The sequence below is a fragment of the Myxocyprinus asiaticus genome, chromosome 23, assembly GCF_019703515.2.
Source record: "Myxocyprinus asiaticus isolate MX2 ecotype Aquarium Trade chromosome 23, UBuf_Myxa_2, whole genome shotgun sequence".
Classification (NCBI taxonomy): Eukaryota; Metazoa; Chordata; class Actinopteri; order Cypriniformes; family Catostomidae; genus Myxocyprinus; species Myxocyprinus asiaticus.
The window spans coordinates 34062484-34350841 of NC_059366.1; the positions used below are offsets into that span (position 1 = coordinate 34062484).

General features: G+C 38.8%; 4 protein-coding genes across 9 annotated transcripts; 1 reads left to right on the forward strand and 3 right to left on the reverse strand.

Annotated features, from left to right (window-relative positions):
* Positions 1 to 2953: 2953 nt before the first annotated feature.
* On the reverse strand, positions 2954 to 81768 carry kif16bb (kinesin family member 16Bb). 2 transcript variants are annotated; one of them, XM_051651948.1, is made up of 20 exons: positions 81566 to 81768; positions 81369 to 81429; positions 80952 to 81021; positions 80753 to 80869; positions 80092 to 80208; positions 79307 to 79404; positions 78082 to 78191; positions 75352 to 75494; positions 74348 to 74516; positions 74098 to 74220; positions 72755 to 72930; positions 72258 to 72323; positions 70147 to 70206; positions 46805 to 46924; positions 46339 to 46390; positions 46113 to 46250; positions 43432 to 43514; positions 41787 to 41863; positions 14661 to 14748; positions 2954 to 7526 (listed from the first exon to the last, which is right to left on the reverse strand). In XM_051651948.1, the coding sequence occupies exons 2-20, from the start codon at positions 81416 to 81418 to the stop codon at positions 5418 to 5420; spliced, it is 3966 nt and encodes a 1321-aa protein (XP_051507908.1). In that variant the 5' UTR covers positions 81419 to 81429; positions 81566 to 81768; the 3' UTR covers positions 2954 to 5417. The 2 variants fall into 2 exon arrangements, with proteins under 2 accessions (XP_051507908.1, XP_051507907.1); XM_051651947.1 differs by having other exon boundaries at positions 81369 to 81437.
* A 10590-nt stretch (positions 81769 to 92358) lies between these two features.
* Positions 92359 to 145991, forward strand: LOC127414167 (threonine aspartase 1-like). Of its 4 annotated transcripts, none has more exons than XR_007892749.1 (14): positions 92359 to 92512; positions 94375 to 94574; positions 95257 to 95324; positions 96882 to 96950; positions 97384 to 97504; positions 101500 to 101584; positions 102620 to 102699; positions 105473 to 105564; positions 112300 to 112473; positions 113177 to 113255; positions 120368 to 120478; positions 122305 to 122440; positions 125556 to 125629; positions 144364 to 144438. XR_007892749.1 is itself a non-coding variant. In XM_051651965.1 (14 exons), the coding sequence occupies exons 2-14, from the start codon at positions 94445 to 94447 to the stop codon at positions 144454 to 144456; spliced, it is 1284 nt and encodes a 427-aa protein (XP_051507925.1). In that variant the 5' UTR covers positions 92359 to 92512; positions 94375 to 94444; the 3' UTR covers positions 144457 to 145991. The 4 variants fall into 4 exon arrangements, 3 of the variants coding, with proteins under 3 accessions (XP_051507925.1, XP_051507926.1, XP_051507927.1); XM_051651965.1 differs by having other exon boundaries at positions 122333 to 122440; positions 144364 to 145991; XM_051651966.1 differs by lacking the exon at positions 144364 to 144438 and having other exon boundaries at positions 125556 to 125702.
* Positions 145992 to 156287: 10296 nt separating this feature from the next.
* On the reverse strand, positions 156288 to 181648 carry LOC127414165 (isthmin-1-like). Its single transcript, XM_051651962.1, has 6 exons — positions 180472 to 181648; positions 168913 to 169128; positions 163649 to 163919; positions 159552 to 159695; positions 158291 to 158380; positions 156288 to 157607 (listed from the first exon to the last, which is right to left on the reverse strand). Exons 1-6 carry the CDS (start codon positions 180607 to 180609, stop codon positions 157090 to 157092), a joined length of 1377 nt encoding a protein of 458 aa, XP_051507922.1. The 5' UTR covers positions 180610 to 181648; the 3' UTR covers positions 156288 to 157089.
* A 7561-nt stretch (positions 181649 to 189209) lies between these two features.
* sptlc3 (serine palmitoyltransferase, long chain base subunit 3) lies at positions 189210 to 234921 on the reverse strand. Of its 2 annotated transcripts, none has more exons than XM_051651955.1 (12): positions 234679 to 234921; positions 233582 to 233782; positions 229258 to 229412; positions 228536 to 228684; positions 219094 to 219218; positions 217300 to 217393; positions 208639 to 208744; positions 207098 to 207317; positions 199704 to 199830; positions 193852 to 193987; positions 191268 to 191397; positions 189210 to 190027 (listed from the first exon to the last, which is right to left on the reverse strand). In XM_051651955.1, exons 1-12 carry the CDS (start codon positions 234862 to 234864, stop codon positions 189914 to 189916), a joined length of 1743 nt encoding a protein of 580 aa, XP_051507915.1. In that variant the 5' UTR covers positions 234865 to 234921; the 3' UTR covers positions 189210 to 189913. The 2 variants fall into 2 exon arrangements, with proteins under 2 accessions (XP_051507915.1, XP_051507916.1); XM_051651956.1 differs by having other exon boundaries at positions 234507 to 234818.
* Positions 234922 to 288358: the final 53437 nt, after the last annotated feature.

Consider the following 288358-nt stretch of genomic DNA (forward strand, 5'->3'; position numbering starts at 1 on the left):
GTTGTTAGATCTAGTGTTCTGCCTGTTCTAAATCAGACAAAGTACTGCGATAACATCATAGTGTTTTCGTAGACCAAACACTTTAAAAACTCATTTTAAATACTCAATACAGAAATATTAATAGTCATACAATGTAGAAGGGTTGCCATTCCCCAGAACATGTAATATTCAGTTCCTATTCTTTATCATTTTCACATTAATGAGGAACAAATGGCATAGTTGATGTGACAATTGCAAATGTAGCTATTCACGATGGGGGGAAAATCATCCAAAACACTCTAAACCTGCAAACTTTGACCTCTGAGACATCGGTATGGTATCCATTAAGGCTGCACAATTGAATTAAGAATAAAATCGTGATGTGGCCTTACTCAATTACAAAACAGCAAAACGCTGCATGTTATGAAAGAGTCTCCAACCATTCAGAGCTTCAGTCAGCGATGTGCGATTAAGCAGTGCCCTCTAGCAGATTAAGCGGCACATGTTGTGCAGGTCAGCAATTTTAGATTATGTTAATCATATTACAATTTTAATCGTCTTGCCAGACAGCGAAAGATGCATTTTGTGGGTTCCAGTCACCTTCTCTCCCACTCCGTGCAAAACAACTGAATGTCAAACCATACTTTCCTTAAAAGTGTTTTAAGTTATAAGCTTGCGGGTGAGTAATACTGGGATGATGAACACTAATGTCTTTTCTGAGGTTCCTGTAGCTTCACAGTTTATTTAAAGACTGCATGACTTGATGTTGTTTTGTGACGTGATGGTTAATCCCAGCTCCGAGACTCATCAGACTTGATACACGTCCGGAGGTCATTTGAATAGAAGCATAAAACTTTCGCTATGTGTCATTACGGAGGACAGCAGAGTAGGCGCATTAATATAGAGCGGTGATTAAAACTGACTGGATTTACCTGTGCCTTAAACGGTTTTAACGCATGCATTCCATCCAATCAGAATCGAGTATTCTAACAGACCATGGTATAATTTTAACAGTATTCATACATAAATTTGTACATCTACTTTGACAAGAATTCAGTTTTCACCCCAAAAATTCATATTCTGCAGGGGAGAGTGTTTTTATATAACCTGCAGCAATGCTCAATGCATCATATCATTAGTAAGATGAATGATCTATCAATGTACAAATCAAACTCACTCAGACTGCCAACAGTTTCTTTCCCATGCATCATTTTTATTATATCCATACATGTGGTTACAGACGAATCAAACAGAACAGTTTGCACTGGACTCCATTATCTCAAAGGTGATGGGTGACATAAGCTCCAGTGAACACCGTCTTCACTCCTATTGGTTGTCGCTTCTCATTTGCATAAAGTTAAACTTTTCTCAACATTGTCGTGTCGCTCGCCACACCCACATCTAGTCGCCAGAGGTCGCTATCGCTAGTGTCGCTGGAAGTTGCCAGCTCCCATTGAACATGAATGAGAACTAGTCGCTTCATCGCTGAATGTGTGTATGGGGCTTTAGTGTTTTAGAAAGAAAGCAGCTCAAAGATTCAATGCACTACCATTAAAACATGTTAATCAATAAATTCTACATAAATATAAATATAAATATAGATATATACAGGGAAGAAACATCTTAGAATTAAATAAGTTTAAAATCTTTTTGAGTCTTTCTTCAGGGGGTCAAAATAATAAAGCCTTAAAGGAATATTCCTGGTTCCTTTAAAAGTTAAGCACAATCGACAGCATTTTTATTACAAACCTGAATTTCGACTCGCCCCTCCTTTTCTTAAAAAAAAAAAAAAAAAAAAAAAAAAAAAAAAACGTTACAGTGAGGCACTTACAATGGACGTGAATGGGGTCAATTTGCAGAGCGCTTACAGGCAGAAATGTGAAGCTTATAAATTTAGAAGAGAACTTACATTAATTCTTCTGTTAAAACTCATGTATTATTTGAGCTGTAAAGTTTTTTAAATTGTCATTTTCAGTCATTTTAGGGTTTTAGAGTTTGTTGACATTACATTGTCATGGCAACGAAGTTGCAAAATTGGCAATAACTTTACACAGAAAAGGTTAGTAAGTGATTTTATTGCACATAAATCATGTTAACACACTTATGTCATGTGGCAATACATTTGAAACATAAAAGTTCAGTATGTGCCTCACTGTGAGGGTCAAGTCATAATTAATTTTTGTGGTAATCAATAATCAACCAAAATATGGCAACCTGTACAATTGTGCAGCTGAACACCTGCATAATGGATGAATGAGGGAAAATTCTGCTTGCTAAGCTTAAACTTGTATATTCACTGCCCAAGTGCTACATAAGTGTTATTAGAAGAAATGACATTACACAGATAAAACTCGACTCTCCCAAAGTTTTTGGAGCATGTTGCAATCATCTGATTTAAAATGAGAGTACATTTTTATATATATATATATATATATACACGTTATTATTCACAAGGTAAAACTTAAAATTATGTGTTGTTGTAGTGCTTTCAATGTAGGAGGTGAATAGAATTTACTAATCACTCCTTTTTATTAGCATTTTCCATTTGTCCCATATTTTTTCATGAATTTTGACAGTGTAAATTGTCAAATTTCAGCACTTTCAAAATATGTGGTTAATTGTGATTAACTATGAAAAAATATGCAATTAACCATGATTAGATATTTTGATCAAATGACAGCACTAATATATACATATATATGAGATATGATGTATCATTATTCTAATTTTATTTCTATGTAAAAAAAAAAAAAAAAAAAAAACACGATGAAACCGATAATATTACTTACAGTTAGCCATAAGAGATGCTACTTGAAATAATTTTTATGGGAAGTCTGGGCCTTAGTGCAGGTGCTTTTCACATAGTATTTCAAACCTGAAAAGCACTGATTTTTTGAGAAGGCACATAATGTACTTTTAATAAAAGGAGCTCTCTCCCACTCTCTCTGGCATTCTGTCATAGAAAAGCACTAGCTGATTGCACTCTACAAGCACCCATAATATTCCACACAGGATAGATGCATTCTTTTTAGATAAGGTATGGAGGAAGGGTGTCTTTCTCCTATTGCTCTTCCTCAGTGGTCTGAAGTCTGCAGCAGGAAGCATGACTAGCTAAAGGAAGCATACACACACACACACACACACACACACACACACACACACACACACAACATCAGTAATATTTTACACAGCAGGGTATAGAACAGAAGGGGCTGTAAAGCATGTTAGGTAGCAACAGGATGATGTAAGAAGTTTAGTGACCCAGCAGCAAAATCTCTCCTTGACCCTGGCTTCTCCCCACACTATGATGAGTTCAAATGATGCTAATAACAGCTGTCAACTACAGGCATGCAACATGCATATTCTGTGATGAAGGGCCATACGATACTTCCTAAGATGGTTTAAATGAGCCAAAGAGACAGAATAGGGAAGATATATCTAAGAATGAAGAAACAAAATGCAACAACAGCTTATTGGTGACTTAAAGGGATAAACATTTCAAACCCAAATTAGAAGCAATCTCATTCATAAAATTTTTGCTCTAACTGAACAGACTGAACAAGAAAAGTCAGGCTGAGTCCTTTTTTCTCATTATGCATATTTATAGATAAGAGTATTTTACTCTGAATCAACCTCCATCATTGTTCTCATATATTATTTGCCAGCTAAGCATCATTACTAATGTCAACACAGGATCATAAAGTCTTATGGCTCATTGAAATTAAGCATGGATAATACTTATACTGATAAGGTCTACTTAAATTGTAATATTTATAAGCAAACCTGAAAGATTAAAAAAAATTTGTCTCAGAAAACTGATCACAATGCAAGCCAAATAAAACTTCATGGAAAAGTAACAAACAAATAGACAATTATAAAGAAAAATAAAGATCCTGTGGATGCTGTGGACAGCTATTTTGGGACATTTCACCTACTTTGAGCACAGTTGCAAAAATAGGATTGTCATAGGAAGTTATAGCGCCCCCTAGCATAAAAAAGAATGGAACTCAGCATGTTACCTCAGAGTGTTCTCTTATGTGTACAAATTGTATTAAGTTTAAAAATTGCGCTCACAAGATACAGGCTAATTAGTAATTACAGGCCACACCCAAAACATATTTGCTTATATCTTTGGAATGATTCGATGCATCAAAATTCTTTTGATAACTTTTTGTCAAAAGGGGCTGTAGATTAGAAGTAGGTTTTTCGATTAAATTGAAATTGTAAAAAAAGTTTATTGTGGAAATGGAAAATAAAGTGACCATATCATTGTGGGGCACTGGTGGATTCAGAGAAGCTACACATTTGTACTGTAGCCTATACAGTTCTGGAGTTATGAGCAAAAATGCGAATTAGCTAATTATACCACCACCGTGTGGCCGACTGTCACAAAATTTTATATGCGGCTTCGAGTTGACACACTGCTTGTGTACTGTAATTTACATAACTCTCGACCAAGACGAGTTATAAGGTGCTGAAATTTGATTGGCCAGTTGCGGCAATTTTTGTTAAATTGTCGAATATATTTTCTACGAATATGTTAGCATTTGAACCAAAGAAGATAAATATTTAATTTGAACTTTGAAGCTAAAACAGCTGCAAAGTTATGACAGTTTTTTAGTTGTAGCGCCCCCTACAGGCAGAATTGTACGAAACTTTGCAGACATCTTCTAAACGTTCTGTTGACTATGTGCACCAAGTTTGGTTACATTTGGAGTTTGCGATGAGTAGATATTGATCAATTACTGAAATTGCATTAAACCGAAGGTATTTTATCGTTAATATCTTTGGAACAATTTGACATATCAAAATTCTTTTGATACCTTTTTGTCGGGAGGGCCTTTTAATGATGTATACCAAATTGCATACCGATCGGACTAACGGTCTAGGAGGAGTTTAAAAAAAGTTGTTTTTTTCAAATAATTAAAAATGGCAGAAAACAATTATAGACGGAAATGAAATCAGAGATATACATTCTGTAGAGCTTGACTCAAGGAATCAGAGGAAAAAAAATTTCGCCAAAACGTAAAAGTGTTTATTATAGCACCACCTAGGGTCAGATGGGTGTGCGTTTGTGCACCTGAGTAGTGGGGGGCGGGGGGGAATTTGGGATCATCCTGCCAAGATTAGTGTCTCCACGACTTACGGTTTCTGATGCACAGGCAATTTTAGGGCAGAAAAAAAGAAGAAATAGAAGAAAATCAGTACAATTACAATCGGATTCCAGCAGCTTTGCTGCTTAGCCCCCTTAAAATCAGTACAGTTACAACAGGGTTCCAGCAGCTTTGCTGCTTGGCCCCCTAATTAGAAAATGTCTTTATTTCTCAAATCCTAGTGGTACTGACTGATGTCATGTTTTTGGTGCACTCAGCCCTTTTGTAGTCTGCTGTCAGATTCTCCTCACCAGGCTGTTAATAATTTTGCTGGAAGGTCCTTGATCAGAGGTTTGACAAGTTATTAACCACAAAGCTGGCCTCAGCGGAGCTGCTGAAAGTTAATTTCCACACTTCATTCCGGGGAGATGAATTGGAGTTGCTGGGAGATTGGGCAGCTGCCTCAAGAGCTCGGCAGACCTCAGGAGGTTGAGGGTGACCCCTTGTACCACCTGATTTCTGCCACTCACGAGCCAGAACCACATCCAGACGCATACTACCATATCCATCTCTGACCAGCACACAACGGACATCTGAACGTTGCCACAGGTCAATCAGTCTGAACTGGGCCTGACGTGCCACCATAGCTACTGAACATGAAGGTGGGTGGTAAACAGCATCCTCCCACAAGAGACAGAGGTGTGTGTCAGTCAGGACAAACTGGACAAGTTTAGAAACTTCAGAGTCTGTAGGTTCCACCTGTGAATCAGGTCTGAGGAGGTCAGAGTGTGGCTCCCAATTGGATCGCAGAAATCTGACGGTAGTGTAGAGGAGCAACTGCACATGTGCAAGAGCTGGACGCTCACCCTGCATGTTGCCATGTAACAGGAAGACCAACTTGGCCAGGGTTTTCTGGAAGCAACATGTAAGGCGTGCACCAGAGGGTAGTAGCAAATCCTTAATATGGGAGTCCCAGTCAAGGGACAAGCGTACCAGGTCACCTGACAGCAATGGGTGGTCCAGTACACCTTTCTCTGAGGGGCAGAGGGCATTGAGTAGGGTTTGGGACAGTTCTTGGGTCAAGCCTGCATTGTAAGTGTGAAAAGTAACGATGCTGTTCTCTATGTTGCCCGCCAGTCTGACCGTCTGCCCAGCAAAACCTATGTGGATTTCCTGCAATTGCTGAAAGGTCAACTGGTAGAAAATATTTAAAGAATGTGTGGGACTGGAAGAATCAGGTACAGGGTCAAAGGTTACTACCAAAAGCTGAGTATGAAAGAGGACAATAACAGCAGACTGTGGTTCAGGCTGAGAGCAGGTTGCTACACCGAGCCAGTATAAAGCTAACACACTCTCTTCCATTAGCAAGGGGGCAGGGATAACACTGTGTAGGCAGGAGAGAAGCTGTTGAGGTGGAAGGTTCTGGAGGTGGAGCAAGGATTCAGATACTGAATGGAGTCTTTGGCAGCACACCTTCATTCCATCACTTCTCTGGGTGGTCACTGAATTGAGAGTTGCATCCAAGGCCATCAAAGATGCATCACTAGATCTTGATGGATCTGGTTTGGAAAGCAACAATACATTCTGTTCCCTTGTTGACAGTATGTCCTTAAGGGATGGATTGTGGAAAATCTGGGTTGCCTCCAGAGAGTTCACATGTGGCCCATGAGTCAAATCAAAATGGATGTGTTGCACAAAGGGTAGATCCTTTGCCAGTGAGCACATTTGATTGTACCAACCCTCTCCTCTATGACCACTTTGTTCCTTCAAGGAGTTTGTAAGCACACGCCCTGCATCAGCCAGCATCCAGGACATTCTATCTATAAGGCTCCACAGATTAGAGCTGAACCCACTACCCTTTGGAAGGGTTTTGGCTTCTTGGCTCTCAACAGATGTTCTGGATAAAAAGTGCTCGCTATATTGGCCTCCTTTGGTAAGTGTGCTGGATGGACTGTGTTTGTGTAAATAGTGCCCCAAGCGAGGGAAAAGGGCGGCTCCTTCTTCCATGGAGGAGTCCCTTCTCTGTATCTGGGATTCCTCGGCTAACAAGCTCCCTTCTGGGCCTATGACCGGATGCCAGAGATACTGCTGCTTGACATCTAGGAACCCAGCGGGCCCGTTACAGCACTCCTCGAATACACTAGTATCCCAGAGCCCTCCATTCACCCCTGTTTCCCTCCTCTCCGGCTCCTTTTCTGTCATGTCCAATGGCTGAGCTTCAGTTTCTGATTTATGGGAGGCTGAGTGCTGCTTCTCCCCCTGGATGATGAGGTTTGTAGGAAGCTCTTTTCCCAGACTTTTGGCAACCCCTGATGGGTTGTTAGTGCCACAGTGTTCATTAAGTGCACTGGGTGTGTTAGCAATATACTGAGAGTTTAAAGGTCCATGGAAACTACTGTCTGTCTTGTGTTGGGGATAAAGCAAGTCAGTAGGAGCAAGAGTTGTGGAAAATATCTGTAGGGAGATAAAGGGAAAAGTGTAAAAAGAGTTATGCAGTTATTAGGTCACTACATTGTCTAATATATTTAAATGCTGAAAATGTGTAAACAGTCTATTAAAATAATGTTCTGAAATTTCTACAATAGTTTTCATGAAAACTTTGAGATTCTAAAAAACATTTGTTAAAAGTTAATCTTTTTAAGCAAATATTTGTTTTTCACTTGTTACAGAAAACTGCTCTAGACTAAAGTTTATTTCTCAAAAGAGGGCTGTGCAAGCTGTGAAAATAATTTCTCCTTCTTTTTTCTCCCACTTCTGTTTATCTTGCAGGTCTCTGAATAAGTGGACTAAACACTTTATCCAATACAAATAGAAGAGCCAGGACTGAAAGCAGCAAGTAATTGGTTGGAAACACCTACTCTATAAATCTTTATATGTGTAAGGGGTACCCCTGCATGCTATTTGCATTAGCTGCTTTTCCACAAATGGAAATATGCTTAAGCCATTGCTTTGATGCACTCTCTTTCCAGGGGGTATAACAAAAAGCAATGCAAAACACACATAATAGCCTAGGTATAAAATATATACATCAAAATCAGAACAGTGCTTGCTTAGAAAGAAAAAGGGGCCTTTTACACTCAAAATACATCCCTTACCAGTCTTTCTGTGGAAGGTATATTGCCTATTAAGGCAGTGAGTACAAGTATGTAAAATAGAGGATGAGATCAAAGAACAGCATGTTTCTGTGCTAATAAGAAACAAACATCAACAGCACTGTCTAAATTCTAAATACCTTTTAACTTTAATAAAACGTTCAACCTAAGCCAGGAGAACAAAACACACTCCTCATCATTGATATCACAGTGGGTTACATTATACTTTTGATGTAAATGCTTGATTTAATATCTCAGATAGTAGCAGTATTAGAGACTAAACCAATGCATTGCTAATACTCTACAGTCTGAGGCAACTGAGCAAAATGTGCTGAAATCAAATAACATGACAAATATAAAACCACTGTATTTTCAATCAAATTTACACCATAATTTTTCAATTTGCAAGTGCAAACATATAAACAGCTCAGGCCCCTACAGGCAATGACCATTCTTACCTGTTTTTCAAAAAAAGTGTATTCTAAAACATCTGCACTCACATAGAACATATAGACAAAAAAAAACAAAACAAAAAAAAAACTACAGAAACAGTGCCCCAAAAAGTTTTTAGATACTAAAGCCACACTTAAAGGAATAGTTCAGCCAAAAATGAAAATTCTCTCATCCTTTACTTGCCATCACAGATGTTTTTAAACCACATTTATCATTTCACTTCAGAAGATATGGATTTAACCACTGGAGTCTTATGGATTACTTTTATGCTGCCTTTATGTGCTTTTTGAAGATTTAAAGTTCTGGTTACCATTCACTTGCATTGTATGGAACTACAGAGCGGAGATATTCTTCTAAAAATCGTAATATTTGTTCTGCAAAACTATGGTGAGTAAATAACCAGAACATTTTTGGGTTAACTATCCCTTTAATCTATGAATGTCTTTGTATTATACTGCTGCAGCGTTTCCCAACCACTGTGCTGTGGCACACTAGTGTGCTGTGAAAGATTGTTAGGTGTGCCGTGGAAAATTATAAAATTCCACCAAATAAATAAATGCATGAAAAAATAATAATAATTTCAGGGATCCAAACCCTTCACCTTTCGGAGAAATTCACCATTTTGAAACCATAATCAGTCACTTTTGTGATTGTGAAGAGCAATGATTAATGTGCAAAAGTGACTGATATTTATACTCGTTAAGGGTCTTTCACATGACTTGCGTCAGCGCTGCAGAATACATTGAATCTATGAAGTGACGTCACTTCACACCAAAGTGTTTTTCACACACGTTTTTGTTTCACCAATAATGTCTTTTGAGAGTACTAAGCAACATGAAATATTTAAAAACTGTCCAAATTTGTGAAGAGACATTGAATGTCTCATAATTTCTTTTAATTAAATATTACCTTGTCATTTAGGAATATCAGAGACCCCAGTTATTGAACAAATTTAAATTCACCAAGAAAACACTTAGACCTAAACATAAACGAGTCCTATTATTACTTTCTGCTATCAAAGCAACTGCAAGATTTTTTTGTGACAAGAGGGGGGGAGCTGAAGAAGAAGAAGAATGATACAGAAGGGGCAAAGCAGTATAAAGCAGTCAACCAGGAAGTCAAGAAAAGTATGAAAAAAGCAAAGGAGAACCGGATAGAAGAACAGTGCAAACACACTGAGGGAAATGTGAAAAGAAACAACAGCAAGAAAGCATACCAACTGGTCAAAGATCTAACAAGCACAAAACAAGGGCGCGTTACCTCCATACAGGACAAATCTGGAAACTGCCTCACAGAAGAACAAGACATTCTGAAAAGATGGACAGAGTACTGCGCAGAGCTCTACAACCACCGTGCCAAAATAGATCCAGAGGTATTAAATGTCCCTCCAGCAACTAACAACGACAACCACCCTATCCTACGTGAAGAAGTAGAAGCAGCAGTGAGATCGCTGAAGAATGGTAAGTCAGCAGGAGTGGACAACAGAACTGATCCAAGCAGGGGAAGAAGTCACAATTAGCGCCCTCACTAACATCTGTAACAATATCTGGCAAACAGGAGAATGGCCAACACCGTGGACCCAATCACTGATCACCACCCTCCCTAAGAAAGGCAACTTACAACAGTGTCAAAACTACCGTACAATCAGCCTTATAAGCCATCCAAGCAAAGTCATGTTGAGGATACTGCTGAACAGACTAAAGCCTCAGGCTGAAAAGATCATTGCTGAAGAGCAGGCAGGTTTCAGAGCAGGGCGCAGCACAACAGAGCAGATCTTCAACCTCAGGATATTATGCGAGAAGTACCTCCAACACCAGCAAGATCTCTACCATGTCTTTGTGGACTTCAAGAAGGCATCTGACAGAGTATGGCATGCAGCCTTGTGGGCGACCATGAGACTGTACAACATCAATGCTAACCTCACCACAGCAATAGAGCACCTCTACGACAAGGCCACCAGTGCAGTATATTTCAACGGCAGCAAAGGGGACTGGTTCAGAACAACAATCGGAGTCAGACAAGGCTGTCTGCTCTCTCCCACACTCTTCAACATCTTTCTGGAAAGAATCATGACTGCACTGGAAAAGCATGAAGTCAGTATCGGAGGCAGAACAATCACCAACTTACGTTTTGCCGACGACATTGATGGACTAGCTGGAAAAGAACAAGAGCTTGCAAGCTTAGTAGAGAGCCTCGACAAAACCTCTACAGCCTACGGCATGGAGATCAGTGCAGAGAAGACCAAGTTGATGACCAACAACACCAAGGGATTCAGCTCTAACATCAGGGTCAATGGTACAAAGCTGGAAATTGTCCACAGCTTTAAGTATTTGGGGGCAATTGTAACAGATGAAGGATCGAAGCCTGAAGTACTCTCCAGGATAGCGAAGACAACAGCAGCGCTGACAAAACTGAAGCCCATCTGGAGTGACAAGAACATTGCACTCAGCTCAAAGATCAGACTGATGCATTCACTAGTGATCTCCATATTCCTCTATGCCTGTGAATCATGGAGCATAACCGCTGACTTAGAGAAAAGGATTAAGGCCACAGAGATGAGATGCTTCCGAAAGATCCTTGGCGTCTCATACAAAGATCATGTCACAAATGAAGAGATACGGCAAAGGATGAGGCATGAGGACCTCCTGACCACTGTGAAAAAACGCAAACTGCAGTGGTACGGGCATGTCTCTAGATCATCAGGACATTCCAAGACAATCCTGCAAGGCACCGTACAAGGGAAAAGAAAGAGAGGCAGGCAGAGAAAGAGGTGGGAAGACAACATCCAAGAGTAGACAGGCTTGACATTGAGCAACTCCCTGAGAAAGCCTGAGAATCGAGAAAATGGAGGAAGCTGGTTGTTCGGTTTTGTGTGGTGCCCCAACGGTCTACCAGACTAAGGGACTGAACTGAAACTCTTCACCTTTTGGAGAAATTCACCGTTTTGAAACCATAATCAGTCACTTTTGTGATTGTGAAGAGCAATGATTAATGTGCAAAAGTGACTGATATTTATACGCATTTAGGGTCTTTCACATGACTCGCGTCAGCACTGCAGAATACACTGAAGTCTATGAAATGACGTCACTTTACACCAAAGTGTTTTTCACACACGTTTTTGCTTCACCAATAATGTCTTTGAGAGTACTAAGCAACATAAAATATTTAAAAACTGTCCAAATTTGTGAAGAGACACTGAATGTCTCATAATTTCTTTTAATGAAATATTACCTTATCGTTTAGGAATATCAGAGACCCCAGTTATTGAACTAATTTAAATTCACCAAGAAAACACTTAGACCTAAACATAAACGAGTCCTTTTATTACTTTCTGCTATCAAAGCAACTGCAAGCTTTTTTCTCTTCCATATACATGTTTTCAATGTTTATTGTGCACACCTCCTGCTTTTTTACGTGGCAAACTCATAAAATCGCCCCTCTGTGACGCTTTCTGCAACTCGTCATGTGGAGGGCAATGCAGCGCTTGACGCTGGCATTGAACGGAGCGTTGACGCCTTGACTCAACTCATGTGAAATGTGCTTTACAATGACGAAAGAACATTACTGAAACTCAAAATTATTATTATTTGTCTATTACTGTGGTATTTTCTGATAAAAGACATGCTCAGCAATTTAAATAGACTACTGTTGGAAAATGATACCATAGATCTGCTTTGTGTTTATAATTCTTATTCTGAAGTCAATAGATTTGTAGCCATGCAAGTTTTAATAAAGGAGAAGGTAAGGACGTTATTGAAACTCACTATAATTAGACTATTATTGTTGTCTTTTTGTATGAAAAATAATGCTCAGACTTAAGGAAGACTATAGATCTACTTTGTTCTTTTAATGCTTACACACTATAAAGTCTCTTGGTAGATTTCAGTCATGAATGACTCAAAACAATTCAATGACTCAATCATAGCACATAAGACACTCATTTGTCCTCACCTAGTGACATTTCCAGAAGGGGACACTGAACTAATCAGTTAATAAAATTGAACAAATTTGTGAAACAGAAGCAAGCCTCACCAAAATACTCTTTATTTTGCAGCTAATTCTGCACAATTGTAAATTTGAATAAACTTGAATCACTAAAATAGCTGGAATTGGTGCTTTTAGCTTATTCTTTAAAAAAAATATCCCCAGAAAATGTTTTCGTGGACCAGTGATTGTCTTACCTTTTTCGCCCCTCATGAGTTTGCATCCCTGTAATTTGTTGTGACATTGTAAGAACAAATCTACAAATTAGAAAAGAAGCAAATTTGTTTTTTCATTACCCATTTAGCACTCTTGCCACCTGTGACCTCACACAGCGTAGCCTACCTATGTGACTTGTTTTTTGTTTTTGTTTTTTTGTTTTTTTTGCATAGCCGAATTTCAGACATTAAAAGTAAACATGCTACTAACAGAAAAAGGACAGAAAACATGGACAAGTTCTTGAAAAGGAAAAATATTGACGATGGTTAGCCTATGTGGGATAGTAGTGTGCCGTAGAATTTTTTTAGTCGTAAAAAGTGTGCCGTGGCAGAAAAAAGGTTGGGAAACTCTGTTATACTGTATAACAAAATATCAAACCAAGTGGCATTTACCTTACCAAATCTGGTTGATTAGTCTCCCAGCCTGATCTGTTTGGTCTGTATGGTTATTCTAAAGGGGTTTAGGCACTTTTTAGCTGGTCAGGTTGTTTTCCAAAGTATGTGGTAATGGAGAGTGTTTTCAAAATGCTCCATTTTCATTAAGGGAAACCCGCAGTGTGGATGAGAGGCATAAATGTAGCAAAATCAATGCCTTTAAACGAACACAGATTTGTCACGGTTCCCTTCACTTTGTCAGTCTGGGTTTTGGTCTGACGAGACCATGGCATTATACGCCCACGTCTCTGTGTGAGCGCGCGCGCTCTTCTGTCTGTTGTGTTTCATGTCTGGAGTATGGTGTCTGGGTCCTGACTTCCTGTTTAGTTCAGTTCCGGTCTGTGTCGGGACCCGGACATCCACACTACTTGTCTGTCTGTTATTGACATGTGTGCATTGCGCTTGTGTCATCTGGCTGCGTGCACTCGCATCAATAACTTATGTCTGTCTTTATGACTGTCTCTCGTGGGCGGTCTTCATGTTGTGCTGAGGTTCAGTCACTTCGGTATTGGGTGCGTGTGTGGCCGAACTCTCACACAAGTGTCCTGTCTCGTTTTGTCGCCTGTTGCATGCATCTCGTGGCATTTGCCTCACGATGTACACTCAGGTTTTGTTTTGTGTGAGAATGCGTGGCATCGCTTTGTTTAGTGTTGCTACGCATACTCTCATCTTGTTTGTCGACTGGCATTAGAGTATATCGCCTCATTGTCTTGGCCATGTGCGCTCATGTCATTCGGGTGTTTGCTGTCTTGAGAACATGCGGCTTTGTTATTTTTTCTGTATCGTGTTTCTGTGTCTGACATCAAACCCCGCCTCCTTTTTTGCGCATTATTGTTTCATTAGTCACACCTGCCCTGTCTGTTAACCCGCTTGATATCTCTCCCTATTTTAGTCTCCTTGTGTGGGCTGTCCAGTGCCAGTTCATCTTGTTCTCCAGTCGGTCCTGTAGCCTATGTGTTTCTGTGTTCCAGTCGATCCTGTTCCCATAGCCTGGTCCGGTCCGTCCTGATTCCCCGTTTTCCCTCTACCCCAGCCTGGAGTCCCGTTTTCCCCTACGGGTTAGTTTTTGTTGTTTTCCCCCTCGTGGGAGTTTTTATGTTGGCATTGCTTTTATTTTTTTATTTTAATAAATTACCTTGTTTTTACTGTGTTTGGGTCCTACCTCTGCCCCCAACCCGTGCCACAGATTCGGTAAACATTGCATAAGTGTGACATAAGTGCTTTCAAGAAGTATCAAAATACTTTTTGGGCCAACTGTATGTAAGGTTCTGGAAACAAATGTAAACCAACCCAACTGTTTTTTTTTTTGTTTGTTTTTTTTTTAAATGAAGCTCATTCACAAATATAATTCTTTCAGTAAAGAGAGCCTCCACACTACCATTTATTACTGTACCTAAACGCATGCTTACCCTCTTAGTGTCTCCTGAAAGATGGGGCATACAACTTATTTTTAAAGCTTCTGTGGTGTCTTCAGGTTGGTTAGAATTATTTGTTGAGCTGTAAGGAAAAACATTACATAATTTTAGATGACCCACCGAAATAGAATTTGTAATTATATGATGAGGATTAGAGACAAAAAAGCACATTTCATCTTGATGATATTTACACTGGAGCATGGCCACAAACGAGCAGAACAATTAGGTTTCTATTCAAAACCATACTGTCGTAGTCTTTGTTTTGAAGAGAATTTAACTATTTTTGCTATGGTTACGACACAAGAGACTTCCAACAGCCAAGGCAAAAGACTTTAAACTGCACAATGCCAGCATCTCCAAGAACGAATATTAGATTTGAAGGGCCCAAATGTGTGGATGCGATTAAGGCCACTCAGATAGCTGATCCACACTCCTTTTTCTCAATTTCTTATATTTTATTCATACCTTGTAGTACAGGAGAACACAGAAGGTTTAGCCTCACTGCCTTCTTCATTATGTAATTTTGTTATACAACTGCAATTTATTTTTTTTTATTAAGTCTGATGGTTTCCCTGGTGTGGGCATCAACTTCTAATTACAGGTAATTGGAACACTCAACAAACAATATTTTCTCCTTAATTACTCAAGCTCATTAATTAGACCGGAAATCTTAGTGCATGTGTAAAGTGGCAACTAGTGCCTTTCATAGGTCCATATCACCACCTAGAATCACATACAGAGTTCACCAGATAGGACTGAGTACATATTAATACAATCATATTAGATGCAAACATACAGTTTACCCCATCACAGGATATGAGCCACTATAAAATCGTCATATTTGACGAAAATAAATGGCGATCTGACACATCATGCAACAAATGCCATTCATAAATCAATATCACCACCTATATCACTTCATTCTATTACGATGGACTTCAGAGTATGAACTGGTGCCAACTCCAACCATAAGACATGGAATACATCATATGCCATTGCCTAAACCTTGGATTTAGGATAGACCTCACCGAAATTACCGGCCGGTTGAACTGCGATGCACCTCACTGATCTCTGCCTGCATCACCTCGGTCTATTGATGGACTACAGAGACTATCAATTAATTGCCAACAAAAGCCTTCATCAGCCAACTAACAAAGGACAATGCATCTATTTGAACTTCTGCAGTTAATCCAGGATGAACTTCAAAGACATTAGTCATTAATCTTACAGTTCTTACAAAATCTTCGTTTAAACGTTGTTGTGAACACAATTCGACTCAAATTTCCCCATAAAAATATTTTCTTAATTTGGAGCTAATGGTGTTCCCGTGGTGGTTCCATGTATATGTACATAAAAATCATTTTCAAATAGAAAATAATTCTTCATCAAAAAAAACTTGGTTGGTTCTGTAATGAACTTTACTGATCTATCAGATGTTATAAAGAATTCAATTGATTCCAAACCTTCTTTATGGGGAATGGACATATATAATGAGGAGACATCTAACGTTACCAGCCAATCTTTTGTTTCTAAATGTACCGATTGTATTTCAGTCAAAAACATCAGTAGTGCCTTTTATAAATGATGGAAGACTTTTTACATAAGGTTGCAATTGATAATCAACAAATTGAGAAACCTTCTCTGTTAAAGAACCAATACTCGAAACTATTAGGCGGTATGGAGGAACAATACTGCATTTGTGAATTTTCGGAAGAGCATACAACATTGGTATCACTGGGTGATCGTTTATCAAGAACTTAAATTCCTTCTTGTTTATCCATTTATTTTTGACAGCTTTATTCAATAATGTATCAAGTTCTGATTTATAATTAGATGTTGGATTGAACAATAATTTAGTGTAACATCTCTCATCCTTTAACATACCTTTAACCTTCTTTACATATTTGTATTTATCTTGTATCACTATAACCCCTCCTTTGTCTGCTTTTTGAATAACAATAGATTCATCTTGAGCTAGCTCTTGTAATGCATGTTTCTGATTTCTCCCTAAATTATCTCTTTTAAATGAAGTGTTTTCACTTTTTAATAAATCCTCCATGTCATTTTCCACCAATCTGCAAAAGATATTAACCGAGCGATTAGTTGTTTGCGGAGTGAATGTGCTTTTAGGTTTAAACACCTTAGAGGAACTGTAAATTCCTGCAATTTGCGATGGTCCAAAAAAAGACTTAATTTAATCTATCTCATAAATTTAAACAGTTCTACTTTGACCAAAAATTGGTTAGTAATAGGGGAAGGAATGAAAGAAAGAACTTTGTTTAATAATAGAGATTAGCCCTTTTCTCTAAAAAATTAAACACTGGGGGCGCTAGTGAGCAAGCCATGGAGAAGATAGGATTTTGGTGAGCTCTGCTGAAAGTTAAGTTAAAAAGTGCATATTTTGGCACTTTCTGCTCATATTATGGAGTGACATTTTTCAAACTTACTGTCTCTGTTTTGTCACTGAATAACTCGATTTTTTGTGGACATAAATGGCTAGAAGACTGCGTCAATATGCCTATCAAAGAAAGAGTGTGGACATGTCCAGCAGTGAGGATTCGAAGTCAAGCAAACAGGCAAATATGGCGGACGAACAGGCAATTCATCACCTCGCTGAAGGCGGATATTGTTTCATTCTTGCAGTCAGAGATTAAGACTACACTTGCTGGAGAATTCGATATAAAGTCCAAACTGCAGGCTATCAAAACTGAGGTGGTTGCCGGTATTGAATTACTTAGATTGGAGTTCAAATCTACAAAAAATACGGTGAGAGAGGTGGAGCAGGGCCTCTCGGCTTGCTCAGATGAATTGACAGGCCTGCAAAAGGTGATACGCAAGATGGAATCAAAGATTGCCAACATACAGGAAAAATGCATGGATATGGATGTATCGGAAGGACCAGGCATGAGTTCTCCAGTGTTTGTTTCAAAATTGCTAAAGGAGGTTCTAAACATGGACAGAGAAGTGCTGATTGACGGGTTGTATCGTGGTCTTCAGCTGAGACAATTTGGTGGCAAACCTTGAGTAATAGTGGCTAAAGTGCACTATAATCAAGACTGCGTGCAGTTACTTTGCCGGGCCAGGGAAAGTACAAAGGAACAAGAATATTAATATTTCCAGATTACCCTGCCAGTGTGATACAGACAAGGTCTGCTTTCAATGAGGTCAAGAAACTTAGAGGACGAGAGGGGATCCGTTATGGCATTTTCCATCCAGCCAGACTCCGTATCATGCATGACGGTATCAAAAGAGAGTTCATGGATTCAGCAGAGGCAATGGCACACGTTTAGTCAACTACTGCATTGAGCAGTGATGGACAGGTTTAATGATGGATAACTAACTGGACATGACTGTATACTTGACGCAATTCTTTGAGTACTATACTATGGGTAAGAAAACTAAGATTGTCAAGATAATAAGAGACATTATATAATTTCAGCCAGATTTATGACAGCATATTTACAAGAGTGCCTCTTTAATTTGGTTATGTTTTCAGCAGAGTAACCTGTAAGACTAGGGTTCCCCTTTAAAAAGCACTTTGATGTGTGGATGTTCACGATGGGGTTGTTGATCACCAGTTCAACAGGTGATGAGGGTGGGAAATTTAGTGCATCAGGAGTTTGCGTTTTTCTTTTTGACTGTTCTTGCTGAATCTGTGAATTTTTGGAGGGTTTTTTATTATTTCTATTATTTTGGAGGTTCAAATACACAATAAGTTATAATGAATCAAAACATGGCTAATACACAGTTTCATTAGCTCAACAGATTGCCAAGTAACATTTGCAAGTTGGAATGTAAAATCATTAAACCAACCTGTCAAATGCAGGAAGGTACTTTCACATCTGAGTCAACTCAAAGTAGGGATCGCGTTTCTTCAGGAAACACATTTATGGCCATCTGATCTTTTCAGAATGAAAGGGGGTTGGGTAGATCAGGTTTATCATTCTAATTTTAGTGCTAATTCAAGGGGTACAGTTCTTCTGATAAAAATTTTCCTTTTGTATTGTCATTGCTAGATGCAGATTCTGTAGGCCGGTATGTCATAGCAGTGGGTAGATTCTATGATACACCTCTCATCCTAGCCAACGTGTATGCGACAAATTGGGATGACAATTTTTTTTACCGCTTTTTTCTCTCATACACATCACCTAATTCTTGGCGGGGACATGAACTGCATGTTATATCTCTTAGATCGCAGCTCGTCCACTAATGCGATCCCAACTAAATCAGCTAACTCAAACTCTTCTTAGATACATATGGGGTATCGGACGCCTGGCGATTTCACAATCCTACCTCTAGAAGTTACTCTTTTTTTTCACCCGTTTACAAAACATTTTTGCGGATAGATTATTTTTGTTACAGATAAACATTTCCTCTTGCTGATCAGTGATTGTGACTATCATGCCGTAGTTATCTCTGATCATGCCCCCTTATTAATGACATTACATCTCCCGAACTCATATACCGAGTACTGTCCATGGCGTTTGAACACTCTTTTGCTTTCCGATGAAAATTTTGAAAATTAAATATCTGTCTTTCTAGAACATAATCAGACCCCAGGTATGCCTTCTGTGGTATGGGAGTCAATGAAAGCTTATTTAAAAGGGCAGATTATATCATACAATGCTAACTTGAAGAGAAATCAAACAGCCCATCTAGTGAAACTTACTAGTGATATTCTACACTTGGACGCAACGCTGTCCCATTCTCCGACGCTGTAGCTTTCTAGGAAAAGACTCATCCTTCAAACAGAATTGAATCTTCCATCCATTAAGCGAAATTGAAAACCTTATGAATAAAACATGGCACAAATCATATGCATTTGGTGACACAACTGGGAAAATGCTTGCAAGTCAGTTACGGCAGAAAACTACGTGTCAGTCCATTCCCAAAATAAATGATAGCTCGGGTGTCAAACAGGTGAGCCACTCTCGGATTAATAAATGCTTTCAGAATTTTTACTCTGATTTATATATCTCAGAATCACTTATTATGGAGTCTCTGTTTGAATCCTTTTTAGTACTATAAATACACCCAAAGTTGAAGAGGGAATGACAGACATTTTAGAGGAACCATTCTCTATTGAAGAGTTTAGTGCTACAGTGAAATCTATGCAAAACTGTAAAGCCCCTGGGCCTGATGGCTTTCCAGGTGAATTTTTTAAGAAGTTTACAGGAAACCTAGCTCCTACTTTATTATCAGTATTTGAAGAATAATTTTCCTCTGGATCACTGCCCCCGATGATGCAGCAGGAAGTCATATCACTAATTTAAAAAAAGGATAAAAATCCCCTTGAATGTGGCTCATACCGGCCCATCTCATTTATAAATGTAGACAGCAAATTACTGGCTAAAATGTTGGCTCATAGATTAGAAACCATTTTACCGTCTGTAATATCTGATGATCAGATGGGGTTTATAAAGAATTGGCAATAATTTTTCAACATTCGTCAACTCTTTAATGTCCTTTATGATCCCACTCCACGATACTCCTTAGATAGTGATATCATTGGATGCTGAGAAAGCCTTTGAACACGTGGAGTGGGATTACCTTTTTATGCACTAGAACAATTTGGCTTTGGTCCAAGATTTATTCAGTGGATTAAAACAATATTTTTCTCTCCTTCAGCAGCAGTCCATACAAATAATAATATATCTCCTTATTTCAGAGGTACTAGACAGTTGTCCCTTATCTTCTTTGCTGTTTGCCCTGGCAATTGAGCTTTTGGCAATTGTATTACGAGATGAGGCCAACATCAAAGGTATATATAGAGGAGATATCGAGCATAGGGTATCTTTATATGCTAATGACATGCTTATATATATATGATCCTCCTACTAGCCTCCCAAAATTACTCAAACTATTATATGTGTTTGGCCAAATTTCTGGATTTAAAATAAATTTACAAAAGAGTGAAATAATGCCTGTAAATTTTATGTCTCAAACAAGTTTGTTTGCCTTGTTTCGTTTTATGTATGCACGCATTTATGGGTATATATGTGTGGCAACATCTGATGCTCTGTTGGGGTGGGATTGGGGATGTTCTCTCTTATTCTGTATCACTGTTAAAAGAACAAAAAAAAACTCTGACAAAAAAAAAAAAAAAAAATGTAAACACTACATTGTCCTTTTCATTGTCCACTTCAACTGTATTAATGAACTAGATCGAATTTACCTGCTATGTCTTCCACCCCCTTGACCCTCTTCTTGTTGGTTTCGTTTTCTTGTTTTTGTACGATCTGATTTCCAAGTTGGTTCCAAAAAAGGAACTCTTTCAGCTTGCGGAGATCGTAATTTGTTTGAATTTCTTTTTCACATTCACTGAGAGAATTCTCAATGGTGGACAATTCTTTAGTGGAAAATTCAATAATCAAAAGCATCAAGTCCATAGAGCAATGGTTAAGGATCTCACTCCACCTTTGGCAGAAGTTTTAATTATCTCTACCAATTGTGGGGGCTTTTTCCATATGTAACCCTCTTGGTATTCTTCCACTGCAATAATATTCACTCAAGGTTTTAGCATGAAGTTCAAAGCGAATGTGTTTTTGATGGAATTTCTTGAGTTTCTCTTCCAACTAGTTCAATGACTCTTTTTCTGGGGTGATTCGATCAAATACATCTCCAGGGATCAGGATTCTAGACTTGTCTCCGGTGCTGTAAGTGAACGTTTTCGCTGTTGTAACTGTTGATTCACTGATGGTCTTAAAATACATTTTGGTGGCAGCTAGTGATTAGAGAGTTCAACTACGAAAGAAATGGAATCACTGCACTCTAACAGTTCAGGGTGCATAGATCCACAAAAAATATTTAACAGTCTCAAAAGCAAGATGATCCGCAATCCTTTTTCTCGATTTCTTATATTTTATTCATATCTCATAGTACAGGAGAACACAGACGTTTCGGCTTCACAGCCTTCTTCAGTATGTCATTTTGTTATACAACTGCACAGAATTTATTTTTTTTTCTGATGGTTTCCCTTGTGCGGGCATCAACTTTTAATTACAGGTAATTGGAAAACTCAACAAACATGATTCTCTCCTTAATTAATTAACAAGCTCATTAATTAGACCTAACATCTTAGTGCATGTGTGAAGTAATCCAATATGTTAACAACTAGTGCCTTTCATAGGTCCATATCACTCAGCTAGCTGTGAAATAAAATAGAATGTGTACATGTAGATTTGAGGATTAACATACAAGCACTTCATTCTCAGACTGTTCGCACAGGGACAGAAAAGGAGCTTGGTGGGAAACCAATGACTTTCAGTCAAGCTCAACAAGATTTTGGCCACAAAGCCAAAGATTTAAAGGAGCTGTGTGCACAACTTGTTGGATAGCAGAGCATGTGCAAGTCAAAACCCTGAAAAATATTACATACACCCCAAGTGACAAAACAATAGAAGGGTGTTGGCTTATACTTGAGCATCTACTAAGAGCATGTCTGACACAAAGGTAAATAAAATTAATTCTATGCAGGCCACAAAAGCAAACTTATTAATTTCTACAAAAATGGCAATTTAACAACTAGGGATGTAAAAACATGATGCATTGATTTCAAAATAAAAATTCAATGTTTTTGCTTCATAGAGTTTAATAATTGATACTAATAATATACCCAATGTACAGTATTATGCATTCTTTTCTTATCCAAACAACAATTCTTGACCTATTTTCAGACCTATATTTTTTTTATTTCTAATGTGGCTCCTTTTGCTCCATCGTCTGTACAATCACCTAACTATACATGCTCTCCTCCACTCTGTGGCCTGTCTGTGAGTTTACAGAGTCAGATTCTGGGTGACAGGCTTCCAGCGTCTTTTGTAGTTGTAGCTCCTGCTGAGGCTGTATACTCTCTACATCTCTATCTAATGTCTTTTTTTCCTACTCTCGTATACCCACTGGGACTCACAAAACAATTAAAGATTGTTATCTTCATTATCATCGTACCAGCTTAGCACACACTTGTCACTGTCACAGTGTTATCTATTTTCTTTTTCTTTTTTTTTAAACTGGAATCAGGTTAAGCAAATCTGAAATACTTTGGATTGTGGTGAAATTAGGTTTAAATTACAATAGAAATGTTCAACTGAGAATTCAACATTGAAAGAGTACAGTACAATATAAATGGGTATGAATCTGAGTGTATTCCAAAGATACATGCGGAAAAATCTCATACTATATTACAAAAAAAAGCCTAAAAATTGCTTAGGTGCTAAGACACCAAAATGCAATACAAGAAATAAAAAATCTGATGTGGTCTTCTGCTGTTTTAGCCCATTCGCCTCAAGGTTCGGGAAAAAAATAATAATATTCCCAAATGAACATACTACATTCCATATACTCATCAAAGTATGGATGAAAACAATAACAGCCCTGCTTCTTTACTTATATATATATATATATATATATAAACCAGGCCAATGACAATGTCTATCTGAGTTTATTCATGCTACTACTATCACTTGGTCACCTCATCATAAACCTACAAATGGCTTACTTAAAGTTGACTTTGCATATTAACAATTTCAAACAAGTAACCTCTTATTTAAAAGCACAGATGTTTAACCGTGATGTCACACCACCCCAATACATAAGAGATCTCTACTCCCAAGTGATCTATTGACATAACGGATCAATTGTTAGTGTCCTGTTTCCAATTATTATTTATCAAGCAACACGCACTGGTAATCCAAGTGAAACACGGTTCTATTCATGGCAATTCATCTATTTCATACACAAACACATGGACTTTCAGTTTAACAGAAGCCAAACTTAAGTAATTGGAAAAACAACACTTTCAGCACTGTAAAAAAATGTCTACTCCGATGCACAGGTAAATGTCTAAACATGCTGGGCATTACTGCCTGCCGCACCTCCGCCGGTGCCTTCTGTTGTCCAGCTACGGGGTCATCAACTGGGAGCCACCTATCATGGGTGTTTCGCCCCATTAATCCCAGAACATCTCCTGGTGGTGGGGCAATGATCAGGGATGTCTCACTGCCACCCTCCGCAGCTGGACACCGGATCCTCTCGATTGTCTTTCGTTCTTGCTCTCCCATCAAGACATCCCCCCAGGGGTCCCCAACCTTAAATTATATTGGCATGTGGAAGGGAATCAATTGGCACGCTTAACGATAAAAGCATAAGCTATTATCAGAATACAAAAAGAATATGATAAGTTAATTGTTGACGTTATTTTAAAAGGTTTAGAATGTCCCTCACATTTTCATGTCTTTTGCAGTAATCTTTTCACATACAGTACTTGCACAGCCTGTCTTAGTTATTAGAGTATGGGTGTGACCAAACACCCCTAAAGGTAAGTTAGTTCACTCGGATGCAATATTTGTAATGCTCCCGGGCAGCTATTTTCTATGAAGGTAATAGGCATGCAAGCAAAGCTATCTACTAGAATGGGGAAAACCTATTAGTCTTAAAGAGCATGCAAGTTGACATGTGGGCTGAAAGTGTTATAGAAGAACCACAAAAAGACACCCTCATGCCATTCCAGATGTGTTACTTTCTTTCTTCTGTAGAACACAAATCATTTAGATTTTTAGAAGAATATCTTAGCTCTGTAGGTCCTCACCAGTGTTCCCATGTACGCTTATTATAAGCCCCTTTGGGCTTACTTTTTCATGATGTTTCTTATATGGGAAGATTTTTGAACTTGTCTCCCGAGTACAGTCGCGTTTTTGGGCTTGCTGATGCTTGGGCTCCCAGAGCACAATATACTGCGACCCACCACTAATAGCAGCTGCCGGTGGACGGTGGAAGACGGGTGGACGGATTCCGCACCCGCAGTCTCGCAAATACGCATTTACGTGCTTTTTAGAGCCCGACCGATATGGGATATTTGAGACCGATATCGATTTTAGAGGTGGAAAATTCACCGATTACAGATATGGTGGCCGATATAGTAAATTTTTGAGCTGGAATGAAAACAGACCTTTTCTATGTGGATTGTTCACCAATTTTGCAAAGGTACTCAGAAGACTGCTTTCTTAAACAAATATTTTTATCAAAGAATATTTGACATTATTATTATTATACATTGTCAACAAATTCTAGAAATGAACACTGAGAAAATAAAGAATAAATACAAGTAAAATAAATAGCTAAATAATCATCAGTACTGTTTAGTATCATGGAGTGTAAAAGATGGACTTTATTTACTTTCCAGTATTGTGTCTTACCAACTAGGTAACAACATAGCGTGAAATCAACACTCAACAGACACAATCCACCACCACAATGTTGTCTGCTGAGCTGCAAAAAGATGCTCTGATGCTTACCTTTCAATCTGCTACATTACTGACTGCACTGACAAACTATAGCTGGCTAACAGCAAACAGTTGTGATAAACAGGAGTGACATGGTTGTCAGGTACAGGGTTAACGTTATATTAGTTATATTGACAAGGGAAAATGATGGGGTCATTGTATATTAACTTTCCCGTATGTATTTCACAAACTAGTTAGCAACTTACCATGAAGACACCGCTTAACTCCGCACCGGTTAACACCGCACCGCTTAACGCACCGCTTAACTCCGCCCTGTCTGCAGAGCCACCGTCAGCTCAGAGTCAGCTCTTTAAACAGTGGAGTCGGAGCGCACTCTTCTGGACAAACTTTGTCCAAATGTTTTCTGCATTATATGTTCTGAAAAAAGTTTTCACCTCTGCACATATCTGTAAATATATATGTCGATACCGATATATCGGTGAAAGGCTAATATCGGCCGACCGATATATCGGTCGGGGACTAATGCTTTTCATCTGAAACTGGCTCCGTGAGTGAAAGGGCAGCCCAGTTCATTTCCTTTCCAAAAATGACAACAGGGAAATATAAAAGTAGAATATTACAGGTAAAGGTTAATTCATCCAGTGTTTTTAAGTCACTGATTTGTTAACCAGATTTAATGCATTAATATAGACTTGATTTGACCTGAGTTTTGCAGAGAAGCAGACCTGAAATTAAAATGATTTGTGCAGTTTATTTTTATTCAACCCTTAGTTTGTGATCACATTCGTTTTCAGCTGGATTATTACCAGAGGTGGGTAGAGCAGCCAAAACTGTACAAGTACAATTACTTGGAAAAAAATTACTCAAGTAGAAGTAAAAGTAGTGATGTTAATAATTACTTGAGTAAGTATCCAATTAAAAGAATACTCAAGTAGCGAGTAAGTAGTTACATTCATATGTAACGAAATGGACGTTTAATCTCCAATATTCCATTACATAATATACATTTAACATGTATTACATAATAATAATAATAATTATTATTGTAATTCACCCTCATGTTGTTTCAAACCTGTATGACTACTTTCTTTAATGAAACAATTAAGGAGATGTCAGACAGTATGTTTAGACTTTATAGTCACCATTTACTTTAACTGCATGTTTTTTCCTCCATAGTCAGTCTCTAACATTCTGTCTAACATCTTTTGGGTTCCACAAAATACAGAAAGTCACACAGGTTTGGAACAACATAAGGGTGGGGAAATGATGACATAATATACATTCATGGCTGTGCTATCACTTTAAGGACACTTGTCAGATTTGGACAAATCTGTCAATTAGAGAAGTTTGGAAACCAGTTTTTACGGTGTAAAACGTGAACAATATTCCAAAGGCCCAATCATATATACTGCTGAATAAAAAAAAAGCAAGATCATGCTTTATTAATGGCTACCTTCGCTATTTCACAGCGTTTAAAAGTCCTGAATGGATTCTTAGTTCAGTTACAGTATTTTCAGAGTAGAAAGAATTTAGATAATTAGTTTTGTACAGTAAGAGTAAACTGCACCTTATCTCTGTATTTGGAAGTGTGTTAGGCTGTCAAATGCAAAGTTGCTGTGCAGTGTGCACGTGCAGAAATGCGCTCCAGTAGTCACACCCGCACGCAAACAGAGCAAAAGACATTAACACTTAACGTGGATGTTTACATGGATTAATACTGTAGGAAAAGATATACAGTAGAAGTTTACATACACTTAGGATGAAGTCATTAAAACTCATTTTTTTAAACACTCCACAGATTAAATATTAGTAAACAATAGTTTTGACAAGTTGTTTAGGAAATCTACTTTGTGCATGACATGAGCAATCTTTTTCCAACAATTGTTTACAGACAGATTGTTTCACTTTTAATTGACTATATCACAATTCCAGTGGGTCAGAAGTTTACATACACTAAGTTAACTGTGCCTTTAAGCAGCTTGGAAAATTCCAGAAAATTAGGTCAAGCCTTTAGACAATTAGCCAATTATCTTATGATAGGAGGTGTACTAAATTGGAGGTGTACCTGTGGATGCATTTTAAGGCCTACCTTCAAACTCAGTGCCTCTTTGCTTGACATCATGGGAAAATCAAAAGAAGTCAGCCAAGACCTCAGAAATAAATTGTGGACCTCCACAAGTCTGGTTCATCCTTGGGAGCAATTTCCAAATGCCTGAAGGTGCCACGTTCATCTGTACAAACAATAGTATGCAAGTATAAACACCATGGGACCACACAGCCATCATTCTGCTCAGGAAGGAGACACATTCTGTCTCCTAGAGATGAATGTAGTTTGGTGCGAAAAGTGCAAATCAATCCCAGAACAACAACAAAGAACATTGTGAAGATGCTGGAGGAAACAGGTAGACAAGTATCTATATCCACAGTAAAATGAGTCCTATATCGACATAACCTTAAAGGCTGCTCAGCAAGAAGCCACTGCTCCAAAACCACCACAAAAAAGCCATACTACAGTTTGCAAATGCACATGGGGACAAAGATCTTACTTTTTAGAGAAATGTTAAAAAATTGAACTGTTTGGCCATAATGACCATTGTTATGTTTGGAGGAAAAAGGATGAGGCTTACAAGCCGAAGAACACCATCCCAACTGTTAAGCATGGAATCATTTTGTGGGGGTGCTTTGCTGAGGGAGGGACTGGTGAACTTCACAAAATAGATGGCATCATGAGGAAGGAAAATGTTGATATATTGAAGCAACATCTCAAGACATCAGCCAGGAAGTTAAAGCTCAGTCGCAAATGGGTCTTCCAAATGGACAATGACCCCAAGCACACCTCCAAAGTTGTGGCAAAATGGCTTAAGGAGAACAAAGTCAAGGTATTGGAGTGGCTATCACAAAGCCCTGACCTCAATCCAATAGAAAAGGTGTGGGCAGAACTAAATCTCCCACGATCAAAATACATCAGCACTGCACTTTATTACTCTTACTCTTATATCTCACACCAGACAGTCATTAATTATATTATTATTATATTATATTCTCTCTTAACGACTGACTATCAACCGACAGCCTGAATGTCAATACAGTACAATACTGTACATTCTATATATACTACTATATATACTTTTTTTATATATTTTTATTTTTTATTTTTATTGAATAATGTGTATCTATATAGTGCGTATTGTATACTGTACAATGTATGTTATTATTTGTATATTGTTGAGTGTAATTATGTGTATATCAGATGTTTAAATTGTGCTGTGTTAATCTGATGTTATTGTAAATTGGTACTGTCTTATCACTGTCACGACTGCTATGTTGATCGGAACTGCACCCAAGAATTTCACACACCATTGCACTTGTGTATATGGCTGTGTGACAATAAAGTGATTCGGTATTGATTTGATAAAAGCATGTGCGAGCAAGGAGGCCTACAAACCTGACTCAGTTACACCAGTTTTGTCTGGAAGAATGGGCCAAAATACCAGCAACTTATTCTGAGAAGCTTGTGGAAGGCTACCCAAAACGTTTGACCCAAGTTAAACAATTCAAAGGCAATGCTACCAAATACTAACAAAGTGCATGTAAACTTCTGACCCACTGGGAATGTGATGAAAGAAATAAAAGCTGAAATAAATTATTCTCTCTACTATTATTCTGACATTTCACATTCTTTTTTATTTTTTATTATTAAATCATACAATAACAATGAAATGCAAAACATATACAGTTGTGCCCAAAAGTTTGCATACCCTGGCAGAAATTGTGAAATTTTGGCATTGATTTTGAAAATATGACTGATCACGCAAAAAAATTTATGGATTTAAGTCTTTTATTTAAGGATAGTGATCATATGAAGCCATTTATTATCACATAGTTGTTTGGCTCCTTTTTAAATCATAATGATAACAGAAATCACCCAAATGGCCCTGATCAAAAGTTTACATACCCTTGAATGTTTGGCCTTGTTACAGACACACAAGGCGACACACACAGGTTTAAATGGCAATTAAAGGTTAATTTCCCACACCTGTGGCTTTTTAAATTGCAATTAGTGCCTGTGTATAAATAGTCAATGAGTTTGTTAGCTCTCACGTGGATGCACTGAGCAGGCTAGTCAGTCAAAAGACCTGTGTAACAAGGTAATGGAACTTCATAAAGATGGAAAAGGATATAAAAAGATATCCAAAGCCTTGAAAATGCCAGTCAGTACTGTTCAATCACTTATTAAGAAGTGGAAAATTAGGGGATCTCTTGATACCAAGCCAAGGTCAGGTAGACCAAGAAATATTTCAGCCACAACTGCCATAAGAATTGTTCAGGATACAAAGAAAAACCCACAGGTAACCTCAAGAGAAATTCAGGCTGCTCTGGAAAAAGACGGTGTGGTTGTTTCAAGGAGCACAATACTTGTTGACCCCTCTCCAAACATAGTGCTTATGGCTGTGACCATAAAGCTCTATTTTGGTCTTGTCACCCCAAATGACAGTGTGCCAGAAGCTGTGAGGCGTGTCAAGGTGTTGTCGGGCATATTGTAACTGGGCTTTTTTGTGGCATTGGCTTCTTTCTGGCAACTCGACAATGCAGCTCATTTTTGTTCAAGTATTGTCGTATTGTGCTCCTTGAAACAACCACACTGTCTTTTTCCAGAGCAGCCTGTAAAATCTATATGCAAAATTTTGAATTGTATAAGATGCATCCTTGCATCTCTAGATGCAGACTTAACGTTTTTTTAGAATCTTAGCCCACACTCCTTCCTCCAATGCCAAGTTGAAATCTTTCTCCCAAACTCTCTTGAGAGAAGTTAAGGCTCCATCCCCCAGACTCTGAAGTAACAGGGAGTAATACACTGATGCCTCATGACCTTTTCCAAAAGCCGCAATCACCTCTCCCAAAGCATCTGCCTCCTTGGGGGGGGGGGGGGGTGCTACTCCCAAAAATAGTACAAAGCAGGTGGCGCAGTTGTAAATACCTATAAAAATGAGGTCTGGGGATCCCAAAATGTTGGACCAAGTTTTCAAACGATCTCAACACTCCACTTTCATATAGGTCACCAAGTGTAGCAACCCCCCTCACAATCCACTCTGGCCAGCAGAAAGGGGACTTGCCAATACATAATCTTGGGTTCTGCCATATGCTCGAGGCAACATTTAAATAAGTGTCCAATTTAAACAATCTGGACACTTTAGTCCATACCGTGTGTAAATGCAAATAATGGGGTGTGACTTAACTTTTCCAATTAGTTTGATAGAGATGCTTTGTAATGGCGAAATAGGGGCAAGAACTGCCTGTTCAATAACAAACCAGGGAGGGGCTCTCTCAGGTGGAAGTGACCAATGAGCCAAATGTCTGAGACTGAACGCATAGTAATAAAACAAAATCTTGGGTAGGCCTAGCCCACCTTTGTCTATCGGCCTATGTAACTTATCAAAATGCTGGGACGTTTACCATTCCAAATGAAGGACTTTGCTATGCTATCAAATTGCTTGAAATAAGAGAGGGGGACATCTACAGGGAGAGATTGTAGCAGGTATTTAAATTTTGGAATACAATTCATTTTAATAACATTAACTTTCCCAATCATCGATAAATGTAATGAAGCCCACCTGCCCACATCGCTCGAAAACCTTTTTATTAAAGGGTCAAAATTAACACTAACTAAATCAGACAAATTTGCTGGGAAAAAAAAAAAAAACCCCAAATACTTTATGCCCTGTTTGGGCCACTGGAAGGCGCCCAGCTGGAAAGCCTTTACTGGACAGTACGCTGTCAGAGCCAAAGCTTCGGATTTAGACCAATTGATTTTGTATCCTGAGAACTTGGAAAAGGAATTAATAATTCTGTGGAGGCAAGGCATAGATCTAGTAGGTTCAGAGACAAATAATAAAACATAATCTGCATAAAGCAGAAGCTTATGCGCCACACCTCCCGCAACCACCCCTGGAAAATCCTCCTCTTTTCTTATCGCGGCTGCTAATGGTTCCAGGGCAAGACAGAACAATAACGGGGAAAGAGGGCAACCCTGCCGAGTGCCCCTATCCAGAGTAAAATAATCTGAAATTAATCCATTTGTTTGTACCGCTGCTACAGAGTGTCTATAAAGTAACTTAATCCAACCAATAAATGTACTCCCGAACCCATACATTTCTAAAATCTTAAAAAGATAATCCCATTCTACCATATCAAACGCCTTTTTGGTGTCAAGTGAGACTGATCATTCGCTACTGACCACATGATATTGATGAGATGCCTGATGTTATCAGAAGAGCTGCGGCCCCGAATAAACCCCACCTGATCTATGTATAAGAGATGTCATAACCTTACTTAATCGGTTAGCCAAAATGTTTGACAACATTTTTTACATCTAGTTGGATCAGGGAGATTGGATGATAACCTTTACACTCCCTTGGACCTTTGTCCTTTTTAAGAATCAGACTGATCCGGGCTTGTGTCATGGATGGAGGAAGCTTTCCATTCTTTAATGATTCAGTATAAACTTCTAACAAAAGTGGAGCCAGTTCTGCAGCATAGGATCTAAAAAAATTCTGCGGCAAAACCATCTGGCCCCGGAGCCTTGCCAGTAGGTAGGGACTTTATTACCTCGTCAAGCTCCTCCAAGGTTATCTCAGAATCAAGAATGTTTTTTTGCTCAGTCTTCAGTTTAGGAAGATCTAATGGTTCCACAAAGTTTTTAACATCTTCATCAGCAGACGAAGACATGGAACTATAAAGATCAAGATAGAACTTTTGAAAAGGCATTATTAATATCAATGGCTGAGGTAAAAATTTCACCACCAGCAGATTTCACTGAGGGAATGATAGAAAGAGACTCTCTGCTTTATATATCTAGCCAAAAGCTTCCCTACTTTGTCCCCCTACTCAAAGTATGACTGCCTTGCCCTGAATAACCAAAACTCCACTTTCTGCAACAAAATAGTATTATATATATATTTCAATCGAGTCAATTCTCTGAGGCCATCAGCTGACATACGGCGCTTCAGCTCTGCCTCTGCACTTTTAATATTTCCTTCCAACTCCACGAGTTCTCGTGCTTTGGATTTTTTGATGAATGAGGCATACTGTATGATCCGACCCCTAAGAACCGCCTTAAGTGCCTCCCAAGCCATGCCCACAGAGGATACCGAGGACCAGTTGGTCTCCATATAAATATTGATTTCAGTCTTTAACATATGTTGGAAATCAGGATTTTGCAAAACGGATACATTATGGCGCCAACTATATGATTTCTTTTTCTCTATATGTGGCAACACCTCTAAACTCATCAGGGCGTGATCCGAGACTAAAATGTTTCCAATTGAGCAATCAACAATAGATGAAATGAGGGATTTGGATATAAAAAAAAATAATCTATTCTAGAACAAATCTTATGGACTGATGAAAAAAAAATTATAGTCTCTACTAGATGGGTTCAGTCTCCAAATATCTGTAAGACCAAGATTTTTACACATCCTGTGAAGCGTCAATGTTGCTCTAGGGGGCTTACACACTTTTGCTTCACTATGATCAAGGACTGAGTCCATCAAAAGATTAAAGTCTCCTCCCAAAATTATATCATGAGGGGTGCCAGCAGCTTGCAACATCCCTTCAAGATCTATAAAAAAAAGCCCTGATCATCAGCGTTAGGTGCGTAAATATTAGCCAAAATCAGACTTTGCCCCTGAATTTCTGCTAAAACAATAATGACTCTTCCTAATTTATCATTAAACTGTTTGAGACATTTGAATTGTAAATGTTTATTTACCAATATAATGACTCCCTTGCTCTTACTTGAGCCAATACTAAAGAAAACATGTCCACCCCATATCTTCCCAAATTTTTCAGCTTCCTGTGGGGAAAGATGCGTTTCTTGAAGAAACACTATATCATATTTCTTACGTTTAAGAAAAGTAATAACCTTCCTTCTTTTTATGGGGTGCCCCAACCCATTCACATTCCATGTGGAGAGAGATAGTACACTCATATTAACATTTGAAATTTTGATATAACAGAAAAAAAAAAACTGTGTGCCAAAGACAAAATTATGAAGACCAAATTCAACATTAATGCAACAATAAATCCCGAACTTCCCCCCAAACAAAACAAACAGAAAAAAGAAAAACGTGCGCATTAACCCCGCGCACGACAGCGCCAACCGGCGCCAATCCCTTTAAACTCAGAGTCCGTGTACTCATACGAGAGCCCCCACAACAACATTGCCATCGGATTGCTCAATTTTGCCTCACAAATTTGTAAGGCAAAATTACATAACATCAAATATTTTGTAAAACAAACCCCAGCCAATAGGCAGAATAAACACAAAGAACGTGTAGACTCATTCACAGAACTGTCTCGAAGGTGTGTTCCTTCACAAAACAAATTCCAGCTGATATAAAGCCGTTCAGTTTCCTCGGTCAGACAAACAAATCTTCAGTGAGCCAGCTGATGAGTGCAGCAGATGACATAATCATTCCAATGTCCCACGAAAATACTCCACAAATCATACTCCAGCCAACAGGAGGCATAAGCACAAGGAACTGACAGATTCATCCATAACTGTCACGCCTGGAGACCAGTTCTAGGGGAACACCTGCCCGTAGAAACGAGAGGTCGGTCCAAGGGCTGAAAAGACGGTGACAGACCGGCGTGATGACCACACGATGTATCCTGCGGTGCCATGCCCATCTCGGGACTCGAGTCTGAAGCCAGTGCTGCAGCGGTCTCATATGCATCAACCCGAGCGGAATGGCCACCACTGAGGATGCCATATGCCCCAGGAGCCTCTGAAAAAGTTTCAGTGGAACCGCTGTTTTCTGTTTGAACGCCTTCAAACAGACCAACACCGACTGGGTGTGGTCGTTTGTGAGGCGCGCTGTCAAAGAGACTGAGTCCAACTCCAAACCGAGAAAAGAGATGCTCTGAACCGGGAGGAGCTTGCTCTTTTCCCGGTTGACCCGAAGCACTAGTCGGCTGAGGTGTGAGAGCACCAAGTCCCTGTGTGCGCACAACATGTCCCGAGAGTGAGCTAAGATTAGCCAGTCGTCGAGATAGCTGAGAATGCGAATGCCCACCTCCCTTAGTGGGGCAAGGGCTGCCTCTGCGACCTTCGTGAAGATGTGAGGAGACAGGGACAGGCCGAAAGGGAGAACCTTGTACTGATATGCCTGACCCTCGAATGCAAACCGCAGGAAGGGCCTGTGTCGAGGAAGGATCGAGACGTGGAAGTACACATCCTTTAGGTCTACCACTGCGAACCAATCTTGATGCTGGACGCTCGCCAGAATGCGTTTTTGCGTCCGCATCTTGAACAGGAGTCTGTGTAAAGCCTAGTTCAGTACTCACAGGTCCAAGATTGGCCACGACCCACCGCCTTTTTTCGGTACGATGAAGTAGGGGTTGTAAAACCCCTTCTTCATCTCGAATGGAGGGACAGGTTCTATCGTGCCCTTCCGTAGGAGGGTAGCGATCTCCGCGCAAGGTAGCAGCGTTTTTGTCCTTCACCAAGGTGAAGTGGACACCGCTGAACCTGGGCAGACGCCCGGCGAACTGAATCACGTAGCCGAGTCGGACGGTCCGGTCCAGCCATCGCGGCGGATTGGAAAGCGAATGCCACTTGTCCAAGTTCCGCGCAAGGGGGACCAAAGGGACAACGTCGTTGGACGTACCAGCAGGTGGGGCCTCGCGGCGGGGCTCGAGGTGCCACACCACATCGTGGCCGTGCGGAGTCTAAGGACATCGAAGCACTTACCTGACTCCTTGTGACCACCCCCGGAACAGCCTGGGATGGGGGAGGAAGAGGCCTGTCCTCGTGACCCGTGGAGACTGTCACATCGGGGGCGGATTTGGGCGCTCAGGGGCGGGAGACCTGCCAAATAGAGTGGTGGACGGTGGTCGTGATGACGGCCGTGCACACTGGATACCTGACCCAGGGAACAAGGAAACCACTCTTGCTGAACTATTGAGTACTGCAGCCACTTGGGCATGCAGCACAATTAAATGCAAAGGTAACAAAAAGATGGAGAGGTCTGCTTACCAGCTCCAGAGCAGTGGGTTTCGTCGTCCCTGGGTCGCCCATCTCAAGGGCGCTTTGAAGCCTTTCACGGGTTCTGGGCGGCCGCGAGACGGGTGGCGTCTGCTTCCTGCAGTGGGCTCCATGCTGGGGCCGGGCCGAAGGGGCGGGCTGCGGCGGAGTCACCGCAGGGGGATGCCCTTGGCGACGAGTAGACGGGGTGTGGGATCTTGAGCCGCGCCGGGACAGGATATGCCGGATAGCCTCTGTCTACTGCTCCACCGTCGAGAACTGCTGGGTAAAGTCCTTGACAGTGTTGCCGAATAGGCCAGCCTGGGAGATGGGGGCAGCAAGGAATCATGTCCTGTCGGCCTCACCATCTCGACCAGGTTGAGCCAAAGGTGGCGCTCCTGGACCACTAATGTGGACATCGTCCGCCCGAGAGACCGTGCCGTAACCTCCGCCGCTCAGAGAGCGAGGTCGGTTGACGAGTGCAGTTCCTGCATCAATCCTGGGGCGGAACTATCCTCGTGCAGTTCCTTTAGCGCCTTGGCGGACTTGCAGGAGAGCCATGGCGTGCAGGGCGGAGGCGGCTTGTCCAGCGGCACCATAGGCCATCAGAGACGACATAAATCTACAGGCCTTGGATGGGGGCTTTGGGCACCCACGCCAGGTGGCGGCACTCTGTGGGCATAAGTGCACTGCGAGCGCCTTTATCCACCGGGGGATTGCCGAATAGCCCTTGGCCGCCCCACCATCGAGGGTAGTAAGGGCGGGGGAACTGAAAAGATCGGGACCGGGCAGTAAAAAGTGCCTCCCACGACCTTGTCAGCTCTTCATGCACTTCCGGGAAGAAAGGAATGGGGGCGGGGCGTGGCTTTGAGCGGCGCCGCGAGCCCAGGAACCAATCATCGAGCCGCGAGGGTTCAGGGAAGAGCAGAGGGTTCCACTCTAGCCGCCGCTCGTGGCTGCCCGGGAAAGCATGTCGTCATCTCCGCGTCAGCCTGTGACTGGGCAACCGTCCCCGAAGGGAGGAGCCCAGCTGAGGCTTCCGCGTCCGACTGGACGAGCCCGCTCTCCGATGCTGCGCTCGAGAGCTCATCACTTTCGCGGGCTCCGAATAAGAGGTCGAACTCGCCATGAGACGAGCCGGCAGACTCGGGAATGGGAGGTCTGCGGGGGGATACCTGGCGGAGGCGGTCCAATTGGGGTCTCCAAATTGCCCCCAGTGCTAGCCATGCTGGCCTTATACCCGTGGGTAAAAGGACAGAGGCGGGGAGCCTCTGGGGTGGCTTGCTCTCTTACGAAGGCGAGCCGCGACTGCATCGTTGCCATGGACATGTCCTCGCAATGAGAACATGACCATCCACGAACGCTGCCTCCGCATGAGCAGTGCCCAGATACGAAAGACAGTGATCGTGACCCTCAGAAGGCGAGAGATAACGAGCGCAACCAGGAATAACACACAATCGGAAAGGCATCTTTAAAAAGACACGTCTTTAAAAAGACGTTCCGTGTGTGCCGCTCTTTTAGAGAAATATACTCTTATTTCTGCCGAAGCACCCAGGGGCATTCTCTGCATTGCACCAGTGCAGAGGGGGGAGAAGCCGCTGAAATGCGCCATCAGATCCAGCAGAGGTGAATGAACATTCGTGAGAATTCAGCTCAGTGAGCATGACCGTTCGGCTCCGAAGAGAAAATCTGAATGAGTGGTTGCATACCAGCTCCTTTTATCCCCGTATGTCCGGGGAGTGGCATGCAAATACAACTCGCCAATTTTAATTGGCCTTTTATCAAAGACCAGAGGTGTCTCAGGCTCCCAAAAGTGACCCCTAGTGTCACTACATCGACACAACGTCGAGTGAGTGACAGATAGGGAACTGAGGTCATAGCCCATAGTTACAGAATCACCCAGAAAATGATAATCACCACAACACAGACCAGCTCATGTTATCACAATCGGCAAAACTCACCGCAAAAAGTTTTCTTAAGTTGGAGCTGCAATTCTAATCTTGAAATATCTGCTTGTCTCGGTGTAAAATGAAAGCACTGCATGATGAAAGTGTTTGTTTTGAGCACTTGCTGCTGCAGTCATGAACTCGAGTCGAGTGACAAAGCGCAGCGGTAAAGTTCCGTTCATTAAAGTCCCATTAAAAAAATCTCTCAATAAATTACATATTTATTAAAATTATTTAAAACCAGTAATGTAATGTAAGGAATTTTCATTAGAAATGTACTTAAGAGTAAAAAGTACCCACTATTAAACCTACTCTTAAAAGTAAATTTTATCAAAAAATTTACACAAGTAAATGTAACAGAGTAAATGTAGCATGTTACTACCCACCTCTGTTCATTACAGCTAAGTCAGGGTTCCCACACCCTTTGACCTATGAATTTCCATGTTTACCTCATTCAAAATAACAAACTCAAAAAATCGATTCACTGACAAATGAGGCATCATTACGAGTTGCAAGTTACTCTACACATGAGCATTTTCAAACTCATGAAATATTTAGAAAACACTAGAATATTCATTATATTAATTATAGACTTAATATTTTTTTCAGGTTTTTCATGACAGTGGGAACCCTGTAAAAAGCAATGAGTGTGTTCTCCCTTTTGTTTTATGCCAATATCTGTTAAGCAGTATAACGTTCAGGACTTTATTACCTCCAGAAAAACATGTGAGATTTATTAACTGAGTTTAGATGGCAAGTTGTATATGTGAAATACTTTAATAATTTTGGGGGATATGTTTAAATACTAAGGGTACATTTATTGAAATACCTTATTCTATATTCTGTCAATCCTATAAGTGTTAATCTTTATATGCTGATCAATGAAATTTAGACCATAATTCTGCCCCTAACTAAAAAAATTATGGTAGCTTATTTTCACTTGTTTTGGTGAGGCAAGTTGCTTATTTTGGGCTTATTTTTCCAGACCAGATCGCTTGTTTCTCTTTCAAGATCTGGCAACACTGGTCCTCACAATGCAAGTGATCAAAATGGTGACCAAACCTCTGTAGCTCCAAAAAGCACATAAAGGCAGCATAAGAGTAATTCATACGACTCCAGTGCTTTAATTAATGTCTTCAGAAGCAATCTAATCAGTTTTGGGTGAGAACAGACCAAAATGTATCTCCATTTTCACAATACATCTTGCCATTGCAATCTCTAGGCACAGTCATGATTTGAAGCTCAATGACACTTTTCTAGTGCTTGATGCATGTGCAAAGCCCTAGATAGCTTTAAATCAATCACCAAGGAGACTGATGTCAAAATTTAAAGTGAAAAAACAAAACAAAAAAAAGAGTTATATTTTGGTCTATTCTCATCCAAAATCGATTAGATCGCTTCAGAAGACATGAGTTAAACCACTGGAGTCATATGGATTACTTTCATGCTGTCTGTACGTACTTTTTGGAGCTTCAGCGTTTTGGTCACCATTCACTTGCATTTTATGGACCTACATAGCTGAAATATTCTTTTTAAAATCTTTATTTGTGTTCTGCTGAAGATCGAGGGTGAGTAAATTATAAGATCATTTTCATTTTTGGATGAAATATTCCTTTGACTTTAAAAGCCTCATCTGTTTTTCCATCACACATTTGCTTTTTATGACACTATCGGTTAGGTTAATGCCGCCCACATACTATAAAACTTTTTTCAAAGTCGTCGGATTGCTGTTCTTTTCACACTACACAACTGTCTGTCTGTATCCTGAAGTTGCTGTGGTTTGTACATTACACGAGGGATCGGCGACAGAGGGTCACACATTACAAGACATTTCACTAGGAAGAATCCCCAACTCTTGTCTGGTCTCCAAACTACGTTTCACAACAAATCGCACGTGAGAAGTGATGCAGGAAATGACGTAAGATGATGCGTGAGACAGGAGTTCTCGTGCGAGACTTAAGTTCTTCCCTCTAAAAATGGTGGTCTTGCGATCCAAGTTGTTTATATGCTGTTTTGCAGTGAAAAACCAAAAAAGAAAAAGAATATGGAGAACAGAATTGTTGGGGAGACGTGGGCAGCGAGGATTGTCTGTTCTGCAGAGAGATTTGGAGTGAAATAAATAATTATGCAGTGAACGCAGGTAGCTGCCTGTTGGCACTGTGGTTTGACAAGGACATGTTTGTGCTTTGTTTTTGTTTCAAATAATTGAAAAGCTTGTGTAGGCAAATTTATTTATAGAAACTGGACAGGGCATTAACTTTAAAAACATCATCTCTTTTGAAGAAAATTGTACTTGCTATTAGCATCACACAGTGGACATTTCACCTCAGAACTAACGTGATACGTAGTTCACAGTTTCATCCAAGGAAGATCAATTTGGAAAGCACCATGCAAAACCACAAAATCTGCACAACCCAACTGAATCTATTGAGCTGTGTTTGCATCAGCACCTATATCCTACATCTCACACACACTTACTATGAACTTTGCCTGCTGTTTGGTTGCTTTTTTTTATTTATTTTTTTAAACAACACTAGCTAACTGTGGGGAAGTTACTGCAAGAAGTATTTTGATAGAATTTGTGGATACAAATAGTGTGTTTAGCGTGTTCCTAGATAATTCAACAGCAAGTGCATTTTTAAAGATATAAAGCTTAATTCTGTCTGATTTCTCTATTTGGTTTATTTTCCTATTGTTGTGTTAGGAAAGCTGTTGATGCTTCACGATTGCATGCTTTCCTACAGAAACTGGAAAACTATACAACTACACATAAAAACAGCAATCCACGTAAATCGAGACCCAAAATATGTTTTGTTCTGTCAGGCCAAAAATATGCAAAAAGGAAAATTAAAGCAAATTTGGAGAGCATAATGCTTTTTTTTTCTCTGCTTTTAACACATGCATCAAATCCCACTGAACTGTTATGATGCTTTTGCAGAAAGCAAATCCACAGTCTATCAAATGAAAGCCAGAACTAAATAAATTAGCAATCTGCTTGGCTGGCGGTGCTCACTTCAAACACACAAATTCATTATCTATAGAAAGCTTTGAACAACAAAGCCAAAGACGACCAAACAAACAAACATTTTGTAAACACATACAAAAGGAACAGTTAGGGGGAATGGCATACAGAACGTTGCTGAAGGCGTCTAGAGCGCCACACATAAACTGTGTGTGCGTGCGTATGTGTGTGAGAGAGAGAGAGAGAGAAATGCCATGAGGTACATAGATGATCCATGACGTCTCACAGATCCAGCTGCAAACAGTAGCGTGTCAAAACTCAGTTCCCCAGCTGGGAGTGGGAGCTTTCTCTGTTGTCATAGATGTCGACACACTCTCCTGCTGAAGAGCCCGAATCTCTATAGCTGTCCACTTTCTTTCTCTCATCAAACTTTCTTTTACGTGTGTAAATTCTTTCAAAGACTAACACATCACAGCTACAATCACTTTTCACACACATAAATACAAACCAGCATGGGGCATAGCCTTGCAACACTGTATTGCACCCATACAAGTCATTCTTTTCAATTGTTTTATCTCACATTTGATGTACCAAACACATCTGACATTTACTTTTGGCAATTACATCAGCAATATTTGGTCTTATATTACTGCAATACAATTTTACAAAACAAAATAACAAATTTACTATTTTAACAAATATACTATTTTGTATTTTATTATTGAAATATTTATGTTGTATTTACTTGTCTGTCACATATTGTGCTGTCTCTGTGCTCCTAAACAGAAGACTGCTTCTGTCGACCTCTTGGTTTTTTCTCTCTTAACTGTGCCTGCCAGCTTGAAAAAGGCTAATTGCAGTACAAGAAGGCTGAACATTATACAGATTGGAAATAAAATTTACTGAAATGAGTGCCACAAATACATGAGTATAATTTGTGGAATTAAAGGGATAGTTCACCCAAAAATGATTTCCTCACCCTCCTGGCATCCCAGATGTGTATGACTCTCTTTCTTCAGCAGAACACAAACAAAGATTTTTAGAAGAATATTTCAGTTCTATAGTTTCTCACAATACAAGGTGCCAAAAATGTTAAGCTCTAAAATCCACATAAAGGGAGCATAAAAGTAATCCATATGACTCCAGTGGTAAAATCCAGGTGTTCAGACATGATATGATAGGTGTGGATGAGAAACAGATTAACATTTATGTCATTTTTTATCATAAATTCTCCTCCCTGCCCAGTAGGGGGTGATATGCATGAAGAATGTGAATCACCAAAAACAGAATGAGAAAGTGCAAGTGAAGGGAAAAGGACTTAAATAATGATTACACTTCCTAGTGCTCTGCGCATACATCAAGAGCTAGGAAGTGTAATCGATCTTGAAAACATTAATTGTTGTGCCTAGAGACTGCAATGGAAAGATGTGGAGTGAAAAAAAGAGTTACATTTTGGTCTGTTCTCACCCGAAACTGATCGGAGTGCTTCAGAAGACATGGATTAAACCTGGAGCCTTATGAATTACCTGTGTGCTGCCTTTGTGTCCTTTTTGGAGCTTGAAAGTTTGGTCTCAATTTTGGATATATTCACATCATATCTCCATCAAAATATCTTGTGTTCCACGAAAAAAAAAGTTAGTCATACAATTCTGAGATGAAATAAGGGTGAGTAAATAACAAGAGAATTGAGAATTTTTGTCCTAGAAGCAACTAGAAGTGCCCTAAATGTGACTATGTCCATTTGATCCATGTAGATCAAGCTTAGGTCTTTAAAAAGTCTTAAGTGAAGCATCAAAAGTTAATTTTTCCAAGATAAGTGTCCTGCAAAATGACTTGTGGAGTGAAAATAAAGTTAGTGTGCTGACTACAACATTATATAACATAATGAATCAGGAGGATAGATGGGGTTGCAACAGAGTCTGGCTCACAGCAAGTGTACCTACTCACCTGAAATGACTGAAAGAGTTCTGAGAGGGCACAGAGTAATCAAACCCAGTGGAGTTATTTGATGCAAACAGCACAGACTGTGGAGAAAACACACACACACACACACACACACAGAGAGATGTAAGAGCATATACACACACAATACTGCAGTAAATCCCACTCATCTCTCATGACTGAAAGACAGCTGTTTCTAACACACGGCAATTACAGCACACTAATTAAAGTAAACATGCCATTAGAAAACACTACAAATCACCATCATTCAGCTCGAAATGTGAAAGTGGAATGTAAGTAGACTGGTAAACATCATTGCAATGCCTCATGAGCATGCAAATCAAAAACCTTTTATACTGAACCATCCTTGTTCAAATAAAAGTTTAACTAATGTTCTGACAGAGAGAAAACAAAAATTTATAAAATTACAAATTATCTATACCTCAGAAGATCCAATTCTAGAGCACGAAAGATTTGATCTTTTACAGGAGTCCCTATTGACTGTCTGATGAGAATTTTGGACACTGAAGAGAGCGTTTCATCTTAAACTGAGAAAATGAGACAAAAATAGACAGAACAGCTCATCTTGCTCTCATGTACTGTGCTGCTCTCTTGTTTTATCATCATTCTTTTAAAGGAATAGTTCACCAAAAATTTAAATTCTGTCATTATTTACTCAGCTTTATGTCTTTTCAAACCTGTATGTGCTGTAATTTTTATCCGGGATCATAAAAGAAGAAATTTCTGAAGAATCTTTACACAACTCCTGCCATTCAAAAGTTCATAGTGACCAAACTTTCAAAAAGGACAAAAAAAAATATGGGTTTGACATGAGGCGAGTAAATGATCAAAATCAAATTTTGGGCTGAACTTTAAAGAAAAATCCTATTTAGGCACAAAAGAAGAATGGTACAATCATTCAAATGAGGCACAAGGTACAATGTTTCATTGTAAAATATGGAAATTAGGTGTTTGTCTGAGTAAAAACAAAGTTTCACGCAAGAGCAATAACTGGTGTCGCTGTAGGCTCCATGAGCGAGTTAACAGTTGTTTGTGAGCGTAAAAACAGTTCACGCAGAAAGAAAGTTCTGTAATCTCAGAGCAAATAGGAGGAAACAGCTGCTGTCTAAATTTACGAGAGACTTAACAGTCAGGAAATATTTAATTACCTGCCACAGCAGTGAGAGACAGAGAGAGGAAGGGAAATTTAGAGAGCGTGTTAGAGGGTAGGGAAAAATGAAAGTAAGAGAGAAAGTGAAAGTGCACACTTGCAAACCAACAACAGAGACACATTCAGCTCTTATCAGAATTACTTTAAGTAATAATTACTTTACCTCTCTATAGAAATAAAAAAAAAAGTGTGTAAGAGAGAAAGAAACTGGCAACGTGAAAACATACCAAGAGGAATTTATAATTTTAGCTTGAGGGGGTGTATATGTGCCTCTTTGAAGAACAAAGCTCTTTTTATACCTCATGTGAAGGAGCACACAGCCAAGTTGCATAGCAATTACATCTGACTCGTTTCTGACGACTTGCATTTTTTAACATAAATTCTTAATTCTGCACCTTTTATTCCAGCAGCAGTTTTAATGCATCATTTTTCACAAATAGCTTCAAAATAGTATAAAGAGTAGTAAAGAGTCTCCCCCACCTTACGTTTCTCCCTAAGTTGAGCTGCTTCTTGTGGATGGTTGAAATGGAACATGGTGGCCCTTCCCAGTTGTATGCTCACTCCTGACACAATCCATACATAGAAGTGAAAACAGATATGGTGTTTAATGCAACAACAACAAGCAACGCAATATATCCTATCACAAAACATGGATTGTTACTGAAAAAATATTGGTTATGCATTATACATTGATCATATCAGTATCTGCCAATATAAGTTTTTTTACATAGGTCTGTATTGGTCTGGTTAGAGTGTTATTAGAAGCAGATAATATTTATTCTAATACAATATTTATTTAATGTATATTTGAAAGTTAACTTTTTTTTTTTTGCATCAGTCTACATTGGTGTTGTTAGAGCAATATAAGAAGCAGATAATGTTTCTAATATAATATTTATTTAATATATATTACAAAAAGTTCACTCTTTTTCTTAACCATGTTTCAAAACAGTTGTTTAATAACAGTTATTATTAAACCGTTATCCATCTATTCCCCTGCACAATATTTTAGTTTTTCTGCCTGAAGAATCACTTAAAGCATGCACAATTTTAGATTACAGCTTTAAAACATCGACCATCTTATTGGTTATTTGACACAGACATAAACATAAAAATAATTATTGGCTATCAGCATCTGTCAGTTTCTATTTTGGTGCATCCCTGAAAAATACTTTCAAGTTTCACAACTCCTTTTAGCTATTGGGAATTTCCTGGGAAATTCAGAGAACATGAGACTCAGGTTCTTCCCAAGCAGATGCCCATTTCCTCTCTCATTTTGGGGTGAAAAAAACCAAAACAAATCTTGCCTCTATTAATGACTTCCAAGGGGTGACAAAGCTCTTGAAAAACCAGCATCAGATGGATTTGGGCCACGGTTGTTGTGAAAATTACTATAATTTGTTCAAAGGAAATGGCTTTAGATGCCACTGCGTCTAAAGAGGGGAACAGTGGCAAATTGAAATTTGTGAAAGGGGACTTGCATGGTTCTCTATACATGAGCCTCTGTCACTTTAGCTGCCTTTTTGCTCTCTTTTTTTAATCTTGCACCCAGAATAGTTTAAGCTCTTGGAATACAAGCTGTTCTGTCTGAATTCTGGAGGTTTTTACCCTTTTTAAAAGGTTAATCCCACACATGCACTTCAAACCCCCTCTGCACTCTGTCTGTTTCATCTGCCAATTAATTGGGGGTCAGGTGCTTTGTCTGCCAGACTCTTAACCTCAGTCATGTTTGGCTGTTCTGGAAGCGCAGGGAGTCTTGCTTTAAGATGAGAGTCACTCAGATGGATCTGGACAAGAATAGAAGCAATAGGGCGGGTCTATTTCACTCTGAGAGGCTGGGATGTAGAATAAAGATCTGAAGTGGCAAGACGCAGACACATTCAAAGAACTTTTAGATTCTAGTTAAAACCAGAGATTTTGAAGTGTTTCAGCTATTCAGATTTTTTTTATTTTATCTGCTGGTGTGGCAGTTCAGTTATATGGGCATGTTTCTTTTTATTTGATCACATAGCTAAAATAAAAATTGTCAGTCTAAACAAGTTTTCATAAATTACGAAATTGATAGCTCTGGCTCTAAAATAGGATTGGATGAGATTGGATAAGGCATTGTAAAATAACTGATACAGCTGTTCTCTCTTTGACTATTAGGCAAAAAAAAAAAAAAAAAAAAAAAAAATTACACAGACTTTAAACTTTATTACAAATGTAGACACAAATGCTTAGCCAATCTACTTCAAGCATTTTAGGCCATGTTCTAGAGGCAAACAAGCCACTGAACACAGTTTACTCTATTTTCTACCACAGCTTTATGAATCATGGTACGACGCACAAAATTGAGCTTGAGTAGCTAGAAGCATTTGCATTTATTTACTAACTTAGAATGTGTCAGGGCTTACATTGCTTGGTAAACACCCTACAGTCAGGCTAATGAACTCGAGCCACTTGAGGCAGCATGTTACACTGACTGTAGAAGCTATTTCTTTATTTGATTGTATTTGTATCTTGTATTGTATTTTTTTTATTTTATTTTTTTTATTTCATTGTTGCACACTGGGTGGCATTTGTTGGCATAACAGGTGCTAATATAGGTGAGCACAGGGGAAGAGGAAGGGAGGTGTTGTTGACGGGAAAGCACAACAACTTTTGACTGTGTTAAAGGATCGTGTTCAGGATATTACATTTACGGTGTTAAAGGACCATGTTCATGATACCATGTGGATGAGACAGTGTTGAAGGAGTGTGCATATTGTATCATGAGTGTCATATCGAGTTAAATTGATTATCTTTACATGTGAGTAGAACGTTTAATCAACTGTTTATTCTTTGAACACTTTTTATAAATAAAGACATTAAATTTATGCAACTCTGGCATGGAACATTATCAGAGGAAACTCAATGGAAACATGTCAGAACTACTCCTGTCAACAGCCCCTATGTGACATAAATGATTGGCATTTGGTCATTATACTGATTATACCAAGGTTAAAGTGGTACTGCTTTTATATCGTGCCAAATAATACTTCTTAATCATGTTAAAAGTATTGTAGTATAACTGAACCATGGTAAAATAACAGTGTTTCAGAATTCAAATTAAAATGCAACCATTTGACACAACACTCCTAAAAACTGATAAAAGACTGTGAGACATGGTAGTTTATTACCCTGGGTTAGGAGGCAGGGCTTGGTCACCTCCACCCCATCGATTGCACACCTAGCTCCAGAGAGTGGCAGGAGTGTGACGGCCCCCCCCTGGTTCTCAAACACACAGTGTTCCCTCTGAAGAGCTTCACCATGGAGAACTGAGGAATAGAGAAACCAGAGTGAAAGAGGCTCTGACACTGCAGACAGCTTCGGTCAGAAACAACTTGATGTGGACCGAATACAAACCTATATCCTGCTCTGGCTCGGTTCCTCCAGCCCCAACTGACGTTCTGCCTTCCTATAATAGTACAGGAAATGCTTAGTATTGACGTTTGCCTTTATGAGGTTTCTATCAATAAGGGGTATGGCTGTATGAGTAATTTTATTTTACGGTATTGGTATATTTCACAATAAAGTTATTTTGCTTGAAATTATTATTATTAATTTTAAATAGCCATGTGGTAATGGCCATTTCGATAATAGGTGAACTGAATGATTTGCTGATAAATGATTGATTCTTTTCTCTTTTTATTTGGAACTTGATGGGTACAAAACAAAAGATAAAGATGAGCCGCATTTGAAGGTGTTCAGCAAGCGAAAACAACTTAACTTGTTAACATTTTCTTTCATAACACCCCACTCTTCTATTCAATTGTAACTGAAAAAAAAATAATGATAATAGTTTGGCTCTGTGTTTTGGGGTGCCACCCACCTTCAAGTGATAAAGAACGACCCCTGTGCTGAGCAGATCTTCACCTATGCTGATCAAATAGGGCATCTGGGAATCAATCACTACCCCAATACCCTCTTTTCTGAGAGCAACTGTTTCTTCCTAGTAAGAAACATAAAATCAGACAGACAGAAAGAGAGAGAGATTATATGATATGGATGGGGGCTGGCAAGAAATGTAATAAGATAAACCATCAGAGAGAAACCCCTTTAACTAATGGTTTAAAGAGCTGGGATCGCCAAATAAAAGTGAAATGACAAACATTTAATTGTAAAGCATCATAGCAGAGGACACAGTGTGTGTGTGTGTGTGTGTGTGTGTGTGTGTGTGTGTGTACATGTTTATGCTACATTGTGGGGACCAACTGTCCCCACAAGGACAGTAAAACCTGAGATCACCTACATTATGGGGCCCAGCCAGTGGTTCACGACGAGGGAAATGGCTTAGTAAATATACTAAACTATGTTTTTTTGAAAATGTAAAAATGCAAAAACATTTCTGTGAGGGTTAGGGGTAGGGTTAGGGGATAGAAATGATCGTTAGATCTGTATAAAATCCATAAAATGCATGTAGTCTATGGAAAGTCCCCACAATGATATAAAAACAAGTGTGCGTGTGTGTGTGTGTGTGTGTCTGTGTTGTTTATGACTTTGCCGTTATGCCCCAAGGCCAAGCAGAATAATATCTGGCTTTGGCAACATGTCAAAAGGTTGGAGAAGTGGGAAATGCTGGGAGAGTGAGAGAAAGAGGGAATGAGAGAGGGAAGGAGGTGAAAATAAGAAGGAAACCATAAATCATTTAAATCACTTTGGGTCCATCTCAAACTCTTCATGGAGTTTGTAAACAGAAACCACATTCCATAACCAAACTGATCTCGGAGAAATGCTGTTGAACCTTAATTTAAAAAAGGACAAATAACAATCAATCCAAGACATGCATCAGAAAAAAAATACTTAAATACACTGGTATCATACTACCAATGTATAAGGATTTGATCCTATTATGGTAGACTGAAAGTTGGATTCTGAAATTACACCAGATATTAAGGAATGTAAGTACTTCACTTTTAGACTATAGGGACATATTAATAGGTGTGTTTGGAATCAGCAATGGAGGGATCAGAAGAGGTTTGATTTGCACAAGCTAACCCCAGAAATCTAATTTTGTATGATAAATTAGAAAATGTGAGCTGTCCAGGTTATTATGCAAGGGGGTTTGGGGGTTAGTTATAAACTTATGTACTGTAACTTTCAGAACTCAAAACTTCCTCCTGAAAAAAAAAAAAAAAAAAGTCATTTATTGAAACTAAGCTGCAAAAACATCTTGTTCTGAAATCCTTCAATTTCTTATGCCAAAAACTCAAAACATTAACATATGACCATCCACCTTTACATGTCAAAGACACTTATAGGTTGATGATAAACTTGGCTCACCCACTGGATGAAGGGCGAATTCTTTTATTCCTAAACACGAGAGGAAATGACAAGATTACAAAATGTAAAAAGTTGACCAAACCTTGTGTTGTTCCTAGCTGTTTGTAGCACCTGCTTCCCTGATCTTTTCCATCTGACCTTTACAGTTTAAGCGGCAAATTTCAGTGTTATACAGGCTTTGCAAACAGGATGGTATTGAAGGATGGAGCAGTTTAAAACTATATTGGAAAAGACAGACAGCCAATCTGCACCCATAAAGGTACAGCAGCAAAAACAACAACACGTTTAATTCAAAGGGTCAGAGAGAGTGTAGAAAAAGAATCCTAAAGAAATTAATTATGACTATTTATGGTGCTGTAAGGCAGGGTGTCAATTGTTCTGGATTCAATGAGCATCACTTCCTGAGAATACAAAGAACAGAGAAAATCAACATAAGAACTATTTTACACAATTAGCATCTCTATCTGAGACACCACATCCCACTGAGTGGAGATTGCAAATTCACCCCTTATGGTTGTTCTTCCACTTCTGTCCCATTCCTCCCCCTTTCCTCTCCTCTCTCTCTCTTGAATTACCTCAAACACACCTAAGATCTTTTTGTACAAAATACTATATCTGATGTCTACAAAGAATGTAACTACGCATGTCTGATATCATTCAAAAGGTTTCAGTGTGACTGGTACAATGGTCTCATTCCCACAGCTGTAGACTTAGTCAAAGATTTCAGGGTTTAGAAAAATTATGTCTGTGTTGGGGGGAGTCTTCATGGGGTCTTCAATGCAAATAAATAATGACGGTTTCATCACAGAACAGCTGATATGACCTCCAGAGTAGCGGGATTTCATTAAATTCCAAATCCAATTGAATAATCTATTGTTTCCATTTAAAGCAATTATCATTCTGGTCTGGATATATAAGGAGAACTAGCAAAAGGTTCTGTGAGAATTTGTAATTCAGAAATCCCACACACAACTGCTGTGTAACATTATGTCAAATATGCTTTTGATTCTCTTATCTATGCTTTTATATGATATTGTATTTTATTGATCATTGCCGAACGTGCAGAAACCTTCACCACTCTACTGGATACCGTAATTGGACTAGTGGGGTGGCCCTTACAGTGAAACAACATCAACAAAAAAATTTTACTAACATTATATGTGGCCTTCAGGGAATATATATATATATATATATATATGGCATAGATATTCTATAAGCAGACCATGCCAGGCAAAGAAACAATACTTAAACACACAAATTATCACTGTATGAGAAATTAGTAAATGGTGTCACTATTTTATGCTGCAGCTTATGATTCATGTGGTGAAATAGTACAACATTGATGTTTAGATTAAAAGCCATTGCACTCGGGGGCCTGGGCAGCTCAGTGAGTAAAGACACTGACTACCACCCCTGGAGTTTGCGAGTTCGAATCCAGGGCGTGCTGAGTAACTCCAACCAGGTCTCCTAAGCAACCAAATTCACCCAATTGCTAGGGAGGGTAGAGTCACATGGGGTAACCTCCTCGTGGTCGCTATAATGTGGTTGCTGTCGGTGGGGCACGCGGCGAGTTGTGCATGGATGCCGCGGTGGATGTCTCCGCGGTAACACGCTCAACAAGCCACGTGAGAAGATGCGCATGTTGACAGTCTCAGACATGGAGGCAACTGAGATTCGTCCTCCACCACGCAGACTGAGTCACTACGCCACCACGAGGACTTAAGTGTGCATTGGGAATTGGGCATTCCAAATTAGGGAGAAAAAGGGGAGGGGGGGGGGATTAAAAAAGGCATTGCACTCAAACATCAACACTCCCATCATAAACTTAAGTGTTAAGAGTTAAATTAAACCCGATCTCATGAAAAGTCGTACTTAATTCACAAGTTGGCTATTTCGTATGGTCTCGCACAATGTTGTTTGCATAAACTCGTACAACTTCATGTGCAAATTCCCGGATGTCTAATGTGGAAGTAAGCGCGAGTTCCTGACTAATTAATATAATGCCCTTACCCAAACCCCTCATCTAAACTTAACCAATCAGTAGACATGAAGTAGTTACAAATCAAAAAGGGGATTGGAAATGCACACAGCACTCGCGCTTGGGTCTCAGGAGGCTAACCCTTTAAGCTGTATAAACGCTCCTCCAGAGCAACCTAAAGACTAGAATCAGAATGAGAGCTCTTTGTGTGTGTGTGTGTGTGTGTGTGTGTGTGTGCTATCAAACATGATAGGAAGCTGTTGTGTTTGACAGAAGCAAGTAATTGTCACGTATTAGATGGAAACGATGTCCAGCGACGTCATTGGCTGTAGTGAAAGTCATAGGAATTCAAACAAGTGCAGTCGCACGATATCATAATCAATTATCCAAATTTAGAAAAGTCGTACGAATCCTGACGATTTCGCCATGAGAGTGTGTTGGTTACATCAATATTCACAGGGAAAATCCATTGAACTTGGACTGGAGGGGGAAAAACAAAACTGCTATATATGTATTTAATGGCATTTGAGCAGCCCTTACATGAGGTGATGATAGGCAGAAAAATTATTTCTGCAGTGCACAGCTTCTTTTTTTATAGCATACTGCATATTGACTGTTATGCTCCTTATTTCAAATGCTACAGAGATGGGAGGCACTTCCATGTTTTTATTATATGTGCCATCAAAGCACACATATTCTTCAAAGGCCGTTTGACAAGCATGATGGTCCACACAGATGCAGTATAAAGATTAGTACTTGTACTCTTTTGAGACCTTTAGCTTTAAAGGTGTCAATATCACTCACCGCCTTCCTATCTCTTACACATGAACACCTACAGTTCGATCCTTCAAAACACATTTGAAAAAAATTCTTAGCGCAGTACAGCATGTACTTTGTGCATTTTTAGTACACAAGTAGACATTGTACATTTAGAAAATCTCTGCAGAAAAGACCAGCTTATTACTTGTTAGTGCTGGTTTGGTGGTGGTCTAGGTGGTGGGCCATCATAGCCATGCTGCTCACCAGCAAAACTTGCAACTATTCAGCAGGTTGGGAAATGGTGGGAATTGGTTAACAACACGTTCCATGCAGTTTAAATGACAAATACTTTTAGTTAGGAAAATCTACATTGCTCAAGCTGATAGGTTGAACAGGCACACATCTCTCTACACACCCAAAGCTTTTTCCCTCTAGTCAAAATATATAAACTAGTACTTGCAATACAATGGCAAATGGCTACAGCAGCGCAGTTACATGTAGTGTTCTCCCTCCACCTCCCCAGCACCACCTGCCTAGATATGCTTTAAGGAGGCTTTATCTTGATGTTTGTACAGTAGCAGCATCAGTAACAGCATCATGTTTCCGTGCCAACAGCATATTGACTCAAGCAACTGAACATACTTTATGAAGATGCTTCAAACAACGGCAGAGATCTTTATGGTGCTGCTCGTAAATATACACATCATGATCCCATATAACCTAAATAAAAGAAACAAAATCTGTCTAATAGACTGGGAGTCTTTTTTTACCTTAATTTGAGTTCTGATATATGCAGAAAAGCCTTCAATCCTTCCCAAAACACAGAATAGTCACTGAAAAATATTCTCAGATTGTCTATATTTCCTCTAGTTCTAACAGAACTTTCAACCATTTCTATGCCACCCTCATCTTATGCAAACAAACATAACTAAAATGGTGGAAAGTGCCATGCCTCAACAAATAAGTGCTCTGCTTTGAATAATGTGTGCTTTCACCAGGGAACAGGTGTCTGTTTCCAATATAAGGGAGGAAACAATGGCAACAATCCACCTGACTGAAGAATGAGAAAAGACCTTAGTACGCCCTGAGCAGACTGAAACAGTGGTGCTACAAAAAGAAAAAAAAAACCCCACCTGCATACAAATTTGTCTGTGAAGACAAATTCAAATCAGAGACAACCAGAGTACATCTAGAAAAGCAGTCGGTGGACTTGAACAGAGGGCTGGTATTAATTCAGATATTTGGAGACTGGTGTACCTAGGTTTTTCCCTTCAGAATGAAACCTAATGTGCTTTGATTCTTTGCACACAGTGACCGGAGTACTCAAAAGTCTGTTCTTCTCTGTGGAACTCAAAAGTACATAAGTATCTGCCTTCAAACTTCTCCCTACATACGTGCAAGTAATTTTAAGTGATTTTCTCCTAGGCTTTAGATTAAAAGAATAGTTCATCCCAAAAATGAAAATTTTGTCATTACAAATCCTTATGAGTTTCTTCTGTAGATTTTTTTTGTTTTTGGTGATATTTTTATAGGGGCTGAGTTATATGAACTACTGTTTGTTTGTTTTTTTGTTGTTGTTTTTTTTTTTTGTCATTTTGGGAGCTTGACAGATGTGTCTTTTGTAAGTTCTTTAGTGTGAAAGGTATAGGAGGTTTGGAACAACAATGACAATTTTCATTTTTTGGTGAAGTATTCCTTTAATGCACCTCAAAATTATCAAAGAACCTCCTATCAGCTCTCTGTTTAAGAAACATGCCAATTTCTAGTTCTCTTAGCCCTCGTCTCCTACTCCTCCCTCTTCTTTCTCTCTCTTCAGGCTAGAGAGAAACGTGTCTATTTCCACCTCATCGACAGCAGCAAATAGAGTGAAATCCTTTTCTCCTAACGAAGAGGGAGAGTCATTGATTGTGTGGAGGATATTTTTTCCACACTTAATTAAATGAATTTTTCCAAGACTTCATTAGACGAGACAGAGAGATTGAGGGGGAAAGATATCCTGGGATTTCAAAGAAGTGCTTCTAACCTGGGCTGAATGGCAGAACTGATCAGCTCCCTCTCTTGACAGACATTCAAAATTGAGCCAGTAAATTCTGGTTCCACCTATCAGATTTTTCCCCAGAAAATCACCATCACGGTGCATTTATACACAGAGCAGCACACCCAGAGAGTGACCCTTTATAGTATTTAATAGACAAACATCAGCTAAATGTATCAATTCAATTCAGGCAGGCAAAATTAAAACAAATACAAAACACGACTCCAAGAAAAAAAGATGCAAAGCAAGCTCAAAGAAATAAACAAATTATCCTATTTCCAAAAATTAAGACAATATAAATTGGCATCATATCTGTCCAAAATTAAAGACTACATCACAGGAAGCTTCTGACGAAGTATTGTGTGAGTGAGCACAGTCTGGCTGTAGAGACGGGTCGGCAGAGGCAGAACTGGAGACCCAGAGAGGACAGACTGTGTTCACACTGCACTCAAGGAGTCATAGAGGATGAACTTCACTTCCTCACTGAGTACAGTAAATATGAGGCCATCATATTTATAATAATATTTTATTGTTTAAAAGTTTTTGTTTTTGTTTTTTAATTAATGTTTTGGCAACATTGTATACGGTCATGCCAATAAAGCTAATTTGAAATGAAAGAGAGGGAGAAGCAGGGAAATAGTTAGGAACAGAGTTGGCAGATTAATGTACTGTATCTCTTTCTGAAGGAGGGGGAGAGAGAGAGAGAGAGAGAGAGAGAGAGAGAGAAGGTCCAGCCTGGGTACCTTCTGCAATGTAGAAGTTCTTTAACTTAGTATGTGTGGTGGTTGTAAAATTACATGCACTCTCAACTCCTGCAGCAAATGAGATTTGGGCGGCATTTGAAAAATCATCATAAAACTGCTAATTTATTTCACTCTCTTGGCAAATTAAAGGTGGCCCTGGTGCTCAACACTTGTAATATGAGGCAGTGAATGTACTCTGAAAACAAGGCAGACGCACTGAGTGAAGATAAAGAGCACTGAAAATATATGGGTTGAGAGATCAAGAAAGGATAAGAACTGCAAAATAGTGCACTGACTATTGAGAGAGAGGGGACAAAACAAGGACTGAAAATGGGCCTATTTTTTTTTTTAATATGATAGGGCAGTGCAGGCAAGAACAATTGAGTAGATCACTAGATTTCTCTATTTTCTAAAGATAATGTGAGTAGTACATTCCAGTACAAAACTGGGCGCCACGTTGCTAGGATGTGGTGGAAGGTTGACAGAGCATTGTTATGTCGTTGCTAGGGTCTTGCTAGGTGGTTGTTTACTGGCCAAAGTCAAAAGTGCCCACCCCATCACAATGAAGTTTCAGGTACTAATAATTACTGAAGTCTAAGTTGACCCATTACCACACTATCACTATTACCATACTAGAAACAAATAAAAGTTTACATTCCTTTTTCTTTTGTCCACAGCTTGATATGGTTTTCAAATTGATTTAACATCCATTGCACAGGCGCTACATAATCTATTCGGCTTCATCAGGTAAAAAGTGAACTTGCGCACTAGTAATTCAAGGAGTGCTTAATTACTGTCATTCTTTGTTTATTTCCAACCCATTTTATTATCTGAAGTTATTTCACACCTTTTCAGGGAAGTAAACAGAGTGATTGTATTGCAATCACAACACTGCAATTAAACAGTTGCAATGCCTAATTAAAGAACAGGTTTTAATAAACACTGAATGTGAAAAAAAAAAAGCAATAGAAAGTACAGGAAAAGCAAAAATGTAAATCCAAGAATGAGGTAGGAAGAGGGAAGACAAAAAGGTGTTTAACCTCGTGCGACCCCACGTCCGCATGCACAACATACATTATGTTTTGTCTTTGATATACGCTTTGCATAATTTAATATAATTTAAACCGACTGATCTAAGTTCAGGACACTGGGCTGTCATTAAAGGGTTAAACTTAATGCAATACAGCACACTGTTAAACACAATGACCGCAGACATCGAAAATAGGCCTTTTTTCCCCTTAGAAATGCTAAATTCTCTGTGCATCATCACATTGAGAATCAATGAGTGCATTCAAAAGCTGGAAAATGTTGCTTTTAGAGGCTATATACAAAGTTAGGATGAAAATAAGGTGCATTTTAAACTGTTCTGAGACCAGTGAAGACAGACAGCACACTGGAGGTTAAGTCATTCACTAAACAGGGAGCAAGGGAGCATCCTACAGCTTTCCTATGTAGCTAAGTGCATACACTCCAAACTTCCGGTCAAAAGTTCAGTTTCAGGCTGCAGATGATGCTTGGACCACTCAACATGGTTGGTAGACACAGGACAGTGGAAATCAGTACATAGATTCAGAATTTATGATGCTAAATTTTATTTTAACATGGTTGGCAGTGATTGTACGATGCTGGTAATTACTTTGAATCAGAATTAATTATGCACATTTCTGATTGGTAAAATGCTTCAGCACTGATTTTCACTTGTTTGTTTGACACTGCAAAAAGAGAACATTGAGATTTTGTTGACAAACTAGAAAAAAAACATTGTAACATAAGTCAAATCAAGTCACATAAAAAATAGTTTCTTTGAATTCTTAGTTTTTGTACTTTTCCCAATACACATTGGTCCAAAGCAGCTTTACAAAAAAAGCAGCTGTAATGCATGTAACGTCTCAAAAACATGAATAACCAACACTCCTGGGAACATAAACAATTAGATGAAAAAAAATCTGGCTTTCTATAGCTTGGTATTATTTAAATTTCCCAACTTAGTACCGCTGTCCCCATATGAGGACATACATTTTTAGGAAAACTAAAATAAATAAATAAATAAATAAATAAATAAAACAATTTTAAGCATGTTTGTTAGGGGCTTCTTGTTACAAATCAAAAAGGGAACTGGAAATGCACACAGCACTTGTGCTTGGGTCTCAGGGTGCTAACCCTTTAAGCTGTATAAACACTCCTCCAGACCAACCTAAAGACTAGAATCAGAATGAGAGTTGTGCTTAGCTCTCGGAATTTGACGTTTTTTTTTTGTTGTTTTTTTTTTTCAAAATTTAAACAAAAAGCACAATCGACTGGAAGATAAACTGCTCTGGTTAGACCGCAATGTCTGTCATCAGTCCTCCCTACTCCCTTTAGTTCTGTATGAGCACTCTTAAATTAACAAATGCGATGAGGGCACGTCACCCAGGTGTCGAAGCTAATTCTCCCCATGCCATCTAACTCTCCCCTGCTGGCACACACAGCTCCACTCACTCATTCTCACACTTTCTCTCCCTCTCTGAAAGTCCAGTATTGAACCACGTCTTCTTATTAACCACTGTTTCCTCCCCACCCACTCTATAACCAATCTACAATGGCGCAGCTGCATAACTTTGCATTCCAAATCTGCCTCGGATGGTGGATTAAGATTCTGTTTAAGTTCCAGTGCCAGAATTGCCGTCACTCTCTAAAAGCATCAATTTGCTCCTGTGAAGCTGCAAATTAAGTTGCATCAACGAAATTAACCATGAGCGTGCAGAAAAGAAGTGAAAACTGAAACACGATCCAGAAGATATCTTAAGAGTTCAACAAAGAATTTAACATGCAAAACATTACAACTTCAGATACTTAAATTTAAAAGGCCCACATTCATATCATCATCTGAAGATTTTAAATTCCACATTATTATTGGTGTTTACTAAAGCAAGCTTCGCTATTACTATTTCTCATGTTTAGGGGTGGGGGTGATTGATACCTCATGAATAATATATCAAAATCATGTGGCTTGTATGATTTATAGTGTGCTATAACGCCAGTCTACACCGGGCGCGTCTGTTGCCGTGACACAATGGCTTGAGGCTGTGTACAATGGACGCGTCAAAGCGAACGTTCTATAACATTTATTTGTCTTGTTGGCAGGAGTAGTACCAGCACGTACAGCCCAAAATGGAAAAGGACATCCATTTACTGTCTGCGCGTCAACACTTACAGTGTAGACAGCTTCATTGATTATAATGGGAGGTTACAGGGTGTTACTTTTCTAAGGAATCACACTAACGATTTTGACTTGGCAGACAATAAAGCAGGGGGAAATATTCCATAGACTTACATTGAAGTAGGGACCCAAGTCATATCATAGAGACTTCGGGGTGGGCTCTTTTTGACTTGGGCCAGTAAACAATCACCCAAAATACCTTTGCAACTGCATAGCAACATCCTTGCAATCACTCACAACACCCTACCACCATGGCGCCAAGTTTTGCACAGGCAAGAGCCACTCACATTTTCAAAAAATACCTGTAAAATCTAGGATATTCTAATTTATTGGTTAGAAAAACTATAGCAATCTGAAAGACTTGAAAGACCTGCAAGTAAAAAGCCTCTCTCTGTCCAAGCAGTTCATATAAGCTGGAGGTCAAACTATTCTTAGTGGTGAATAGTAATCATTTCTGATGATAGTAACTCCAGAATGCTTGTGCCATCTTGCATCCTTGTAGTTCGTGACCCTGAAAAGACCAGCTAAGACCAGCAAAATTTTTCCATGCTGATTAAGGCTTGTTTATGTTGGTTGGTGCTGGTCTAGCTGGTAGACCAGTATATCCATGCTGTTCACCAGTAAAAAATGCCAGCATGGTCTTTCTGATGATGCTGGTTGAACAATGAATGCTAGTAAAGAAGCAAGGAAATGATACCGTCACAACAGCGTCCCGTGATGGGTACAAGCATCCAAAAAACAAGCAAAGCTGGTGTTTTCAACAGCAGTACCCTAATCATCTTTCCTTGTCCACAATTTTGTCAGCATTCTGTTCATTTTGTCCAGCACACCCACTGAGACCATGCCATGTGCTGTTAGCAAGCTATCAACTAGAACTCCGACAGAACACTGATGGAGAGAATTACAACACAGCAATATTAATTAGCGCAGTGGATGCTCTGAGATTAATCTGCCATATGTGACTAATGAAAATCTTTTAATTAAGGAACACACCATTGTCTCGTAATGAGCCTCAGTGCTCTGGGCTTTTTGAATTAAACCATTATATACCCCTGACTTGCCCTTTGCGACTTACTCAAAGGATTTCTTGATTCGGCAAGCTTTACTTTCGACTTAAAGTACAGTAAGGCAAAAAGCCTTCAAACACTTAATCAACCTTTGGCATGTGTTCAGAGGTCTTATGCTCGCTGGAGACAGGCCCAGCAGTTTTGCTTTCTGCTTGGCACACCCTGATCAGGGACACTATCAACATGAAGAATGCTTTGATTGACAGAGCTTTTGGGAGATTAAAGAAGTCCTTTTGTAAACATAAAAAATTAGTTATGTGATGTTTCACCATAGGCCTAAACCTGGACCTGCTTACTGCTGTTATATTTAGTTCCATAATGACTTTTAAGACACAATCATCAACGAGTAAGTGTTTTGAATGAATCTTTAAAATGATTTAAACGTTTGTGAAACAAACTAATTGAATAAACGATTTAATGACTCACTCGTACCAGAAAAAAAGATGCTCATTTATTGCCAAATACTGGAGTAAAAATGTAATCTGCAGAAATTGTGACTGGAATCTAAACAAATCTCTTTGGTGAACGAATTCAAAAGACTTGAGTCTTTTGAGATATATATATATATATATATATATATATATATATATATATATATATATATATATATATATATGGGAGTATATAAATTTAGTCTTTCTTTATTGTGACTAGATTGCAGTTTATTGTGCTACTCCAATCCCAATCAATAATAAAAAAAAGATTTGGTACATAACACGGGACTTTTAATTATAAACAAGCCCGAAATACACATGGGACTACTATTTTGAAATGTTTACACTCCCAATTGTGAACTCACTGACAGCTGATTCGCTGAGAAAGTGACTCGAATTCAAACTGCTAACCTGAGATCTTGTTGGGTGATTCATTACAAAGACCCTGTTCAAAAGAGTAATTTGTTCACAAATTGGACATCATGGCTCGTGCTGTGTTCGTTGTTGCGTGCAGCCAGCGAGCGCATATCATCAACAGAAAGGCTGCAATTCTTTCCCTTGCACTACGATTTAGCAAAATGATGAATGAATAGCAAAACATAAAATGATGATGAATAGCAAAACATAAAATGTAATTAGAATTTCTCAAAAAGTTGGGGGCCATCACTACAATTGTCCACACACACACACACACACACACTGGGTGGCCATTGTGTATGTTAAGGTGATCTGAGGAAGAGATATTACAAACAGCAAGGTGCGCATAATCTCAGCTAATACTTTCTTCACCGAGAGCCATTTTAATCATCCATTGGTCGACCCCCTCCCTTAACTATGCCATATGTTGCCTTTAACATCATTAAAGCAGTTTAATGGTGGTTGGATGACATGGTAAACTAAATAGCTTAAAAAGTAAATATGAACCATGGGCAGACTTTGCTTTGTTTATCTCATTGCTTCAAATCCATGTGGAAGATCATGTAACTTCATAAAGTACTACAGTGCCATCTTTTGGTTCAACTCTTTAACCTCTTGCTATCAAATAACATTAAACTTTTAAACAGGATGCTTAGATATAAAATAAAAATTTCCATAAAGTTCCATTAAGTAAACAAAACCCTACCTTCAGTATTAAACTTCAGTGTGTAATTTGTCCCCACACCGTTTTGACTACGGACATGAAGGATATTTCAATCATGCAGCTTATTTAAGACAGGCGTGCTATTACTTTTCTAAACAATCGGTCAAATTCTTGCCTGGTGTAACGGGAGCCAGCTGATACGTGATAGCTGTGCAGTGTGTAAACCTCACTCCTTTGGCCTCAAGAGGCGCACTAGCAACTTATGCTAGAGACTGTAGTCTTTAGGCTCCTCATTAGAGCGCCTTCTCCCTTGCCGGCTCCCACCCCTTCATTTTTTTCACATTTTTTTATGTTCCAGCCTTATGCTAAAATGCTTTAAATTATTATGCTGTGGGGGTGTTTTTCAGTGGCAGGGAGTGGGGAACTGGTCAGGGTTGAAGTAAAGCTGAAAGCAGCAAAATATAGAAATATCCTTTTTTTTTTTTTTTTGATTAACATTTTTTATTGATTCAACCATTAAATATAAATAGCAGACACACATATACAGAATCAATATCCAACCCCCACTATGTGATTGCCTATGCAATCTAGAGGGGGTCCAATAGACTCTATGTAAAATCTTAAATTGCGTGAGGCAAACCCTTGCGCCTCTGGATGCAGATTTGACATTTTTTAGAATCCCATCCCACTCTCCCTCCTCCAATACCATAATTTAGGATGCTTACCATTCCAAATGAAGGACTTTGCTATGCTATCAAATTGCTTGAAATAAGAGAGGGGGACATCTACAGGGAGAGACTGCAGTAAGTAATTTAATTTTGGAATACAATTCATTTTAATAAAATTAACCTTCCCAATCATAGATAAATGTTATGAAGCCCACCTGCCCACATCGCTCGAAAACCATTTTATTAAGGGGTCAAAATTAACTAACTAAATCACACAAATTTGCTGGAAATAAAATACCCAAATACTTAATGCCCTGTTTGGGCCACTGGAAAGCACCCGGCTTCAAAGCCGTTTCTGGGCAGTACACTGTCAGAGCCAAAGCTTCGGATTTAGACCAATTGACTCTATATCCTGAAAACTTAGAAAAGGAATTAATAATTCTGTGGAGGCAAGGCATAGATCTACTGGGGTCAGAGACAAATAATAAAATATCATCTGCGTAAAGCAAGAGTTTCTGCGCCATGCCTCCCGCCACCACCCCTGGAAAATCATCCTCCTTTCTTATCGCGGTTGCTAATGGTTTCAGGGCAAGACAGAACAATAATGGGGAAAGAGGGCAACCATGCCGGGTGCCCCTATCCAGAGTAAAATAATCTGAAATTAGTCCATTTGTTTGTACCGCTGCTACTGGGTGTCTATAAAGTAACTTAATCCATCCAATAAACGTACTACCGAACCCGTTTCCAAAACCTTAAAAAGATAATCCCATTCTACCATATCAAATGCCTTTTCGGCGTCAAGTGAGATGGCAGCGACCGGAGATTGTTCATTCGCTACTGACCACATGATATTGATGAGACGCTTAATGTTATCAGAATAAACCCCACCTGATCTATATGTATAAGAGATGTCATAACTTTACTTAATCGATTAGCCAGAATTTTTGACAACATTTTTTACATCTAACTGGATCAGGGAAATTGGACAGTAACTTTTACACTCGCTTGGATCTTTGTCCTTTTTAAGAATCAGACTGATCCGGGCTTGTGTCATGGTTGGCGGAAGCTTTCCATTCTTTAATGATTCAGTATAAACTTCTAGCAAAAGTTGAGCCAGTTCTGTAGCATAAGATTTGAAAAACTCAGCAGCAAAGATGTCAGGCCCCGGAGCCTTGCCTGTAGGTAAAGCCTTAATAACCTCGCCAAGCTCCTCCAAGGTTATCTTAGAATCAAGAGATCTTTTTTGCTCAGTCGTCAGTTTAGGGAGATCTAATGGTTCCACAACGTTTCTAATATCTTCATCAGTAGACGAAGACGTGGAACTATACTGCCGTGCAAAGGCAAAAGGTTTTTTGGTTGAAAATGAGTTATTGATATTTTTGAGACTTTCAAGACCTCCTTTATCATGTGGATAATTATCTTGAGTCAATTCCATTGTTTTTTCAAGAAAATAATGGGTTGTCTTAACAGTAACTTCCAAAAGCCCAAGAGAAACCAAGGCAGAACTCCGTAACTCCAAATTACCGCTCTTTGACTTTGTTTTGGAACGCTCAAATTGAGTTAGGGTACTCTGCCTTTGTTTAGCCGTGCGTCAAAATGAAGTTACTGTGCCAGCATGGAGTTACTGTACTCTGCCTTTGTTTTTACATTAAAGTTTACCACGTTTAAATTACGGTGTAGCCTGTGTACTGTCATACATCTGTCATTGAAGCAATCTGACACACACGATACCTGAATAAAAGTGTAGTAAACAAATATTGTTGAGTGTTTTTCTATAGCGTTTAAGGGAAAATGATGGTCGAGATGGCTTTGAAATGCCAACATAAAGGTCAAGGTAAGAAAGTGTGTAACACAAAAGATGCATTAGACAAACTAATTAGATAGATAGATTGCAATCTACTTCATTTAGCTAGCTAGCAGCCTATAGCATAAATAGGCTACTCGGCTATCCAATGAATAGGCTACCAAACTGCTCCATATAACAAAGCACTGTAAACAAGCAAAGACTGGATAACTTGCCAGCAATAAGTAATCGTAAATATTCTCAAAGTTTTTTTTTGTTGTTTTTTTCATAATGCAGATTATTCAGTCAGTGCCAGCCTATCAGTGACTGCAGTCAACATCAGTGTCAGTGAGTCCGGGGCTGCCCACTAGTTGCACGAGTGTGGACTCGAATGCCATGACAGCGTAGCATGTAGCATGATCACACATAATATCAGCAGTAACAGTTCGCAATTAAATCTGTCCTACCTTTTCTGGTAACCCGATAAAATCCATGGCAATGAACGTCATCGCAGATGCTTAATCCACAACAATCCACAAGCATTCTGATTTCTGAGCATTATTCCTACTTGCTGGCGTTCACATCAATCCACAAATCGATCTTTTAGGCTAGACTACTTTCATTCAATTCGATGTAAAAGCACTTAGACTAACTTATGTCTTGTATCCTTTTATGTAAATAAACTGGTTTCAAAATGGTATCCAACCACATGTATAATTTTTGTCTGGATGTCAGTTACGGTCAGATTCAGAAAAACAATAAATATAGTCACATACTCTATATTATAGCCTTTGAGATTGGCCAGTCCAGTCCACCAGTCAGAGACCTGTGCATTGGAGCATGGTAGCTAAATTTAACCCTTGATTAACCAGCTGTGGCACTAACTTGTAGGCCTGTGGCTGTATTTATTATCTCTTATTCCAATCCATGCATTTTAAATTTGTACATGATTTGTTATATCTTTGCATTCCATTATTAATTAAATTATGTTTACTCATTAGAAATATGCTTATCTTGTATTTATTCATATAATTAAGTGTCACCTATCTGCAGTCAACCTGTTAGTTTTGCTGCACACCAATTGAAGATATTCTTTACCGCTATGGAGGTATGTGTCATGTCTAATGTATTAAAAATGCCATCAGAATACAACCAAAGCACAGGATAGCAATAAGTACATGGCTATAAGTAATTGTAAATCATCCAAAATAAATGCCATGATCACTAGATTTTATACAGGTGTTACTATAATGATTTTGTAAATAGTGATCAGCAACAAAATATTGATAATGTGGAAGTTACTGCCTTTTGCCTTGGCGTGAATTCTCACTTTTTGCAGACAATACAAAGGCAGAGTACAGTAACTTCAAAATAGGGGTCAAAAGTAAAGTTTGAGCTCAATATTTTTTTATGTAGATAAATTTCATTACTAAAACATCTAGTTGCCAGATTTTCAGTGTCCTACCTATAATACATTTGGCTGGACAACTAAAAAACTTTAAAGTCATTTTTCTCAGTTCCACACTCTTGCGAGTTAAGGTCTTTTGCCTTTGTAGGGCAGTATAGAGATCAAAGTAGAATTCTTTAAAAGCATTATTAATATCAATGGCCGACGTAAATATTTCCCCACCAGCAGATTTCACTGAGGGAATGGTAGAAAAAGACTCTCTCTGCTTTATATATCTAGCCAAAAGTTTTCCTGCTTTGTCCCCCGACTCAAAGTATGACTGTCTTGCCCTGAATAACCAAAACTCCACTTTCCGTGACAAAATAGTATTATATCTGAATTTCAGTCGAGTCAATTCTCTGAGGCCATCGGATGACAAACGGCGCTTCAGCTCTGCTTCAGCATTTTAATATTTCCTGCCAATATTTCGCTTTGGGTTTTTTGGTGAATGAGGCAAACTGTATGATCCGACCCCTAAGAACTTTTATTTCAGTCTTTAACATTTGTTGGAATTCAGGATTTTGGCGCCAACTACATGATTTCTTTTTTTTTATATGTGGCAGCACCTCTAAACTCACCAGGGCGTGATCCGAGATGAAGATATTTCCAACTGAGCAATCCACAACAGATGAAATGAGGGACTTGTATATAAAAAAAAAAAAATCTATTCTACAATAAATCTTATGGACTGATGAAAAAAAATGTATAGTCTCTACTAGATGGGTTCAAAAGTCTCCAAATATCTGTAAGACCACGACTTTTACACATCCTGTGAAGCGTCAATGTTGCTCTAGGGGGCTTACACACTTTTGCTTCACTATGATCAAGGACTGAGTCCATCAATAGATTAAAGTCTCCTCCCAATATTATATCATGAGGGGTGCCAGCGGTTTGCAACATCCCTTCAAGATCTATAAAAAAAGCCCTGATCATCAGCGTTAGGCACATAAATATTAGCCAAAATCAAACTTTGCCCCTGAATTTCAGCTAAAACAATAATGACTCTTCCTAATTTATCTTTAATCTGTTTGAGACATTTGAATTGTAGATGTTTATTTACCAATATAACGACTCCCTTGCTCTTACTTGAGCCAACACTAAAGAAAACATGCCCACCCAATATCTTCCCAATTTTTTTCCGCTTCCTGCGGAGAAAGGTATGTTTCTTGAAGAAACACTATATCATATTTCTTACGTTTAAGAAAATAAATAACCTTCCTTCTTTTTATGGGGTGCCCCAACCCATTCACATTCCATGTGGAGAGAGATAGTACACTCATATTAACAACTGACATATTGATATAATAAAAAAAAAAAAAACTGTGTGTCAAAAACAAAATTATACAGACCATATTCCCCATTAGTGAAACAATCACACCCCAAATTCCCCCGATCAAAACAAACAGAAAAAAGAAAAACGTGCGCATTAACCCCGCGCACGAGAGACCAACCGGTGACAATCCCTCTAAACTCAAAAGGTCCATGAAAGCTCACGAGCCCCCACGACAACTTTGCCATCGGATTGCACAATTCTGCCTCACAAATTTGTGAAGCAAAATTAAATAACAGAAAATACTTTGTAAAATAACCCCCAGCTAAAAGGAAGAATGAACACAAAGAACATGTAGATTAATTCACAGAACTGTTTTAAAGGTGTGATCTTCCACAAAACAAATTTCAGCTGATATAAAACTGTTCAGTTTCACGGATAGACAAACGAATGTTCATTGAGTCAGCTGTTATGAGTTCAGCGGATGACGTAATCATTCCAGTGTCCCGTAAACGGAACAAGCTCCAGCCGTTAGGTGGAGCCAACACAAAAAGAAACAAAACCGACATCCCGGTTCCCCGGATGGTCAAGTCAATTAACTCGGAGGCCGCATAAAATTATATACCACGACTTACTCAATCCGTCAACTTTATAAAGACATCCTTTGTGTGAGCATGTAGATATTTTGCGGTCATCCGTAGTGTCCACTCTCAAACTGGCTGGGAACTTCCATGCAAAAGTAATCTTCCGTCAATGCAAAAGCTTCTTTAAGGAAAAGTGTTATTCACAAAACAGGCTCCAGCTGCTCGGCGGAGCCAACGCAAAAAGAAACCAAAATGACGCCCAGCTTCCTCAAAAGCCGGAGTAAGTACAGCGAGTCGACCCACTCACATGAGAAACATCCAATGGTTTACTCACCCATTGATTCAATAAAAGACATTGCCTGATTGGGACATGTAAATACTTTGCAACTGTCCTTTGTTTCTATTCTCAGTTTGGCTAGGAACATCAGAGCAAAAGTGATCTTTCGCTGATACAAGAGTTTCTTGCATTCTCTGAACCGATCATGTTTCTCTCGTCGAACTCGCAAAGTCTGGGAACAAGAAAATATTATGATTCCTCCAAGAAAGCTTCCCTTTGCTCCTCGCCTAGCACAACACAAGATCTTTATCGGATGACCTCAGAAATTTGGCCAGAATCGATCGGGCCTATCTCCCTCAGCAGATCTCCGAGCAGGGACTCTGTGAGCTCCCTTGATTTCCAGCTTGTGGTCTGTTATGTCGAGCAGACTCAGGAAGAGCTCGTCTAGGAATTTCACCATATCTCTGCCCTCCTCATGCTCAGGAATTCCAACAATTCTGATGTTATTCCTGTGGCTTCTATTCTCAAGATCTTCAAGAATACGTTCCAGATCAACTTTGGTCGCAGGCGGATTAGTGGATAATTCCCTCTCCGAAGACTCCAAATAATCGTTTCGTTTCTCAGCATCTGACACTCTTGTAACTAACTCAGAGAATTTTATTTCCATCTCCGTAATCGATCGACGTATTACAGCGAGATCCTCCAAGTCAGCAAGAACCTTCGTCATCATCACTGATATGTTGGACAACTGACGCTGGATCTCCTCTCCCGCTGCGCCATCCAAATCGAGTCTCCGGTCTGTAGGCCTGTCGGGGCTTTCATCCTGAACACGTAAGTGTCTTTTAATGTCTCCAGAGCCCGATGATTTTGACTTCTTTGCCATGTTTTACATCAAAGAGCAAATGTGTAACTGGGTGTATCGAATTTCACCAGATTATAACATGAGAATAATTAAACGTTTAGCTAAGTGCGCGGAGCTCGTCGTTCACACGTCTGCTTCTTGCATGGCGTCACGTGACCTCATATAGAAATATCCTTAATGAAAACCTGGTCCAGAGCGCTCAGGACCTCAGACTGGGCCAAAGGTTCACCTCATCATCCCCAAAAAGACTTGAGGCTGAAATCGCTGCCAAAGGTGCTTCAACTAAGTACTATGTTGAAGGTCTGAATACTTATGTCAATGTGATATTTCAGTTATTTCTTTTTAATAAATTTGCAAAATTATCAAAAATATGTTTTTTGCTTTGTCATTATGGGGTATGGAGTTAAGATTGATGTGAAAATAATAATTTAAAACATTTGAGCATAAGGCTGCAACATAACAAAATGTGAGAAAAAAAAAAAAAGAAGAGGTCTGAATAATTTCTGAATGCACTGTATCTAGGGACCAGACTATCACTGTAACTTAGAGGTGGGCTCATTTGCAATTACATAGGAACAACATAGCAACACACTAAAAGTTACTAAGAACACCTCCGCAAATGCATAGCAATGCCCTGACAACCATCCACAACAAGCAAGCACCACTCCATACTTTAGATTTTAAATGTAGTCTTGTTAATTTACCTGACTATAGTGTATTAATGTCTGCCATAATTTTCATATGATAATCAAATAAAACAATGCTTAAAATGGAATCGCTTGCCATTGCTGGAAAAATAGTCATAAAACAGCAGTCATCAGTGTTTTGGGGTTTGCAAAATCATGTTGCATTGTTAAATCTTCTGTTTCTCGGTCAAGCTCAGAGGCAGACGAAAAAACTTGTGAAATTTGAGGTCTGTGCCTTTGTTCTCTTTGTAGGCTGTCTCTTTCTCACTGCAACACTTTCGCTCAAAAAAAAAAAGATGATGCCAAAGCACTTGAAAAAGTGGTGGGACTTCAGAAAACAGCCCTGGCGAAGTGCTATTTGAAGTGATTATCTGCAATTAAATTCAGCTGATACATCAACGGCTCATCCCCATGCTGTTAGGCGGCTTGGCAATGATGTACTAGAAATTCACAGAAACTGATGACAAATTGGTCTCAGGATATTTACTCAACCCCCCCCCACAGCAACACACCTATTTTGATCGGCTAAAAGCAGTCTGAGCAGAGCAGTTGGCAGGCTGGCATGGCAGGGAGTGAGTTAAAAGTTAAATAGAGGTCTAAGCGTTTGGCCCTCTGTGGCTCCTGTGTCATACAGCCCAGACTGGAGATGAACAGAGAGTCTAGGTGACCATCTGCCATCCCTGTTTTGCTCAACGGTTCATAGATTTCATTTGGGTAAATGAGACAATGAGGGAAGAGACTTGAAATTAAAAAAAGAGAAAAAGCAAAAGCATTCCTTGCTCTCCTTCCTCCTGGCTAGGTAGACTTTGCCTGTCTACCTAGCCACACAAACAAACACAAGCAAGAGAAGGAGAGAGGCGAAAGTCTCTCATACCAATGAGCTCATGCATGGCATTCTGACAGTTCCAGCTTTTGGCCTGAAATTCACCCCCAGACTCCAGCTTCAGTCTGAAAACTTCTATTTAAAACATCACATGCTGCTACTCTACACACCACCAAACACATAACCAGCCAAAAGTAAAAGCAGTGCAAAACCACAGCGCTTCTCAAGCGCAACACTCCCACCAGGTGGTGGAAAAATAGCAACTTCCAATGACTGCTGTTATACATTTAATTTTTATAGAAGAATCTAAAATCGATGGACCTTAGACAGGGTAGTCTTCATATTTAATTTGATGTGAATGAAAAGCAGTCTGTGAGAAATAGAAGTACAGTCCGTTCAATCGGCTGTACATAGTTAAAGGATAGTTCTCGTTATCAGTTTCCTTGAAAAGATTGCAACTAAATAGTTTTTGAAACTTGAAAACTTTGTAAAATGGATGGTGCGCTACTGCTGCACCATGGCTCTGATATCTAGCTTAAAGGGATAGTTCACCCAAAAATGAAAATTCACTCATCATTTACTCACCCTCATGTCATCCCAGGTGTGTAGACTTTCTTTCTTCAGCAGAACACATTTGAATAAAAATATAAATGTATCTCAGCTCAGTAGGCCCTTAAAATGCAAGTGGATGGTGATTAGGCTTTTGAAGCTCCAAAGAGAACACATAGTCACCATAAACGTCATCCATACGACTCCAGCGGTTAAATTAATGAGTTCTAAAGCGATACGATCACTTTTGGTGCAAACAATATCAATATTTATGTACTTTTTAACTATAAACAATCGCTTCTGGTAAGCAGCAGCTTAGGCATTCACAAGAGCGCTGAGTTCACGTGGTGTCTCGTGTGACGAATTCAGGTGGCATGTTGCAAACGTAATCTCACGTTCTCTCCATTGAAACATCCAGGATAAGCACAAAAATGCACCATTGTGAGTAAACGAACAGATAAATACAGATCTAAACCAAAACCAACTAAGCTTTTGTACAGCGTTCCTCCTACATAGTTGTAATCAGCGCTGCTCTTCCGGATGTGTTGCACGTCTGCAGTTGTCATGTGTCTCACATGCCAACGCGATTACATCACACGCGCATACTGCTGCTGACCGGAAGAGATGGTTTATAGTTAAAAGCTAAATATTGATCTTTTTCGCACCAAAAGCGACTGTGTTGCTTTAGAAGACATTAAACAAACCGCTGGAGTTGTAAGCATGACGTTTATGCTGACTGTCTATTCTTTTTGGAGCTTCAAAAGTCTGATCACCATCCGCTTGCATTTTAAGGGCCTACTGAGCTAAGATATTTTTCGCCAAATGTATTCTGCTGAAGAAAGAAAATCATACACACCTGGGATATCATGAGGGTGAGCAAATGATGAGAGAATTTTCATTTTTGGGTGAACTAATCCATAATATTTTTACTGAGAAATAAACAACTTACTATGAGAACGCCTTGTACATTTAAATCGACAAAAAAGCATTGAATCAAAATGATTAAATTCTGGCATCAGGAAACAGAAATCAATGTGTGTGATGTATCAGTGTAGGAGGATATTTAGATGAATTGCCAGAAATATGTTCCTCTCTATTTAGAAGCACATGGAACCAGAGAACTACTAGGATGCACAGAGCTAAAGTGCTGTTGTTTTCCACCTAACACGTAGAGCTGCTTCATTGACTGCCACAATTCATACAGACAGGTGCTGCTCAGAGAAGAAGAGAATGGATTCACTGCAATCTTTCTCAAGCCATCTCAGATCACTGTGGATGAACAAATTAGTTATGGAAGCAGAATCAATGCTATGCCCTTAAAACTACCGGGGATTCTGTTAAGGAAGCACACAGGCTGCGAGAGCTGAGAAATATTAAATGATAATAAACCTTGTTTCATTTTGACTGTTTCACCGATCAAATATATTTCTTGGTACATTTGTACTTATTCTTTGCAGACTGCTGTTTGAATTGATCACTAGTAACAGTCCTGAGATCTTACATGATGAAATACTGAGCCCATGGCATGCTCAGTTACACATCTTGTTCTTAAATTAATGCAAAGAAGACAGAGCATGTCAGTGTGTGTGTGTGTGTGTGTGTGTGTGTGTGTGTGTGTGTGTGTGTGTGTGTGTGTGGCCACTAACCCCAAGAATGTTTTGGATTTCTTTCCAGCGATTAGCCCACTGTTTTGTCAGTTCCTGAACCTGAGGGAAAAAAGAGAAATCAACATGCATTTTTCCTCCATGTGAAAATACAGATAAAAGAAGTTTTAAAACATTTTCTACTAGATTGTGAGTGTAAAGCATAAGCATTAGAGGTAAAGAGCAGCAAGCCACATTCTTTTATCATAAAAATGTGACACAAAAGGCATTCTGAGCACTGACATAAAAACACAGCTCTCTGAAATCACACAGGCCAGAAGGAATCTGAAGTTTTTGTTTTTTATTTTCTGTGTTTCTCAGCAGAATTCTGTAGAATGAAATTTAACATGGTTAAACAAAAATAAAAAAAAAAGTGTAAAATGGAGTACTGAGATTACTACACTTTTTAGTAGCTTAAAGCATATTCTAATATTTAATAATTAAACTTGCTAGGGGTGAGTGTTGTGTAGAATAGGGATGTGCGAGACTAGTCGACTAAACGGTTCGGATGCTGCTAGTCGACACTGGAATTACTAGTCGGTTAATATTTCCCCCCATTAAACTGATAATAATTTTTACACATTTACGTTTGGCTTTATATTTTTACAGAGGCTGAACTTAAATTACTGTCATATTAATGTTACATATTTTAAATAGAATTAATAATACAAATATTATTTAAAAAAAAAAAAAAAAGAGGATAACTGGAGCAGATACAGAGTTTATTTCACCTCAGGCTGCACGTGCTTCTTCCCTCTCTCTCTCGCGGCACGCGCAGGAAAACGTCCTCTCGCTAGACAAGCAAACTCAGCAAAGTAGTTATGAAATCACTTCGGTGGTGCGGGAATCGGCTTTCCAAATGTTTGAAAGTCCCTAAGGATGTTTTAACATTCGAGTCTTCTTTACATCTGCGCATTTTCCGCTGAGCAGGCTTTTTCAAGGACAGCCACCTTAGGTGAGTTACGTCCTGTCTTTCATCGGACCATGTCGACGTATTAATTTTACTCATAAAAAAAATTATGCTTTTGAGTTAGTAGCCTAGAAAATAACTGTTTTAGACTAGGTATGCAATTTTTTTAATCTGCTGATTAAGAAGGCTATTTTCAATGAGGTGCGGACTGTTTAACGGGTTAAACGATCTTTTATTCTGTGTGCATGTCATGTTTAGAATACATTAGGTTTATTGTAGGCTACATCACAGGCATATTTTTTCTATCCTATAGCTATTTATTTATTTTTACATAGTAACTGTTATTGGTTAACGTTCTTTACCAAACAGCTGTCATATTAGATCAGTGGTTAATGCACGACTGCACGTCGTGAAATACGCGCAACTTTTCAGCACATTTTCTTTCTCTCTCATAGATTTGGCTTAGTCTACCTGTTAATTATTTTCAACAATGTCCTGACTGGTAAAATACGCTGGCTACCACCCCTGGAGTTCGCTAGTTCGCTAGTTCAAATCCCAGGGCGTGCTAAGTGACTCCAGCCAGGTCTCCTAAGCAACCAAATTGGCCCGGTTGCTAGGGAGGGTAGAGTCACATGGGGTAATCTCCTCGTGGTCGCTATAATGTGGTTTGTTCTCGGTGGGGCGCATGGTGAATTGAGCGTGGTTGCCGCGGTGGATGGTGTGAAGCCTCCACACGCGCTATGTCTCTGTGGCAACGCACTCAACAAGCCACGTGATAAGATGCGCGGGTTGACTGTCTCAGACGCGGAGGCAACTGGGATTCGTCCTCCGCCACCCGGACTGAGGCGAATCACTATGCGACCACGAGGACTTAGAGTGCATTGGGAATTGGGCATTCCAAATTGGGAGAAAAAGGGGAAACCCCCCCCCCCCCCCAAAAAAAATAAATAAAAAAAGTGTAGTGTAGAACTTTGTGAACAATGGAGATCTGCAGAGCTATATGTGGAGTTCTGTGGAGAACAACGTTGCTGAAGAACTCTTTTAACTCAAAGGCTTTAATTATCTCTCTAAATCAGCATGTATCATACTTAAAAAGTCGTCAGCTGCAAGCAAATCAAGAAGTGATATGCTTAATTTTACCCGGTTTTTAATCACTGGATGATTTAAGTAGTCTGTGGATATGATGAGAAATTGAGCCACTTACTCTGGCTTCATCCTGGTGAAGCTTCTCCTTTACACTTGATGCTGCAGGCTGCTCAAATAATGTCATCTGAAAGTGTGAGGACTGGAGTGTTAAAGTTACATGACCACTGAACAACAAAACAAACTAAGGCTGCATCCAAACTCTACAGAGTACAAAAAGTACTTTGTTTGGCAATAGAAACATATGAACCTCTCTCTCATATGATATAACATATGATCTCTCTAGTATCTTTTAAGACAGTTTGCCAGTATGGGAACATACAACCACATTGTACATTCTGCTGGTGAACATCTTGACAATACTGGTCTACCAGCTAAAAAAGGACCATACCAGCACTAACAAGCAAAAACAGTCTGGACCAGCTTGGAAATTCATGCTGGGCAAAGCTGTTTTCACAGAAGGGTATCCTAATGTGGAATCTTACATATTGTAGTAAGGACAGTATAGAAATTGGAAATCAGCCCATGATGTCTGAGGATACATTCCAACTCACTCACCTGACTTCCTGCAGACAGCAAGGCTTTCAGATGGGCAATCTCAGCTCGCAGCTCTCTGATAATCTTTACATTGCTATCCTCATTTACGGTGGGCTTGTTTATAATGTTCTTGGCCCGGCTCGCATAACGAAGTGTGTTTAAAGTTTCGCTGTAGTTCACATCGGCAGGCGAGATGGCTTCAGCGACAAAAGAGATAAAAGCAAATGAACATTTGGCCACATAAGGGTGAGATCAAATGAAACATACCTTCATTGTAACATTAAAAATTCAACAATGATGCAAAGGTGCATATATAAACAGTTAATCTGAAGTGAATCACATTTGTTGCATGGGAAAGAACTGACTGGAAATTTTGCAAAATAGTTTCTTTTCTGTAAAAAAAAAAAAAAAAAAAAATGTATACAGGTTTGGAGCAACTAGAAGTGTAGAAGCAGAAGATGATAGTTCACCCACAAATTAAAAATCTATCACATAACAGAGACAATCGAGACTGGTTAAAGGAATAGTTCAACACAAAGATTTTTTGAAAAATATATCAGCTCTGTAGGTCCACACAATGCAAGTGAATGGTGATCAGACCTTTGTAGCCCCAAAAATCACACAAAGGAAACAAACAGAAGTAATCCACATGACTCGTGTTTAAATCCATATCTTCGGAAACAATATAATAAGTGTGGGTGAGAAACAGAACAAAAGTCATTTTTTACTCTAAATCTCCACTTTAACTTTCACTTTCAGATGTGAAAGTGAAACTAAACAGGCACCACATGTGACTTTCAGAGGTAAAAGTGGAAGTGGAGATTTAGGGTAAAAAAGGACTTAAATTTTGATCTGTTTCTCACCCACACCTATTATATTGCTTCTGAAAATATGGATTTAATCACTGGAGTCATTTGGATTACTTTTATGTTTCCTTTATGTGATTTTTGGAGCTACAAAGGACTGATCACCATTCACTTGCATTGTATGGACCTACAGAGCTGAGATATTCTTCTAAAAATCTTCGTTTGTGTTCCGCAGAAGAAAGAAAGTTATACACATCTGGCATCGCATGAGGGTGAGTAAATGATGAGAGAATTTTTATTTTGGGGAGAACTATCCCTTTAAGAAGATTTCAGACAGACTATTTTTGATCCCTGGCATCACACACTGTGCACTTGAGCAAGACTTTCATACCCTGGTTATTCCAGAACCATCTTGCAATTAGTATGAGCCTGCAATTATTAATCATCTTACATTCAGACAAAAAGTGTGTGCAAAATGATAAGTAATCTTCAAAATAGATTTTGTAAATTTGGCTCAGCTGAGAATCACCAATGTCATACGTGTGACTTCTGACATACTGGCTATCATTATGGTTTTGGAGTTCCCGCCAAGACTGTCCTTTAGGAGCCATGTAAGAACGGAGTCTCGATACGGAACGAAACTCTGCTTTCTTTTCATTCCATCACCAACACACAGATCAGCTGTGACCCCAGAAAGACAGAAACAACATAGAAAGTCTACTGAACAACCTTGTAAAAACGTATAACAATGTGAGTTAATGTGCATCTAAACCTTAACCTGAAATGGATCTTTGGTATGTTGGTTTACCTAAAGTGGAGATGACGATGCCCAGAGTGACCAGAGATCTGTTGATGTTGGCACCCTCCTTCAATCTGGTGCCAGTAGCCTGCGTGGCACCAGCTCTTTCACTTCCTGCCAGGTCAACCAAGTGTATCTTACTCACTGTCTCACTTGGTAACTCTGTATCAAACCTGGCCTATAGGGACATTTTAGGTAGACAATATAGTCACACATGGTCACATTACAAAATTCACTAACATACATCAAATAATAAGTCATAGGAAACAAATACAGAAAAAAACACTTCTGACTGAAATACAAAAACTTCAGATTGGAAATGCTTAATGCTGCATGAAAGCTGATGCCCTGGAGTGTCTTAGATGATAATGAAAAGATAAAAAGATCTGGATTTATAAGTGTATAACCAGCAGAACCCTGCAGGAGTTCAATATAATAGTCAAATAACAGCATGAAAAAGTGAAAAACTTGAAGACAAATAATGATGGAATACCCTGTTGGAAAATCTAGCTAAAGCTGGGAAGTTTTGTTTTTAAACATAGTACCTGGAATCTAGCTAGGTCCAAGGTGGTCAACCAGCTACCATGTTCTAAAAACCAACTTAACCACCATAAGCTGGTATGACCAGGAAGTAGCTTGTTTGTTTCCTGGTCTAAGATGGTCTACCAGCTTGGACCAGCTAATTACCAGTCCAGACAAGCTAATAACCAGCTTGAAACAGCTACAATGTTCAAAAACATAGCTACAAGCCTAAGATGGATTTTCCAGCAAGGATAAAGATGTAACTAAAAAAAAGACACTAGACTCAAAGGTCAATCCAACATTGTGCTATATATCTCATGCAATACAAAATTATTTCATTGGAACATTACCCTTTCCGCCCCAACAAACACAGAGAGAACTTGCTGGCTAATACAAATAGGAAGATGATAACGTAAAACTGTGATAGCTATCTGCACATGTACAAACAGAGAGGCAGATGGCATTCAGCAGAGGGTAAATGGACTCATGACCTTGATGAAGTGAATGGTGAAGATGGCGTGGGATCGGCTGCTGACATGGTTCATGCCTGTGCTGGCAGTGGCACGCCTTCTGTTGCCCTCCTCCATCAGCTGGCCAACATCAGTGTAACTCTGCACCTGGTGTCTGGACAGGGCTGGACAATGTACATGTGCAAACATACACATATTCAAGTGGCATTAGAGAGATGGTGTTATTTGGAAACAAACAACAGTGCATTTCTATGCTTTTCAGTGTTGATAGCGTGATTTCCAATTGGTTTAATGTTCTGTAATGCTGTTCACTGGCTGTGAAGCAAATGGAATGTGGATGATGTCTTTTGTATGAGACATAAACAGATCTATATTTCAATTAATTATTTGCTCTTTGGCGACATAAAAGCATAGCTGTAATAGAAAAAGAAAAACGACAAAGGCTGTTCAAGTTGAAATGGTTTGACAAACACAATTTCTTTCCTGTGTTGATGCATTTTGTATTGAAACAAAGTTAAGGTGAGACATTTTGAAGAGTTTGTCCTTTCTGTAAATAGCCAATAGCCTTTAGTTTATGTCACAGTCTGGCAAACCATGATTTGCTACTTGCAACTGCTGCTAGTCAGGGCAGGTGGTATTAGGGGGAAGGACATTATCATTTTTGATGAAACTCCAAATTGGACTTCATGGGGCCTTAAATGGGCTAACCTCTGAGTATAAGTAAATCCTTTTAAACATATTTAACACAGCTAGTTTAATAGCCATACAAGAGCAACATGTCTGAAATATCATCTACAGTACAAACAAAACAAACCATCAATCGTACTAACATCACTGAAAACGTCACCACAACACAAACAAAAGTTGTCTTCGGCAGGCCACTTTTATTAATTTTTACTTTTATTATTACTTTTATTACTAAATTACTTTTATTATTAGGGTCAAATAAGATTGTCCGAGGTGAACATAAAACTTGACAGTTTCAAACGTCAAGTTCGTAGAATGTCAATGTTCGCAGAAATGTAATCTGTGTGTCCATGTTGCATATATATTTATAAAATTTAAAAAAAAAATAAAAACATTTATAGACTTTTCTACAAAAAACAATTATGCCATTATATTAACAATGTCATGTGGTATACCCATCAAGTAAAAGGTATTAAATTACTTTTCATGCACATTGAATACATGAGTATGTAGTGTGCACAACTTTATCATTAACTTTCAAAAAGTTTTCAAACATATTTTTCCAAGGTCAAAATATATTTTTGAGTCAAGAATTTCAAGACGTTTTCTCAGGGTTATTCCACATGACCTGAACAAAATATGCCCTTTCATTAAAATTCTAATTATTGTTATTTAATGATATGACAAAATGATGATTTTTAAACTTCACAAACAGTGTCAGTGTTATATCTCTGTTTTTATGGGAGCTTTTTTTTTCACATGACAACAAAATTGTTACCTACATGTTGGTTACACCGACTTTGATTTGGTGGAATTTTTTTTCAAATATTAAATATTTTAAAACAATACTGATTCACTGCCTATTTATTTTAAGAAATAATAATAAAAATAATTTGGAACTACTCATTCCAACATTTTTTTATTCTTGAATTTCAGCTTTTAATGATACTTTGGATTTTTGTACGGTCTCTGGACAGTTACATCACATGACCTTTTCTACTTTAAGCCCCAGAAAAAATATCAATTTAATTTTAACTCAATTGAGAAATTAAAAAAAAAAAAAAAAAAAAAACTTTTGTGTGAATTGCATTTGTAATGTATTTTTGAATAATTTAACAGATCTGGACAAAAAATTAACATCATGTCATTGACCCACTACAGTGTTTGAGAGGCGAGTACTCAAGTGTTTCCTGCACCAATTTCCAGCAGCAGTGCTCCATCACAACTAAACCTACAGTAGGCCTATAGCACCCCTACTGAATCCACAACAAAATAAAAGTATATTTTTATTTCTATTGAGTTGTCCTCGCTGGCTGCATGCAAAAACAGCGTGATCAGTGATGACTAATTCACTAGCATATTACTCTTTTGAATCTCTTTTGGAGATTATAATAATAAATTATTTAAAAACTCTCAAGTTACCTGTCTAAATCAGTATGACACTGAATGACTCACTGAATTTATTATATAAATAAATAATTTTTAAAAACTCCCATATTACCAGTTTGATTTATTCTGACACTGAAACAGTCAGAGCAATACTGAATCAATATTTGACACTTCCTGAGCCGAAGTTTTCATTACTTTTAGCTGTTTTGTATGCTTAAAATTAAGAACTTAATTCAGTATCTCTGAAAGGTGTTTTATAAGACAACATGTACTGTAGAACATTTGCAACAGTAAATTATTTTATTTATTTATTTTTGTAATAATTCGTTTTTTTAATTAAAATATATACAGTTTTATTGTTTTGGGCATATATATAGCTCCCCCGCTGCAAAAACTGAATTCTGTAAGAAAACAATAGGTACTGTATTGAATTAGATCTTCTTACTTTAAATGAGGAACTGAATTCAGCTCAGGAAAATATACAGTACATTTACAGACAAATTCTAAAATAACCAAGACCAAGGATATACAGATACTGTACTTTAAAGGCATATATGGGTCCCTAGAACAATTGGTTCAGTGGTATGATTGATCCAAACAAACAGATCACTTGTCATGTATCTAACAGGCTGTCAATCATCTCTATGTGGGGTGTTGTTTCTATAGTAATTTTACCTTCCACATATGGTCCATCTTTAGGATGTTCTCTCACTCTCAGCTCACAGCCTATTTTCTCTATGTTTGGAAGAAGATCTCGAACGCGCTCGTTGTAGATTTCAAAGTAGCTGCAAGTACAAAGCATCAGCAAGTACAAAGCATCAAAGTTAAACTCAGAACAAAGCAGATTGGTTGCTTTTGCAGTCCTCTTGAAGCACAACTTTACCTAAGAAATGACAGCAACGATCTTCTATTATAGGATATAATAGGATAAAATGTAGTCATCACACAAACTTTAACAGTGACATAGTCTCTCAATTAAACTCACTAATAAGGCTGGTTTAAAATAACACACATTTCCCACAATTGTGCTAATTACCACTTGTTCAGTTTATGCTTTGCTGTAAAAGCTTAAAATTTGTTGTAGTTAATTAAATTTGTTTTGACTAAATCATTTGTTAAGTAATTGACTGGAAAATTCAAGTAAATTACCTGCCTCGTTCGTATGTGAATAAAATTAGTGTAAATTCTGGCGTGATGAAACACAAGGACTTGACGAGGAATTAAATGTCACATTTTCCTTGAATCTAAATATGCAGCAATATATCACAACAGAGCTTATTACAGCTATAAAGAGTGGGGGTGGGGGAATCTCACTAGTCAGAAAGATATAAAATCCCATGAGATGATAAACCTAGTTTGGGTTGTCTACAGAACTCATGTGAATGTTTAACAGGCTCTCAGAATGAAAGACTGATTGGTCCCTCTTCCCCTGCTTTTAATGAAGCTGGAGAAAGACACATTATCAGTTTGAGCTCAGTGCAATCCAACAGGGAACTAATTAAAATGTGACAGTCAGAAATCTGGAAGTCCTCTACTTTAGAGCTGTCCCCAATGAATGAGCACTGTTTAAAGGAGGGAATCCAGGTAGTTACACTAGAAAAAATATCTGGCAGTCAGATTTGTTTGTATTTATTGTACGTAATTAGTGTCCTGCTATCTAAAAATGCCCTAAAGAATGGACATGCAGCCAGACTGGAAGGCTCATTTACATTCTGCAATCTGTTTGGCTTTCTCCATGGGGTCAAAAAGAGATCATCAAACTAAAATAAACCACCTTACAACAAATGACAGGGGAGGTAGTAACAACTGTAATCAAATGCATGTCTGATTTATGTATGTCATTCACTCCTTTGGCACTTTACCTGCTGTTTTATCTGGACATACAATATTGTGTTCATACCTGACCTCCATGTGAAATGATGCCTTGTCTCTTTGTAACATTCCACTGGTGTGATGGAACAATCCCTCACAGATCCTTGGAATCAATCCAATATCACCCTGAGAGGGGGGAACACAGAAAGTTTAGCTCACTTAGTGGTACCCAAGTGGTTAAAGATCTGCTAAAGTAAGCCATTCATTGGCTGACTTTCCCAGCACACAGAGTGGCTTTATAGCACTTTCAAAATATTGCTCTGTTTGTCTGAGCGTCCCAATGGGCCTAACACAGCAACATTAGCTCAACCAATGGGTGCATTCAGGGCAGGGCACTTTCTTTCGGATTTCCTTCCTTCGTGATTTCGGATGCAGCTTGTTTTCAGCTTTCCCTCAACTATTTCTTCTGTCTGCACTTTGAATAAATCAGTACTCCATTTAAGTCTCGCCACTATTTTCCACTCTGATCTGCTATGGTAGATTTTAATTACTACACAGGTCTGAGGGGGAATAAAATAGAGAACTGCATTATCAAAATGAATTTCAATGAGTCTCCTGATTGACAAGCTGATACTGGTTATAATTACATGTTCCTTGTGTGCTGCCCTTGCCACATTGTCTGATTACTCAGGAGAAGTATGCGGTTAAATAGTAGATGCGGTTAAATGTGGAGAACCCATCTGCAGTCACTGGAGTTGAAAAAAGGCTCATTCACGATGTGTGTCTTTTGAAGACTGGGGGTTTGTTACTGACTGTGATTTTTAGTTTTTGGAATAACACTTGAGAGAGATGGTAATGAGATATGAAGCTAACCGGGTTGCCCATCATGGTGTAGGACTTTCCTGAGCCTGTCTGCCCGTAAGCAAAGACACAGGCATTGAAACCCTCAAAAGCTGCTTGCAGGACATCAGTGCCCAGATCAGTGAATATCTGAAATGACAGATGACACAAGTACTAGATGAGTATCAAAAGAGCTACTAACCCTAATATTAATACCTAAAATCCCTGCTTTATGAACAAAAATATTGGTTTTCTAATCTTTGATGAGATCTCACTGCAATTATTTATTGGGGTTTTGCACCAGCTTGCAGTATGTGTAACATCTTAAGATGGCATCACACACTCTAGCCTATTTGTCCAGCAATTTTCGGGTGTGAGCTTCATTAACATAATCGCCAGCCAGTAGATGAGAGATAGAGCACATGTTAGCGTCGGCCAGCGGGAAGTCACAAAAAAACTCGTTTTTTGGAGTCTGCTAGACTAATGTGATGCCAGCTTTAGCTATTCAATGTATATCTGAATATGAGCATTTACACTCTCAATAATCTATGCTTCTACTTAAATAGAAGGAAAATGATGACACTGAAAAACCATGGCATGTTACAAAGTAGTAAACAACTCATAAGCACAGCTAGTTCAAGGGGAAGTACTGGAATCGTTACTCAGTGCATTATGATTGCAGTGGAGTTTGTACCTTCTCCTGGGTCACAAAGTTCGGACACGTGCTATTCATTGAGTTATAGGAGAGATCATATGAGAAAGTCTTCCATTTCTCCCCAAACGGTTCTCCAGTCATGCTGTGGAAGTTCTCCTACAAAGCATAAAAACACAACTAATGCAAATAACCAAAACCCTATAAAAACAATCTATTAAATACAAACTAAATAACTCGCCTTTGTGTTCTGAATAGAGATTTCATGTCCATGCATTTGTATGATGACTTTGGCTGATAGGTCCTTCTCCCTGATATTTGTAAACAGAGTGAATAACATTCAATAGTTTGTTTATATGATAATACTTTTATCAAAATCTACAGTATAGTCAGCAATCTATTGTACACCACTGGTTTGCTAAAATTCTTAAAAAAAAAAAAAAAGAAAATGTAAAAAAAAAATATATATAAATAAAAATAAAAAGACCAAGAGATATTAAGAGAGTAATTTAAGCTATTCACATTTCTTTCTGCAATGTACATTTATAGACGTATAGTCACAAACATTTGGACGTTCTACAACAAAAATGACCCATAAAACCCAAACATTTACATGTATGTCATTGTGTATTAAACAGTCTCGAGCAGTGGGACTAACCTTTGGCTCAGTGGACGGACCCGCACCGCCACGCGCACAGACGACGCCATGACTCACCTACCTGTTAGTCTAAACGTTACATTTATCATGTATGATATGACAATAATTAATACGCTTATATAAACGCCTGTACCTGTAGGTGGAGGCGTTCGCATGTGAAGCACCTGTCCTGCTGCTCTTAAGCGTATTCGACTTACCTGCAAACTCATATCTCCTCCTCAACTAGACAGGTGTCTGTCAGTTAAAAAAAACAAAAAAAAAAACAAAACAGACTCCCAGTTTACTCAAATATGCCGTTTCCAAAAATATAATTCTACAATGTCACAGGTTTGTTTCATGAATATTAATTTGAATGCGAAGTTGTGGTGCTCTCGTAGCAGCCTTCGTCAAACCTCCTAACATTTTCTTGACCTGGCTCATAAATGTTAATAAGGTTGAACTGACGTTGTTTTGGGAACTTTCCAATGGCGCGGGTCGCCTCATGAATATTAAAGTTTTCACAGAACTGAAGAGTAGAAGAAAAGGACAAATTATGTTCATGTCCTGTAGATGGCAGTATTTCTCCAGTTATAAGAGCCAAAAGCACACACCTGCAAAGTGCAGTCAAATGTTACATGGTTACAATGTTACACTAATGTTACATTTCTTTAAATATAAAAACTAATTCACACCTTAGCTGCTATAGCAAAAAAACAAAAAACAAAAAAATACATATATATATTTACGGTAATCATTGCTAATACCTATAATCTTAACTAAATATAAACCACAATCAAAATTTCAGAAATAATATTGCTTTTAATCATTTAGATATTTTGATAATTTTTTGATCATCTCCAACACAACAACATAACTTAGAATAGCATAATTTTAGCTGCTGGTAGGATGAAATTAAAGATTTTCAAATGTATCATACCAGTCACATGTTTGGCGAATTCCACTGGTGAGTGATTATCCCTATGCCCTACTCACTCCAAAGGACAGAGCTCTTGATGTGGGGACTCTGAAGGGAGCATGACATTACTGTATAAATGAACCCTTCGCTAGCAATCTTGTGCAAGGGCTCCTCGTGAAAAAAATAAAATAAATAATTTTCTTACTTTTGTTTGGAACAACCCTTTGAGTGGCTTCCCCATCCCAGCAATGCCCATCAAGGGCGCAAAAAGGCTGTTTGGAAAACGCCCATTAACGTGGGTGATTGATATTGATTCACATGGAATGACTACATCAAAACGAATTATGTGATACGATAATGGCTGTTCAACCACAACAAAATATAAGACACCTAAATTACCATGCCCAAATATATATCTCCCAAACTTCGACAGGGCCCAAAATGCAGACAAGTCATGGGAGCAAATGTAGTAGCTCAGATGTTCAAAAAAGCTGAATAATAATATGATATATTAACATAAACTAGACAGGCCTTGTGGTTTGAAGGACAAGATCTTAATATGGATGCTTTGGTCACCCTCATCTCTTTAATGATTCTTTTGTTCTAGACATTTTTTCTCCAATCACCACTGAATGAAAGGGAAGTAAGTTGTCAGTCACTGATCATATGGTGTACACACAGACGCTCCTTCTGCTTTGTGTCAGACAAAGTATTTCCCACATCACACTCCATCATATTACAGCTGTAAGCATTTCCTCATGCCCACTAAGAGAAGCTCCAGACCATGAAAACATAGCATCTGCTACAAGCCTTACATGTTTTTACTTCTTCTTTTTAAAAGATATCATTACTGAAAACTTACAAACTCATACAGAGGTCCAAAGAGTAGTCACATATTGGATCTGTTCTGGTTATTATGTATGCAAACTGTCTTAACATGCACATGCCCCACAGATTTTTGAGCCTAGTTTGAATGCAACTTCCAAAAACAAACAAACAAACAAACAAATAAATAAATAAATAAAATGAAATGTTTACTTGATAATAAAGTTGCAGGATTATTGTGAAGAGAAAGTATTTGTCTCAACGCTTGCAGAAATCAATCAATCATTCACACGTCTAAATTCAGTCCAATCAAAACACACCATGGAGGTTTTGCTCGAAACTCCTGTGGAACACAAACTGAGTCATTATCAAAATGTTAAAGCTTTTTTTTCTGTACAAGAAAAATACATGGTTATAACTGGCTGTCAAGTTCAGATGAAATTTTGCTTATAAAAATATATACAGTAAATATGCGAGATTTTAACCCGACACACTTAACGAAGACTGTACCAGATTATTAGATTGTTCACTTAAATACAGAACTGATTAATTGAATTTAGTTTATATTTTTCATCCTTGAGCATGTCTTATTCCTCCTGTCCTGTAGGTCATCAAATGAACAAGGACAGCCACTGGTGCCCCATAAAAAAGATAGGTGTGTAACCCGTGTGAGCATGGCAAGCTGGAAGACAAGAGATTGGAGACAGACATGAAGTCTGCACAAATTTAGTCGTGTGTAGAGTTAGTAATTGGAGACTTGAGACAGCATGCAGGCCAATGTCTAATTAGGATTCCTGTGAAAAGACTAGACTGGCAGAATACGGCACAGTCTGTTCATTGTCTCAACCAAAAATTGAATTAACCTGACACCTAACAACAGAATATTCCCATACTTTAGACATGCATTTTTGAGTGATTTTTATAGCTGTGAACTGGAAGAGAATTTCTAAAGTCAAACTAAATATAGTTATGTTGTCATTTTGAAACTGTACACGTGGTGTTTCAGTTACCACTTTAATCTGTTATACTTAATAAGCCACTGTCTCAGAGCTTTTGAAAGAAACCAAAAAAATAGCAAACAAAGAAAACAATAAAAATAACAACCTGAATCATTGTTAACTGAGCCGTGCCGGCCGGCTAAAAGGGGTTCAGCTATTCCTTCATTGCCGTATGAAGTTCTGCCAGAATAAGCAAGCAGTGTACCATCAACTCACATCAATTAACTTAAGGCAACTAAAATTTTCTCTTTCTCTTTTTATCTTGTAGTTTTGATAGCAAGATTCAAAGAGGAGGCAAATGGCTACAGTGCCATAAGTTGAACAATGTTTCAGTCCCCCAACTGAACACTGCTACACTAATTGAACTGTGATGTGAATGTAAGCCAACCTAAATATCATTAAGAATTGAACAGATGATTAAAGGAAAGCACTTGTTCGTTGGCAAATGTACAACCAACTTCGTGCAATTCTTCGATGAGAAAGTAGAAACCAGTCCCTTTAAAAGCACAAAAAGCATGTTTCTCTCTTATAAACGAACTCTTATGCATGCTTCTAAACGTAAATGGCCCAAGTCAAAAGATTTTGGTCCTTATATGGCCTGGGTCCCTCCTTCAGTGTAAGTCGATGCCATTTATTTTAGCCGTATATTGCCTAGTTTAAAACCTTAAATCGGATAGCTTAGAAAAATAAAAAGCACACATTTCCACAACAAGTGAGCCACATGATTTGCCTTTGCAAGCACCACTGATCATCCAAGGCAATTACTCCAGTGTGAACAGACACCACAGCATTGGACAAGACACTACCAGAAATCCATCATAATACAATGTACACTGTTAACCCTTACTGTAGTTTATAGGGTAAATAACTGTAAAATGACCAGTAAATCACTATAATATAATCATACAGGATTTAACTGTAATATGCATTGCATCATGGGTAATTTCTGTGACATCACTCATTAATAACAGTAAATTATTTTTTTACTAATTAATACAGTAACAAATTGCAACTAGGCTAAATACAGCAAATTACTGTAGATGTATATCGGAGGGAATCCCACAACGTCTTTTCGGGATGTACATCTTTCGGTGTTCATACTCTTTTTTTATAAATAAATCCCGGTAATTATTTGCATTAATACAGACATATGCATACTCTGTTTGATCTGTTTGAAGGGTTAGGCTTAGGTTTGTGCATGGAGGAACGCATTCTGACAGCGGAGAATGTTACTGTCAGATACTGTTCCCCCCATACAGACCAGCTGGGGGAAACAGATCCCGATGGGCATGGTGAAGTACCAAAATAGCAAGGTAAAAAAGGTCATAGATCAAATTATTCATGTTTATTACCTTGGCAATTCACCTTTTTATCTTTCTGGTTCATTGTTGTTTATATACTTTATTACTGATTGTTACCACTAGTACTATGTAGAAGTAGTAGTAGTTAGTACTAGACTAATGCTATGTTAATTCCAGTATTGGGAGGGTTCCTTTTTTAATGTGATATGTTACAGATTACTGATTACTTAACAATAAATGTAATCAGTAATTTAATATAATTACAGCAATATGAAAGTAATGTAATCAGATTACTTTTAGTTACTTTTGGATTACACATATTGGCACATATGTAAATAAAGTCAAGATCAAATCAGTATGATCTCTAAAACGTTAAATTATGCCTTGAATGCAAACAGAACATGTTTGAGTAATATTATGAGTACTGTTGTAGCTGTTATTGTATCTAATGAAAAGAAACATGTACACTGCACCCTACCAAGAAAACAGAAAATGAGCTGTTAATGTAGAACAACTCTATTTTTACAGAAATCAGGTGAGTTCTCTGTCTGCTACAGAAAAATTAAATGTCTCATAAAGCAGATATAACCAGAACAGATGCACTGAATTATGTCTTGGTTAACATTAAACTAAATCTGACAGGATATACCTCAGATTCAAAAACACTGCAAAGTATAATTCTATCATGTATTTCAGTTAGTGTGTACAGGGAATTGTGATTTGCACTATTCATTAACTTCAGACTGTATTCAATAGATCGTGTAGATCACGTTATCACCATCATCATCATCGTTCATGATCCAAAGTCAAATATCACCAGCTAACAGTTTATGGCTGATTTCTATGTTTCTGTTTCTGTTTAAGGAGGATTTTAAAGGGGGGGAAAGTTTTGATTCCAAAAAGAAAACAAAATCTAGTTTTAAAGAATAGATCAAAACAGATTTAAACTTTTAGTGTGTCTTTTCAATTACTTATTCCTAATTACTATTACTATAAGTGTTGAACATGTTACATTTGCCACAATGTCTCCCTCAGCCAGACATTTAAACTGTTCTCAACAATAATTTATCAAAATCAGATACATTTTTCATTGAACTTTCTTTCCTAAGAACTTAAAACACATTTCAGTTAATTTGGTATTTATGTGTACACTTTAGATTTGTTAATAATGATCAGGGATGCAAAATTATGAGAGGTGAAAAAGGAGAGAAAGTCATAGCAGGTTTTCCATTTTTTCAGTTGATTTTTGTAATGTTGTTGCAGTCAAAACTTTTTTTCTTAAATGATGAAGGTTTAAGTACCATTCATCAAGTCATTTTTCAATACGGAACGGAACAACATACAGGACGTCCTGACTAATAGAGTACAGTTTGCATTTGCAACCATGTAAACCAGGGGATTTCTATGCCGTACCAGCAATGATGCGCAAATCATTGGCAGCTATTCCTGCTCCCGCCAAATGATGAGGGCCACAGATTTCTTTGAGCACTAAGGCTAACTAATTTTAACACATTTTAATATTAACAAATTTTACCTAACCTAGCTAATGTGATTTCCTGAGAGCATCTTCGCAGCTGGAAGGCATAAATTCCACTGAACTTTAATGTTGTTTCGCTTTTCTCTTTTAAAGAGCGAATACTGTCGACATTTCCAAGAAAATAATGCATGTTCTTCCGTGGCCATCGCATTGAAGCAGCTGTTTGCCTCAAGAGCAGAGTGCTGATGTGAGACAGATGTTATTTGCGCATGCGACAGTAGGAGGCGCTCCTGACTCAAGTGACTCATGAGAGAGAACTCAAAGAGAAAATTCAGAGTTTCTTTTGTTAGAAACTGAAACTTGTAATCCTGAAAGTAATCCCATTTTAATGTAACTGTAATCTAGTTACGATGGTTTTATGTAACTGTAACAGATTACAGTTACCTATTTTTGTATCCTGATTACCTAACGTCGTTACTCCCCAAGCCTGGTTAATTCTATTTAAATGCTGCTGAAATGTTTATATTGTGTTATTACATTGAGTAGAATGGTCATGTTACCTAAAATGTTTCTTAAATAGGTTTACATTTTGTTTTTATGCTGAATATATTGGCTAAGTTACCTGAAATGTATTTTATAAATGTCTAATTATTAAATGAGTTCACACACTGTGTTTTCAATGGCTGTTTATTATTAATGTAACAGTTAATTTGTATTTTTGGAGTTACAGTTTGTAATGCTGCTGGAATGTTAAAATTTCTTTAACGTACTGTTATATTTAGTGTTACATATGGTTAACTGTAAAGTTAAATGTGTATTTAATGTGTTTAATGAGTGATTACATTAATTCATATCTTTTTAATTGGTTCATATTTGTAACTGTTATTATTTTACTATTTATATGAAACATTTGCAATGTACCAATAAAATATGTTTTTAAATATAAATTTATTTGAATGAATTAAAATTTTTCCTAAATATTAACAATTAAAATATGGTTTTATATATAACAGTAACCCATTTTTACTGTGTGATAATTACAGATTAGTTACTGTACAATTTAATACGTTTTACAGTAATAAACTTCAGCCACCAATTACATTAATCGGTAAATAACTGTGAACAGCCATTGCAATAGCTTACTGAACCAGGCTTTTACAGTAACTAACTGGCAACAATGTTGCCAGTATGTTACTGTAAAAAAAAAAAAAAAAAAGCCTGGTAAGGTCTAACAGTGAATAAAGAATACGTTTGTTTTAGCTTTGACAGGCCAGTGGTTTGGTAGTTGAAAAGGCATGTAATGGATCAACTTCAAAGATTGAATTCTATGATTACATCTGAATTGCAGGGTAGTGATTGTCGGGACGATGGATTCGTGTGACAGAAATAAAACAATTAATCACTCAATCTCAGCCTCTATAATGCAGCAGCTCAAATTTGACTTTAATCATGTAGTTTGAACTTGTCAGGAAAATTCTGTTTATGAAGTCAAAATCAAAGGTGTATTGTATAATATTAAAAAGCCTTTTAAATAAGGCTATTACATTAAAAACCACAACCAACGTGTTGCGGCTGGAAGACCCCTCATCAGGCCTTCATCAGCAAACATCAGCATTCATCATATGAAACTGACCAATAAAAGAAAATGTTTTCAATCAACCTCGGTGGATGAAAAAAAAATTAAACATTAGGATGGTGTTACAGTCAGTTGCTTTTCTGAAAATAGAGGCATGTCAGTCACCATTATCATCTTTGAATTTCTTTAAATTGAGAAAGTTCAATTCTGTAGAAAGAAACTGTTAATAATTATTCATTAATGTTAGTTATTGGTATTAGTTATTGGTTAGTTAGTGAAAACGTTATTTTTAAATACTGGTGGTAACTGGTTAATAACTGGTTAATTTTGTTCCGATAATTTTTTTTCATAAAACCAAAGATGAAAGGGTTTATCATAGTACATTTTCAGAATTACACCACCTACTGCTGCCTGTAAAATGTGGCTTCTCTGCTTTTAGTTGAAAATAAGCATGTGCTTTGATTCAGAACGAAACCGCTAGTTTAGTAACCAATGTTAAAAAAATTTAAACAGTTCGGGCAGCAAAAGGTGACGTTTAGTCCAAACGTGCCCATGCATTTAATTGATTTTAGATGGCCAGATGTATTTTTAAAATATTTAAAACATTTTGGGGGATATATTTCATATTAAGAATATATTTATTGAAAATACATTATATATGCTACTGTATACTATGCTTGTTATGATTACTTTTATGAAAATTCTCCCGCAAGGGAAAACATTTAATCGCTTCTTTTTGCTTATTTTGGGTGAGGCAAATCCCTTATTTTGAGCTTGTTTTTCCAAAACGGGTGCCTTGTTTCTCTTCTGAGATCTGGAAACACTGCAACTGGTATATCACCCACCCTTAGTACAGAGAACTGTCATTTTAAAATAAACGTTATTAACCATTCTTTTGTTTCATTCTAACCAATAACTATTTGGAAAAGAGGACCGGAACTGTCATGGTCCTGCCACTTTTGTCTTTGTTTATTCATGCTGTGGCAGGATCATGACAGACTCCTCTGCCTGTTTGTTTCTTGTGTGTGCTTTTTTCTGTGTTTTACCCTCTTCCTCTTGTGTTTGCAGGTGCCACGTTGAGAATGCTAGCTCTGTTGCCCTGACAACTGCTCGTTACTCCACCCTTATCTGCGGCACCTGCCTCCTATTAACCTTCCCTATGTAAGCTCCTCTCCTGTTCAGTCCTGGGCCAGATTGTTTTGTGTGTTTTCCCTGTCAGTTGGTTCCTGGCTGTTCTTGTTACTTTGGTTGGTTTTCTTGTTTGTCTGATTTTTGAAGTTGATTATTCTGTTTTCTGTTTTTCCCCCTTGTGGGAGTTTTGATTTGTATTTTTTATATATTTTGTAATAAAGCCCTTTTACTTGCCTCTGCGTTTGGGTCCTACCTTCTTCTTGTGATATAACAATCTGGCCAACCTTGGACCCAGCGGAGATAAGATGAGTTTTTCTCCACCCAGCTTCAGTCCAGAAGAAGCTGGTCTCTCACGGCACCACCCAGGATGAGATCTTTCAGAATGGGCGGCCCCTTGGCATTTATGCCAGGGAGTTGGCCCATGAGCCCCACAGGTGGTGCTACGATGAGACCAGTCTTAAACATCTTTTCCTGTCGGGTCTGGACAAACCGTGCAGCACTGAGGAGCTGATTGGTATTTCTTTTTTTTTTTTCTTTTTCTTTTTTTGCCTTTTTGGGATTTGGTAGACCACATCTGCCGGCTCGCTGAGGAAGAACATCTGCTCAAGAGGAGGAACTCCAAATCCCAAAACTCCTCTCAGCATGTGCACTGTCCTCCCCCGGGTTCTTCTCGGGCTTCACGCCGCCATAGGAGAAGGAAGCTTAGTGCTGACCGCCAGGAGGTGGAGGGGCCTGCTGCTGCTGTTCCCGCCATCGGAAAGAGGAGGAGGAGGAGGAGGAGGAGGAGGAAATGGGTCCCCATTTCAGGTTCCGAGCCCGCTGCAGCACTCCTGGAAGGGTCCGAGTCTGCTGCTGTTCTCTAGGCAGCCACTAATGTCCAGTCGGACCCCTCACCAGCAGCCACCACTCAGTCTGTTCAGTCACCAGACAACTGCTCATTACTCCACCCTGCTCAATATCTGTGGCACCTGCATCCTATTACCCTTCCCTACCTAAGTTCCTCTTGTGTTCAGTCCTGGGCCAGATTGTTTTGTGTGTTTTTCCCAGTCAGTTAGTTCCTGTCTGTTCATGTTACCTTGGTCGGTTTTCTTTGTTTGTTTGTCTGATTTTTGAAGTTGATTATTCTGTTTTTCCCCCTTGTGGTAGTTTGGTTTGTGTGTGTGTGTGTGTGTGTGTGGGTTTTTTTTATTTTGTAATAAAGCCCTTTTACTTGCCTCTGCGTTTGGGTCCTACCTACTTCTCGTGACAGGAATGGAATGGGAAGAAAACTGATCTACTCAGAACGAACCAAAAAAAACAAAACAATTGCATAACTAGGAGCAAAGCGTCTTTAACGCTGCAACATGTTGGTTGTGGATTTTAATGTGATAGACCTATTTAATAAAGGCTTTTTAATATTAATACATCCAGAATGTTTTGCTTTATAGACTGCTTTCCATTCCCCAAAGACAACCAGTACAGGTAACAGCAAATACCCTTGATGCAAATTCTTGCTGTCATTTATTATTTTTATTTTTTTAAACAATGGAGTCATCCGTACTTTAAGTCATTGGGAGTACATGTTTGTGTAATCATATAGTACCAAGAGGAGTGTTTTCAATTCTGCTGCCAATGCTGTTTTACTTGACATGGTGTTGAGGCCATCTGTTTAGTATAAATAACACCAAATTGTGCTTATTACGAAAATCGTTGTATACAATGTGGAGGCCCATGATGTTATCTTTTGTCTTTATGTTCTGATTTGAGAGCTGACAATAGAAAGAAATGAAGTAAAATATCTGTTTTATTGGCTCTGAGTCGTTTCAGTCATTAAAACCAAGCTGCAACGAAATTTTATTTGCTGATTTTACAGATTTATATGCTTGGCTTTAAACTAAATATTTTTGTTATTAAAGAATGATCACTTTCTTGATGCAGTCTGTTCTGACTTGCTTCTCATTACCAAACTGACACTGTTTTAAAACCATCAAGTGTAGCCTAATATTTGGCTGACAACACCCAAAAAACATCACAGGTACTGGAAGACAGTTTAAGCAGCATTCATAGATGTTTAACATAATTCACTTATTAAGTGCATTCCATCAGCATACCATATGACTGTGTGGAATTTGCAGTAGATATGTACCACTCTGTCTTTGAAGTACACTTACTGTACTGAATGAAACTGGATACCAACACTACTGCAATTTATCCCTGACACTTACTGTTTCTGCATTTAATTTTTATTGTAGATTAACAGTATTGCTCACAGTGTAATGAGTCTCTATTGTCCTGTCTCGAAGTTGCACAGCAGACTCAGTGAATAACTGTACATTAAATTCCACTATTTACTTGTATATGGCTGGAATGACAAACTCAACTACTGTACTATTCTGTAGTACACTGTGAAATTTGTTCTGATTTTTTTCTAGTATTAAACTATATAATTCATCTAAAGATTCAGACAGACTTCAAACTATTTCAAACAAGACATTACTGTAAGTAACAAGTACTGTAAAAGACTACAGTAGTGTATTGTACTAATCTGTAATGTTGAGATAATCTACAAGGTTCTCTACTCTAATTTAAAAATCTCTAATTAACTTAATTAAATTATTTAGATTAAAATAAGTAGGACTGCTGACTACTAAACACTTAACTTGAAGTACACTTTCTGTCCTGTTTTGATCTTTCATGTTTTTTGGATTAAATGCAATGCATAGGTCTGCCGCGGGAGGCCGCTGTTGCAGTCACACTGTGACGTGTGTCACTGACTGAACCAGGAAGTGTTTTGGTGTGACGCGAACACATGCGCCGCTCATCATCATCACATCACAATCATGCAGCAGTCACACATCTTCATATTTTAGTGCAATATGTGTGCTTTTGTTATGAGTAGAGATGCTGTGCTATGTATATGACCGTGGAGATGTGCGATCCTTTGCCGTCAAGCACCTAAAGTGTGAGTTTTGCAGTCATTACCCTTTTTTGAAATTGTCATTTGTGGTAGTCTTCAGTGAATTTAATATTAATTTGTGAACAAGTAATTTGGTTATGTTTCTCATAGTTGCATGTAACTTTTCTCATCTCATTGTTTAATTTAAGAGAGTGTGTGTGAGTGCATGTGGAAGAGATAGATGTGCAAGTATGTGTGATGAAGCAAAGATAATTAAAAAGGAAAAACAATCTGTCCAGCATTATACCTGATTTTAACAAATATATATACAGCTCTGGAAAAAATTAAGAGACAACTGCAAAATTATCAGTTTCTCTGGATTAACTATTTACAGGTATGTGTTTGAGTAAAGTGAAAATTTTTGTTTTATTCTATAAATTACTGACAACTGGTCAAATAACACACACACACACACACACACAAAGATGCAGTGTTTTCAGACCTTGAATAATGCAAAGAAAACAAGTTAATGTTCATTTTTAAACAACACAATACTAATGTTTTAATTTAGGAAGAGTTCAGAAATCAATATTTGGTGGAATAACCCTGTTTTTCAGTCATAGATTTAATGCGTCTTGGCATGCTCTCTACCAGTCTTTCACATTGCTGTTGGGTGACTTTATGCCATACCTGGCACACAAATTCAAGCAGCTTGCCTTTGTTTGACAGCTTGTGGCCATCCATCTTCCTCTTGATCACATTCCAGAGGTTTTCAATGGGGTTCAGGTCTGGAGATTGGGCTGGCCGTGCCATGGAGTATTGTCCTGCTGGAAAAAACAATCCTCAGAGTGGGGAAACATTGTCAGCTCTGAAAGCTGTGATTGAAAATCAGGGTTATTCCACCAAATATTGATTTCTGAACTCTTCCTAAGTTAAAACATTAGTATTGTGTTGTTTAAAAATGAATTTTAACTTGTTTTCTTTGCATTATTCAAGGATTGAGAACATTGCATCTTTTTTTGTTATTTTGACCATTTGTCATTTTCTGCAAATAAATTCTCTAAATGACAATATTTTTATTTGTAATTTGGGAGAAATGTTCTCAGCACTTTATAGAATAAAACAAAAATATTAATTTTACTAACACATACCGAAAAATAGTAAATCCAGAGAAACTGATAATTTTGCAGTGGTCTCTTAATTTTTTCCAGAGCTGTATATATGTACATATATGTGTATGTAATATAAAATAATAGACATTTAAGTTAATACGGGCAGGTACTGTATATACAGTTGTGCTCAAAAGTTTGCATACTCTGGCAGAAATTGTGAAAGTTTGGCATTGATTTTGAAAATATGACTGATCATGCAAAAATAAGGATAGTGATCATATGAAGCCATTTATTATCACATAGTTGTTTGGCTCCTTTTTAAATCATAATGATAACAGAAATCACCCAAATGGCCCTGGTCAAAAGTTTACATACCCTTGAATGTTTGGCCTTGTTACAGACACACAAGGTGACACACACAGGTTTAAATGGCAATTAAAGGTTAATTTCCCACACCTGTGGATTTTTAAATTGCAATTAGTGTCTGTGTATAAATAGTCAATGAGTTTATTAGCTCTCACGTGGATGCACTGAACAGGGTAGATACTGAGCCATGGGGAGCAGAAAAGAACTGTCAAATGACATGCGTAACAAGCAGTAACACAAAAACTATGTGATAATAAATGGCTTCATATGATCGCTATGTTTAAAGAAAATACTTTATTGCATGATCAGTCATATTTTCAAAATCAATGCAAAAAATCAATTTCTGCCAGGGTATGCAAACTTTTGAGCACAACTGTAATATAAAATTGAAGTTAATATGGGCAGTTACTGTATGTTATCTCTCTCTCTCTCTCTGTTCTCTGCTTTCAGGACTTGGAGAAGTATGTTGAAGTTATGAGTGAATGATGGGTAAAAATGCAAACTATACTGAATACGGGTCATGGAAAATCTTGAAAACTCGACAGATTGCAAGGAGACTGTGTCTCCACTAAACAATTCAGGGTCTATACTGAACAGCACTGACTCACGTCGTGATGGCAAAGCCATGGGGTTTGTGCTGGTGCATGCAGGTGAATTTATATAACTTTGGAACCAAATTACATAAAGTTTTAACATATGAAATAAAACACATTTGCTTTTGTTACAGATTTTTTTGTCTAATGTTCCAAGTGATTGTCTAATTTAAGTTAAACTGTGGAATAGATTAGCTAAAAATTGTCCTGAAATTGCCCTTACTCTAATTGATGGTATTTTGTACTTTGATGAGCAGTATATATTTATATGATATATAATGTTTAAAGGACTAGTGCTCCCAAAAATAAAAATTCTGTCATTAATACTAACCCTCATGTCATTTCAAACCTATATGCTGTTGTTTTTTTCTGTGGAAAACAAAAGAAGAAGCTTGAAGAATCTTTACACAGATCTTATCAAGGACCGTTCACAGCTGTAACGCTCCAAAAATAATATAAAACAACAGCAACAACACCACCATAGAAGCAGTCCATACGACTTGTAATGACTTGTGCTCTGTAGTCGATACTAACTGATAATCTTCCCCTTCATCTAAGCTCTCAAATCTCATTACAAAATGTTTCTTTTGTGGGTAAATGATTCCTAAAAGTCACCATAAAGACTTTTCTTTAATTAAAAATTCACTTTGCTTGGAAGTGAGCAAAGTCTTCATCTCATTTGTAAGGAACAGACTGAGTGCATCTGTCCTATTTCTTTTTCATGTTTTTACTTCCTCAGGGGCAGGGTATCATTCAGAATCCAAAGCCAAGGAATACAAACATGTGTGCAAGAGAGCTTGCCAGAGAGTGAGTTGCATGTGATTCTTCATTCAAAACTTGATGCCTTAAGGTACTTTTACATTTTTACTCTGACCTTTAAGCTTTGGAACGCTTTTCCAGAGGTCATGTCGACCAGACGTCAGTCCAGTCATATAAACAGCCCTCAATCTCAGCTCAGTTTGCATGATTTTCATATTTGGATTGTATATGGTTTATCTACAAAGATGGATTCATTCTCTAGTGTTTTTTACTTGTTGTTCCTATTTAAAAAAAAAAATTCTGCATATTACACGCTCCCTGATACCTAAGCAATAATTCATTATAATTGCTAGCTGACATGTCCTGTGGTGTGATATGCTATGCTCCTTCTAAAACAATTTCAAATGGTGTTTTGCTAATTCTTTGAAAACAATAATGATGTACACAGCTTTTATGACCTTTATATATAATTTTTTTCCTCTCCAATTTGGAATGCCCAATTCCCAATGCGCTCTAAGTCCTCGTAGTGGTGTAGTGACTCTCCTCAATCCGGGTGGCGGAGGACAAATGTCAGTTGCCTCCGCATCTGAGACAGTCAATCCGCGCATCTTATCACGTGGCTTGTTGAGCGCGTTACCGCGGAGACCTAGCGTGTGTAGAGGCATCCATGCACAACTCACCATGCGCCCCATCGAGAGCGAAAACCACATTATAGCGACCACGAGGAGGTTACCCCATGTGACTTTACCCTCCCTAGCAATCAGGCCAATTTGGTTGCTTAGGAGACCTGGCTGGAGTCACTCAGCACGCCCTGGGTTCGAACTCACGACTCCAGGGGTGGTAGTCAGCGTCTTTACTCGCTGAGCTACCCAGGCCCCTTTTATGACCTTATATTAATTGAGAGAATACACTGGAGATTTTCTACATTTGTTCTTTAAAAAACTCACACTGCAGGGCCATTTAAAATGAATCAGTGAAGGCAAAATGAGCAGTTACAAGACCTAAGATATACACATTGCCTTATGTTCAAATATATTTTAACCTAAAATATTGATGTTGATAAAAACAAAAAAAAGAAAATTCATGTACACATTATGTGTCAACTATTATTGCATTAGCAGCTGTACAAAGCTAAGCAATTCTAGGTGAATTTAAATAGATTTTTTTAAGCTTACAGTTTTGAATAGAATGGCAAGTTGCTGTGCAATGCTTTGTGCATGTCTGAAGCTTTGTGTAAAGGATGAATAGAAGGGATCAGATTGGAGTAAAACACCTGTGCCAGGGAATTTGAGTTATGTATTGATAACATGACACCGCAGCCTGAGCTACTCCTTGGCTTAATATAACGCTTCATGCTCTCTGCTTCAAACTTTCTGCAAGTGGAAAAACATAGCAGATTTATTTCTTTTTATAACAGTTTTTATTGGATTTTCAATTTTTATTTTGTCTAGATTGTTTTAATGTTATCTTCTCTGCATGTAACTCATTTTCTTGAGTAGAAAAGTGTCTCCTGAAATTAATGAGAGAATTCTCATTCATTGAGTTGGTTTTAGTCTTTGGCAGATGTGAGCTTTGTGTCATCAGTTTTGATTTAATGTGTTGCAGGCTGTGGACAGGCTCAGAGCTGGAGGAATGGCACTGGAGGCAGTGACAGCAGCTCTTACAGAGTTAGAGGTGACAGTGGATAACACACAACAGCACACCTTATGCTTGACCACTAATTCTAACTGACTCTCAGGGGGATGTAGAAAATGAATTTCTAATTTATTTTATTTTTTTGTCTAAGATACACAGTCATACCAATGGTTTAGCCAATGTTTCTATTTCAGGTTAGTTGGGATATTCAAACAGAACAAATTTTTGAATAGAGCACCAGTGTTTACACTTTTCAGGGTTATCAACCTACGAATGGCTTTCTTATGGTTGTCCCTGTTTATTAAACTGGGACTGAAGTATTTTAACATTGAAAAAGTTACACAAATCACCTTTAAGAAGAGGTTAGCACAGCACAGCGTAAGATTAGAAGCCAAACCTTTAAGTTTGTTTTTTGCATTTTTGATTTTCAAAATCAAGCCTACAATATAGCAAATTATATATTTGTTTACAGGACTCCCCGTTCACCAATGCGGGGACTGGATCCAACCTGAACCTCTCAGGTGAGATCGAGTGTGACGCCAGCATCATGGATGGGAAGTCCTTAAACTATGGAGCTGTTGGAGCCTTGAGCGGTGAGTGCTCAAACAGGGACTAAAAACGGGAACTAAATCCCTTTCAGTTGTTCTGCACCGAAAACATTATTTTTATTTGCTGGTAACCAGTTAATAACCGGTTAATTTAGTTTCCGAGGGCTAAACTCCCACTTCCTAGGGCTACGCGATTAATGAATAAAATCGAAATCGCAATATGACCCAGTGCGATTATCAAATCGTGAGGTCTGTGATTAAATAAAATAAATAAATAAATAGTCTGAACATGCTGACCGCTGCGTTGCGCTTATGTGGGCAGTTGTTTTGTCAGAGGTGTGTAGTGCTTTCTTAAATCAGGGTTCCCACGGTCATGGAAAACATGGAAATATCAGGGAATTTTAAAATTGTGATTTCCAGAAAAAGTCGTGGAAATGAATAAAATCATCAAAGTCATGGAAAAATTATGGATTTTGTTTTTATAGTTAATATATGTTTTATTTATTATGCTCTGTCCTAAAATATTTAACCAGGATATTACGTTGCACTGGACTAAAAACACACGGTGAATAGTTAAAAATATATTGTGTTATTTATAATACCTGGCCAATGAGGGTGCTTTCACTTTAGCCCTTTTGGTGCGCACCTGGGTTCGAATGACGTCAAAGTTCGGTTCGTTTGGATAATGTGAACACTGTTTTCCGAACTCTGGTGTGCACCGGGGAACTGCACCTGAGTCCACTTGAAAAAGTAGTCTGGGGTACGGTTCATGTGAACTCAAGTACACTTTGCTGTTGATATGACCGCAATCGTAACAAATCATGGAAGTGAACTAAGTCTGGGCGATATGTAAAAAATATTTTTGCGAAAATCAGCTTAAAAAATGATTGCGATATGCGATTATATTTTCTTATATATAACCACCTCCCTAAATCTAAACATTCACCATCTCCAATGGCCGCATTTGCCATCAAGCAAGTATACGTCAACGATAACAGGTGGAAAATTACTAATAGCCTACAGATTAAGAACTAAAGACAATTATAAATGTAAAGATAATAATAATCATCATAATAAAGCCTAATAAAATCCCTTGTGTTCCCAAATAATGCTGCTAAATGTGTGTTCTTATAGAATATTGTGTTTTGGTAATACAGTTAATGTTGCCTAAAGAAAAGAAAATAGAACAAAATTTTAGGTTCAAGGTGAACGTGTCTTGTATTATTTTATGATTTAATCACTTTCATCTTTGTTTCTTTAATAGAAAGATATTTATTACTGAACCTGCAGTTGCATTCACAATGCATGTTAAGCGCAAACTGGTCCGTGGAAATAAAGCGAACTAAACTCACAGCACCTCCTGAGATGATCGGAGATCATTTGCAGCATTCTTATAGATGACATTATACTTGCAAACAGTTTTCAGATGAGTGAAACAGAGAAAAAAGAGTGATAAATCTTTACATGTGCTTATTCCATGAGACAGGCTCATACTGCATGCCTCTGAACAAACAGCGAATCGGACACGAGCATTGACGGCTTTTCTTAGAACTGGATTCAGCCTCATCGCATTTGGCGGGTGGCGGGTGCTAGTTTCACACCCTGGGCTACTGATTAATGTATTTGCTGACTTCCCAGATCCTTAGTTTTTCCATTTCCCGATATTGTCGATCATCTTCAGTCAACTGAGTGTCGCAATCAGCATCGGGTTCTTTGTAAGATATCGTTGATATACGATTACGTCATCCTTTTGCCCAGCCCTAAAGTGAAACGCTTGTGATGACATATAATTTGCATCTTTGCAGGCTCCCGATTGCAGTTGTTATGGTATAATGCATTTCTCACACCTACTTGTGTCTAAATAAATCCCCCTCAGAGAGCAGCTCACATTCTTCACATCTCTTGCGACGCATCGGCGGGTTCGCGGCAGACAAACACTCATTTTCATCACATCATTGCACATTCAATGCATCCTTGGGAGACAAACACAAGTGTCGTTTTGTGCATGGAAAGTTTTGGTGGTAAATCCAAAGAGAATACTTTAATAACACAGCGAAGCTGATGTCTTCTTGAGTTGTTGCCTAGTTACAGTGGTAAACAGCTACCGTTTGTACTCACGTTGATGACGGAACGCGGTTCGGACCGAAATAATATAATGTGAACAGAGACCAGCGGGGGCAAGTGGAGCGGCGAGGCAAGGAAACAAACCCGGGTGCGGTCCGAGCAATCGAACCAAGTGTGAAAACACCCTTTGAGACAACAATGTGCCGCTAATCCCTGGCCATTTTAGGATTCAGACAATGTGTTTGTATGGATTCAACTTAAAATTAAATGTTTTCAATGTTTGGGCATGGAAATTATCTTTCAAGTCATGGAAAAGTCATGGAAATTCATTGGTTGAACAGAGTGGGAACCCTGTTAAATGCTTGTAAAAGGGGTCAGTATATTACACATGTGGTTTCAGAGTGGTTCTGTGTTCCATACACACAAATTCTGTCTATCTGGTGCTCTGAGTTAAGGTCGGTGTGCCAGAATTACTTTAATCAAACATTTGTGTAATTTCACTATGTTTGGCTGCTACAATTTACTCTAAAATTTAAATAACCCCATGACAGCGGGTTTTTGTGGACAGCAAGGCAGATGAAAGCATTTCACGGGATTAAAAGGCTGTGTTCAGCTCAACTACAAACAAGAGAAACTTCTGTTCCTTCAGTTTTCAAAATAAAAGCTTCCGCCAAAATATAGGCTGGACGGTTTAACCGGACTGCATAGCAAAGCTATGACCAAGTTAAGAATTGTTTTTTTTTGTTTTTTAATCCCCTTTTCTCCCAATTTGGAATGCCCAATTCCCACTACTTTGTAGGTCCTCGTGTTGGCACGGTTACTCACCTCAATCTGGGTGGTGGAGGACAAGTCTCAGTTGCCTCCACTTCTGAGACCGCCAATCCATGCATCTTATCACGTGGCTCGTTGTGCATGACACCGCGGAGACTCCGCATGTGGAGGCTCATGCTACTCTCCGCGATCCACGCACAACTTACCGTGTGCCCCATTGAGAGTGAGAACCACTAATCGTGACCACGAGGAGGTTTCCCCATGTGACCCTACCCTCCCTAGCAACCGGGCCAATTTGGTTGCTTAGGAGACCTGGCTGGAGCCAATCGAACTCGCGACTCCATTGGTGGCAGTCAGCGTCAATCCTCGCTGAGCTACCCAGGCCCCCAAGTTAAGAAATTATTAAAGAAATACTGTAAACTATTATTGATTAATAATAATGATAATAATAATTATTATTATTTATTATAAATTATTATTATTATTAAATAATATTTCTATTATCATTTTTTAACTTAACATTATTGTTGTATTGAAATAGCGAGTGAGCTGACCCTTTCACAAATTTCACAAGTTTCACAAATTTTAGTCCCTGCTTTGGGTATATATATATAATTTTTTTTTTTTTTTTTCCATGTCTGAATTCCATACAATCAGATAGAAACCAACTTGCATCCTCTTAAGTCTTTTATGAGAACATGGCCAAATGCATTTTGTGTTAAGATTGGAGCTGTCTATATGAAAACACATTTGCTTTATTCTCCATGATGTAAATGCTATCCATAAAATTGGTACATGACAAATGAGTGGGTCTTGAACTGCACAGCACATGAGGTACCATTTTCCAATCTGGTTTTCATTCATTTTACATGAAACAAATTGAGCCACAGAACCAGGCCATTTTTGCCTGTCAAACTGTTAAGTATTGTAAGTACCATGTTTGGTAAAACAAGCAAAACTTGACTTGACATGTGTTGTCTTGAATTATTCTGCTCATTCCCACAAAGAATAAACAAAGATGTTTAACTTTTTTCTCATTGACATTAGTGCAGCATTCTGTGTAGTATTCTGCTTTTTCTGTGAAATGAACTCTGCACTGTCCATCAACAAAACCAAGCATGCCCAATGCAGATTTCCTTTATCGTATTTAAATCCTGCAATTGAGTTTTTAGAGAAACTGTTACTAATGATGCTCTTTCTATTAGGAATCAAGAACCCAGTGCTGGTAGCCAGAAGACTATTAAGTGAAACTCAGAAAGGGAAACTGTCAGCTGGCCGGATTCCTCCCTGGTGAGCTCAGCTCTTTGCTGTTGACCTCCCGATTATCAGCTTAAATAGATAAATAGGCATATACTGTAGAGGGATGGACACACTTTTGATCCTTGGGGGGAATTTCAGGTGTAAAACAGCAGTACACAGATGTTATGCATTGAATTTTTTAAATGGTCCTGGAAATGCCCAGGTTCTCCGCAGCTCCAGCAGACCGGCCCAGGCCTCCTGCCCACAAACGCGGCAGCGGATTCACCAACCTGGGGAGGAGAGCGGAGAGAGATAGGAGGGACCGGTGGGTCAAAAGGTCCCTGGGACCAGGGAGCCGGTTTTGGGGAACCACTTCCCGTTTCCGGGAAGTAGGGACAGGACGGGGAAAATAGGAGGGAGAAGAGGGAGGGGGAGAGAGAGAGAGAGAGAAAGAGAGCTCGCCGCCCCCTGATATGCTGCCAGGTGGTCCTCAGCCAGCTGGACGGCCTCATCTAGCTGACACCGGGCAGTGACACTGGACCCATTCCACCGTCCCTTTCGGCAATCGAGAGATGAATTGCTCCAGCACCACCAGATCGATCACTGCCACGGCGTCGCGTCCTGCTGCCAGCAGCAGGAGTGGAGCTGTTGCGCAAATGCAAGCGAGCGGCTGAGCTCGTGGAAAGTTAGGGAGCGGAAGCACTGGCAATGCTGTTCTGGGCTGTGGCCGACCCGCTGCAAGATGGCTCGTCGCAGGTTCTCGTACTCTAGGAGGTCTGTCATCGGGAGCTGTTGGGCCACGAGTTGAGCCTCCCCGGTCAATTGCGGCAAAACTGGTTGTTGGGCCATCCCCAGGACTCCGCCGTCTGCTCGAACAACTCGATAAAGGTCTCCGGGTCGTCCTAATAATAATAATTATGGAATGTCAATTTAAAACGAAATCTATGGACTCATTCATTTGTAAGTGGGTCTTAATACTTTTTGGGGCCACTGTAAGTGTAATTGTGACTTTTGAACATCTTCCATGAAAGGTTTGTATTGTGATGAAGTCGCTCTTCCATGTGAATCACTCCTCTACTTTGTCAGTTTCTTAGTGGGCAGAGGGGCAGAACAGTGGGCCATCAGCCATGGTATCCCAGCATGCACTACAGAGAAGATGACCACCAGTGAGTATGAGACCACCCATAATCATCTTTAGGATTACCATTGCATGCTTTACTGCAAAGGTTTATTGATAGGTATATAGACATTCATTAACAGGAAAGGTGTTTCAATGACTGAATATTCACTGTTAACAATTCACTCTTAAATGTGATTTGCAAATTTAGAGCTTAAAAAGTACAAGAACCAACATAAACAAGTGTTTAGATTAAAATAATTGACACAAATAGGGGAAAAATGGAGGCAGATCAAGTGTTTAAAGCAGAAAAATGATAAAGGCTCATGCATTTAAGTAAGATTTTGCTCTTAAGAAGCACATTCGAGGCAGTTTAAATGGTGTGAAAAGGTTTTATTTAAGCCACAAAATTCCCTCTCCTCTCTTTGAATATAGAAGGTGAGATGGGCATCCAAATTCCTTTAATAGAAAAGCTTGCAGTTTATTCTCTCATATAATGTAATAATTCTTTTTTTTTAGGCTTGCTATGAAGTTTTAACCTGTTATTCAACCGTTTCACACTGCCATTAATGTGTGCTTTTTTCATCCCTTCCTCAGTTAAATTTTAATAATTACTAAATATACAGCATTAATATACTGAAACTCTAAACAGTATATATATATATATATATATATATATATATATATATATATATATATATATATATATTTTTTTTTTTTTTTTTTTTTTTTAATGTGAAGGTTGCATGCCAGTAAGACATTGTACCATTTCTTTATGTGTGTGCGTATGGCTTGTAATTCTCCTGCCAAATTCAGATATCTATAAAAAAAATAAAGAGGCGGGGGATGGTCGTCATTGCTATTTTTATGCAGATGTCAAATACAGAGAAAATGTTACTGTTGTAAAATATTTTCAGTTATTGTGTGATACTTCACGATGACAGCTGGAGGTTAGTGGTTGCACAAAAAGAACAGAATCATCTCAAGGGTGGAAACAAAGATTTATATGCATGGTGGACAGACAGACTTTTTTTTTTTTTTTGCGAATACTGATGTGGAATACATTTTGGTGTGTGACAAAAGCTGCTGTATTACTTATTAAGGCCTAGTTAAAAGTTAACTCGGCAGTCTACAGATAAAATACAATGCTTGCGAAGCAGCACTGACTGAATTGAAATTCATGACACATTCTGTTTTTTTCTTTACTAAACCCTTAACACTAAGTATTAAAGGAACAGTTCACCCAAAAATTTTTGATTTTTCTCATCATTTACTCACCCTCATGCCATCCTAGATGTGTATGACTTTCTTTCTTTAGCAGATCACAAACAAAGATTTTCAACAGAATATCTCAAAACTTCAAAGCTCCTAAAAGCACATAAAGGCAGCATAAATGTAATCTTCTGAAGGAATCCAATCGGTTTTAGGTGAGAACAGACCAAACTATAACTCCTTTTTCACTATAAATCTTGACATCAGTCTTCTTGGCGATCGTGATTTCAAGCTTAAAAAACAATGAATGTGGCTATGTAATGGCAAGATATTGCAATGGCAAGATATACAGTTATTCTTATGGGTAACTGTTATTCTGCATCTATGTGCTTTTCGGAGCTTCAAATATTTGGTCACCATTTACTTGCATTGTATGAACCTAGAGAGCTGAGATATCCTTCTAAAAATCTTTTTTTTTAGAAAATATATATATATAAAAAAATTTTTATATATATATATATATATATAATTTTTTTTTTTTTTTTTTTTAAAGAAAGTCATACACATCTGGGATGGCATGAGGGTGAGTAAATGATGAGAGAATTTTGGTTTTTGGCTGAACTATCCATTTAAACTTCTGCATTTAATTCATCCAGATTTGCAAAACCCATTCAAACTATGTTTTGTAGATAATTTTAGCCTTAGGTGTGCTATCTATTTTTATTTGAAGTTAAATGATCCTGTCTTCCTTGCATTAACCATTTATGCATTTATGCAGCATTTCATTTACACAGAATAAAAGCCTAAAGATTAGGCTTACCTAAAACTTTAAAACTAGCCTTTTGCTGTTTTGGAAGCACTGGCATTTTCATCAGGAAATACAAATCTACTTCTCATTGTCCTTTAATTTAATTCCTACTCATCATTTAGAGTCCTGATTAAAAAATACATAACGGATAGCTTTGTAGCAGTTTTTGATTGTTCTGTTTTTAGGCTTTTACTTAAACCACTTCCTATGACAGTTAGGAAGCCTTGACGGTGGCATGGAATAATTTCATTGATTAATGAATGACAAGAAGGCAAGTGTTCTCATCTGGCAGGCCATTTTTAAGCCACTGGCTTAGTGTTATTTTTACCAGCCCTAATTGCATTCCATTCCATTTTTCTAAATGGCTTAATTGTGCCCATTTCATTGATTCGTTTACTTTGATTAAAAGAATTTCACAGGAGTGGAATGCGGCATTTGGTAAACAATAGCTTTTATACTTTAATAGAGGGCCCCATGCTGTTTCTGAGAGAGATCTGATGCCAGAACCATGACTTCACTGTAACACATGTCCTATTATTTAAAGAGACTTTGAGGATTTTAACTGCATATTCAACAAGAGGCTAATTTATTATCAGGATAAAGGCTCTTCCCCCACCAAACACACTCTTACTGCACTATGTTATCATGAATAATAATACTAAATAAGACCACAGAAGCAAAGAGTCTGTCAGTGTTCAATGGGTCATGACTCATCAACCTGCGTACGGTTTTCTGGGATGGAAATCAAAGCAGTGGAGTAATGTCTGTTATGGACTGTCATGCCTTTTTCAACACTTTGCAGAGTTCAGTTTGTCGGCCTACAAGAGAAACAAGAGGAAGATGGAGCTGGCAGAGCTGGTTGAAACGAAGAGGAGACGACAATCAAGTGGACACGTGAGTGAACATCCAAAATGCTTGGGCCCTGAATGAATTGAAAGTGTCTGCCCTCATTTCCTGCTCTGGAATTGTGTGTAACAGTTACATGATGTCTTCTTGGCAACCTCAACTTCTTTGTCAAAGAATTGTCGAATCTTTGTGACATCTGGACAAAAATGCTAGGCACAGCACATCTGTTGAAACAGAATACAGGTGTTTAGAATTTTTATTTTTTATTTTACTTGACACGTGTCTAAAAATGCAGTGGTCCTGTGTGAGATGCTGAAAAAACAGCATTATTACCAAAATATTTATAATAGTACATAAATATTTTTTACATTAATTACAAAGCCAAACATAACCCAAAACTGAAGTTGTACTAGGAAAAACTGAACCTGGCCCAAAGCACAACTTGTGCTTCATTTTCAAGTCTTCTGAAGCCAAACAATAGATTGGAGTGAAGAACAGATCAAAAGTTACGACGTTATTCACTGAAACATTTTTTCTCTGACGCACCTCTGAAATGTATTCTCCATTTCGCATATTCAAACTGCCATGTTTGGTTATGACACATGAGAACCAGTGGTGTTGTGGCATAAATGACATCAACCCTGCGACCCATCAACGTACAATTTTTGACACTGACAGAGATTTCAGAACTTTGGCGGAGGGGAAGATTATCAGTGAATAGCAATTTAATTTTCTGTTCCGCACACAAAACTATAACATGGTTTCAGAAGATCCAGAATTTGTGCTATATGGACTTTTTTTTTTTATTTTACTTTTAGGAACTTCACAGCCATTGTCAGTATGAACTGGCCTTGAATGGAAAAGAGCAGCATAAAGATTCTTCAGAAATTTTTCATTTTGTATTCCACTAAAAAAATTATAGGACACAGCATTTTTTAAACATTTTTTTTAACATTTTTATTGATTCATATGCACATGACAGTGAAAAACTCAACACATATAAAAAGAATCAACATTTTACATTTAAACCCCACTAATACAATCCCACCCTGACCCCCAACGAACACCCCTGTGGTCCCACATAACACACACACAATCCAAAAAAAAAATATATGTATATAAATAAATACAATAATAATAAGCATACATGATTAAACTAAACTACACTCTCCACATCCCCTCCCTGAGAGTCCCCCAAAATAAATAAATATTTGCCCCATTTTTTTAACAAATAACTCCCTAAACCCCAGCCTTCTACTTACCGCTTCCTCAAATGCAGCTACCCTCCCCATTTCCACACACCACTCCAAAAAAGAGGGTGCTCCACTTGATCATGAGACTGGTCAGAACCCAATTTTTAATGTGATTATCCCCTAAATTCATGACCGCCCCATCACCCAAAATACAGAGTCTGGGACAAAGCAAAACCTGAATGTTCAAAACATCACACAAATAACTCCGAACCCTCAAACAAAACTCCTGGATCTTAACACACCCCCAAAAGACATGGGTAGTGTCTCCAACTTCTGATTGGCATCGCCAGCAGGTGGGTGTGCCTTTTAAGACCAAGCCTATATAATCTAGAGGGGGTCCAATAAAATCTATGTAAAATCTTAAATTGCATAAGGCGAACCCTTGCATCTCTAGATACAGACTTGATATTTTTCAGAATCTTAGTCCACACTCCATCCTCCAATACCAAATTCAAGTCTTTTTCCCAAACTTTCTTGAGAGAAGTCAAGGCTCCATCCCCCAGACTCTGAATTAGCAGGGAGTAATACACTGATGCCTCATAACCTTTTCCAAAAGCAGCAATCACCTCTCCCAAAGCACCTGCCGCTTTAGGGGGGTGTGTGCTACTCCCAAAAACAGTACAGAGCATGTGGCGCAGCTGTATACTTATAGAACTGAGATCTGGGAATCCCAAAATGATGAACCAAATTCTCAAAAGGTCTCAACACTCCACTCTCATACAGGTCACTGTGTGTAGTAACCCCCCTCACAATCCACTCTGACCAGCAGAAAGGGGACTTGTTGATACATAATTTGGGGTTCAGCCATATGTTTGAGGCAACATTTAAATAAATGTCAGAATTAAATACTCTGGCCACTCTTGTCCAAATCATGTGCAAATGTGAAATAACGGGGTGTGATTTAACTTCTCCGGTTACTTTGATAGGCTTTGCAGTGGCAAAATAGGGGCAAGGACTCCCTGTTCAATAGAAAACCAGGGAGGGGCTCTTTTAGGTGGAAGCCACCAATGAGCCAAGTGCCTGAGGCCAAACGCATGATAATAAAACTAAATCTTGGGTAGGCCTAGCCCACCTTTGTCTATTGGCCTATGTAACTTATTAAAATACAATCTGGGACGTTTACCATTCCATAGGATACAGCATTTTAATTTTTGGGTGCACAATTACTTTTAAGAGTTTCTTCTAATAAAAGGGAAAACCGTAACATATGCCATTGATTTTTGGCAGAGGTGTTCTTTGAACTCTTGTATTAAAATAAAAAAGACTGCACTAAATATGCAAGTTTTTCCTTTAAATGCTTCATAATCCATAGGCTTCCACCCTTCCATTCGGTTCAACACATTTAATTAGGCCTAAACACAGCGCGGCGGAGGCATTTGCTCTGACATTATTACTCGACTGATAATAGGATCTGCATCTGTTCAGTCCTCTAATTCAAAACCACCACATACCCAGAGGAGGAAACCCATGGGGTAATGACGACCTTGAAGGGGGGCGTGTAGACCTCAATTACTCACAGTCACAGGAAACACACACGTATACTTACTGCAATGCTGACATGGCACTGCACATAAGGAATTTGCACTTGGGTGATACGGTTCTCAGAAGCTCTCTTGTGCTGCTTCATAGTTGTCAGTTTGCATGAGTTAGCCAAATAGATATAGAAATTATCAACTAGAACTTCTTAAAGGGATAGTTCACCCAAAAATGTAAATCTTTCATTATTTACTAATTTCAGAAATTTAAGTAATTATTCACTGATAATCTTCCCCTTCACTGAGCTGTTCACTGCTGCAAATGGGTCATTGAGTTTGAGTTAGCAGTCAGATTCATGAACGAATCACTCAGACTGGTTTTGTGAATGGGATCAATAGATTCATTGAAAATATCTGACCCAAAAAGAATGATTTGTTTATGAACATCACTACTCTAACTCTCTAAGGTGAGAGAGTCCTGATGTCAAGATTTTGAGTGAGTAAAGATTTAAATTTTGGTCTGCTCTTCACACAAACTCTAGATGACTTTGTAAAGCACACAAATCATATGGACCACTTTTATTATAGTTTTATAGTGCTTTTTTATTTTTTTATTCGGAGCTTGATAGCCCCAGTCCTCATTCATTTTCATTATATAAAAAAAGAGTGGTCAGAATATTCTTCAAACCTTCACCTTTTGTGTTCCACTGAAAAAAAAAGAAAAAAGAAGAAAGTCATGTGGGTTTGGGTGAGTACTGTATATAATGACAATGTTTGGGTGGACTGTTCCGTTAACCATATCCTTCTGTGTGATTTCTGTCATTGTTTTTGGTGGGGTGTCTTCACGTCATCATCGATTTCATGGATCTTTTATTTTTCAATTTAAAGAAACCAAAAATCACAGGTTCATATGTTAGTGTTCTGAGATATAATGAACATAACATAATTTTAATGCTACTGTTGATATTCAGATGTGATTTGAGAGACCATCGTGTTTCAGCACCACCACCACCACCCTGCTCCCTGATGTCTCCCGCGGCCACATCTTGAAGTTATTTTACCAAATTGTTTCCTGTAATGTGCTTGAACATGTTAGCATCTCTCCAACTTTTTGGTAAATTTTCAAGGAAGCGATTTGACAGGTACACATGGAATGCAGGTGTCGAGGGAAAATGGGTTCCAGTGGAGATCCATCAACAGAACGTTTGGTGTGACACTTGTGTGGTCCCTATGAGAAAGTGAAATGTACGTGGGTCATTATTGGGTCATTAGCTGCAAATTACAGTGTCTGAATATCCCAGGGAAAATTTGGGCGAAAATTTCATTGGACAGGAAAGACAAATACATTAGTTTGTAATATATGGTATTCGTGTTTGGAGTTAGAAACTTGTACGGATTGTTTTAAAGATAGCATCAGTTTAAAGTATATTATTGCTATTGGCTCTGTCTGCATGAGTGATCTCTGCCTCTTGGGTGCCACATGGTCTTGCTTTCTTGTTTGTAAATGCAGTCCAGTTCAATAAACGCTTTTTCCCCAAAGCTATGCATTAAATGGTGATTAAGATAACAACACATCCACCAGTCCCTTCTCAAGTGGCTTGTGGTTTGTTTGATTTTATAAGTGGCATATTTATTGTTTTACTTGGGATGAAATGCATTTGTATCACTTGCCTGGGGTCTTGGGGTTCTTGCAAATTTTTAATGTGCTTCACAGAATTTAGAAGTTTTGGTGTCCTCTTTTATATGGGCAAGTGCACTCGTGCAGTTTTCACTGTTGAACTTGTCTCGTTTTGTCCTCGTTATAAACACATATTATTAAAGGTAGTTCACCCAAAAATGAAAATTCATTATTTACTCACTTGTCGTTATTTACTTGTCATTCCAAACCCGTATGTCTTTCCTTCTAATGTAGAACACAAAACGGGATGTTTTAATGAATATTGTCTGCTGTCTTTTCTATACAATGGCTGTAGAAAGTGCCTCACTTTAAAGCTTAAAAAGGAACCAAACTTATAAAAGTAGTCCATGCGGCTTGTGCGTCATATTCCAAATCTTCTGAAGGCATACAAAAGGTTTTGGTGAGAAACAACTTGAAAATGTATTCATTTTGAAGTAAAAAATCAGCTTTTTGTGTTCACATGGATATGCGAGGGAAAAGTTAATTGATATAAGCAAATCTTATTTGTAAAATAACATTTTTATATTATTTCATTGGCTAGATATTGATGGTTGTGTGTGCTTGAGTACAGTAAAACTTGCCCGCAAACCAGTGTGACAATACCCGCCTGTGCTAGAGGGTCTTAATGGAGACATTTGTACACTAATAAGTATAATCATTTAAACATATTCATTCAAAAGATTGGTACCTGACATACAAATGGAAATCGGAAATCTCTAAAATTATCTAAGAAATCCTCATGTAGTAATTGTCATGAAAAGTCAGAGAAATTATTTGGTCAAATAAGTGTTAGTTATTTTTACACAGCAACTTAAAGAGAGAGTTCATCCAAAAATGAAAATTCTCTCATTATTTACTCACCCTCATGATATCCCAGATGTGTATGACTTTCTTTCTTCACCAGAACACATTTGAAGAAAAATAGAAAAATATCTCAGTAGGTCCATAAAGTGCAAGTGAATAGAGATTTCTCCTTTGAAGCTCCAAAAATAACAGACAGTCAGCATAAACGTCATCCATACGACACCAGCTGATAAATGAATGTCTTCTAAAGCAACACGATCACTTTTGGTGCAAAAAAGATCAATATTTAAGTACTTTCTTTTTTTTTACTCTAAATCATGCTTCTGTTCTGCAGCCGTATGCATGTGTGATGTAATCGCATTGGCATTTGAAACACACAAGAACTGAGGCAAGTGCTGTTTACAAGTGAGGAGGAATGCTGTAAGCTGGGTTGATTTTGGTTTAGATCTGTATTTATCTGTTTCTTTACTCACAATGGTGTGATTGTGCGCTTATCCTGGATGTCTCAACCGAGTGGAGAATGCATCACATGAGAGACCACTTGGAATCCACCCTCTCGTGAAACCTAATGGAATTGATGGTTTTTAGTTAAAAAGTACTTAAATATTTATCTTTTTTCACACCAAAAGCGATCGTGTCACTTTAGAAGACATTAATTTGGAGTTGGAGTCGTATGGATGACGTTTATGCTAACTGTCTGTGATTTTTGGAGCTTCAAAAGAGAAATCTCCATTCACTTGCATTTTAAAGACCTACTGAGCTATTTTTCTTCAAATGTGTTCTGGTGAAGAAAGAAAGTCAAACACACCTGGGATATCATGAGGTTGAGTAAATGAGAGAATTTTCACTTTTGGGTGAACTATCCCTTTGAAGATACTTTCATGGCTTTTTAAGGAAGCTTCAAACTGGAATTGTTTTAACTTCTCTCACACAGCTGAGTAAAGATTTTTACCAAGATTATTTCACGACAAACCAAAATGGAGAAAAAGCAGGATCGTTTTTTTAAGACATAAATGTTATACAAACAGCTACCCATAAAGGAGAGAAAAATTGATGGGCTTCTTTGGGAAGGTCTGTAAGAAGATGTTGTACAGGAGTTGATTTTGTCAGATTTGTAGCGGATGGCGAGATCAATCAGTTTTAGCCAATTCTCTCATGTTTTTGAAAATTGTTGTGCGTAAAAATCAGTCGAGGTCTGAAGAAGACCCAAGGCCTAGTAATGACACTCAATTCATTGGAAGATGGAATTATAAATCATAAGTCATCACGTTCCCTGCTGCAATTTCCCAGGAAAGGCCAATTTATCAAGTGGCTCTATGCCCGTTTCAATCCACAGTCATGCTCTCTCCAAAGTACACCGCAATCAGCAAATGAAAACAGTCCTTTTAAAAATGACCACTTTACCCATTATAAATGAGTTTTGTATGAAGATACATTGACACTTTGAAAGAGGACATTTATTTTGGATTTCACTGTGTAAATGAAGTCAGGATGTTAGACTGCAGAAACTTAAAGGGCTGTTTAATGTCCGTGCGTGCAATAAATTGTAATTGAATGGCAATTCTCTGCGCAGGAGAACGATTTTGGCTGCTTGGAGCCAGTAGGAGACATTATGGTGAAAGGTGAGGTGAATAACTCAGCCTGTCTGGACACGGTAGGGGCGGTCGTGGTGGATGGAGAAGGAAATGTGGCGGCTGCAGTTTCCAGCGGAGGTCTGGCCATGAAGCACCCGGGCCGAGTGGGACAGGTAACCCTAACCGCTTGTTTTGACTTGTATTCTTTTAAACCATGTAAGTTAAAGACCCCACAAGAGCAAAATTGTATTTTTTTTTATTTTTTTTTTAGTACATGTCATGCTATGAAGCTATCAATATGCTAGTATACTCATAAAAGTTATCTAAAACAAACTACTAGCAGGTGCAGTATACGCTTTAAAAAAAAATTGCAGTGTTTTTCTTCCAGGAAATCAGACCAAAAATATTGTTGACACAGCTTGCACTAATAATATTTTTTCCAATCAAACGCATTCTAGAAGGTACGCCTAATTCAGCCTGGAGCAAGTTAGCATTTATTAAATCATGGTTTATGGCTGTGATGTAACTAAAGCCTATTGGCTAATTAAAAAGAAAAAAGTGACTTCAATATGTTCCAGACAAACTTCCTGTTTCAAAAGGAAATACTTCAACACAGGAAAGTAAACTGCACTTGACATGCCATTTCATGGGGTCTTTAAAGGAAATTTTGTAGTGTACTTGGTGTGTAGTTTTTGTGCCAAAAGTTGTGAGTAGGTATGAAAAGGCCTACTATGTTTTACCCTTTAACTCTCAATAGATGTAACAAAGTGACATGCTCACCTCTGCCACACTACATCTGTGTGTTTGCTTGTGGATATGTTCTTATTCTTCAAGATACTTACAATTTTATTCTCCTAATCTTTCTCTGGTTCTCAGGCTGCTCACTTTGGATGTGGCTGCTGGGCGGAAAATGCCCGTGACGTCAGCCTTTACTCTACAGCTGTGAGTACCTCAGGTATCAAAAATTTCATATTAGTGTGACATTACTTTCTGTTAACTATTCCTAAATTGATATGCAATGTTTGAAACTGTGTCCTAACTTATTCCTGCTTTGTAGTAAAAATTGGGGGGGGGGGGGGGTAATTTGGCTGTACTTCCTTCAGCTCTGATATGTATGTCAACCCTTCTCTTCAATATCTTAATGTCATTTGCCAGATGCTTAGTATGGACATGTTTCTTGAGCAAAATAAGACTTTCTGCTTTGCTTGGGATTCCTTCCGTGAGTGGGGCCCAGGGCTGAATGCTTTAGATTTTAAACTAATGTTTTCTGTCACATGAATAAAAAAGCTTTTTTTTTCATGTATTGTCTCTGCCCAAGTCAGTATGGCACAGACGTGATTCACATCTCTATACAGCAAATACAAGCATGCTAGTCCTCTGTGCCAAAAGAGGATGGCTGGATTTCTGAAAGCAGTAATGATAAAAGACAGATTGTTGTTCAAGGCTAGACACGGAAGAGCATGACATGATTGTGTTTGAATAGATGGCATAAGAACTATTCTCTTCAGGTCAGGACTAAAGAAAAGGCAAAAATGTGTTGGGTGTATAAGTTGCATCACGAGACGTCATTGCTTTTGAATTGCGTATATGTTCTTTGGATATGAATGTGATTTAAAGAACAATGGTGGCTAGACTGGGTCAGACAGGGTTAGCTTTTTCCTAATAACAGCGCCTACTTTTTCAGCGGTCCTGGAAGTATGTCCAAATTTTCAAGTAAATAGTTCTAAGGTATGAACAAAAACAACCAGCTCGAGGATGAATCACAAGATTATAAACTTTGATTTTAAGCAAAAAAGTAATTGAAAATAAGAAAAAAGTCAAAGGAACAAGATTGTGTACTTAACATAATTTATGAGGAAATTAACTACAATACTATGAAGCACTGCAAATGACCTAATCGGGTACAAAATGGCAGTACAGTAAAAGAATATTGAAAAGTAATTTATTAAAAGTATAAAAACAATATTTTTAAGTTTATTGCACAATATGCAGATATATACACAAGTAGTTTGAGACTCTGACAACAGCAGTTTTCTCTGATTGGTGGAACCCTCTTCAGGATTATGGGTAGTGTAGTTATTCACCAGGAATTAAACTATTAAACACAGCATATACCATCACTTAACAATCTCAGAGCTCATGGTAAGTCTGTGTTGAAAAATTTCTCTGTTAGTGCTAAAAATCAATTACTCTGACTATGGAGAAAATGAATGGGATTTTTTTTTTTCCAGAACATTACTGCTGCGCTCAGTGGGACAGGAGTGAACGTTATCTGGTGCAGTAAATTTACACATGCTTAGTTCATAACCAGGACACGGTGCACTTTTTCAGCATAACTGCACCTGTAACTTTATAATATTCACGAGGCTGCGACATTGCTTTAACAACCAGACACCTTGTAAAAATCTTGGCTTTGCATTGTCGAACTCTAGCCTCTGTTAATATGTTTCCATGCACCATAATCACTTGCACGATTTTAAGAGAGTGTTACTCTTAGATTAAGGCCATATTCTTGTTCTCTCCTTCATCCTTTGTCTCACATCCATGCACATGACCTTAAGTGGGTTGCTGCACCATGGTGTGAAAGCACCTTCGGCCCAGCCTGAACCCTAAGGTGAACACACACCTGGCCCATTGCAGAGAGACTGTGCTTCATTCAGGCTTGGCATGTTACTTCCTCTAGTAAAAAAAAAAAAAAAAATGCATGAAAGTTGCTTGTTCTGTTGTTGGCCACATTTGCATTTTTAGAAAGATGTTGGTCTATTTGGTTCATCACTCCAATGAAACGGTGTTAGGTGGATCACATGAAAACATGTCAAGTACATGTGCAGGTCACATTTCACACCAAAGTTGTTTTGCATAAAGAAAAAGTTTATCATTAAGATTTTTTTTTTTATAATATTTTTTTTGACATAATTTTTTTTTTGATGATAAACATATTTTCTCCCCAAATATCATTACCGTAATGTAGACATTGTACTTTATATTTTTTATCTTGGTTCAGAGTGGTGATTTTTATTAGATTCTCATTACTGTATTACGGTAATTTTGTATTTGTCAGTATACTGTAATATAGTAATTTATCATAATTTTGTATTTTATTACTTCACTGAATGGGGGGGAGCTTAATTGTAATTGATTGCGATTAAATAAAAGAAAAAAAGAAAAAAAAAACATCATAATGCAAAACATTTGAATGGTCCTTAAATAAGCCTTATTTTCTTTTATTTAAAATACATGTAAAAAAAAAAAAAAAAAATCCTTTTGATTTTTTTTTTTCTCCCCAGTTTGGAATGCCCAATTCCCAATGCACTCTTAAGTCCTCATGGTGGCGTAGTGACTCGCCTCAATCCGGGTGGTGGAGGATGAATCACAGTTGCCTCCGCTTCTGAGACCGTCAGTCCACGCATCTTATCACGTGGCTTGTTGAGCACATTACCGCGGAGATGTAGCGCGTGTGGAGGCTTCACGCTACTCTCCACGGCATCCACGCACAACTCACCATGTGCCCCATCGAGAGCGAGATTCACATTATAGCGACCATGAGGAGGTTACCCCATGTAACTCTACCCTCCCTAGCAACCGGGCCAATTTGAGACCTGGCTGAAGTCACTCAGCACACCCTGGATTCGAACTCGCAACTCCAGATGTGGAAGTCAGCTTCTTTACTCGCTGAGCTACCCAGGCCCCAAATCCTTTGGTGACATGTAACCTTGACATGTTCTTAGCAGGTTTCGTGAGATTCCTTCTATTGCTTGATTTGACTGCTCTGAATGATATTATGAGTGGTGTTTTACATGTGTGCTCCCTGTTGACATTTTACTCTATAATCACAAAACTTGTGTGCAACAGGCACGAAACTCGCATTGTGTTTGGTGCCTCTTTGTTTTTGATCGTCCGCCATTCCAAAAGCAAAAGCAGAATCACACGTTTTATCACCTTCTCCCCCCATGGCCATTTCAGCATGCGTTTCTCTTTCATCCTCCTCGAAATTGAAAACGGATGGCGGTGAGGACGGGCCGTCCAAATGTGTGCTCCAGCGGTGCACCTGCTTTTCATTTCCCAACTTAAAAGGCGTTCCTATCAAAAGGAGGAGAAAAACAATAATTCTGGCTTCACAGAGCTCGCTTTCTCCCTCAGCTTGTGCACGGGTGCCCTCAGCTTGTGCACGGGTGCCCATGTCAACCCTGTTACTCTTCGGCGTTCGCTGTGGTTTCACTGAGCGCCAATGGAGAGTTTCCTTGCGCCACATTTGCCTTTCATGCCGACTTTGTTTTTTTGTTGTTTTTTATTTACTTTTCACTGGAAGTGGAGTTTGCGCTATCATGGCACTGTTTGCTTGTTAAATTAACTGTTAACTTGTGGTAATGTTGCCAATAACACCCATTTCTCTCTAGAGAATGAGAGGGTTTACGGTAACTTGAAAATAGTGAGCCAATGTTGGAGCCAGTTGTTTGTTCATTCTTTTGTTTAAAAAAACAAAAAGAAAGAAAAGAAATTAGCATCTAATTGTCATGGCAACAAAACTGCAGATTTTTGTTGTAGTTACCTGATATTTTACAAGGCCCAATTTTGTGTTTACAGAAACAACACAGCTATTTTCTTAAGGCTTTATTGTTTTTCAGGGTTGAGTGGCTGCCAGGCTTTTTGTGTTCAAGGTATTTCTTTACACCCGCTCCTTTTCGGAAACTGGCTGCTGTATGCTTTTACCTTTGAGAGGCAAATGACTGTGACTGTCTTTTCTTTTTTGACAGTGAAAAATTAAAAATTTTTGTATTTTACATTTTCTTTAACTCATAGTTCTCTTGGAGACGCATGCTAATTACTATGGAACGGTGTTACAGTTAGTCTGAGAAAATGTTCTTTAAGTCTTTTCATTTCATGTTATGATTATTTAGACAATCCAGGCCTTTGAAGTGTTGATAATAAAAAGTAGGGTTTTTGTTATCATAGTTTATATGAAAATAGCAATGAGTGTAGATTGCAGAGATGCGGTTTTTATTTTGACTACTTTTCTAATCCTTAACTTCCTCTCTCTTTAAAACATCACAACCTTGAGAAAACCTCAACACGCGCTTTAATTTTATCGCATTGTGTGTGTAAAGGAGGTTGCAGGCCTCCATCTGTCTTTCAGGTAGATCATTTGCTCCAAAGGAGCATTTCAAAGGTGCTTTTAAGGGAATTATTTTGTTTTTGTTTGTTTTTCTTTTACACCACTAAAAAAGAAGTCTGCTCCCAGAACAAGTATGCGATTTAAGAAGCAGACGTAGAGGAACAGCACATGAGGACGGTCCCTGTTTATACTTGGTCTGAAGATATACCAGTCGGGAGATCTGATCACATGTGGTCAGGTGAGACACATTACACCTGGTCGCTTAAATGCGTCTCCTGTGACCACTTGTGATCGGATTTGGAGGGGAGGGATCCCCCCGTTTCATGACGACATGCATCAGTCACTATGTCAGTGCTTTACTGCATGACATTAAAGTGTAACTAAGCCAGAAAAGACAGAAAGCATGAAAAAACCGTGCGCTATTTCTCCTAGATGCAGCTGAAAATTAATCTACACATGAAAGCAACATTTAGAGCAGAATTGTCCATTATTTTAGTGGAGTACCTGTATTAACCTGAGCTGCAGATGTTTTTGCTTCTCATAAGTCCCTGCATGTTGATTTCAGACACACTGAATAAGATCCGTGAAGTTCTCGTGTATACATTTTTTAAAAATGTTCAGATCGGACAGTCATTTACTTTTAAAGCCGCTTGTAACCGACAAAGTTTAAACTTGTTTTAGTGCAGTGGTTGATTGACAGGAGTGGGGAGGTGCTTTGCTGCTGACGGGGCGCATACAGGACAGATTAGCGTTTACACCTCAAATGTGATGTGGTCATATGCATTTTCGAAGACATTCCTATGTGGGATTTGTGATCTAATCACAAAACATTTTAGACCCTGTTTAGACCTGTATTTAGAGCTGACCACATGTTATCGGCTCACCAAAATGAATATCTTAATACCAGGTGTAAACGGGGTCATGGTTTGCAGATGCAGGTGTTTTCAAGGTAGTGGTATTAGGAAGAACATAAAGAACCTAAATGTCCTCTGCTAGTAAAGGGATAATTTACCCAAAAAGGAAAATTACCGTATGTCATCAAATACTCACCATGATTTTGTTTCAAAACTTTTCTTTGTGTAAAAAAATAAAAATCCTACAGAAGTAGTTAAACGGATTGTCCCAGGTGCACTTTTCCATGTAATAAAAGTGAATGAGGACTGAGACTTTCAAGCTTCTTATCATTAAGGTACTCCATATGACTCATTTGCTGTATTCTAAGTCCTCTGAAGCCATACGATATCTTTGTGTGAGATTGAGAGCTGCAGCGGAGGAAATGTTTCTCACAGAGTCATTCTCCATATGCAAACTTGGCATGTTACGAGACACGCAACAGTAAATAGCATTCAGCAAACTAAATATTTTGCATTTTTTATTTAATTTTGTTAAAAATCTAACACTTCAATTTAATGGTATATTGTTATGAAATTGAAAAGTGTAAATCTTAAAAATAGGCTAAAATATTTGGTCCCATTTCTATTAGATGTCTTTAACTACTATGTACTTAAGCATTTGATACAATGTATTTATTATGTACACTGCCTGGCCAAATGTTTTTTGCCATTTGGATTTAAATAATGGTTATGATCTGGGGTTGCTTCAATTGGTCAGGTCTAGGCTTAACCCCATTGAAAGTCTTTAGGATGTGCTGGAGAAGACTTTATGGAGTTGTTCGACTCTCCCGTGGTCAATACTGCCTTTAGCTTTGATTACGGCATGCATTCGTTGTGGCATTGTTTCGAAAACCTTATGCAATATCACAACACTTGTTTCCATCCAAAGTTGCATAAATGTTTGGCCAAGATCTTGTATTGACGACGGGAGAGTCGAACCACTTCGTAAAGTCTTCTCCAGCACATCCCAAAGACTTTCAATGGGGTTAAGGTCAGGACTCTGTGGTGGTCAATTCATGTGTGAAAATGATTCTTCATGCTCCCTGAACCACTCTTTCACAGTTTGAGCCCGATGAATCTTGGCATTGTTGTCCTGGAATATGCCCGTGCCATACATTCAGGTAGTCAGCTGACCTCATTGTATTGTTGCATAACGTTGCTGAGCCTAGACCTGACCAATTGAAATGACCCCAGATCATAACCATTATTTAAATCCAAACTGCGACTTTTTTGGGGGGCTTGGCAGTGTACATATGTGTAGTTGCATTGTACTTGCATTTAAAGTACTTGCATTTATTTTCATTTATAGTTACACTGTTAACCTGAACTCTAACTCTAAACCTAATCCAGCCCTTACCCTAAATCTAATTCTAACCCCTTACTCCAAACCTAATCCTACCCCTACTCCTAAACCTACCCATACCTCAACCTCTGTAGCAGCAAATGTGAATCTTGTGAGAATATTGCAGAACATGTAGTTATACAATAAATACATTGTGTTGTATGTATTTTAATGTTAGTACATAATAGTTAAAGACACCTAATATGGTGTGACCAAATATTTTAATTTTTTTAAATGTATGTATGTCTTCAGAGGACCCTGACTGCTGTGCATCAGTTCTATGGATTACTTTTTTAATGTACGTTTTTTATGTACCCTTTTATGGAAAAGGGTACCTAGTAAATGTTTTCAGCATATTTCCTTTTTTTTTTTTTTCATGGAAAAAAGAAAGTCATACAGGTTTGGGTAAAAAAAAAAATAATAATGGATGACAATAATGGCATATTTTTGTTTTTGGCTGAACAATGCCTCAAGATTATTCGGACAATTCTGTAAATAATCGGTGATGATAATCACTGAGAGGTTCAGTTCCATATCCAAACTGTCTGATTTCTCCTAAAATTCATTAAACTGTTTATGCAATTAAAATGGAAACTAGAAAATTTACATTTCTTGCAGTTGTACGATATACGTGATGTTTTAGTGTATTCTTTGTCATGCAATATGTTATTTTTGTCAATTGTGAAATCTACATTCCACAAATGTCTGTTTTATTGCAGGCTCTGGGGAGCACCTGATTCGCACCATGTTGGCCAGAGAGTGCTCTACTGCCATGCAGGCTGAAACTGCACACCAGTCCCTACTGGAGGCTATGCAAAACAAGTTCATCAGTAAGTCTTTCCCTCCCCGTATACTTGTTTTTATGTTTTTCTCTCTCTTCACCATAGTATGTAACATAGTAACATCGCTTCACCATAGTATGTGAGGAAGTGTAATCCTCAGCTGAATCTAAACAACAAAATCATTAACAACATGCTTGACTGGAAATGAGTGCTAAAAAAAATTAAACGGCCACAACTTTTTTTATGCTTGTTTGGATTTGGGGATCAATAACATTATTTTGAATGGGCAGCACAAGCTTTTGGTTAAATCATATTTCTGCAGCCACAGTTATTTTCAGATGTCGTAAAAAATCTGTTGACAGTGTATTTGAAGATGTCTCTCTTCTTTCATGTTCAGAGGCTTTGCTCGTCTGGTTCTCTTTTTGGGCTTGTGAAATTGTGTGACTGCTTGGATTTCATATTGAATTTTGCACACTGAGTACATATGGGAATTTTTGCTGGTTTTGGCCTGTGACCTTTATAGTTTTGTTGCACGGAAATCCATGATACAAGTGTGGGAGATATTTAGGGTTTATTATCTTTTAGTCTATATTAAATGTTGCAAAGTTTGATTAGTGATCATTATTTTCATGAGAGCACCACATAAAAGTCAATGAAAAAAAATTGAGTGGAGCATTTTATATAAAACAGGGTTCCCACAATCATGGAAAACCTTGCATTTTTTGGAAACTTTATTCATTCCCGTGGCTTTCCCAGGACTAAAGTTTTTAAAGTCATGGAAAAGTCGTGAACATTTCTTTAGTGAATATACATTTCTATAAAGAATGTACATTTTTCTGGTCACGTTTTGCTCTAAAATATTTCATTGGCTACTTGACTTTTCTCAACGACTGGAAAAGTCATGGAAATTCATTGGTCAAAATGTGTGGGAACCCTGAATAAATGCATAAATAAATTAAATTAATAAAAAAATGTAGCTCATCCGATCAAAATTTAGAGTCAGAGCTTACTGTTTTATAATAATAATAATGAAATTAAATAAATTACAATTGATGAAACTATGTATATGCTTTGACGAAACAAAATAACAAAAGCTGTTTTAATGGAACACTGGATAAAGTAGTGTTTTAAGATGCCCTCGAGGTGCGCAATTAAGACAAGATTCTGTGTGAAGTCTGTCCAGGTCTTCACTAAAGCGTTTTAAATGAGAGGTGTCATAAAAAGAGCCTGGTACTCTGTAAACAAGCTGAGCACAACATGATGTGCAAAATCAATATGGCTTTTATGAAACAGCACCTATATTCGGTAAGTTGAAGTATAAAATATTTCCCTTCTATAGACTAATCTTACGCTTTGTTTAAACATAGTCTGCGTTCGACAGTACTGGTTTTGAGATGTAATCTTTTAAATGGGCTTGAAGCCAATTGGGCTGCTCAACTTTTCTGTTTTTTTCCCCTTTGGAAAAGTATGACTATTGGCTATTTTTTGCCTGCCTGCATGCTTTCTCAACAGAGTCCCTTTATCAGGGCTTCATGTGGGGTTACAGAAATAACTCCTTCCATTATTAACATATTAAAGAGTGAAAAGTGGCTTTGCTCCCAACTTATCTCATTTGGTTAATAAAACAAATGCTTTGGAAAGAATAATTGTTTTCAGTCGTTTAGGTTGGCACGGAAAGTACAGAAATTGATTGCTTTTCCGCTCGTTTTAGTAACTTCTCAGAACAGAGGATAATTAATAAATCATTTAAAGTATAGCTGCATTTTCTTAGATGTCTCCACTTATGAACATTTGGTGTATATTTCAGATTTAAATGGAAAACAAAATGCACACGATATGACTGTAGTGAACAGAGGGTCATAGTTGAAATGCAGTTGGCTTGTTTGTGTGTGTGTGTTTAAGGCTCGCCATTCCTGGCTGGCGAGGACTGTGTTCTGGGTGGGGTGATCGTTCTGAGGTGCTGCACATGTGAAGAAGACCAAAGGTCTGAAGACATCCAGGCTCTGCTGGGTATGTGCTCCTCTGTCCTGCAGCAACATGAAACAGTAACCAAATTGTTTGGGTGTTTTCACAAGTTTGATTCTACCTGCTCTGCCTCTTCTCCTGCTAGTCTCTTTTCACATCTGATCCTTGGCATTTTTGTCAATAACGTGTGAACCACAATGATTTTTAGTGGCAGCTGTTCTCCACTGTAGCTAGGTAACAAATTATGCCAGCTTCTTAGTCTGATCATAGTCCTGTTTTAGTCCAGTTTTAGTCTGACCTTAGTCTGATCTGATCATGGTCCTGTCTTAGTCCTATCTTAATTTGATCATAGCCCAGTCTTAGTCTGATCATCGTCTAGTCTTAGTCCAATTTTAGTCAGATTATAGACCAGTCTTAGTTCGACTTCAGTCTGATCATAGTCCAGTCTTAATCTGATTTGATCATATCCTGCTTACTCCAGTCGTAGTCTGATCATAGTCCAGTCTTTTTCTTATCATAGTCCAGTCTTAGACTGACATTAGTCTGATCTGATCATAGTCCTGTCTTACTCCAGTCTTAGTCTGATCATAGTCCAGTCTTAGACTGACATTAGTCTGATGTGATCTTAGTCCAATTTTAGTCTGATCATAGTCCAATTTTAGTCTGATGTTGGTCTCATCATAGTCAAGTCTTAGTCCGACATTGGTCTAAACATAGTCCAGTCTAGGTCCGACACTGGTCTGATTATATTCCAGTCTTAGTCTGACTTTAGTCGGATCATAGTCCAGTCTTAGTCTGACCTTAGTCTGATCATAGTCCAGTCTTAGTCTGACCTTAGTCTGATCATAGTCCAGTCTTAGACTGACATTAGTCTGATGTGATCTTAGTCCTGTCTTAGTCCAATTTTAGTCTGATCATAGTCCAGTTTTAGTCTGATGTTGGTCTCATCATAGTCAAGTCTTAGTCCGATATTGGTCTAAACATAGTCCAGTCTAGGTCCGACCCTGGTCGGATCATAGTCCAGTCTTAGTCTGACCTTAGTCGGATCATAGTCCAGTCTTAGTCTGACCTTAGTCGGATCATAGTCCAGTCTTAGTCAACCTTAGTCTGATCATAGTCCAGTCTTTGTCAGACATTAGTCTGATCATAGTCCAGTCATAGTTGACCTGTGTCTGATCATAGTCCAGTCAGCCCTATACCAGTCCTACTTCTAAACAACATTACTGTGTGTCATAGTAAACTTTGTGACTAATACCAAGTTATCACAGTTTTATTGTAGTATCAGTAACTGTAGTAACTATGGTATTTTAATGGTAAATTGTGTAAGGGATGCCAGGCTTTAGTGTAATAAATTGCTGAAACTTATGAGGCATGGTGCTAGACAATTTACAGTTGTAGATTGAGGGAAAAATGTTACAAAAAAAAAAGCCTCTTACCCCCATTTATTTTGAGCCAAACTGAAATAAACATCCTTTTTGACCACATAATTATCTGAGAGTTAGTTTATTTATAATTTAAGAATGTGTTTATTTGGAAAAACCTGTTGCTCTTTCTTCTTTCCTACCTCAATCAAGTTTTTGCAAATAAGAAATATTTCATATCTGCAGTTACTGACTAATCTGTATGATATATTGGTGGACTTATGTGTAAACGATTTCCGAAGATGGTGGTTTATAGCATTTGGCATGCTTATTTTTACATAGTCTCCTTTTTAAAAATAGAGCCTGTTTACATGTATGTAAATATCCAACCCAGAACTCTAAAAACATACAAACACGGCATGTTTAGTCAGTGTGTCTCCGCACTGCTCTGAGGCAGGGTGTTACTGATAAGTTTCGCCTGTTTACTGGACACAGTTTGTGGTCAACTGGACAAACGTCTACATTAAGGTCCAAAAGTCTGAGATCACATTGAAAATCTGGAATAATTTTTCATTTAAACCTGGAAAAAATTTTTTACAAAAAAATGTTGTGACGTAAAATGAAATGTTTAAGATTCAGCACTATTTCTAGATCACTAATCAAATACAAGGTAATTTGTGACGTTGACCATTTTAGCTCCTATATACAAAAAGTCAGATTTGCTTGCTTTCATTTAAGCACACAAGCTGCTCTTTGAAACCTTCTAAAACCATGCTGGGATAACATAGATCATCAGGGTTTACACAAACTTGTGAACTCCATGCCAGGTCAAATTCATGCTGTCATTAAAGCACAATAGGGACTAGTCAAATTTAAGGTTCTAATAGCATGAACATTCATGTACATTTTTCAGCTTTTGACTCAAATTGTTATGCTGATATTACAATTTGTAATGCAAACTTTTGTAGTAAATAGAAAAACTGACATTTCAGAATCTTGGATCCCTCTGTAGATCTGCTAAAGGCAACCAACAGATGCTATCTGAGGTGTAGACCCTTACAGACCCTTAAGATTTACCATGATAACAATAGTTACCAAAATGATGGAATAACGTCAAATCATAGTCACCGATAGGAAATCATTTTTGAGGAAAATTTGAGTCATTGCAAAGCCATTCATAAGTTCTGTTCCACACTTCCTTTCTGACGCCTCCTTTGCATTCTTGTCTAAAGATGCTGACTATTTTTCCAGGCGTCTTTGTTTAAACATTCAGGGATAAACATGGCAGCTCCCTGGTTTCGCAAATGGCAGAATAAACAGGTCTCAAAGTGTGGTCTGGCCTCAGAGAATAGAGGCATTGTTATAATTAGGCAACTGGGCTGACACTCAATGAAGGAACAGTCGCTTCACATTTGAGACTAATATGAATCGTGCACAGTTTTGAAAAACACACTTTTCCGATATCAATCTTTGTCTGTTGTGTTGATCATTAGAGCAGCATGCCAGCGTTCATCTCATCTGAGGCACACCCTTCCAAATTCCCTTTCACTTCTTGTAGCGCAATTGGTTGGGCATTGTGGTAGCAAGGTCATAGGTTCAAATTCCCAGGGAACACACAAACTGAAAACATCGAGTTTGATAGGCTACATTTACATCTCTGTTACCCATTCTGGTGTAGTTTTTTTGTTTTGTTATTATTATTATTATTATATTCAAGTTTGTAAATGTAAATTAAAAACCCAATGTCATGGCTTTTTAGTTACTGATTCTCACCATCATTCTCTCCCCTTTGTATGCAGTGGAGTTTCTGTGGAGCCATACTACAGAGAGCATGTGTGTGGGATACATGTCTGCCCAGGATAGTAAAGCCAGGGTAAGAAGTTCCTACAGTGACACAATCATCAGAGTTTCATACTGTCTCAACTGAGCAGCTTGTGTGGTGGGACTGGGACAGGCAAAATAGATGGAAAGGGACTTCAGAAGGGAAATCACTACATGGGACAATGGTCAATTATAATGTTTTGCAGTCATTATACAAACAATTTTTATTACAGAGTGCTGTGTTTGAGCAGTTAGAACCAAGTATTAAAATTTAAAAATGTAATAATGTTTATTTGTAGGGATGGGAACCAAGAAAGTTCCATTTTAAATAAGATACCGGAACCATTAACGTTTGGTTCCGTTAATAGTTCTTGAACGTGCATTCTTCTGCCAATATACAGTAGATTGAACCATATTAAAATATTGTCACAATGTTTCCTGCAGAACAATTCAGCAGCGCTGCTACCAGTGTAGTCTGATTCCTGGAAAAAAAATACTCTTATTAGCCAGTTATTTTTTGCGACTCAAAAACATAGAGAGCGACTAGTGTCGTTCGATTCATAAAGGAATGACTCTTATGAGCCGGTTCTATTTTGTGAATGAAAAACATATTTAAGTCATTCGGAGCGGTTACTGAATTAATCAGATTAATTCTGACTCACTCACTGAAAGCAAGTAATAACTTTCATCATGTTCAATTCCAGATGCCACAAGACATAAACAATTTGCTTGTTAACATGATTTTAGTGTGATAAAATCGCTTACTAACCAGTTATATCCAATTTTGTTGCCTTGATGACATAAAGCCTTAATCCCTAAAAGCCTAAAACGACTGTAAAAGTGATGATTTAAACAACTTTACAGCTCAAATAATACACAAGTTTTAACAGAAGAATTAATGTGATTTTATAAAATTTTAACAATTTCTGCCATTTAAACCCTCAAAATTGGCCCCATTCACTTCCACTGTAAGTGCCTCACTGTAACCTCGATTTTTGCTTCTTTTAAAGAAAAGCAGGGATGAGCCGAAATTATTTATTGTGGTAATCAACATTTTTGCCACAAATGCACGGAATATTCCTTTAAAGATACACATTATATTGTAATGAGTTTTGTTGTAATCAGTGGTATTTTCTAAAATTTAACACTGAATGCATGAAATGTTACCACACTTTTATTTGTGTATTATTTTTATTATACTATAATTATTTTTGTATTATTTTGATATTTTTAATAAAGAGTGAGGACTTATTATTGGATTGCATTTAAGCGCTCGCATGCTATTATTATTAATTTTTTTTATTCAAATGTATTTTTTTTTTCCAAAGTACTAAAATAATCTTGAATGGAATTGTTAAGGAACTGCAACCAATAAGACAAATCTGAACCAGAATAGATAAATGCCTTACTATTCTCATCCCTATTGTTTTTAGTGTTATTATTATTATTTTTTTAAAGGCTCAGGGAATCTTGAGGTGTGAGGATTTCCTTATGCCTAGAAAATGGTTGGGATATGGCAAGCCACCCCTTTCCCCTCTAAACTATAGCTATTCAAATATCCAGAGTCACTGTTGGATTTTAAGCATACTCAGGCCATAGGGTTTGACATAAAAGTTAACATAATATCCTCATAGATGCTGAATAAAATTAGTGCTGATAAACTGTGGCTTTGACTGAACTTTACGGGTCTGTGTGCAACTTTCTTCTGATAGCTCTAAGAAACAAGAATGGCATAAAGACACCAACTTATTCGTGTACCATTCCAGAAACATTCATCCCATTCCTGCATGCATTGTACTGCAGTGTGTGTGCGCGTGTTTGTTGAGATGAAAGTCCAGCGCTGATTGGCAGCTCAGTGAGATGGAGAAAACAGTACAGAGCTCTTGGAGTGAGTGCCATTTTAACTGTTTCTATTCACGGCAGTTGCTCGGAGCACGGCAGGAAGTGTGCATTGACCCGTTTTAGAATAGTCCTTTGTTGGATTTCTGCTCTGAACAGGGGCTCTAGTCAGTTCTTGTAGGAGCCAACGTACTCTTTGTCTGCTCCATTGTCAGTGAGGGTTTGGGTTGGCTGGAAGCAAAGACTCACTGTTTCTTCAATTTCTTTGGCTCATATGCCTGGCATTGATGAATCTCTTCCTCTTAATGAGCCTTCTTACCTTCAAACTCCTCAACCTATTTTGTGTGTAGTATCTCTGTTTACACAGTTGCTATGTTGGGCCATATGTTGCAGTTAGGGCTTGTATAGTGGCCCTTCATGTGTAGGGCATGTTTGAAGAGCCAAAGAAATTTGACTAATGATGGTCTTTTGATGGTAAGAAAAAGACTTTCTTTGGCACGAATAAAGGTGCTAAGATGTTAAACTCCCAGAAAACACTTCATATCCTTGCTTCAGGTAATGTCTTTGAAAGGAAAATGAAGGTGCGGTGGTAATTTCCTGCCGTGCGTACCTGCATTATTTGCCAGAGGCAAGTGTTCATGTTAAACCTGCCGGGACTGCCAACAGCATCGCTCATCAAGATGCAGTATCTTGTCATTCGCTTGGTTTTTAGTTCTGGTGCATCAAGCTGGGTTGCTCCACCCACAATTAAATCTCATTGGTGTAAACTTGTTGCATCGAGTCTGGTTTGGACGGTGTTACTCTTGAGTTCTTCATCAGGGAACACATCCATCCAAATGTCTTAACTAGTTTGCATGTCCATCCCACCCTCCCTCTTTCCCTCGAAATGTGTGAACAGTTTGCTTGTTCATCCATCCATCCATCCATTCAAATGTATTAACTAGTTTGCATATCCACCTGTCTATCCATCCATCCATCCATCCATCCAAATGTATGAACAGTTTGCATGTTCATCCACTGATCCATCCCTCCATCGATCCATCCTTTTAAATGTATTAGCTAGTTTGCATGTCCATCCATCCATCCAAATGTATGAACATCTATGATGTTTATCCATTGATCCACGCCTCCATCCATTCATCCTTTCAAATGTATTAACTAGTTTGCATGTCCATCCATCCAAATGTATGAACAATTTGCATATCCATCCATACGTCCATATGTCCATACATCCACATACATACATACATACATACATGCATACATACATACATACATGCATACATCCATACATACATACATTCATACATACAATTATACAACCCCAATTCCAAAAACGTTGGGACAGTATGAAAAATGCTAATAAAAACAAAAAGGAGTGATTTGTAAATTATATTCAGCCTTTGCTATATTGAAAGCACTACAGCTATGATGTTTTACCTTGAGAAGTCCATTGTTTTTTTGAAAGTGTACAATAATTTCAAATCAGTTGATTGCAACACACTCTAAAAAGTTGAGACGGGCAATTTAAGACTAATAACAATATGATGAGTTGAAATAAGGCGATGTGAAACAGGAGGTGTTAAACAGGTAAGGCAATTGTGTCATAGTACTGTATAAGGAGCCTCCAAAAACAACCTAGTCCTTCAAGAGCAAGGATCGTTCAAGACTTCAATCTGCCAAGAGATACTTCAGCAAATAATCCAGCACTTTGAGAACAATGCTCCCCAAAGACAAATTGGAAGGATTTTGGTAATTTCACCCTTTACATTGCACAATATAGAGTTGTGCTCAAAAGTTTGCATACCCTGGCAGAAATTATGAAATTTTGGCATTGATTTTGAAAATATGACTGATCTTTTATTTAAGGATAGTGATCATATGAAGCCATTTATGATCACATAGTTGTTTGGCTCCTTTTTAAATCATTATGATAACAGAAATCACCCAAATGACCCTGATCAAAAGTTTACATACCCTTGAATGTTTGGCCTTGTTACAGACACACAAGGTGACACACACAGGTTTAAATGGCAATTAAAGGTTAATTTCCCACACCTGTGGCTTTTTAAATTGCAATTAGTGCCTGTGTATAAATAGTCAATGAGTTTGTTAGCTCTCACGTGGATGCACTGAGCAGGCTAGGTACTGAGCCATGGGGAGCAGAAAAGAACTGTCAAAAGACAAGCGTAACAAGGTAATGGAAATTTATAAAGATGGAAAAGGATATAAAAAGATAAGAGCCTTGAAAATGCCAGTCAGTACTGTTCAATCACTTATTAAGAAGTGGAAAATTTGGGGATCTCTTGATACCAAGCCAAGGTCAGGTAGACCAAGAAAGATTTCAGCCACAACTGCTAGAAGAATTGTTCGGGATACAAAGAAAAACCCACAGGTAACCTCAGGAGAAATACAGGCTTCTGTGTAAAAAAACAGTGTGGTTGTTTCAAGGAGCACAATACGACGATACTTGAACAAAAATGAGCTGCATGGTCGAGTTGCCAGAAAGAAGCCTTTACTGCACCAATGCCACAAAAAAGCCTGGTTACAATATGCCCGACAACACCTTGACACGCCTCACAGCTTCTGGCACACTGTAATTTGGAGTGACGAGAGCAAAATAGAGCTTATGGTCACAACCATAAGCGCTATGTTTGGAGAGGGGTCAACAAGGCCTATAGTGAAAAGAATACTATCCCCACTGTGAAGCATGGTGGTGGCTCACTGATGTTTTGGGGGGTGGGTGTGGAGCTCTAAAGGCATGGGGAATCTTGTGAAAATTTATGGCAAGATGAATGCAGCATGTTATCAGAAAATACTGGCAGACAATTTGCATTCTTCTGCACGAAAGCTGCGCACGGGACGCTCTTGGACTTTCCAGCACGACAATGACCCTAAGCACAAGTCCAAGTTGACCCTCCAGTGGTTACAGCAGAAAAAAGTGAAGGTTCTGGAGTGGCCATCACAGTCTCCTGACCTTAATATCATCGAGCCACTCTGGGGAGATCTCAAACGTGCTGTTCATGCAAGATGACCAAAGACTTTGCATGACCTGGAGGCATTTTGCCAAGACAAATGGGCAGCTATACCTCCTGCAAGCATTTGGGGCCTTATAGACAACTATTACAAAAGACTGCATACTGTCATTGATGCTAAAGGGGGCAATACACAGTATTAAGAACTAAGGGTATGAAGACTTTTGAACAGGGGTCATTTAATTTTTTACTTTGTTGCCATGTTTTGTTATATGATTGTGCCATTCTGTTATAACATACAGTTGAAAATTAATCCCATAAGAAATAAAAGAAATGTGTTTTGCCTGCTCACTCATGTTTTCTTTACAAATGGTACATATATTACCAGTTCTCCAAGGGTATGCAAACTTCTGAGCACAACTGTAAAAATTCAAGGATTTTGGTCAAATGTGTAAAGGGCAAGACGAAAACCACTTCAGAATGTGTGTGATCTCTGATCCCTCAGACATAACTGTCTTAAAAAACGGCATTCATCTGTAATGGATATCATGAACATGGGCTTGGGATAACTTTAGTAAACTTTTGTTAGTCAACACTCGCCGCTGCATCCACAGATACAAGTTAAGACTTTACTATGCAAAGCAGAAGCCTTACATTGTGGTTGTACATCCATCCATCCATATATACATGCATACATACATGCATAAATGCATACATATACACACATATACATACATACATACTTATACATCTGTCCAAAGAACTGGTCTTCCCATGTCCTTTGCTTCCAACTTTGGTTGGTGACTAAAGGGTGACACTGCTCACTTTTCTCTTTTTCCATTTAGCATTTTGGAAAAAGTTCCTGCACTTTGTGGCTGTGAACAAAATGGAATGTGAAAACGACAGCTAAAGCATGGCCATTGTCATAGACCTGTTTTTATGTTGCAGCCCCAGTTCTGGTTTGAACATGCTGGTTTTCAGCTCTTGAACACATCATAAAGAAGATTTTTTCATAACACAGCAATTATGAAAGAATTTTAATGGCATCATTTTGGTTATGTGTCTCAAACAAAGCAGTTTTCAGTATTGATGTCCATCTCAGTCTAGAGTGAATCTCTGGTTTGGCAAAGAGAATTGAGTCTTATCTGCTTTCTGCTTACGTTAAGACTTCTTAATTATTTCCAGCAGTGTTCATTCCAACCACTATGAACCATCTTAGATAAAACACCATTGAATAGATTTAAATATGTTCAACTTCAAAACACTGCTCGTTATCATGTAACTGAAGTGTCTATCCAATTTATGTCTGATGGTTTGGGATGAATTGTATGCCAGCTTTGGAGATTTTTAAAGTGTATTGAACGGAAATACAATAACTCAACTGTTCACTTTTATTCACATGTTCCGTAGCAATTTCATTTACTGAGATTTAAACGATGGATCCAAAACATTGAATTTATTTATATATATTAATATTGCTCAGGGTTAGGGTTTAGTTCTAAACCTCTTCCCAAAGAGTAAACTTTGGTGCATAACTCATCCTGCACTGTTTATACTACGGACATGAATGATACCTCAAATCATTTGACTTATTGAGGAGTGTTGTGCTATTGCTTTTTTTAAGTGATCAGACTTAGGATTTTTGCCTGGTGGATGATAAAACAGGTGAAAAAATACCATAGATTTGCAATGGAGGGGGGACTCCAGTCATATCTACGGACCAGAAAATCACAAAGACACTTGTGTTTTAAAAGTACAAGGGAAGTTTAATTTAAAGCTTTTATTTCCATATAGAACAAAAGTTTTAAACAATGTTCCATAGTGAAGCAAGACAAAAACTTGGAAGAAAATTTCCAGAGTCCTTGTTCCCCTAATGATGCTGTGCGCTGATGCACAGTGTTTGTGAAAGAAATTTGTGTTCTGTGTTTGTTCTTCATTTAGATTTTATAGATTTTTTTAAGTTTTTTTTTTAAATGGTTATGTAGAACACAATGATGATTAGTCAATTCATTTGGAGTTGTTGTATGGACAGTGTTTTATAACCTAGTGAGCTGCCTTGCTATTGCTAAAAATGTTGAAGTGTGAAACGAGAAATTAATATTATTAATATAATTGTAATTCATTTAATACAAAAAAAAATAAAAAATCTTTTTTTTTTTTTGAATAAAGTTACTTTAGTTCCGAGAATTTGTGGGTTCCTTGTATATTTCTGCTTAGTAGAATATTACTCTTGCATCATCTGTATTTAAGTCTGTTGTGAGTTGAGTCTGCTGTGCGCTTTGCGAGAGGAAAGTTATTTCTATGGCACATACAGTTGCTACCTATGTATAGCCTTCCAAATCAGCCACAGGTTTCAAAACCGTTAGGCAGCTGCCTATGTAGTAGGGCTGCCCCCTAATAGCCGATCAAGCGTTAGTCGATGAGAAGAGTCTTGGTTGACCAAGTTTTAATTGGTCAGTTGGTTGCAGAAAAAAAAACTCCACAGGAAAACGACAAACACCGGTATTACCGCTGGTTGGATGCTAGGTGGTACTATAGGGTAATTTTCGTTAAGCAGGGTTAGGGTTAAGCCTACACAATAAAGCAAGACACCTTGATTTCAAACTTTGAACTTTATTTATTTTAACTAAAAATTCAAATGAAACTGGAAAAAAATTAAGTGGTTAAAATGTGTGTTGTTCAGCTTTTTGAAAGATGGCTTTACAGCAGTTGTGAAGGGCAACACCTACTTCATCTGTGCATTCTCTACCAGTCGGGTATTTCTTTGTCCGGGAAAATACATGTGTGTGAATAAATTCGTTTTGTTCCCTCCTTCACGATATATATACAGGTGCATCTCAATAAATTAGAATGTCGTGGAAAAGTTCATTTATTTCAATAATTCAACTCAAATTGTGAAACTCGTGTATTAAATAAATTCAATGCACACAGACTGAAGTAGTTTAAGTCTTTGGTTCTTTTAATTGTGATGATTTTGGCTCACATTTATCAAAAACCCACCAATTCACTATCTCAAAAAATTAGAATACATCATAAGACCAATAAAAAAAACATTTTTAGTGAATTGTTGGCCTTCTGGAAAGTATGTTCATTTACTGTATATGTACTCAATACTTGGTAGGGGCTCCTTTTGCTTTAATTACTGCCTCAATTTGGCGTGGCATGGAGGTGATCAGTTTGTGGCACTGCTGAGGTGGTATGGAAGCCCAGGTTTCTTTGACAGTGGCCTTCAGCTCATCTGCATTTTTTGGTCTCTTGTTTCTCATTTTCCTCTTGACAATACCCCATAGATTCTCTATGGGGTTCAGGTCTGGTGAGTTTGCTGGCCAGTCAAGCACACCAACACCATGGTCATTTAACCAACTTTTGGTGCTTTTGGCAGTGTGGGCAGGTGCCAAATCCTGCTGGAAAATGAAATCAGCATCTTTAAAAAGCTGGTCAGCTGAAGGAAGCATGAAGTGCTCCAAAATTTCTTGGTAAATGGGTGCAGTGACTTTGGTTTTCAAAAAACACAATGGACCAACACCAGCAGATGACATTGCACCCCAAATCATCACAGACTGTGGAAACTTAACACTGGACTTCAAGCAACTTGGGCTATGAGCTTCTCCACCCTTCCTCCAGACTCTAGGACCTTGGTTTCCAAATGAAATACAAAACTTGCTCTCATCTGAAAAGAGGACTTTGGACCACTGGCAACAGTCCAGTTCTTCTTCTCCTTAGCCCAGGTAAGACGCCTCTGATGTTGTCTGTGGTTCAGGAGTGGCTTAACAAGAGGAATACGACAACTGTAGCCAAATTCCTTGACACGTCTGGTGTCAAGGAATTTGGTGACATGTTGTGTGGTGGCTCTTGATGCCTTGACCCCAGCCTCAGTCCATTCCTTGTGAAGTTCACCCAAATTCTTGAATCGATTTTGCTTGACAATCCTCATAAGGCTGCGGTTCTCTCGGTTGTTTGTGCATCTTTTTCTTCCACACTTTTTCCGTCCACTCAACTTTGTTAACATGCTTGGATACAGCACTCTGTGAACAGCCAGCTTCTTTGGCAATGAATGTTTGTGGCTTACCCTCCTTGTGAAGGGTGTCAATTATTGTCTTCTGGACAACTGTCAGATCAGCAGTCTTCCCCATGATTGTGTAGCCTAGTGAACCAAACTGAGAGACCATTTTGAAGGCTCAGGAAACCTTTTGCAGGTGTTTTGAGTTGATTAGCTGACTGGCATGTCATCATATTCTAATTTTTTGAGATAGTGAATTGGTGGGTTTTTGTTAAATGTGAGCCAAAATCATCACAATTAAAAGAACCAAAGACTTAAACTACTTCAGTCTGTGTGCATTGAATTTATTTAATACACGAGTTTCACAATTTGAGTTGAATTACTGAAATAAATGAACTTTTCCACAACATTCTAATTTATTGAGATGCACCTGTGTATATATATATATATATATATATATATATATATATATATATATATATATATATATATATATATATAGCAATATCCAAATACTTCGGCAACCCCCGGGCTGAGGGATCGGTGAACATTCTTGCTTTTGGAGTGGTGGTGGTGTAGTGGACTAAAGCACTGAACTGATAAGCAGAAGGTTGTTGGTTCAATCCCCACAGCCACCACCACTGTGTCCTTGAGCAAGGCACTTAACTCCAGGTTGCTCCAGGGGTATTGTCCCTGTAATCAGGGCACTGTAAGTTGCTTTGGATAAAAGCGTCTGCTAAATGCATAAATGTAAATGTAAATGCTTTTTGGCCCACCTGAAGAACATCACTGGACCCTTTCTAGATCCCCTTCAATTTGCTTATCGAGCAAACAGGTCTGTGGATGATGCAGTCAACATGGGGTTGCATCATATCCTGCAACATCTGGACAGACCAGGGACATATGCAAGGATCCTTTTTGTGGACTTCAGTTCGGCTTTCAACACCATCATCCCAGCTATACTCCAGAATAAATTACACCAACTCTCTGTTCCCATGTCTATCTGATTACCAGCTTACTGATGGACAGGCAGCAGTTTGTGAGACAGGGGAAACTCACTTCCAGCACCTGTACAATCAGCACTGGTGCCCCCCAGGGATGTGTGCTCTCCCCACTACTCTTCTCCCTCTACACCAATGACTGCATCGCCAAGGACCCCTCTGTCAAGCTCCTGAAGTTTGCAGATGACACCACTGTCATCGGCCTCATCCGAGATGACGATGAGTCTGCATACAGAAGGGAGGTTGAACAGCTGGCTATCTGGTGCAGTCAAAACAAACTTGAGCTGAACACGCTCAAAACAGTGGAGATGATTGTGGACTTTAGGAGGAACACCCCAACACTGACCCCCCTCACCATTCTAAACATCACTGTGGCAGCAGTGGAGTCATTCAGGTTCCTGGGCACTACCATCTCACAGGACCTGAAGTGGGACACACACATTGACTCTATTGTGAAAAAGGCCCAGCAGAGGTTGTACTTCCTTCGCCAGTTGAGGAAGTTCAACCTGCCACAGGCGCTGCTGATACAGTTCTACTCAGTGGTCATTGAGTCTGTCTTTGGTCTCCTATTGTCTCCTTACTTGGTTTCTAAGTCACTATATCATTCCATGAAATCCATGGCCTATACTAGGAGGTCACATGGAGTGTGGGTGTGAATTATGGATCAGTTGATCGCATAACAGACACACAGTGACGTGACAAGAAGGGTCACCGTTTTCCACTCACTGTCGCCATTTGTGTGTCCTCTCTCCACAGACCGAGGCTAGTAACAGGTGGCCCGGGTTGCTCCAGGAGAACACCTTCACTGTCATTATCTTTCCACTCACACACACATAAACATTCAGACAGGGAGCTTTGTTATTGTTTTTGCTCCCTGAGAGCCGCTTATCATAGCCTGTCAGAGAGAACGGCTGGTCGTGTGCTGGAGACGGGCGGCAACTGCCTTTGATTCTAGTAAAGACACCTCACTCCCATTATTCAACAGCTGTGTGCTTCTCCACACTCATACTTTATTTTGAAGCAGTGTTTCCCAATCCCGATCCAGGAGTACTCCAAACACTGCACAATTTAGATGTCTCACTTATTTAACACACCCAGTTCAAGTTATGAAGCCATTACCAATGAGCTGATGAGTTGAATCATGTGTTTGATAAGGAAGATATAAGCTGCATCTTAATTCCTGTACTTGCATCCCCACATCTAAATATGCCTACTTCTACATTATATACAGTAGAATGCCAAAAGCAGTATGTCAATTTAGTATGTCTGAAGCCTCAGTATTCATGAAACAGTAGATGAAAAATACCTAAATGACCATCTACATCCATGGTTGTTGTTACTACATCATATATATGACACAGGACAATGCCCACGTTCCTGTATGAAAATGCCAGAGAATGTATTTATATTATACACATACAGTACCTGAAGAACATATTTTATTAACAGTCGAGAAGTATGTTCTTCATCAAATGCAGTACAGACAGTACACAATTTGGATACACCTTAGTACTGCATTTAATAAAGAACTTATGAGCGCTTCAAGTGGAGTCTGATATATCATAATTAGGAGCGCATGAATGACCAGGCGAAGTCGTATTTACTAGTGGGAAACTCTGAATTCTAGATGATAACCGAGTTGCTGAGATGTGACGTTGGAAAAGGCATGCTGACTTGAAAAATGATGGAAACTCTGAATTCTAGATGATATCCAAGTTGCTGAGATGTGACGTTGGAAAAGGCATGTCGACTTGAAAAATTATCGAAACTCTGAATTCTAGATGATTCCCGAGTTGCTGAGATGTGACGTTGGAAAAGGCATGTTGACTTGAAAAATTATGGAAAGCAATGGTTTTGCAATGTTATTTTAATTTCAGAGCTTTACAACAATATTTATATGTTGTACTCTATATGACAGTTACCTAATAACTCACCCTTTGCATTTTTTTTAAGGATATAAATTAATAATTTTTCCATACCGGTGACGCCATGCGAGAGGCAGACGTGTGAGCGACTAGCTCTGCTCACTTTGCTAGTTTTTTGTATTATTTTCATGTTATATTTGGAGGATCTCGCTGTAATACATCAATCGATTATGGCGATGGAAACAAAATTCTCTGAGTTGGTCACGAGTGTTGGATGTTGAAAAACGAATCGATTATTTGGAATCATCGGAGAGGGAATTATCCGCTAATCCACCCGCGTCCAAAATAGACTTGCAACACATTTTGTAAAAACTGGAATATCTCGAAAATATGAACTGAAGGAATAACATAGGAATTGTTGGAATTCCTGAGCATGAAGAGGGCAGAGATATGGTGAAATTGCTGGAAATCGAGCAAGCTCACAGAGTCCCGGCTCGCAGATCTGCACATTTTTTAAATCATCCGATAAAAATCTTGTGTTGCGCCAGGCGAGGAGCAAAGGAAAGCTTTCTTGGAAGAATCACAATATTTTCTTGTTCCCGGACTTTGCAAATTCGACGAGAGAAACGTGATCGTTCAAGGAATGTAAGAAACTCTTACATCAACGGAAGATCGCTTTTGCACTGATGTTTCCGGCCAAACTGAGAATAGACACCAAGGATGACAGCAAAGTATTTTTATGCCCCAAAAAGGCACTGGCCTACATAGAAAATATGGGCCAGTAAAACCATTGGGCGTTTCTTATGTGAGTGGACTGACTCGCTGTTCAGTGACTCGACTATCTAAGGAAGCTGGGCACCATTTTTGTTTCTCTCTGCGTTGGCTCCGCCTGGCGGTTGGAGTTTGTTTTGTGGCATGACTCCTTCAAAAAACTTTTGCATTGAAGGAAGATTGCTTTTACACTGAAGTTCCCGGCCAGATTGAGAATGGTCACTATGGATGAATGCAAAATATCTACATGCTCACATAAAGGATGTCCTTTATTAAGTTGACGGACTGAGTAAGTCATGGTGTATTTTTTTTACGTGGCCTCTGAGTGAATTTGACCCGCTCAATACACACTTGATCATCCGAGGATCCGGGATGCCTGTTTTGTTTCTTTTCATGCTGGTTCTGCCTAGCGGCTGGAGTTTGTTTTGTGGAATAACACTGCTTTGGGACAGTGTTGTGGATGATTCTGTTTGTTCTTTGTGCTTGCGCCTCCTGTTGGCTGGAGTTTGTTTTTTGTGGAATATTTTTAAGGGACATTAGAATGATTTCGTCATCTGCTGCACTCATAACAGCCGGCTCACTGAACAATTGTTTGTCTGTCCGAGGAAACGGACAGGCTAGGCTTTATATTAGCTGGAATTTGTTTTGTGGAGGAACACACCTTCGAGACAGTTCTGTGAATTAATCTACACGTTCTTTCTGTTTATTCTGCCTGTTGGCTGGGGTCTGTTTTACAAAGTATTTTCTGTTATGTAATTTTGCCTCACAAAATTTGTGCAGACCCACCGGACTTAAGCAATGCGATGGCAAAGTTGTCACGGGGGCTCTTGTAGGCGTACATGGACCTATTGAGTTTAGAGGGATTGACGCCGGTTGGCGCCTTTGTGCGCGGGGTTAATGCGCACATTTTTCTTTTTTCTGTTTGTTTTGTTCGGGGGGAAGTTCGGGGGTTTTATTGTTGTACTAATGGGGAATGTGGTCTGTATTATCTTATTTTTGACACTTAGTTTATTTTTCTATTATATCAAAATGACAAAAGTTAGTATGAGTGGATTATCTCTCTCCACATGGAATGTGAATGGGTTGGGGCGCCCCATAAAAAGAAGGAAGGTTATTTCTTTTCTTAAACGTAAGAAAATGATATAGTCTTTCTTCAAAAAAAACGCATCTCTCCCTGCAGTAAGCTGAAAAATTTGGGAAGATATGGGGTGGACATGTTTTCTTTAGTGCTGGCTCAAGTAAGAGTAGGGGGGTCATTATAGTGATAAATAAACATCTACAATTCAAACAAATTAAAGATAAATTAGGAAGAGTCATTATTGTTTTAGGAGAAATTCAGGGGCAAAGGTTGATTTTGGCTAATATTTACGCACCTAATGCTGATGATCAGGGCTTTTTTTTATAGATCTTGAATGGATGTTGCAAACCACTGGCACCCCTCATGATATAATATTGGGAGGAGACTGTAATCTTTTGATGGATTCTGTCCTTGAGCATAGTGAAGCAAAAGTGTGTAAGCCCCCTAGAGCAGTGGTGTCACTTCACAAGATGTGTAAAAATCTTGGTCTTACAGATATTTGGAGACTTTTGAACCCATCTGGTAGGGACTATACATTTTTTTCATCAGTCCATAAGATTTATTCTAGAATAGATTTTTTTTTTTTTATATTTAAGTCCCTCATTTCATCCGTTGTTGATTGATCAATCGGAAACATTTTAGTCTCAGATCTCGCCCTGGTGAGTTTAGAGGTGTTGCCACATATAGAGAAAAAGAAATCATATAGTTGGCGCTTTAATGTATCCTTCTTGCAAAATCCTGATTTCCAACAAATGTTAAAGACTGAAATCAATGTTTATATGGACACCAACTGGTCATCGGTATCCTCTGTGGGCGTGGCTTGGGAGGCACTTAAGGCGGTTCTTAGGGGTCGGATTATACAGTATGCCTCATTCACCAAAAAATCCAAAGCACGAGAACTCATGGAGATGGAAGAGAATATTAAAAGTGCAGAGCTGAAGCGCAGAATGTTGTCTGATGGCCTCAGAGAATTGACCCGACTGAAATATAGATATAGTACTATTTTATCGCGGAAAGTGGAGTTTTGGCTATTCAGGGCAAGACAGTCATACTTTGAGTCGGGGGACAAAGCAGGGAAGCTTTTGGCTAGATATATAAAACAGAGAGAGTCTTTTTCTACCATTCCCTCAGTGAAATCTGCTGATGGTGAAATTTTTACCTCAGCCATTGATATTAATAATGCCTTTAAAGAATTCTGTCTTGATCTTTATGGTTCCAGGTCTTCATCTACTGAAGAAGATATTAGAAACTTTGTGGAACCATTAGAACTTCCTAAACTGACGAAAATTCTCTTGATTCTGAGATAAACTTGGAGGAGCTAGACGAGGTAATTAAGGCCTTGCCTACAGGCAAGTCTTCGGGGCCAAATGGTTTTGCTGCCGAATTTTTTATATCTTATGCTACAGAATTGGCTCCACTTTTGTTAGAAGTTTATACAGAATCATTAAAGAATGGAAAGCTTCCTCCAACCATGACACAAGCCCGGATCAGTCTGATTCTTAAAAAGGACAAAGATCCAAGCGAAAGTTACCATCCAATTTCCCTGATCCAGCTAGATGTAAAAATTTTGGCAAACGTTTTTGCTAACCAATTAAGTAAAGTTATGACATCTCTTATACATATAGATCAGGTGGGGTTTATTCGGGGCCGCAACTCTTCTGATAACATTAGGCGTTTCATCAATATTATGTGGTCAGTGGCGAATGATCAGACTCCGGTTGCTGCCATCTTACTTGACGCCGAAAATGCGTTTGATATGGTAGAATGGGATTATCTTTTTATAGTACATTTATTGGCTGGATTAAGTTACTTTATAGACACCCTGTAGCAGCGGTACAAACAAAAAGATTAATTTCAGATTATTTTACTCTGAATAGGGGCACTCAGCAGGGTTGCCCTCTTTCCCCATTATTGTTCTGTCTTGCCCTGGAACCATTAGCAGCCGCGATAAGAAAGGAGGATGATTTTCCAGGGGTGATTGCGGGAGGTATGGCGCATAAGCTTCTGCTTTACGCAGATGATATTCTATTATTTGTCACTGACCCTACTAGATCTATGCTTTGCCTCCACAGAATTATTCATTCCTTTTCCAAATTCTCAGGATACAAAGTCAACTGTGCTAAATCCGAAGCTTTGGCTCTGACAGCATACTGTCCAGTAGCGGCCTTCCAGCTGGGCGCCTTCCAGTGGCCCAAACACGGCATCAAATATTTGGGTATTTTATTCCCAGCAAATGTGTCTGATTTAGTTAGAGTTAATTTTGACCCTATAATAAAACGATTTTCGAGTGATGTGGACAGGTGGGCTTCATTACATTTATCGATGATTGGGAAGGTTAATGGTATTAAAATGAATTGTATTCCTAAATTCAACTACCCTGCTACTGTCTCTCCCTGTAGATGTCCCCCGCTCTTATTTCAAGCAATTTGATAGCATAGCGAAGTCCTTCATTTGGAATGGAAAGCGTCCCACGTTACATTTCAGTAAGTTGCATAGACAAAGGTGGGCTAGGCCTACCCAAGATTTTGTTTTATTATTATGCGTTCCGTCTCAGGCATTTAGCTCATTGGTCGCTTCCACCTGAGAGAGCCCCTCCCTGGTTTCGTATTGAACAAGAAGTCCTTGCCCTGATTTTGCCATTACAAAGCCTTTCTATCAAACTAACCGGAGAAGCTAATTTGCACCGTTATTTCGCATTTGCACTCAGTATGGACAAAAGTGTCCAGAGTGTTTAATTCAGACATTTATCTGAATGCTGCCTCGAGCATATGGCTGAACCCAAAATTATATATTGATAAGTCCCCCTTCTGCTGGTTAGTGGATTGCGAGGGGGGTTAATACACTCTGTAACCTATATGAGAGTGGAGTGTTGAGATTCTTTGGTCATTTGGCTCAACATTTTGGGATTCCCAGATCTCAGTTTTTTAGGTATTTACTGTTGTGCCACCTACTCTGTTCTATTTTTGGGAGTAGCATACACCCCCATAAAGCGGCAGATACTTTGGGAGAGGTGATTACTGCTTTTGGAAAAGGTCATGAGGCATCAGTGTATTACTCCCTGCTAGTTCAGAGTCTGGGGGATGGAGCTTTAACCTCTATCAAGAGATTATGGGAGAAAGATTTTAATTTGGTTTTGGAGGATGGAGTGTGGGCTGGGATTCTAAAAAACATCAAGACTGCATCAAGAGACACAAGGGTGCAACTTATACAATTCAAGATTCTACATAGATTCAGTTGGACCCCCTCTAGACTGTATAGGCTTGGTCTTAAAGACACACCCACCTGCTGGCCATGTTTTTTGGTGGTGCGCTGAGATTCAGGAATTTTGGTTGAAGGTACAGAGTTTTGTATGTGACGTGTTGGGCATTCGGATTTTGTTTTGCCCCAGACTCTGTGTCTTGGGTGATGGGGCAGTCATCAATGTAGGCAATAAATACATAAAAGATTGGGTCCTCACCAGCGTGATGATAGGCAAGCAGATTGTTTTAAGGGGTTGGAAGTCGGTGGGAGCACCCTCAATTCTGGAGAGAAGGGTGGCAGCCTTCGAAGAGGTAATATGTAGAAGGCTGGGGATATGGGATTCTTTTAATGGGAAGTGGGGTAAATATTTGATTGTTTTTGGGGGGCTCTCGGAGTAGGTCTGTGGAGAGAGGAATATAGTTTAGAGTTGTATGTTTATTATATGTATATGTATATGTATATAAGTGTATGAGAATGTGTATGTGTATATGCGTATATATAAAATCAATGTTTCATGGCCATTTATTTTATTATTTTGGCAAGTAGTCTTGTAATAGGCTGAATATTGAGGAGTCAGACGGTCATTTTCACAAAATAAATACCAACAGTACTCCGACGCTAACCGGAGGTTGATTCCAGCTGTTCAGCGATTTCTTTCTTCTCAAATTACGTAAATTCAATGCAAATCAATATTTTATGTCCATGTATTTATTTATTTGTTAGTAGCCATGTAATAAGCGGCATAATGTACAGTCAGCCTGTTGTTATTGCAAAATAAACACCGGCTGACTTTACATTATCCCTTACATATACCTTTATTTTCCAGAAATAAAGTCGAACCTGAATATATCACACCTGGCCAAAATCGTGATGTTGAGAGAAAAAAAAAAAAAAACACATTTAAGTTTATATTTGTATCAGCCACACTGACAGAGGTTGCATGCAGCAGGCTTTAGGACCCAGGAGCAGCCGTCCAACTTCACTTCAGCCCAAGTGTATGAGTCTCGAAGACGACAAGGAACAACCCACTATGGCCACTCCAAAAAAATGCCCCCCTTGGATCACAAAATGTTACTATTGGCTAAAAGAACTTTTAAAATCTTATGCTATCATTGTATGATTCATATTGTATCAACTATGTAAATATAACAAAGAATAACTTTTAAATCAAATGTCATATCACATTATTATCACAAAGTTATAAGTGGTGAAATTAAACATTTTCCTGTTCTGTTTGCTCCAGTAAGCTCACAAGCTAACTGGTCAGCAAATTATCTTAGCATTGCTAGCTTCTTCTTCATTTTCATCATGTTTCTCCTCACTGTCGACACCTAGTGATACGGCGGTATGATTGTATTCAAATAGAACTTGTAAGTTGTATATTTCTTGATGTCTTTGTGGTTATGGAAAGGGCTAAGGTTAAGGTTTGGGTTAGATTTAGGGATAGGTATAGGTGTGCTATTTTTGCGGGACTCCAAATAAACACAACAAACAGTGTACAAATGTGACAACCAAGTGTTGCAAAACTTAAGCATTTTGCAGTTTTTTGTTGTTGAAGGGGGCGTAACTTGTAGTGGGCACGTCTTGTAGTAGTCTTGCAGGATGCATTCAGACCTTTCTCCTCCAGCCAGTTAACATGTCAAGACATGAGTCAAGTCAAGTCATTTTTATTTGTATAGCGCCTTTCACAACACACATCATTTCACGTTGCACTGTAAGTCGCAGGACCTTTCAGATGATTAAAAAAACGTGACTTGTATCAAGCGCATTTTAGCTACAGTCGCATTATCTTTGCAAAAGTCGAACTGGTACGATTTCAGTCGGACTAAAGCGTTTATATGACATTTTTTTTAAAAGACTAATTGTTGTTTTAGTCTGGCTAAAATCAAACTTTTGTTCATGCACGTAAAAATACTGAGTCTTTAAATGTGTGCAGGGCAGCAACCCTCAGTCTTGTAATGTGGACTTGGCTTTAACACTCTCTCCTTCTCTTTCTCTCTGTCTGTGTGTTTACCAGACTCACATATCCAGACTTCCTCCTGGGGCAGTTGCAGGACAGTCACTGGCAATTGAAGGTGGAGTTTGTCGCCTGGGGGCTGCAAGTGATTGAACTGGTGTGAAATCATCCTCTATTTCTGCAGCAATATGTCGCCACCGGGATCTTCATAGCTAGAGCTTGACATTGTCATCATTATATAGCACAGTTATAAAGAGGAAAAAGGTTGCAATATGTATTTTCTTCCATCTCTATCTTACTTTGTCTCTCTATCTCGTGCACACATACATTAATTATTTTCATAGTGATTTCAAATTTAATTATTTATTCAGTCCTTATATAAAATCAAACCTTTCTACCCCTTTCAAGCTGCATACATGGGTTTACTGTCACTTGAGAGGGGGACAGAGTTGGCATGGTAATTTGCCTAAGGCCTCATCTAAGTAAAGGACATGCCAAGTGCACTTCAGGACTAGTGCACCGCTCTGGTTTTCGTGGGCTTCCAACAAACTTCTCAGCTTCTAGTACACGCTGGACAAAACTTGATGCTCCATCCTTTTTTTTTTTTTTTTTTTTTTTTTTTTGCATTTTAATACTTGATGTTTAATATTACTTTACAATTTGTTTTTATATATATAGCTTAATGTTTGATTTGTGCAAAAGGTCAGTTTAGTAGCTCAAAATAAAGGTGTGAGCTGTTTCAAGATATTTGATATTGTGTGCTTGAAGTGAGTCTGGTTAAGTCGCAATTATACACGTAGCATATCATTTAAAATGCTTTTTGAAATTACAGGAATCACTCTTTCATTTGACTTATATTAAGCTATGTTTAGCAGTTCAGTTAAAGAGTTGGACTAATATCAAATCTATTTACTGTTAAATGCACTAAATTGATAATGAATTCATGGTTGTTACGGTTTCACCACAAAGTTGATGTCAGTAGTATCTTTGACGAGACTAGATGCACACGCACTTTTGCCCAGCGTCTTAACTAAATAAGTGCACTACTTTGACTAACTTAACTGCTTATGAGTGTACCAAGAGAAGTACAATTACATGCCCAGTTCCCATAAATGGTGCATGTTGAGCAATCCACTTGACTTCACTTGACCTTGTTTGAAAGCTGCATGGTGTACTTGTGTTGTTGAGCTGTATTAATAGGTGAACAGCCTTGTGTTTTCTAATGCCTTGTGTAGTGCTCAGGAGATATAAGTAGACCCCAAAAAGCAAGCTAAATAAGACTGTTAGTCCATCTTTGAAAATGCAAAATATATTTGTAACCAGATAAAAAAGGTCTGTATTTTATAACAGCAGAAAATTGAAAGGATCTCTAAAATGTATTTATAAATGACACTGAATCAATTGTGTTGAAGGTTATTACAATGATGAGGGTTTTTTGTTGTTGTTTGTTTGTTTGTTTGTTTATGAAACTGATGTCTAAGACAATTCTGCAGTTAGATCTTTTCTTTAGTTAAACCTCTTGCAATACTAGATAAATGTAAACTTATGACATTGACATACTGTATATGCTATTTAGTTTTACTTGAGCCTGCATTTATTTGAAATGTAAACATCTGTAAACATTTTCAACAGCAAATTGTACTAACCTCTTGCTATTGTAATGCTCAGTAAAACTGAAACATGGTCCATGGCTGTCAGTGTATCAATTTATTGAATAATTGATCGCCGTGAAGCTTAAGTGGAAAAAATAGGTAGTACACGTCAAGAAATGTGTGGCATTTTGACAAACATGTTTAAAATGTTGCACACTCACATGATATGAAGACTAGTCATATTAGTAACCTAGCAAAGGTTGTTTTATTCCACATAATGTGGGTTGCCCTTGTATGGTGGCTGCAATGACCAGTTGTATTGCAAATGGAGTGAATAAACTTCAAACTTATCTCAAACTCTGATATTGTCCAGGGAATGTCGACTTAAAGGTAATTTACAGTAGGTGAGCAGGCTTCTTGTTGTTCGCCTAAAGATTGTTACAAAATGCACTGATGTTTTTGAGTCTGCTTAGGTGTTCATTTGGTAAAATTTCTCTTGTTTGCACACATCCCTGAAATTCTTGACCTTGGAGAACTTGGTCAACAACTGTTGAAGTTTGGCTTACCTCCTAATGTGTCTTCCTCCCTAGAGTTGACAACCTTTTTGTGATGTCACCCTCAACAAATTATTTTAAAATGACACTGCACGTAGTATAAATACAGGCTTTGAATTAGGAATTTTAGGATGACTAATATGAGCTGGCCAAATATAAATAATAATAATAATAATTCTTAGTGAACCAAATTCAAACCTCTCTAAGTGGACCAAAATCTAAGATAAAGCCGTATTTTTATTTTTTATTTTTCTCCCCGATTTGGAATGCCCAGTTCCCAATGTGCTCTAGGTCCTCGTGGTGGCGTAGTGACCCGCCTCAATCCAGGTGGCGGAGGACGAATCTCAGTTGCCTCCACATCTGAGACCGTCAATCCGTGCTTCTTATCACGTGGCTTGTTGAGCGCATTACCGCAGAGACATTATGCGTGTGGTGGCTTCACGCTATTCTCTGTGGCATCCACACACAGCTCACCAGGCGCCCTACCATAGAGTGGTTATCTGAGTTACCGTAGCCTTTTTGTCAGCTCGAACCAGTCTAGCCATTTTCCGTTTACCTCTCTCATCAACAAGATGTTTCCATCCACAGAACTGCCGCTCACTGGATAATTTTTTTTTTTTTTTTTGGCACCATTCGGATAAACTCTAGAGACTGTTGTGCATGAAAATCCTAGGAGATCAGCAGTTACAGAAATACTCAAACCAGCCCATCTGGCTCAGTCCGTTTTTGTGAAGATAGACTAACATACCTAGGTAATGTGACTCTTGCTCAGCTTCATCCAGCATATATACACGTTAATCGGACCACATTTCCGTCAGAATTGTGCTCAAGCTCCAAAAGAGAAGTGACATGTAACTGAAGTCCTTTCAATATTCTATTATGCATTGTGTCATATACACTTGGGCAGACAAATACAGTACCTTTATGTGGACTTCATGTTTATCAGTGCGCTGATGGGCGAAAAATGAATGGATTTTTTAAAAGCGGCATATAAAACTAAACTAGAGATGCTAAATTTTTCAACAAAACAGGTTTCAGTAAAAAAACTTTTCTGGTTTCTTACCAGAGGCACTTTTGTTGGCGCTGTGGCCCTATCAGTGCTTCAAGGAAATCGACTACATGCTGTTGTCTCACGTGACGTGGGCCGCCAGAAGTTTAACCCTTAAATGACAGTCTGGAATGTTGTGAACATTCTTGAGTCAGTTTAAATTAATTTAAATTATGCGTTGCATATAGCAAAACCAAAATACAGCATCCACACAGTCGCACAAGGTTAAGGTCATCTGCAGTATATTGTAGTATGGTCTTAAAAGTTGAAAAAACTTTTATCAGATATACGCATTTAAAATTACAGTCTTTGTCTTCTGGGAAAACATTTATAAAATATGACTCGTCTTGCACTACACCGATTTTAGACCAATCAGATTTTCTCTATAATTGGATTTCCCCTTCCCCTATAATTCCACCTGCATATGCCTAGCAAGTAGCAAGTAGCAAATCATTGTTCCTGGCTGTGACGTAACTAAAGCATATTGACTATTAACAAATAAAATAGACAAGCCCTTCAATATGCTCCGCCTAAACTTAATGTTTCAAAAGGACTGAACACTGGCGAAAAAATTTGCTCGTCAAGTGATTTCATTGGGTCTTTAAGGAATGTGTGAAAGATATGTAATATTATTATATTTAAGTTCATGAGCAAAAGTTCTATTCTCTCATGGAGGCATTTTGAGACATTTTGTTTATAATCCAACAAGGATGAAATCAAGGAAATTGTCAAAAAATCAAAGTGCTTTTTATTGTACATTGCAGGGGACAAAAATAGCATGTTATATTGCTTAGGAGCCTGAAGATTGTAGATCTTTTTTTCTTCACCTGTTGTTCTGCATGGCACTACAGCATTACATAAGTGACATAGCACACTTTGAAGCCCAAGACTTGACACAAGCATATTCCGTGTCACTTTCGATTGCAATCCTTCAATTCTATTGGCGCTTTCATGCCATGTGCGTCGTAAATGTTATTTGTGAGGTTGTGGCAGTGGGGTTATAGAGGGCCCCTTCAGCTTTGAAAAGAGATACTGGGTCTTTAAGAGGTGGCAGGGCAAAGTTAATTCACCATTCAAGGTGTATCCAATGCCTCACGCTCAGCGAGACCTAAAACACAAAACAGACGGCAGTGCGAGTGGAGATCAAAGAGTGCGACCGTGCCCCTGGTCGGCCTGCTGTCCACACATGCTGAGCTCTCCTGTCAGAATGAATCATTGCCATGTGGCTTGTCTTTCTTTGCACTCATGAAGTCACACACAGGTAGCTACTGGCAGAAATTTGAAACAAATAAAGGAACAAAACCAGAAAACAAACTTTTTGCAGAAAGATCTAACCAAAAACAAATTTATAGAAAACAAGAACAGAATCTCGTTCAATTGTTCTCAAGTTAAAACTATTTTCTGAAATGCTGGTAACCTGTTACACTGAAAAAGATTAATATGTCATAAAATGTTGCTCTTTTGATTAATTTTCATTACATTTTTCATTTTTCTAAATAATGCTTGGTTTGTAAATGTATTCTCAGTGTTTGGAATTAAATTATGTAAGTAATTAAGTAGTTTCAGCTGAGCTGTGTTTGAGTGGGTGGTCACAGGCTCTTGTACCTAAATATACAATTTTGTGGACTTATGTGGAGCATAAATACAGTAGTTATTGGTAATTAATAAGGGCTGTAGTTGTGTTTATCAGATTAGTGTTCCTTCTAACTAACTAACCTAAATCTTGGTCTTTTAGCTGTTGAGCTCTTTATCTCTGAACATGTGTTCAGTAAAGAAGTGCAGAAACTATTGCTCTACCAGTTGCTGAGAGAAGGAAATTCCAGAAAAAATTATTATCCTTTAAGGTGTTACACCGGTGTCCTGTTGGAAAATGCACTATGGCACAAAATAAATATTTGTAGTTTCATGTGCGCATTTTAATTAAGTAGACTGAACATGATTAGATCTGTTTGGATTTACTCACGTTACTCCATATAACTGAGCTGTTATAACTTAAAAATAATGAGTATTTTCAACACATTATATACATCTTAAATGTTGATAAACAATTTTGTGCCACTTTAAATATTTAATTTAAATCTGTTATTTTTCAATGTTTTTTTTTTTGTTGTTGTTTTTTTTTTTTTTTTACATGATTTCATTCCTCAAAGTAAGATATGCCCGTCTTCGTTCTTTTGTCTGTATTCTGTGATTCTTGTCTGTAGGCCTATTCAATGATCCGCTTCAACTACAACACTATGAGAATGCGCAAAATGTTTGACAGGCAGAAAGCGTCAGAGACCGTGGCCCGCGGACACATTTTTGTTGCTGTTTATAGTGTAGAGCTGTCACAGTGACCGGTGAGATATCTCAGGGCACTTATTTCATTAATATCTTTCAGGGAGTAGGAAACATTTTTGTATACCTTTCCATAAATAAATTGCTTGCAGCACCTTTAACACTCTTTTATACACCCATCTTTGCAGCACTATCAGTGTCATCATAAAATACAATAACAGAGGGAAACCAGAGCATAGTATACTATAGCTTGTTAGCGCATTAGCACCATGAATGCGGAAGGTAAACATTATCACATATGCATTATCTATTGTAGAAATATTACTTTAAATCATCATTTAGTTAAAACAGCTTCTTTTACTGATCTTGTGCAAATTCTACTCATACATTGAGGCATGAAGTCATTGATAACACATTTAAATGTCATATTCATCAATGTTTTACATGTACTGTAGTCTTGAGCATCCTCAGAGACTATTTAGCAGAGACGGGCCACTTCTATTAAAAGTAATGGGAGAAACTTGAACGCCCAACCAAGGAGCTCGCGCCCAACGGTCAGTGGACATAGAAAGGAAGTCCCGCCTTACAGGTAAAAGAGCCAATCGTCTTTTAGATACAGACATCATCTGTCAATCAACCAGAGAATGCACATGAGCATTAGCAAAATAAGATGTTAAAATTGTGTTTTTCAGCATAATCTGAGGTAAACAAGCACAATGTATGAGACCAGTGTTGTTTGATTTTACTGCTGATTTGAATTAAACTCAGCAAAAAGGAAAAAAAAAGAAATGTCCCTTTTTCAGGACACTGTATTTTAAAGATAATTTTGTAAAAATCCAAATAACTTTACAGATCTTCATTGTAAAGGGTTTAAATATTTTCCATGCATGTTCAATGAACCATAAACAATTAATGAACATGAACCTGTGGAATGGTCATTAAGACACTAACAGCTTACAGACAGTCGGCAATTAAGGTCACAATTATAAAAACTTAGGACACTAACGAGACCTTTCTACTGACTCTGAAAAACCCCAAAAGAAAGATGCCCAGGGTCCCTTCTCATCTGCGTGAATTAGGCATGCTGCATGGAGGCGTGAGGACTGCAGATGTGGCCAGGGCAATAAATTGCAATGTCCATACTGTGAGACGCCTGAGACAGCGCTACAGGGAGGTGGGAAGGTCCTCGCAGTGGCAGACTACGTGTAACAACACCTGCACAGGATCGGTACATCCGAATATCACACCTGCAGGGTACAGGATGGCAACAACAACTGCCCGAGTTACACCAGGAATGTACAATCCCTCCACCAGTGCTCAGACTGTCCGCAATAGGCTGAGAGAGGCTGGACTGAGGGCTTGTAGGCCTGTTGTAAGGCAGGTCCTTACCAGACATCACCGGCAACAACGTCGCCTATGGGCACAAACTCGCCTTCGCTGGACCAGACAGGACTGGCAAAAAGTGCTCTTCACTGACAAGTCAGTGTTTTGTCTCTCTCTCGAACTGGCGTCTCTGGCCCCCCTTATCTCTCTCCCACTGATTATTCAACTCAGTGCCAGGCGTGCGTCATCACAGCCTGGCCACGCCCCCTTCCTCGTCACACTCCTCCACAACCAGATTCAGGCCAGGGAGACCTCCGGCCTGACTTACTCCCCCCCCTCCCTTCCTGGAGGAGAGTTGTTGCCCTTTCGTCAGTCCTTCCTCCAGCCGGCCTTCCCCGCCTCCTGGGAAACTGAGAGAGACGAGGAGAAGTAGAGGGGAGAGAGTGGCTTGCCAGTCCCTGGACATACTGTCGCCTGGTCCTCAGCCACTCCTCCACCCCCTGGCAGACGACAGCCACTCCTCCCCTGGCAGACGACAGAGGTTCCTCTGCTTCCTGGAGGATGGCAGCGGTTCCTCCGCCTCCCGGCGTATGGCAGCAACTCCTCCGTCTCCTGGCGGATGGCAATGGCTCCTCCTCCTGGCGGACAGCAGTGGCGAGGACTCCACGACAGCGCATCCTTCCTCCTTCCTGGGTTTGGCAAGGTTCTTAAGGTGGGCAAGGAGGAGGCGGGAACCAGCTGAACAGTCAACATAAAACTTTAATAACAAACTGAACTCAAACATAACATAAAATGCAAATTAAACAAAGACGCACACACACAGCTTCGTACATGAATAATAGAAAAGAGTTCAGGGCATCAGAAAAAATATTGGTAGCTGCTGTATAGTTATAAATAAGAAGTATCATTATCATGTATTATTATATGTTTTAGTGAAAAGTTTATCATTTATCAGCATGGTTTGCATATAATAAAGACATTGAGGGAGAATTGCTCATCATGGGCACAACATAATAAATTGACAAAGATATTTCTCAACACCGCATCCATAACTTTACAACTCTTTGATTGTGAGCTAATATATTGTGAGCTGTAGTGTTATATAAATACCAGCAAAACTATGTGCATATTAACTGCGTGCATATTGATTAACCTCTAGTGACGGTTTAGTTCTAAGATAAAAGATGATTTAATGTTAGTAATTTAGAAGTAGTAGAGAAAATTGTCAAGTAGGTGTGCACATTCAAAACCCAAGTTGGGCACAGGTGCAGGACAAAAATTTTAATGAGTGTAAAAATGAGGTAGATGTCCGCACACTGAACTTTATTTTATTACAAACTTTATTACAAAAAGGCAACATTTCGACCAGTAAGGTCTTCATCAGGCACAATACCTAACTGCTCGAAACGTTGCCTTTTTGTAATAAAGTTTGGAGCTTTAAGTTCAGTAATTTAGAAGTACCAACAATCATATTTCAAAGAAGAAATATACTGTATCTTCCCATTATTGTGAGGTAAAAATTAGGATCCATTCTGCCTGTGTCACTCGGTTACCATCTGTAAGTTCCTTCAGAAAACAGTGCGTGGTGCACTCAGGAATGTTTAGAATTTTCAGATGTAAAAAATATAGTTTGGATTATGAAAACTGGGACAGATAATGGACAATGTCACGTTGTCACCGCAAACATTCAAAAAAAAAATCTAGTTTTATGTTTCTAGTTTATGCACACAAGATTATCGGTGGAACATTCTCAAATCATAATGACATAATATTATCAGATAATCATAAATAATGATAAATAAATCTGATAATCAGATTTTGCACAAACTTTTGAAGTCCATGCCAGCTCGAGTGTATGCTCTCATTAAAGCAAAAGGGAGTTGTACCAAATACTACAAATTTCGATTCATCTTTTCACTCCATTTGTCATGCTAATAAAATAATTTGTAATGAAAACAATTTGTATTAAATTAGAGCAATGAAAAAATGGAAGCATTTTCACTAGTGGTCTCAGACTTTTGGTCACCAGTCAAAACTAAGTTCACAAAGTGGCACTTTGTGTAACTTTGTAACATCTGAAATGCAAAGCTGCAAATTTGTCTTCTACTTCTGTTTCACTCTCTCGAACTGGTGTCTCCGGCCCTGGCGGATGGCAGCGGTTCCTCCGGCTCCTGGCGATGGCAGCGACTCCTCCGTCCCCATACTGTTCTTTTCACTCTCTTATCTGCAGTGCTGCACACTTGTGAAGTGTTCATGCCTAAGGTTAAGGTCAAGGCTGAGGTCAAAAGGTCATGTGTGCATTTTCAGCCCCCTTTATTCCTTTCTTATATGGACAGACCTTTGCGAGAGTTAATCTGAGCACCCGAGCCCTTTGAGGTGTTTGCCAGCTACTTGACCTGTTTGTTCAGCTGTGTGCAGCTCATTCCTAACCCCTCCCCCAATTTTTGTACACCTGTGCCAACAAGCTGACTGTAGGTCGGGCATCGGGCCAGGTAATACCCCATTCTCCAGCAACCCACTCCCTTAAGCCCAGGCATTCGAGCTAGTCCTCACCAAACAGTGTTCTGGCAGTCCAGGTCAGCTATTCCAGGTTCCACGCAGCAGAAGCTGCCTTCTAATTAGGCTCGCCATGCAGCCGCTGCCCTTGCAGCATTGCGGGCCAGACACTTCCTGAAATGTGCTACACCACCCATAAATTTGCCAGTGCTGAGAGAAGAGAGAAAAAGCAAATGTGATTGGGTTTAAAAACAGCCTTATTTGAAACCACAACTCTACACCTCTCTCTGGAGGAGGGCAAATAAAATGAGAAGAGGGTGGTCAGCTACATTGTGGGATCTCTTATATAAAAACCAAATAATGGTTCTGCCTCATTGCAAATTGTTTGAGCCTGAGCTTTAATTGTTTTTCTCTCTTTTATTTTTCTTTTTTTTTCTTTTTTTTTTTTTTTTTTTTTTGCAATTATAGAATTATCTAACCATTACTTTTGGGCACTGACTTACAAAAAAGGCCTATACGGTACCCTATCCCAACTTAATATGTAGAGAATTGCAAGCCATTTGTAGGTTAATTCTCCAGAAAAATGTAAACACTGTTGCTCTGCAACATTAGCTCAACAAATTATGTGAGTTTGAGAAGAGACAGTCTGTTCACTGAACAATGGAAGACAGGGTGAAGTGTCCAGCAAACCTGTTTGAAAACAATAATTTTTTCCATTTGGTGACACTAGTGGCACAGAAATTACTCACTTCAGCTTTAAAGAGATGATGTTAATACCAAAACAACATCCAGTGCACACTTTCTGTGAAGGCAGTAGCCTACTGTTATCCACAGAGGTTGTTCCTAATAAGTCGGAGATGTAAATAGAAATGGTGTAGCACAACATTCTCTGAGGACATGTGGATTGTGTGTGTCTGAGACACAGAGAGAGAGCACTGGTACGGGGCAGGATCTGCTGCCACTTTAACACAGGCCTGATGTTTTAAAATAAAGCAGGCTGTTTGCTTTGATGTCGGAGGGCCTCTGAAGCAGATGGTCTGATTCAATAAAGATCACCACTGCTTATCCCTCTCCTCGCTGCAAGCTTAGTCTCCACTCCGAGGTGCTTTTATGAAGGTGAGATGGGAGAAGACCATGAGAATTCACTTGATACTGAGAGCAGACATACTTTATACCCCTCTTGATCGGTGTCCTGCTGATCGTCTTCAGATTGAGAAGCTCATGGCACGGTTGTGGTCAGTGTCAGTATTTCCACAGAGCAAGTGAGAACACCCAGGTGCCCTGGGCTGCTGTGATGAATTTCAAATTATTGGGGCTCTTATGTAAAACCATCTCAAATAATTTGATTTGAGCAAAATTTGTATATTAGGCTAGGGAATGAACACCTGCCAATCACCAAGCGCAGGAGGTGGGAGCTCCTATGAATTAGGTGTTGTAATGGAAACATATTCTAGGAAGTTGGAGTTCTTCACAGCAAAAAAAAAAAAAAAAAAAAGTTGACAAATGTTACCTATCTAATTGTCTTGTTTTCCAGTAAAATATCAGCAAATCCTTAAAACATACTGTACTGTACTGTAGATAAATTGACCTGAGAAGTAACACTGCATAACATATTTAAAATAATTAAATATATACAAAATTTGATGATATTTTTTTTGAGAATTTATCTTAAACATATGTGTATTTTGTCTTACTGCACTGGCAGATTATTTTATTTATTTATTTTTTTACTTGTTTTTCCTCTCGATTGTACTTTCAACAAATGAAAAATTGCCAGTGCGTTAGACCAAAAAAAAAAAAAAAAAAAAATTAGATTATTGTACTTTATTTGTATTTATTACTATACTATACTTCCCTGCAACACAGTAAGCATACTGCATCTGCTGAGATTTTGAAGTGTGCAACCAGTGGACACTTTGCGTTCCCATTAGGCTACAGGAGCTGAAGAGCCGTTAGATTTGATTGGGAGAACATGTGAGTAGGGCAGCTCTTTTTAAGAAGTTGTTCCTCATGTGCATTATTGGCATGGTTGTTGTTAGGACATATGTCAAGGAATACACAGGTCAAAGGACAACACTGCATAACATGGCGAATGTAGTATGTCCGAGATTCAATGAATGTATTTATGTACATTATTGAAGCAGCAGCAAATTCACTAAATTTTGAGTTTTACAGGAAACCATTATAAGCAAGGCACAGTGGGTCTACTTGTTTAACATTTTGTCACTGCAGTGGTCAAATGTTGGCCTAGGATCAACGTTTTCTGAGGTGAAAACATCAGAGAAACATTGGTACAAACATCTGAAAGGATTGTCTGAGGTTTCACTGTTGGCCCTTAGAATGCAGCCCACTATTCATGTGATTGCATGATCATAGTCAGAGAAATTACTGAGGAATTTGAGAATACGAGCATACATGAAAAAAAAGAAAGAATTTGAGCCCTGTTTAAGGGGGATGGGTATTTTGCATCAGACATCAAAAGCAGAGCTTAGGCTAGGTTCTGGATGGGGCTAATGTGAGTCTTGTGGAATGGCTTAAAGTGGTTGGACGGGTTTAATATCTGAGGATAGATCTTATTTAGCTGCCACAGAAGGTCAAAGAACCTTCGACCTCAGCAGTTCTAATGAATATAAGTAATCTTCTGCACATTTGACAACAATGTGGCCAACAATGAGAGTCAATGACAGTTGGTGGTGACGTTTAATGTGGCATGGCCTATTTATTTATCACTCAAAATGTGACCATACATCTATATGCACAAATGCTGTTATGAACCCTTACCACTGACACATAACTATGACTCAATAAATACTTTGCAAAGATAATGCAGGGATTGTTTGACTCCTCTGTTTTTAGCAAAAAAGGAAAGAGATACAACAGGGTATCTTATAGGAATTCTGTTCATACTAATTGGACAATGTATGCATGTTGGCATGGAAACCTGAATATTGTGTCCAATGTTCTTGGATCTATCCAAAAATCCTGAAAAGTGGATTACCATATGCATGTTGGGCATAATACAAGACTTCAAAAACATGAAGCTTTGTGTCCATAATGTTACATAGTACACAAAATGTAGCATGGCAATTCCTGACATGATTTCCCTTTATAAAATATATTTTTCCCTTTTATCCCTTATAACAACAACAACAAAAATCAGTCATAATGGCAAATGTTGAAATGCCCTAAGTCATACATATAAACATGTCAAATAGAACCATGAAGAGTTGCTTCATTATTATCTTGTAAATTATTTTCATGAAGACACTTTCAAACTATGCAAATACTGTATCATCCAGAGATTCTGAGGGAGGCCATAAGACCAAGATGGGACTTTGATGTGCCTGTTACTGACTGTGCTGTCTGTTTCTCGTAGCAAGTCCTGTTCAAACACACAGCCATAGTTTTCCCATATTTTGTCCAATAACACTTAGTTCTACTTAGTTCTGATTTTGTTTGTAGAAGTTTTATAGCATCTTCTCTACCCACCTTCAACTCAGAATTCTCTGGCCTCCTCAAACTGTTTGTAGAAGTCCTCATCCTGTGGATTTTCTGCACATTTTTGCCCATTATTGGGCGGCCGAGCTTGGTTGTAACGGCTCCAATCGCCCTTGCAGATGATCCATGGCAAAATGTCCACCTTGTAGTGCAGGTCAGCAGAGAACTCTGTGCTTATGAGGTTGGGCGTGCCAGCGCCTTTGCCACGAGTGATGAGCTTCATGTTATCGTCATAGCAGCAGTGCTGGGCAGCCAACGTGGTGGATTCCAGGGTGAGCATGGAGCAGATGCAGTAGCGTGCGGTGGGTTTGTAGATCTCCAGCCTCTCCTTTGGCCCACTGGCATCCTTCCAGCGGAAGTTGCGCCGCGTGGTGGCGTCGTGGACATCTGCGGTGCTGTAGGCCACCTCGGTTGGGTATAAGCAGGGGCAGCTGGGTAGGTCATTGGCCACTTTGCTCATGTATTTCTTAAGGAACTCACTCTTGCAGTTCATCCAACGCTCACAACTGTCTGTATCTGAAGAGTAACCAACATCAGAATGTTATTGCAGAGTTACAGTAGTGCTTAAAAGTGTGATTACACTGTTCATGTCTCAAGTATGCACAATTGACGGTGAGCAGGAAATGAGGAGGTGCTTGGTATTTTTGACTTGCTTGAAAAAAAATGGTTTAAACTTACTTTGAACTAACTGCCTAAGCTGGTCTGTTGGCTGGTTTTAGAGTTGTGGGCCCTTTTCAGCTAGTCAGACTGAGATACACTAACTAGCCGACCTGCTAAACCAGCTGAATACCAGGCTAGCTTAAACCATCTACAGTATGACCAGCTTAGGCTGGTTTAGTAAGCTTTTTTCTTTTCCAGCAGGGTAGTTTTTGCAGCTTGGAAAACAAACTTTTATTTCTATAGTATCCATGGGTTTTTCTACATTAAGGATGATAAGCCACTAGATGTTATTGGTGTATTCAATGCAGCTAGTACCCAATACAAAGTCTGAGCCATGTGGTATTTCTGAAAACTAAAGATTGGCCAGATGTGCTCCTGTTGACCCAAACTCTTTCCCCTTAAATATGGTGCATTTCAAAAACCATTTCAAAACCTTTCAAAATCTTGTTTTGCTTGTTTAATGGTGTTTAGTTAGTTTGGCCATGCAGGAGTCAGCAGTAGAACATAAAGTAATGTTAAACTACAAAATAACATCTTACCTACTCCGAAGAGCTCTGTTGCGTTAAACTCTCCAGTGCCGGCGAGCAGACTGACTTCTGTTGCAGCTGTCTTGAAGGCATCCTCAATCCCTGTTTTGACCACATATAAGTATTTGTCCACACTTAAGCAACCCTTAAAAATGTATGGATTTCATTAAATTAGAAAGAGCATATCAAATAAAGTGGCATCTGCAGACAAATTATGCCTGAGCTTTTCTCAGAACTAAATTCACTTTTCTTAAACATTTTTGCTAGTACTTTTAACAAACTGGTCCCAAGGTCTTTTTAGTCAATTGCCGCATCCAAAACCAAGAAAATGCTGCCTCCTAAGGCTGTATATGGAGGTAAGAAGGGACCAAGGCACGTCGGAATCCAATGTTCACATCACATCCTGTCTTCTGTGATACCTTCATCTGATTTTGAAGGCAGCATCCTCCGCTGGCTATAAAATACCACAATCCTGTGCGTGCAAATCCACAGCGGTTGAGCTGAAGAAAGAAAATGGCGGCCGAAGGGGCAGTTGATAGCCAGTTTGTGTATAAATGTAAGTTGTTGTATTTTTCACTTTTTCCAACTTTTGATTCAATTTCTAGCAAGAAAGTAGTATTGTAGTTGCTTGGTTATCGCCAAAACTGTCTTGATTGTGTTCTAGATTAATAGTTGAGTTCCGCTGTGGTTCGGTTGGACTGAATGAATGCTGGTATTCTAGCAACAATGTGATGTAGTGTTGCCTCGGAAGCCTGTCCGAAACCGGTTTCATAAGATACCTTGGTATGCAAACACTGTCTGTTAAGTCATTGACTGATAGATCAGTGAGGCAACAAGGTAGCTACCTTTGGATTCAGACGCAGCCAATGTATGAAGTCGGTTCTCCTTAAGTTCACACAGGTGTCAAGCAGAGTCAAGCACAGGTGTAGTTCATTACATTAACTACTGTATGGACTTGTCCCATAAAGTTTGACCAGAAAGTGTCCGTATACCTTTTGACTTAATTTTTTAACAATAAATCTACTGTATAATAATCTTAAACCTAACAAACGTCTTTTGTGAAACGTTTTGTTTGAAATTTTGTTAAAAATGTTACTATATTTCTTTAAAATAAATGCCACTTGGTTTGATATTTTGTAATATGATGCAGAGACATGCGTGTCATTTTAAGTGTATCTTAAATACTTTTGGGGGCCACTGTATGGCACTTTTTAATCTGTGAAAAGTTTGCTTGCATAACCTCCAAAAGAGAATCAAAGGGATTCTTTTTCACCTGGGCAGCTGGGCATGTCACAAGTCCGTGACTCTGTGGCGGTGCAGGCATAGCCGCACGACCTGGTCCGCTTCTGGTTGCCATTTCCACATGTTACGCTGCATGGCGACCAGCCGCTCCAGTCACCTTCTCCATCTATGTAGTCTGTTATAGGCAAGAAAACAGTCAAAATTAACACATTTAGAAGCTCTTGACCTAGAGCTTTAAAACATACGGTGTGACTTATGAGCACAGGTTGTGTGGTGCTCCTTCTGTCCCACTGTATAGATGTGATTCAGACCTTATGTTTCAAATACCTGAGACACACATACTCTGACTGCTGGCCTATCCATTAGCATAACTCTTTAATTAGCTGATTCACATAGGAAGGGCTGAATGAATGAGCCAATTCGGCATACTTATGCCAACTTCTAGCTCTTTTTTAAACAACATACAGCTGGGGCCTGGGTAGCTCAGTGGTAAAATACGCTGGCTACCACCCCTGGAGTTCGCTAGTTTGCTAGTTCGAATCCCAAGGCGTGCTGAGTGACTCCAGCCAGGTCTCCTAAGCAACCAATTGGCCTGGTTGCTAGGGAGGGTAGAGTCACATGGGATAACCTCCTTGTGGTTGCAATAATGTGGTTTGTTCTCGGTGGGGCGCATGGTGAATTGAGCGTGGTTGCCGCAGTGGATGGCGTGAAGCCTCCACACGCGCTATGTCTCCATGGCAATGTGCTCAAAAAGCCACGTGATAAGATGTGCGGGTTGACTGTCTCAGACGCGGATGCAACTGGGATTTGTCCTCCGCCACCCGGACTGAGGCGAATCACTATGGACTTAGAGCGCATTGGGAATTGGGCATTCCAAATTGGGAGAAAAAAATGGGAAAAATCCCATATAAAAAAATAAAAAAAACATACAGCTACAAGTACTACACTATAACCCAGAACTTGAGATTCAGTGATAAGGGACAATCTGAAGGCAATATACAAGAGTTACTTTAACAGACAGTAAGTGTGTTTACTTGCACAACAATACACTGATAACTATCAAAAACAGCGTATTCAGAAAGTCAGAAAAAGCAAGAAAACCGTGTTTAAATGAGATTTGAAATCATTCATTTTGTACACAACACTTCCACATATTGGATTGGTGTTTACATGCAAAGTGAAATCAGGGTAATGGGCAAAAATCTACTTGAGCCAAAAGTTTATTTTGCTTAAATAATTTATGACCTTACTCCGATAAAAGAAAACAATTTTAGGTATTTAAATGACCTTACATGTTGTCGGCTTGTTAAGCATAATCGGTGTAAGACTGTGCATGTAAATATGCACATTGATTTCAAACACCAAGAAGCAACTGGGAAGTGTGGAGTATTCTAGAAAACACAAATGTCTTTTTCTGAAATTTCATTTTCACCAAATCACCAAAGTCATTTACAGTTGTTTTGTCTCTCGCTCAAATTGGATTTTTTTTTAGATGGCATGAAACCAGTGTCAGAAATTAACTTTTACATAAAGGGCCAATATTTGCCAATAGATTTGATTTTCAGGAGCATTTTTTACTTGGGCATATATTTTTTTCCATCCATTTAAAACAAACGATCTCTCATTCATGACATATGATGAATACATCAATTTAATCAATTCATGAATACAAATTCTCAAGAATTTATTACCTCTAACCCTAAGAAATAAATTAACATCAACTCGTATTTTATGTATGTATCTTGTGGTTATAAAGAAACAACACAGGATACAACACAGGATATCTTTTGGGGGTTTTATTCTGATGGCTGTCCAAAAAAAAAAAAAAAAAAAAAAAACAGCAGTCGATGGGGCCAGATTGTATTTTTTTTAAAAAAGAATAATGATAAATTTAGCAAAATAAAACACAGTAAAATGAAAAAACAGTAATGAAATATGGAAATGAAATAAGGTACAATGAAACATGGCAGAGGCCAGTCCTCACATGTGTGCACAGAATGTGGTCAAACTCCACACATGCAATCCATATGCATCCCAAAGATCCATCAAAGGATGAACCAAACCAGGAGCTCTCTTGCACAATGTATGTTCTCACGCTTCTATCACGAGAATGTACTGGAAAGTGAGTGTTGCAAAACTCTTAAAGGGGCCATGTACAATTCATGACTAGAGTTAAATTACATGAAATTTCTCCACATGGCTACATGTAATTATATGTATAACTAGAACTATTATAGAATATTAAACACTAAAGCAGATGTTACAAATAAAAAACAAAATAATTCATTGCAAGGGCATTTTTTGCCCCCACATTTTGGATTTTGGGACTATTTTTGTCATTTTTAGTGGGATTTAGAAGCATTTAAAGGGAACAAACAGTATGAATACAGGTCTGTAACAACAATAGACACTGAGAGGCAAATATCCCCCCTATATTTAGATTAGTGGTCAACCTTAAAGCCATACCCCAATCCTAAATAGTGGTTACATCCTTGGAATAACTCATTGGTATTGCTAAAGCTTGCACTCGTGTGTGTGTGTGTATTTACAGTATGTACACAGTGTATATATATATTATATATATATACACACACACACACACACACACACACACACACACACACACACACACAAACCAAACCAACCACAATCTATATCCATTGCCCCTGATGAGAGAACATAGATTTTTGGTCTTAAAAAGACAATATTACCAGCTCAGCGCACAGTCACAGTTGAGTGCAGTCCAACTCACAGGCAACAACATGTTTGAAACCTTCACACCCCAGAGTTCCATACACACACACACACACACACACACACACACCACTAAAGCAAACTAATGAGCCAATCAAGAGCAGATATGGCAAAACCTCAGGAATGTGTCATGGCCATGACAAACTGTGTGTTAGTCATGAGGAATGGACACTGAAAATTAGGTCTCCACAATTAATTTAAATAAAATCTAAATCGTAATTTGGCTTAATGTGATTATTAAACCACAAAAGACTGCCTTTTAATCAAATAAATTATAGCCTGCATATGCTACGCACTTCAGAGTGAAGGGACAGCATCCATATTCCATGTTACATGAAAAGGGCTCGTGATACAGTGTTTTCAGCTTTCTCAGAGCAGTTTGCAATTTGTGTACAGTCCATGCGACACCATTTTCATGGTTAAAATGCAAATGTGAACACAAAGTGCTCCAGGTTCACTTTATTTTACAAACATTGGCTTTTGTTAAATATCCTGTGTTTTTTTTTTTTTCTTGATATCTTAGCAGCCATATGAGATGTTAAAAGGGTAATTCACCCAAAAGTGAAAATTCTGTTATCATTTAGTTACCTTCATGTTGCTTTAAACCTGTATGACTTTCTTTCATGACACACAAATGTTTCGCATACAATAAAAGTGAATGGTGACTGAAAGTTAAATAGGTTTAAAGCAACATTATGTTGAGTAAATAATGACAGAATTACACAATGTGAAGAATCACAGTATGATGTTTAGACCAAAATGTGCAGCCCTACTCAAAATTTATTTGAGAATTTTGTCTCTAGACTGGTATTATCTTAGCATATTAATCAAAAAGTATTCCTCCAGACAAAAAAAAAAAAAAAAAGTGTAATGCAAGTGGCAACAGGGTAAAAATGTTTTTGACAAATGTCTAGTCTGACAGTAACAGACATTCACTTATTTAGCTCCACTTTACCAAAAAAAAGAGAGATAGACAGAGAAAGAGCGCTATTAGGCTAAAGGAACAGATGCTATGGATTCTCTCTATTCTCCTTTGATGTTCAAGAGTGTTTTCTGTCATGCAGACACACTCCTCCACACAGGAATCTGTCTCTTACAGGACATACAAAGGGGGGAATTCACTAAGAATGAATTGCAGCTAATAGCATAGCTTATCTGCATGCACTGCCTGCATTGTTTAGACCTCAATTCACTAAAGGAATTATGCAAATCAGGTAACAGCACAAACACGCCCAAACGCTCAAAATTACCCCTTTAAATTGTCTGCTGTGCAAATTACAGATTCCAGCACCTCACGCCGGATCCATATTTAAGCTTTGTAGAGCCCTTCATTCAGACAATAACTCATAATGTGCCTTAACACATGCAGCGTACCGTATTCAGCCTGGGTTCTGCTTCCTGTGCCGCCTGCCCCTTTTCGCTCCCAGTCTCCCAATGGTTTAAGGAAGTTACTGTCCTCTGTCTTGCTCTCGTAGGGGTAGTCCTGTTCATCAGGCCCCTTTGGTGTGGACACAGAGGACGTAGACGAAGAGGAACGCTGCCACCAGTTCCTCCAGTTAGGAGCCACCCAGCCTGGCTTGTTTTCTTTACGTATTCCCTTCTCAGGCTCAGAACCTTCCAGACTGTCCACCACTTCTATGGTAACCTAGAGGAGATATTGTCATGCTGTTGTTATAAGCATTTAGAGGCCTAGTTCACCCAAAAATTAAATTTCTGTCATCATTTCCTCACCCTCATGTTGTTCCAAGCCTGTATAACTTTCTTTCTTCCATAGAACACAAAAAGGGATGTTAGGCAGAATGTTAGTCTCATTCACTATCCAATTTACTACATTGCTTTTTTTCTATACAATAAAAGTGAATGGTGACTAAAGCCCAAAGTATACTTCAATTTTGAAGCGAACGCTCAGCGTCTGAGTACAGTCGAACACGAGCCTGTCAAAAAATACTCCATTTGATGGTGCGCGCATACACAGGTCAGCCACCATAGCGCATGTGTGCTATGACTGCAATGAGACACCGAACAATTTCTCTTCAGGAGTTTAGACCCATAAAGATGTCTTTATGTTCCTTCAGACTCGAGTTTTACAAATGCAGGTATCTCCTGACCTCCTCACACACGAGCTCATGACGTGCATATTTACTGTTGTTGTTTTTACCTTCGTCTCCTGTTATTTACCGGCATTTCTAGCATTTCTTTGTGACAGCAACGGCTCAAATGTGAGTTTTGCCACCATGAGGAGTCACTTATTCGTGCAAATAACTCCAAGCGCATGCTAGTGATGGGAAGATCGGATCATTTTACTTACTTGAATCTTTGAGTCTCGTTCAGCAAAAATGAACGAATCTTTATTCAAATCATTTCGTTCATTTGAGCCGAATTAAATTAAAATGTTACATTGTCAATAGCCAAATCCCCCCCAACACATCTACTTACTCAAACTTTGATTATAGTCCCAATAAGAAAAATGAAAATGCAGCCAAGGACAAATTATGAGAAATAGAAAGATTAGTTCACCTCTGGAATCTTCTTGCCCGAGTCGTTCGTTCTTTTGTCACGTGATAGCCGTATACGCTATGCACACACACAGGAAACAGAAATGATTAGTTCACCTCTCGAGTCGGTCGTTCTTTTTTCATGTGACAGCTGTATATGCTATGCACATAGCATATATGGCTGTCACGTGACAAAAGAACGAACGACTCGGACCAGATGACTAGAGAGGTGAACTAATCATTTCAGTTTCCTGTGTGAGCAATGCATAGCGTATACGGCTGTCACGTGACAAAAGAACGAACGACATGGACAAGAAGACTCGAGAGGTGAACTAATAATTTCTGTTTCTTGTGTGAGAAATGCATAGCGTATACGGTATCACGTGACAAAAGAACGAATGACTTGGACCAAAAGAGTTGAAAGGTGAACTAATCATTTCTGTTTTCTGGACAGCGCCTATGTGGTTTTCACGTAACAAACGAACGGAGGTTGCGCAATGCGCATGTGCGGCCAACACAAAATGAACGAGTCACATAAAAGAATCGTTCAAAATAAATAAATCGTTTATGAACGACCCATCACTAGCGCATGCGCATTCTGCACATTCAAAGATGGCGGTTAGAAAAATCGGGCTGCACGTGTTCAGTGCTCGACAAGATAACGAGATTTGCGTCACGCGTCCTGTACGTGAATGCTAAGCGTTCGTGTCTGACCGAAGTACAGTATACTTTGGGCTTTAGGCTGTCATTCTACCTAACATCTTCTTTTGAGGTCCACTGGATTTAAGACAACATGAGAGTGTGTAAATAATGACATAATTTTCATTTTTGTGTGAACTATCCTTTTAACTGAAATACAAGAACACAACAAATTTTGTATATTCATGTTTTATTTTTATTTGTTGTTTTTGTTCTTTCTCATTTTTAACAAACCACCACTTTTTAATAACATGGTATTTTATATATTTTATTATATTTAAAGTATCTAGGTTTGCCATGTAAATACCATTGTATATTTAGGCAATATCATACAGGCAAGAGTGTTCTTGTACAAGTATTCTACAGTTCTGAGATTCAAAATATGAATATCAATATTAAGAAACTGACATTTCAGACACAGTATGGCCAGATATATTTACTTTTGCTCAGCCAACAAAAATAGTTGGGTTACAATGTTGTGATGCACAGAATTCGAATTCTATGTAGCAAACACAGACAAACTAAGTGATGCAAAACAATAAAATGTCTACCAATTTTGGAATGCGGAACTGACTAAAATATTACTTTAATCATTCAGTACTATCACGATATATCAAAATACCATGATCCTTTGCTAAGCTCCGCCCCCCTTGGTTACGGTTGTTTGCTCTGACAAGCTCTGCAGAACTTCCCATTGGAATGAATGCGAGATTGCCATGAACTATGCGGTTTTTGGCTAAATATTCTCATAAACAGAATGTATAATATTTATACATGGGCTGATATGAAGAGTGACATTGTAATGCATATTTATCTGAAGTTTGTTTTGTAAAAGAAATAGTTAATTGCACAGTAATTTGATAAAAACTGTGGAGACTGTGAACCAGAATCAAAGCAAATGATTATTACAGTCACTTGAAAAGGTAAAAACGATTACACATCTAAATAAAATTAGCGTAAGTGAACAGAGCTGTTTATAACATCTCATAACACTGTTTACTTACTGTAGCTTTTACTATGACTATGTATTAATCAATACATAAATAAATTAGCATTCAGTTATTAGCTTTAATTTACCATGGAGCAAATATGTCGTTGCAGATGTTATATGTTCATTTGGGAATGAGGGCTGTTACAGTTTAATCCATAACATGCCCTTCTCCAGATTTTTTTAAAGAAAGAAAAACACTGCGGGTATCCTCTCTGGGTAAATTGTGTCACTATTACAAATGACCCAGCAACAACGTTCTTTAAATTTTTTGAATTCTTTTGATAAAATCCTACCTAAAAGTATTCAAACACACATTACTTCCACAGGCTGTCATTAGCACATAGCAAATGTGTGTCAGAGTAATGGCGGCAGGGCAACATTTGCTAAGACAGGATTGGTCAGAAACGCTTTTAAGGCGGGGCTTAGGGAAGGGTCAATTCTTAGTCATTTTTTGCTATGCTATAAAACTAAAAAAAATAAAAAAAATGCTATGCAATTTACAGCGATTGCATTTTGTTTACTTGCACATGTTGAGAATGATCACACAGATCAAGTGTGTTTGTTGTACTGAGAGAAGCTTTTTGGTGAAACATCAAACGGTGAGGAGAAGTGTGATCTGGTGGCACTCCAGATGGACGTTGGCTCAGGTCATGGTCATGCTCCACAGGTCTGAGAGGCTGCCATTTTGCAGTGACACCCCCACCCCACCCCACCCCCCCCAAACACCCCACCAGCAACATATTTGCCTCCCAGATTGGGGCAGGGGAGTGGGCTTCCCCTCTCCAGCCTCTCTATTTCTTGCTCTCTCCACCTAAACATCAAGTTCAAAGGGCCTCTCAGCGTCCTTAAGACCATGAAAGCCAGATGATGCCTTGGATCAAAGATACCCATTCATACCCTCCCCCCACCCCCGTCTTCCATCTTGGGACATTGATACACTTTATTCCTTCAGCAATTCATGGTCAAGAAGCCCATGTTTTTCTTTCTGATGTAGACCGAGCTAATGGTGGATTACTTGGCGGAGAGTGCTGTACAGGTGTATGTGGATTCTGAGACTCAGCTAGGTGAATGTTAAGGGTTATGTGTGCGTGTGTGTGTGTGTGTGTGTGTGTGTGTGTGTGTGTGTGTGTGTGTGTGTGTGTGTGTGTCTGAGAGTGGAGCAAAGAAAGCTTAGGGGACCAAAAGGCTCGGTTCTTGAAAAGAGGTGCTGATGTGCAACAGGGCTTTCTGCCACTTTCTGTTTGCCAAGATTTTGCTTTATTATGTGCTTGATCAGCCATATCTCCTTTAAAATTCTTTGGAGGGGAATTCACCTAGAGTGTTGATAGCACCATCTTTTTGCATACACTCTCTGCTTTGTTTTAGTGCCTGATTCACTAAATAAATTATGCAAATAGGGTAACGGCACAACACAATTCCTGGTCTTGCAGCCTTTTTTTGAGTGCTAGGTTTTGAAGGATGTGGCAGACCATTGCTATCTTGCATACTTTGCAATGATTGCACAGCTTCACCACTACTGAACAGCTACTTGAATCGGCTCTTAAAAATGCTGAAAATGTGCTTGTCTCCACCACACATCTAGGTGTGTGTCCGGTTGTAACGCTCTTCTTCATCATTTGATGGATGACTGCTGGCATGATCATTAAAAAAAATACACAAACATTTATTTTAAATAAAATCCTGTTTACAGCCTGCTTTCCATAATAGTGCAATGTTACATTACTTGCATGAGGCCATTAGCGCTGACTTTTGTGAATAAGGAGCAAACTATAATTTGTAATATTGTAATATTTTAATTTACATTAAAAGGAGGTGTGCACTTACGCTGAAGACAATGTCAATACGTTTTAAAAAATACTATTTTGCTATATTTAAAAAAATAAAATATTCTCACTGCGCAGTGCTATTTCAACGCATTTAGCACCTAAAATGGATTGCAGGTGGTTAAAGAATAATACAGCACACAAAAACTGTTCAGTGAATTTGTCTAATTGTGTTTGTGTTGGACTGCTTTCCATTTTTTAGAGAATACAATACATTAATTACCATTCAGTGCTAAGAAACACTTTAATATACTCTATGGGATTGTTTTCAGTGAGTGCAATAAAATGCACAGTCTTACACCGGCTATGCTTAATAAGATGACAACGTCATGTGAGTGCCTTAAATGGTGTTTCTTTATTGGGTTAGGGTCATAAAATGTTTAAGCCTAAAACGTTCGACACTTAGATTTGTGTTGCAAGTTTTGTGCGAATGCCTGTTTACGTTTTGACGTCAAAAGCAATAAATAACCTTATCATTTCAAATGTCATGTAAACGCCGTTTTCTTGAGTTGTCCGATTTTTTTGAATAAGCTGATTTTAAGTCATACTCAGCGTATTGGTCATACTTGACACATTGCAAATGATTTGGTAAAACTGAGGGAAAAGCATTCATTCTGAGCATCTTCCTACCTGTATGTTGGGGTTCTGCCCATTTATGTCAGCTTTGGAAAGATCGGGTAGGTTCTGCAAGTCCAGAAGAAAAGCTCCTGGGCCATCTCTCTGCAGGCTGCCCCCTGTCCCGTGACTCTGGACCCAGGGCTTAGATGCTGGATTATGAGACACTCTGGACTGTCTACCACCCGGTCCCAGCTGAACAGAGGAGCTGCTTTCTGCATTGACATTATTCTGCATACAGAATAATAACACAGCGCAAATTATTATACTACTGGCAAACTGAAATAAAGAATCATTATCTTGACAAAGGGCCTGACATGGAATTCTAACATCCATCATTCACAAACTCAGGTATAGATTCCCTGCCCTTTACATTTACAAAATGTTTGTCTAATCTGATAATGCATTCAACTACCAATAAGTGTGTAGTATGCTCTATTTTGCACATTCTACTGTGTTTAAATCCATTTCGCACATTTCACCACAAAAACAATGTAGAAAAAGCAAAAAAGTCTGCAGATTACACCCAGGTCTGTAGGGCTGTACTAGACTTTTTGTCATCAGAGTTCTCAAATAAATAAATAAATCTAAATTATCAGCTCATTTTCATCCCAACCTCAAGAGTAGTTGTACAATTGATGCTAGACGAAATGCAGAAGTATATTTACACTATGGAACCACACAGATGAGAGTGATTAGAACTGCTTAGCGTCATTAGATTCATAATTTATTGGTTAAAATAGCAGAAGTCACTTCACAAAACTCTCAGGTCACTGTCGACGAGGAAGGTGAGGAGGAACACATGTGATACAATGGTGTTTTTTGCTGGAAAATCCTTAGTCATTAGCTGGTCCAAGACAGTCTATATGGTCAATCAGATGGTTTTGACCTGGTAGACAACTATAATACAGCTAAAATTAAAAATTAAAAAACAGTTAAAATCAGCCCAAGCTTGTTTAGCTGGTCAGTAGGTTGGTTGTAGAGCAGTTCTGGTCTTTTTTTTTTAGATAAACCAGCTTGTCCAGGTTTGGTGGCCATCTTAAACCATCAAAGACCAACCAGGCTGGTTTTAGTTTTTTTTTTTTTTTTTTCTTGCCAGCAGTATAGAGCTAAACATGTTTATGTAGATATAGGAATTTATTTGAATTAGTCAATCAGAGAGGATTCATAAGACAAATTGCTCCAAAAAGGGTCACTCAAATCACTGAAACCCAGACGCCTTTAACACCACTTTAACCAGCCATATGTTCATGAAAAAGACCTTAAAGATGGAGATCAATGGAAACGATACAGGTTTCATCCAGCCTATCCCAGCATTATTTGTTTACACTGAGAGAGATTAGAGATATTAGAAGCTTGACTCACTCAATTTCACCTCAAATGGCTTAATTAGCCACAGGTGCTACATAGCTCCTTATCACCCCATAATGTAAACACACACTTGAGACACTCTGAGAGCACCTTTAACAATAAACTGCCGTTAGAGATCCTTTTTAAAGGGACAATTCACAAAGAACCAAATAAATGAGAATACTTAAGGTAACTGGGTCTGGAGAAGTTATTTTAAAATCCAAAAATGACCACCTAAATGCAGCGAGAGCAGATAATATTGATCCAGTGACCTCTGTTGTGTTTCATAAGAGTTCAGAAGAAATTAACAGCTACCTGCAAAACCCCTTTCCTAAAAGTAATAAGAAATATTTAAAGGAATAGTCTACCCAAAAATTTACTCACCCTCATACCATCCTAGATGTGTATGACTCTTTTATTTTTGCTGATCACAAATGAAGATCTTCAGAAAAACATATCAGCTCTGTTGGTCCATTAAATGCAAGCGAATGGTGGCCAGAACGTTGAAGCTCCAAAAAGCACATAAAGGCAGCGTATGGTATATGGCAGCTCCTATGGTAGCAGTAATCCGTAGGACTCCAGAGCTTAAATCCATGTCTTCAGAAGTGATATGATAGATGTGGGTGAGAAACAGAACAATATTTAAGTCCTTTTTTACTATAAACTTTCACTTCCACATTTAAAACAACGTTTTTCATACCTATCACCACCTACTGGGAAGGAAGGAGAATTTACAGTAAAAAAGGACATAAATATTGATCTGTTTCTCACTCGCACCTATCATATCGCTTCTTAAGACATGGATTTAACCACTGGAATCATATGGATTATACTGCTTTTATGTGCTTTATGGAGCTTTACATTTCTGGTCACCATTTACTTGCATTGAATGGACCAACAGAGTAGAGATATTTTTCTTAAATATTTGTTTGTGTTCAGCAGAAGAAAGAAAGTCACAGATATCTGGGATGCCATGAGGATGAGAAAAGGATGAGAGAATTTTCATTTTGGGTAAACTGTTCCTTTAAGATTCTGCACTGCATCTCTAAGGTCACTGATCAAATATGTGACAAAATTGTGTTAACATCTTTAAACAAAAGATCAGATTTCTTTGCTTAGACTGAAATTCTGAAATTAAACTTTTCACTCAAATTATTACACTGATAATATAATCTGTAATGGAAAAAAAGCTGTATTCAGTTAGAAAAATTGCAAAATAGAAGTACTTTCGCTATCGTGGAACCCAACTCAACAGACTCAGGAAGCAAGTCTTCTGTCTCTTGTTCTTAAATTTAAAAAAGATGTTCTTTGGTTACTCGTAAGGAGTGTAAGAAAGGCCTGCTGTCTACCCCTGAATCAAGAGAGGAGTTTTGGCGCACAGTTACACTGAATTTCTCTGGAGCAGCTGAAACAGATATAGTCCGGAGCCCACATTGCAAAATTGTTGGGTGCCTCACTTGCCCTGACAGAAAAATACACTTTTCCCTGACAAAGAGGGTTGTAATTGTTTTCCCTTTAGACTGCTAAGGCATGTGTTCGCTGTCACATTTAAACAGAGGGGGCAATTACTCCACAATTGGACAGCTATAAGTAGCTTGTAATCATGCATACTGAGCTAGACACTAAGATCAAAGGGCACCATCAATCTTTTGTCTCTTTCTCACCTCCCTCTCTCTCTCTTTCACCCAAGCCATTTTTTTGACTGCCCAAGCTCTACACTGCACCATACATTGTTGCAATGTAGAATACGTTTCACTTTAGGTACAAATTGGACAATGTTGTCCAATGCATTGGGGAACAACATAGATAAGCTATGGGAGAGCCAAATTAGAGACAATAAGCTACTATGGGCCTAGAAGCACATTACTGATGGTTTGAAGTAGGGGTATTTTAAGTATAGGCAGTATGATCAAAATCTTACATCAAACAAGTCAGCATTACTGACATAGAAACCTTACTGTTACCACAGAAACACATCAATAACACAAAGCATGATGGATTTGTCATGTCATGCAGCTGATTGCAAGGTTCTTATTAGCTTCCAAATTTAGTCAGACTTTTTCAGTCGAAACACAAAAGTCAAAACATTATAATGGCAAAACAAAGGCTGTTGTCTTGCTTTGACAGCAGACAGACAGAGTAAGAGAGGGTTATTTAAGAAATCCCAATGATGTCATTAGAGTTAACTTGACATGGCCAATGATGACAAAACAAAAAGAAAATATAAGGAGTTATTCACTTGGCCAGGGTCTCCTTCCTCAGAAGCTTTGATCTGATATATTCATTGCACTTGCACCACAGTACAGTGTATAATGAGAATCTTTATAAAAGATCTTGCAAAAAGTTGAGCATACACTATGCATGTTACCCCTGCAAAACTCCTTTCATGCCTGACAGAAACATGGACAATGCAAATTATGTAAAGCATGCAGAATCTCATTTAGTTATAGTTATTCAACTAACAATAAGCATTCCACTCAGATGTATTACAGAGTTTTGTTCCTTTTTACTTTTTTGAACTTTTCTATTAAAGTAACTAAGTGATATACGTAAAGTAGATACCAAATTTGAGACCAGTCCCTTCAAAGTCTGATCACAAGTAGTCACCGGAGATGCAGGTGTACACAGCAATCTGTCTCAGCTGACCCCTTGTGATCAGATTGACCAGATGTGATCGGATCACCTGAGACGGATGTTGAAACTAGATGCAAACAGGGCCTTAGCGACGTTTCTCATAGATCTCATAGCCTAGTAGGGTTAAGATACAGTAGGTAATTTTTACTTGTTTAAAAGTAACACACCATTCTTCATTCCATTCGGGCCTCTTACACGCCCCTCTACATATAAAAAAAAAGGAAACATAAATGAAAGTCACATTCAGAGGCCCACCTCCATCACATTTTTGACTCTACTTCCTCCTTTGCTTAAGGAGCATGACACCATTTTCAATTGGGAGCCTCTCAGGGGGTCTTCCCAGGATACTGGACAGGAAACAAAGGCTGAACACATAGTGCAAAGGGCATTTCAATGCAACACCTCTACAAAGAAGTGAAGTATTTGCTTTTTTGTCTTTTTATTTGAGGAACAATGCTCCTTGTAGTGTGGGCAAAGATGTAAACACATATTTAATTTTGGGGGAATAAAAGACAAATCTTTGGATCATTGAAAAACCCATAATGACTGGTCATGTCCCCTTCAATGTCTGGGAAATGCAATTTTATATTTTAATCTATGCTTGTGCATTGTGGGATTTAAATATATCCAAGTGGCTCGAGTGTTTTGACTACGTTCACCAAAATACGTTCAGATCCATTTAATGATTCATTGATCATTTCTGGTGATGCCAGAAGGTGGTGACAAATGAGTGTCTTGTGTGAAACAAGCAATACACGGATGTCTTTAACAGTTGCGCACTGTCATCATGTCAATAACCACGTCTCCCGCTGAAAGCGTTTAAACGCGATCCTCCCGCATGGCCCCATGTCCGCAACCTGGGCCCCGTGGGAGTTGTAGGCCCCTGGGCTTCAGCTCGTATAAGCCCGTGCGTTAAGACGCCCCTGGCCGCTGAGCATGACTTTTATCAAAAGACAACAACAATAGTCTTATAATAATTATGTTTCAATAACGTCCGTACGTTTTCATGTATAAAAAAATAAAAATGCCTAAGTGTTCTAAGAACACAGCAGATCTATCTTTTTTCCTACAGTATGTCAGCAGGGCACCAACATAGAGGTAAAAAACAGGAGCTGATATTAAAAATAGCTTTACATATTTAACACAGATCTAGTTATCTGCTTAAATTGGCAAAAACAACCGATCAAACCATTACCTCACAAACATAATATAAAAAGCATAACTTAATAAAGACTCATGTGCTGATAAACTCCTCTTACAATGTGTACTTAAAAGAAGGATTTTTTTTTCTGCAGTGCATTTCATGTAATGCTGCCAATCAAGAATGATATGCCGATAAATAACTCTCATTTGTGTGTTCCTCATTTCTAGATTATTCATTTTGATCAACATCAATGCCGATAAAAAACATGGATAAATGAGCATTGTTGAAAGCAACTTTGTAGAAATAAACGGAGCCACGTTGATTAGACTGTCTGACTGACAGCCTATTACATAAGGGTTGTTTCGGCTCATGAAACTCACCTGTGATTGGCTGGATGGTCGCTCAATCAGCCCAAAGTAACAAAACATAAAGAATACTGTATACAAATCCACCATTTGGACTTGGTATGGGTTTAGCTTGGAAAAGTGCGGGGGACAAAAATCACCTTTTTAAAGAGTGCAGAGGACGTGTCCCCCACGGCTGCTACATCCTTGTTGAGGTTAACATTCTGCCTTACATCTCCTTTTGTGTTTCACAGAAGAACGTAAATCATATGTGTTTGGAACAACATGAGGCTGAATAAATACAAAAATACATTTAATTTTGGGGTGAACTAACCCTTTAAATTCTTATAATTTTGTAATTGATAATTTCTGATAATTGTGTTCTTTACTACCATAAATTGAGATAATGTATGCTGAGGAATTTTTAAGCGCATAGGTTAATTCATATAATATACATTTCTAAAATCATTCTAAAGAAAAAACAAATATGATCTCAGCATTTGTGTTCTCTGAAAGCTTTCCAAAACAAGAAGCTGGACAGACATTGTGATTCAGTATGTGGCCAAATGGATGTTGTAAGACTTGCAGGTGCTGCTGGTTCTGTGATTGCATCCGTTCATGCATGAAGTCCTTTGAGAAGCTGCCAGTGAGGCTCATTCGGTCATCACCAAACCCTACGACCTCCCACCCTCTCCACAGCTCCCAACCTCTCTCAAAACCTAGTTACATTTGACACATTCTAGGTACATTCCTGGCATATTTTCAACAGCCGTGTATATCATTAATGTGTTCTGAGCAGAGTGAGTCTCAAGACAGTCCCCAAACTCTCCACATGAAACCACAGACTTGACCTCCGGGGCTAGACTAAACTGCAAACACACAATTAGACATTTAAAGACCCACCCGGGATTCATTCACTTCCTACAGCCACTGACTGTAGTAAAACCACTGAACATGCTGTTTTAATACATTGGAAATCCTTATAATAGCATAAAGTGTGTACAGCTTTTCATAGGAACCAAAAGCAAAGAAAAATCACAAGTAAGTTATCTTTAACTGTATTGTTTCTCCTAGACTGCAAGTGAGAATAAATGGAGAATAAAAGCAGAATTTTGCTGAAGTCTCCTGCTTCTCAGCAATTTCTTGTGAGAAAAAGGCCCAGTAATCTCACATGTCTCCTCTGGAGTTTCAGAGATGCCAACAATGTCTCAAACTGTGCTCAGATTTGCCAAGGTACCAAAGTCTGCAATCAAAAGTCAGATATTTCAATATTAACTGACCTGAACTATGCTAAAAGGGTTCACAACTTTTCCCCACAAGAATACGGGATTTGAGTGCTTCAATATGGGATGGGGGTATCCCTTGAGCGCCTCACTACTAAAATGCGGGACAATAGGTGTCCCGTACGTCAGGTGTCACCTGATGGATGAGAGGTGTCACTGCTAAAATATGGGACAATTGGTGACATCATAATTTTGACCAAAATATTGGATGCCCCTGCAAATACGGGATAGCTTGCATATAAGATGCTATATTTATTTTTATATCTATATACTCTTACTATATGCTGACTATTGTCTCCATTGTATTTGTGTCCATTTATATTTCTCCTAAGGAATTTGAGGAGAAACATCTGAGACAATGTTGATACTTTGATTAAACATAAATGAGAACTTCATTACATTTCCTGCATCAAAATGTTTGAGAATGACAGAAAAACAAAACTTATATCTTGCTTTTTCCCCAGTTGATCCTCATTTAACTTTGGAACTGAATTTCCATTGGCACTGTACCTCTCCAAGCATGTTGCGATAGTGGATAAACACATTCATCATGGAGTTATGCCAACGTTTGCAGCCTGACAAAGGCATTTCAGTGTCATGCTAAAAATACATTTAAAAAGGCAGCCTCAGGGTTTTTAATGAACCCAACAAAACCCTGTTAATCTCAAACCCTTCTTGACCCCAGGGTCTGGTCTCTGGGAGCAGTGCACTTGCTCTGTAAACAGATGGCCTGAACACTTTTAGCTAAAATCCGCACAGACTCATTAATGCCAGATCTAATCTCGGCTAACTAAGGACAGTCTAAACTGAGCATGTATTCTGTAGCCTTAAAAGTCACCATCACTCTGTTTTAATAGATACATTCATGTTGTATGCATCAATATTTTGCTATCCTAGTCTGCCTGTATTGTTTTATATTGGCAAATGTGCGGTTGAAGCAAGCCCATATTAACAGAATGCTTGGGTGACACAGATGGATCAGTGATGATAAACGATAGCCTGCAGCTAGGAGTTTGTCAGATGGAGAGACAAGAGTCCAACTCTGACCCTACACCCCAGCTCAGTTTAAGCTCTGTGCTATGTCAAATCTACCTGACCGTATACTACAAACCACATACCAACATGAATTTTGTGAAACATCACAAAAAGACTGGCCAAAAATGTTTGAAGTTATACCACCTCAATAAAGGAATGTATGATCTGTGCATCATTCTTGGCTAACTCTTGAAAAACCTTTAGTTTTATTTATCCACCCAACTATCCCTCCTTTCTATCTGTCTAATCCAATAAACTAATACTGCATATGCACAAGTTTGAGTGAATCTATGTCCAGGTCATATTGCACCCAAAAATCAAAAGAAAGCTATACGAAATTTAATTTTGCTGAAAGACACAGCAAAGCATAAAAATGTATGAACATTCCCCCCACCCCCTTAAACTCTTACAGGCATAATACAGTATATATACTGTATATCACCTAGGGCCCAGGGTGAGAGGGGGCCTGCAACGGTCGACCGAAAGAAACCATAAAAATGACCGTGGGCCCGAGGAGTGATAAAAACGACTAAGGCTCCCATAGGAGGGTGCCCGACAGTTTCTTTGCACTGGGGCCCGCAAGATCCAAGTTACACCACTGTATAATATATATATATATATACACACACACACACACACACACACACACATGTATAAACAGTATATACACTGATCAGCCACAAAATTAAAACCACTGACAGGTGAAGTGAATAACGTTTATTATCTCAATACAATGGCACCTGTCAAGGGGTGGGATATATTAGGCAGCAAGTGAACAGTCAGTTCTTGAATCTCATGTGTTGGAAGCAGGAAAAATGGGCAAGCGTAAGGATCTGAGCGACTTTGACCAGGGCCAAATTGTGATGGCTAGACAACTGGGTCAGAGCATCTCAAAAACGGCAGGACTTGTGGGGTGTTCTCAGTATGCAGTGGTTAGTACCTACCAAAATTGGTCCAAGGAAGGATAACCGGTGAACTGGCGACAGGGTCATGGGCACCCAAGGTTCATTGATGCGCATTGGAAATGAAGGCTAGCCCATCTGGTCCGATCCCACAGAAGAGCTACTGTAGCACAAATTGCTGAAAAACGTAATGTTGACCAAGATGGAAAGGTGTCAGAACACACAGTGCATTGCAACTTGCTGCGTATGGGGCTGCGTAGCCACAGACCGGTCAGAGTGCCAATGCTGACCCCTGTCCACCACCGAAAGTGCCTACAATGGGCACGTGAGTGTCAGAACTGGACCATGGAGCAATGGAAGAAGGTGGCCTGGTCTGATGGATCACGTTTTCTTAGATCATGTAGACGGCTGGGTGTGTGTGTTTTGTTTACCTGGGGAAGAGATGGCAGCAGGATGCACCATGGGAAGAAGGCAGGCCGGTGGAGGCAGTGTGATGCTCTGGGCAATGTTCTGCTGGGAAACCTTGGGTCCTGGCATTCAGGTGGATGTTACTTTGACACCTACCTAAAGATTGTTGCAGACCACGTACACCCTTTCATGGCAACAGTATTCTCTAATGGCAGTGGCCTCTTTCGGCAGGATAATGCGCCCTGCCACACTGCAAAAATTGTTCAGGAATGATTTGAGCAACATGACAAAGAGTTCAAGGTATTGACTTGGCCTCCAAATTCCCCAGATCTCAATCCAATTGAGCATCTATGGGATGTGCTGGACCAACAAGTCCGATCCATGGAGGCCCCACCTCGCAATTTACAGGAATTAAAGGAACTGTCTTAGTGCCAGATACCACAGGACACCTTCAGAAGTCATGTGGAGTCCATGCCTCGGCGGTTCAGAGCTGTTTTGGCGGCATGAGGGGAACCTACACGATATTAGGCAGGTGGTTTTAATGTTGTGGCTGATCGGTGTAATATATACAGGTGCATCTCAATAAATTAGAATGTAATGGAAAAGTTCATTTATTTCAGTAATTCAACTCAAATTGTGAAACTCATGTATTAAATAAATTCAGTGCACACAGACTGAAGTAGTTTAAGTCTTTGGTTCTTTTAATTGTGATGATTTTGGCTCACATTTAACAAAAACCCACCAATTCACTATCTCAAAAAATTAGAATATGGTGACATGCCAATCAGCTAATCAACTCAAAACACCTGCAAAGGTTTCCCGAGCCTTCAAAATGGTCTCTCAGTTTGGTTCACTAGGCTACACAATCATGGGGAAGACTGCTGATCTGACAGTTGTCCAGAAGACAATCATTGACACCCTTCACAAGGAGGGTAAGCCACAAACATTCATTGCCAAAGAAGCTGGCTGTTCACAGAGTGATGTATCCAAGCATGTTAACAGAAAGTTGAGTGGAAGGAAAAAGTGTGGAAGAAAAAGATGCACAACCAACCGAGAGAACCGCAGCCTTATGATTGTCAAGCAAAATCGATTCAAGAATTTGGGTGAACTTCACAAGGAATGGACTGAGGCTGGGGTCAAGGCATCAAGAGCCACCACACACAGACATGTCAAGGAATTTGGCTACAGTTGTCGTATTCCTCTTGTTAAGCCACTCCTGAACCACAGACAACGTCAGAGGCGTCTTACCTGGGCTAAGGAGAAGAAGAACTGGACTGTTGCCAGTGCTCCAAAGTCCTCTTTTCAGATGAGAGCAAGTTTTGTATTTCATTTGGAAACCAAGGTCCTAGAGTCTGGAGGAAGGGTGGAGAAGCTCATAGCCCAAGTTGCTTGAAGTCCAGTGTTAAGTTTCCACAGTCTGTGATGATTTGGGTTGCAATGTCATCTGCTGGTGTAGGTCCATTGTGTTTTTTGAAAACCAAAGTCACTGCACCCGTTTACCAAGAAATTTTGGAGCACTTCATGCTTCCTTCAGCTGACCAGCTTTTTAAAGATGCTGATTTCATTTTCCAGCAGGATTTGGCACCTGCCCACACTGCCAAAAGCACCAAAAGTTGGTTAAATGACCATGGTGTTGGTGTGCTTGACTGGCCAGTAAACTCACCAGACCTGAACCCCATAGAGAATCTATGGGGTATTGTCAAGAGGAAAATGAGAAACAAGAGACCAAAAAATGCAGATGAGCTGAAGGCCACTGTCAAAGAAACCTGGGCTTCCATACCACCTCAGCAGTGCCACAAACTGATCACCTCCATGCCACGCCGAACTGAGGCAGTAATTAAAGCAAAAGGAGCCCCTACCAAGTATTGAGTACATATACAGTAAATGAACATACTTTCCAGAAGGCCAACAATTCACTAAAAATGTTTTTTTTTATTGGTCTTATGATGTATTCTAATTTTTTGAGATAGTGAATTGGTGGGTTTTTGTTAAATGTGAGCCAAAATCATCACAATTAAAAGAACCAAAGACTTAAACTACTTCAGTCTGTGTGCATTGAATTTATTTAATACACGAGTTTCACAATTTGAGTTGAATTACTGAAATAAATGAACTTTTCCACGACATTCTAATTTATTGAGATGCACCTGTATATATATATGTATATACTCATTGCATTTCAGTATAAAATATATACACTGCATATACATACATTGCATTACTGCATTACACATGCATTACAGTAACTGCACTTGCCTAACTTGTGATCATTTTCATGAAAATTACGTAAAAACACAGGAAAAAAGTAGTCCTAAACTAGTCCTTAGTAGTCCTAAAACAGGCTTCATTTTCTTTGTCAAAAAATATTATTTATATATTCCTATATAAAATATATTCCTTAATTTGGGGATTAGCCTAAATGTGACTTGGGCATGTTTTCCTGAGATTCACCCATACAGATCCAACAAACTCACCTCCGCCACCTGCAAGTGCTGCTCCGCGCTCACAGTGTCATTCCCCTGCTGAAGCGGGCTGCTCCGCAACACCGTGATGTGTAAAGTCAGAAGAAGGAGTCCCAACAGCAACAGCAGCTCCGCCACCAGCCGCACCATCCTCTTCACTCGAGCGCTCTCAGGACCCTGCGGTGCTGCTGGGCTTCCGCTGCCGCCTCCTGCCGCCGCAGCCACTCCGATCTCCGGATCCGCCGCGGACGAGGAGCCGCAACACCACTGCGGAGCCACCTCTGGGTCCAGAAGAACAATATTCAAAGGAAAACAGTAACAGGCTGGAAATGGTCTACAAAAGCCCAATCACTCCACGTTGGATTGACAAAACTGATCAGATCGAGTGATTTTTAGGTCCTTGGTGGTTGTTTGCTTTAAAAAATAAATAATTAATAATAATAATAATTATTATTATTATTATTATTATTAATGAAAGTAAATGTTAATCCTTTGAAAGCTTTGCTGATGTCCAAAAAGAAGTTGAATTACTTTGCAAAAACAGAAATATAAGTCCCAATATGAACTTCATACTCCAAAGATTTGTAGTAGAATTCCATGGGGGTGTTCACATTGCTTTTAACATCAGTATAAAATGCAAAAGTGATACACACATACATGAAAAAACTATATGTTGAAATCAGTCCATAAGTTTTACTTCATTCCATTCAAAAACTGAGTTGAGTTTTAATGGTGCGCAGGTAAATCAGGTAAACTGGCCCCAGAACATACAGTTCTGAGACGCTGCAACATTCCCCTTAGTTTTTATAACATAAAAATAAAATAGAAGCAATAAAATCTCCAACTCAAACAGATTCAGATCCTCGTGGTCTCTCCTGTTTCACGTTTAGTAGAAAATTTCGAGTTTGAAAACACTGTTGGGCTCCGGTGAGTTGCGCAAAGTGTGCTGTCATCCTCTCCCAGCGCCACTGTGTCTTCAGGGATGAGGGCTCGTTCACTAAAAGAACATCTTCAGTGTGATCAAGATCCAATGTTTCTCCTCTGCCTAACTCCAAAAAGGGGTGTATGAGCCGCTCTTGCGGAGGAGTATCCACACACACCTTCTGCGTAAAAGTGCGCTGTCAAGTAACACACCACACCACGGCTATGGACGAGTATGTGTGTGTGTGTTCTCTTCTGTCGTTGTGTGTCTTCAGTACGGCACAAACATAGTCAGACTCGTGTCCACGAAGACTTTGGTGTTTTTATATCCCCCTCTTCTTTTAGTTTGCTGTCACCTCCCCTCCCCACTGAATTAACCCTTCACGTTCCCCATCCCACCCAACGCACTCGCGAAATGCTTTTTTTCTATTGTGTGTTGATCTATTTTGAATACCGCGATTGTAGCAAATATACATACATATAAGACAACTTTGTACAGTAGATTATTCAAAAAGGTTAAAAACATAGCTAGCTTACCATATAGTATGGTACTGGTAGCCTACACTGGCAGACCGGGGCTACTTGTCACACTTTCTATTCCCCTGAAAATTTCTCAGGGTTTACTTCGAAAATACAGTTTTGTATAGACAAATACCTTAACATTTTGACTACAAAAAAGCTTTTGAAAGTTTTGATCGTTATTGGGGAGTTGTCACACAGGAACATGCTTTTAAAGAGAAAAAAAGCAGAAATGCAACATATACATAACACAAAAATATCAAACCATTGCTTTGGCCAACAAATATTGTAATTCATTGCATAAAATGTTACAATTTATACATGTTTAAGTATGCATACCCTTGTCTTTTTGGTTAAACCCTCAATACTAATATATATATATATATATATATATATATATATATATATACACACACACACACACATACATACAGCTGTGCTCAAAAGTTTGCATACCCTGGCAGAAATTGTGAAATTTTGGCATTGATTCTGAAAATATGACTGATCATGCAAAAAAACAGTATTTTATTTAAGGATAGTAATCATATGAAGACATTTATTATCACATAGCTGTTTGGCTCCTTTTTAAATCATAATGATAACAGAAATCACCCAAATGGCCCTGATCAAAAGTTTACATACCCTTGAATGTTTGGCCTTGTTACAGACACACAAGGTGACACACACAGGTTTAAATGGCAATTAAAGATTAATTAACCACACCTGTGGACTTTTAAATTGCAGTTAGTGTCTGTGTATAAATAGTCAATGAGTTTGTTAGCTCTCACATAGATGCACTGAACAGGCTAGATACTGAGCCATGGGGAGCAGAAAAGAACTATCAAAAGACCTGCGTAACAAGGTAATGGAACTTTATAAAGATGGAAAAGGTTATAAAAAGATATCCAAAGCCTTGAAAACGCCAGTTAGTACTGTTCAGTCACTTATTAAAAAGTGGAAAATTCAGGGATCTCTTGATACCAAGCCAAGGTCAGGTAGACCAAGAAAGACTTCAGCCACAACTGCCAGAAGAATTGTTTGGGATACAAAGAAAAACCCACAGGTAACCTCAGGAGAAATACAGGCTGCTCTGGAAAAAGATGGTGTGGTTGTTTCAAGGAGCACAATACTTGTTGACCCCGCTCCAAACATGGCACTTATGGTTGTGACCATAAAGCTCTATTTTGGTCTCGTCACTCCAAATTACAGTGTGCCAGAAGCTGTGAGGTGTGTCAAGGTGTTGTCGGGCATATTGTAACCGGGCTTTTTTGTGGCATTGGCGCAGTAAAGGCATCTTTCTGGCAACTCGACCATGCAGCTCATTTTTGTCAAGTATCGTCATATTGTGCTCCTTCAAAACAACCAAATGTCTTTTTCCAGAGCAGCCTGTATTTCTCCTTAGGTTACCTTTTGGGTTTTTTTCCTTTGTATCCCAAACAATTTCTTCTGGCAGTTGTGGCTGAAATCTTTCTTGGTCTACCTGACCTTGGCTTGGTATCAAGAGATCCCTGAATTTTCCACTTCTTAATAAGTGACTGAACAGTACTAACTGGCATTTTCAAGGCTTTGGATATCTTTTTATATCCTTTTCCATCTTTATAAAGTTTCTTTACCTTGTTACACATGTCTTTTGACAGTTCTTTTCTGCTCCCCATGGCTCAGTATCTAGCCTGCTCAGTGCATCCACATGAGAGCTAACAAACTCATTGACTATTTATACACAGACACTAATTGCAATTTAAAAATCCACAGGTGTGGGAAATTAATCTTTAATTGCCATTTTAAACCTGTGTGTGTGTGTGTGTCACCTTGTGTGTCTGTAACAAGGCCAAACATTCAAGGGTATGTACATTTTTGATCAGGGCCATTTGAGTGATTTCTGTTATCATTATGATTTAAAAAGGAGCCAAACAACTATGTGAGAATAAATGGCTTCATATGATCACTATCCTTAAATAAAAGACAGTTGTTTTGCCTGATCAGTCATATTTTCAAAATCAATGCTGAAATTTCACAATTTCTGCCAGGGTATGCAAACTTTTGAGCACAACTGTGTGTGTGTATATATATATATAATCTAAATGTATACCAGTGTGGTTACATTTTTGGTTTACCAAACAACTATTTTGAAAATATGTTACTGGTGTTTTTGTTTGGAGGATAGAATTCACAAAAATGTCCAAGTTTAAGACATGATATTTCAAAACTACATAGAAAACCACTGCCAGACAAAATGTACATTTATGAAATTGGACTTTTGACTCAAAACCAAACTATTGCAACAATTTCCTCATGTGACAACTAGCCCCAGTCTCCCTTACTACTATTGTTATGTTTTAGATTTACATTGTCATTATGCAGATGCTTTTATCCAAAGCGACTTACAAATGAGGAACACAAAAAGCAATTTGTCTTATGTTGTATGCCGTTATATTTTCGCTTTATGGTAGCCTATTTTTTCTATATATTGTATATTTTTTTACAAATTTAGGGTTTCATTTAGCGTTACTTTACTGAAAACCAACCTTGGGATAAAAAAAGTTTATTCGACTCTATTCAACCCCTATTCTACATTTTTTTCTGCAAACAATTTAGAGTGATTAATTCAATTAAAAATTGATAGGTCATACTGTAGTTGGCAAAGTCTAATAGGCATTACCTTTGAATGATTGTAGTGCTAATGAACTTATTGTAGATTGTGGGTTGTGAAAGTGGTGAGAGTTGATTTAACAAATTGAGGGTCTATTTTCCTCCTTGTCCAATTTTCACATTTCAAGGAATGTGGAGAGAAGGGGACGAGGTGTGTCATGATTTGCATTTGTTTGTTCTTTATGGCTCATCTGGAAGCTCACATGAAATAGTGACAAATGTTTAGCGCTTGGACTGAACTGGTGTATTGTGTGGTTCAAAGGAGTTCATTTAAATCATGTTTTTTTTTTTTTTTTTCAGGAATGGCTGAACTTTGAAAGCTTTAGACCTTAGACATTTGCAACCATGAAAAGTTAATATGCACAGCTTTGTCACAAAATGATTGTTGTTACACTGAATTTCTCAGTAACATTTTTCAATTATCCTATTCTGTCTATCTGCAATGCATAATGTCCTCATTTGGTGCTGTTCATCTCCAAATCTCTCAAGCACAAACTGGACAAAGAGGAATTAACTTCCAAGGATTCATTGGTATGACTCAGAACACCTTTGTAGTTAGCGTGGCACACATTTTCTTGTGGTTTCAAAGGTTGGACGTGCCAGCTAGTGGGGCCCCTTCACTGATGGTCAATGCTTAGACAGATGTTTTCCTACAGCATGTCGCTGGGTTGGAAGCAAAGGAGAAGGAAGGAGACTTGGCTGGACATCTGCTCTCCAGATCAGCTAGACCCTTTGACACAGGGGGTGGGGGTAAACTGATGGAGAGAGGCCCATCCTGTGTGTGTACATGTGTGTTTGTTTTCCGCTATTTGTGCTCTTCTGCTGAACTGTCTGTCTGCCTTTCATTTTCCACGTAAACAGGGGAAGCTGTTATTGGGTTGGGCTGTTACAAACCCCTTCATTTAAATGCTCAAAAGTGATCAATGTGGGGTTAACTTAAGTACCTTGCTTAAGGTTATTGGTCACCCTTTGGTGGTTCTAACCTAGAACCTTTCGGTTACAAGCCCAAATATTTTACCACTACACCACACCACACCAAACACACATAAAAAAACAATCAGTACACTTACATGCACTTTAAAAGTTTAGATTTTTGATAAAACAATAGTTTGTCTTTGTAAATGCTTTAGTTTGACTGAAATCGATTGTTGTAAATTCGGACAAATAGACCTATATAATATAACTGTAGCTCTGCTTCTTTCAGCATGTATACACGTTAATCAGACCACAACTGGCCTTGGCATTCTGCGCATTGCTCTGAAAGACAAGAGGTGATGCCCAGCATGTACAGTTGAAGTCAGAAGTTTACATACACTTAGGCTGAAGTAATTAAAACTTTAAACACTCCACGGATTTAATATTAGCAAACTATAGTTTTGGCAAGTCATTCAGGACATCTATTTTGTTCATGACACGAGTAATTTTTCCAACAGTAGTTTACAGACAGATTGTTTCACTTTTAATTGACTATATCACAATTCCAGTGGGTCAGAAGTTTACATACACTAAGATAACTGTGTCTTTAAGCAGCTTGGAAAATTCCAGAAAATGATGTCAAGCCTTTAGGCAATTAGCTTCTGATAGGAGGTGTACTGAACTGGAGGTGTACCTGTGGATGCATTTTAAGGCCTACCTTCAAACTCAGTGCCTCTTTGCTTGACATTATGGGAAAATCAAAAGAAATCAGCCAAGACCTCAGAAAAAAAATTGTGGACCTCCACAAGTATTTTTCATCCTTGGGAGTAATTTCCAAATGCCTGAATGTACCATGTTCATCTGTGCAAACAATAGTATGCACGTATAAACACCATAATACTGCTCAGGAAGGAGACACATTCTGTCTCCTAGAGATTAACGTAGTTTGGTGCGAAAAGTGCAAATCAATCCCAGAACAACAGCAAAGGACCTTGTAAAGATGCTGGAGGAAACAGGTAGACAAGTATCTATATCCACAGTAAAACGAGTCCTATACTGACATAACCTGAAAGGCTGCTCAGCAAGGAAGAAGCCACTGCTCCAAAACCGCCATAAAAAAGCCAGACTACAGTTTGCAGGTGCACATGGGGACAAAGATCTTACTTTTTGGAGAAATAACCTCTGGTCTAATGAAACAAAAATTGAACTGTTTGGCCATAATGACCATTGTTATGTTTGGAGGAAAAAAGGTGAGGCTTGCAAGCCGAAAACACCATCCCAACCGTGAAGCATGGGGGTGGCAGCATCATGTTGTGGGGGTGCTTTGCTGCAGGAAGGACTGGTGCACTTCACAAAATGGATGGCATCATGAGGAAGGAAAATTATGTGGATATATTGAAGCAACATCTCAAGACATAAGCCAGGAAGTTAAAGCTCAGTGGGAAATGGGTCTTCCAAATGGACAATGACCCCAAGCATACCTCCAAATTTATGGCAAAATGGCAAGGACAACAAAGTCAAGGTATTGGAGTGGCCATCACAGAGCTCTGACCTCAATCCGATAGAAAATGTGTGGGCAGAACTGAAAAAGCATGTGCGAGCAAGGAGGCCTACAAACCTGACTCAGTTACACCAGTTCTGTCTGGAGGAATGGGCCAAAATTCCAGCAAACAATTAAATTTTTGTGCTAATCAATACTATGCCAAAAATGCTGTTGATTGAGCTTAATTTATTGAACCCAGAATATTCCTTTAAATACATAAACAGACAAAAACAAAAAACGACAACCTTTTTACAAATGTCAGCAAAAAGCTATAAGAAGTGGGCTTTACGCAAAAGGTCAACTGAAAAATGTCTACATCACTCCTTTAACTGATGTCCTTCAAATATTTGATTATGTGTTGTGTCATGTAAATTTGGACATCCAGGTAAAGATAGTAGCTTGACTATGCAAAAACCAGCTGTAGCTCGATTATAACTGCGCATGTAAACTTACTGGATGTGCAAGAGTCCGATAAAAGAAAACAAGATGCTGGATTTCACGTTAATACAGTTCTTAACAAGGGAGGCATTTATACCATAATAACGTTACCAGTGAGGTTCTACAAGTTCTCCCATCTATTTGAGAATGTTTTCCTGTGCAGTTAGCCCCTATGCATCCCTCAGTTGGAACAAAAACATACAGAGCCTAACGAGTTCAGGCCCCGAGACATCTACCTACTTCCTGACCTCTTAAGAAATCTTCATCACTATGGTGTTGGTATTCTTGAAATAACATAAACATTGTTTGAAACACTGGAGAAACAAGTGCAGACTAGTGCTCATCTGTCTGCAGCATTTACTATCTGTCTTGATTCCTCCCAGCATTAATCAAGTGGTTACCCCACACCTGCGGAATGTGAATCTCGGCACCAATTGCTAGGTTAAGGTGAATATTGGCCCATGCAAAACATAGCTGGCATGTTCGGCTCCACCACAATCAGACAGGAAAGTAACAGTGGAGGATATTGGTCTTTGGGTTTCTTTCAAATGTCACACTTACATTTTGTCTCATCCAAAGCAAATTTGTTTAAAGATTAGTACAACATGACCAAACACCATCTTTCATTAGAAAAAATATAGTTTTGCACTGAATGAATGTCAAAGATTTAATTCTACTATTTACTTTAATTACTTTGGTAGCAGAGACTGTTTTAAATCTTAGAGGAGCTGTTGAGTTAAGATTTTATGATTAAAGAGATAGCTCACCCAAAAATGAAATTCTCTCATAATTTACTCACCCTCATGCCATTACAGGTGTGTATGACTTTTTCTTCTGCAGAACACAAATGATGATTTTTAGAAGAATATTTCAGCTCTACTGGTCCTCACAATGCAAGTGAATGGTGACCAGAACTCAGAAGGTCCAAAAAGGACATAAAGGCAGCATAAAAGTAATCCATATGACTCCAGTGTTTAATCCATGTCTTCAGAAGTGATGCTGGTTGAGGGTGAGAAACAGATCAATATTTAAGTCCTTTTTTTTTTTTTTTTTTTTTTTTAACTGTAAATCTGGTCACTATTCACTTGCATTATGAGGACCAACAGAGTCAAGATATTCTTATAATAATCACTGGTGTTCTGCAGAAGAATGTCATACACATCTGGGATGACATGAGGGTGAGTAAATGAGAGAATTTTCATTTTTGGGTGAACTATCCCATTAACCTTTTATTTTATATTTTTACATTTTCCAAAGGAAACGTTAGTGGTGCTTGCCCATGCAAAAGTTGACCACTACTATATGAAAGTGTTGTGTTTTACTGTGTGTGTTGCTTTTATTACAATGTGAATATGTTGAGTTTTACTGTGTGCATTTGATTTTTTGAATTTTGTGAAGCATTTTGTTCTTAATCGCTAAAAGGTGCTATATAAATATAATTATTATTAATTATTAATGATATGGGGTTGTGGGTGATTTCCAGGGCATTGTCAAGCGGTTGCTAGTGTTTTCTCTATGATATTCTTGTCCCTAGATATGGCTCGGGTCCATCTTTCAATGACAAAATCCTTCTATGGGATTTTTCCACCAACCTTATCATTTGCCAAGCAAAAATCTTTGCCTTAGCAAGCACCACTAATTAAGTAAACACCCAAATTACTATCCTTGCAAATGTGCAGAAGCCCTGTGTTTGAAATGTGGTAACACAATTACATGAAACACCTTCAAACTTTCCGAGCAAACATTTGCTTTACATGTACATATAATCAGTTCATAAACAAATTTTATTTATTTTAAAATCTGAAGTAATTCCCTCCACATGAAATTCAAATAAATACCTGTCAGTGTAAATTATAAGGGCTGAGATCTGCAAGATGCAATACAGGAATGTTTAATGACTATGAGTTGGACTTGGTCTGCAACACCCAGCCTTGTTCAATCTCCTTCAATCAATGTACAGTACTTCTGGATCACACAAACACATAATCCAGCACAGCACAGAGGTCTTTCATCAGTCCATCTTAGCAGCAGGATAAAAAATAGGGCCACATCAAGGGGTTTCTTATCCACCGCTAGGGTTTTGATGTAGGTCAGTGTTAAGGGAGTTAATCGTTTGATATATTTATAGCAGCTTTTGATATATGTTCTACAAACATAGCCATCATGGCCCCCTCCCTTTTTCCCAAAATCCCCTGAGAATAGATAACTTAAACTTCACAAAAAAAAAAAAAAAAAATTTATTAATTAAATACAATTTTAAAATATAAAACATGTAAAAAGTGTAAGGTCCTGCATGTGTTTGTTTAACATGGTAGGACAAATTTTAAAAGCTAATTACAAACACTGAACACATTTTTGGTAAAGCAGAACTGTCCTGTGTGGAACAGTAAGACTACCCAGGCGTTCTCAGAATGGGGCAGTTTCTCAAGGAGGACAAGTGATCGCTCTTACAGCAGTGAGCATCAATAATCAGCGGTCCAGCTCAAAGTCCATTTTATCGTACAGCTCTGGTCGAATGGAAGGTCTGTGGCGAGAGAACTTCACCCTGATATGGTCCCCAAGTTCATCAAGGCTCTGGAGAACCTGCAACAAGCAAGAGTGAAAAATGAGGCTAAGATATTCAGAGGTTAAAGAGAGACCAAAGAAATGAAAGATACACCTATACAGATGAGTAAAGAGTGAAAAATGTTTCAGACCAATATCACATTCTAACACAGATTTAGTTTCTCAGGATTCTGGGTTTTGGGGTAATTTAGGCCACATCCAAACTAATCTGTTTGAGTTTGAAACTTCAGCTTTCAGTATCCTAATGCCATCGTCTTCCAAAGTGTGCAGTTATGGGGAGTTTTTTTAACGAAAGTCTTCATTTTCGTTGGAAGAAAATGCAGCAAAATCAATGCATTTTCAAACGAAAATGGATTAGTGTGGACGTGGCCTTAGCCATGTCCTAAATTACATGTCTGCATAGCAAAACCCTCAGTTTTAGTTGCGAACATGTCAAACAGGAGTTACTTTCACTCTATCAGTCAGTACTTTTGAGGTGTCGAGCAATTTTGGTGTTTGTTGGAAATGAGCTTTGGCTACACTTTGGCTCAGAATCACTCTAACTTCCAACAGTTTCCCTTTGTAAATAAGGCCACATCCACACTTATACGTTTTTGTTTGAAAACAGACTGATTTTATTACATTTACACCTCTCATCCACATTGGAACGGCATTTTCCTTCACCGAGACTTTTGAAACTCACTTTGGATATCAATTTTTTTTTTTTTTTTTAATAATTTTTGGTTTATTCAAAAATTAACTTTCATTACTTGTCTAACACTCCGTACAGTAGGTATTACAACTTTAGTCTTCACTTGCCAAGTGTTAGACAAACGATGAATTTGCCTTGTGAATATGCAAACAGTACAGACAGAGGCATATAACACAATTTAACAGCAAGTTAAACGGTATTATAACTGGTTCATCATTTAGAAATGTACATTGTCAAATAATGAGAGGTACAAGAAAATGTGCAATAATAAATAAAGCATGTAATATGTCATAACTACCACTGTCAGATGCCACAGTGAGGAATGTTACAGGTAAAAGGAGACGATATTTGCTTGAGAGCAGCCTGTGAGCAGACAATTTTCTTATTATCTTTTGGCTCATAATTGCAATGTTTATTAACACTGACATTAGAAATGTGTGCTGATATAAGTGTTAAAGTAATAACGTTAAGTATAAGTGTAAGGGATCAAACCAATATAAAACAGATGAAGAACAATAAAAGTGAGATTGATAGGTCTATGAGAGCTTGGATGGTGTAGTTTATTACCTTGTCAAGCATGTCTCTGGTGTGGGCGGCAGACACACAGAAGCGAGCCCTGGCTTCTGTAATGGGTGTAGCCGGGAAACCAACAACTACAACACCAATCTTTCGCTTCAACATGGCCCGTGAGAACGCCCTGTGAGCAGATAGTTACTTGTTAACTTTTTGGCTCACCATCAGTATGATTGTAAATGAACCTGCACACTCACAAACAAATGTTCAATTGCCAAACAATCAAATTATCTAGAACAGTTCGCATCTTTCATCTCCAATTTTGTTTTGATATACTGTCATGGTGACTGATAAACAAAGGGAGAACTAAAGTATTCGTGGTAACAGTAGATGTATAATTGTAGGTTTTTACTGTACATTTTCTGGGAAATAAAAATAAACAATTGAGTCACTGCCATAATGCTAGTGTGGTTGCTAGGGCGTTGCTGTACAGTTGTTAAAATGTTCTAAATGGTTTTTAGCACATTGCTATGCAGTTGCTGGGTGGTTGTTACATGGTTGTTTACCCCCAACTTCTTCAGCCATCTTGGTTCCTGAAGTATTTTTCCCATTCCTTTTCCTATGGGGATTTCATAAAATCCTTAATAAAAGAATTCTAAACCATGAACCAAATCAACCAGCTCCGAGGTGAATCACAACGTTACAAACTTTGATTTTAAACAAAAAAGTATTTTAAAATCGGACAAAATGACGAAGATACAAGACTTTAACATTATTAACTACAATCCAATGAAGCACTGTGAAAGTGAAGTTGTTGACTGTATGTATAGCTACAACATATTTTCATTCCATAACAAAATATCCAGATATAAATATAGTAGTTTGAGAGTTTAGCGAGATTTGTCATTCGTGATTCTTTGATTGGTGTATCGTTTCTCTTCAGGATCACGGGTAGAGTAGTTCTTCAACATAAATTCTGCTATTAAACACAGTTTAAAAAAATTAAGATGAAACAATGGGGACCAATCACTTCAACAAAAGTATATACTGTCAATTAACAACCTCGGAGCTCACGGTAGGTCTATCTTTAAAGGTTTATATTGTTAAAAATAAATTTCCCTACAGAGAAAATGAATGGGAAATTTACTTTTTACTGCACTCTGTTCTGGTCCATAGGTATGGCACAAGTTCCTCCAAAGTCTATGGGATTTGTTTGCCAGTTTTATTGTTTGCTATTTGGAAATGTTAAGTCTGACTGCTTAGAAAAGTATTAGCACACCTCTCCTCAATAAACCAATCGATTTTAAGTACTTGAACACAAATGATGCAGAGCAATTTACGTACCAAAGTTACTTCATGTTAAGGATTTGTTGAAACCTCTAACCCTTATGAGCAACAGTAATAGTGATGCTTTACCAAGCACCACTAGTAATCTTCTAGCCATTGTATCTTCGTTAATAAGCTAGAACAACAGCTTTCAAGTTTCCAGAAGTATTACATACTCTTAGTATGACAATCTTTAACAGTGTCTGTTATTTACAGATGGAAAGAACAGAGATGTGATCACAGATCACCTGGTCATGGCCAGATGAGTTCATGATACCAGGCCAGATATTGCCCTGTTTGTCTGGTGTCTTTTAGCATTTCTACAGTAGAACTCTAATTAAACACATTTTACAGGGCAAAGCTGTAAAGATTCCCATTCATTTGTGCACTGTCTGCTACCTTTTCCTCACCCTTTGACTGAAGGCAAATCCATTCTACACCGCACTGCTGGACTGTCATTTGCATTAGCCAAGAGGGAGAAAAAGTAATGGATTGACAAGGAGAGAAAGGCAAAGGGAAAGGTATAATGGAGGAGGAAAAGATTGAGAGCGAGAGGAGGAGAGAAGGCCTCCACTTTGTCAGCAGAGAAGACAGCAGTGAGAGAACAGAGCAGCAGTGGAGAGTGAAAGCTGGATTTAAAAGGCCTCACAGCTGCCGTCGTCTTTGTTGGTGTGCCAGGAAGCTGTTATCTTTGGAGGAGTCTGAAACGCCTGTGCAGTGATGAGCCTCTTGCATGTCATGTTTTCTTTCTGCCTCTCTTGTTTTTTTCTTCACCACTGATTCATGGATCAACCAGACCATCCAAGATGGCCACGGTCCAACGTCCTCTTGAAAAGACCACATCACCTACTTTGGAATGACCAGTGGAGATGACTGCAGCTTTTGTTGTGGTGTCCTCATGCAGTCAGTACATTGTCCACATGGCATTCAAAGCTATCACCTTTGTAACCCAATGTAAGCCTCACATTGTTGTTTTATTGGCAACCCAAAATGTGGGCAGGTTCACAAGTTCAAAGGGGGATTACTTTAGTGTCCAGACAGTGGAAACTGTCCTTAATCACAAAGACGACTCATAGACACGAATAAAGCTCACAAAGAACCTTCATGTTTTGTTTCTCTCTGCCCCAACGATCTAAGCTAAGATTTTTGAAACAGACTAAATAGCTTTTGTGTAAATGCAAACCAAGAGATGCCGTTGTGTAAACTGATGCTCTTTGATGCATGTTTTTCAAGTTGGATGCTGCCAGAATCTTCAAAAAGAGAAGTGTCACATTAGTTATATATAGATTCTCTGGGCTGGGAAGTTGCTTACCCAACTTTCCCTGGTAGATAGAGCAGGAGTGGTACCACGGGAGAGTCCTTGTTGCCGTAAATGATGAAGCCCATCTCCTGCAGCCGAGATCTGAAGTAGCGCGTGTTCTCAGCCAGCTGCCGAACTCTACGTTGGCCTGTGGGGGAGACGCAGACAGAGGCGTCATCAAGTAGAATTTGTTAGCTTTCATTGGAAAAGAAGAGACATAAAAGGGGAGTCTACGATAAAGGTCATGATTTACAACAGAACAATTGTGTGTCAAAAGGAAAAGTGCAAATAATCTAAAAATTATTTTACTCTCTACTGGACAGGATACAGGTTAAGAAAATCTTAGTAAAAGATGTTTCTTATTTATTTATATACTGATTTCCAAGATAAAGCGAAACATTATGAACATTTATGTGCACTAGCAAACAAAGTTGAAAATTTAAATGACAAATAAACTTTGAAAATGTAAACTGAAAAAATTGCCAAATGGTGGTCAGAATATAATTTTACCATGCAACCAATCAACAAAGAACCATGGTAGACAAGCAAAATTCTATTTGTAATTTTTTTTTTTTTTTTTGAAGTGTTTACCCAAATTGAAAATTCTGTCATCATATACTCGCCTACAAACCTACATGACTTTCATAACCTACATGATGTTTTAATGAATATCATAGCTGTCTTTTCAACAATTACAGTTGATAGTGCCTCATATTAAAGCTTAAAAAAGCACCCAAAAGTACCATAAAAGTAGTCCATGCGGCACAAGTCTTTTGAAATCATATGGTAGTTTTTGTTGATAAACCAAAATGTAAGTCAATTTTCAGCTCTAATCCTCATGTCCACACTTTTGGGCCCTTAAAGTAAAGCACTATCAACTGCCATAGTATTGAAAAGATGCGCTTTGATGTGCACTACTTTGTGTTCCATAGGAGGAGGAAACAGGTTTGGAACGACATGAAAAGTGAGTGAGTAAATATGACAGAATTTCCATTTTTGGATGAACTATTCCTTTAACTGTAATTAAATGGCTGAGCAACATTATAAACAGTCAGCCATGCTCAGTGTTCAAGTGTGTAGATCTCAATCAGAATTCTGATTGTGATTTTGACCAGTTTTGCCATCTTGAATTTGTAAAAGTCTAATTCCACACTTGGTATAGTTATATCAATTTATTTTCTGCCAGATGCCTTCCATCCAAAGTAACCTTATTAGAATGCACAGAGTGTACTGTATTGTTATGATTTTGTCTTCAGATGTCAGAAATCAGACATCCAAGTGGTTTGATATATTGTATAAACAAGAGCTTGATGAATCTGGAGAATGGTGATTTGAAAATACATTTGAGTTGTTGTCACAGTAATTCTACAGCAATTTGTAGCACTGAGAGACTCTCTGCCCATTCTGCGGTAGCATGAATGCCAAACAGACCATGTCAAGCAAAGCCTGCAAAACCATAGAACAAATATGTCTAGAAACTTTTCCTAAAAACTGCTGGCACAAAGATCAGTCTATTTCTTTTCCATTTTTTCTTTTTCTGACTTCACTGTTTGCCTGCAAGTTCATAGTTGTTTTACCAATTATAGTTGAAAACACTGGGAAAATGGCCAAGGAATTGCAACGTAGTGTAGTGGCATAAAGCCACACAACCAGCAGTTACTGTTACAAAACATTTTTTAGCAATAGCTTAACTTTACTTTTCCTAGGCATACTACAATGTAAAGAATAGATTCGATTTTCTAGAATAGATTTCCTTTTACAATTTCCCCCATAAAAAGTATTTTTCATATTTCTGCTGTATTATGCTTAAGAGGAATACAGAAGTTTATCCAATAAACTATTAGTTCACTGTAGGATACATGTTGTTGTTTTTTTCAGCACACAGAGTGATTATCTAAACTAATGTGAAAGACTAGGAAAGAGGCCCAAAAGAGGAGCCGGGAAATGACATCATCTGCTTTGCTGTTCCAATCCCAGGATCAGTCTTTTAATAGCCCATCATTAAGACCATTAAGTAGTTAGGTGAGACAGAGCAGACCCATTCATAAAATAATACAAAAACATAGTAACAAACAAAAACAGGAAGAAAAACAGTAACACAGTAAAGTTCACTCAAAAATGTATATTCTGTCATTTACTCACACTCATGTTGTTCCAAACCTGTATGACTTACTTTCTTCCATGGAACACAAATGGGAATGTTTGGCAGTATGTTTGACTCAGTCACCATTTATTTTCATTCCATCTTTTTTACAAACAAAGAAAGTAAACAGTGACTGAGGTTACTGTGCCCAATAAAACAAAGTCATATGAGTTTGGAACAACATGAGGGTGAGTAAATGATGACATAATTTTCATTTTTGGGTGATGAATTATCCTTTTAATATCTAATATCTCAAACAAAATCTAACATAAAAGGCAATCTGAGTAAACACAAAATACAGTTTGTTAAATAAATGTAATGTTATTTATTGAAGCAAAAAAGTTATCCAATACCAACTGGGCCTGTGTGAAAAAAGTATTTGCCCCCTTAGTTACTAAATCCCCAAATCTATGAAACTGCATTCATAATGGGGTTCAGCTGGACTAGACACACCCAGGCCTGATTACTGCCAGCCCTGTTCAATCAAATCAACACCTAAATAGAACTTTTTCAGCAACAACAACAGTTGGCTAAAAGGTCTCACCAAGTAGCACACTATGCCAAGGTCGAAAGAAATTCCAGAAATGATAAGGGAAAAAGTGATTGAAATACATCAGCCTTGGGCGGGTTTCAAAGCTATTTCAAAGGCTCTGGGACTCCAAAGAACCACAGTGAGAGCCATTATCTCCAAACAGAGAAAACCTGGCACAGTAGTGAACCTTCCCAGAAGTGGCCGACCTTCCAAAAAACCTCCAAGAGCACAGCGACGACTCATCCAGGAAGTCACAAAAAAGCCAAGGACAACATCCAAGGAACTGCAGGCCTCTCTCGCATCAATAAATGTCACTGTTCATGACTCCACTATCAGAAGGACACTGGAAAAAATGCTATCCATGGAAGAATTGCAAGGCGAAAACCACTGCTAACCCAGAAGAACATTAAGGCTCATCTGAATTTTGCCAAAACACACCTTGTTGATCCTTAAAGCTTTTGGGAGAATGTTCTGTGGACTGATGAGTTGAAAGTGGAACTGTTTGGAAGACAGGGGTCCCGTTACATCTGGTGTAAATCAAATACAGAATTCCACAAAAAGAACATCATAACTACGGTCAAGCATGGTGGTGGTAGTGTGATGGTGTGGGGATGCTTTGCTGCTTCAGGGCCAGGGCGACTTGCAATAATTGAGGGAAACATGAATTCTGCTCTCTACCAGAACATCCTAAAGGAGAACGTCCAGTCATCTGTCTAAGTTGAAGCTCAAGCGCAACTGGATTATGCAGCAAGACAACAATCCAAAGCATAGGAGTAAGTCCACATCTGAATGGCTCAAAAAAAGCTAAATTTAAGTTTTGGAGTGGCCTAGTCAAAGTCCTGACTTGAACCCAATTGAGATGCTGTGGCAGGACATTAAACGGGCAGTTAATGCTCGAAAACCCTCCAATGTGGCTGAACTAAAGCAGTTCTGCAAAGAAGAATAGGCCAAAATTCCACCTCAGCGTTGTGAAAGATTGATCTCTAGTTATCGGAAGCGTTTGGTTGCAATTAAAGGTGGCACAACCAGCTATTAAGTTTAAGGGGGCAGTTAGTTTTTCACATGGGTGATAAAGGTGTTGGATAACCTTTTTGCTTCAATGAAAATATATATATATTTGTTTTATGTTATATCGCGTTTGAAGATCTAAAACAATTTAGTATGAAAAATACACAAAAATAGAAGAAATCAGGAAGGGGGCAAATACATTTTCACAGCACTGTATAATTACCTGTGAACCGATTGGCAGGTATTTACAAAGGAGATCTGCTCTTAAGCCAAGCACAAATGACCTTATCTCAGCAGAATGAACAATTGGCAGAAGCTACAGACAGCAGGTGATGCTCAAACCAAACAGTTACAGATGCAGTACAAGATCAGATGTGGCAGATCTTCTGCAGCCTATTGTGTTGTAAAAGAATGAGATTGCACTGCATCTGAGTAATGATGGAGGATTGTAACATGAACTCTCTGAATAGCATGACTCACGTCCCACAGAGCAGCACATTGTGCCAGTAATGACACCCATGGGCACCTTGTCCAAGTCAGATATAGACATCAAAATGTTCTTCTATTTGTCCAACTAAAAATTTTGTCTAGAGTTTCAAGAAGAGTTTTATTGGAAATAGTAGTAAGCTCTGCACTGTTACCATCATCATGCATAATTCTTACTTTTTTTAAATTAAACATTGCTGAATTTATTTTCGGTTGATGCACCTCACTTAGCACTGCCCTCCATAATGAGCTGAACTTCTAGTATGTTGTGAACTGCAGCTTTTCAACTACATTTCAACTAAAATGAAACATGATGTATTTTCTAAAAACATAAATTTCTAGATTAACACATATCAAAAACAGAAGGCAGCTTGGGAAAACCCTTATAACATCTGGTGCCATTCTGCTGACTTTAAATACCTGGAAATATGTGATCTTTCCCTGACTAAAGGTCTGGAGGATCTATACACTTTTCCCTTTGCTTTATTGAAGTCTGTTTTCCATGAGTTATATGCTGTTGCAGAATACATTCATGTGGTTATTAAATCCATGTGATTTTCTTTCCTGGGTCATTCTTGGAATTTGGTAATATTTCAACTTAGATAATTCTATATATATTTTTACATTATTTTGATTTGCCTGAATACTCCACAACATTATGCACATTTGAACCTCTAACAAATCATATTTCCTGCTTCAGGCATCAAAGCCCTTTTATTATAATTTTATTTTTTGGACACCATTTGTTCTCAACTCCATCACAGACATAATGGAAAGGGTTTGAAAATGATTATTGGTTTTTAATTGTGCTCCAATTTTAATCATCCAATATTTTCAGTATTGTTTCAACCCCGTCACAACTCTCCCACCAGTAAGCTACTTGCACCCACATTTGTTTAACACATCATGCTTAAGTCAATTAAATATATAAAATTTGTAATGTATAATATATTGACTATTCCATATTTCTGTTACAAAATTCATAAATGTAGTGAATAACTCAACCCTGTCACAGGTTGACAGTGAAGAAATGTAACAGAGTTGTGATTTTTTTTTCTCTCAAAATTGCAACACATAAAACCAAATAGCATGCTTGAAATTAATAAATTCTCTCTCTATATATTTATGGATTAGAATATTATTTTGAAATGTACTGATTTAATACCGTAATTTCTTAATTAAACTTTTTATGGGCTGAAAAATGATTGGTGTGACAGGGTTGAGTTCAACAAAACTTTATAGTCTGTTTTTAAATTAAAAAAAAACATGCATTTTTTTGGTCAAATATTTTCTCAGCAATGGAACACAAATACATTTTTGCAAATGACAAAAATTATAGACAGTGTGCACATTTTATTTATTTTCTAGAAGCTAATTCAGTGAATTGCCTCAGGGACATGTGAAAATGCTTGGTGTCAGATAGAAAGAACTTTTTTTTATTTTTTTATTAAGATTATTTTAATGCAATAATTATTTTATTCCTTATAATGGAATCTTGAAAAAAGCTTTTAACATATCATGTTTTGGATGCTGGTCTCTGTGTGAACAATGCTCAAGGACATGTAAAGTGGTGCATCTAAAAATTTGCTTTTGCAGGTCCATCTGTTAAGCCCTTATTTAATTTTTTATACCTCTGACTGATAAAATATGGCTTGGTGTTCTTTTCATGTCTTGTGCCTGTGTTGGGTTATTCACCTTCTGTCGTGCCATCAACTCCCATTATACATTTCATTGCTCTGATGATCTGCTCAACGACAGGTGGGGACATGGCTGTAGCATAGACTGCACTGTGAGAGTGGCACCGCAAGTAATCCACCAACTCCTGCAAAAACACAGAAATACAATCATCATTAAAGGAAAAGTTTCACCCCAATGTCATTTCAAACCTTCATTATTTTATTTCTTTCATGAAACACAAAAGAAGATCTAAGGTATAACGTCCATGCTTTTCCATACAAGGAGGGAAGTTAATCGTGATTTATACTGCCAAGCTCCAAAAAAAGCCAAAAAGCTACTATAAAAGTATTATAAAATTAGTCCAAATGAAGTCTTTTGAATCCATATGATAGCTTTGTGCAAAGAACAGACCAAAATGTAAGTCTACAAGTTGTTAAGTCTAACCATAGCTCTCAAATGTCATTTATGGTTCAAGATTCAAATGGTCACGATTGTTCACGTAACAGTGTTGGCGTAAGGGTGGGGGGGTCCACTTTGACCACCGAAGTTTTAGTGCAGTGGGTGGACTTTTCAGTAGGCGAATATACAACGAACTTCAAACATAAAACTACACCACTTAAAATTAACAGTCTTCACATGAAAAGTCTCTTTAATAGAAGCAAAAAAAGAAAAAAGAAAAGGAGAATGGATGATAATAGAGCTGTACAGTACAAAGGGATAATCAAAGATAATCAAATCACAAAATAAGATGTGCCCCATGTGCATACAATCTTCATACACTCATATTCAGTTTCTTACCCTTAAAAACAAGAAAGAAATAATTGAGTGTTTGAACTTGAGCTCTTTATCACTCTGTAGCGAAGTTCACACCAGCAGAAGTCGTGTAAGAAAATTATATTTGTTTATTATATTTAGCCTAAAATGTATAAAGTATCAATCCTCTTTGTCTTTGATTTTCCTGATTTTTAGTTTAAGTTTGTTTATCTAATTGTATTTTAGTCTATTTTAACAGAAGGGGAGACAAAAAAAATATTCAAATAAAATGGAAAATATTAACTGCTCGTCTTCATTAGGGAAAAGAAGCAACGTTCATTTCAGAGCTAAAAGGGAATTGTTGTCCAAAGGCCACCCAAAATATGATTTAAAAGACCTTTTCACTCAGAAAGACATCATGTTGCTGTCATCGGTGGCTAATTTCTGATTTCAACAGATAAGAGGCGAACATAACGACTTTTAAAACAAATCTGCAGAGATTCTCAAGGCGGGATGCATGGAATTCATGTTCAAGTAACGGTGGGAATACATTGAAAAATATGTGTTAAGGACTATAGGTCATAGCAGTTGCACAGCATTATTTCTGGTTAGTTTGATATGTGATATGATTTGGTGAACTGAACTGACTGCTGTGAATGATTAGATAGGCTAGTTATATGGTGCGTTTTGAATTTTGACTCTCAAACTGTATTACAAAAGGCTCTGGTCTGCTCTGGGCCCCAATAATGACATTTTGATCTTAGTATTTAAGAGCGTTTTCGACGAGCAATTTTACAAATGTTCATTATTTTTTTAGATGTCTTTCCCAAAACTGCACTTAACATAAACACGTGAGGATGCACTATAAATGCTTCTTGAGTTGCTGTCCATGTGCGAGATTCTGAAATGTGACTGTAGTGCTGCTTGTCAGTGTAACTTCATTATAATTGTGCGTAACTTTATAAACATTTGTAATTTACCTCACTGGAAATGTTTATACACATTTAACCTAATTAATTACATAATTACATATTGTTTTGCAATAATTTTGTGTAGAACAATCTATTTATTTTACACAATTTGTTCATCAGGTTTGCATTTTTAATATTTCATTTTCACAAATTGCTCTGTTGGTCGAGATGAAAGTTTCCAGTATCAATGAAGACAGCAGAGTCCCTGTGTATGGTCCTGCCAATGACAAGCATTATCAACTCAAATCAAATCCCTTTATTGTCACTCAACCATATACACAAGTGCAACAGTGGGTGAAAGTCTTGGGTGCAGTTCCAAGCAACATTGCAGTATGACAATTACAATAAACATCTGATTTACACATAACACAGTTTACACATCTGTTACACAACACAATATACAATATACGCCTAATAATATACAATATACACAAAATAAGAAGACCGTATACAATAAAAATACACTGTACCCCCAGCGTGTCAGAGTGTACACCTCCTCTCTGTAGGCTGTTTCATCATTGTCAGTGATCAGACCTACCACCGTCGTATCATCAGCAAACTTAATGATGACACTGGAGCTATGTTTTGCCACACAGTCATGTGTGTACAGGGAATACAGGAGTGGGCTGAGAACACAGTCCTGCTGGGCTCCAATGTTGAGGGTCAGTGATGAGGAGATGTTGCTCCCCATTCTAACCACCTGGCGTCTGCTTGACAGGAAGTCCAGGATCCAGCTGCACAGCGAACTGTTTAAGCCCAGAGCCCAGAGATTCTCATCAAGCTTGGAGGGCACTATGGTGTTGAATGCTGAGCTGTAGTCTACAAACAGCATTCTCACATACACTACCAGTGAAAACTTTAGAAACACTTGATTGAAATGTTTCTCATGATCTTAAAAATCTTTTGATCTGAAGGCGTATACTTAAATGTTTGAAATTAGTTTTGTAGACAAAAATATAATTGTGCCACCATATTAATTTATTTAATTCTAAAACTCAAATTTAACAAAAGAAAAAAAAGTTTTTTTTAAATTGATGACTTGGACCAAATAATAAAGAAAAGCAGCCAATAAGTGCCCAACATAGATGGGAACTCCTTCAATACTGTTTAAAAAGCATCCCAGGGTGATACCTCAAGAAGTTGGTTGAGAAAATGTCAAGAGTACATGTCTGCAAATTCTAGGCAATGGGTGAATACTATGAAGATGCTAAAATATAACACAGTTTTGATTTATTTAGTTTTAGCCACAACATAATTCCCATAGTTCCATTTATGTTATTCCATAGTTTTGATGACTTTACTATTATTTAAAAAGTGGAAAAAAAAATAAAATAAAATAAATAATAATAATAATAATAAAGAATGAGTGTTTCAAACCTTTTGACTGGTAGTGTGTGTTCCTTTTTTCCAGGTGGGAGAGAGCAGTATGTAGTGTAGATGCAATGGCATCATCAGTGGAGGCAGCACAGAGCAGATGTAATCTCTGATTAGTTGATTCTAACTGAATCTAACGAGGTTCACTGTTATTGCAGAGCACAAAATAAGGAGTCGCATGGACGCTGCACCTTAGGGACATTAACCAATCAAAGGGAGGACTGCATTTTGCTCCCAAAAGTGATAACGGTAACAGCAATGCTACACAACATGTGTGGTAGGCTACTACACAACGCATGGTGTCGGCGAGAGCGTCATTGAATATCAGAGATGAAGAGGAGACGAGGATGAGGAGCCAATATACAGATTATTTTCGTGCACGGCAGCAAGTTACTGTCATTTTTCCTTCTCTCTCTGATGTATGTATAACGATATTAAATGATCATACAGTTTAGCTATCACAGAGTCTGCTTCAAATAAATAATTAAGGGGTGTTGAGTATCAAGTACTGTATATCTCTATGCATCTATGCACTTTGTTCGCCCAGTGAAAATCATTGTGCGTTGGGGGGTTGGGATTATTTTCAAAATGTGGTCCCCTCTCAAATTCCACTTGCCCCCATGTATTTCATCCTGGCGCCGACTCTGTGAATGACAACATTTTCTTTTTTGGATGCACAATTACTTTAAATATTTTATGATCAAATAGAGTGGTGGGTGAACTATCCATCAATATCAATACTTCACAAGCTGGAGTAGTATTGTGGTTTAAGATAGGTCTGAACCATTGAACACTAAGGGATATTATAAGAAAACCCATGTTAATACATGAGATATCAATTGCACCATTGAGCAAAACACTGTTCTGTCCAAATTATAGCTCTAAAGGGAGATGAAACCGCACAGCACACTTAAGGCACTGACCGTCCACTGATAACAACAGCTTCTACTGTATATTCATTGTTTTTACATACCAACTTTTTTTGCGTTGAATTGAAATACAGGATGTTGTTTTGGCAAACCGCTTGTTTTTGAGTCCATGGACTTATTACACTAACAGCACAACAGGTATATATATGGACACATACTGTACATATGGTCACTAACACAGCCTTATCTGTTGCATATTTATAGTAGCTGTCACTCAATGAGGTGACCTATTCTGTAATTCTGTATCCCAAACAAGCGATTTTGCCCTGCCCAACCTGCATCCATTAAAAGGCTTCTGAGCAGAAGCCAGGGCCAATCTCCAGCTCTTAATCTCTGTCCTTCGACATCTGCATCCACTGTGGATGGATGAGGGGAGGGGATGCACCTCGCAGTGCAACGGGCCTCTCCATCCAGATGTGTCAACTGCTTTGAGGATGGGGGGGGGGGTTTTTTCAGGAGAAAATACTGCAAACCAAACATCTGGTTCCACTCAGAGCACACGATTTGTAGGGCTTTAGGTCCTGGGAGCTTTGTGGAAACAACACAAGATAAGTCAGTTAAGAGAACGTGTTCGAAATCCGCCCACATCTGTGCAGCGAGGGACTGGCTGCGGCTGTTTGGCGGTTCTCTTTGCGTACCTCCCACTGAGCTTGTGTACAGTTTTCTTATTGCTGCAGTGAGTATGTGTTGTTCTCTACTGTTATTAGAGGCACAAATCCCATGGTTTATATTAAGAGAACTATTAGGTATGTTAATAAACTTCTTTCTAAAATTAACATAGCATAAAATGTAGCTAATTTTGTGCACATGATAAAACGCTCCACCAAACCTTAAAATTATGATTTTGGCCTGTCCTACTTCAGAGCACTTGACCTTGTTATTGTTGATTGTATTTGTCAAGCTCAATCATTCAAACCTGTTTCTCAATTTATTGTGAGAAGAAAATGAACAATATGTTTTTGTGTACCTTTATAAATGGAAAAAGTAAACAAACAAGGAAGGATAAAAAAAATTCCTTTAGAGGCCCAAGTTGACAAGTATGATCAAAAAGATCTGGGGACTATTTACAGCCCAGGCCAGTCGGAAGCGTGATCATAAACATGCTCATTTTTAGGCCGCACATGAAAAAACTACTCGTAACACTGGCCGCCCGTAAAGGCACATCTGCTCCTTGTGCTTTTTGAGGCTGAAAGAGAATCTACTTATGCAGAGGATTTGGAGATTTTGTACACAACAACAAATAAGCCAAGTCAAAAGCATGATCTGTTTATCCCACATCCTTTCCCATCAAACATACTATGTGTGCATGTGTGTTTGTTCGCAATACACTTAATCAGTGGTTCTTAACTGGGCCACAGTTATGTTCTGTGCAGCCATCAGGGACCATGTAAATAATAAAATGCTAATAACCATATAACCATGCATAATTAGGATAGCAAATCCCATATCTTTTGTTGTTAAAGGGGTAGTTCACCCAAAAAGGAAAATTCTCTCATGATTTACTCACATTCCTGGCATCCCAGATGTGTATGCACAACACAAATGAAGCTTTTTAGAAGAATATCTCAGTTCTGAAGGTCATCACAATGCAAGTGAATGGGTGCCAAAATTTTGAAGCTCCAAAATCCACATGAAAAGTAATCCATATGACTCACATGATATGATCAGTGTGGGTGAGAAACAGATCAATATTGAAGTCATTTTTTGTCATAAATTCTCCTCCCTGCCCGGAAGGCAGCGAAATGCACAAAGAATGTGAATCACCAAAAACAGAAAAAAAGAGAAAGACTTAAAGAAAAATGACTTAAATATTGATCTGTTTCTCACCCACACCTATCATAATGCTTCAGGAGACATGGATTTAATGCCCTTATGTGGATTTTGGAGCTTAAAAATGTTGGCACCCATTCACTTGCATTGTATGGACCAAAAGAGATGAGATATTCTTCTAAAAGTCTTCATTGTGCTCTGCTGAAGAAAGAAAGTCATCCAAATCTGGGATGGCATGAGGGTGAGTACATGATGAGAGAAATTTCATTTTTGGGTGAACTAACTCTTTAATCTCAAAGCCCAAGCATCCAATCAAATTTGATAGAAGCTAGCAAAATTACGCAGTTGCCAACATGGACAGGTTGCATAATATTCCCTCATTCTCGAAAACCCCAAACAAATCTAGCTGATCATTCTGTGAATTAATGCCTGCTGAGGCCGTCAACATTCAAGAGACATTTATAAACCAAACACTCAATAAAATGCTGGTCGTGTGTAGTTCATGGAAATATTACATTTCACTGTTTTATTTCAAGGGTTTTTATGTTTACTTTTGTATAAAAAAAATAAATAAAAAAAAAACTATTTTGGTGCTGTGGTGGGTTGTTACATTTTTAACCAAATGTAAAATCTGGGTCCTAAAGCAAAACAAGTTGAAAACCACTGCACTAAACATTACAGGCAAGTTGCGTGTTAGGAAGCATACCATGAAAGCCTGTAATTTTGATTCTTTCCATAAAACAGAGCTGGCAATCAGCCAACACTCACCTTATTAAAATCTTAATATTACACAACACATGGAGGGGGTCTCTCTCTCTTTCTTTTCCATTCTAATGCATGTGTAATTCAAAAAACCTGCAGTCTTTTTCATTTTCATTCTTTTATAATCAACTGCCATATCCATGATGTGGTTATGAACTGCAGTGGTCTTTTTTTAATGGAGTAATGAGATGAGAGAGGCGGTGTGACAGGAGCCTGAGTGACATATGGAGAACATATGTAGACAAAATGGGAGTATGTGTGTGTGAAGAAGGTAGTATGGTGTGGAAGCTAAGTATAAAACAAAGGTAAAATGATTCAATTAGGAGCAGAAATAAAGTTTTTACAAATACTAAAATACAGAGTTCCAGCTGAGCTCAAATATATGAAATAGTAATGGCTATGACGCAAAACACCTGTGCACCTAATTACTGTGTATATCAATGCACAGTAATCATAGAAAAATAGTGGAAGGATGGCACTTAATGAATTTGCCTAATAAATTAGTGAGTTAAATAAAAATATGTGTCCTTAATATGTCCTTTTATTATGTAGTTTTATAAGAGCAATAACGCACTCAAGGCCATGCTGGCTTATATTCACTCAATATAATATATCAATATAATCACGGCTAAAGGGGGTGGGCTGTGTGTCGTTCCTAACAAATGCCCTTTATCTGTGACCATTTTCACAACATAAATTGCCTCTCATATTTTAATGCTTAATTGTTTAGCAATTAAACAAATCTGATTCAATTCAGCTCAAAGGGACATATTTCTATATAACTTTAGCATGGTTATTGTCTTAAGAAACATGCCTTGCAAAAAGGCTACTGAAAGCATTATATTGCGCCCACCTTTTTGCCAGTAATGTACCCTCCAGCAGCTCCGAAGCTCTTAGTGAAGGTGCCCATCAGAATGTCCACGTCTTTCGGGTCCACCCCAAAATGTTCTGTAACTCCCCGACCTGTGGGCCCCACTGCCCCAATGCTGTGGGCCTCGTCAAGGTACAGATAAGCCTTATACTTTTTCTTTAGTGCTATGATCTCCGGCAGCCGGACCAAAGAGCCTTCCATACTGAAAGAAACACAGACAGAGACAAATCAATTTAAGTTAGCCATGTAAATAAAAGGTTAATCACAATAAAAAGTGATAAAACATTTTTTGTCAGTGATAAAATACACTTTATGGCCAAAAGTATACGGATGACCCATTCTAATTAACGAGGTTGGTTACTCCATTAATTCCAGTGAAGAAAAATCATAATGTTGCTCCCTGCAATGGTATTCTAGGGCATTGTGTGCTTCCAACTTTGTGGCAATTTTCTATTCCAGCATGCCAATGCCACTAGGTGCAAAATGAGATCCATAAAGAAATGGTTTACTGCGTCTGGTGTTGAAGAACTTGACTGGCCTGCACAAAGCCCAGACCTGAATCCCAGTGAACACCTTTGGGGTGAATTGGAACGCCAACTGTGTCCATAAACTTTTGACCACACACTGTAGTGTACTTTCTACTATCCCAGTTTAATATGCAGCAAGAACTATATGTAAGTCATTAGTAGGTTGATTCTCCTCAAAAGTGTAAACACTATGGCTTTGTGGTGCCATCACAACATTGCTCTGCTTGCTTGAGTGGTCTGACATAGCAACATTGGATCAACCAATGATGTTAGTTTAGAGTGGGACTATCTGTTTGCAGTAACTACAAGAACAAGGTAAAATTAGGTATATTACAGAGTATTAAAATAAAAGGTTAACTTTTAACCTTTTAACCTTTCATATTTTGAACTCTAAGTAACTACCAACAACAACTCATGTCCTCCAGCTTGAAATTCAACATAGTCCATGGCCTTGTATTGGACTCACATATGCACACAGGTGCATAGAAAAATACACAATCTAATTACTGCTGAAAATATAATATAATATAAAATAATATACAATATTAAAACAACATTTGTTGAATTTATGAATATAGACCACCTGTATAATGGCAGGATTGCAGGTCTGAGAGTCATTTACAATCATCTACAATCCTGCATGAATTTGATCTAAAGTATTTGAACCTACAGGGTAATTTTTCAGTGTTCACTTCATGGAACAGATTTATGCAATAAATGACCTCAGCAAAAGGGAGGCTAGAAAGGGTCATTCAACCACGACTAAAGACTTTGGCCTCAATAAATCAACGATCAGGAACGGTGACATTCCACACCAAAGTTACACTCTCCGGTTAGGGTTAGGGCTACTAACCCTAACTGCTCGACTAAAATGACTCCAACAGAAAAGTGGATAATGCTTCAGAAGGCCCCAAAGAAAAAAATAAAGACTAATAAACAGTTCCAGAAGACATTTGGTTGAGTCCACTGCATGCTGGGCTCAGGTGTGCCACTTACCTGTAAATACCCTCCACCACGATGAGGATCTTCCTCCAAGAGCGATGGGTACGAGGCTGCCCCGAGCAAACCGCTTCCTTCAGCAGCTTTTCTAGACTCTGCATATCTGTGGCCAGAAAGAACAAACAAACATTATGACAGCATCAGGTATTAAAGTAAATACACACTGCTGTTTGGTGTTGTACTCTAATCAAAAAGGATGCAGCTTATTTGTTAGGTCTTCCCAAAGCAAAGTGAGAAAGACACATTTATAAACTGTCTACTAATGCTAGTTGGTTACTAAACTTTGTCTTGCGGCAGTCAGAGGACATTTGCTTAAATAGAAAGCATTGTAAGGAATATATTTGACTGTGCTTTTACATTACTAGGCTCTATTATGAATTATGAACTAGATTTGCATTTTCTGAAGAAAATACCAGTGCTTGCAAGACAGAAAAATAATCATGTTAAAGTTGAACATAAGCTAAGGTTTTAGACTTTGGTTCATTGTAAATGAAATGCATGTCATTATTTGTTCACCATCATGCTGTTCCAAACACATATGTTTGGTTTAAGACATTTAAGAACTGATGAAGTGCTATTGATGAACCGCCATGTTTGTAGTTTTTCACGTTTCACAGTTGTAGTTCTGAAGCGAACCATCAAACCCCTCTTCCGTCAAGCAAGGGATTGTGGGCAATATTAGACGAAAAAGCATGCACAGATCCACACTTTGCAAATCTGCTGGAAATAGTAGACCATCCAGGCTACTTTGGAACCCTTTTTCTGAACATACTACAATTCGAGACATACTAATTCTTATATCATATACTATTTAGGTTACAAATGATTTAACCACTGGAGTCTAATGGATAAGCTGACCTATGTGATTTTTGGAGCTTCAAAATTTTGACAGCCATTCACTTGCACTGTATGGACCAAAAGAGCTAAGAAACTCTTCTAAAATTTGCATTTGAGTTCAGCAGATGAAAGAAAGTCATACACATCTAGGTTGGCATAAGGGTGAGTAAATGATAAGAATTTTTGGGCGAACTATTCCTTTAACATCTTATGTATTCCACAGAAAAAAGTAAGTCAAACAGGTCTGGAACAGGGTAAAGGTGAGTGAATTATGGAATTTTCATTTTTGGGTTAAATATTCCTTTAAATATATGCAAGTAAGACAAGACCAATCACAATTCAGAATGTAGATGCAAGAAAAAAGACCAGCTGCAATTTTGTATGCATTACAAATATTACAATTATGTCACAATTACACGCCATTTGCGTTTTGAATGCTGAATGTTCCTTCAATGCAAGTCAATAGGATATATTATTTAATACAATTTAATTTCAATGGAGCTCCGTCCAAATTAATTACAGAAGTTTAATATATAGGATTAGGGATTTTGAACAAACCCCTAACCTAATGTTGCTAAAATTGCTAATGTTGGCCAGTATGTGGCCATCCGCTGTTGTTCTTGGATGTAGGACAATCCAGCTCCTGCATATTCCCCCAGCTCTGTATTTTTTTTGCCTTCATTATCTAACACATGATTGAACACATCAGCTCATTAGTAGAGGTTCCATAACCTGTACTGGATGTGTCAGATTAGTGAGACACCTAAAATGTGGAGTGCTGAGGGGCAGGATTGAAAAACACAGATTTCAGGTTCATATTTATAGACGCTAGAACACAAACTGGCCAGCAGATGGCAGAGTTCTACTACAAAAATCAGAGATTTTGAACGCAGTTACACGTCTACCGAAGAATTTCCATTGAACTTGTTATACAAGGATCTGAAGTAAGGTTTGAGATCTCAAGATGTATATTGATATTGCATATTGAATCTTGACAAACAAATATCTACAATATTACAAAGTTGAAAAAACAAAACAACCAAAGAAACAATCACAACAACAACAAAAACATGTTTGCGACTTGTAGCACATAATACTTGTACCTGTATGATGGACTGAACAATCAAAGCAGATCAATACAGCCCAGAAACAGTTAATTTAAGTCATATCACCAACCCTAAATGTACAGTATGTTTGTACAATGCCAGCTTAAAATCTTTTTTCGAGCTATGGTCTAGTAGTTAGAGCATGTGCTGTAGATGTTGAGCTGAAGTGGAGGTTTGATTCTGTTTATCCCATTCCCCCTCTCTTACCCTGAATGACTTTGTCCTATCTCTCAATAAAAAGTGTCAAAAAGCCCAAAGAAATTAATGTTCCATATGGTCTCCCATTAAAGTGGCCTAACTTCAAACAGGTGGATGAATTTAGGCCAGTGAAGGCCAAATGGATGTGGCCTGTTTTCAACATCTAAAATGTCCCAGCAGTCCAAATATTACACTCACATAAACACATAATATCAACAGTAAAATAAAAAAATAAAAAAATAAAATGTGTCTAAATTTGTGTCTACACGTGTGTTATGCAGTCACTTGTTATTTAAAAATGACAACAGCAGTATCTGCAGCTTGGTTATGGAAAAAAGAGGTCTGAGCCAGAAGAATTATGTTTGTAATACAACAATGTATTTAGTGTGCAGTTAAAACCGACCCACTGAATTTAAAAATCTTGTAATTTAAAACAGTGAAGTGCAAGGGCTTCTAAACGAAACTGTAAATTGCCACTCCATTTCTTTGTCTAAAGTGTAAAATATTTTTTACAGCTGTAATATTTCTCCTTAAAGAATAACAGCAAATTCAAAGACCTTGTGTCAGTTTAAGTTAAAAGTAAAAAGCTAAAACAATGTCTGAAATATTTCCAATGTGTTCCACATTTTCAGCAGTACATTCTCAGGGTAATGGTAATTTGAACAGATTGGCTCTGTTTGCATCCAAATGTGCTTTTGCAAATGAGCAGCAGTTGACACCAATCAGGCAAATGGTGTCAAATAATGCTCTGACATCATCTTTCCTGGTTCCCAAACTAACATGCATGTAAAAGACCAAGAGGAAAAATAAATCAATAAATGAACAGTGCCATGGGAACAGCAAGTTAACACACCAATGAGAAGTGAAGTGAGACTGCCTTTTAAATTTTAATTCATACAACTTCTGCGAGTGTTTAATAATAAATTTTATTTTTCGACATGAATTACCAATAAACCAATTACCATGCACAAAACATATGGCATATTCCCCCATATTAGCAATCACTGTTTGAAATGCCACCTATAGAAATGTGTATTTAACTTGTATATTTAGTTTATGTAATTATTTTAAATAATGACAGAATTTGTTTGGGTGAACAACACCTTTAAATTCTGAATTTTGCCCAACCCTGGGGAACAGCATGCAGAAGCAATCATTTATGGCTGTTGCCACAGCCATGTATGCGAGAATCATTGTATGTTGGAATATCTAATCTAAGGAATGTTTGTGTTGGCGGACACATGATATATTAGACACATGATTTTACATCTATCTGAGTGCAGTGTTTTCCAAAAGGTGTGGTCACACTAGACGCTGTGTTTTATACACTTCCATTCATATGCATGCAAACTTGCAACATTTTTGCAATACAAAAGTTGCATGCTTTATAATACGTTTGACTGCAGTTTTCCAGTTAAATGTCCAGCTGGGTGAGTAAAACGGTGTCGTATTCAGACAAGGTTTAAGGTGAATTTTAGATGAATGTTTTTAAAACATACCTCCCTATCCTAGAACTTTTGCCTGAACCTAACCAGTGTTTTAAAATACAAATGAGACATTTAAAAAAAGACATCTTTACCAAATCAATGCCTAAACCTAACCATTAGTGTTGTAAAATATAAATGTGACATTAAAAAATATATCCTTACCTTGTCAATGCCTAAATCTAACCATTAGTGTTTTAATATGCAGAAGCGAAATGAAAATAAAATGTTCTCTGTGTGTCACGTGTCAGCATGAGTTCATGGCTGGACTTGAACCGCGGTACTCAGACTCCAAATCCAATGCTCTATCGTGCAAGCTATTCATGCTGGAATAAGTGTATATATGTCAAAGTCAGAATTTCCAACTTCTTATTTGGAAAAGTGCTTTAGAATGCCACTTAACTCTGATTTCGCTGAGATGCGGTTGTCTGATGTATTACAAACATGGAGGCAACTAGCAAGATGTACACAATGATAAAAATGAACTTCTAAACAAAGCATGGTTATTGATGCTCTCTTGTCTTTATAATTGAATGTAGAGTAAACCATATCAAAATCCCATATAGGAATATCCCCTATTAAATTAAAATGGGGAGGCAGCATTAGTTCCACTGAATCTAATACATATGAACCAGCTAATTGAGGTCTTCAATTTCTGCTTCAAAATTGCAGCCAGGTATATTGAAGCAGAGTTGCCCATTTTTGCCAGAATGTAGATCTCCAAGAGCAAGACAGCATTTTGTAGTTAGAGTACTTGCCAATGGCGAATTTCCCACCAGGTAGCTAAAGATGTTAGATAAAAAAAGGGAAACTTTCACTGCCATACAAGTCGAGAAAGTGGCAAATTAACTTTGAACTTTGTTATCAAGACTGTTCCCAGGTCAGACAGTATCCAGTGGAGTCTCCGGGGTTTGCTGTGAGGAGCCCTTAGCGAGTCTTACATGTAGTTGTCAAAATTCATTCCAGCTTCTGTTGTTCATGCATCATGTATTATCCTCATTCCTCTGGAGAAAGATGCAAAACAGTTCTGCTATAGCTGCACAAGAACACCATTAACCACTAGATTCCCTAAAGCACAGCTAATCTAAAAACAAGGAATACCAAAAATATTCCTCGCTGCAGGCTAATGCTTGAATTCAGCACTGGTTATATGTTTAGAGAAGATGACCTCCGAATTTATAAATGCCTTGGATTTTCAGTTGAACAGTTATGTTTATAATCGAACCCACTGAAATGATTATGTATACTGTACATTGTAATTGTTTAACCCACTAAAGTTTATTTTTAAATGGTTTTTATTATTTAGAAATAGTTGGGTTACGGATAGGTGTAAGTGGGTTGGCGAAATCGTGCACGCAAAGCGATAAATGAAGACATCCCTTCATTAGACGTTGGTAGCTTGTGAAAATGGGCTATATGCATAGGTTCTGATTTATGTCCTTACATTTGGGTGCCCTGAACAATCGAGAGGATCCTGGATCAGATACCAACTGAATTGTGAGGCATTATACTTAACATGACAAAGTTTAATTGGTAAGAGGAGGACACAGACTGAATAAAAAATTACTTATATCAAATTAAAGGGATGGCTCACCCAAAAATTTTAATTCTCTCATTCACTCACCTTCATGTCATCCCAGATGTGTATAACTTTCTTTCTTCTGCACAACTCAAACACAGATTTTAGATCTTGTTGGTCCTCACAAAGCAAGTGAATGGTGACCAGAAATCAGTAGGTCCATAAAGACATAAAGGCAGTGTATAAGTAATCCATATGACTCCAGTGGTCAAATCCATGTCTTCAGAAGTGATCTGATAGACAAGGGTGAGAAACAGTTCAATATTTTAGCCCTTTTTTACTATAAATCTCCACCTTTGACCAGCCCCAACCAGTAGGTGGCTGATTGTGAAAGTGTAAGTCACTTCCAAACCAGAATCTGGATGTAAATGTTTAGATTTACAGTAAAAAAGGACTTAAATACACCTCATTGATCTCTGCTTGCATTACCTTTGTCTACTGATGGACTACACTCTTGAAATGGAATACATAGACTATCATTTAATTACCAACAAAAGCCTTCATCAGCCAACTAACAAAGGACAATGCATCTATGTCAACTTCTGCAGTTAATCCAGGATGGACTTCAAGACATTAGTCATTGTGGATGTGAGGGCGTGGTCAAGCGCCTGTCTGGGGAGAGGGAAAGCGTTAAGGACATCCACCTGAGATGAACTGTGACTAATTACCTTTTCCATGTTCACAGTGAGAGCTGGGGGAGATAAAAGACGGCCCAGTCCACCGAAAGAGGGAGAGAGAGCCCAGCTGAGAAGCTGTTTGTGTGTTGGCCGCTGCCGTGTTTAACGTTTGAGTGTTTAAATTGAAGCTTTACCGTTGTGCTTTAAGCGAACATGTTTATTTTCTGTTAATAAAAAGTGGCATTCCTGAGTTGGAATCGTCGTGTCCCGCTTCCTCCTTTTGATCCAAATATGAACATCTGTTACACTGGTGCCGAAACCTGGGATAAGGAGGAAGGTACACTGCTATGGAGTCGTCTTTGCCAGCATCCACCAGGCTCAACACCAGGCCCTCTTGGATCTGTGGGCGGAGCAGCAACAGCGCTTCGTACCCCCCCCTCCCCACAATACCTGTCGGTCCTCTACTTGGCCTCGCAAGAGCGCCTCGAAGCAGCAGCAAACCCCCAAGTGAAGCTGGCGAAGATGGGGGCGCAAGATGACCCGGAGGCCTTTCTGGAGCTCTTTGAGCGCACAGCCCAAGCTCTGGAATGGCCGTTGTCGTAATGGGCAGTCCACCTTCTACCGCTGCTGACCGGGGAGGCCCAACTCGTGGCCCAACAACTCCCGTTCGACAACCTCCTGAGGTACCCTGAGCTGAAGAAAGCCATCCTGCAGCAGGTCGGCCGCAGTCCCAAAGAGCATCGCCAGCAGTTCCGATCACTGACACTGAGCGAAGTCGGCCACCCATTTGCCTTCGTTCAACAGCTCTGCAACGCCTACTGGTGGTGGGTGCTGGCCGAGGTGCCCAGCGATGTCGGGGGTGTCATCGATCTCGTGATACTGGGACAATTCGTCACCAAACTACCGAAAGGAACTGCGGAGTGGGTCCAGTGCCACCAACAGGCGTCGCTGGATGAAGCAGTGCAGCTAGTGGAGGACCATTCAGCGGCGTACCCAGGGGCCAGCACACCCCGCTCTCTCTCTCTGTGATCTCTTCCCCAACCCCTCCCCTCCTTTTTTCAGACCTATCCCGTTCCCTTAGAAATGGTGGAACAATCCCCAGCCTCTCTCACCGGCTCTACCAATTCTTCCTCTAAGGTGGGGTAAGCTGCCGCCACTGGTGTGGACGTGAGGTTTGGACCGGTCTGTTGGAGTTGCAGGGAGCCGGGACACGTCCGTGAACAGTGCCCGGTGATGGAAGTGGGGACATTGATCTGGATCCCTGACACTCCACAGGCCGCCCCCGATCGGATCGGAACGTACCAAATACCCGTGAGTGTTAGGGGGGTACATACCAAGCCTTGGTGGATTCAGGTTGTAACCAAACCTCCATTTATCAATGCTTGGTTAAACATGGGGCACTGGATACAAATAATCGGGTGTAGGTGAGGTGTGTGCACGGGGATATTTATGATTATCCTGCAGTAATCGTCACTACTCTATTTCGGGATCAAAAGCATAACACTGGGGCTGTGGTTATTTCCCGCCTCACCGATCCACTAATTTTGGGTACTAATTGGCCGGCTTTTCCTGAATTGTTAAAGGGGTTGTGTGTGGATGGGTCCTGTAATACAGTAGTACGGTCTGAGGTGTGCAATGCGCTGATGGGGGAGGCGGAGCAGGGGCCATCTATGTCAGTTCCGCGTCAGAATGACGCCTCGGCTTCCCCAGCCCTTAGGGGAATTCCCACTGGGGATGGTTCCCCCGGCCTGAGTACCATGACTTGCACTGCACACAAACAACTAATATTGGCATTATATTCATGTTATTTAGCCAGAGGGGAACTGGCCCCCACATTGAGCCTGGTTTCTCCCAAGATTATTTTTCTCCATTAACCAACATCTTATGGAATTTTGTGTTCCTTGCCACAGTCACCTTCAGCTTACTCACAGGGGTTCTAAATACAATTATTCTTTAATTATTTAATTTTTAGTCACAATTTACAATCACTCCAAGAATTTATAGATATTGGTTTCATTTTTTTTTTTTTTATGCATGATTTCCTGTAGATCTGCTTTGAAACTGTGTGTGTTGTGGAGTTCTGGACACACTGGAGTTTTATGGATTACTTTTATGCTGCCTTTATGTCCTTTTTGGACCTTCAAAGTTCTGGCCATCATTCACTTGTATTGTATGGACCTACAGAGCTGAACTATTCTTCTAATTGACAAGGTAAAGACTATTCTTTAGACTTGTGTTCTGCAGAAGATAGAAAGTCATACACATCTGGGATGGCATGAGATGAGTAAATTATGGTAAATTTTTGGGTGAACTAACCCTTTAATTTAAAATTAAGATTAAAAACACTTACTGCAACAGCAGTTTTCAGCAAACATGAAGAAAGGAAAGAGTAAAGATGCACTGACTGAGTTTAGACTCTGAAAATAGGCATCTTAAGAGAAATTACTTATTTTTCACAAATAACACCCACTGTCTGTGCACATACGCCCACAGATAGCGCAAACATTACCAACCACACCCTGTCGTGTGTTACCCAGGCACGAAAATGGCACTTAAACTTAGAGCTCTCAATTGGATAAGCCTTGCAGTATGACCATGCACTGCGCCTAACACGGGTACGAAAACAAAACCCGATGACAACTTGATTACAACTCAGTGAAACTAAATGACAAATTATAATGATAAGTAAAAAGCATGGAATCAGAGATGATGTTATAACAATGATGAAAACATTTTTACAGTGCATAGATAATTACACTCATAATTACAGACACAGTCTAACACTCTCTATTGCTCTTCCTCCCTGCGGCAGCATAATATTGTGTGTTTGTACTCACTGTTGTGTTTGAAGACTTTAATGGTTGCCCCCGACAACCTGGCTCCCAGGATGAGGGAAGTGTGATTTAGTTCATCGCTCAGGATCAGACAGCCCTGGAAACAGACACGTTACTGCACACCTCTGAACACATAATGAAGCAGCAATGCACAAACAACATGTAGTGTTATTATAAGTAACAGAATCACATTGTGAGGGTCTATTGAGATTGTTTCCTTCACAAATGACAGTAACAATCACAAATCAAGTCCTTCTTAGCATAAACCCAACACTAAGCAAACTTGTGACAGCCATGAAACATGGCACTTCAAAAAGTGAGGTTTGTTGAGGAAGCTAGTTTGCAAAACCTACAAGCTACTCATTAAAATAGTTGAAGTCAACATGGACCTGATTTACTTGTTCCCAGTCTTACTGTGCACAATTTATTTATGCATGTTATTCCAACTAAAAATGTATATGTCCATACACTTGGCTCCATTCTGGCATGTAACCGCCATTTTTCTTTCTCTAATCATTTTATGATGGATAAAATCAAGTCTCGCAGAATATCCTGTGTCACTGTACAATAGTTTAGATTGCATAAGTACAATGGGTTGCGAATGGTGTTACACATTGACTTTAAACTATATCCAAGCTACCCTCTAATGAAATGTTTCACAAGAACGAATAAGACATCCTAATTCTACTTAAGAGTGAGGACACAGGAGAGTGCATTTGATGATCGCCTCAGCACGCTCTGTTGTAAGGCTCTGTGTACAATACAATGTGACAAAAAAACACTAATGCAGTGTTCTGTCATGACTCACTGCTACTTGTTAGACAAAAAGCCCATTGCTAGAAACAAGTTGATTTATATATATATATATATATATATATTAGTACATTAGTAGCATCGCTTTTAGCTAGTTACTCCCCACCATTGTCACTGACAAAGTAGACACTTTACTCTCTGGGTGAGCCAGGGTTTGGCTTTGCCAATGGGAACTGTACAGGCAGGGCTGATGATGATGATGTCCTTATTTCTGCAGAGCTTGGCCTTGGGTGAGCATGGCCTGATCGAAAAAAAACAGCTGCTGTCACCTCCTCTTCACCTTGAGAGGCCCTGAATTGACCCCTCCTCCACAAGGCAGAAGTAGTACGACCCATTGCTTAAGCAATACTTCAAGGCTGCAAGGTGGCTTTCCTTGAGGAGAAACGCCCCCTCAACACCATTCCCACCAGTTTCTTGGCATCTCAAGACCCTCCAGTCCCCCATCTCATTCAGTGCCCGGGGTCTTCTCATTTCAGTTTACGGCAAACACATCATTGGGCCCAGCATAATAAATGTTTTTTAATTCATTTTTTTTTATTTTTTTTTTAATTATATTTATTTATCACACATTATACGTTTGCACATATACAGTGAAATTCCTTTTTTCACATATCCCAGCTATGCTGGGGTCAGAGTGCAGGGTCAGCCATGATACGGTGCCCCTGGAGCAGTTAGGGTCAAGGGCCTTGCTCAAGGGCCCAACAGTGGCATCTTGGCGGTGCTGGGGTTGAACCCCTTGAACTGTCAGTTCTCAACGGTTTAACTGATTAAGAATGAATTTTAACAAGGGTTTGTTTTGTGTGCTGGTTCACTGGGTTATTCTGTGCTGCGTGAAAAGTTGTTTATAGTGCAATTAATGGCAGACAGCCCAAGATAATATGTTTATACTACACGTGTGCTCACTTCGTAAAAGGAAATATTTCAGACAGATGTAAAAATAAAGAGGCACCGACAAGGATTAATGGTTAATTTTTTAACGCTAACCTTTCCCACCAGAGCAGGAATGTTCATGGAATTGGTGGCAAAGCCCATTCCAAACGCCATGGCAGATTCCATGCCCAAGAACTCCGCCACAAGTCGCTCCAGTTTCTCATGGATGCTGAGGTTGCCTGTAAAATAGATAAAATTGATCAAGAAATAGAAGTTGTCATTTATCAGATGCTCTTACCTAAAGTGACTTAGATTACACTTATTACAAGAGTCTCTATGTGAGAAAACGTGTTTTTCCATCAACAGGTTATGTGCCAGGCAGGTGTGAAGGAAGGACTGAATCTGCTCTTGAGATTGTAAATAGTTTGAGGAGCCTTTTGAACAAATACAATCTAGGGATGTGCGAGACTAGTCGACTAAACAGTTCTGATGCTGCTAGTCGACACTGGAATTACTAGTCGGTTAATATTTCCCCCCATTAAACTGATAATATTTTTTACACATTTAAGTTTGTCTTTATATTTTTAAAGAGGCTGCACTTAAATTACTGTCATATTAATGTTACATATTTTAAATAGAATTAATAATACACATATTATTTAAAAAGAGGATATCTGGAGCAGATACAGAGTTTAAATTTCACCGCAGGCTGCGCATGCTTCTTCCCTCTCTCACTCGCGGCGCGCGCAGGAAAACGTCCTCTCGCTAGACAAGCAAACTCAGCAAAGTAGTAATGAAAACACTTCGGTGGTGGTGCGGGAATCGGCTTTCCAAATGTTTGAAAGTCCCCGGATGTTTTAACATTTGAGTCTTCTTTACATCTGTGCATGCTTGTACGTTATTATTCCGCTGTGCAGGCTTTTTCAAGCGCAGGATAGAGGCCTCAGGTGAGTCAAGTCTCGTCTTTCACCGGACCATGTCGACGTGTTAATTTTACTAATCAAAAATGTATGCTTTTGAGTAAGTAGCCTAGAAAGTAACTGTTTTAGACTAGGTATGCCTTTTTTTAATCTGCTGATTAAGAAGGCTATTTTCAATGAGGTGCGGACTGTTTAACGGGTTAAACGATCTTTTATTCTGTGTGCATGTCATGTTTAAAATACATTAGGTTTATTGTAGGCTACATCACAGGCATATTTTTTCTATCCTATAGCTACTTTTTTTTTAGACATCGTAACTGTTATTGGTTGACGTTCCTTACCGGACAGCTGTCATATTAGATCAATGGTTAATGTACGACTGCATGTTGTGAAATACGCGCAGATTTTCAACGCATTTTTTTGTCTCTCATAGATTTGGCTTAGTCTACCTGTTAATTGTTTTCAACAATGTCCTGACTGTTTTAATATGTTAAGTAACTTTTACTTGGTGATTTCCGTTTAGAACAGGCTTTTAGTGGTTGTTCCATTGATCCTGCACTATTCATTCAATTGTTTTCAATAAATATGTCTATTACATATTCGCAATGTGATTCAGTGAATGCGTGTCATGTTCTATATTTAATGTACAATGATCATAATTCAAGGCGAGCACGTCGCAGATAAATGCCCCTTTTCAGTGGAATTTAGCGTCGGATTTGGAATAGACTAAGTATTTTAAATGGGTCCCATAATTTTTTTTGTTTTTTTGTTTAGTGTTTAGTGAAGGTTGGTTTCTCTTTAGACTAGTCGGTTACAAAACTTCCGTTTAAACGACATTCAAATTAGTCGTAGCGCACATCCCTAATACAATCCAAAGCCATAACTCTCCACATCCAGCACAAAAGATATTGAGGCCCAATACCCATGAACGATGGGTTCATTTTGAAGGGACTAAGAACAACAGTCTCTCATTTATTTTTCCTTGGGAAAAAAATTAATAAAATAAAAATTTATATATATATATATATATATATACTTTTTTTTTAATTTCTTTAATTTTATTTTTTTTTCCCAAGGAAAAATAAATGAGAGACTGTTGTTCTTGGTCCCAAATATAAAACTTTCAACACCTGAACAATCATTGGTAAACAGATCAATTTAGCCATTTCGGACTCTTCTGTTTCAATAGAAACCACCTCACAACAGCTCTTTGGGTTAGCGAAGCACCATGAGGGAGAAGAAAAATCAGACTTCCACACCACTTGCAGAGCAGCTGGCCGAAACCACAGTTCTACAGCATTGCACTTTAAGAATGGATCTGACCACATTCACAATCCTAGACAGATTACGCTTGCCATGGTTTGAGGAAATTGACTCTTCGCTAAGCTCCGCCCCCCTTGGTTTCGGTTGCTTGCTCTGACAAGCCCTACAGTACTTCACATTGGAATGAATGGGTGATTGCCGTGAACGATGCGTTTTTTTTGTTTTTTTTTTTTGACAAAATATTCTCGTTAAAAGAATGGATAATATTTATACGTGGGCTGGTATGAAGAGTGACATTGTAATGCATATCTATCTTAAGTTTTTAGAGAAAGAAATTGTTAAATTACACAGTAATTTGATTAAAAACTGTGGTGACTGTGAATCGAATCAATATATAAATGAATTAACATTCATTTATTAGCTTTAATTGATCTTGGAGCAAATGTGTCATTGCAGATGTTATATGTTCATTTGGGAATGAGGGCTGTTACTGTTTAATCCATAACATGCTCTCCGCCAGATTTATTTAAAGATTATAAAAAAAAAGGAAAAAAAGAAAAGAAAGAAAAACACTGCAGGTATCATTTCTGGGTAACTCGTGTCACTATTACAAATGACCCGGCAACAAAGTGTTTACATTTTTTTTTTGTATTATTATTATTTTAATAAAATCCCAATTAAAAGTATTCAAACACACATTACTTCCACAGGCTGTCATTGGCAAATAGCAAAGGTGTGTCATAGTAATGGCTGCAGGGCAACAGTTGCTAAGACAGGATTGGTCAGAAGCGCTTTTAGAGCGGGGCTTAGCGAAAGGTCAATTAGCTTGGAATTTTCTGCACACCTCCTTTAGCTTTTGTAGTTCTAATTCTCAGACACAGCCAGTTTCGAGGAAATAAATTAGATCTGTCAGAATGTGTTGTGTAAAAGGTTATTAATCACTCCATATGTGCCTTCAGGGATCAAAACATAATGTCCAGATATGCAATACTGTCACAATGTTGATGAATAAACGTGAAGACACAGAAAAAACAGAACATGTAATACTCTGTGATACTCTGTTGTGAAAACCAACAGACTAATTTGGGCCTCATAGGTCAAATATAGATAAAAAAAAAAAAAATAGGCTATAGGTATGCACCATAAATCCATATTCTCGTGTTATCTTTTTATTACTACAGTAATAAAATAACTTGTTTTTAAAATGGTAACCTATGTACATGCTGCACATAATGGAAAGCAATGTTTTTAATTTACATTTACATCTCTTCACTTTATTTTTTTCTAACTTGAAGCTATCCAATCATGAAAAGACCTAGCGTAAATACCCTCCAAGATGCATTAAAGATGAATAGCAATCCTAAATGCATACAACTTGGCCAAGTGTAAATGCATCTTGCTGTTCAGGCCACAAATGTTAAAGGAATAGTTCACCCAAAAATGAAAATTCTCTTATCATTTACTAACTTTTATGCCATCCCATGTGTGTATGAATTTATTTCTTCTGCAGAACACAAACAAAGCTTTTTAGAAGAATATCTCAGCTCTGTAGGTCCACACAATACAAGTGAATGGTGACCAAAACTTTGAAGCTCCAAAGAGCACATTAAAGCAGCATAAAAATAATCCATAAAACTCCAGTGGTTTAATCCATGTCTCCTTAAGCAGTCTGAACAGTTTTGGGCAAGAACAGACCAAAATGTAACTCCTTTTTCACTATAAATCATGACATCAGCAGTCTTCTTGACAATCATGATTTCAAGCTTGATAACACTTCCTAGCGCCATCTAGCACTCTTCACGTGCTTCAAGCGCTAGGAAGTACAATTGAGCTTGAAATCATGATCATGCCTAAAGACTGCAATGGCAAGTTGTACACAGAAAAAGGAGTAACATTTTGTTCTGTTTAAACTTTTGGTCAACATTCACTTGCATTGTATGGAGAGCTGAGATATTCTTATAAATAAATAGTGTTCTGCAGAGGAAAGAAAGTCATACACATCTGGGATGACATGAGGGTGAGTAAATGATGAAATAATTTTCATTTTTGGATGAACTATTCATTTAACTTTACTCATCCCAAATGGCACTGCATCAGCATAAGGACATTTTGTCTGGTAAACTTCCTGCGAGCATGTTAACAGAGCATGTTAACTGTGAATCAACATAATTTCTCATTCACCCCTCTATTCTTATCATTTCCTGTGTTCTCTCTACAATCTCTATCCATAAAAAAAGGCTAAAAACTTCCATCTGACCCAGCCAAAACTCTTCACAGGAAATGTTTAAGTGCTTTAAAGCAATAAAACCTGGCTAAGCGTATCTCCCACTGAAGAAGCCAGCAGTGGATAGAACACTGAGTGTTATGCTGTGAGAACATGAGCATCTCCCTGCTTTTCTCTTAATGTGATTCCTGAAGAAAGCTTTGTACTTTCAAACACCATCGACTTTAAAAACACCATCAATTACTCTGATCATTCCGACTCACGGCGGCCGCTGAAGTGTGATGTGTTTGATTAAACCTGAATCATTGCTGGGCGGCTACACTGCACTTTGAGTGTGCTATCAGGGAAGCTCGCTCTACAGAAGAAACCCACATGGGTACACTGACTTCTAACTGGGGTATTATAGAAGTCCAATTATGTGGGAAATGAGAGAAAAACCCATGGAGATCTCATTCACCTGGCTGGAGTGGATACAAAAGGCAGAAACCCATAAAACGAATGGTTTTATTCCAGCTTTGAAAAAGCTTTTCAAAAGAATGTTCCTGGTTCAATTCAGGTTAAGCTCTATAATATTGACGGCTTCTGTGGCATGCCACCAATTACCACAGTCTCTCAGTTTGTACAAAAAAAGTAAATATCATGTTTTCAGTAATACACATAGTGGAAGTCTATCAATGCATTGGAATTAACATTTAAATACAGAAAGTTACAGATATTTCAAAAGCATTGCCACAAGACTTTATACATGTTAACAAGAGAATTGTGATAAAATCACTTCCTAATCTTGTCTGCAATTTTTTCACAATAACTCTTGTTGTGATCATGTCATGTGGAGTGGTGGTGTAGTGGACTAAACCACTGAACTGGCAAGCAGAAAGTTGTTGGTTCAATCCCCACAGCCACCACCATTGTGTCCTTGAGCAAGGCACTTAACTCCAGGTTGCTCCAGGGGGATTGTCCCTGTAATAAGGGCACTGTAAGTCGCTTTGGATAAAAGCGTCTGCCAAATGCATAAATGTAAATGTAAAGTCTGTAAACCTTATGATAAATCCAACCACAGGAATGTAACACATAAAACCAGAGGTTTATCCACTTAGAACAGCAGTCCAACAGCTATAAGGATGATTTAGCGAACTTTACAGCTAAACACACACACACACGCACACATTGTAAGCAGTAAACGATTTTTGTGACAAAAGAAAAAAGTCAATTGTAAACAAACATTCTGAGCTGCTTATGCACCCCTACAGGACTTTTGTCAAATCAGTGACAGTTATTTGCCACCTATTGGTTGCACACTAAATACATCACCATGTGAAACATTCAGCTCTTGTGAAACAATAAATATGACACCTAAATATCTTATTATGTTGTCAACTCCTCCATATTTAAGTGTCACATACTTGAGTCGGTGATGCTGCCATTTGACAACTCTGACTCTAAGCAATGTTAAACCCGATTGTCTCCTTGTACATTCAATTAGTCCTGGGCGACTGAAAAACACACACAATGAATTACAAAGATAAGGAGACACTACTACAGGCAGAATTCTGTAAATGATTCTTGCTAAAGTTCTAAAACCTACCACTAAAAGCAAACAGGGGCCTTACTGATCCTTCAGTAGCAACAAAATCACACTGTCTCAACTGTCACAGTAATGTTAAAGTTAAAAACCCATTACCCAACATTGTAAAACAGTACTCTGAAGTAAATCTGGGATATAAAGTACCACTTTGTAGTACAAATTTAGTAGTAGTTGTCTGTGTAGAGTGGGTATGCATTCTGTGGTTCCTAAATCTGCAAAAAATGTACATGCAAATGCACACATACAATACGCAGCTTTCTAATTAAGAAATTAGGCTTAATAAGGGGTCATGGGGTTATTTGTTATTGCTCATATCACAGAGTGCCTGCAGAAATGTATCCAAAAGCAAAGTCAACCTTAAAGAGATGCAGGGAAAATAAATTAATCCCTCAAATGAATAATTAATGATGGGAAAAGGACTTTGCACACTCCCTTATAACAAATAATACCAACATGACAATTGATCCCGACATGTGGTTTTGAGTCTGTTTTTGTGACTGCATTCATGCTGAGGTTAACTAAAGTAGTGAAGTCATTGCATAGATGGCCTACTTTAGTTGGGAAATGATCTGATATCAGATCATATCAGTAAGAGGGGTGTGTACAGCTGAAATCAAAAGTTTACGTACACCTTAGCCAAATACATTTAAACTCAGTTTTTTACAATTCCTGACATTTAATCGTAGAAAACATTCCCTGTCTTAGGTCAGTTAGGATCACTAATTTAAGAATGTGAAATGTCAGAATAATAGTAGAGAGAATTATATACTTCAGCTTTTATTTCTTTCCTCACATTTTCAGTGGGTCAGAAGTTTACATACACTTTGTTAGTATTTGGTAGCATTGCCTTGTGTTGTTTAACTTGGGTCAAACATTTTGGGTAGCCTTCCACAAGATTCTCACAATAAGTTGCTGGAATTTTGGCCCGTTCCTCCAAACAAAACTGGTGTAACCGAGTCAGGTTTGTAGGCCTCCTTGCTCGCACACTTTCAGTTCTGCCCACACATTTTCTATCAGACTGAGGTCAGGGCTTTGTGATGGCCACTCCAATACCTTGTCTTTGTTGTCCTTAAGCCATTTTGCCACAACTTTGGAGGTATGTTTGTGGTCATTGTCCATTTGGAAGACCCATTTGCCACCGAGCTTTAACTTTCTGGCTGATGTCTTGAGATGTTGCTTCAATATATCCACATAATTTTCCTTCCTCATGATGCCATGTATGCCAAAGCACCCCCAAAACATGATGCTGCCACCCTCATGCTTCACGGTTGGGATGGTGATCTTTGGTTTGCAAGCCTCACCTTTTTCCTCTAAACATAATGATGGTCATTATGGCCAAACAGTTACAATTTTGTTTCATCAGACCAGAGGACATTTCTACAAAAAGTAAGATCTTCATCCCCATGTGCACTTGCAAACTGTGGTCTGGCTTTTTTATGGCAGTTTTGGAGCAGTGGCTTCTTCCTTGCTGAGCAGCCTTTCAGGTTATGTCGAAATAGGACTCGTTTTACTGTGGATATAGATACTTGTCTACCTGTTTCCTCCAGCATCTTCACAAGGTCCTTTACTGTTGTTTTGAGATTGATTTGCACTTTTCGCACCAAACTACATTCATCTCTAGGAGACGGAATGCGTCTCCTTCCTGAGCTTATGATGGCTGTGTGGTCTCATGGTGTTCATACTTGTGTACTATTGTTTGTACGATGAACTTGGTACCTTCAGGCATTTGGAAATTGCTCCCAAGGATGAACCAGAATTGTGGATGTCCACAAGTTTTTTTCTGAGGTTTTGGCTGACTTCTTTTGATTTTCCCATGATGTCAAGCAAAGCGGCACAGAGTTTTAAGGTAGGCTTTAAAATACATCCACAGGTACACCTCCAATTGACTCCAATTAGCCAGAAGCTAACTGTCTAATTGTCTAAAGGCTTGACATAATTTTCTGGAATTTTCCAAGCTGCTGAAGGGCACAGTTAGCTTAGTGTATGTAAACTTTTGACCCACTGGATTTGTGAAACAATCTGTCTGTAAACAATTGTTGGAAAAATTACTTGTGTCATGCACAAAGTAGATGTACTAAACGACTTGCCAAAACTATAGTTTGCTAATATGAAATCTGTGGAGTGGTTAAAAAATGTGTTTAAATGACTTCAACTTAAGTGTATGTAATCTTCTGACTTCAACTGTATGTATGACCAGCAAGGGTGCGTGTCAGATCATGCATGGATCAGACATGTGATATTTTTATGGGCTTGCTGATCTCAGAACAGGTAACAACAGTCCTCAAGCAGCTAAAAAATGTCACATACTCAAACCAGAATAACCAGATTGCAGAACACCAGTCACGCCATTCATCAATCACAATCACAAGTATTCCCAACAGTGTCATTGCACAGGTAATATATAAACCACCATCATATAGGGTCCCCAAACCTTTTAACCAACAAATTTCCATGCTTTTTCCATTACTTCTCCAGTGGTTTGTGATTAATGGATAAAGGTTTTCAAAAATCATTTTATGATTATTTATGACAATTATTTTGTTGAGCGCAAATAAAATAATTATATTCAACAAAGACATTTGTTCATTTCCAAGACATGGCCTGGAAAACACAATTTTAAAATTCCCTTAAAATTCCACAATTATGTCCAGGTGCCAACCCTAACAAAACAATAGATATACCTAGAAAACCATTCCACCTCTTTCCTTCAGTGCAAACATTCTAGCTGTTAAAGTGAAAGTTCATCCAAAAATGTAAATTAATTTACTCAACCTCATGTTGTTCAAAAACCGTATGATTTCTTCTGTGGAACACAAAGTAAGATGCTGGGCAGAATATAGGCCTCAGTCACCATTTACTTGCATTGCATCTTTTTCCCATTCAATGAAATTGATTGGTGACTGCAGCTAATATTCTGCCAAACATCTCTCTTTTGCCTTTCATCTCCGTTTGTATTGAAAGGGGGAAAGTCAGACGGGTTTGAAACAACATGAGGGTGAGTAAATGATGACAGAATTTTCTTTATTTGGGTTAAATAACCCCTTAACCTAAACAAACTACACCAGATTTATAAAAATAATTGGTATGCATGATAGCCCCTGAAAGACAATTCAGGGTCATTTGTCTAATCATAACAATGTAATGTAATAAATCTATGGAGAGACATATGAGACAGTCCAGTCAATCATCAACTTGCATTATAAAACCACCGGAAGTTTGTGCCTTTTAATAAATTACCAAGGAACAACTTTTCACATCTAAATGTGGAGGAGGAATTCTGTGAATGCTGCTCAAAGCTGGTCTGATTACAAGAGCAAAAACTGCTTTTGTCATGTTTATGAAAGCTTTAACTGAACCACAATGGCGTGAACGTGGTATTTGATGTGCAGTTATAAAGAACTTGCTATGATATGCTAATGAGCCTACCATGCTTGTTTTTGAGCAAGCACACATAAAAAGGGCACACACACTCACTGGGTGCTGTGTGACCTGTTTTTTTGTTGTTGTTGGTTTTTTTTTAGTGATTGTAAGTACATTTCAGTTGTGGTGCAACCACACACATACCTAGTTCCTGTCTTGTGCTGCAGACCCCCACACCGTACTGCTTGGTCTTCTCTGCTACGGTTTTTAGGAAGTCGACATTGTTTTCAGCGAAACCCAGATAGTTGTAAGAGCCCATGTTTATGACGTTCTCAATCGTTCTCCCTGTTAACCTGTCAAAGTAGTAACATATCAACCAACCAAGCCATTATTAATATTGATTTCTCCTGAGTGACAAGCCTATTGTGTAAATAGTTCTTTCTTAGCTCAGGCTGGAACTGAAATCAATGGGTATAATAAAGGAGTAACTGTGTGTATTACAGAGGAAGCAGTTAGGGATGCTGGTGCAAGAAATTTTGCAGTGTTGTAGTACAAAATAAAATGGAAGAAATGAGACAAAACAATTAAATTGGCATCTAATACTTCAGTTTATCAAAAATACACTTCCTCATAACCAGGCCCACATAGAATCTGTAACGGCAGCTCTGCGGATTTCCGCCGAATTGGAATGACCATCATTTGCAAAGTTTTACACACAGTATTGCCTGCCTGCTTATGAAGTATTTTTAGCTAATTAGGTTATGCCTAAAGTGACCAATAAGAGTGTAGTACTATAAATTGTGTTTAAGACATTCCAGTCTGCAGAATTCCAAAGATTACCCAACCAAATCAGTGCGGTAAAAAAAAAAAAAAAAAAAAAAGTGCATAACTACTTGTTTTAATGCAATGCATTGATCCTAATATACCTGAAAGTCCAGTTGTAATCATCAGAGACCCTTTCCATGAGGTCAAAAACCGGACCAGGTAAACTGCATATGGGCCGGTTCCAGTTGTCCCTGACTCTCATGTACAGGTTCCGGGTGTAAAAGTTTTCAAAATCTTGGTAAAGAGGAACAAAATCCTGTAATACAAGAAATCAATATTAAACATAATGACTGGATGCAATTATAAAAGTAGTATTTTGTGCTGCCCTACCTCAATCTGCACTATCCATTACAAAAATTAGGCAATGACCCCAGATAAGCCATAAAAATACAGTTTGTGTGTAGGGAGTTACAACCGGGTAAAATATTCAAAACCATCCATTCAGTGAGTATCAGAGTCCCGTGTGACTCACCCACAGTCTATCTGTCCTTAAGCAAACTCTCCAAGGGAGAGGCTGTGCAAACTCCTCATTGTGTTGCCTTTATTTAACCATATTTAACTGCTCTGAAGACAGCTTATGTTGATATAGTTCATACAAAAAGAAAAATTCTGTAATCATTTACACACATTCATGTTGTTCAACACCCTTATTAAATTTTTTCTTCCACAGAACACAAAAGGAAATGTTAGGCAAAATGTTAGCCAGTCACCATTCACTTTCATTGTATATATAGAGAGAGAGAGAGAGAGAGAGAGAAAAAGATGCAATGAAAGTGAATGGGGACTGAGACTTCCATTCTGGCTAACATCTAACTTTATGTTCCATGAAAGAAAGACAGTCATACATGTTTGGAACAATATAAGGGTGAGTAAATGATGACAGAGTTTTCATTTTTGGGTGAACTATCCATTTAAGAAAGCAGATAATGACAAAGGCCCAACAAATTGCTATCTGACTTTTACATGTTTTGCATTAGCTTTTGACTGTTACTCATTAGTTTTGCTGGTCACTTAGGAGGTATCTTATCTCTGCCTATTGTTTCAGGTAAGTTCACATTAGAAAGCATTCTTTTAAAAGACCAAGAAATGAACGTTAAAGCTCAAACAAAAAAACTGTGCTCTCATTCAAGTTTTGTTCTCATTTATTACAATAGAGAGCAGCACACAAATGACAGCTTTGCTGGTGTTTTGACTTAAACGTTGATGTAGAAATCTTTATTTCAAATAGGGAGAATAGAAATGCTGTAAGATCATTTGAGTCCATATGTAGCCTACATTTTCTCATAAATGCTAATGGGATGCCTACATATCCAGCATCACCAAGTACATTTACATGGGCAGGTATAATCGAACCACCTTTTTGAGTTGTCTTGCTACAGTAGTCAATTCTCTGTCCAAGTATACATGACACCATGCATAATCGAATCGCTGAAGAAACGATGTCAGCTGAGGAAGAGACGTATACCTTTTCCGGTTGAACCTTTGCATCATAGTAGTGAGTTGAAGAAGTCAGCTATAGCAAGATCCACACAACAGCAATATGGAAAACTTTACATTTGGTTCAGATCAAATGTATGTTATACATTTTGCTTATGGTGATGTCCGAACGGCAGAAGACGACACTATTTACACAGAGTGAAATGTGCATTGCTATTGTAAAACCAGTTATTTTCTGTTCATATATTTATATATGAACAGAAAATGTATATATTTTATAATTTATATATTCATATATTTATCTATAGCGCACATTAATGGCGCTATAAGATGGTGGTATTTGAGCATTCCTACACTGTAAATTCTGATGCACACTCACCTCTTACTGAGGGTTTTTTATTTTATTAAAGGTAGCTTATGAAAGCCAGTTTGGCTGCAGTGATTTATACTAACAGTTATATGTTCACTCATGTCAATATAACTCTACCACATTGGAGCAATTCAGTTGGATAAGTAGTGGCAAAAGGTGGGATTGCCCCTGAAATGAATTATCATTTCACAATCTTACAAGCTCAATGTCAAAAGACTCAAGTGAATCATGATAAAAGAGGCATCCGAGTGAAGATAGCTCTCACTCTCCTTTGAGGTTTAATTGCATCTTTAGCCTCCCCAGTATCACCTCACACATACTATAGGCTACGTTCACACCGCAGCTGAATGTGGCCCAAATCTGATTTTTTGCTCAAATCTGATTTTTTTTTTTTAAGGCTGTTCACACAGCGTTTTAAATGTAGTCTATATCAAACACAAATTTGAACAAACGATGCTCATTAATTGACCTGTATGTGTATTACACTCCCTGAACATGCGTATAACAAACGCAAAAGTCTGTTATTTTAATATGTATAATGAATTATCGTATTAAAATTGTTATTAGCAGTTATTATTATTATTATTTAACCTGTATAGGACACTTAATGACTATCTAATGAAATATCAGCAGGTGATGCAAGACCAGATGGATTAAGTAATTTTAAATAGTAATTTGCAGTCGTATGGTGGAATTTAATTACCACTGAAGCGAGACCTCATAAATCAAAAAACAGCAGGAAAAATGGCAATATGTAAGCTGAGTTGTTAGCTGTAATTATTTCTGATTAGCCTACCATTGCTTGCATTCACGTTTTGATACTATTTGAGAAATAGAAACTATATTTTCTGCATGAATGACATGAGCAAATAGCCATGTAACATCTACCTCTAGGCTAAATCTACATCCGTATGTTTTCATGTGCATTTTTTACCATGTGAAATTCAAACGAACCATCGCTCCCTATCCATATGTATAGGGAGCGACAGTACCGGTCAGTGATACTACATTGAAGATGAATAATACCAAGAAATTGACCATGTATTCAGATGGACCCACACCACATCCTTCACAGTTTTAGCAATAAATGCTTTTTGAGTTAATAATAAAAAGTATATATATATCCTTTCACATATGCTGAGAACTTTTCTGTCCCATGACCTATAAAAAATAACATTTATATTCTTTATCTTATTTACGTATACATCTGTGTTGGTTTACATGTATTTTACATTTTTTTGTTATTTATTTTTTCCTTCACCTGTACTTCTTGTCTTTATGACTCAGTGATTGTATTCATACATTGTTGGATCTAAGCAATTTTGTACATCTTATTGAACATTTATTTTGAAACTTCTGTTTTTCAATAAAAAAAATCCACAGTTTTAGCACAATATGTGGACATTTCAGATGGTCCCTTACCACACCCTCCACAGTATTAGCACATTTCAGCACAATGTGTGTGGACTTTTCAGATGACCCCTTTCCCACTGTATAAAAAATTTCCAACTTATATCAATGTTAAATTAACGATCTGTAACGATTTCGCCGTGATGCCATCTTACCAGCTTACGGGACAAATCTCGGCCCATATTTATTCAATATGGGATGCATCATTTCATATTTAAATAAGGGACGATCACTTATGAGCGAAGTGTGGATGCAGAAAATCGTGAATTTATCGGGAGAAATTGTAAATCGGGAGTACAGCGGGAGAAGGGCTGGAAAATAAGGAGAAACCCAGTAAAATCGGGAGTGTTGGCAGGTATGGTTCAGACTGAAGACACATCTGAAAAAATCAGATACGTATCCGATGTATTTCCACATATGAAAGTGGCCCAGATCAAATTTGAAAATGTCAGATTCAAAGTGCTTTTGGCTTGTTCACACTGTCATCCAATTAACAGGTCTGTCACATGTGCGTGAAAAAATCAGATTTGGGCCACATTCAGCTGCGGTGTGAATGCAGCCATAGAGACTTTCCATGATACTCAGTGTGCAAATGAGAGAAATGACAGGAAGAAAGCACATTGTGATATTTACAGAATAGCATCAATATTCTACTTTGTTTGTTTTGTTTTACCAAATACACATCCTTTCATTAAGTTTTTTAAATATGAAGTACTTAACTACTGTACTTGAATAAGTAGTTAAGTTGAATAAACCCATTCCTACAAATTCAGTACACATTAGATTTTACATGAGATGAAGGTAAAATATTTAAATATATAATATTGCTTGAATAAGAATCCAAATGGAAGACTGCTACATTGGCTTAAAAAATATCCAAAAAGAATCCAATAAGGAGAGGTGCTCACTGCCATGTGGGGCAGCTGTCAAAATCAAATTGAATTAGAAAACGAGCAAGGCACTCAATCTCCGATGCAAAGTTATTTTATTAGGCAACAAACATTAAAAAGCCAACACTTATCAGCAGACTAGCAGCCTTCGTCAGGGCATAGAATACTGCTTGACTTCCCAATGTGAAATCCCATGAATGGAGCAAAACAACTTTGTGTCTTGAATTATCTTGCAAAAAAACATTCTGTTTTGCAGTAAAATCTACCATAAAAGGGTAACTTGAAGACAGCGAATACTCTTCTAAAGAGTAAACCTACCTTTTGCTCTTCTCTCTCCTGTGCCTGATGGCACTTCTCCAGGCCAATAGCTCTTAAGAAGTCCCTAAAATAGCCAAATAGGGTGACAATCCCGAACCCCATGTATGTCAGGACAGCCACATACATGGGGGCCTGCTCGAATGAATCTTCACCCCTGGGTCGAGGCTGATGAAAACCGTTGCTCTTACCATTTTTCTGCACCTGCAACATAACATGTTGATTTTATTATCATCCAAAAACATGGTTAACGTCATGTTGATGCTACTGTAATTTAGCTGGCACAAACAAACACAGTCAGGATCTCACTTGAGGTGACAGCACTAAAATGGAACACAAATGTACACAAAATACTACAACTAAATAAACTAGAGCACCCTAATTTATATAACTTCAACATAAACATATATTTTTTAAATGTGTTTAATGTTTCATAACACAACATGGCCTACAAATAGGCTACGTTACATTACAATTAGCATAGTTTGTTTTATGGAAATGGTTCGTAATGATCGAACCATGGTAATGAGAATCCACACATAGTGCCAGTTAAACCGAGATTACTATGTAATAAATATATTTTCATATTGGTAAACGAATTATGCCCGGGCAAGGACTTCTTGGTACAATTTTGAGCGATGACTCAAACGAATGGATGAATAATTTCTCTGAAGCGATTCATTAAAACGAACCGTTCATGCGAACCGAGTCCGACTCCATGACGCTACAGGACAAGTGCATCAACTCTATGGTAATTTAAACCAAAGAATACGTTATAACGTTGTAGAAAAGTTACAGTTTTAACTATAAAACTTAAGCTTTACGTGACAGCGTTTTTCTTTAACTTTCTTTTTCAAAACAATTTTACCTTATAAAAAAGTTTATGTAATTTGCGATGAAACGGAGCAAAGGTGAAGCCATGACATACCTGTATATTTCTGTGATATCCATTTTTCACACCAATGCAATTTTTCAGTAGTTTCTGTTCACAATGAGACTTCAGGGCTCCGTTGCTTGGAAGATGTTCAGCTGTTCGTATCATTTTAGTGGTGTCAACACTGAGACATTAATTATAATATATAACTTCTCTTCTCGCTCACCCAGTTTAGAGAGGTGCGTCTGCGAAACCGGTCCGTTGAGGTGTAATTCCCAAACGAGAGTTTACCATCCGACTGTATGCTCAATTGCCTTTGATTTGTGTACACACAAACACAACTTTGGACCAGGAAGTGTTCACAGTCTTCAGAGGAGCGACAACGCGACGCCACGCGACTGGACGCTCCCATTGACTGCTCCGTTGATCATAATGGGGGAGTTCGAGTTTTGTCCAGTGCAGATGCGGTGTTGCTTTCAAACTTTGTGACAATTCTGCTCAACTGGTTTATAAAAATGGAGAAGTAAAACTAAAAGTAAAACCGCTGCTGTAACTGAAACTCAGTGATGCAAAATTCCTATAGCCTAGTGCAATTAAATGTCAGTGATATAGCATATTTTTGGGCAATATGAAATTATTATTATTATTTTTTTCATAGTAATAGTTTAACTGTGGTGGTATTTGTAGTAAAACTATAGTAAACACGTTCAAAATTATGGATGGGTTACTGTAGTTAAATTATTGTCTGATATAAAACAAAATATGGTGTTTGTTATAAAGAGTAGTAGCCTAAACATATTTAGAAACAATTATGAAATTTCCATCATTCTCATAATATTTAGTGTAAGGACAAATGTCTGCCAAAATACCATAGTTAGCCTACAACAGATGGTGTTATTATAGTGAAATCACAGTCAATTTCATAAGGGGCACTACATGATTGTATATACACTTATTTAATATTTATTACACTTATTAGTTATATATATATATATATACATATATATATTATACATACACACACTGGCAGCCAAAAGTTTGGAATAATGTACAGATTTTGCTCTTATGGAAAGAATTTGTACTTTTATTCACCAAAGTGGCATTCAACTGATCACAATGTATAGTCAGGACATTAACAACGTGAAAAATTACTATTACAATAATAAAAAAAATACTTCAAAGATTTCTCATCAAAAAATCCTCCACGTGCAGCAATGACCGCTTTGCAGATCCTTGGCATTCTAGCTGTCAGTTTGTCCAGATACTCATTTCACCCCACACTTCCTGTAGCACTTGCCACAGATGTGGCTGTCTTGTTGGGCACTTCACACGCACCTTACAGTCTAACTGATCCCACTAAAGCTCAATGGGGTTAAGATCCATAACACTCTTTTCCAATTATCTGTTTTCCAATGTCTGTGCTTCTTTGCCGACTCTTACCTTTTCTTTTTGTTTTTCTGTTTCAAAAGTGGCTTTTTCTTTGCAATTCTTCCCATAAGGCCTACACCTCTGAGTCTTCTCTTTACTGTTGTACATGAAACTGGTGTTGAGCAGGTAGAATTCAATGAAGCTGTCAGCTGAGGACATGTGTGGAGTCTATTTCTCAAACTAGAGACTCTGATGTACTCTTGTTTAGTTGTACATCTGGTCTGCCACATCTCTTTCTGTCCTTGTTAGAGCCAGTTGTCCTTTGTCTTTGAAGACTATAGTGTATGAAAATCTTCAGTTTTTTGGCAATTTCAAGCATTGTATAGCCTTCATTCCTTAAAACAATGATTGACTGACGAGTTTCTAGAGAAAGCTGTTTCTTTTTTGCCATTTTTGACCTAATATTGACCTTAAGACATGCCAGTCTATTGCATACTGTGGCAACTCAAAAACAAACACAAAGACAATGTTAAGCTTCATTTAACTAACCAAATAGCTTTCAACTGTGTTTGATATAATGGCAAGTGATTTTCTAGTACCAAATTAGCAATTTATCATGATTACTCAAGGATAAGGTGTTGGAGTGACGGCTGCTGGAAATGGGGCCTATCTGGATTTGATCAAAAATTACTTTTTTCAAATTGTGATGGTGCTGTTTTTTACATCAGTAATGTCCTGACTATACTTTGCGATCAGTTGAATTCCACTTTTGTGAATTAAAGTACCAATTTCCTTCCAAAACAGCAAAATCTGTACAGGTTTGCCAGTTTATGTGTGTGTGTGTGTGTATATATATATATATATATATAAATGCTATCATTAAGTAGGATAAGTTAGATAATGAAGGGGCGTGTCCAAATGTGTGGCCCTACCTAGCTTGGGCGTTGTTCAACGCTGAACAGGAACTTGTCATTGGCATCGTTTCCATAACAATTTAATTATTCACGCTCAAGCTGAATCCTAAACCGGTCTCCGCCACAGACGCACATAGCAAAGTGTTACAAGTCCTCCATTTAGGCTCTGCTTACATCAAGCGTCTTGTGATATCTAAATGGGGTTTATGTGGTATGTAGAAGATGAAAAATGTTCTCAATATTTTTCAACTTGATCTCTTTTGTGTATTTTGGTGATTAGTCTACCTGTTAGTGAATGTTCACACAGAAACAACATCTGTCTTGAAGAATATAGGCTATCCTTTATGCTTACATTTCAAACTTTTTATTTAGCCCAAAATCTGTAAAGGTCTATCATGTACTGTATGTTGTTTTGTTCAAAAGATTAATATACAGCTTTTTACTGCAAATAATAGGCTATCCTTTCACATATTGGACAGTTTTTGGAAACTTTTTATTTAATCATCTTGAACAAAACTGAAAACGAAGTACACTGTCTTGAAATAAATATAATAATTTCAAGGATTCTCATTAACGACATAAATTTGCAACATTTTAAAGTTATTAAATGTTAGGTCAAATTACCTCAAAATCAACCTTTAGATATTGCACGCGATTACCTCATGGATCAGGAAAATTTTGCAGTGCATGGCGTTTTTATTTTTTTTATTTTTTTTGGGAGATATTGTATAATCAATTGTGCCTTTTACCCCAGGGGGCCTTTAGCCCCCGTGTACCCTACCAATGTCAAATAAAGACTGTTGCAATATAAAACCTGTATTGTATTATTGTATTGGCAAATATCTCTTTTTATACATTTATAGTTTAATATTTCAAAAATAACTATTAAATCAGGGGCATAAAAACTATTATAAATGAAAATATATTATGAGGCCTAGCATAACATGCCCCTCAGTCCATAACCTCAGCGAACATTGTAGTCAGCATGATGCTAAGTCATGAACAGCAAAGGTTCAGCTTTGGGGTCGCCTCATGCAGCTTTTAAACATGAAACCATCCTATTACAAGCCAAGATCCATTAGTGATATTGGGTAACTGATAGTGTTGTATTTTGTGTTGATTGGTTTCTAAAATTAAAATTTCATTGTTAAAGGGATGAGTGTAAACTGCCTTTGTGACAGATGAATCCTCTAAATAAGTGACCTAAGGCCATCTTTACAATTTTAAAATAATTTGGTAAGATTACAGTATTTGGTACTAGACTGCTTCCTCATTGTAGAAAGTGTGGGTAAGTTTGCAAAGGTCTTCTGCTGCGACATTCTTTTCTTCTCTGGGTCACTGCAGTTGCTCCAACTTGAGCTGTATTTGAATCTCTTTACTGCCTTCTCCATGTCTGCCACACCAACTGCATTCAGCAGAATGTAGGAAGTCTTAACCACATTACAAGGAAGTCATTGTGTTTACACAAATAGTAAAATAGATTATGTTTGTGCCTGTCTGAGTTTTAAATGGAAAAGAGTGTTTACTGTAGGTGTTAAAAATGTGGAGCTGGCATCCACTGGCTCAACATTCCTCAGAGCTGGTTTTGATTCCTGAAGCTAAACATTCCTACCCTCTACATTATGATGGCTTCTGTTCTTTCCAAAAGATTTAGGCTCTGGAATTCACCCAAAAAAAAAAAAAAAAAAAAAAAAAAACACCTGAGTGAATGCAGAAGAGTGAAAGATCTGTCTAGAGTGTCCCCTTATGGCAATAGAGAGAGAATGAGAGTGGCAGCGTGTGGCATTGGTAGCTGGCAGCAGCCTGCAGCTGTCTGAACCAATGCTGGATTAACCGTGGAACTGTCACTGCAAATTAACCACAGCTCCCTCTTTCCCCTTCTCTCTCCTCACAGAGCCCTAAACCCTCCCCTCTGTCCACCTCGATCCCTCATTTCTCCACTTCCACTAAGCTCCCCAATCCTCCGCCAGAGTTTATGTGTTAAGGGAGCTGTACTAGCCTAGATCTGTCAAGCATCAAGTTTATTAATATATTTATTTTATATCTCGTATTTGCATGGCAGGTGTTTCTGAGCTCTCCCTGTAGACCTCTAATGACTTATCAGTTAGTCTTAAATCAGTGATGCACAGGGCCTTGGTGTGATGAACCAGGTGGAGAGTGTGCTAGAATCCATGTGCAGAGATTTATTAAGCCAAACAACAGGGGTAATCCAGAGAATGGTAAAAAAAAACTGACGAGGGTCAAACATCAAGTAGTCAGAAAGAGAGGCAAAACAATACACTGGGAAAATCCAAGAACAAAAGGCACAAAGTCAGGGGACAAAAGCAACAGAGGAATTATATAGCGAACGCTCAGAACTACAGTGAGAAACAAACAATACTTAACAGTGAGTGAGGGAGCAGTCATTGCTTTAATATACCACACTGATTAGGCTGATGAGAAACACCTGAGAATCATCACAGTCAAAATTCAGGTGATTGCGATCTCTGGTGGTGAAGTTGGGAAATGGCAGAGGATTTGACACTTGGTTGTTTTTATTATGTTTGTTATTATTTTATTATAGGTATTTAAATTCTTATTAAACGTGATGTAATTTTTTTTATGCTAAAATACTTTCTCCCATCCCAAATTAATATATAGAGACAACTATTAGTAACCTGTTCACAGGTTGATTTCCCCCAAAAGTGAAACACTGTGACCCATTTGAGCATCCCGACCAGCCCAAAATAGCAATGGTGAAAGTTTGGGGCAGTGGGGATATACTGTATATCTAAAGTATTTGATTCACCAATTCAGCAGATGGGGGAAGTATTTGGGAAACCTGTTTGAAAAGACTCAATATTTTTGTGATTCCATTTGGTGACACTAGTGTTACAGAAATTATACTACCTTTAACTAATGTATTAAAAGTGCACTCAGTAACTCATCTTGGACTGACAGTGACACCTAATGGTGTGGATGCAGCATCATTCAAAATCAATAGTTTTCAGTTACAGATGCCATTGTTGAAATTCACCATTCACAATCAGCCATGATTAATTTAATCCAAGAGTGAAATTGTCCAATAACAAGACGGTTACTGAGATTAAGCGAGTAGTATTCAGCTGGTCATGTGATTCTAAAATGGCAGCCCCAATGAGGGCGCCCCTCCCCCATGTAGAATAAAACAGCTTTTATAAGGTTACTGATATGACTAGAGTCCTCATCTCATGTGAGTGGTTATGATTTTATACATATGTTTCAAAATTACTATTAATTTCTTTAGGAGTAAAACTTTTTTAATGGGGAAAAAATTACTGATTGCACCTTTAAGATAAAGTTCAAAGTAGTTACAAAGATGTGCATCAGTACAAATCCAGAGGGCTTTTAGGAACTGAAAGACATGCATAACTTGAAATACAGAAGTTCTGTATTTCTCCAGATGAATACTGATAAAGTCTTTGTCATGCTTTTACCAGTACACCCTCCTATTTTGCTGGTCAGCCTGCCTGACTACTAACCAAACCCTTCCCGGCAGTATTTCGTAAGTTAGGCGACATGCTAATAATGAAAAAAAGTTGGTTTATGGAGAGCCCTCCTGACCTCATTTCACAGTACTATGTGCCACTTCCAAAAATGGCTCATATATGAAGGAGTGCATGGCTTTCTCTTGCTTTTTCTGAATTTGAATGAGTATGTTTTCAGTTTTATGAAATCAATAATGAATTTAGAAATTGGAGCAATGACACTACATGTGTTTTCTTTGAGATTCCATAGTGCATTCATTGTATATCTTGTAGTGAGTCATTTATGACAAGTTACAACAGGTCAAAAAGTTGTGCACATGTAGGAAAGAGTTTCTCCTCCACCTAGTGGTCAAAGCAAAGAGTTAAGCGTGCATGATTGACCCTGTGCACTTGTATTTTCAATAGAAGAAATGTAGTGATGAAATATAAAATTAACTTTTTAATTAATATTTCATATACCAGTGAGGATTTTTATGATTTTTAAAATACAGAATATTTTAAGGGCAGCATCTAATCAGATAATGAAATGTCCATTTATCATAGTATTCATAAAGGAATTGAAAATGTGAACTGAAAGGCATAATGAATTTTAATTTGTTACCACTTTATTCATGGTAGACAGGCCTGTGTATGTCACATCTTGCTCTTGATGTTTATGGATGATGTCCTTGCCGCTCTGTGCCAGTTAATGCAGTGCTATATTTGTTTTGACCCTCAGGGGCCATTAAATCACATAATTTCTTCATCAGCTGGGTCTGACCTGATTTTCTAGACAGCCTCCTCAAGCACCAAGGGGAAAAAAGTTAAATGGTACAGAAATGTAGATAAATTCATGTAATAGTATGTAATTTGGATCTCTTAAAGTACATGGTATTTTTGAAAAGACGAGAGATTTTGAACTCTTTTCTATTTATGGCAGTCTGTCTGTGTGTGTGTGCTTGTGTATTGGCACTTACAGTAGCTATAGTTTTGGGACTAAATTCTCTCCAAAAGTGAGTTAAATCTGACAAAACCTTTTGACACATTTAGGGACATCTTCAATTGTAAATACGATTCATAAATAAAACAAACACGGTTTTGAAAACTGCATAATTTTTTTTTTTATCTCTGAGTAAGGGTGTGGGTTTGGGTTAGTCAATTGTAATAATAATTAGATTTATATAAAAACAATAGAAAAGTCTATGGTATGTTCCAATGTGGAATGTGTCAGTGAAAATCCACTCATATATTCTACACATTAGTCATACAAGGAATATTGCAAGATGTCTTTCTTTTCAGCCTTAAAACCTCTCTCTCTCTCTATCTCTCTCTCTCTCTCTCTCTCTCTCTCTCTCAAACCACACAGTAAAAAAAATAAAAAAATAAAAAAATAAAAATAGTACATAGCACATACTGTGCATTTCCAGTCCATTGGAGTGAAAATTAGTATGACATAAGCACTGCACTTTCTCTTACCACTAAACAATTTTAAAAAGAATATAGTACTAGTACAAACCAGTAGCACATAGAGTGCACTTTCAGCCTCTTGCAGCTAACAAAGCATTTGACCCAGACTGAAACTAGCAACATTTGCAATAGTAATGTTATTGGGGCAACATTATACATTCCTTTAAATACAGACAGTCATTAGCTAATTAACACAATGACATTTTGGATGCAGGTAAACAGGTGTGGACTAGACGCTGGTCTCCCTGAGGTGTTGCTATGTATGCGGTTAGGTCATGACTATGTATCCAACCTTGAATTGGGCAGGTGAGCTCCAGGGGGTGGTGGCAGCTGTGAAACATTCCTCAGTGCTTTCAGTGCTTTTGAAGGGAGGGGAGGCATGGAAAGCACCCTCTGACTGTCAGAGAGAGACAAACAGGTGGTAAGAAAAATAAAGTGGAAAGAGTGCTTTAAGCCAGCATTTCCCAGCCTTTTTTGTCTTATTTGTCTGTATGTAAGTACATAACCCAGACAGTATGCACACCCATCAATAAGCCTCAAGTCTATAACGCTTAAGGTGCACTTAGTAATTTCTTCCTCATTAAAAAGTTTTACTTCTCATGAAATTAATGGTAATTTTGAAACATATGTATAAAATCAAGACCACTCACCTGAAATGAGGACTCAGTAACCTTATAAAAGCTGTTTTATTCTACATGGAGAGGGTCCCCTCATGGGAGCTGCCATGTTAGAATCACATGACCAGCCAAATACTACTCGCTTAATCTAAGTAACTGCCCAGTTATTGGACACTTTCACTCATGGATTAAATTAAATATGGCTGACTGGGAACAGTGAATTTCTGCAATGGCACTGGTAACTGAAACTATTGTTTGAATGATGCTGCATCCATGCCCCTAGGTAGTACTGAGTGCAACTTTAATAAGGCCCATACTATATTGAATATTATCAGTGTTGGCTAGATTACTAACAACTACACAATAGTGTAGTATTATCCACAATAATCCACTACAAATGAGTCATTACTTCTTGCAACATTTTTTAAAAAAGAAAAAATTTCAAATTGTAAATTGTAAAAAAATGATTAATTTACTGATTACTTCATTGACAAAGTAATCACATTAAAAATGATCTTCTATAACACTTTTCATAGAAAATATTTAGTTTTTCCACTTATTTAAAATAATATTAAATAAAATTAAATCAGCTGACACAGAAATGCAAAGAGACATAAATATGATTCATATTTTAAATCAATCTATTCAACATAAATGTTATTGTAACCCAAGTATTGTTCTTAATTATAAGTAATGCTTACAAGAAGTTTAAATATGTGTTACATTCTTTTAGAAGCAATTGGATTACAGTAATTAATTAATCAGAATAGACCCAACACTGGATATCATTAAGCATTATCATGTTATTACCATCACTACAAAAAAACAAAAAACAAAAAAAAAACAACAAAACAAAACCTGCCAATATTATGGTTAAAACAACAGACACCCCAAATAGCACATACTGTATATTCTATATTCAAACAATTTTGTAAAACTTAAATTACACTGATTACTATTATTATTTTGTTTTCTTTGCTTAAATGAACTCAAAAAGAACTTTAATTCTTCTTCTTCTTTTTTTTTCTCTTTTTTTTTTATAGGTTAAACCAATCGAAATGGAGATTTTTCCAAGTACCCCCTGGAACATGCTTAAGTAACCCCAGGTACCAGTGAGGAATCACTGCTTTTAGTGATGGATCAAAGGAGGAACTCAAGTAGGGGAGGGATAGGACAGAATAACTGTAGTCTTTTGATAAGAGTAAAGAGAAAGACAGAGTAGGAAGAATTCTGGGGAATAGAACAAAATGAGATAGAAAATGTGGAACAAATGAAGTAAATGCGAGTCGAAGTGAAGTGAGGGCTTATCATTTCAACACTCTTTATATGGTCAGAGGGTCAGAAAAGTCTCTTGGACGCAACTTCCTCTCCGGCAGCTCTAATTAAGATCTCAACCCCTCGTGACTCAATTATGTTGAAGCAGGCATTCATTATTGGAAAAATTACTTGACTAATTAAAGTTTAAGGCAATATCATGAGGTACTTCCTTTCACTGTTTTCTTGCACTCTGTTCTCTCTCGCCAAGCTTCTTATATCTTTTTGTTGTCAATCAAACAGGATCTTTTCTGCCTCTCTTTCCTTTGCATTGCTGTTTTATCTTTCTCTAACCTGCTTCTGCATGAAGTCAGTCTCAGTTTGGATAAATTGCTAGCTATGTCTATGTTAAGTCTTGTGTCTGTTACTGAACAGATTAAGTTTTCAGCCCATGCCTCAGAAGATGGAAGCCAGTGAAGTTAAAAGTAAACAGGACTTTGCTTTGCCTCTGTCCACTGTCAATGTGATCTTATTAGTAACCGTACGTATACGTAAAGGACGTAAAGCTTATGCCATTACTTTTTTCAACACTGGTTATCCATTTGCTTAATTTAACTTTACAACTGTTTTATTTTATTGTATTTATCAATGTCTACCCAAACAAACAAACATGTTCATGTTCACTTTATTGTATGTACAAAAATACTAATGAGATCATATAGATTTTCCTTAAACTTCTTTGTCAAGAAAAAGTGTTTGAATCTTGCATTAAAACATCATGTATAGCCATTGATTAACCTTTGAATTGCTATCTAATTTGGTTTTATCCTGATATTCTGACTCACAGAGATTTTTAATGTGTAATATACTGCAGCCACATTTTTCATTCTTTCCTTAGGACTAAAATAACTTCTTTATTCCTTGTCTGAACACATTTTACGAAATTGCACAGCAAATCTCATCTCCATCAGTGATTGATGGGTTTGTTTGACATCTCCTCTCACACTCTCTCCAAATCCCTCTTACTAAAAGCAGGAACTATTTGTCTTGACTGCCTGCTTGCTTCATGGTCCACATGACACTCCATCTCTGCTGGGGTCTAGTGAGCAATGCTGAGCTCTGATGCCCCTTCCTGTAGTCTGTCCAAGGCTGCAGCAATCTATAAAATATTGGGATTGGAAGACTGCCCTTCTCTGGAACAACAATCTTTTGATGGTGCCTGCCATCAGGCTAGTGATGCATAGACTCAGTGTGTCTGGGAAACTCACCTCAATGTATAGTAGTAATGTATTATTGTTGGCAGGCAGAGCATACACACTGCTTTTTAGGAGATAGATGGCTGTTTGCAGATGCCAGTGGGACTCTAGGCAGGATGGATCTGTATTTCAGTCTGCCCGGAAGGTGTCTCTAAGGGGTTGAGGAATATGCGATAGAGAAATAATCTTGCTCAGTCAGGAGTTGTTTGCAGAGGGAAGAGGAGACCATTTTTGATGAAATAAGTAAATGTAGGTCATGAACAGTGTCAGGAATAAAATTATTGGAGGGCTTTTGACACTTTTTATTTACAGAGACAGTTTAAAAATAACAGGAAATCAAGGGGAGAGAAAAAGGGGGAGCAGGATGGGAACATGACCCAGGCCAGACACAAACCCTGGTCTCCCACATAAGCACCACACCACAAGAGCACTTGCACTCACCACTGTGCAAGACTCCAGATTGCAGCCAAAATGTTTTTCTTTTTTTTCTTTTCTTAATTAATATTAATATATAAAATCAATATGTGTCTTCTTAAATTTATTTTAAGGGGAATTTTTAACATTTATAAGTACATTTTTTATGTGTGGTTTTTTCATAACCATATAAAAACACTCTCCCTGCATCCAAAACCGTGTACTGTCACAGTATGTACTGTATTTGATGAGAAACGCATTTCTCGGCCAGTACAACAGTACGCTCTTTAGGTATGTGAGAGGCAGTATGAATAGAATTCGGACATACTAACATATGGAAATGTACGCATGGTCCTGTGACCAGAATATATGATGTGACAACAACAACCGTGAAAATAATCTACTTAAATTCGGTTAAACAAGCGCCATGTACGCACAATGAGCAACGTTCTTTGTGTATACAGCACTTACTGTTGAAAACAGCCTTCCGCCCTGCGGTTCCCCACCATTTGTTTTAAATCCAGTGTTTGAACATGACATCTCAGCTCCCGATGCATGGTGGGATAGGAAAGTGTTCAACTGATCCACACTTTGGATGCCCGCCGGAAGTAGTAGGTCATCCGGGCATTTCTCGCTTACTGTCTTATGAATACTATGGATTCGGACATACTACTCCACTGGCATACTCTTTTTGGCATACTATATAGTAGGGAAGTATGGATATTCAGACAAAGGGACAATCTGTCCAAGTACTTTAACGGAATCAATTAATTCAAATCTCAATATTGTCACGTTTATGTGTTTTGGTTCATGTTTTTCATGTCTTTTATTTTCAAGTTTAGTTCCTGTTCATGTTATGTGATTTCCTGTTCCCTCATGTGATCTTGTCATGTGTTTCCCCTGTTCATGTGTCTTGTTTTCATTGTTCTTTGTTTGATTACTTTGTTATTAGTCTTGTCTTTTCATTGGTTTAAGTTAATTTAGTCTTGTTATCTTGTTTATTAGTTTAGTCTTGTGATTGGTTGTCTTGTTTACTTGTTACCCATGTCCTTGTATTTAAGCCCTCATGTTTACCATTGTCTGGTGTGAGGTATTGTGTATGTAACTTTGTTGTTTTGTTCTAGTCAAGCCATAGTCAAGCCATAGTCAAGCCATAGTCAAGCCATAGTCAAGCCATAGTCAAGCCATAGTCAAGCCATGTTTAAGTTAAGTCTATAGTCAAGTCATGTCATGTCAAGTCTAGTTTTTGTCAAGTCTAGTTCATGTTTATGTTCACGTTTTTAGTTAGGGTTTTTGAATTACACGTTTGTAAAATAAAACTGCACTTGGGTTCATCTTCACACCATTGTCTCTTCGTCTGCCTGTTGCCAACATCGTTACAAATATAATGTTGACAATTATAGTTCTATTTATAAAATCAAACCAACATCAAGCACATAAGTATCTGTTAATAATTCACAAGATATCAAAACTCCATAAATGCTCTGCTAGAATATAATTAACTGTTTTCTATGTTAGATTATAGGCCTGCAGCTCTCTGCTCTTTACAGTCTCAGTAGATTTTGATGTAATCACTGATTTGAAGTTCCCTATCTGTCACTCACTCGACGTTGTGTCGATGTAGTGACACTAGGGGTCAAACTTGGGAGCCCCAAACACCTCTGATATTTGAGAAAAGGCCAATGAGAATTGGCGAGTGAAATTTGCATGCCACTCCCCTGGACATACGGGTATAAAAGGAGACGACTTGCAATCACTCATTCAGATTTGTACTTCGGAGCTGATCAGTGTGTATAATCCACTGGCGTTCCACTCACCTCTGCAAGAGTGTAAAGGGCTGTTGGATATACAGCGCATTACAGCGGGTCCTCCCCTTTCCGCACAGACAAGTGCGGAGAATGCCCATTGTCACGACAGCCGTACATCGAACACTCACAGCAAGGGCGCTGTGGACGCGGGTCCTCCGCCTTCGCACGCTCAGCTGTGACACACACATTCCAACGACCAGGCAGATGTGATGCGCCACGAGGACACCCAGCCTCCTCTCCCATCGCAGACTGGTCCTATGGTGGGTATGCGGAGCAAGGTAAGTGCGCTAACATTTCTCTCAGCACAGTCACGAGTTCGGGACGCGAGGCCTCTCGACGTGGCAGTTCCTGTTCCGCCCTGCCGCAAAGGCGATTGTCCCCTTGGTGCCCCTTGCTCAGAGTTTGGAGGCCTGGCCAGCCAGCACGATCTGACTCAGCTACACGATTCAGTTCGCCAGGCACCTGCCCAGGTTAAATGGTGTCCGGTTTACCTTGGTAGTAGACAAGGACGCTGCTGTTCTGCATGCGGAAATTGCAGTCCTTCTAGAGAAGGATGCGATAGAGCCTGTCCATCCAGCTGAGATGGAGAAGGGGTTCTACAGCCCCTACTTCATCATACCAAAGAAAGGCGGTGGGTTGCGGCCAATCTTAGACCTACGAGTTTTGAATCGGGCCCTGCACAAGCTCCCGTTCAAAATGCTGATGCAGAAGCACATTCTGTCATGCATCCGGCATCAAGATTGTTTCTGAAGTAGGCGTACATTCATGCCTCGATTTCGCCTCGACACAGACCGTTCCTTCGGTTTGCCTTCGAGGGTCAGGCATATCAGTACAGGGTCCTCCCCTTCGGTCTGTCCCTGTCACCTCATGTCTTTATGAAAGTCGTGGAGGCAGCCCTATCCCCGCTAAGGGAAGTGGGCATTCGCATCCTTAATTATCTCGACGAATGGCTGATTCTAGCTCACTCTCAAAATCTATTGTGTGTGTACCTGGTGCTCAGACACCTCAGCTGATTGGAGCTTCAGGTCAACTGGGAAAAGAGCAAGCTCTCCCCGGTGCATAGCATCTCTTTTCTCGGGATGGAGTTGGACTCAGTCACTATGACAGCACGCCTCACGAGCGGGCATGCTCATTCGGTGAATTGCTTGATGTCATTCAGGGGAAGAACAGCAGTCCCACTGAAACAGTTTCAGAGGCTCCTGGGGCATATGGTGTCCTCGGTGGCGGTTACAACGCTCGGGTTGATGCATATGAGACTCAAGTCCCGAGCTGGGTATGGTGCCGCAGTACGCAACACGTGGCTATCACGCCGATCTGTCACCGCTCGTTCAGCCCTTGGATGGACCTTGCATTTCTATTGGCAGGGGTTCCCCTTGAACAAGTGTCCAGATGTGGACACAACAGATGCATCCAAGTCAGGCTGGGGCACCGTTTACAACGGGCATGCAGCCTCAGGCTCCTGGACAGGATCTCACCTGCATTGGCATATCAACTGCCTCGAGTTGCTGGCGGTATTGCTGGCCCAGCGGAGGCTTCAGCAGTTGATCCAGGGCAAGCACGTGTTAGTCCGGACAGACAACGCAGTGACGGTAGCGTATATAAATCGCCAAGTTGTGTCATTACATTGACACAATATCTCGTTCCCTCCATCAGGGAACAGAGGTTACAATAGTAACCAAGACGTTTTATTATCAAGTGTTTTCTTTACAATCACAAACTTTTTCAAAAACCACTTCATGTCACTACAGTGTAGTAGATGGCACCTTTTGCCTCATAATTTTAATTATCTGGGGCATTTTTTGCCCTTCGCCACAGTTTACTGATGCCCCTGGTCATAAATGGACAAAACATTTAAAATATTTTTTTTAAGAAAATATGTTTAAGAAATATCTTCTTCTTTCAACTGCTCCAGTTAAGGGTTGCCAGGGTGGATCATCTGTGATCTGCATATTTGACTTGGCACAGATTTTACGCCAGATGCCCTTCTTGATGCAATCCCCAGTGGCTGGTGACTCTCGCTCACAACTACAGGGCACTTTTAGAGTCTCTAATTCACTTAACCTGTTTGTTTTTGGACTTGTGGGGGGAAACCGGAGCACCCAGAGGAAACCCATGAGAATACTGGGAGAACATGCAAACTCCACACCAAAAGGTCCAGTTAAGCCAGGATTCAAACCCAGGCCTTTCTTGCTATGAGGCAACAGTGCAAACCACTGAGCCACCAACTGTTTAAGAAATATAATAATCACAAAACTGAATTATTGAAGAAGTACTTTTTTGAAAAGGTCACAAACATGTTTAATTTAGGCAACTTCACAAACAAATGTGGTTTTTACAAGGCCGTATAAGCGAGGTCTAAGCGAGCGCTCAGGGCCCCCGAGACACCAGGGGGCCCCGCAAAGCAAGTTCTTTTCTTTTTATATTCTAAAAGCTGCGAGTAAAGGCGGTCGCACACCACACACGTCTGGCGGACGATATGGCGTATTCTAAAATTCAAAACAACTGTTTTCAATGAAGGTATGTACACCGCCGCCGCCACTCGCCGACTGTCGGCGGCGCCCACCTATGACTCCGGAGTCTGCTCAAATTTCTGCTACACCACGGAGTGCAACTCGCATATTTTCCATTAAATTCAACCCAAATCATTATCAAAAGACATAGATTATTTACTTTATCATTCCTCATTCTTGAGCAAGGAAAAAACCTTGGTAACATTTGTGTGTACAGTCTGCAACCTGAACCGCATCGACGTGACCCGTGTTTGATACCTGTGCCGTGTCCTAGCCACAACGCAATGCGGCATGGTGCTTCTCATCCCATGTGCGACAACCTTAAGACTCAGGCATTTGTTATGGCTCAATAAGATAGGTATAGGGGGCCCCCTTGTGGCCCAAGAGTGAGGGGAGAATGTAATGATCATGGGGAGGAGGGATTATTGTGGGGGGCTCCAAGTAGGATTTTGCATAGGGCCTCCATTCACTCAGAAACAATCCTGGGTTTTTGCATTTTCATTGGAATATACTATATACAACAGAAATGAGAATTCTTACAATTAGGTTGTATTCATCAGCATTTGTTAACTACATTAGTTAACATGAACTAACAATGAACAATACAATACTTTTGAAGCACTTATAATCTTGGTTTATGCAAATTTCAAAATATACTAATACATTTTTAAAAAATAAAATTTGTTAACATATGTAAAAATTAGTTAAAAATGAACTTTCATGATCCAACAATGAACAAATTTACTAACATGAATTAAGATTAATATATGCTGTATTAAAATATTGCTAATTGTTAGTGATACCTAATATTAATAAATAGAACTGAGAATTGCCATTAATGACAATAAAAATTAGAACTTGTCAGTGTTGGGTGTGATAAAATGCACATTAATTCCAAGGTAATACATTATAAACGGTTCAGGTTTTTTGTTTTTTTGATAGCAAATCATCAGGCCAAATCAGATAAAGTCTTCCCACACCTCTTCTTTCTCTCAAATCCTTCTGGAAGCAGAGATGTTTACCGAAAGTCGGGCTTCATTTGCATATCTTGTCATTTATCATCTCAAAAAAGAGGTGTTAAAGGAAGTCACTTCAACCTTTTCTAACAATTTCATCAGCGAAAAATCACATTTTGAAGTGTCTGTCTGTGGGTAAGTAAACCATATAAAACTGAATCATTCGTAAGATGCACCAATGTCTCAGTGGCTCTGTTTCGCCATCATGTTATTCCAAGAGTTGTGTTTGTGCACTAGTTTCAAAATAAAGATAAAAAAAGCCATGGATTAAGTTTGCCTGTGAGACCTGTCCTTGATGCTGAACCGTATCTGTCTCCAATCCAACTACATATTTCCTCACTTTCAACTGAATATTTGCATCCAAGCTCCTTTTTTTCTTCTTTTTTCTTTTACAGAATAATTTCTACTATGAGCATTTTACCTGACGCTAATGGAAATCCTGTTAAAATCTTATAAATGTGGTACAAGCAGAACCAGACAGTAATATTTTGTGACCAAGATATGATTACTGGTTGACATGATTAATTTTAGAGCACACATTTAAAATACAGTACATTCAGTTCCGCAACCATCATAAAAACAAGGAAGTCATCCAGCTAGAAAGAGAAAACAATGATGGGAAGGCAGGAAATCTCACAAATGTCAGATAAATGGACAGAGAAGGCTGTAATAATTGAGTATGTCTCCAATTATTGTCACAATATGTCTGCTGTATACATAAACGACATATACAGACAGTACATTTTGCACATAAAATACTTAACATGCATGCATATGAAAAATCACTAAATATAACTGGCAGTTCAGGTAAAAACTTTCGTTGTATCTTTTTTCCATACAATGTTATACATTCTGCATAACACCTCCTTTTGTATTTCACAGAAGGAAGAAATTCATGCAGGTTTAAAATAACAGGAGTGTAAGTAAATGACAGAATTTTCTTTTTTTTTTTTTTTTTTTTTGCCATCCAAGTGTATACATAGTCCTGTGTCTCTTTGCTGTGAGAGACTGAAGATCAATTGACGTATTTCATTTATTCTAGCTTTATGGAAGTGGAACAGTGCTAGTCAAAAGCCAGTGCTAGTAGGTGACCCTGAAGAGCTTGGTCTCATTAAATCTTTGTCCTAGTGTGCATGTGGACTACCAGACTCTCCTTTAAAGCAATGTTTCCTGTAGCATCAATCCCACAGAGACCCACACAGAACAATCAATGCAGAAAAAGCTCTCAGAAGTGAGGGAAGTTAAAGGCCCTGCCATACTCTGCATCAGATTTGTTCAATATAACAAATGAGTACAGTTATCAGACTCTCATACAGGATAAGCACTATTAAGCTGATGTGTTTAATTTTTATTTTGTTATTTTTATTTCTTTAGAAATTTTTGTGTTAAAGGTATAGTTCACCCAAAAAAGAAAATTCTCTCATCATTAACTCATTTACTCAGGTGTATATGTGAAGACTTTCTTTCTTCTGCAGAACACAAGCAAAGATTTTCTGAAGAATAGCTCAGCTCTGTAAGTCCATACAATGCAAGTGAATGGTGACCAAACTTTGAAGCTCCAAAAACAGACTCCAGTGGTTTATTCCATGTCTTTTAAAGCGATCCAAATGGTTTTGGATGAGAACTGACCCAAAAATAATTCCTTTTTTTACTATAAATTGTGATGTCAGCAGTTTCCTTGACAATCATGATTTTGAGCTCAATTACACTAGCACCATCTAGCGCTCTGTGCATGCGTCAAGCACCAGGAAGTGTAATCAAGCTTGAAAACATGATCGTGACCACAGACTGCAATGGCAAGATGTACAGTTTTCACCCAAAACTGAAAATCGCTCCAGAAGACATGGGTTAAACCACTGTAGTCTTATGGATTACTTTTATGCTGCCTTTATGTGCTTTTTGAAGCTTCAACGATTTGGTCACCATTCACTTGCATAATATTGACCTACAGAGCTGAGTTATTCTTCTAAAAATCTTAGTTTGTGTTCTGTAAGAGAAAGAAAGTCAAACACATCTAGGATGGCATGGGGGTGAGAAAATGAGAGAATTTTCATTTTGGCTGATCTATTCATTTAAGTTGCTTTTAAAACAACTCTAAACAGTCATCTGAGAATAGATTTTCATAATGAATCAGTATCCATTAAATTAATACTTACAAATCAGATTAAAGGGAATGTTCGCCCCCAAATTAAAATTCTTTCATTATTTACTCACCCTCATGTCATGCAAAACTTTGAACACAAAATGTGAGCTTTATAAAGAATGAATGTTGATTGTATGTCTTTAGAAGAATATAGCACACAAGTCTTATGGAACACTTTTACTATAATTTTTGGTCATTAAGGAGGTTTACAGCCTCAGTCCATTCACTTTCATTATATGGAAGAGAGTGGCAGGATATATTTCAAAAATTCACATATTGTGTTCCAAGAAAGCGAGTTATATGGGTTTTGAAGAACAAGGGGCAAGTAAATAATGACAGAATTTTCAGCTTTGGGTGAACTATTCCTTTAAATTAAAAATGTATGATTTTGTGTAAAGGACAACAAAATTAATTTTCCCCTCAAGTGTTAAGTGTAATCTAATTACAAAGTAATTAATTACTGTAAACTAATTACTTTTAATTTTTAGTGTAACATTACATTCAAAATTAAAAAATCAGATTACAGTTACTGACTTTCAATGAAGTTAATTACTTTTAAGTACATTACTAGGGTTATCATTTGTAAAATATTTATGTTATAACCTGCCTCAGCTACTTTGAACTAAGGTGTTACGAAAGAGATATGGGGTGACTCATTATTGCTATTATCCAAAGGATATGTAGTGTATGAAAGTAAAATAAAATCAATGAATACACGAGAGCAACAGTGTCGTTCTTTCCATACATGTATTCAAAATGATAAAGTATAATTATAACACAAGGATTCCATAAAGTAAATCAACCACACCATTTCTTGGAATAAAACTTTCAAAGAGAGAAAAATAATATGGCAAATACAATACCAAATATGAACATAAACAACATGAGATTGGCAGATGAATGAACAATGATGAAAGAGATTCAAATCTGAAACAGTCCTATTTGATGATAAGATAAACAAAGATGGTCTAGATGACTAGTTAGTTGTAGTAATTCCTGAACAGACTCTTAGCAGTTGCAAAGATGCACCAAGGATCACAGTGTTGAACAAAGGTAACAGCTTTCCAAGTTGTAGCATCATTCTCAGAAAATAAAAATCCTCTTTAGAAGAAACAAAGTTTCCATTCAGAATCAATTAAATAGAACTTCTGGAAAACAAAAACCTAACTCAAACATATTCAACAAACAAAGGCTCTTCAACACAAAATCCAACATAAAAGAGAAACATTAACAATCATTAAACTATACAGCACTTATTTGAGCAGTAAACCACAAAGAGTTTCTCAATCAAGTATTTAGCTGTGGAACCATTATACACCATGAGGAATACAAACTGATCTTCCTCTTCCTCTTCTACTTCCTCTATATATACAAACTCACCCAGAGTACTAACAGTGACTCCTGGTGGCAGGGATGAATACAACACCAAGAGAAAAATATGAACATACCCTGTGACAGGTGACTGTTACATACTTCCCCCCTCAATAAAAACGTAAAAATAACCAAAATAAGGTTTTAAGTTTTGAACATAAAAAGTATCAGTATGATTTGGGTAATCTAGAAAAAACACTGAACAATTAACAGGACCAAGACATTTAAGAATTTTGGCAGGACCTTTCCATTTAGCAGCAAGCTTTGCCATGAAACCATCACTGGCACGGGACAGAGGATGAGTACGAACCCAAACCAAATCACCAACCTGGTAGTTGGACACTCTTCTTCACAGGTTATAATAGTGTTTCTGTTTTTCTTGGGCTCGTTCTACATTCCTTAGTACAGATTTCATCAACTCCTCATATCTCTCCAGCAGAGGATATGCAGGACTGTCAGGATCAGGAGGTCTGAGCAAGGCTCTTTCTAATGGTCCTTTCAGCTTTCAACCTAACGCTACCTCAGCCGGAGTGAAACCTGTGCTTTCCTGCCAAGCAGAATTAATAGCAAAATGAAACTCTGCTAACCATCGATCCCATTGACGTTGGTGGTCGTTCACATGCAAGGAAATCATAGTTTTGAGAGTTCATTGATACGTTCAGTGAGGTTAGTTTGTGGATGAGCTGCAGTGGTAAGTTTCTGGATGACTCCCCATTGCTTGCATATCGTATTGATGAGTTGTGAGGTGAATTGTGTTCCTCTGTCAGACACTAGGTAGACCGGTGTTCCCCATCTAGTGAAAATTTCTTCAACTAAGATATGAGCAATCTGAGGTGCCTTGGCTACACGCAAAGGAAACATTTCTACCCACTTGGAACAATAATCCACAACTACAAGAAGATGTTCATTTTGCTTGGGACTCTTAGGAAATGGGCCCATAAGGTCTATTCTCAACATGTATCCAGGTTCCACTACAGGTGTAGATTGCATATGGCCTGCTAGTTTGGAAATAGAAGGTTTGTGTTGCTGACACACCTTACACTCTTTACAGTACTGCCAGATATCTGAGCACAGTGTAGGCCAGTGTGGCAGGGAGGAGAGTGGGGCCAGGTCGTGATGCTGCACACCCGGCCCCTAATCAGGCTAATCAAGCCCTCGAGAGGGATAAAGGCGACCGGAGGCGGCAGTTGCAGAGAGAGAGAGTTACGGGCAGCTGCCCGGCATGTGTTTGTGTTTGTCTTTTTGTTTAAGTTTATTATTGAAATATTTTTATTGTCAAGCCAGTTCTCGCCTCCTCCTTTCCCTTTGAACCCCTTTACAGCCAGTAACAAATGTCAACTAACCTCAGTAGAGTTTTGAGTCTACCAAGGTGTCCACTAAGCGGGTTATCATGAGCGTAATGGATTAAATCTTTCCGCAGGCAGGCAGGAATGACAAGTTGTTGTTTGGTTCCTTTCTGTCCATCAAGAACACTGCGAAAGAGAAATCCATTCTTTAACAGATAGTGTATATGTGAGGGTCGGTATTGGTTTGAGATTGGGATTTGGCAATGAGTTCCTGAATTTCAGAATCATCCTGCTGGGCTTTGCAAATGTCAGACCATTCTATTGGAAAACTGGTAAATGTAGAGGCTGAATCCCTTGATTTGACATGAGCAAGCATAGTGGGTGTGGAGGTATCGTGGTGACAAAGAGAGAGAGAGTATCTAGAAAGATGTTACACTGACCTTTACGATATTTGACAGTGAAGTCAAATTCTTGCAGGCGAATTGACCAACGAGTCAAACAGGAAGATGGTTTGGGATGATTGAAAACCCAAGTAAGAACTGCATGGTCAGTGATCACTTCGAAAGGTCGCCCTTCCAGATAGGGTCTCCACTTCTCGACTGCACATATCATGGCACAACACTCCTTCTCTGAAACTGAGTACGACCTCTCAGCTCCTTTCAAAAGTCATGAAGCGTATGCAATGACATGTTCCACTCCATCTACCTCCTGGGTTAGGACTGCTCCTAAACCAATCTTGCTAGCATCGGTCTGTACTTTAAAAGGTTTGGTCCAATCTGGGGCCATCAAAACAGGGGCATGGGTCAGGTCCTGTTTAATCAGTTCAAAAGCACATTGGCAGTCATCAATCCAAGCCCAAGTAGCTCTTTTTTTAAGGGCATGTAGTGAGGCTGCTTTCTCTGAAAACTGGGGAATAAATCTCTGGTACCAGCCAGTGAGACCTAAAAAATCTTTGTAACTCCTTCAGAGATTGAGGGACTGAAAATGTAGTGATTGCATCCACTTTAGCAGGATCTGTCTTGATACCTTCTTGAGATACAATGTGGCCTAAAAACTGCTTCTGCATAAAATTGCATTTTTGTAGATTTAAAGACCAGCTTTGTACAGACAATGGAAGACTTCACTGAGATGAGTCAAGTGCTCCTCTGCTATCTTGGAGTAAACCACGATACCGTCAATGTAGACAAAGCAAATCTTTCCACACAAATCTTTTAACACACACTCCATGAGTCGTTAAAAGGAGGCAGCGGCATTTTTGAGGCCAAAAGGTAAGAATAAGAACTCAAATAATCCAGAGGAAGTAACAAATGCAGTTTTGGAAATGCTCTCTGGTTCCATCTCTACCTGCCAATACCCACTCTTGAGATCAAGGGTACTGAAGATTCCTGCACCGTGCAAAGACTCTAGGATTTCATGGATCTGTGGCATGGGATATACGTCCAGATGGGTTTTGGAATTCAGTCCTCTGAAATCAATGCAGAATCCATGTCCTCCATCCTTCTTTGGCACAAGAACGACAGCTGAGGCCCAAGGAGAAACTGATGGCTGGATAATCTTTTTGTCTAACATTATCTTGATTTCTTGGTCAATGAACTGCTGCTTTTCTGATGAGACTCTGTAGGCTTTTTTCCTGGTTGGAACTTCATCAGTAGTGATTATGCGATGTTTGATGATGTTGGTGTGACCAATTTCACTGGTACAACCGAAGGCCAATCTCTCATCAGCTTGTGAAGTTGTAACTGAATCTCAGAAGTGGTGTCAGCATTGGTTACCAGTTCACGGATGGCGGATCGGGTTTCAGGTGACTGCTCTGGAATGGGTAAAGCAAGCAAAAAGGACAGCAAAGGTTTAGCAGAATGGGTAGGCAGAAAGGGAAATGTTTCTGTGGGACAGTCAAGGACAGCTGGCAGAGTATACTGGGTCTTTTCAAAATCCAATGTCATTCCGGATGACATAAAAAAATCCACACCCAGAATTACAGGTACAATCAGGTCAACATCTCTCAGAATGTATAAGGATTTGTCATACTTCCTTCCTTGTAGCTCAAAGGCACACTTCGACAAACCTAGGGCAGATAATATTTGTCCATTGGCTAATTTGAAAGTTTGACCGTGGCTCGGAATCATCGGTTCTCTGTAACTGAACTGTCTCTAGTAGGATTCCTGTATGAGGGACAGTGAACTTCCTGTATCAACCATTGCCTGAAAATATCTTCCCTGGAAGTGGAAGGGTTAACATCTTCAAATCAATTGGACCACAGGTTTGAACAGATTGCATGAGAGGGGTCTAAGGGCAAAATAATCTTCACACTGATCAATAAATGAAACTGGATCATTTTCTTTGTCTGCGCCAAATTGGGGAAATTTGACTTTGAGAGGTGGGTTATATGAAAAACCATACACACAGAGTTAGTGGATAACTACTGATGGGGTTGAGTATGATGGGATCTGGTTGGGGTTTTTGAGACAGAAGGGGTGCGTAGTGGAGGAGTAACTGGAGTAGACATGAGATGAGCATATGACTGTAACTTGGCATTAATCTGAATATCTCTTCATTTTAAACAATCCACCATTGATTTACCCAGTTCTTGCATGCTCAACTCAAGGATGTTTTTGACTTTTTCACACTCTCTGTCATTCCTGTAACTTAACTTCTCTTCCAATGACCGGCATTGATCAGTTAACTCTTTATGTAGACAACATTGACTCACATTCTGTGTGCACTCTTTGAAATCTTCTGCTAAGGTTGTGACTCATTTAGCCAATTCATCCTATAGGGTGGAATCAGGGAAATTAATGGCAGCTTCCTCTTCAGGAGGAGGTGAAGGAGGAAAAGGAATGTCGAGAAGGGAATCTGAATCACTGTCTTCATCAGAGTTAACATACAATTCACCGAAGGTAGTTATGAGCGCTCTTAAAGTCTGTGGGTCTCTTCTGGTTCCCTATCTGTCACTCACTCGACGTTGGTGTCGATGTAGTGACACTAGGGGTCACTCTTGGGAGCCCGAGACACCTCTGGTCTTTGATAAAAGGCCAATGAAAATTGGCGAGTGGTATTTGCATGCCACTCCCCCGAACATACAGGTATAAAAGGAGCTGGTATGCAACCACTCATTCAGATTTTCTCTTCGGAGCCGAACGGTCATGCTCACTGAGCTGAATACTACTGTTCATTCACCTCTGCTGGATCTGACGGCGCATTTCAGCGGCTTCTCCCTCCTCTGCACTGGTGCACTGCAGAGAATGCCCCTGGGCGCTTCCGCAGAAAAACTAGAGAGTATATTTTCTGAAAGAGCATTTTTCCCCTCTAAAAGAGTATATATTTCTCTAAAAGAGCGCACACACGGAACGTCTTTTTAAAGACGCGTCTTTTTAAAAATGCTTTTCCGATTGTGTGTTATTCCTGGTTGTGCTCGTTATCTCTCGCCTTCTAACGGTCACGATCACTGTCTTTCGTGTCTGGGCACTGCTCATGTGGAGACAGCATTCGTGGATGGTCATGTTCTCATTGCGAGAATATGTCCATGACAACGTTGCGGTCGCGGCACGCCTTCGTAAGAAAGCGAGCCACCCCAGAGGCTCCCACCTCGGTCCTTTTACCCACGGGTTTGAGGCCAGCGCGGCTAGCACTGGGGGCGATTTGGGGACCCCAATGGGACCGCCTCCGCCAGGTATCCCCCCGCGGACCTCCCATTCCCCAGCACGCTCGTCTGCCCCGATCGGGGCTTCCGAGTGAGTCCGCCAGCTCATCTCACGGTGAGTTCAAACTCTTATTCGGAGCCTGCAAAAGTGATGAGCTCTCGAGCGCAGCATCGGAGAGCGGGCTCGTCCAGTCGGAAGCCTCAGCTGGGCTCCTCCCTTCAGGGTCGATCGCCCAGTCACAGGCTGACACGGAGATGACGACATGCTGTCCCGGGCAGCCGCAAGCGTCGGTTAGAGTGAATTTCACCGCTCTTCCCTGAACCCTCGCGGCTCGGTGATTGGTTCCTGGGCTCGCGGCGCTGCTCAAAGCCACGCCCCGCCCCGTTCCTTTCTTCCCGGAAGTGCATGAAGAGCTGACAAGGTCACTGGAGGCACTTTTTACTGCCCGGTCCCGATCTTTTCAGCTTCCCCGCTCTCACTACCCTCGATGGTGGGGCGGCCAAGGGTTATTCGGCAATCCCCCGGTGGATAAAAAGCACGGGTGCCCAAAGCCCCCCTCCAAGGCCTGTAGGTTTATGTCGTCTCTGACGGCCAAGGCCTACGGTGCCGCTGGACAAGCCGCCTCCGCCCTGCACGCCATGGCTCTCCTGCAAGTCCGCCAAGGCGCTAAAGGAATTGCACGAGGGTAGTTCCACCCCGGGATTGATGCAGGAACTGCGCTCGGCGACCGACCTCGCTCTCCGAGCGACGGAGGTCACGGCGTGGTCTCTCGGGCGGACGATGGCCACTCTAGTGGTCCAGGAGCGCCACCTTTGGCTCAACCTGGTCGAGATGGGTGAGGCCGTCAAGACACGATTCCTTGTTGCCCCCATTTCCCAGGCGGGCCTATTTGGCCGTCGAGGACTTTGCCCAGCAGTTCTCGATGGTAGAGCAGTAGATGGATGCTAGCCAGCATATCCTGCCCCAGCGCGGCTCAAGATCCCGCACCCCATCTACTCATCACCAAGGGCATCCCCTGCGGTGACTGCACTGGCTCCGCCGCAGCCCGCCCCTTTGGCCTGGCCCCGGCGTGGAGCCCACCGCAGGAAGCAGACGCCACCCATCTCATGGCTGCCCAGAACCCGTGAAAGGCTTCAAAGCGCCCTTGAGATGGGCGACCCAGGGATAACGAAACCCGCTGCTCTGGAGCTGGTAAGCAGATCTTCATCTTTTTGTTACCTTTTGCATTTAATTGCGCTGCATGCCCAAGTGGCTGCAGTACTCAAGAGCTCAGCAAGAGTGGTTTCCTTGTTCCCTGAGTCACGTATCCGGTGTGTACGGCTGGCATCACGACCACCGTCCACCACTCCATTTGGCAGGTTGGCGCTCCAGCGGCGGTCTCCCGCCCTGAGCGCCCAGCTGTGGCACAAATCCGCCCCCGATGTGACAGTCTCCACGGGTCACAAGGACAGGCCTCTTCCTCCCCCGTCCCAGGCTGTTCCGGGGGTGGTCACAAGGAGCCATGTAAGTGCTTCGATGTCCTCGGACTCAGCATGGCCACGATGTGGTGTGGCACCTTGAGCTCCGCCCTGCCGCGAGGCCCCACCTGCCAGTACATCCGATGACGTTGTCTCTTTGGTCCCCCTTGCGCGGAACTTGGACGCATGGCTTGCGCCTTCCAGTCCGTCACGAGGGCTGGTCCGGACCGTCCGACTCGGCTGCGCGATTCACTTTGTCGGGCATCTGCCCAGGTTCAGCGGTGTCCACTTCACCTTGGTGAAAGACGAAAACGCTGCTACCTTGCGTGGAGATCGCTACCCTCCTACGGAAGGACGCGATAGAACCTGTCCCTCCAGCCGAGATGAAGAAAGGGTTTTACAGCCCCTACTTCATTGTACCGAAAAAAGGCGGTGGGTTGCGGCCAATCTTGGACCTGTGAGTACTGAACCGGGCTTTACACAGACTCCCGTTCAAGATGCTGACGCAAAGACATATTCTAGCGAGCGTCCAGCATCAAGATTGGTTCGCGGCGGTAGACCCGAAGGATCACGTCTCGATCCTTCCTCGACACAGACCCTTCCTGCGGTTCGCGTTCGAGGGTCAGGCGTATCAGTACAAGTCCTCCCTTTCGGCCTGTCCCTGTCTCCTCGCGTCTTTACGAAGATCGCAGAGGCTGCCCTTGCCCCATTAAGGGAGGTGGGCATTCGCATTCTCAACTATCTCGATGACTGGCTAATCTTAGCTCACTCTCGAGACGTGTTATGCGCACACAGGGACCTGGTGCTCTCACACCTCAGCCGACTAGGGCTTCGGGTCAGCTGGGAAAAGAGCAAGCTCCTCCCGGTTCAGAACATCTCTTTTCTCGGTTTGGAGTTGGACTCAGTCTCCTTGACGGCGCACCTTACGAACGAGCGCGCTCAGTCGGTGCTGGCCTGTTTGAAGGCGTTCAAACAGAAAACAGCGGATCCACTGAAACTTTTTCAGAGGCTCCTGGGGCATATGGCATCCTCGGCGGTGGCCACCCCGCTCGGGTTGATGCATATGAGGCCGCTTCAGCACTGGCTCCAGACTCGAGTCCCGAGACTGGCATGGCACCACGGGACACACCGCGTGGCCATTACGTCGGTCTGTCACCATCTTTTCAGCCCTTGGACCGACCTCTCATTTCTACGAGCAGGTGTTCCCCTAGAACTGGTCTCCAGGTGCGTCGTGGTCACGACAGATGCCTCCAAAACGGGCTGGGGCGCTGTTGGCAACGGGCACGCAGCCGCCGGCCTCTGGACGGGTCCGCGGCTGCGTTGGCACATCAACTGCCTCGAGTTACTGGCAATTCTGCTCGCCCTGCGGAGGTTCCGGCCGTTGATCCAGGGCAAGCACGTGCTAGTTCGGACAGACAGCACGGCAGCGGTAGCATATGTCAACCGCCAAGGCAGTCTGCGCTCCTGCTGTATGTCACAACTCGCCCGCCGTCTCCTCCAATGGAGTCAGCAGCACCTCAAGTCGCCGCAAGCCACTCAAATCCCGGGCAACCTCAACACTTCGTCGGACACGCCGTCACAACAGGTTACCCTCAAGGGAGAATGGAGACTCCACCTTCAGGTGGTCCAGCTGATTTGGAGTCGATTCGACAGGCACAGGTGCACCTGTTCGCCTCCCAAGAATCCTCCCCACTGCCCGCTCTGGTACACCCTGACCGAGGCCTTCCTCGGCATAGACGCGCTGGCACACAGCTGGTCCCCTGGCATTCGCAAATATGCGTTTTCTCCCAGTGAGCCTGCTTGCACAGACCCTGTGCAAGGTCAGGGAGGATGAGGAGAAGGTCGTCCTGGTAAGCACCCTACTGGCCCACCCAGACGTGGTGCTTGGACCTCACTCTCCTCGCGACAGCTCCCCCCGGGCAAATTCCCCTGAGGAAGGACCTTCTTTCTCAGGGAAGGGGCACCATCTGGCACCCACGCCCAGACCTCTGGAATCACCATGTCTGGCCCCTGGACGGGATGCGGAAGACCTAAGCTGTCTCCCACCTGCGATGGTAGACACGTTCACTCAGGCTAGGGCTCCCTCTATGAGGCGCCTGTATGCCTTTAAGTGGCGTCTATTCGCTAAGTGGTGTTCTTCCCGTCGGGAAGACCCCCAGAGATGCGCAGTCAGATCAGTGCTTTTCTTCCTGCAAGAGAGGTTGGAAGGGAGGCTGTCCCCTTCCATCTTGAAGATGTACGTTGCTGCTATAGCAGCACACCATGACGCAGTCGACGGTAAGTCCTTAGGGAAGCATGATCTGATCATCAGGTTCCTAAGAGGCGCCTGGAGGCTGAATCCCTCCAGGCTGCGCCTCGTTCCCTCATCGGACCTCTGTAGTTTTTCAGGGTCTACAGAGAGCCCCCTTTGAGCTTTGCAGTCAGCCGAGCTTAAGGCACTCTCCTTGAAGACTGCCCTCCTTCTGCTCACTTCCATCAAGAAGATAGGTGACCTGCAAGCGTTCTCTGTCAGTGAAACATGCCTGGAGTTCGGTCCGGGCTATTCTCACGTGATCCTGAGACCCCGACCGGGCTATGTACCCAAGGTTCCCACCACTCCTTTTAGGGACCAGGTGGTGAACCTGCAAGTGCTGCCCCAGGAGGAGGCAGACCCAGCCCTGTCGTTGCTGTGTCCGGTGCGTGCTTTACGCATCTATTTGGATCGCACGCAGAACTTTAGAGTCTCTGAGCAGCTCTTTGACTGCTTTGGTGCACAGCGGAAAGGAAGCGCTGTCTCCAAGCAGAGGATCGCCCACTGGCTCATTGACGCCATAACTATGGCATATCTCGCCCAAAACATGCTGACCCCGGTAGGGCTACGAGCCCATTCTACCCGTGGTGTAGCGGCTTCTTGGGCCCAGGCCAGAGGTGCCTCTCTAACAGACATTTGCAGAGCAGCGGGCTGGGCAACACCCAACACCTTTGCAAGGTTCTACAACCTCCGGGTGGAACCGGTTTCATCCCAGGTAGTGGCATGCAACACAAGCGGATAAGCCCGGGATAGCCAGCCGGGTGTATCGCTTGCACATAGCGCCTTCCACCTCCTTTTGAGCTGAAGACGTGTGCTGTTAATTCCCAGTAGTGTTCACAAAAGTTGTTCCCTGGTTGACTTCCTCCGAGCCCTGTGGCAGTCGAGTTCTCGGAGAGACTCGCTGCCGGCCCAGTACACGCGCTAAGAGCCCGGTTCTGGAGTAGGTGCTCCGCATGTGGCGGTTCCCTGTAAGGCTAACCCCATGCGATCTATATCTTCCGCTAATTCATTTCCCTGCTGGCAAACTGCGTCTTCCTTGGGCAGAGCCCCTCTGCCCCAGTCCCCATGTTGTAGTAACTCCTCCCCCATTGGGCAGGATCTACCTTGAAGGCTCTCCACATGGTTGGAAAGACCATGTGATGTATTCTTCCACTTAAATATACCCCCCTTTCTTGGGGCGAGGTGTGGTCTCCGCGGTGTCCTCCCCTTGGGAGGGACACCCCCCAACCAGACCTGGCGGCCCAGTTGGATAATCCCCCTTCTCTTTTAGGGAGTGGAAAAAGAGAAGGGGAAAGAGGCCAAGACTGGGTTAAGCCTGTCTCTATCTCTGGGTAGTCGACTTGTCCCCAAAAAGGGCCGTTCGACACTCATAACTGTGTTGGGGGAGGTTACGTGTCGACCTGGTGTGCTGGCTATGAGGCACACAGCAAGTCTGCCCACCACACACCGCCAGTTCACGTAACACAGTTCAGCCTTGTGGTGTTTTGTATAGGGACCCCTAGTGTCACTACATCGACACCAACGTCGAGTGAGTGACAGATTGGGAACGTCATGGTTACTGGTGTAACCTCCGTTCCCTGATGGAGGGAACGAGACGTTGGTCCCTCCTGCCACAACACTGAACTACCCGCTGAAATGGCCGGACCTTATATCGGCTCCTCAGCGTAAAACCTGAATGAGTGGTTGCATACCAGCTCCTTTTATACCCGTATGTTCGGGGGAATGGCATGCAAATACCACTCGCTAATTTTCATTGGCCTTTTATCAAAGACCAGAGGTGTCTCGGGCTCCCAAGAGTGACCCCTAGTGTCACTACATCGACACCAACGTCTCGTTCCCTCCATCAGGGAACGGAGGTTACACCAGTAACCATGACGTTACAAAGCAACCAGCAGTGAAATCAGGAATGGGTTCGTATTCATCCTGTACATTGGAGAAAGAGATTGACATCTTTATAGAACAGAAAATACAATTAACAACAAACAGCAAAAACAAACAATTAAAAAAATACAAACTTTGAAACACTATGGACTTGCAAATGGTCCCTGTTTGGGTGCCATTCGTTAACGGAATTAACATAAAATGCGCAATGTCGCAGAATTTGACATATTTGGGATAAAATTAATGAATGAATGCACAAATAAGCAAATTCAAAATCATGATATGTCTTAGTGTGATGATTAAAGCACAAAAGGCAAGGATTTAAATAAATATACTGTACAGTCTGCATGCGATGCATGCGCACTTCAAAATGAATATGTGAAGCCGGCCACATGTATACTAACACTGCATCATGAGCATCACATCACACTCTGTGTGTCTGCATGTGTGTAGATGACTACAGAGCACTTATTCACTGTGAAGCACACAGCACATGCAGACTTTTATTAGATTAATATTATTAAATCACAGCCTTTTGTGGTTAAATAAGCACATTAAGCCATATAGCAAACTGCTTATCAGGATGTGTGAAGCTGCCGTCAATACCATCCAAACTAAAAGCGCTTCAAAGCACCCCACCCCACCCCAAAAAAGCTCCATTTAACTAGATGTGTAAAATTGAAGAAAAATATGCCACATAATTAAATTACTACTGTATAGTAAAATGTAATGTTCAATGTAGTTATAATAATAAATAATATATAGTTAAACATCACTTTATACTTAAGCAATAACTCACAAGCAAGAGCGTTGTTGTACTAAATTAACTTTTTCATCAATGCTTTCAGTAATACTGTGATTCTCTGCTGTGCAGCACTGTATAAAAAATAAATTAAAAAAATGTTGTGTTTTGAATTATGCTGTGAGGATCTGTATAGAAACATTTTTTGATAAAAAAAAAATAATGCAATCACATTTAAGTAATTGTTCTGTTTTCATTTGATTAAAATTCTATATATATATATATATAAAAATTTTAATTATAAAATTCAATGAAACATTAAAACATGGAATTCAGAAAAAAAAAGAAAAAAAAATAGTATTTTGGTAAATATAAAACAAAATTTGTATAAAAATATAACAGATTTCATAGGGCCCTACACTGCAGTACTCTTTACATATTGCACAGGTTAACTAAACTCACTCTTGAAACTATTTTGAAATTTTAAGGGTCACTCCCATTCAGATCGAAACTGTATGTTAACAGAACCATATTTAGCACTCTAAACGAGGATTGATAGGACCACAGTTTTCTGCTGTATTAACATAGCCAATGCTATGCGTTAATTTTAATTGTTTTTAATATAAATTGACTACATGGACTACTAAGAGCACTGATAACATGAGACTTGACTTTGTCATACCAGATGAGTTTTTGCCACAGTTAATACTGTATGTATGTGATCTACTTTGACCTCTATTTGTTTGCTGCAGTACCCTTGGTGGCATCCTGTGGGAAATAACCCAGTAAAAATGAACACTGTGTTGAATACTCTATGTGATTTAAAAGACTGGCTCACTGCCTTTAGAATACAGACATTTTGCAAGTGGTTGCATAACAGACAAAAGCAGGACAAATGAATGAGGTTTAAAAGCTTTTTAGTGCTGCAGTATATGTTCATTAGCCTTAACAGCTCTTCAGTGCTGCAGTGAATATCAGCACTTGAGTCTACATAGAAAGTACTTGATGCAGCAAATAACATCTCTCATTTTAAGGTCACTGGCCGTGATGGATGTATCAGCAAAGTGAAAATTGTCTGCATTGTTTTTGTTCTGTAATTTTCACACATCCTTGCTGAAAAGGCTGGTTTAACCACCATGCAATCCCCATGCTGGCCTTGACTGGTTTATGCTGGTTTAGTGCTGGTCCAGTATGATTTTTTTGGTAATGCTGGTTCGAGGAATAGTTCACCCAGAAAGGAAAATTCTGTCAAAATTTACGTTATGACTCCGGCTCTGAATATCTCCAAGTCGTGATCACAGGCAATATCAAGGTAACCTCAAATTATGGGATTCATCCACACAGAAGAGCAGTGCCGAAACACAACTCATGTAAAGTGTTCTTCCGCAAGTTGCTTGCAATTTTAAATTTCAACTACAGATGTCATTACAGAACACAAAGTTCCATAGTGCAGCTTTAAAGAATGTTGCAACAGCTGATTTTAGCAGTTGATAGTGACTCTTTAAAGCTTAAAAAAGCACCCAAAAATGTCATATAAGTAGTCCAAGTCTTTTGAAGGCATACAATCACTTTGTATGATGAACAGACCAAAATTAAGCCATTATACAACTATCAAGTCAAATCATTGTAAACACATGTAAACAGCACAAAAATCCAAAATGGCGACACATCAATAACATTAAAAAAAAAAAACAATGACGTTAGATGTTATTGACGCTCTGCCATACTGGATTTGTTAGCTGTTTTACTTAAGTTTACACTGACTGTGTTTACTTGCATAGCAACGCTGGTAAAGGTTTACAAGCAATGCAAAATCGGGGCAATTAATACAAATCTATATCAGCCGTTCAGTTTTTTCTTAAACCGTTTATGACTTTACCCTGATAAAGGAAAGCTGTTTAAACTATTTACATGACCTTACCCATTGTCGGCTTACCAAGCATAATCAGGTAAAAGTGTGCATATAAACACACTTAGTGATTTTATTTTATTTGATTGTGTTCAAAATAGAAAGACATATGGATTTGGAACAACATGATGATGAGTACATAATGGCAGAAATTTCATTTTTGGGAGATTTCTCTTTAAGCTAGCTTAGTTGGAACACCAGCACATCAGTGATCAGCAATGATATATATATATATATATATATATATATATATATATATATATATATATATATATATATATTTTATTTTTTCAGCAGGGATACCCAACCAAATAATTTGAAAGTGTGTGTCTAAGTGTTTCTTTATTATTTTAATGGATTTTTAATGGCCAAAGGACAGGACTATTCAAATTCTACACTGAATGCTTCTGGGGGTCTTTGATGCCCTTGAAACAGTTACTGTTGAGTCCAGTGGCCTCAGGTAAGTGTTTTCGAAAGATCCTCATTTCCATAACACCTAAAGACGTAAAACATTGTAGCAGCCACTTCAGCATGACTACCCATCCTTGTCCAGCAGGTGTGTAATTGGCTGTATTTTATCTGGATTGTTTGTTGGAACAGTGTCTGCAGTGTTGCTCCGGCTAATTGGATCTTTAGCCTTCAGGAGTCTTGATGACTAGCCAAGCAAGACAACGGAGGCTTGGTGCTGTGGCACCTGGACAAAATCCGGCACAATCTTTCATGTTCAATAATGAAAAGAAAAGGCAGTTATGGTGGTCCTCCACCTCGTTCCACCATGAGTACCCATCTGTTAATGTTTTGCCCCATTAAAATGAAGGTAAGTTCTATTATTAAAAATGAAGTGGGTTATAAAGCCCTTTTCACATTTCCGAGTTGGGAGCGCGGAAGTAAACTACAGAAAATATTATTTTTGCGGTCCCATTTGCTCCAATAGCAAAAGAAAAAAATCTGCTATTACATTTTCACAAATTCACTGTCACAACCTCAGAAGCTGCATTTAAAACCCCATCGCAATGGTTTTCACTAGTTTTAATTATTATTATTTTTTATTAATGCCAGGGTAATGTACCATAAATTACAGTGCTATAAATGTACATTAAATAATTAAAAAAAATTTAAAAATTGTAATTAAAATTTAAAAAGTTTGCTAGATTTACACTACTAAATTCAAGGCACGATCACCTTTACCTTTGCATGGCAAAATTCTGCGGGCAAAGAAGGCATAGGTGGATGTTGAGGGTGTGTGAAACCAGCAAAAACCTTTCTGCCAAACAGCCTCTTTTAATGCTGCACTTTATACTCTGGGAGAGTGAAGTTAAAAAGATACTTGCAGTTTAAATGATATCCTTGTCCATTGTTAATATTCAGTGTAGTTGTGTACAAAGCACTGCCACACAGAAGTCACTGCCAAACCAATCAACTTCCTATTGTTAAATGCAGCAAATTTGCCTGTCAGTGTTCACCAAACTTGAACTCCATGCAAAATCCGTAAGGGGAAATTCTTTGCCATGGGAGTCCATTGCACAAAATTCATGATCGTGTGGATTGCCATTGAGATGACTATATTTCACCCAAGGAATTTTGCTGTGTGAATGTAAATGTTACTGTGCCTAAAAGGAATATTTTGGGTTCAGTACAAGTTAAGCTCAATCAACAGCATTCGTGACATGATGTTGTTTACCCCAAAAAATTATTTAAACTTGTCCTTCTTTTTCTTAAAAAAAAAAAAAAGCACAGATTGAGGTTACAGCGAGGCACTTACAATGGAAGTGAATGGGGCCAATTTTTGGAGTGTTTAAATGCAGAAATTTGAAGCTTATCATTTTATACAGTAAAATCACTTACATTAATTCTTCTGTTAAAACTCATGTATTATTTGAGCTGTAAAGTTGTTTAAATTATTATTTTTACAGTCATTTTATGGTTTTAGTGTTTGTTGACATTACAACGTCATGGCAAAAAAGTTGCAAAATTGACTATAACTTTACACAGAAAAGGTTAGTAAGTGATTTTATCACATTTAAATCATGTTTACACGCATACTGTTTATATCTTGTGGCTATACTTTTGAAACTGAGTATTTTCACATTCAAAAATTGGCCCCATTCACTTCCATTTTTAAGTGCTCCACTGTGACAGATTTTTGCTTTTTTTAAAGAAAAAGAGGGGCAAGTCAAAATATATTTTTTTGGTAATCAATATTATGCCACAAATGCTGTCGATTTAGCTTAACTTGTATTGAACCCAGAATACAGGTGCATCTCAATAAATTAGAATGTCGTGGAAAAGTTCATTTATTTCAGTAATTCAACTCAAATTGTGAAACTCGTGTATTAAATAAATTCAATGCACACAGACTGAAGTAGTTTAAGTCTTTGGTTCTTTTAATTGTGATGATTTTGGCTCACATTTAACTAAAACCCACCAATTCACCATCTCAAAAAATTAGAATATGGTGACATGCCAATCAGCTAATCAACTCAAAACACCTGCAAAGGTTTCCTGAGCCTTCAAAATGGTCTCTCAGTTTGGTTCACTAGGCTACACAATCATAGGGAAGACTGCTGATCTGACAGTTGTCCAGAAGACAATCATTGACACCCTTCACAAGGAGGGTAAGCCACAAACATTCATTGCCAAAGAAGCTGGCTTTCACAGAGTGCTGTATCCAAGCATGTTAACAGAGAGTTGAGTGGAAGGAAAAAGTGTGGAAGAAAAAGATGCACAACCAACCGAGAGAACCGCAGCCTTATGAGGATTGTCAAGCAAAATCGATTCAAGAATTTGGGTGAACTTCACAAGGAATGGACTGAGGCTGGGGTCAAGGCATCAAGAGCCACCACACACAGACACTACAGTTGTCGTATTCCTCTTGTTAAGCCACTCCTGAACCACAGACAACATCAGAGGCGTCTTACCTGGGCTAAGGAGAAGAAGAACTGGACTGTTGCCCAGTGTTCCAAAGTCCTCTTTTCAGATGAGAGCAAGTTTTGTATTTCATTTGGAAACCAAGGTCCTAGAGTCTGGAGGAAGGGTGGAGAAGCTCATAGCCCAAGTTGCTTGAAGTCCAGTGTTAAGTTTCCACAGTCTGTGATGATTTGGGGTGCAATGTCATCTGCTGGTGTTGGTCCATTGTGTTTTTTGAACACCAAAGTCACTGCACCCGTTTACCAAGAAATTTTGGAGCACGTCATGCTTCCTTCTGCTGACCAGCTTTTTAAAGATGCTGATTTCATTTTCCAGCAGGATTTGGCACTTGCCCACACTGCCAAAAGCACCAAAAGTTGGTTAAATGACCATGGTGTTGGTGTGCTTGACTGGCCAGCAAACTCACCAGACCTGAACCCCATAGAGAATCTATGGGGTATTGTCAAGAGGAAAATGAGAAACAAGAGACCAAAAAATGCAGATGAGCTGAAAGCCACTGTCAAAGAAACCTGGGCTTCCATACCACCTCAGCAGTGCCACAAACTGATCACCTCCTTGCCATGCCGAATTGAGGCAGTAATTAAAGCAAAAGGAGCCCCTACCAAGTATTTAGTACATATACAGTAAATGAACATACTTTCCAGAAGGCCAACAATTCACTAAAAATGTTTTTTTTATTGGTCTTATGATGTATTCTAATTTTTTGAGATGGTGAATTGGTGGGTTTTTGTAAAATGTGAGCCAAAATCATCACAATTAAAAGAACCAAAGACTTAAACTACTTCAGTCTGTGTACATTGAATTTATTTAATACACGAGTTTCACAATTTGAGTTGAATTACTGAAATAAATGAACTTTTCCACGACATTCTAATTTATTGAGATGCACCTGTATTCCTTTAAGGTGGAAATGCATCACAGTCAGTAAAAAAGGGTCAATTTCTATGCCACTAGCATCACCAAACAGAATTGCAAAGATTCTGTTTCAAGAACACTTCCTCCTGCCATCGTATTTTGTCAAAAAGTTACAAAATACATGCACCGGCTTTAGATGAATGGTAATGGTAACAGATAGCTCTCACCAGGTATTTCGGACCTTCTATTACCCATGTAGCATTGGATTGTCTTAGGTGAATGTAATAGAATGAGTAAACAACTTGCAGAGACATAGCAATGATAAAGGAGACATCACCATTTATGAGTAATTGATAACTGTAATTGCTAAATTAGCCATGCAGCAGGATGCAACAATAATTCTAGGGGACAGAAAATATATTAAAATTGGATCCCTGACACATATGAGAGATGGAAACCATCCAATTTTCATTTTACCCATAGAAATTGCATTTCGTTCACCTCTGACAGTCCGAGCCCAGTAACAAAGTGGCACCCCAATGATTTTTCCTACTTTTATGATCACAGTGCAAAGAGAAATCATGCAGAGCCGGCACCAGCTGGTAGAAAGCAGAGATTTTATTTGAGAAATAAAGAACACTAGCATGGAGTTTATGTACGCTGGAAAAACCATAACCATTCAGAGTTATCATTCTTCAGTGACCTTTGTGCATTGTTGAAATGGAAACACAGATCATGAATGTTTAATGGGAAAAAAGAGACTAATGGGAGACCTGGGATGACACTAGCTCAAAGCCGCAGGGTTAAAAGGATAAGCAGCACAATCAACCCTGCCAGCAAAACACAAGGAGAGGGCAGAGAAAGGACGTCACACATGAGAAGAGGTGTTAGTGGCAAACATTGATGTGCTTTTGCATATACACAAACTCAAAGACACGTAAACAACATAATGTTTACCTACACACATATCGCTTTGCTGTAGCCAGAGATAAGGCACAGACTGGATAGGAATAAATGGTAAATATTCAGGCTGAATATTTTTCAGTTTTCTCAGGTAATCTCTTTTCCTTCCTAGATTTTAAACCTTCCAGCCATGAACCAAGTTTCAAAGTTTAACCACTCTGCTGCTAATTTAGCCAGTATGCAAATATTTTGTCATCATCTTTGCAGAGCAGAACAAAGACCTTAAGGAGGGTTAAAAATAAATAAATAAATAAATAAATAAATAAAATAAGAACATATTGATAATGTTCAGACTTGTGCCTTATAAATTGGTGACTGCGTGAGCACTCTTCACATTTGCTGAAAACAGTAAAAAAAAATTTTTTTCACTGTGAAGTCTGCCCTTACTGGTCATTTTAAAAATTTTAGTTTGTTACATTAAAACATTTACAGGATTTAAATTTAGTGACATTAAAGGGATAGTTCACCCAAAAATGAAAATTTTTGTCATTATTTACTCCTCATGTTAAGCAAAACAACACAAGCTCTCACATGACCATGCTTTAGTAAACAAGCTTCTCTCATGAACGCACAATGGAGGTCAAGATTTTAATTAAATAATGATTAACATTTTTCACCAAAAACGATCATATTCTTTCAGAAGACTTAGAATATGATGCAGAAGTCACATGGACTTTGGTCACCATTCACTTACATTGTATGGACCTACAGAGCTGAGATATTTAAAAAAAAAATCTTGGTTTGTCTTCTGCAGAAGAATGAAAGACATACACATCTGCTTGGCATGAGGGTAAGTAAATGATGAGGGAATTTTTATTTTTGGATGAACTATTCCTTTAAAGCATGAAATACTCTGCACCAAATCATCTCATATTAAGCTCAATTTCTAAAATCGCTTTTTTTCTAGATATTCCTTCTAGAATTCTAGAAAGTACAATCTAAGTGTGCAATTTCTATTTTTTTCTTCTTTCTGAAAAAAAAAAAAAATGACTTAAATGTTAAAAGAAATGAGAGAGTCTCCCATGTTTATTTGTCTCCCTGACAAATAAACATATGAGTATGTAACTCTACTAGCCAGTGTTCCTCTCTTCTGCTCCGATGTGATACACGGAACAAAGGAAATTGAGAATGATGTGTTTTGAGGGGCTGAAGAAAACTTTCCCTTTAGTCTGTTTTCTCTGACGTTTCTAGCAAAAAGGAGAGGCGAGATAAAACCATTTTTACAGAAAAAAAAAAACACTCTTCGAGAGCAAGCTGTAATGATTAAGCTCACTGCCATCTTCAAACATATGAATAAATCTCTAGCTTACTAAACATTTAATTCAGTGCACTTCATTTACATAACTCGGTCTGCAGACAATTATGATAACTGCGCTAATTACAGCACAGATTGTCACTGGTAAAACACAACATGTGCTAAAATGATAAACAAGGATTAACTTTTAATAAATCAGAATGATCCGTTAGCGCATACATGATTTGAATAATGGTATTGTACAGTTAATACCTCACGGATTAGGAATGTCTTTGCTGGCATCTTTGTTTAAAAAGACTTAAAAGAAGGCCTTTAGTTCACTGAAAAATATTACATTCTGTCATCATTTACTCAACCTCATGTTGTTAATGAAAGTTTCATTATAGAAGGAATAAAAAAAAGATGCAAAGAAAGCAAACTGGCATTCTGGATAACATCTCCTTTTATGTTCCACAGAATAAAAAGTCACACAGGTTTGGAACAATATGAGGGTGAGTAAATTTTTAAAGAATTTTCAATTTGGGGTGAAAACTATCCCTTCATTTTACACTGACTTTTTGTGCTGTGTGGAAGACAGCAAGATTTTTCTGTCTGGAGATTTGTGGAACCTTATAGATTATGCATCAAGGAGACCAGTGAAGGTAAGCGTTATGCTAGCTCATATATTCAAATGAATTTTAATAATACATTTCGATTTTCCAGTATGCATGAAGGCTTCATTGACCTTTGCTCCTTAGCATTTAGCTGAACTGAGGGTTTGAGGTGTGGTAACGGAGCACACTATGAATTTACACTAGAGCCTTTCACCATTCTCTACAAAGCTTCGAGAAATAGACTTTAGGTCAGTCTTGAAACTATATAGTTGCTGGCTTACAGATATTCTCTTTCTCTGTCCATTTAAGGAGGTTCACAAAAAAAAAAAAAAAAAAAAAGCTAGCATGATTAACTGAAGTAGTAAAGAAAGTGGAAAAAATTTTGTGAGAGGAAAAAAAGGGGAGCTGGCATTTTTAGTTTTTTTGTTTGTCTCTTTGTTATGCTGCTGACCTTTGGAAATATCACAGATTAGATCTTTAATTATTTATGAAGGGCAGCAGTGTTGGGTTGCGGCAGCCACAGTCTTGTCACACATGATGAGATTGTGTTGTTGGCGTATTAAGAAGGACAGAATGGATCAGGCTTAAAGGTTGTTCTTACAGTGCACTAAAAAGGCTACATTAGAGACTACATTATGTGAAAGCATTCAGAGAACCAACAATGTAAACACAGGCCTGTGCCCATAGCTAGCGCCCCCTTAGTATGTATGTTCCAGGTTAAATACAAGTTTAGCTCATTCGATAGCATTTGTGTAATAATGTTGATTACCACAAATAATTACTTTGAGTCATCCTTTGTTTATTTAAAAAAAAAAAAAATGTGTAACCGCAAAAATGCCATGAGTGTACCATCATTTACTATTACTATTATTTTGAATTGCCATGGAAAATGAAGCAATGTGATAGCAATTTTACCTGCTCGCAAAAAGTAGTCCGTTAATTTACCTGATGAACTTTCACCTTTTGCTGACAATTTATGCTTCGCAGAGCTAATGTGTGCTTCTAAATCACTTGCACCTTTATTAGCAACTGACACATAAGTGCCAGATTTACATGTCATACATTCTGCATCCCATGGATCTGGACCTGGACGAAAGCATGGGAATTTTTTGTGCAAATCTTCTGTAAATTTGCACTTTCGTTTGGGCATTGTTTCCACTCAGCTGTCATTTGCTGCTGCTGTCAAGCAACTGTTTGATGCCGAACACAACAGCGCTTCGCACATTCGCGGAGAGATTGACAGGCAAGAATTTGGCCAATAGTTGCTGCAAGCCTCTTTTAATCGACCAATCGGTGTGCGAGAAGGCGGGACTTACAAAGAGGGATTAAAGCAATACAAATATGCACACACACACACAATGAAGTATTAAACCAGATGCACATCATAATGCAACTAAAGCCGAATCCCGGACATTTTAGCAAATTTAGAAATCCCGGCCGGACGCTTTTTTAAGGTCCGAAAAAGAGGACATGTCCGGGAAAAAGAGGACGTATGGTCACCCTAAATGATGTTAAAACATATAAAGTTTGCATCTTGTGATTACACTTTTGAAATACTTTTGTGTTTATTTTAACGTTTATGGCCTGGCCCTATTCACTTCCACTGTAAGTGCCTTACTGTCACCGCAACTTTCGAGTCAAAAAATTATTAGGCCACAAATGCTGTAGACTGACATGTCTTGAACCTGGAACATTCCTTTAAATTAAATATGCATTAAGGTTTTTGGCAGAAACATTTTTAATTAAGATTTGAAAGCTATGATAATGTGTAGGACTTTTTTCATGGTAACCATCAGTAAGCAGTGTATTTTGGATGGAACTTCACAATTTTACAGATGTATTTTTGCAGCCTTGGCTGAGTCCTTTCGAAATAAACCCAGAAACTAGTCGCCAAAGCTCAACAGCAACCAAAAATATCCACACCACATTAGCTATGCAGCTTATAATGCATTCACTTTTAGCATCAGACTAAAACAGCTTGACTATCCACTCGCAAACAAACACGAGAACGAGCAACAGAGGATTTGATTTCCTCCCTCGAGTGTTAACTATGGCTTGTTTGATATGCAAATTTCCTGTGGCATTAAAGATCTCTACATTTCGTAAGGTAGAAGTCACTGGAGAGGAGGTGAACAACTCTGCCTCCAAACACTAGGGGGAATGAAAGGCATCATTCAGATTCAGCAAGGGCATCAATGAGAATAGTTTAGCAACTTAGTGTGAGCTCTGAGGCTCTGAGATGATGCTACTCTCAAAAGCATGACTTTGTATTGCAGATCTGGGAGGCATGGAATTTTCTTAAACATGTTCGGGCTTGATTAGCCTGTTGTGAGTAAAACCTATATTTGGACATGCGTGTACCCTGCTGAAAAGATCAGCTAGCATAATTTTTTATGCTGGTCCAAACTGTTGCTGGTCTGGCTTGTGGACAACCAGTCTTCCTGACCCAAATACTCATGATTGCACACACAAATTCTCCCATTACTGAGCTTTGTCAGGTATTCATGAACACATATGGAGGAAAAAGACCAGTGTGTTAACACCCCACAGAGAGTGACTTAATTAAGACAACAGTGACAAGTGATAAGAAAATAAATAAATACAAATAAATAAATAACATGGATATGGTGACTGGTGAGCCTGTGGAGACTGAGACTTGGCACCAACTTGGTTGAGTGTTCCTCAGACACCCACTGCGACCTAACAGAGCACATTAGAGAGAAAATCACATCACTGGCCATCACAGTGGAACTATAATCGTCTGTAAAAGTGTATATTATGAAGACAGTGAGGTTGAAAGAACACAGTGAGCATCTTCTTATTCTGTAATGGAAGATTAAGAATAGACAAGGTCTTATAATGGCTGGCTTGATGAATTCTTTCTGTGTTCGTGCCAAAAGAAGCAGGTCTATATATTTTTTATTATTGAAGTTCAAGTATTAGACTTGAAAATAAATGGCTCTAAAAACCCGTCATAGTTAATATTTATATTAACAGTTAATTTCAGACCTCTAATTTGATTGGGAAAATGACGTTCCATAAGTACTTATATTTAGTAAAACAACACAGGGGTGTAGGGGCATTTGCTTTGAATTGTAATTATAGGCAACAATATGAAACGTAATTTTCTAAGATTGGAAAAATATTTCTTTTGTTTGGGATATATACACTGAAATATTCAAATACATGCAAGTAAGAAGGTCAGGACTCTTTAAGGTATATTCTTGGTCTAAATTACTTAACCATACCAAACAAAAATGCTGAAATCTGAAAGTCCCCAAAAAAATCATTTGAAATATGACAGTAGCATTTCTCTTTCTGAAACAGTCTGTCTCATTGTTTTTTCAGACTTTTCTTCTTGCTCCAAATGTCAGCTGTAAATCATTCGGAGATTAAAAAAATAACTCAAAGTTTTTGGCATCTCTTAAATGACCCAGACTTGGAAACATCCAGCAAGTGTTTTTCTCAGCCCCTCTCTCTCTCTTTGTGTGTGTGTGTGTGTGTGTGTGTGTTTCAGGTTCCGTTTTCATTGTAAGGATCACGGATAATAACCTGAAATCTCCTGCATTGTGGAGACCAGTCAACGGTCCCTACCAGAAAAAAAAGGCAAAGAGGTTTGTGTTATGTTTAAGGTTAAGGGATAAAACAATCACTGCCTCAATATAAAACCAATAGAAGTAAATGGAAAGTCCCAACCATGAAATATCAACATGTGTGTTTGTGTCTGTGTGTGTCCGTGTGTGTGTGTGTGTGTGTGTGAGAGAGAGAGAGAGAGAGAGAGAGACAGAGAGAGAGGAGACTTTTGCAGAGGAAATGTAACAAGGGGGGTGCCTAAAATGCAAAACCTGGACACCTTATTATGAAGCTGCTCAATGCTCTGCAAGACAGGGGTCAACCCAATGAAGTGACCTTGTCTCCAAACTGTCCCAAGTTGGCATGTGCTTTGCATAAAACAAGATATTTTGAAAAATGAGGAAAGCTCATGCAAAGTATCCTCCTCACACAGTGTGGTTCAAAAGTCTGAGTCCACTAGTAGGGGTGCTCGTAGGGCTTTACGATTATGACAAAAATCATAATTGTCGATTATTGCCCTTGATATTGTAATCGCGATTATTAATGACGATTAATAGATGAAATTACTGTGATGTCACTAAGCAGGCAACCATGCTTGCAGGTTCTTGGGCTGCAGTTTATTTTAAGCATTAAATACTGTAATAATGTTTGTTAATGTTACTAAAGGTTATTATAAAGGTACACTATATTGCCAAAAGTATTCGCTCACCCATCCAAATAATTGAATTCAGGTGTTCCAATCACTTCCATGGCCACAGGTGTATAAAATGAAGCACCTAGGCATGCAGACTGCTTCTACAAACATTTGTGAAAGAATGGGCCGCTCTCAGGAGCTCAGTGAATTCCAGCGTGGTACTGTGATAGGATGCCACCTGTGCAACAAGTCCAGTCGTGAAATTTCCTCACTACTAAATATTCCACAGTCAACTGTCAGTGGTATTATAACAAAGTGGAAGCAATTAGGAATGACAGAAACTCAGCCACGAAGTGGTAGGCCACGTAAAATGACAGAGCGGGGTCAGCGGATGCTGAGGCGCATAGTGCGCAGAGGTCGCCAACTTTCTGCAGAGTCAATCGCTACAGACCTCCAAAGTTCATGTGGCCTTCAGATTAGCTCAAGAAGAGTGCATAGAGAGCTTCATGGAATGGGTTTCCATGGCCGAGCAGCTGCATCCAAGCCATACATCACCAAGTACAATGCAAAGCGTCGGATGCAGTGGTGTAAAGCACGCCGCCACTGGACTCTAGAGCAGTGGAGACGCGTTCTCTGGAGTGACGAATCACGCTTCTCCATCTGGCAATCTGATGGACGAGTCTGGGTTTGGCGGTTGCCAGGAGAACGGTACTTGTCTGACTGCATTGTGACAACTGTGAAGTTTGGTGGAGGAGGGATTATGGTGTGGGGTTGTTTTTCAGGAGCTGGGCTTGGCCCCTTAGTTCCAGTGAAAGGAACTCTGAATGCTTCAGCATACCAAGAGATTTTGGACAATTCCATGCTCCCAACTTTGTGGGAACAGTTTGGGGATGGCCCCTTCCTGTTCCAACATGACTGCACACCAGTGCACAAAGCAAGGTCCATAAAGACATGGATAAGCGAGTTTGGTGTGGAAGAACTTGACTGGCCTGCACAGAGTCCTGACATCAACCCGATAGAGCACCTTTGGGATGAATTTGAGCGAAGACTGTGAGCCAGGCCTTCTCGTCCAACATCAGTGTCTGACCTCACAAATGCGCTTCTGGAAGAATGGTCATAAATTCCCATAAACACACTCCTAAACCTTGTGGAAAGCCTTCCCAGAATAGTTGAAGCTGTTATAGCTGCAAAGGGTGGGCCGACGTCATATTAAACCCTATGGATTAAGAATGGGATGTCACTTAAGTTCATATGCGTCTAAAGGCAGGTGAGCGAATACTTTTGGCAATATAGTGTATATCTATGGTTTACAGTGAAGAAATGTATGTAGGTTCTTTCTGAACTATTGACAAAACCAGTTTTAACTTCTGTCAATATGCCTGTGTGTCATGTAACAGGTTGATATATACACATCCTCACAATTAAACACACTTCTAAAGCCTGAAAAATGTGGCATAAAAAATCTAAACTACCGTCAGACATGCAATATGTGTCTTTACTGCTTAAATTATTGGTGCACATACAGTAAATAATAATATATGACATATTCAATCAAACTGAACGGCCGATTTAGATTGGACTTCTTTACTGCATTTAAAATCCCGTATTGTGATCTTGTTCGCATAAGATCATCGTTAAATCATATTTGGCCTCAAATCTGTCACAGCGTTGCACTTTGGAAAGATCAGCCTGTTTGCGATTTTGAGTGATTAAAATTTTAATCTACCAACAGCAGTTTTGGGTCAAATTGGCATTTATTTGAGCAGACGCGATAACGACGACGATGGTCTGTGAAATTTCAAGTTTAAGACTTTTTCTATGTCCAAAACATCCAAAACAAGCTGACTTCAAAACAAGCTACTTTGTTTAAAGGTGCAGTATGTAAGATTCAGAAACCCTTGTTATTAATGACACCTGTGGCCATTAAGTGAACTGCAGCCAGCAACCTGTTGCTCGTGCTCGAGCACACACTCCATAGGCATCCGAGCGAGCATCGACCAAAACAATGACGTGACGTACAAAGAGGCTGAACGTGATTCACCAACATCATGCTGACAGATGAGGTAGCATAATTAAAATTACACAGTTATGATTGTTTTACTACAAACTTTGAGACTGTATATTATATTTGACTCTCCAGTGCTGCAACAGGGCTAAAACAAAGTGTGGATATAGGTCTGAATGTGCAAGACTGCAGTTTGAAGTAATCACTTTTCTTTGCATGATACATTGACTGCATTTATATGATAGCCTATGTTGGTGTTAGCTAGCTAGCCAGCTTTCTCAATAGCTGTTAGCTAAATTTGGTGGATGATGACAGTAGCTGTTTATAAAATAGAGTGTACATTATAAATATGTTGACACAGTTCAGTATTGATGTGATTCCATCACAACTGTCATTTTGATATATCGAAGCGCTATTGTTTTATAATAATAGAATGTATTTGTTTTCTGTATAACCAAGTTACGTTACACTAATGAATGGAGTTTTTTGCATTATCTTGAACATTGTCTAGCATTCATTTAATGTATTATTGTAGTTTACCTTGCTGAATAATTACAGATTAACATTGACATTAACCTGACATTTAGTATAAAGAGAAGATCGTTGAAATTATTTGAAAGTTACGAAGCAAGGTAGCTTGCAATTCGTCAGCGTTAGCAGGCAAGATCAAGTTAACTAAAATCACACAGATCAATCCTTATGGCACTATATTTCACATGCTTTGCAGTTATGTAAGCTTACCTGTCCAATAAGAAGAACGCCAATTCAGGGTCGGTTTTGATCCCCAAAACCAAACGAAGGTCCCTCCAGGAATCAAACAACGATCACGTTCCCACTTAGCCAGACAGGATTCAGTGGATACATTTTTTTTTTCTTCTGAGTTTGTGTAGGAGTCGGTGTTGTGCTGGGAGCCGGACGTTTGCTGGATTCCATCTCTAAGATAACGTTACCTAGTGTTGCAGACTGTCTGTTGTTGCTGTTGAATAGCAGAAGACTGTCTGAGGCAAGGCTGGGAGCATGCATAAACGTCACATCCTTTGGATTTTCCCGGCAAAAGCGACCCGCTCCCTTCGCATGAAAATCAGTCTACAGACTTTAATAGGCAACCTAGTAAGTCTGGGAAGGGCGAATTTTTTAAGTTGCATTACAAGCCGTTCACACATTGGCAAAAAAAAGGCGAATATTGCATGAAAAATTTTACATATTGCACATTTAATAGATCAATACAACTGTTATTCTTTTTTTTTTTTTTTTTAAGTTGTTCACAAAAATCGAGCAACTCAACAATATTCAAACTCTCCTGTTCTGCACTCACAAATGCTCTCATAATAAATATAGCTGTTTAAACAACACAATTAATCACTTATTTAGACCCTGTCTGTACCTTGATTATAACGGTTAGGGATCGTTTTAGTTTTGTCATGTTGCTCGTTTGTGGGTTATTTACCTATGATGAATAAAATGGGGCGACATTTAACGAATTGAAAATAATTCAAAATTGCTCACCTTTGTTCTACAGCTTCTTTTCGAGTGCCAGGTGATGTTTCTTTAGCACTAATTTTAGTGTGCCATCACAAACCGAGATAAAGCAAGTATCTGGATGTCAGACTATTGAAAACTTGTGCATAAGGATTGGCTGTCATTACTGATAGGATTGGCCATTGCCGTTTCATTGCTCAACGCACACATCTGGGATTGGTTTAGAAACTCAACCGCTGCAAAAACACGTTCTAAATAGAACCATTAATGCAACAGGAGTAGACTTAAATTGAAGGCTGTAATCGTCAGTTTACACGATTACATAATCGTGAGAGCCGCAGTCGTAATCGTGCTTAGTTTTCGATTAATTGTGCAGCCCTAGGTGCTCAATTATGGCAAAAATCATAATCACGATTATTTTGGTCAATATTGAGATCATGATTATTTAACACAATTAATATAAATCCACTTAATTTCTCTGCTGTTTACGTTGTGCTCCAAAAACGTTCATTTTAGGCATCACTCTCTGTGTTTACATGAATACCTCGCCAAGACGGGCATTTTGGAGGAATTTTGAAATGTATTTGACCGTTATGCACGCATTAGTGCAAGCATTTTTGGAGCACACGCGCATGTTCAGCACACACACATATGCCCAGGGGCGGACTGGGACTAAAAAGTGGCCCTGGACTTTCTGGCCCAGAACACACCACACTATAACACACCGCCACATTGATTTCATTCTCGGCTCAATTTCAAATTTTTGTGTTAAAAAAATAATAACAAAAAAAAAATACATTTCTATTGACTGCTATTCATGTCAATGGGCCCCACCAATGCAAAAATTGTCAACTTTATAACATATAAAACTACTGTAAATGTGATTAGTGGATTTTTTAGAGAAAGCACTAAAAATAAGTACTTTATATATCAGACAAATAACATGTCAGAAAACTTTTTCCCCAACATACAGATGTTAGGTTAAAATGTACATGAAAGTACAAGGGAAAGTGTGTATTTTAGGTGCTGTGACAAGTCAGCATTTCTTCAAAGTTTTTAATGATCTTAATCACCTTTCAACTTTTTTCTAGAAGTGCAAATAAACTATTGTCTTAGTTAATATGAGGTTATGGAAACAACAAGTATAATGATAATATATTATATATGTATAAATATCTATACACAGTTATGATACAAGATCATAAAATATTGTTTAAAATAGTTAAAAGAAAGTGTCACACAGCAGGACACTGATGACAATGCTTAAAATTTCATGTCAATTACTCACATAACTGTGTGTAAAATGTAATGAAAATACATTTGTCCAGAATATGTACATATACAGTATAAATATACAAATATAAATATATGTAAAAAATAAATAAAATAAACATACCTCTTAAAGTGTAGATCTTTGCAGATATTTCGCAGATTAATTGCTCATATTTTCACTCTATGTGAGTTTGTTGCATCTTTATATCTGCAGTGTTTTAATTCCTTCCCCAGATTATTCTTGAGAAAAAAGTGAAAAGCCCTATGCTTTGACAAGCGCTGTTTCTGCTATCCTTTAAACAGGGTAAGCCTCAAAGACTCAATTAGTCACATCATCATATTTTTCATGACTTATTTTCTGTATTTTTATCAGGCATGAGCATTATTCAACAAGCCACATTTCAGCTCCCAGAACTGCTTTGCGGTATGAATAAATAATGCAAATGACTATGTACTGCTCATAGCTATACTGTTTGCAGATTTTATGTACACTGCTGTTATTATATTTGTTGTAAAATGCAGTTATTTGTCATTTTGTGATTATTCAGTGCTCATGTTATACTTAATATGTTGTCTTTGGTTGTCACCATTATTGTGATTTGTATGTCAAATAATGAGGTCCACACAAGTTACGCAGTTAATAAAACAAATGGAAATGCATTTTGAAGTGTAAGTAATTTCAAAATAAAAGTCACTTCAGTTTGTCAAAATAAAAGTCAATACATTGGCTTTACTTTTCAGAGTGTTCTGAATAATCTCTTTGAAATTGCATCTGCATGGGCATGTTGGAGCCCAGGGTGGCCGCCTATATTGCCTGTTGGATGGGCCAGTACTTGGATGGGCCAGTACTTGTGCAGCAACGGGCTGGCCCAAATTACCCAGAGGCCCACCGGGTATACCCAGTGCTCCCCATGGTCAGTCCGCCCCTGCATACGCCGCCTGTAAATCAAACAGGGCACAGATGTTACTAGATCACTAGCGAACTATAAAATTACATGCTCTGTATTATTTTCAACAGCAGAATAAGAATGTTAACTATCTAATAAATGACACAGGCCTAGGCTATGACATGGCGTGGAGCAGACTCAGGCGTGGCTGTGACATGGCGTGGAGCAGACTCAGGCGTGGCTGTGACATGGTGTGGAGCAGACTCAGGCGTGGCTGTGACATGGAGTGGAGCAGACTCAGGCATGGCTAAGTCAGACTGGGAACCAGGAAGCAAAAATCTAATAATTCAGGTTAGCTATAAAGCTAATGTTCAGGACACTCTACAAATGGGCAATTTTCAACTGTCGACATTTAACAAGACACTACACGTTTATAACTGAGAGAAAATGATACAAACCTTAAGTCACAGTATTCCTCTGATGGCGTCTGTTTCTTAGAGTTTGCGGCCTTGGAGCTTATCTGTATGTGCTTGATTCCATACTCATGAACACTGTGACTCTGGTCCTGAGTCACACACATTTCTTTTCCCCTCTCTTCTTCCTCTGGCTCAAACGCTCTGATTTGCCTCCTGTCTCTTTAAAGCCTCCCTTTCCGAAAAGCCCAGTCTACTCTGATTGGTCAGCTGTAGAGCGTGTGTCGGAAATGTAACGCCCCTTACCATAACCGAGTTTCAGCTCCTTTGTGAGCAACTGTAACTATGGTAACAGTGCCATCAGTTTTTGCCATACCAGCTCTAGCCCGAGTCCGATAATGAATGAAATAATGAAAGTCTGGAAGAACAAGCTGATGAAAAATTAATTTTGTAGATTTCTTACAAGTACACTGTTGATTATTGTGAACCTAACAAAGCTTCAAGTAAAAGACACGTAGTGCATCTAAGTTAGTCATCTTTTGCTGGTATGGATGTAGCCGAACTTTTTTCACCCGAGATATGAATGGAGAACAGGGGCTTCCTCCCGGTTAGTGGTAAGTTAGCCGTGGACTACCATGGATAGCGGCCGTAACATTACAGCTTGTAATTATATTATTATATAAGACTCTTGAGATCGACCATTTTGTTACACAGTTTTAGGTAAAAGCCGGCTCATAGCTGAATAGTAAACCCTTACCAAAACAATAACATTACATAGCAAGTCAGCCGAGCACTACCGTGGATTGCAGACGTAAAATTACCATTTGTAAAAATAAATCCATCTCCACACTTGATCTCTATTCATGATAGTAAGCACGACAAACAATCTGTATAATTCTACACAGTTGTAGGTAAAAGTGGGCCGCAGCTGATTAGCAAAACTATTTCAACACAATAACATTAGCTAGCAGGTTAGCAGAGGCCTACATCTGTGCACTGGGTTTACACCATAGCTACAACACAAAACTCTGCATTTGAACTCTCGGTAGCAGACAAATCCACAAATAATCAAGCCTACATACAGGTTGTGATCCAGAAGCACCAGATTCCCAGAACAAAGTGGGAACTGCACCATCTTTCAGGAGTAATTGTCTTAAAAATCCGGTACTGGTTGTGGTTGTACTGCTAAATAATTCAAATAAATTTGAACCACAGATTCTTCAATTTGTCTGCCTTTGTAAGTCCAAACAAATAGGTTTTGCTTTCGCGTTGAAGAAAACAAGTGTCCTCTCGACATGGCAACAACACAAACCCAATTTATCCTGGTCTCTGCTATAATTACGTTTGTTTGAGGGTGGGCCAAAGTAGCCCTTAGGCGGGCATTATGCAAATGTGTTACATAGGGTCGTAAATACATTACGGAAGAAATGGCTGGACTACAAACCAGCCATTTCTTGTAGTTCTTGAGCAGTGTTGTCTGTGTTAGAGAATAACTCCCTTTTGCATGGACTTTGTGCTTTGTAATTTTGCAGACCTTTTACATGCACAAAGAGCTATGTTACACACTAAAGTAAAGGTAAAATAACAAAAAGCATAATAGGGTCTCTTTAATATGCAACCATTCTATCTCCACAAAATATTGTATTCAACATTCTCCAATAACATTTTTTTCTTCTGCAGTATAGCTCCTAAAGTAAATGTATGTTGTTTCAAAGGAGTTTTAGATATTATTTTGGAAAACAAGCCAAAAAAGACTAATCAAAGACATATTTTGTTCCAGTGTATAATGGGCTAAGACTACACTCTCTCACCTTTATGTTCACTTTGATCCATCTTTAACTCACAAAAAACAAACTCTCTCTTCTTAATAGAGCTGTGTATCACCAATTTTCTTCATGATAAGATACACGTAGTGAACGTGATACATATATTATGATTTACTATGCCGCGAGCCATCATGTTCTAATCTAGCTGCAGCAAACGCGCGCGAGTGACGAGCGTCCCCGCGCCAGAGTGTGCATCAGCCGGGAGAATATTCAGTCTCTTCCCCTGTCACTTCATGCAACTCAGACGCAGCGCTGACCACACAGAGAAATGCCAGTTTCTGAGTTTATTTTCATAACCCGCTTCCTTTTTATTTGAACTTTAATAAAGGATGCTTTACACATACCGCACAGCTATCACATACCAGCTGGCTACTGCTACACTCACCCCCCTTTCATTGCGAAACGGAATGCGGCAAAATAATCGTTTTATCTCGATTGTCTTGTTTTCGTAATTGAAAATAAAATTCGATGAATCACCCAGCTCTAACCACTAGTGAAAATGCTTCTATTTTGCATTTTTCTATTTTTTTTCCTTCATTACAAATTATACATTATTATCACTATCTATCTATCTGTCTGTCTGTCTGTCATGATCAATATGATGGCAGAAACAATGTACAGGATCTGACTGTGTATCACACAATGCTTAATCACTTACATAAATACAAATGAGATTGATAGACGAGTGAATTTGATTAGCATCTCTCTGAAGTTCTCTGTGTTCCAAACTCAATTTGAGCTCTTATCTTTTCACAAATAATAGAGGCCTAATTTTAGTGAGCAAATGTTACTGTGGCAATTGCATCATCTCATCTTCAAAGGCACATCGTTCACAAAGGTGAAATTAATTTCTCATTGTTATGAGAAGTATAAAAGATGTTTTTGGCAACCCAATTTAAGCCTGCCACTTTGAAAAGTCACTTGTTTTTAATCGCAAAGAAATAAAATAAAAAATATTATCTGTCTGACATATGAAGACTCTTTTTTTTACACACCATTCCGTTGTATAAACATGATATCAATGTTTACTATTTTTTTATCCATCTATATATTTTTTACATTTGTGCACAATGCTGCATTGTGAATTCCATTCTTTGTCCTCCCTAAGGGATGTATAAACCAGGGAGGTGTCAAAGAGTCAGAGAAACAGATAGAGCTGCTGTAAAGCTTCAGTTATGTCTTTCTAGATGTTGCAGTAAGAAAAGACTTTGCCCTAGGCTGAGGAAGCATTATTTTAGGTTCAGGGAGATCATGGCTAAATTCATCCTTTTAAAATGTTAGTGTCTATACAGATAAAAAATGGGATTATCAGACTACTAAAAGAGGTCTGATCTGACAAACTTTAACATAATAATTTAGCCACTCAAACATTCGGATTCGAACCAGCATCAGATGGCATGGGAGATGGGTGCGCTAACATGGAGGCTAAAGGCTACAGCCCCTAGCGTCAGTCGCTAATGCATCTCTTGAGGCAAGGGGAGTGAGGTTTACACATACCACACAGCTATCACGGACCAGCTGGCTACCGCTACACCCACCCCACTAAACCTCACTCCTATCTGGGTCACGGCACCACTGTAACCAGTCCTGCTCAACCCGCTCTGAGCAGGATTCGAACCAATGTCAGCCAGCATGGGAGGCGGGTGTGCTAACAAGGAGGCTAAAGCCTCTAACGTCAGTCGCTAGTGTACCTCTTGAGGCCAAGCGAGTGAGGTTTACAAATATCGCACAGCTATCACGTACCAGCTGGCTACTGCTACATAGGGTAACAGGTGAAAACTTCTTTATTTAGTGGACAAACTTATAAATCCCAAAACTTTTGAATGGCTGAAGGGGGCTTTATGGATCTCTAGAGTACCACTATTGGTTTCACATCAAATAAGCTTTTCCTGTTGCAATATAACTCTGTCCCTTAAAGCTTTAGCCGAGAAACAATTACTAAGCCCAAAATCCACATGAAAGATGTCCTCTCAGTGTCATAACATAAGCTTTAGAAATCTAACAGAACTTTAGCAGAGATTGTTATTCTTCATTGAAGAAAGTAGTTCACAAGCTAGATTTAGGACAGTTTCTACTTTCACAATAAAAACACTGACTCAGTCAAATAAAATTAAATCCATTAAGCCTGGCATCTTTAAAAAAAAAAAAAAAAAAAAAAAAAACAATAATAATAAATGAAATTCTGTCATTTTTTTACACACCCTTATATTATATGTTATTATTTTTACATTTACAATATCATGGTTCATATTGACAATGGCTGTCAATCTTCAAAAAGCCATAGCTTTGTGTGTGAGGAACAGACTGAAATTACAAAATAGTTGGTAACTGATAAAGCTATCTATAGCTTCAAAAGACTCCAAATACTGTACACAAGTCATTTAAACAAATGTT

Coding starts and splice junctions, on each gene's coding strand:
- kif16bb (XM_051651948.1), bottom strand. CDS start 81,418: ATGGCGTCGTCTGTGCGCGTGGCGGTGCGGGTCCGTCCACTGAGCCAA. Junction 43,515..46,112: donor GCCCTGCCTCCTAACCCAGG/GTAATAAACTAC, acceptor GGATTGTGTCAG/GAGTGAGCATACAACTGGGA. Junction 14,749..41,786: donor AACTCTTTCAGTCATTTCAG/GTGAGTAGGTAC, acceptor TTTTCCTTACAG/CTCAACAAATAATTCTAACC.
- LOC127414167 (XM_051651965.1), top strand. CDS start 94,445: ATGGAAAATCTTGAAAACTCGACAGATTGCAAGGAGACTGTGTCTCCA. Junction 96,951..97,383: donor CAGCTCTTACAGAGTTAGAG/GTGACAGTGGAT, acceptor ATTTGTTTACAG/GACTCCCCGTTCACCAATGC. Junction 101,585..102,619: donor GCTGGCCGGATTCCTCCCTG/GTGAGCTCAGCT, acceptor CTACTTTGTCAG/TTTCTTAGTGGGCAGAGGGG.
- LOC127414165 (XM_051651962.1), bottom strand. CDS start 180,609: ATGGTGCGGCTGGTGGCGGAGCTGCTGTTGCTGTTGGGACTCCTTCTT. Junction 159,696..163,648: donor CAGAACCCAGGCTGAATACG/GTACGCTGCATG, acceptor TGCCTATAACAG/ACTACATAGATGGAGAAGGT. Junction 157,608..158,290: donor AACAGAGCTCTTCGGAGTAG/GTAAGATGTTAT, acceptor GTTACTCTTCAG/ATACAGACAGTTGTGAGCGT.
- sptlc3 (XM_051651955.1), bottom strand. CDS start 234,864: ATGGGAGCGTCCAGTCGCGTGGCGTCGCGTTGTCGCTCCTCTGAAGAC. Junction 219,219..228,535: donor CAGCACAAGACAGGAACTAG/GTATGTGTGTGG, acceptor TCTATTTTACAG/GCAACCTCAGCATCCATGAG. Junction 208,745..217,299: donor TAAAGTCTTCAAACACAACA/GTGAGTACAAAC, acceptor TTCTGGCCACAG/ATATGCAGAGTCTAGAAAAG.